We start from the raw sequence: 248936 nt of genomic DNA, 5'->3' as shown, positions 1-248936 counted from the left end.
TGGTTGAGGTGGAGTGCGTGTGTGTTGCGTGTCTGTGAGCTTCTCTGGGCCAGGGGGGCAAGGGGTCTGATCCAGGGCTCCCATGATGTGACGGGGCTCAGGGTCTGTGTGTGCTCTTCGTGTTATGATGGAATCCTATTACTTGTGTGTTTCCTGGAATCCATCTGTGTGTGTCCTTGTCTGTGCCTGCACATGCCATGGGTCCCTGGCCTTACAGCCCCATAGGTCTCAGAAGCAGGCAGTGGTGACAGCACTTCTGGTTAGTGCCTGTCAGTCCCCCAGCTGAAATCTCCATTTATCCCCAGCAGGTCACAGGCTGCCTGGAAGGGAGGAAAGAGGGGGCTGGAGGATAGGACTCCTGGGTTCTGAAAGAGAAGGTGACTGGGGACTCCAACGCCCAGGTCTGAGGGAGGAGGAGGCTGAGGGGCTGGACTCCTGGGTCTGAGGGAGCAGGGGGCTGCTTTGCCTGGACACTCAAGTATGGACTGCCAGTGGGACTGGCTGGGAAGCTCCTCAGCCATCCTGTCAGCCTCCTCACCAGAAAAGCCTGTACCTGCTGCCCCCTAGTGGACATGGAGATTGGTCCAGCAGAGGGACAGGGAGCTGACAGGTCAAGGAATTCCAGGAAGGGAAGTGGAGGGACAGACCCCAATGGGGGCAGAGACAGAGAGATATGTACAGAGAAATAGGTGGACACAGGCAGAGATGAAGAGGAGACAGAGAAGTAGGCAGATAAAGGGGCAAGGGTCAGGCAGGCAGAGGATTGAGATCCTGGTTGCAAGAGAGAGAGGGAGAGAGGATGTGGTCCCAGGGGCCAAATTGGAGAAGGATAAGGAAAGATGGGGGACGGGGAGGGGGCACAGACAGTGGGCACAGAGCAGGGGTGACAGAGAGGCTGCTGTTGGAAAGACAAGTACAGATAGCACAAGAGACAGACAGGAGCCATGTGGACAGGACAGTGTGGCAGTGGAATGGAAGGTAGATCTAAAGAAGGGAGAAGAAGGGAGAGGTAAGACAAAACCCATGGGGCAGGCAGAGGGACGTGGACAGAGAGAGATGAAGAAAGTACAGGCGGACATAGGGGAAAGGACAGGGAAAGTGATGGACAGACACTCATGGAGAGGCAGATAGACAGACAGAAACAGGCGGACACACCCAGGAAGACGAGAAAGAGGTGGACAGGGAAAGACAGAAGGACAGCGGGGTATGGAGAAGCCAGGGCCCCCAAAGCCAAGTGGACATCCTGAGATGGAGCAGAACGTGGTACGTGGGGATGAGGTTGGACCCAGGATTGGGGGAGACTGTGGCCTGGTAGGAGGTCAGGCTGAGGGGCTTTGCCAAGGCGCCCTGCCCTTTGGAGTGGAGCTGGAGACAGGGCTCCCCTGGTTGGGGTGTCTGCCCGCCACCCCCTCCTAATCCCCCCCACCCGGCGGGCTGCCCGGCGGAGGCGACAGATTGAGCGATGAGACGCATTACGCACTTAATCCGCCTGATTGAATGTTTTGCTTTCGCCCAAATTGAAACATTAAACAACACGGGACGAGAAGAGGCGGCCGCAAATCACTCATGAAAGATTCATCTTCTCCCCGGCAGCCGCCACCGCCCGCCTCCAGCCTCTACCGCCGCCGCCATGGGGTGGGGGTGGGGGCTGGGGCAGCGCCCCTGCCCACTCTGTGGGGCCCCAGCCCTAGTAGCCCAAGGAAGTTCTTCCCGGTGTCCTGCCTCCATCCCACAGATGGTCTCTGAGACTGGAACCCAGATCCCTGGATTAGCTGGGGCAGCATGACCTTGGCCTTACCCCTCTGGGAGGGAAACCCATTTTTGCCCCCCTGGGGTCCACCTCTCCAGCTCCCCCCCTGGTCCAGCCCAGGACCTTGGCGTGGCAGGGGATGCTCCATTGGTTTGGAGCAGGGGGAATGCAGTCTGAACCTCCATCCTGGGGGTGGGGTGCTTCCTGGCTCCTGGATGCAGCATAGGGGGTGGCACTGGGGGTGAGTCAGCAAGGGGTCACCTTATATCAGAATGAATGGAGATGGGGGAACAGGGACTGTGTGCCTGGTTTTTCTGTCACTCTGGAGTTCAGTCTGTCAGTCTGCTTGCAGGGATTGACTGTACTTTCTCTCTGCGCTGTAACTTGCTGTGTGACTCTGCCTGTCTCTGTGTCACTAACCCTGAGCCTCTGTGATCGTATGTGTGTGGCTGTAACTCTGTGAACCTGTGTCTGCCTGTGTGTGTTTGGGTGTCACTTTCTCCATCTGCATCCTGTGTGTAGTATTTTTGTGTGTCTGTGTCTATGTGACTCTCAGGGTGACAATGTGACCTCCTGTGTATTCATCTGTGGGTGCTTGTGTGCCTCTGTCTGTCTGTCTGTCTGCCTGGGTCTGAGTCTGTGTGTTGCTTACTGTGGGTCTGCGTTTAACTATTTCATGTCTGGGTCCCTTTTGTGCATCCCTCAGTCTCTGTGGCCACATGTCTCTCATTCTCTCTAAGTGTTCCTTTCTCTGTCTCTGGCTGAGAGGGCACTTGCTGGGGCTAAAGAAGAGCTGTCACCAGAACAAGTGGGGCCAGGGTGGGGAGAAGCAGGGGAGAGGGGAGGCAAGAAAGAAAAAGATAGGACAGTGGTGGTGACGGTGACGCCTGAGAGCAGGGGAGCAGGGAGCAAGCGCGAGGGAGCTGGGGGGGCCGTAGTGGGCGCCACGGCCGGAGCGGGTGATCAATATTCGATTTAGGTTTTAATTCCGGGGCTTTCGGAGCCTGTCAGCCCTGATGTATGAGCTCACACCGGGGCCGCCCAGCCAGCCACCCCACAGATGCCCATGGCCTGGTGGCCTGTCCTGGCCCCAGCTCCCTTGCCCAGTTGGCTGGTTCCGCGGATGAGGGGGAAGGGGAGAGCGGGGCTGGGGAGGAGGAGGCCTAGTCCAGGGGCAGAAGGAGTGAGTGTGCATGAGTTCACCTGAGTTCACAGTTGAGTTCACGCCTGGCACTCACTTACCTGGTGGACCTGCAGACCTGCTCCTGCATGCACTGGAGGGAGACAGAGAGGGGACCCTAGTCCTGTCCCAAGGGAACCCCAGACTTCCGTCCTCAAACACTATCTCAGGGACACCATGCCAGAGTGCCTCAGCCCTCCTGTCAGCACCAGTCACACACATCTAGACACACACACACACCCACACGTGTCCTGCTGACTCACATATACCTGTGTGCATACAAGCCCTGACACACGTGTCCACACACAAATGCCAACAATCAGGCATCCACACACTTGCCCCTCGACTCAAACATACATTTGCACACATGAACTCTGACACACGTGTATCCTTTGACATACATACATGTCCCCATACATGCGAGTCTGCACATATAATCTCAAGACACACATAGATACACCGATAAAGGCTCTCCCAGTTAATGAGAGGTGAGAGCAACGTGGGGAGACAGCCTTCTGGCAAGAGATCATAAGAGATGGAGACAGAGAGATGCAGAAACTCAGAGTCAGAGGCTGACATGGTGACAGAGATGGAAGAGACACAGGCAGGTAAAAGGAACAACAGAGAAAAACTCAGAGACAGAGACGCAAAGGGATAAGACAGGGGAGGCTATGAGGAGAGTTGGGGGAGCGGCAAGGGATAAGCCAGGGGAGGCTATGAGGAGAGTTGGGGGAGCGGCGGACTGGGATCAGGGATCAGTGTGGGAGGGGGAGAGGGAGCGCTCCCTCCCGCAGATGCCCACCCCCCCAATCCTGTCTCTCTCTCAGGAAGATGGATCCACCGCCCTCCCTGATGACAATGCTGTCTGCGCAAACTTTAATTAACACTTTGAGTTAATTAGTTCGAGATCATTTAGGAGTAAAATGTTTTTATTAGGGAGGCTGCGAGCCTGTTGATGGATGGGGCGCGATTCGCTCTTCCGCCCGCCGGGGACAGCCGGTAAACAGAAATCAATCAGGGGCCTCCCAACCCGGCATCTACCCCCCCACCACGCCAAGCTCCCTGCCTCAGGCTCAGGAGTCCGGGCTCTCGCCTCTCAGGTCCCTGAGTTCGGGCCCCCAGAGCCCACCTCTAGCCCAGACCCAGATTTCCGGACCCGCGGCTTATCTTCCCCCTCAGACATCCGAAGGCCTTGACTCCTCCAGCCTTGGAGGAACCCCCCCCTCCCGTCCCAGGGTTCTGGGCAGAGGATTGAGGACCGATTCGCTGTTGGGGGGGGGGGGCTCCCTGGGCTGCTGGTCAGACCCTTCCCTCAGCTCCTTCCCACGGTCCCCGACTCTGTGTGCCCGAACTTTCTGTCGTCTGGGCTTCTCTGGCTGTCTCGCTCGGTCTCTGCGCGGGCCGTCTGGGTCGGGCTTCCGCAGCCTCTCCCGCCCGGCTGACGGCTTCATCAGGTGTCCGGGCGGCGGGGGGAGGCCGGGCCGGGAGAGGGGGAGGCCCGGGGCGGAGGGGGCGGGGGTTCCGGGGCCGATAAATCTTCATCAGGCGGCGGCGGGGGGGCCATTAGGCGCTAATGGGAAGATGGAGGGGCCTGTCGGCCGCGCGGGCCGGGCCTCATTTGTCCTGCTTCCCGCTCCATTGGCCGCCGCCCCCGCCCCGCCCCTCCCCCGCCGCCGCCGCCGCGCGCCCCATTTCCGCTTCAAACCTTTGGAAGGGATGCAGGGGGTGGGCATCAGGGGGTGGGCATCTGGGGGTGGGATTGAAGAAAGAGGGAGTCGGAATGCGGGGAGAGAGTTAGAAGAGGAGGAGGGGGCGTGGGACGCGGAGGGGAAGGGTGTTAGCAGAGGCAGAATGTGGAACGTGGGTGCCTCAGATAGAAATCAGGCGGAGGGGGAGAAGATCGTGGTGCCGAGGGGTTAGAAGGTGGAGAGAGTAAATAGAACTCCCAGGAGGAAGGAAGAACTCGGAAGGGGCACGCAGACGCCGAGAGGGACCGGGATCGCAGGAGGGGTGGGGACGGGAAATCGGCGGGGAGGGGGAGGGGCGCGGGGTTGGAATTAGGGGAGGGGGCGGATCCGCGCCCCGGCCTCTCGGGCGGGGGCCGGGGAAGGCGAGCGGGCGGCGTCCCCCGAGGCAGAGGCGCGGCCCCCGCCCGAAGCCGCCGCCGCCGCCGGCTCCCGGACTCTCGCCCCCCGCGCGTCCACTCTGATTTCTCGGCCCATTTTTCTTCCTCTCCTGTCACTCCGGCGCTCGCCCTCCCGCCGCCGGCTGCCCCGCCGCGCTCTGCTTCCCGCGGGAACCCCCGCCGCAGCCAGCCCCAGGGGCCGCAGCCCGGCTCTGTGCCGCAGCGCCCCAACTCCCGCCCCACCCGGCCCCCCTCAGTCCCCTCCAGAACCACAGATGCCAAGCGTGTGACCCCCAAACCACTCACCCCAGAAATGGGTTACCCCTGCGAAGATCCACAGGAGGGGTCTGGCCTTAGGGTAGCAGCATTGGGGCTGGGATCCCCAAACCCGGGCATGAGGTTCTTTAGCACTTCTGGGCCCCAGTCTGATTTCCCCCAAAAGAATCGGCCAGAAACCCTACAAACCAGGCACCTGTGAACCCCCACAGTCTCTCAGAAACCCTCAAGCAGACTGGAGACCCCTAGAATCAGGTATCTTGAGCTGAGTCACCCCAGGCCATGTAAAGTTACCCAGACTCAGAAAGGCCAAGGATTGTACCCACAGCCCAGCCGCAGACAGCCCAAAATGAGGATTCTGGGCCCCACCCCCATTAACCCCAAACCTCCAACCTGAGACACTGATAGGATGAGAGATAAGCCTTAGATCTATCACCCCCAAATAAGTCAGTAACTCCAAAACTCACCCCCACATAGGCATTTATTCCCCTAGGCTCAGTCGCCCCCAAATTAGGCATCAGAGGCCCTTAAAGTTGGCACACCTAAACTAGGCTTTCTTCATTTGTTTACAAACATAAGGACCTTAAGATAAGTCACCCACGATTTAGACATATGGGCCCCCAGCTGCTGTCACCTCACTCAGGGCATGACCCCCATTCTCAACACAAATTAGCAAATGGGATGGAAACTCAGTCACCCCTAAACTGAGCAAATTTCGATTGTGACAACTGGATCCTCAGACTCAATCCAAACTTGGGATCTGGACCCCACCCAGCCTAAGGTTCCCCCAAACTAGACAGCTGGCTCCCCAGACTCAGTTTCTGCTAAAGCAAGATCGGGAGCCCCCGTCCCCCCCAGCAAGTCATCTTGACACTAGTTATCTAGATCTCTACTGTCACCCCCAAACCTTGTATTTGGACCCAATGGTTGGTAACCCTGACCCAGGCATTTGAACCAGCTTTAAGAGCTCCCCACCTTGGCATCTGGAACCCTACCATCAGCTGCTCTTCAAATGCACATCTGAGCCGTCCCCACATCCATCACCTCCCCTCTTGAGAGTTAGAAAGCTCCTTAGTAAGTTAACCCACCAACTTCAGCTAGCCTGCCATCCTCAGACATCCCCAAAGACAGGGCTCTAACACTGAAGCTTAGAGATCCCCTAACTACATGTCTAGTCCCCAATTCTCAGTTACCGATACACTCACCATTAGCGTCTCATAGGCCATGACCCCAAAAGTAGGAAAATCAAGTGAAGAACCCTCAAACAGGCATGTGGAGCTGACCCTCAAGGTCAGTCATCCTAAAATAAACTCTGAGAAAATAACAATAAAAAACAAAATTCTGAGAATCCCATCATCAGAGAGACTCAAACTCAGAATTTAGGGTGCCTGCATCAGATACCCCTGCAGTGGGTTGTGGTGGCCCCCCGAAAAGTCGTTCATGTCCTAACCCCCCAACCTATTAATGTGACATTTCTGGGTAAAGAATCTTTGCAGATGTCATTAAGTGAAGGATGTCCAGATGAGGTCACCCTGCATTAGCTGAGGGGGCCCTAAATCCAGGAAGGATGACAATGTCCTTATAAGAGATGAAAGAGGAGTTCCCGTCCTGGCTCAGTGGAAACAAATCTTACCAGCATCCAGGAGGACACAGGTTTGACCCCTGGCTTTGCTCAGTGGGTTAAGGATCCAGCGTTGCCATGAGCTGTGGTGTAGGCTGAAGACGGGGCTTGTATCCAGTGTTGCTGAGGCTGTAGCTGTGGCCAGCAGCTACAGCTCTGATTCACCCCCCAGCCTCGGGTGCAGCTCTAAAAACACACAAAAAAAGAGAGACAGAGACAGAAGAGAAGCAGCAGACATGGAGGAGAAGGCCATGTGAAGCTGGGGGCATGCGTGGAGGGGCGGGCTGCGGCCCCCAGAAGCTGGAAGAGGCAAGGCAGGCTCCCCCCAGCCCCACGCCCCAGAGCCTTTGCAGAGAGTGTGGCCTTACTGACACCTCGGTTTGGACTTCGGGCCTTCCGAACTGTGAGAGAATCCATTTTTGCTGTTTTTTTTTTTGTCTTTTTTTTTTTTTTGCTATTTCTTTGGGCCGCTCCCGCAGTATATGGAGGTTCCCAGGCTAGGGGTCGAATCGGAGCTGTAGCCACTGGCCTACGCCAGAGCCACAGCAATGCGGGATCTGAGCCGCCGTCTGCAACCTACACCACAGCTCACGGCAACGCCGGATCGTTAACCCACTGAGCAAGGGCAGGGATCGAACCCGCAACCTCATGGTTCCTAGTCGGATTCATTACCACTGCGCCACGATGGGAACTCCCCATTTTTGCTGTTTTAAGCCACCTGGTTTGTTACTAGCCACAGGAGATGAATTCAACACCTCCCAGACGGAGCCTCTGTATTCCTAAACTCAGTGACCCCTGAAACTAGCGATGTGGAATCCACAGTCAGATGCCCCCAAACTAGCCTCTGTTCCCCAGGTCAGACTTTCAGGGACCCACAGTCACCCCCCCCATTTGTGAACTAGGTCCTGAGGTGCATTCAGCCCTGAAACAATGTGTATATGAATTCACAGCCACTGTCCCCACAGTTGGGAAAGCCACAGCAAGGTCACTCTCAGGACAGGCATCTGAACCCTAAGGCTGGTCATCCACAGGCTCGGCATCTGGCCGCCCAGTATCAGGTCCGCCCAAAACCAGGGTGCGGGACACCCATGTTCAGTGAGCCCTGAACTAGGCACATGAGCCCCAAACTTCAGTCAGCCCTAAAGTAATCAATAGGACCCTCAAATGAACATATGGGCTGCCAAATGCAGTCACCACTCAACCCCAGGCCAGTATCTCTCAACTGGACCGTGAAGGTAAATTAGGGTGAGTGAGACTGTGGCCTGTATTCTAATTTGAGAACTAAGGCTGGGGCCCTAAATGCTAAATTATTATTATTATTATTATTATTGTCTTTTTAGGGCTGTACCAGCAGCATATGGACGTTCCCAGGCTAGAGGTCCAATTGGAGCTGCAGCCGCCCGCCTACACCACAGCCACAGCAACGCCGGATCCGAGCTGCATCTGAGACCTACACCCTAGCTTACAGCCACACAAGATCCTTAACCCACTCAGCAAGGCCAGGGATGGAACCCACGTCCTCATGGATACTAGTCAGGTTCATTAGCCACTGAGCCATGATGAGAACTCTTAAATGCTAAATTAGAGGCAACTTACCCTGGTGCCCAGTGGGAGGTTCTGGGTCAGCTGAGGCCAGCTACTCAGATGTCCATTTTATGGGGTGCCCAGATGCTGAGGTTGACATGACCAACTAGGAGTCCAAATGCTGGTTTGGGATGACAGCTGGGGCCCCAATGTCAAGTTTGGCAACGCAGGGGACTGTGTCTTCAGATGCATACCTGGGAGGTGGGGAGGGACTGTCTTTCCTGCGTATCAGAAGCCTAGTTTTGGGGGGCATCTGAAGGGTGCTGGTTGCTTAGTGGGAGTTACTAAGAGTTCCTAATATTTATATACATTTGGGGGCTCACTGAGCCTCAAGGCCTAGTTGCCAAGGTTTGAGGTGACTGTCGCTGGACTTCCTTCTGCCCGGTTTAGGGCTGATGGAGTTTGGAGTTGCATAGTATGGGGATGTCTGAGGTACCTAGTAAAGGGGTGCCTGACATGGAGGCTCAGAACTTGGAGGACCTAAATGCTTGGTTTAGAGTTGGCTTAATTAGGGAGGGGGGAGGTCTGAATACTTAGATTGGGATGAACTAGCTTTAAGGCCCAGATGCTGAGTTTAGGGTTTACCAACTAGAGGGGCTCTAATTTTTTTTTTTTTGGATGAACCCATGGATATGGAAGTTCCCAGGCTAGGGGTCTAATCAGAGCTGCAGTTGCTGGCCTATACCACAATCCACCCCTCCCGTGGATTGTGGGCCCTGGGACTCCCAACTTCAGCCCAAACAGGGCTCCACACCCAGGCCATTTACTCAGAAATGCATGTGTATCCAGGGACCCCATGCCTGGGTGCTGGAGACCACTGACTCTGTCACCCCAAGAACACTCAGGTGTCAGCACTCTCAGACTCAGCATGGGGAGGCACCAGGAGCCCGGACTCTACACCCCAACCCCGAGGACTGGAATGACAGTTCCTGCCTCTTCAAACTAAGAAAGGCAACCCTCAGTCTTACCAACTGCAAACACCCCCCGACCCCACTGTCTCTGGGCCCCAAACAGAGCACCAGACCCTTGGTATGAAAACATAACCATCGTGGTGCAGCGGAAATGAATCCAACTAGGAAACCTGAGGTTGTGGGTTTGATCCCTGGCCTTGCTCAGTGGGTTGAGGATCTGGCGTTTGCCATGAGCTATGGTGTAGGTCGCAACGCGGCTCAGATCTGGCATGGCTGTGGCTGTGGTGTAGGCCAGCAGCTGTAGCTCCAATTCAACCCCTAGCCTGGGAATCTCCATATGCTGTGGGTGTGGCCCTAAAAAGCAAAATAATAATAATAATAATAAATAACCCAGTCTCCCCAATGCCGTGTGTCATCTCAATTTGGCCACTGGATCCTCATTCTCTGTTTCCCCAAAGTAGACAGCCGAGTCCTCATCTGTCACCCCAAAGTAGACTACCAGAGCCCCAGTCTCTGACAGAGACCAAGGATACCCCAGTCATTTCATCCCAAACTGGACAGCTGACCCTAACCTCTGTCATCACAAACTATACAGCTAACTTCTGTCACCCCAAGACGGGTCCGGAATCCCAGAACCTCTATAGTCTCTGCCACCTCAGTCTAGATACATGAGCCCCGACTTCTCATGTCCCACATCAGACATCTGGACCCCAGGCTCTGTTAGTTCAAAGAGACCCCACTGTCCTCTGAAACCTCATGACTGCAGTGTCCCTGGTCTCTGCCTCCCAAGCCAAACTGTAGGAGCCCAGGCAGTCATCTCAGCTAGACAACCAGACCTGTAGTGTCTCTTCTTCGAACTAGCCAAGTGGTCGTTCACTGTCTTCCACCCCAAACCAACACCCCTCACCCCAGTGTCATCAGCCTAAACTAAATAACCAGTCCCTTGGTCTCTATAACCCCAAGCCGGGCAACTGGCCTTGTGGTTCTGACACCCAAAAGGGAGTAACCAGACTGCAAATCTTAGACACCCCAGTAGAGTCTATCAGGCCCCCCGATTTCTTTAATTTTTCCTTTTTAGGGCTGCCCCTGCAGCATATGGAAGTTTCTGGGCTAGGGGTCGAATTGAAGCTGTAGCTGCCAGTCTATGCCACAGCCGCAGCAGCACTGGATCTGAGCTGCATCTGTGACCTACGCTGCAGCTGACGCCAACACCAGATCCTTAACCCACTGAGCGAGGCCAGGGATCAAAACCAGGTTCTCACGGATACTAGCCGTATTCTTAACCCACTAAGCCACAACAGGAACTCCAGTCAGGCCCCTGGTTTCTGTTGCTCCAAACTAGTAACTGAACCTTGAATCTGGCTTCCTGAACCTTAGAATTTTGGTGCCTCAACCTAACAACCAGACTACCATTCTCTCATCTGAAAAAAGACTAGACCCCCAACTCTGGTATCATGAAGGAAGCCCCAGGGCCCAGTCTTGGTCACTGCAAACTAGACACCAAGACCCTCAGTCTGACACCCCAGACTAGACTAGACTAGTCCCCATCACCCCGACCTTGACAAGAACCTGAGTATCTGACACCTTTAGCAAATGCAGTCCCTCTCACTCCCAGCCAGACCCTAGTCTGCAAATTTTAAATTTGCAAATTAGGCACACTGTGGTATATGGAATGACTGGCCCACAGGGACCTGCTGTATAGCACAGGGAACTCTACCTGATATTCTGTGATAATCTACATGGAAAAAGAATCTGAGGAAGAATGGATGTGTGTACAGTATCACTGAGTCACTGTGTGGTACAGCAGAAATGATCACAACATTATAAATCAACTAGCTTTCAATAAAACTTAAAAAAAAAAGTGAAAAAAAGGAGTTCCTGTTGTGGCTCAGCGGTAGTGAACCTGACCAATATCCATGAGAACACATGTTCGATCCCTGGCCTTGCTCAGTGGGTCAAGAATCCAGCATTGCCATGAGCTGTGGTGTAGGTCTCAGACGTGGCTCGGATCCAGTGTTGCTGTGGCTGTGGTGTAGACCGGCGGCTACAGCTCTGATTCGATCCCTAGCCTGGGAACTTCCATGTGCTGTGGGTGTGGCCCTAAGACAAAAATAAAGAAATAAATAAATTTTTTTGAGAACTAGACCCAGTGTATTTAACCTCAAACTAGACAAGCAGCCATTCTCCAAACTAAAAAACATGATCTCCTAGTTGCTGTCACTTTACGTTGGGAAAGATACCCCCCCAATCTCTGGTGTCCCAAATTATTCAACAGGACCCCCAGGCTCTGTCACCACCACCCGGACAGTGTTGCCTGTCTCTGCTACCTCAAGGAACAACCAGAGGTTGCCTCCAGGGGACACATTCCCTTCTCATCCCAAACTAGGGCCCTTGACTCCCAGTGTCATCAGGAATCCCAGGCTGGGAATTCCCCTGGTGGCACAGTGGGCTAAGGATCTGGCATTGTCACCATTGCTGTGGTCCAAATTTGATCCCTGGCCTGGGAGCTTCCATATGCTGTGGGTGCTGCCAAAAAGGAAGAAAAAAAAAAAAAAAAAAAAAGGAATCCTAGTCTGTCACCTCAAGCTAGATAAATGACCTCGAACTTGGTAACAGATCCCTAATTCCTGTTACTCAAGCCAGAGACTGGACTCCAGGCTGTCACCCCAAATAAGACAAGCAGATGCCCAGTGTGACACCCCAAATGAGGTATAGGCACTCCTTGGCTTTGTCACTCCACACTAGACAAGTGCACCCCTTGTCCCTGTCACCCCAAACCGGTCTCTTTAATTATGAAGTTGACAACCAGATCCCCAATCTGTCACTCCAACCAACCAACTGGACGCCCAGCCTCTGTCACCAAAATAGACAACCAGACTTTTGGTCCCTTGATGAGACACCAAGCTCCGAGTTTCTGTTGCCCTAAATCAAACCTCTCAATCCCAAGGTCATTTAGGGGGATAGATGGGGAAATGGACCCCCCCTCAACCCTGACTCCCCTCATGGAAACTTCTGGTTTCAGTGTCTTAATAGCTCAACATCATAATTAGGGACCTGGGGAGTTCCCACTGTGGCTCAGCAGGTTAAGAATCCAATGTAGTCTGCCTGAGGATGCAGGTTTGATCCCTGGCCTCACTCAGTAGGTTAAGTATCTGGCATGGCTGTGAGCTTCAGCACAGGTTGCAGAGGCAGCTCTGATTTAACTCCTAGCCGGGGAACTTCCATATGCCTCAAATGTGGCCCTAAAAAGAAAAAAAAAAAAAAAAAGGATTAGGGACCTGTAGCCAGTCACCTGAGTCTCAGCCTCCCACCACCAATCTCCAGACCTAGGCTGCTGACTGCTTGCCTCAGTGATCTCAGTCCCAGGTCCTTGGGCCCCTGGCTGCAGTCACCTCCAAATGACCACATTCACTCCAGACCCAGCAATCGACATTGGATGTAGTGACCACCTACCTCCGTGGGCAGTTGCCTCTGGGAATACTGGCACCTGGATTAACAAACTAATGCCCTTTGTCGTCCTCAAGTTGGGTTGGGACTCTGGTCTCCAGGTAGAGTCAGGAGCCTGACCCTCAGCCTCAGGCACCCCAGGTCTCCTCTGCCAGGACAAGTCCATCTCTGGCAGCCCCCCTAGAGAAGGTCTGGAGGAAGCACTTTTCCGCCCTCTGGTGGCAGCCATTGGAAGTGTGCCCCTGGTAACCGGGAACAGTGTGGACCTAGACATCCAAGCCATTCTGTGGGAAGCCCAGGGCTTACACTTGCCTGCTCCCTCCTACTCCGCTCCCACGCAGCTGGACCCTCCTTCTCCTCCTGAATCTGCCCCCCCCCCCCCCGACTCAATTTCCCCAGCTCAGCTCATCGTCCCTGGTTTCACTTCCTCCAGATCATCCACCTCACACAACCCCAAAAGGATATTTCTTTTTTTCCTTTTTCTTTTCCATTCTTTTTTTTGTTGTTGTTGTTGTTGTTATTGTTGTTGTTGTTTGTTGTTGCCATTTCTTGGGCCGCTCCCGCGGCATATGGAGGCTCCCAGGCTAGGGGTTGAATCGGAGCTGTAGCCACTGGCCTACACCAGAGCCACAGCAACGCGGGATCCGAGCCGCGTCTGCAAACTACACCACAGCTCACGGCAACGCCGGATCCTTAATCCACTGAGCAAGGGCAGGGACCGAACCCGCAACCTCGTGGTTCCTAGTCGGATTCGTTAACCACTGCGCCACGAAGGGAACTCCTCTTTTCCATTCTTTTTCTTTCTTTTCTCTTTCTTTCTTTCGTTCTTTTTCTTTCTTTTCTTTCCTTCCCTCTTTCTCTTTCTTTCTTTCTTTCTTTCTTTTTCTTTCCTTCCTTCTCTCTCTCTCTCTCCCTCTCCCTCTTGTCTTTTTTAAGGCCACACCTACGGCATATGCAGGTTCCCAGGCTAGGGATCCAATTGGAGCTGTAGCTGCCAGCCTGTGCCAGAGCCACAAGGTGGGTTCTGAGCCCTGTCTGCGACCTACACCACAGCTCACAGCAACGCCGGATCCTTAACCCACTGATCGAGGCCAGGGATCAAACCCGCAACCTCATGGTTCCTAGTTGGATTCGTTAACCACTGAGCCACGACGGGAACTCCAATAATTTACCCTAGTTTATCCAACATGTTATCCAACACATAACCAATATAGGAAATGACTGAGTGTTTTATACCCTTCCTGCTAAGTCTTTGAAATCAGGGGTGTATTTTACACTCACAGCACAACTCCATCTGGACCAGCCATGGTACAAGTACTCAGTAGCCACCTGCAGCTGGTGGCCACCATGTGACAGGATTCCAGAATAATGCTGAGTACTCAGTGGGCCCTCGATAAACACTTGCTGAATGAATTGATCCACTTGCTGAAAGAAGGATGAGTTTTAGTGACGGGAACTGAGGTTGGAAAGGCTCTGTCCCTCAGAGCTCACTGAAACGTCACCTCCTCAGAGAGCCCTCCCAGGCCAAGCTCATCTGACGTAGCTTTTCATCCCCTGCCACCTCACTTTGTTGTCACACTTGCCAAGTGCTTTCCCTACTAGGTCTCTCTTTTGTCAGTGGTCCCCACATTACAATGAAAAGCAAACTGCGTCACTTCCCACACCCGACTCCCCACACCCAGTCTGCTCCAGTCACTCTCCCCCAAACCTCCAGGCAAGGTCTTTGTACCTTGAATCTTCACTTGTCACCTCAGGGAGGCCTTCTTTAACCTATAATTTATCTCCAGGTCTTTCTGTGCAGAAAGGTTAAGGTAGTAGGCTCTCCTTAGGGAGGCTGGCTCACATAGTGGCCCTTGGCTGGCATCTAGATACCTGGATTTCAGCAGGTCCTCACTGCTCCCTGACAGGGCAGCTCTTGTGTCTAACCTGTTTGTGCAAACAATGTTGTTTATGCTGAACATCCGCTTTCCTTCTGGGACTCTGGAATTCTGGTCCATGCCAGACAGATGGTGCTTATGTGGCCACCCCAACCCCCCGCCCCGTCCCAGTAATACTCCTGGGTCTGAGTGTCATCATGACCTTCCTTGGCAGACACTGTACCCGTGTGTGTCACGGCTCACCGCTGGGGGCATTTTATTTATTATTTATTATTATTATTATTATTTTTTGTCTTTTTGCTATTTTTTTGGGCCGCTCCCACGGCATATGGAGGTTCCCAAGCTAGGGGTCGAATCAGAGCTGTAGCCACTGGCCTACGCCAGAGCCACAGCAACACGGGATCTGAGCCGCGTCTGCAACCTACATCACAGCTCACGGCAACGCCGGATCGTTAACCCACTGAGCAAGGGCAGGGGCTGAACCCCCGCAACCTCATGGTTCCCAGTCGGATTCGTTAACCACTGCGCCACGACGGGAACTCCTCGCTGGGGGCATTTTAATGCAACCTGGGGCGAGGCCACTGGGAGAGGACTCTGGGAAGCTTGTGCCTGGTTTTCCTTGGGACTTCACCCTATGTGCCTTCTTCCTTTGATAATTTTTTTTCTTTTTTTTTTCTTTTTCTTTTTTTAGGACGTCGAGTACATACAGAGGTTCCCAGGCTAGGGGTCAAATTGGAGCTGCAGCTGCCAGCCTACACCACAGCCACAGCAATGCCATATCTGAGACGTGTCTGCAGCCTACACCACAGCTCACAGTAACACCAGATCCTTAACCCCCGAGGGGGGCCAGGGATCGAACCTGTGTCCTCATAGATATTAGGTTCGTTTCCACTGAGCCACAACCGGAACTCTACCTTTGCTGATTTTGCTTTATAGCCTTTCACAACAATAACCTCAGTTGAGCATACATTTTTTTTTCTGGCCACATCCATGCTTATGGAAGTTCTCGGGTCACAGCAGCGACTCAAGCCCAGCAGCGACAATGCCAGATTCCACGTAGAATTGGAACTGCTGAGTCCTGAGTCCTCCTGGCACATCAATGAACATGAGCGTGGTCTCTTCTCCTCCTCAGAATTCATGCCCACTGGCCAATGGCGCTATTTATCTTACTTATTGTCTCCCCCTGCCAGGGGCCCTCCCCCCACCTTCTTGGTCCCTGGAGGATCCCACATCACCCTGCAGACATGCACAGAAAACCCTGGGAGAATATTTGCTGAACAACTGTAACAGCTTTATTTCCAAAGCTGGATTCCCTCCCTGGGCTTGTGATGGGAAGGGGGCCTTTGGCAAGAGCAGAGCCATGAGGGATGGGGCTGAGAAGGGACGGGGCAGCTGGCTCGGGAGGCCGACATGTCCTTGAAGACACCTCACACAGGTTCCATCTGCAGCTCCTCCCCGTCCACAGCCTCTATCTGGTGGAAGGCGGCGTGGGAGCCGATGACCACGAGGGTGGCTCCTGGGGGGAAAACGGGCAGCTCAGGGCCTCGCTGCCTCCCCGGCCCCCACTGCCCACTGCGCCACCGAGACCCTGTACTCACTCACCTAGGACCCAGAAGACGGCGGAGCCCGCGCCAGCCAGCCAGAAGAAGGGAAAGGAGACGCCCCCAGCCAGGGCATACTGATGGGCGGGGCTCACCTCTCGGCCTGGGGGGGCAGATGGCATTGGGACAGCTGTTCCACACCTGTCCCCTCTCCCAGAGTAACCCCCAAATGCCTTATGCCAAGGCTTGTTAACCGCTGAGCCACGATTTGTTGATTTGCTGCTGACATACAGACAGAATGATTTCACACAGCAATACAGTCGGCCCTCTGTATCCGCAGATGGGCACCCGTGGGTCACTGTACTACATCATTGCTACATCAGCAACTTGAGCATCCTCGGATTTGGGTATCCAAAATTTGGGGGCTCCTAGAAAAGCTGAGAGATGGCTGTATAGATATCTGGCTTCTCGTGGCAGATTGGAAGGTCAGACTTGCAAGCCCTGGCGGCAGCAGTGGCTGAAGACAAGTTGTGACTATGCTCTGGACGCTCCCTCCGTGCCCTGTGCTCCCCTGACATACTCCTCCACCCAGCCCACCCTTACCAGATACATAACTGGCAGGCTTCTGAAGGATTCTGTCCTAGGTTTTCCTGTTTCTGTGATTCCAACTCCCCCTTATCTCCACTCCAAACCTTGAGTTTCCCTTAGTTGGGAACTCAGGCCCTCTTTCTTCCCAGTGGTGCTTGGTGCCAGTCTAGGACCACATGAGCCACAGGCTTCAGCTTCCCTCTGAGAAGTCCCAAGATTTTTCTACTCCCACCCCAGGAAGCACGAAAGGGGGAGGACAGATTTAGGCTAGAGTAAAGTCGCCACCTGGCGTCCAATGTGGGTACTTGCAGCTGATGCTTTTGGCAGCAGATGAGGGAGAGAGAAGGAGGAGGTTTAAAAGGCCAGCGGCTAGGTGGAGTGGTTCTTGGATATCTTCTGGGTTTGGGAAATAGCAATTTGGGGGACTGAGAGTGGATAGGAGCATCAGGTGTGGGTATGGGGAATGTACTGTAGGTCTAGGATTGGGCAGACTTGGGTTCAAAAGGACTCAGGTTTGAGGTCTAAGGCTTGGGTTCAAAGAGCCAGGATCAGAGGAGTTTGGGCAGATTTCTCACCAAACAGCACAAACTTGGACTGCAACGTGCGCAGATAGAGGATGTAACAGGCGCCAAAGAAGACAGCCAGAGCTACCAGCAGCATGGGCGATGTTACCCTGGAAGAGGGCAGAGAGGCACAGTCAGGCCGCTGGGGCTGCGTCAGACACGAAGGCCCTGACCTTCTACACCTGGGGACGTCCTTAGGACTACGCAAGTCTAGGTCATATTTGGTCCCCCTGCATCCCAGCCAGGCTGATGGAGTAGGGACATGGTCCTCTGGGGTAAAGATCCCACAGAGCTATCCCATGGGGACAGGGCCTGGCCAGTGCAGACACAGCAGCCTGGCGGGGGCGGGGCCTGGCTGAGGGGGGCTGTTCTGGCCAGAGAGACACTCACACGCAGTACAGGATGAGGCCCAGGAACACAAACACATAGTTGCTCTGGTAGTACTCCACGTTGCGTACGAGGCGCTGGCAAAGCTCGCCCAGGTTGCGGGGACGCGAAAAACGCCGCTGGTCCACGAAGGAGCCCCAGGGGCGGATGGTAGCACGGCGCCGCTCCAGCCACTCACGGCCCGCGCCAGAGGGAATCAGTTTCGGCAGCAGGGTCCTGGGGGGTGCGGGACCAGGTCAGCGTTAGACCGGGTTGGAGCCCGGACCCCCAAGCAAGAAGGGGGCCGAGGGGGGCGGGACTCCGGCGTTCTGAGGGGCGGGGGAGATATGGTCCAGGACTCCTGGATTCCAGGGGAGGAAGGGATTGAGCCGGGGCCAGGAGTCCGGATTCCTAACTCCCCAGGGATGAGGGGCGAGAAGCCATGACTCTCGGGTCTAGATCAGGGGGGCTAGATTAGACTTGCTTACGTGGCGCTCAGCCCTTCCGCCTCGGCATCCTTCTGCTGGTCCTTCTCGGCCGCCATGTCTGTGTTGTGAGGGGAAGAACCGCTGTAACGAGCCTGGGGCCCTCCACACCCCAGGGGCCCCGCCCGAAACCGGGCTCACTCGAAGTGGCCGGAGGGGACGTGGCGCCGTTCCGGCGCCGCTGGGGGCGGTAGGTTTGTCACGGAGTATTATGGGAGTTGTAGTCCTGACGATGTCGGGGAGCGTAGGCGCCCTGGTGGCTGCATGGCTCGAGGAGCACCTTGGGAGATGTAGTCGCGTAAAGCGACGCTGGGTGCCTCGGGGGTATTGTGGGAGTTGTAGTTTCAAAAGTAGGACGTGTGAGGTCAGAGAAGGTGAGCTGTCAGGAGTCAGGGTGTCAGGGGAGTGTAAAGGCAGAAGACGTCGTGTACTACCCCGAGCAGTCTCTGTACAGTGGGGACTGTGTAGGGCTGTCATTCTGACTCTAGAGGATATTAAAAAAAACCGTGATTAAACACTCAGATGTTCTGATTTATCAGATCTGGGGTGAGACCCATTCACTGGCTCTTTTTTTTTTTGGCAGGCAGGGAGTGGGGTGGGTGGGGACATGCTACGTTTTCTGGCTAAGGATCGAACCGTAGCCACAGCAGCAACCCTAGCACAGCAGTGACAGTGGGGGATCCTGAGCCACCAGGGAACTCATGGACCACATTTGAATAGTGAGACTGTAGAATATTTGTAGGAATCCATTCCATCCTTCTTCAAAGGCTAGTGAGGGGGCCATGGTTGCTGGAGGGGGTTATCTAAGATGGGGAGCAAAGCTCCCCCACAACTCTGGGCTCCTAAGGATGGATGGGTTAGGATTAGGACCTCAAGGATGCCCCTGCTATGGAGAGGGTAAAGGGAAGCAGGGAAAAGGAAAGGGGTGAGGTGTTTTTTTTTTAAATCTTTTTTTATTCCAGTTTTATTGAGGGGAATGAGGGATTTTAATTTTTAATTTTTATTTATTTATTTATTGTCATTTTAGGGCCACACCCGTGGCATGTGGAGGTTCCCAGGCTAGGGGTCGAATCAGAGCTGCAGCTGCTGGCCCACACCACAGCCACAGCAAGGCGGGATCCGAGGCACATCTGTGACCTACACCACAGCTCACAGCAACGCCAGACACTTAACCCACTGAGCAAGGCCAAGGATCAAATCCGCATCCCCATGGATACTTGTTGGGTTTGTTACCACTGAGCCATGATGGGAACTCTGAGAATTTTTAAAAGACGGAGTAGGAGTTCCCGTCGTGGCGCAGTGGTTAACGAATCCGACTAGGAACCATGAGGTTGCGGGTTCGGTCCCTGCCCTTGCTCAGTGGGTTAACGATCCGGCGTTGCCGTGAGCTGTGGTGTAGGTTGCAGACGTGGCTCGGATCCCGCATTGCTGTGGCTCTGGCGTAGGCCGGTGGCTACAGCTCCGATTCAACCCCTAGCCTGGGAACCTCCATATGCCGCGGGAGCGGCCCAAGAAATAGCAACAACAACAACAAAAAAAAAGACAAAAGACAAAAGACAAAAAATAAAAAAAATAAAAAAAATAAAAGACGGAGTAGTTATAACTAAAATAACTGGATTTCTGGGGTCAGAGGTCAAAATTCAGCCTGTGTCGATTTCATCAACTCCCTGTCTTCATTGGACAGTGAAGATCCTCCTGGTTCCACACTCATGGGTTAAGGTTGGGTTGAATGATCCATGTGAAGTGCTTGAAAGAGTCTTGCTATTTTATAACCACTCAATAAATGGTGATGTTGTTTTTGCCACTACATTGTCATGAATGTTATGATTATTTCTAGAGTTCAGCCTTCTCAAATATGTCTGTAACGTAGTAGCTGCTGCTGGCCCCTTGGATGTCCCAAAGAGGGACTGGTGTCTGCCACATGGGCCACCTGTCTCTCCCCGGGTCCCCACAGCCATGGTTCTCTCAGTCTTTGCTCCTGAGTGAGCTGTGGAAAACCGGCCAGAATTCTAAAGAGGTGCCCTAGAATATGGCCTCAAGAAAATTATGTGGGGAGTTCCCGTCATGGCGCAGTGGTTAACGAATCCGACTAGGAACCTGCCCTTGCTCAGTGGGTTAACGATCCGGCGTTGCCGTGAGCTGTCGTGTAGGTTGCAGACGCGGCTCGGATCCTGCGTTGTTGTGGCTCTGGCGTAGGCCGGCGGCCACAGCTCCGATTCGACCCCTAGCCTGGGAACCTCCATATGCCGCGGGAGTGGCCCAAGAAATAGCAACAACAACAACAACAAAAAAGACAAAAGACAAAAAAAAAAAAGAAAGAAAGAAAGAAAGGAAAAACAAGTGTGTGTGGCAGTATCCAGAAGCCTGGGCTCCCTTACACAGACTGGTCCTCATTTTCCCAGGCTGGGTGGGGCTGAAGGAGAACACCCACGTGGGACATCAGGTAGCCCTTAACTCTGTCTTCAGGGATTAGTGCCCTTTCAGACTTGGGTTTTGAGGCCTGCTGGAGGGCTTTCTCATGAGGTGAGGAGGACAGGCCCTGCCAGTTGGACTGGTGGAGCAATAGGCAGGGAACTGTAGTGGAGGGGTCCCAAGCTGAAGCTGAATGAGCCATGCTTTGAAGATCAGACTGGCTAGTTCCTGTTTACTTCCCCTTTGTCAGCCCCAGGCTTTTTTTTTTTTTTTTTTCTTTTTACAGCCATACCTGCGGCATGTGAAAGTTCCCAGGCCAGGGCTTGGAGCTGCAGCTGCTGGCCTACACCACCGCTGCAGCAATGGCAGATCTGAGCTGCATCTGTGAAATATGCCGCAACTTGCCTCAACACCGGCTCCTTAACACACTAAGCAAGGTCAGGGATTGAACCCAAGTCCTCACAGAGACAGTGTTGTGTCCTTAACCTGCTGAGCCACAACGGGAACTCGCAGCCCCAGGATTTTAGAAAAAGTTTGTTCAGTTTTGGTCCAGCTTGGCTTCAGGAAAACGAAGGAGGACTGTGAGCACACAGTTGGCCCAGAGTGATAATGGGGGAGCAGCACCCGAGTCCAAAGTGATGAGGGCAGCAGAGGTAACCAGGAGAGCCCCCAGGAAGATGAATCTTGGGGAACAGAGAGTTGGAGGCAAAGGTCTAGCTACCTTCTTCCACGGCACACCTTGGGAAACTGAGGTTTGACTTTTGTCATGAGACCTCTTGGGTTTCTTCCCAGGAACATGAATGAAAGTGATTTTACTCTATAACCTGCCAGTACTTGCTCTGAGCAGAAGATATAAAGGCCAAAGTGTTGATCGTATGGGCCATGGAGTGTGGGGTCCAGAGGCAAAGACATTGTAGGCAGGGCCCTCCAAGTGGGGCAGGAGGGGATTCTGAGGGCTGTGGCCCTGGCGTAGGGGCAGTGTGTAGGAGGAGCTCCTTGAAACGGATTGTGGGAGAGGGGGCCCTAGGACAGAGATATGTGAGGATCCCTGAGACAGGAGCGTGGAGGGAGTTGGGGGGGGAGATGAGGGCTATGACAATGCGCCCCGAATTAGGAAGATGTAGGAGATAAGGGGGTACGTGAAAAGATTGTGAGAGATCTGTCCTGGCCCTGTGGTCCCTCCAGCCTGAGGCTTCTTCCTTCCTGTGTCTTGGATCCCTAGAGGAAGGGGAGCTGGGAGGGTGGAAGGACATTAGTATAGACCATCAGAAACCTGGGTTATATTTTTGCTGTGTGGCCCCAAGGAAGTCTCTGCCCTCTCTGGGCCTCAGATTGGGAGTATTTCTTACCCTGAATGTGATGAATAAAGTAGTTTTTCTGGCCTCCCTAGGAGAGGTCCAGGCCCACACAACACTTACCGGGACCAGGCTCTGTCCTGGGCATCTCAGGCGGTGACTGGCATGCATGGCCGCTGGCTTCCGACTCCCTTTCCCCTCAGATTCACGCGCTTCTCCCAGCATTGTAGTGTGCAGTGGGCATGTGTACATGCACATTCACACTCACGTGGGCTCTCAGCATCCCCACCTCCCAGACACCTGCCCTGGGAGGCAGGCAGGCCAGAGACCAGCCCCAGGCCCTCCCCTCACTCCCATCTCTGGGCTGTGTTAGAAAGCCTGTCTCTTGGGAAGTTGAGCTGCCCAACCAAAATGGCTAAAATTCAAAAGACTGGCAATACCAAGTGTTGATGAGGATGTGGAACAACTGGAACTTTCCTACACGATGGGAATGCAGATGACACAAGAGCTTTGGAAAGAGTGTCTTGTTTTTATGAAAGATAAAAAGTCTCTTCCCTGACCAGCAATGCCATTCTTAGGCATGTACGAGATGAAAAATGTGTCATCAGAGGATATCACCAGCATAGTCTCCTCCTCGAGGATCCCAAAATGTTCATCAACAAATGTCCATCAACAAGAGAATAGACTGGAGTTCCCATCGTGGCACAGTGGAAATGAATCCAATGAGGAACCATGAGGTTTCAGGTTCGATCCCTGGCCTCGCTCAATAGGTTAAGGATCCGGCGTTGCTGTGAGCTGTGGTATAGGTCGCAGACAAGGCTCAGATCCCGTGTTGCTGTGGCTGTGGTGTAGGCCAGCAGCAACAGCTCTAACTTGACCCCTAAGCTGGGAACCTCCATATGCCAAGGGTGCGACCCTAAAAAGCAAAAACAAAAACAAAAACAAAACAAAACAAGAGAATGGATTGACAAGCCATGCTATAATCACAAAGTGGAATACTCCCCAGCAGTAACAATGAACAGGCTACCAATACACGTGACGTGGTGAGTGACTCACAGAGATGTATGTTGAGGACAGGCAGCCAAGCCCACGAGGAAGCGTGCTGTTCGGTTTCATGTCTACAAAGCCCAAGAACAGGCGCAGCCAAAGGATAGCAGCAGAAATTAGATCAGCAGTTGCCTCAGGAGGGCGGCTGACTGGAAAGGGGCGGGAGGAGACTTTCTGGGTGGATGGAAATGTTCCATACCCTAATATGGATGGCGGTTATGTGGATATATCTTTTTTTTTTTTTTGGCCGCCCTGCAGCAAATAGAATTCCCAGGCCAGGAATCAGATCCGAGCTGCAGTTGCTACCCAGGCTGCAGCTGTGGGAACGCTGGATCCTTAACCCAAGGGTTTGTGGATCAAACCCTTGTCCCAGCGCTCCCAAGAGGCCGCCAATCCTGTTGCACCACAGCAGGAACTCCTACGTGGATGTGCTTTTTTAAATTGTTGAACTGTGCCCTCAAGATCTGTGCACTGCTGTATGAAAGTTTATCCCAACAAAAAGAGAGACGCACATAGTGACTTAGAGCTTGGACAGCATAGGTTCAAATCTCAGTCACCTCTCAGCTGTGGGACCTTGAGCAAGTCACTTTCCCTCTCTGTGTCTTGTGAAGATTAAGTGAGCTAGTACACCTAGAGTGCTTTGAAGAGGGCAGAACATAGAGTGGGAGCTCCATGAACCAGTCTCATCATTCTCATCATCGCCACCATTACTTCCCTTCCTCTCCCCTGCTGGGAACCCATCACCTGGGGGATTCAAGTTGCTCTCATGCTAACCTTTGTTGGGTCTAAAACTCCCATGATTCGATGACTTTGAGATTCCATGACTACAAGGCTTGTGCCAGGTGAAATTCCTGGGCTTTCATGAATCACCCAGCCACGGGTGCCAGCTCAGGGGACAAGGTCCCGCCCACACCCCTGGTCCAGAAAGTAAGCACGACACACACCCCACTTCTCTCTCCCCACTGATATATTTGATAATTGTCCAGAACCAGAGATGGCATCAGCCAGGGGGTGAGGGGGAGTAAAAAAGAGCCCAGGGAGGGGGCTGAGGGGAGCTGGGCGGCAGGGCTGAGGAGGGGAGAGGGACAGAGAGAGAGAGAGAGAGAAGAGAGGAGAGAGGAGAGAGGCAAGGGGAGGGGCGGGTGGGGAGAGAAGCAGCGGGAGGGCGGAGGGGGGTGTAGATGGGAGAGACCTTGAGGGGGCGGGGCCGAGGTGGGGCCACGGGGAGAGAGGCCCCGCCCCCCAGAATACAAAATAAGGGGGCCACTGGATTGGGCTGTCCTGGGCTTGGGGGACAGGGGGTAGACTGGAGACGTGGTGGGGATGAGGTCAGTAGTAGGTTTCCTTCTCCACCCAACCTGGAGAGAAAACGGAGGAGAAAGAGACCGGAGAGCCGGGCATGGAGAGACGCTCAGACAGAGAGACCGCGTGCGGCGCAGGAAGAAACCAAAAGGGGCAGAGGCACAGGGCAAGGAGAGGAGGAGGCCCGGAGGACAGGAAGCGACAAGCTGGTTGGAAAGGGGCCAACATGGAAGGGAGGCGGGTGGGGGTGACAGAGTGAGTGAGGTTAGCGGCAGACACCCAGCGCCGCTCCCGCATCCCCACCAGCTGCCCGGTCCTGCCCCCCAGCCCTTCCCCCGTGCCCAGCGAGCCCCCTCACCCCCGGGGTTCCTGCGCAGGATGAGTTTGCGGATTTCGTCGTAGACGAAGATGAGGAAACTGTAGGGGAAGGCACAGAACCACCAGCTGGGCCTGCAGAGACGGGAGAGCAGGAGGGCGTCAGGGCGGGCGGTGACCGTGACAGGGGGACCCAGGGGCAGAGTCCCAGAGGACGGAGGGCCCCTGGGGGGATGGCCCTGGATCCTTCTGCCCATAGTCTAGGCCCAGGCCACGGCTGCAGGTGGGCGGGGCCTGCTGAGTGCCCCGTGTGAGGATCCTCCGAGGAGCCTGGAGCAGGTGGTTTGTGTGTGGGGGGCACTCACTTGAGAGGGTACATGCGAAGGGCCACGTCCATGCCAGGGCAGTAGGACAGGAAGGCGGCGAGGGCTGTCTCCTCAAACAACCCAAAGATCAGGATCTTGTTCCTGGAGGCACAGGCAGGGCTGAACGCAGAGCACCTGACCTGGGATCCCCCCACCCCACAGAGACACAGGGAGAGATAGACACAGGGACACGCAGAAGTGGAGACAAAGAGAGGCAGAGAGACACAGGCCCAGACCCATACTGAAATATGAAGGCAAAAAGAGACAGTGACACACAGACAGGCAGGGGTGGGAAAAGATAAAGTGGATCTGGAGGACCTGGTGTGCGTACGTGCACAGGCGCACACAACACACAAACACAGGATCCAGGACAGGTGTGACCACTGGAGAGAAAATCAACTCAGAGGCAAAACTGAAACAGACAGACAGATGCAGGGCAAGACAGAGGGGAGCCCTTGGGCCTCACTTCATGCCCTGCTGGAAGACAGAGTTCCTCCGGGTCTTGCAGATGATCAGGTCTGCCCACTGCACAACCACTATGCTCACGAAGAAGGCCGTGTGGCACGTGAACTCCACTACTTTCCTCTGCTCATATGTCTGCAAGGGCGATGCCGCGAGGCAGGATGGTGGTCAGTGTGGCTGTGGCCCCGGCCCCCCACCCCCACCCCAGGCCCGTGTGCTGCTTGCCTGCGCCCTGCGTGGGGCCCCAGGGGACATCGGGGACTCTGTCCAGATGGTCTTCCCTCCGGGGAAGCTCCCAACCCGTGGGAAGAGTCAGGAAATGTACAAAGAAGAGGTGGGGAGAGTAATGGTGACTTCAGCTGTGGGCCTCCTGGGGGAAGCCAGCCAGGCTTTGAGGGGACAGAGATGGAGAAGAGGACAGCAAAGGCGTCTCGTCTGGTGGGGCAGAGAGCATGGCTGGTGGACAGGGGACTGTGATGGGCTGAGCCAAGAGTGCCTGGGGGCCCCTTGTGGCTGGTCCCTGAGGGTCTGTGTGTGTGTGTGTGTATGTGTCTTTTCATAGCTGCACCCGCGGCATGTGGAAATTCCCAAGCTAGGGGTCAAATTGGAGTTTCAGCTGCTGGCCTACACCACAGCCACAGAAACTCGGGATCTGAGCCACATCTGCGACCTACACCACAGCTCCCGGGAACGCTGGATCCTTAACCCAGTGAGCGAGGCCAGAGATCAAACCTGAGTCCTCAGGGATATTAGTCGGGTTCGTTATCACTGAGCCACAACTAGAACTCCTGGTGAGGGTCTTGATGCTGCCCGGAGACAGAGGGGCCATCACGGGAAGCCGCCCATGCATGGGATGCTACAGGCAAGGTCGCCGCCTAGGAGGCCCTGGCCAGGCTGCCTGCCCCACTCACCCACTGCTGCCCGTAACTGTCCTCCAGGTCATTGACAGTGCGGTCGTCCCAGTTTAGCCTGATGCCGACCAGGTTGCTGGGCAAGAAGCCGTTTTCTGCCAGGATCACAAAGTAGGAGAAGAAGCCGCCAAGAGCTTGGATCATTCCTGGGGGAGGAGATAAGAGAGAGGAAGAGCGGCTCAGGTGGGGGCAGCAGACAGCCCAGGGCACCTCTGAGGCCCCTTGAGACCTGCCCTGGGAGGACAGTGGGCTACCTCAGGCCTCTTGCCTGAGCATCATCTGGGGCTGGGCCACCTGAGGGTGCTACCTGGGGCAGGGGCTTTGGGCGGGGGGGACGGAGGGGCCTCCCTGAGATGGAGAACTTGGAGGCTCCCTCCCACCTGACCCAGGCCACCTGGACATCAGGAGATAGCTGAGGATCCTCCTTTTTTCTTTTTTAGGGCTGCACCCGTGGCATATGTAAGTTCCCAGGCTAGGGGTCAAATCGGAACTACAGCTCCCAGCCTACACTGCAGCCACAGCAATGCCAGATCCAAGCTGCATCTGCAACCTACACCACAGTTCACGGCAACACTGGATCCTTAACCCACGGAGCGAGGCCAGGGATCGAACCCGCATCCTCATGGATCCTCATCAGGTTCGTTCACCACTGAACCATGAAGGGAACTCCCCTGAAGACTCTCTTTGCAGAAGTGACCTCCCCAGGCCTCTGACCATGGCCTCCAAGCCTCTGCTTGCCAGGACACTGCCAGCCACAGGGCACTCAGCACCTGGAAGGCTCTGCACACCTCACCTCCAGCAGCAGATTGAGGAGGAGGCGGAGGGGTGGGGCTTGCTCCTGCCCTCAGAGGGCTCATAGGCTAACTTGTCCTTCCCATCATGAGACAGGCGGAGCGATGGATGGCCATCCTGGGGCCAGCCCTGATCTGCCACTGGGTACCCCCTATGTGTCCAGGCAAAGCCCCAGGCCTTTCCTCCACCTGTGCCAGACCCACCTCAGTGACCACCACACACCTGCAAGTCACTCCTTCCAAACCTCCAGCACCAGGTCCTAATTTTTACTCCACTCATTCAACACAAAGTTTCCAAGTGCCCACGGTGGGCCAGGCATGCTCAAAGTCCTGGTCATCCAGCCGTAAGGGAGGTGGGGTCCCCAGGCCCTCACCGATCTGCCCATAGGCCATGCTGATGAGCCTCTCATTGACCAGCTTGTCAGTGCGTGGGTTCCTGGGCTGTCTCTTCATGATGTCACTCTCAGCAGCCTCATAAGCCAACGAGATGGCGGGGACCTGGGCAGAGGAGGCCAGTGAGCCAGGGAGGGGGCACCCTGCCCTCCCAGGGCTTGGGGATGGCTAGAACTCACCATGTCGGTGCCCAGGTCAATGCAGAGGATGGTGATGGTACCCAGAGGCAGGGGGATGTTGGCCATGATGAACAGCAGGAAGGGCGTGATCTCGGGGATGTTGCTGGTCAGGGTGTAGGCGATGGACTTCTTTAGGTTGTCGAAGATCAGGCGGCCTGTTGGCAGGAGCAGGCTCAGACCTTGGCACCCATACCAGGGCACCCTAATCCCTTTGCCCCTTCTCTGCCCAGTCCATGCATCCTTTCTTTTTTTTTTTCTTTTTGGTTTTTAGGGCTGCACCTGCAGCATCTGGAAGTTCCCAGGCTAGGGGTCAAGTTGGAGCTACAGCTGTGGGCCTACACCACAGCTCATGGCAATGCTGGATCTGCAACCCACTGAGCGAAGCCAGGGACGGAACCTGCATCCTCATGGATACTGGTCAGATTCATTTCCTCTGTGCCACAACGGGAACTCCCATGCATCCTTTCTAATCCATCCCCCCATCTCCCGCCTTTCCACACAGACGTCTGACTATGTCACCCCTGTTCAAACATTCTTGAGATACAATCACCTCGGAAGACTGTTTGGCATTTTTTATGAAAGCGAAACATCCCTGGCGTATAGACCCAGCAATCCTATTCCTAAGCTTATACCCAAAAGAAACGACTATTTCTGCCCACCCCAAAGCAAGTACAAGAATGTTTACTGCAGTGTTAGTTATCAAAGCTGGAACCCAGACGGACCCACTGGCCATCCATAGGTGCGTGGACAAGTAAACTGCAGTCCATCTATAAAATGGAATACTGTCCAGCAACAACAACAAAAAAAAAGCAACGAGCCATTGACATCCCCAACTCCAAAGATGAATCTCACAGATGCCATGTTGAGTGAAAAAAGCCAGGCACAGAAGCATTTATATCACATGATTCCATTTAGAAGAGGTTCGAGACTAATCAATGGTGCTGGAAGTCAGGAGAGCGGTTATTTCCGGGAAGAGGGAGATAGACTGGAGGGAACCTGAGGGAAACCCAGTGGGAGGCTGAAAATGTTCCCTATCTTGATCGAGGCCTGGTGGTTTCATAGCTGTGTCTGTGTCTGTAAAAAGTCACAGAACTGCCCGACTTTATGTATGAATGTCATATCCAATAAAGATTCCATCAGTACAGTGTATATAAAGTACAAAGAAACTAAAGATGAACCCAGTTAGCACCCGCCTCCACCTCCACCCCCCGTGTGCTGATGAGCAACAAGGTGTGTCATTAAGAAGGGACAGAAAGGTAGGCTGCACCGGGATAAGGATGGTTTGTCATCTTTGTGTGGAAATAAGGCGCCTGGCTCTTCTCACCTATTGGCTGCCCCCCGCACAGTGCTGTCCTCCACAAACTGCTGGGGTCTCATCCTAAAATGTCTCTGGGTGAAATGATGACTTAAATGTGCTTCAGCATAATCCAGTGTGTGTGTTGAGATGGGTGGTGAGCTGATAGCTGCTGAAGCTGGGTGACAGTGGCATGGCAGTTCACTATACCATTTGCTCTGCTTTGGGTATACCTGGAATTTCCTCTTCTGGAAGTTAAACTTTGTGTTTTGGTTTTTTTTTTCACTTCAGAGAGGCCTTTCTTGTCCCTCCTATCTGGGTAGGACCCCTATTGTTATCTACCCTAGCACCCTGATGGTTTCTTCTTGGCTCTTGTCACACTGTAATTATGTTTGTTATGTTACAGTTTCTTTGCTAACTTATTGAAGGCTGTCTCTCCCAGCTCCTTAAGAGCAGGGACCATGCCTGCTCTGCTCACAGTTGTCACTCCAGCCCCTGGCAGGACACACCAGGAAAGAGCCCAATAGATGTCTGGAAGGCCTGAACGTGTACATCCGTGAGGGTGTGCTTTGCAGATGCATGGAGGGCGTCTCGGGGGATGAGAAAGGGTTAATCATGTGTCCTCTGGGCCACAGGGGACAAGGGATAAGGGCATTTCATTTGACACACTAGGCTCAGCCTTACTGTTTGAATTCTCTCATTGCGAGTTATTTTTTTACTCTGGGGGCATTTCAAATGCACCACAGCATGAAGAGTGATTGTTTCTGGATGATGAGGTTATGGGTGATTCCAATTTGTTTCTTAGTGCTTTTCTACATTTGCCATAATTATCATGAATTACTTTGATGATCAGAAAAAAATTGAATATGAACAAGCCCCATCTGTGGCCGCAGCCAGGCCCATAAACCCTGAGGCCTGGGCTCCCATGGCTCTGCCTGAGACACAGTTTGGGCCTCACACACGAGCTCCTTCACATGGCCCTGCCTATGCATGCAGCTCCCTTTGCTGGCGCTCCTCTAGGTGAAAATTCCCACATGGCCTAGAGACTTGGCATAGGGGTCCCTGTCACTCGGGGAAAGCTTCCTTGCCCGCTGTCTCCAGGCTCGGGGTGGGGGGGGGGGAGCGGCTTCCTCAGGGATCCTGCAGGACCCTCTACTTCTTTGAGGTTGCGCTTACAGTATTTATTATTATTATTATTCTTTTAGGGCCACACCTGCAGCATATGGAGGTTCCCAGGCTAGGGGTTGAATCAGAACTACAGCTGCTGGCCTACCATACACTACAGCCACAGCCACAGCAACGCAGGATCCGAGCTGTGTCTGCGACCTATACCACAGCTCACGGCAATGCCAGATCCTTAACCTGAGGCCAGGGATCGAACCCACATCCTCATGGATACTAGTCGGTTTCTTAACCCCCTGAGCCACAACAGGAACTCCAGCACTTAGGAATATTTTTTAAAAATGTGTCCAAGTCTGCCTTGCCCACCAGACTGGGCCTGCACTGGGTGACACAGCGACCCAGGAGTGTGCTGGCTCAGTCCCACCCCAAGGGAGCCTCCAGCTCCCTCGGGGCGGGGGGGGGGGGGGAAGGACTGAAAAGGACAAGCTCTGGCCCTGTCGGGGGTGGGGAGAGGGCAGGGTGTGTGTGGGGGAAAAGGCATAGTGGGATTCCTCAGTCTTCCCGCTGTAGCCCTGGCCTGTTCCCCTTGCCCTTCTCCTGCCTTGTGCAGGGACTTCAGTGTCCACGGCCACCCTGGCTGACTCACTCACCCTCCTCCACACCCGTGACGATGGAGGCAAAGTTGTCATCCAGCAGGATCATGTCCGCGGCCTGTTTGGAGACGTCAGAGCCGGCAATGCCCATGGCCACCCCGATGTCAGCCTTTTTCAGAGCAGGGGAGTCATTCACACCATCCCCAGTCACAGCCACGATGGCTCCCTGGAGGGAGAGGGGGTGAGGACGATGCCCAGAGGCCAGGCCCCCAGCCCCCTCCTCTGAGAGACCCCAGCCAAGCCCACCTGTCTCTGACAGCCCTCCACAATGATTAGCTTCTGCTGGGGGGAAGTGCGAGCGAAGACAATCTCTGTGTGGTTCTGCAGGATCTCGTCGATCTGCTCGGAGGTGAAGTCCTTGAGGTCAGTGCCGTGGATCACGCAGGCCTTGGCGTCCCTGGGAAGAGCAGAGAGTGGTCAGGACCCATAGCGCGTGATGCAATGACACCTGATGGACAGACTCATGGGCAGCAAAGGCAGAGGATTGGGCTCTAAGAGAGGGACAGATGCTCTGGAGGAGGGTCAGAGACAAAGGGACACATGGGAGGAGGGGGCTGCAGTAGGAGGGTTGTAGGGCGGACCTCAGGAAAAACTTTGGGACAGCGGATTTAGAGGGACAGAGATATGAAGACAATTAAGCAATGGAGACACTCACACAGAGAGGAACGAAGAAGAGAAAGCTAAGGATGTCAGAACAGAGATGAGACAGAGATGAGGACATAAAAGAGGAAGAATGATGGACAAGAAACAAGGGATCTCAGGAGTTCCCACTGTGGCTCATCGGTAGTAAACCCGACTAGTATCCATGAGGCTATGGTTCAATCCCTGGCCCTACTCAGTGGGTTAAGGATACAGCATGGCCGTGAGCTGTGGATGCGGCTTAGATTCCAAGGTCCTGTGGCTGTAGCTCCGATTTGACTCCTAGGCTGGGAACTTCCATATGCTGCAGGTGCAGCCTAAAAAGAAAGAAAAAATAAAAGGAGTGTCTGTCATGGCTCAGTTGTTAACGAACCTGACTAGCCTCCATGAGGCCTTGGGTTTGATCCCTGGTCTCAATCAGTGGGTTAAGGATCTGGAATTGCCCTGAGCTGTGGTGTAGATCACAGATGCAGCTCGGATCTCACATTGCTGTGGCTGTGGTATAGGCCCGTGGCTACAGCTCCGATTCAACCCCTAGCCTGGGAACCTCCATATGCCGTGAATGCGGCCCTAAAAAGACAAATGGAAAAAAAAAAAAAAGGGAGGGATCTCAAAATCCTCTCAAGTGGGAATTGCTAGCAGTCCATTTCAGAGAGGAGGAAAATGAGGCTCAAGGAGGCAAAGCTGGGATGCAAACCTACACCTTGCTCACCACATGCAGCTGCAACACCAGGCTGCCCATCTTCATGTGGGAGGAACAGGACCCAGATGCTGAGTCAAGAGAGGAAGCCCAGGAGGAAGAGAACCTGCAGTCCCAGAGGCACCTGAGCTGGGCGGGGCAGGGCTCACCTGGGGTTGACCTGGCTGACGGGAATGTTGAGGCGGGCGGCAATGTCCTCCACAGTCTCGTTGCCCTCGGAGATGATGCCCACGCCCTTGGCAATAGCCTTTGCGGTGATGGGATGATCGCCCGTGACCATGATGACCTGTAGGCATCATGCGGAAATGGTTCTGCCTCACTGCTGGCGCTTGGGGCCCTTCTGGTCCTGCCTCCCCCGCTGCCCCAGGCCACACCTTGATGCCGGCGCTGCGGCACTTGCCCACCGCATCAGGGACGGCCGCCCGTGGAGGGTCAATCATGGACATGAGGCCCACGAAGCAGAGGTTGTCGGTGGTAAAGTTGACGTCATCACAGTCGAAGGCAAAGCCCTTAGGGAACTGCTCCTCAGGCAGGTAGTAATGGCAGAAACCTGGTGCAGGGATGTGGGCGCGGAGCTCCAGCCTCGGTCCTCCCTGCCTCCCACCCACAGCTCCCCATTCCTGTGGTCAGGCTCCCCGGTTGGTCGGGAGGTCAGTCATTTCTAAAAGATGCCTTCCCCTCGCATTCATTCATTCATTCATTCATTCGTTCATGCATTTACGATGCATTCTGGGAGGCCCTATCCTGAGCCAGGCTCTGGGCAGCATCGCATCCCTCCTTTCCCTCAAGGGCCCCGTAGCTGGCCCAGCCCCGCCCCACCTCGGCCCCACCCGTTGCACACACCAAGCACACGCTCGCCCAGGCCGCCGAGCTCAAGGTAGGCGTTCTGGAAGGCTTCCTTCATCTCTTCGTCCAGCGGCTGCTCTTTGCCCTGCAGCAGTATGGTGGAGCAGCGGTCCAGGATGCGTTCGGGGGCGCCCTTCATCACCAGCAGGTACCTGTTGTCATTGGGGTCCTCGGTCTCGTGGATGGAGAGCTGTGGACAGAGCAGAGGGCGGCCGTGTCTGAACCTCGCAGGGACCCAGAGGCTGCCCGCCCGCCACTTGGGAGGAGGACTCCCTGCCGCCCCACCCAGAGCCACGGGCACGAGGGTAGAGCCCTGTCAGGCTCCCCAAGAGGGCACTGCCCAAATCTCTCTACCTGAGAGCTCTTCAACTGTTTCTTGACTCTCTCACAGAGATCTCTGCCCCTCTGTGTCTCTCTCACAGAGAACTCAGGGGCCCTTAGGACACGTGCCTCTCTCTCTGTCTTGCCTGACAGCCTTCAATCTCACATCTGACCCATCACCGAACCTGGTCAGCTCACCTCTGAAGTCCCTGGGTTCTGACCTCTTCTCGCCCCCATCCAGCCACCACCATCTCTCAAACGAAATATCCTCCACACTGAGTCCCTGTTTCTGCCCTCCCCACCCCATCGTATTTCCTCCCCATGGCAGCCAGAAGGATCCTTTAAAGTATGAGAGCCACTTTGGAAAACAGTCTGGCAGTCCCTCCTCCAAGTTTAAATATAGAGTTACATATAAACTAGCAATTTCCAAGTATGCATCCAAAAGTCATGCAAACTATGTCTGCGCACAAACTTGGAGGCTAATGTTCACAGTGGCATTATTCATAGAAGCTAAAGGGTGCAATTAACCCAAATGTCCATTGACAGATGAATCGATAAGCAAATGCAGAATATCTACATCACGTAATGTTATTCAGCCATAAAAAGGAACGAAGGGAGTTCCCTGGTGGCTCAGCGGGTTGAGGATCTGGCGTTGTCACTGCTGAGTTCAATTCCTGACCCAGGAACTGCTGCATGCCCAGGGTGTGGCCAAAAGAAAGGAAAAGAAAAGGAATGAGGCACTGATCCTTGCTACCACATTGAGGAACCTTGAAAACATTATGCTAAGTGAAAGAAGCCAGACACCAAAAAACACATCTTGTACGGTTCTATTTATATGAAGTGTCCAGAACAGGCAAATGCATAGAGACAGAAAGAAGATTAGTTGTTGCTTAGGGCTCAGGGAGGCGGGGGAGGTAGGGGAACAAAGCCAAGGAATATGAAGTTGCTTTTAGAAGTGATGAAAATGCTCTAAAACTGTGTAGATGACAGCACGTATCTGAGAATATACTAACACCTCTGAACTATACACTTTGAGGGATCTATGATATGTGAAAAATACTTCAATAAGGCTGTGTGGGTTTTTTTTTTTGGCCTTGCCCATGGCATGCAGAAGTTCCCAGGCCAGGGATCCAACCTGAGCCACAGCAGTGACAACACTGGATCCTTAACTGCTAGGCCACCAGGGAACTGCTAAATAAAGCTGGATCGCTTTTGTTTCCTTTTTATGGCTGCACCTGAAACACATGGAAGTTCCCAGGACAGGGTTCAATCAGAACCGCAGCTGTGACCTACACCGCAGCTTGTGGCAATGCCAGATCTGTAACCCACTGAATGAGGCCAGGAATCGAACCCACATTCTCACAAAGTTGGGTCCTTAATCCTCTGAGCCACAATGGGAACTCCAATAAAGCTGTTTTTAAAAGTGTGAGTCAGGAGTTCTCTTGTGGCACGGCGGGTTAGGGATCCTGTGTTGTCACTGCCGAAGGCTGGGTCGCTGCTGTGGCGCAGGTTTGATCCCTGGCCTGGGAACTTCCAGAAGCCACAGGTGTGGCCAAAAAAAAAAAAAAAATTTTTTTAAATTTTTTTATAAAAAGTCAGTCAGGTCTCATCTCTCCTCTGCTCTGTGGCCCAGGTTCCCCCTCAGGGTTACATCTAAGCTGTGTCCTCAGCCCACAAGACCCGGTGGGACCCGGCCTAGCACCTACTGCCCTCCCCTCCCACCGCATTCCCCAGCTCCACACTCCCTGGCTATTGTTCAGATCCAGCAACACGTTCCTGCCTCAGGACCTTTGTACATGCTGCATCTGCTGCTCCCAGAGACCTGCAGGGCTCCCTTCCTCAGCTGATGACTGGCTGATATATTTAGTATTTTATCATGTCCTTTTGTCTGTCTCCTCACACCCGAATGTAAGGCTTATGAGAGGAGGGACTTCACTGTTTATCCCTAGCGCCTAAGACAGGTGCCTCTGATGTGGTGGCTGCTCAAAAAAAAAAAAAAAAAAAGGTGTTGAAAGGAATGAATGCCATCTCTGGCTGGTTTCCATTCTGCTGCCAGAAGATCATTACGCCTCTGCCTCCTACTCCATCAGAGACCTGTTCTCACTGCTGGGGCTTTTCCTCTCCCCATCGGTTGGATACTATTATTCCCATTTTACAGATGGAGAAATCGAAGCTCTGGGAAATATAGTAATTTTCCCATAGCAGAGGGCAGTGGGGCAGAGCGGACTGCTTTTGGGGTACCACAGAGGAAGTGATGGCCAGTCTGACTCTCCTGGAGAGCCCAGGGTACCTGGTATTTGTTGGTGGAGTTGAAGGGGATCTCGGCCACTTTCTTATTGCGTTCACGCATCAGCTTCACGGAGCCGGAGGACAGTTCGATGCACTTGAGCAGGGCAGACTCGGAGGCATCCCCAGCCACGTCCCTCTGCGGGGAGAGAAGCTGTCAGGGCAGATCAGCACGGGGTGGGCGGGGGCAGGGCCAAGGCGAGCAGGTGGCCGGACCCACCTTGAGCACAGGAATGTTGTCCTGACCCCCCTTGAAGACGGCACGGTTGCAGAGTCCAGCAATGTGGGACAGGGCCACCCAGGTGTGCGAGCTCTTGTCAAACGAGGTCCCTGAAGGAGGCACGAGTCAGGGCTGGGGATACCTGGTGGCCAGCCACCCTCGGTGCCCACCCACCCTCGGTGCCCACCCAGACCCACCCTCACCTGACTGGTCCTCAGTGGTGTCAGCCTCGTGGATCTGGTTGTCGAACCACATGTGGGCGACCGTCATGCGGTTCTGGGTGAGGGTCCCTGTTTTGTCTGAGCAGATGGTGGATGTGGAGCCCAGGGTCTCTACGGCCTCCAGGTTTTTCACAAGGCAGTTCTTCCGAGCCATGCGCTTGGCAGTCAGGGTCAGACACACCTGGAGTGCATGTAAGCGGGGTGGTGTGTTACAAGTAGAGACGGACAGCAAGGCTGGACCAGCAACATGACTGCCAACAACCCAACTGCCCAGCCCAGAATTCTGAACAAAGGGTGGGGTGTCGCCCACCAATTCCACCCAAGGCAGAGACTCACAGAAATGGGCTCAGAGGCACCCCCAAATAAATGTATGAGAAGGGTCACAGCAGCAGCATAATGGTCCCAAACTGAAAACAACCCAAATGTCCACTAACAGCCGAAGGGATCGATAAATTGGGGAATAAGGGAGCTCCCTAGTAATCTAGAGGTTAGGATTTGGTGTTGCAGCCTGGGTGCAATCCCTGGTCCAGGAATTGAGATCCCCCATCAAGCTGCTGCATGCTCCAGCCAAAAAATTAAAATTAAAAAATAATAATAAAGTGAGGAATAAAAGATGGGAATACTATACAACCATGAAGAAGAACAAGAGACTGCTGCCTACACTGCATGGTTGAAGCTCAAAAGTAAAATGTTCAACAAAAAAAAGAGTTCCTGATGAGTGATTCTGCTGATATGAAGGACAAAACTGTATTGTTAGAAGCCAGGCTATCCGAGGGGTACTTTGAGTTGGGGGGTAGGGACTGAGTGAGGTTTTGAAGGGGCTTCTGGGGAAGGCAATCTTGGAGCAGCTGACCTGGGATGTCTTCAGCTGGTTCCAACTCGTCAGGCTGTAGGCTCACATGTGTGTATAGTGTATGTCAGCAAGTAAAAGGCCTTTGAGCCAGAGGAGTTTTGAATATGCTAATACGGAAAACTTCGCAGGATATATTAAGTAAAATAATCACAGGGGTGTTCCCTGGTGGCCTAGCAGTTAAGGATTCGACATTGTGGTGTGGGTTCGATCCCTGGCCCAGGGACTTCCACATGCCTCAGGAGTGATTAAAAAAAATCACGGAGCAGAGTAGGACGGTCCCTTTTACGTGCCCTGAAAACATTTACTACCCACGCGGCAATATGCCCACCTCTGCTGGGAACAGTGCAGGGAGCCTGTTTCCAGAGGTGGGCAGTGGGTTGGCAACTGCCATTTCGTCTTTTAATTATTTGAATGTATTCTTTAGACTTTGTACCATGAGGGTGTGCCTCTTAATTTGGTAAGTTAACTTCAAGAGGGATCAGCTGGCTAGCCCTTTCTTTCATTTATTTATTTAATTTTATTTTTTCGTCTTTTTAGGGCCGCACTCAAGGCATATGGAGGTTCCCAGGCTAGGGGTCCAATTGGAGCTGTAGCTTCACCACAGCCACAGCAACGCTAGATCTGAGCTGTGTCTGCGACCTACACTGCACCTCATGGCAAGGCTGGATCCTTAACCCACTGAGGGAAGCCGGGGATGGAACCTGCCTCCTCATGGATACCAGTCAGGTTTGTTACCACTGAGCCACGACGGGAACTCCTGGTTAGCCCTTTCTGACTGGCAGTGTTTCTCGAGATTTTTGTTTGTTCGTTTTGTTAATGAAAGCCTCTCAGTCCCAGGACTCTCTGCATTCAAAACCCAGGAGGCTCGGCCCTCGCTATCCAAGTTGCAATCAAGATCATTGCCATCTGGCCTCCAGCCCCTTACTCCCCCAGGCTGGGGGCCTGGGCCTTACAGTGACAGTGGCCAGCAGGCCCTCTGGGACGTTGGCCACAATGATGCCGATAAGGAAGATGACAGCCTCGAGCCAAGTGTAGCCCAGAATGAGGGAGAGGATGAAGAAGGAGACGCCCAGGAAGACGGCCACGCCGGTGATGAGCTGGATGAAGTGCTCGATCTCGATGGCGATGGGCGTCTTGCCCACCTCCAGCCCCGAAGCCAAGGTGGCGATGCGGCCCATGACGGTGCGGTCACCTGTGGCCACCACCACGCCCCGAGCCGTGCCTGCGGGCCAGAGGGGACTGGGCTGAGGCTCGGTGAGGTTTGGAAGGACCCCGAGCCCCTGAGGCACGTCCGTCTGGACCAGCTGGGCCTCATCTGGGAGCCTGTACTGCCCCCAACCTCACCTTCCACGCAGTTGGTGGAAAAGAAGGTGATGTTCCGAGTCTCCAAGGGGTTGTCGTGTGTGCAGTCGGGGGAGCGGGTCTGGGGCTCCGACTCGCCCGTCAGGGAGGAGTTGTCCACCTGGGGTGGGGGCACAGAACGGGGATCAGCTCCAGGCCTGGGGCCAAGGGGGCATTTGTCCAGAGGAGATTTCAAAATTTTTGTCTGTTTGTTAATGAGGCTAAAGCCCTTGTCCCTGAGGTCTGGGTGTCTGGGAGGACAGAGGTTAGGTTCATGAAAGTGGGGAGGGTACGGGGCTTCTTGCCAAGGTCCAAGGTACCTGTGGGTCTGAGGGGTGGGGACTGGTGGCCTGGATTCCTGGGTCTGAGCGAAGAGGGGCTGGAGGTCAAGGGTACTGGATCTGAGGGAGGAGGGGTCCTGGACTCGTGGGTCCTAGGGGAGGATGAGCTGGGGGCTGGAATCCTGGGGACTAGGGGAGGAGGACCTGAGGGGCTGGACTCCTGGGTCTGAGGGAGGAGGAGGGGCTAAGGGGCTGGATCTCTGGGTCCTAGGGGAGGAGGGGCAGGGGGCCTGGACCTCCTGGGTCTTGGGGAAGGATGGGCTGGGATCTGGACTCCTGGGTCTGAGGCGGAGGGGCTGGAGGTCTGGACTCTTGGGCCTCCAGGAAGGGCAGAGCTGGGGTGCAGGCTGACCTTGCAGCCATGGGCTGAGATGATGCGCAGGTCGGCTGGGACTCTGTCTCCACCCTTGATCTCCACCAGGTCCCCGACCACCACCTCCTCAGCGTTCACCTGCATCTTCTCACCTTCTCGGATCACCAGGGCTTGCTGGGAGCCGGAAAGAGAAGTCACCTCCCTGACTCGCTCGGCCTTGCGCCCCTGTCCACGGCCCCCCGCCCCCTTCCTGGGGCCCCCTCACCTGGGGAACCATGTTCTTGAAGGACTCCATGATCTTTGAGCTCTTGGCTTCCTGGTAGTAGGAGAAGCAGCCGGTGATGATGACCACGGCCGCCAGCACGATGCCCAGGTACAGCTGCGGGGAGACACAGCATCACGGCCTGTCCTGGAGGAAGTCCCTCCAGCCCCACCCTGACGTGTGTGGAATCTGGGAAGGGAGCTTTGTGTCACTTGTGTGTCTGACCTCCAGTTGGCTCCATCTGAGGGTCTGTGTGTGTGTGTTTGTCTGCCCATGTTTGAGTCCTGCTTTCTGAACATAGGTGTGTCTGAGCCTCTGAGTCTGTCCATCTCTCTTTTTTTGAGGGTCTGTCTTTCTGCCTGTGTTAGAGAATCCAAGAATATGCTATTGTCTGTCCTTGTGTCTGTGTTTGGGTCGGTGTGCTGTCGGTCTGTCCGCGTGCCTAGGTTTGAATGCCTGGGACTATTTGTGTTTGACTCTCTCTGTCCGTGGATCTCTGTCCTGTCTCTTTCCGTGGTTCTTCATGGGTCTGAGACTCTGGGTCTGTTTGCCTGTTTAGGTTTTATTATTTATTTTATTTATTTTTTTTTTCTTTTTTAGGGCTGCGCCTGCGGCATGTGGGGGTTCCCAGGCTAGGGATCCAATTGGAGCTGTAGCTGCCAGCCTACGCCACAGCCACAGCAACACAGGATCCCAGCTGTGTCTGCAACCTACACTACAGCTCATGGCAACACTGTATCCTTAAGCCTCTGAGCAAGGCTAGCAATCGCACTCATAAACTCATGGTTCCTAATTGGATTCATTTCGGCCGTGCACTAGGGGAACTCCCTGTTTAGGTTTTAATTTCTAAGAATGACGTTGTGCTTGCTTCTCATATCTCTCTGTCTGTCACCAGCTTATGCCTGCACCTCTGTGTGTGTTTGAGTTCCTGGGTCTGTCAATCTTGTGTCTGTGCCTGTGTGCCTGAACTAGGTGGCCGTGTTTGAATCTGTGTGCAACTGGGATCGTCTATATTGACTCTCCCCACTAGTGTGTATATGCATGCACATGTGTGTGCAAGGATCTCCATGTAGTCAGAATGTGGGTCTTTTGTTTGGGGGTGTGGTGTCTGTTGAGGCCAGGCATGCCCCCTGTGTTGGGTGGAGGGTCCTGGCGAATCAGCAGGTGGGTGTGCCTGGGTACCTTGAGCCCATCACCACCTACTGGTGTCTATCCCCAAGCCCACTGAGGTCACACAGCCTTGGGATGGAGCCCCAGCTCACACTTCTTACTGTGTGACCTCGGACAAGTTACTCAGCCTTTCTGAGCCCCCACTTTTCCTCATCTCTTCTCTGGTTCTCTCACTGGGTAACTGTGAAAGTTAGACAAGAAAAAGTTGGAGACTGGGCTTTGGAAAGTCTAAAGGGATGGGGAGAAGTGGGTTGTACATCTGTGTCCCTGAGGGGACCAGCCCTTGGGCAGGGCAGGATGAAGGGCACTCACGTTGTCGCCAGAGGGATCGTCCTCAGTGCCTGCCTGGATGCCATAGGCCAGGAAGCACAGGATGGCGCCAATCCACAGCAGGATCGAGAAGCCCCCGAAGAGCTGGCGGCAGAACTTGACCCACTCGGGGGTGGTCGGCGGTGGCGTGAGTGCGTTAGGCCCGTCGCGGGCCAGGATCTCCTGGGCTTTGCTGTGGGTCAGACCCTGAGGGACACGGGACTCACACAGAACCCTCCTGGAGCAACCCTGGCACCCCAACAGTACACAAGCTCCCCCAGGCCCCCAGGGGGCCCGGCTTCCCATCCCCGCCTCCCTTGGGGCCCGGCCGGCCGCACCTGCACGCAGTCCGTGTTGTATTTCCGGCAGACCTCTTCCACTGACATCTTGTGCTCTGTCTGGAGGACAGGAGTTCGGGGACGGTGAGTGTGGAGGCCTGGCCGGGGGGGGGGGGGCTGCTCCGAGAAGGTGTGCGGGTATAGAGGGTGGGACTCACCATAGCCACCTCCTTTTTGAGGTCATCCAGGTCCCGGCGGTCTTTGGTGCCCTTGCCCTTCTTGGGCGAGCCCTTGTCATCTTTCTTGTCCTGCGAGGTGGCGACACGATAGCTGTCAGAGTCACCAGACTGCGGGCGAGAAGGGGTTACAGGGGGACACCGGCCCGCAGGCCCCGCTGGCCCCCTGGCCTGCGTCTGTCTGTGTGCAGCCGCACCTCTAGGCTGGAGCTGGCTCTGGGGTTCCGTCTGTCTCTGCCCCAAGTCTCCGAGTTTCCTTTGGGCTCTGGGTGTCTCCTCCATCTCTGGCTCCATGTACCTCCGGGTCTCTGTCCTGAAAGTCTCTATCCAGGTCTGTCTGTGCCTCTCTCTCTGTAAGTCTCTCCCCTTTGGCCTCCATGTGTCTTTTTATCTCTGTGTGTCTCTGTCTCTTTGTCCTTCTCCCTGGGCCAGCTCCCGAAGTGTCCGTCTCTTACTGCGTCTGTCTGTCTTTCTTGATCTGTTTCTCTAGGTCTCTGTGTGCCTCTCTGCCTTATTCTGTTTTGTCTTCTCTGTCTCCTTCTACCACTTTATCTCTCCATCTCTATCTGTGTGTATCTGTGGCTCCTTTTCTGTTCTCTCTCTCCTTCGTCACTTCACAGTGTCTGTCTTTTTTTTTTTTTTGGTCTTTTTGCCATTTCTTGGGCTGCTCCCATGGCATATGGAGGTTCCCAGGCTAGGGGTCAAATTGGAGCTGTAGCTGCTGGCCTATGCTAAAGCCACAGCTATGCGGGATCCGAGCCCTGTCTGCAACCTACACCACAGCTCACGGCAACGCCGGATCGTTAACCCACTGAGCAAGGCCAGGGATTGAACTGGCAACCTCATGGTTCCTAGTCGGATTCGTTGACCACTGAGCCACGACGGAAACTCCTGTCTTTCTGTCTGAGTCTCTGTAATTGTCTCTCCATGATTTTGTTTCTCTGATCTCTGGCTCTTTGGGGTTCCCGCCTTAGATAATATGTCTCTACCTCTGGTACTCTCTCTCCCCGAGTCTGGCTGCGTCTGTCTCTCTAGGTTCTCATCGCTCTCCAAGTTGGTGTGTTGGGGTCTCAGACTGTCTCCAAGCGTCAGCATTTTCTGTCTCTGTATCCTCTCCATCCTCATCTCTCCTTCTCTCTGTCTTCATCTCTCAAGCGACTTCCTCCTCTGTAATGCTTGCTGTGTCTCAGTCTCTCTGTCTCTCATTGCAATAGTCCCGTTTGTCTCTCGCTGCTCCGCCATCTTCCTCTCTGTCCCTGTGTCTCTCCCTGAGTCCACCTCAGCATCTCTGACCTTGCAGCTCCCAATCGCCTTATCTTTTCCGCCTGGCTCTTTCCCTGGCCTCTCTCCCCAACCCCATGGATGTCTCTGTCTCTCAAAGGGCCCAGCAAATCTGGAGAGACCTCCCCTCACCCGCAGGTCTAGCAGGAATGGAGAGGAAAGGGCCTTCTGGGTATTGGTCACAGCTGGAACAAACGCTCAGGAGGCAGCCTGCTGTGTACAGGGATGGTGGCCTGGTTGGACAGGCAGCCAGTGCTGAGGGCCTTGACTGACAAGCTATGGGCCCAGCCTCTCTCCTGGGGGCTGGAGGGAGCCATGGATAGTTCGGGGGGGAGTGGGAATGATCAAGTCTCTGGAGGATAGACAAGGAGCTGGCTGGGATTAAGGGTGCCAAAGATCAAGAGGCAGAACCCGCGGGGCCTAGCTTGAACTGGATGCAGTAGGAGGGGAAGTGACTAAAGTTCCAGCTTGGGGGCCTGGGCTGATGGGAAAGGCAGTGTCCTTGGAGGCTGGCAGGAGGGGTGGGGCGAGGCTGGGTGCTGGTAGAGGGTCACTGACAGATCTTGCGGGCCCAGAGCCAAGCTGGGATCCCAGGCTCAGCATGGCTCAGCGCTAATCCCCTTGTGACCTTGCAGAGGGTTGAGCTGCCTGCTGTGTGCCCCCAGACCCAGAGGCTGAGTCCAGGGGGCTACTGCAGTCTGGAGGCCTGAGAGTCTGAGTTTCAGGGGGTGGGAGTGAGGCTTGGCCCTGGGCCAGCCCTGCAGCAGCACTGCGTCTGACACAGAAGCATGGAGGCTTGGGCCACAGGGCGGATGATCCTCCACCCCCTACCACAGGAGGCATCTCAGCCTCCACAGAGAGGCAGAGCCAAGGCTGGAGAGAGTGGAGGTCATGAGGTCAAGTTAGAGAAATGATGGGGAAGGCGGGAGAGGAGCGAAATGGGGGCCTGACAGGAGCTGGGGAGAAAACCAGCTGTCCAGCCCTGAAACCTTAGGGAAAGATGGGGAGCTGATGCATGGGTCCTTCTGAGGTCCAGGGGTGGCCCCCCCAGACTCCTGGGTCTGAAGGAGGAGGGGCTGGGATACCCCAGTCCCTGGCAGGCGAGCCTTGGCTCCTGCTTGCCCTTGCCATGACCAGACTCCCTTGGGGGCGGGCTTCCATCTGTTGAGGGGGGAGCCGAGGCTTTCCCAGTCAAGGCAGGAGGCCCAGATGGGCACACCGCGGGGCGGGAGCACCTCCGAGGGTGGGGGACACGCCTGTCTCGCTGCAGCCCGCCTCTGCGGCGCTTCGCCATTTTCCATGCTGTCCGCCTCCCCTGACGCCCGCCCAGTTCAGGCAGCCTCTGCACCTCAGTCAGCCTCCCCCTCCCCCCTCAAGGTGTCTGAGGCCGTCAGCTCAGCATCTCTCCCTCGACCTCCTCTTTTGCCTTCTGCCCGTTCTTCCCACCATTCAGGCTGACTCTGGTTGTCTCTGGGTAGGAAATGTCTGTCCTTGGGGCCCCTCACCTCAGCCTCAGTTTCTCTCTTCGTGTCTCCACATCTATGTCTCCCTCACATCTCTATCTTTCCATGCTTCTCTGCCATGTCTCTTTCTCTGTTTCTGTGTCTCTTTCTTTCTCTTTCAGAGCATCTCTCTCTCTGCCCATTTCTGTCTTTCCATGTCTCTGCCGTCCATGCTAAAGCGACTCACTGTTCCTCCTGCCCCATGTCTTTTCCTAAGACCCCTCCCCAGCCTTCTCCTTTCTTCTCTAAGGCACTTAGCCCCAGCCCTCTCCTCCAATCTGCCCATGGCTTCCCCTCCATTTCCACTTACCTGGAAGCCATCACCTCCCCCTTCTCCCTCTAGTCCTCTCCCCACCCAATTCTTCTCTCCTTCCCCCCCTGCCCATCCCAATCCACAGATCTGCAGCCCCATCCCCCATCTCTATCCCTGGGCCCATCAGCCTTCATCCGCCATCTTTCTCCCCATCCCTCCTATTCTCTCTCCATTAGTGTTTCCCATCCAGACCTCTCTTTCTCTCTTTATCCCACCTCCCCCCAGCCCTTCCGCTCCCCCCCCCATGGCCCTGCCCCAGACACGCAGGGAGGAATCCAGGGCTGCAGCAGGGGGGTCAGGTGGTCAGTCAGGGAAGGAGGCGGCATCTGCTGGAGAGACTCACAGACAGACAAGGACATACGGACATGGAGGCAAGGGCATAGCCAGGCATGCACGATACCCCCCCCCACACACACACACGCATTTGCATGCATATGCCCTCAATCGAAATGGCTCTTCTGCTTCCCCCCACCCATGTCTGCTCCCTCAGATTAGGGGCTAGATACTGCAGCCCCAGGTGGAATCACACTGTGGAGCCCCCCCCCCCCAGGACTGGAAGGAGAAAGAGAGGTCATCTGGTGTTCATCCCATAGTTTGGACCTGTTCCCATCCGGCCAGGGAAGCAGACTGGCTCCAGCACCCCCAGACACAAACACCAGCCTTCAGACACACCCAGACACGGTTGCAGACATTCAGACACAACCCAGGCCACACAATCACAATCACAATCACAGGCAGAAGGTGTTGCAGGGCCTGACAGAGCCAGAAGCTCGCACCCGCACTCATGCACACGCACAAATATGGTTGAGCAGGCAACCACACTGGGTCAGGCAGAGATGCTGAGGGCCACTCGGTGTCCCGAGGACCCCACACACAAAGGACACACCAACATGCGCCACAGACCCCCGCAGACCCAGGAGGCCCGGCACACACACAATTAGCGACACAACATAGAGACAGGCCTGGTCAGCCGGTCTACAGGGTCCTGCACCAGGGTCCCGGAGTGCAGGGGTCCCAGAACCCCCGCCCCCCACAGACACCCAATGTCACTGGACCCACAATGTCACACACACGCATCGCCCGGCCGGCCCGAGCACCTACCCCCATCTTGGCGGCTCCAGAGGACAGGGGCGGGCGGGCGGGGCGGGGGCAGGGGCAGGGGCCTCAGGGCGGGCTGTGGCGCGGGCTCGGGCTGGGGGGCCTCTGCAGCACCCGCGCCTCGGTCCGCGCGTCCGTCCGGCCGTCAGCCCTACCGCACAGAGTCTGCTGCGGCTGCTGCCTCCGCCTCCTCATATGCCCGCGCCCGCCAGGGGGGCCGGAAGCGGCCAATCAGGACTGCCGCCGCCCTGACGGACGGCCCGCGGTCCCGCCCCCGGTACTGCAGCTGTCTTCCCCGCCCCCCAGCCTCCGCAAAATGACAGCGCTGCCGAGGCGGGGGAGCGCTGCGGGAGGCGGAGACCATCCCCCCCCCGCAATGAGGGATCTGGAGACCCCCGCAGTGTGGGGTGTCGCCTCAGAAGAGGGGCCCTGAGGGTGGGAGAGCCCCGGAATCACCCTCATTGCGGGGGTGTGCCACCAGAGAGCGGGGTGCTCTGTGTAAGGTGGACACCGGGTGGGGGAAAGCCTTGTAAACCACCGCAATAAGACAAGGGGTCCAGAGCACCTCCCTCTGTAGTGAGGTGGGGGGGAACCCTGGAGACCGTGGGGTGCTGTTTAGGAGGGAGAGCTGTAGGGGGCACAGAGGAAGAAAGACTCCACAATGAGCAGGGATGCTGCAGCAGGGGAGAAGCCCTGAGGCCCCCTCGCTGTGCGAACCCCTCTCCCAACACACACACTATGGCGTGGCAATTATCCAATGAGACACAACTGCACAGGTACACGAGAGATACATCACAGTCAGGGGATCCCACCAAGCATCATACTCACACTTGACCCTCACCCAGACAGCGCAAATGCTGCAAACACATGCATAGACCACACCACCACACACCACCAGTTTCACGATCACATCCCATCACACACCAGCTTATACCCTCACACACACACACTACACAACCCTATCAAACAACCCCAGAGACTCACAAACATGTAGAAATGAAACACACATAGCACACACACCTTGCACACCCCAGCACACCACAACAGAATCACAGAATCATAAAATGCCATATAGATCAACGCACACCCTCAAAACACTACCTCACAGACACACACATCACACACTCCATTATAGCTGGCCTTGAACCATCTCACATAGAGACCCATAACCATACAACCCACAGACCCACGAACCAACACATATCCATGCTCAGCACTGTGGCACCTGCACAGGCCTCACGTGTGCCTTTGTGGACACCACTGCATAGTCACAGAACATCACACACACTCCTCCCCAATGTATCTGGGCATAAACAAAGGCCCACAGGGCAAATTTGCCAAAGTGTTGCTAATTGTGAAGGACAGACAAAAAGTGCACAGAGACTCACACCCAGCACAATAATTCCTAAAAACAGATCACACACCATCCCATATCCCTCACACACTACACATATTATGTATTGCATCGCTACCTCACACAAATTTATTGTAGCTATAAACACACCCCCAATGCCCACACCCACACACCACACACATCCCATCTCAGGATCAGAGATTCAAAGACACAGGAGAATAAGCATGGACAGGGAGGCTGGGCCAGTATGTATACACACACAGATGCATAACTGGCACCCACCTAGGCCTGTCACATACACACAATAACCCTCAGCCACCCACTGAGCCTGAGGAGTGCAGCCTCCCACCCCAACCTCTCTACTCCATGAGGAGCACCATCAGGCTCTCCCTCAGCATGGCAGAAGGGGCAGAGAGCAAGCAAGAGCCTGTCACTGTAGCTTTCTCAGAATGTGGGTATCCTCCCCACCTATGGGATTGGAGGTCCGGAGGATAGGCAAGGGGCACGCAGTGAACCTGGTGTATAGCAGGTGGGTGGGGTAGGTAAGGACCCAGTCGCCGAACTGTGTGAAAGGCTGAAGGCCAGAGTGAGATAAAAACTGAGAGAGACAGAATCAGAGATTCAAAGACACAGGAGGATGGGCATAGACATGGGGGCTGGGCCAGAGAATAGAAGAGGGCAAGGAGGTGAGTTCCTTGGCTTCCCCCAGAATCCAGAGCCTCAGCCCAATCCCGTACTCTGACCCATCCCCATCCCTCCCTGCTGTCCCTTGTTGCCATGGTAACAGGGAGGCTGCCTATGCAGCAAAGGAGGCTGGGCCTGCAGACCTGGCCTGTCTCCATGGAGACTGAGGAAGGAGGGGAGCCATATCTTCTAACCCTGGTAGTTGGCCCCCCTCTCCAACTCTGCCCCCTTGGGTGCGGGAGAGGGAGGGAAGAAGGGAAGGAGGGCCTGTCAGCATATTATCTTTTCCCTCTCCACCTTGTCCTGCAGGGATGGGTCTGGATCATGGGAAAGGGACTGGGGGGAGAAGCCTAGGGGTTGTCAGGATCCCAGGAGATTCTTGGCTCTCTCTCCCGCTCTCTAGCTGGGCTGGGAGAGATCCTGCTCCCCCACACTGTACCCCAGACACAGGCTTGTGTCCCGCCTCATGCACTCCCTCCTCAGCCTGGTGAGACTGATGACTATGCATTGTGCTCCCAGCGCGAGGCTCTGCGGAAGTGGGGGAGGAAGATTTACGAAGGTCACAGGGATAGATGGAGACAGGAGACTCGGCAAGACAGAGGGTGAGGCCTAGAGGAGAAATGGACATACACAGCTCAGAGACAGAGAGAGGCAAATATGAACAGAAAGACCAACAAAGGCAGAGAGTCTGACAAAGGTAGAAATGAAAAAATGGATGGAAAGAGATTAACAGAATTACTTAACAAAGGTGACAGAGACACTGGAACCTAGAAAGCCAAGCAGACACATGTGGCCAGCTGGGGATACTTAGAGATAAAGACTGAGGAGACAGAGCAGAGACAGGTTTGGGGTGGGGCTCAGAAATGAGAGACCCCAGAGGAGATCTGCTGATTGCTATCAGGATGGGGGTAGGGGGAGAGACCATAGTGTCTGCATCATATTCTAGTCACCTTGACAGACTGACAGTCTTGCCCAAGGGCAGAGACAGTGATTAGTCTGTGCGAGATGCAGAAACAGAGATACCCTGAGACACAAGCCCACCCCACACCTGTCTCTGAGAAGCACGTACACGGCAAATGTCCAAGACCCAGGAGGAGCCAGGTAGAGACTAGGGGTGCCTTGTGCAGGGCTGGGTGCCCCAGGATGTGGCTCTCCCAAGCACTGCAATGGCAGGCAGGTCCTGCAGGGGGGACAGGGAGATGCTGCACGCCGGTGCTGAACGGACAGCTCCCGAGCTCTGGGCCGCCTGCTCGAGAGGCGGGGCCCAGCCCAGCGCCTCTCCCTCGCTAGGTCCCTCTCTCTCAGTCCAGCTTTTCTGACTGCTCAGGTCCCCTACCATCTCCACATAGTTTTCTACAGCTTCTTCTCTCACCTGCCTCAGCTCCACCTCAGTCTCTGCTTCTCTTGGCCGCAACTCCCTGGATCTCTTAACTTCTCTGCTCCCCCTCATCCCCTTGTCCATTCTCTCAGGCTTCTCCCACCTTGGCAAGGTTTGTCTCCCTGTGTCTCCCTCTTTGCTCTATTTCCCCATCCCTCCCTGCCCCTCCATGGCCTCTCCCTTTTTTTACCCCATTTCTGTCTCTCCCCTATCCCCGCCCATTTCTTTCTCCCCAACCCTCCATCTCTCCCCCTTCTACTCGGCCTCGTTTTGGTTCTGGCTGTGTGACCTTCACTCGTCCTTTCTCAGCTGCAGTTTCCACAGAAACCTCCAGCAGGGCGGGGGAGGGCGGGGACAGAAGCAGACCCACCCTTCTCCCTGCTCCACCATCCCTTCGCCTTCCCCACCCCACCCCCACTGGGACCTCGCACTCCCTGTCTCGGCGGCTGGGGAGGTACACTGTTCAGCAAAAACACAGGGTCACAGTCACAGACAGTGGAAGATGGTCTCATGGACACACACACACAAACGATTACAAAGTCACCAAATTACTCTCACCCAGGGACACATTTGCCACCACACCGACCACCCCAGGCACCACCATGAGCAGTTTATTTGCTCTCCCCACCCCCAGCCCCATCTGGTTTGTCTTTCTACAGCTCCTTTTCCTGGTGTCTCCGCCTTTCCAGATCCTCGCATCTTTCTCCATCTGTCTCAGGGTCTCTGTCGCAGCCTCCTTCTGTCCTGAGAGAAGGTCAGTGGAGAAGGGCCAGCTGGCCGGATCTGGGATGACCTGTCGTCTGTGGGCAGGGTGTAGAATCGAGAAAATGCAGGAGTGTCCATCCAGTCTGTGGTTCCCAGTAGCCCTGGGGGGAGGGGAGCCCAAGCCTCCAGTGCCCTCACACCCCAGGAAATGAGACCCAGGTATCCCCAGTTTTGGGGTTTTGTTCTTTTTTTTATTCCAACAGGGACTGGGGTGTGGCAGGGGGAGGGATGGGGGCCCAACTGACCCCTTCCCTGTGGGGGGTCTCATAGAAATTCCGAGATTTCTCCCCAAAAAAAAGAGAGAAAGAGAAGAGTTGAAGGGCGCCCAGGGACACCCATCTGCCCAGAGGTCCCCCACTCCTCCAAAAGTAAGGAGGGCTGCGTCAAGTCTTGGGGAGCCTGAGCAGTCCCAGGATGGGCTTCTCCCTGTAGACTGCTTTCCCCTTCTGGGAGCGGCCCCCGCAGTCCCCGGCCCCTGGAGTCCTCGATTCCTGCGCTCCTCTTGTCCGCAGTGGTGGGGCGAAATGCGGGCGTTCGCGGCACCCTCTGGCGAGTCCACTAGGGGGCGCAGGTAGGCTCTGGAGCCGGGCCTCCGCCTTCACCCGGAGCCAAAGGCAAAATCGTGGGGTCCAGCGCCCTGGGGCACAAGTCCCGCCCCTCGCCCACTAGGGAAACGAGAGTGGCCGGGGCCTGGGACGGACCCCGTCCCTGCGGTCAGTCCGGGCGCCCGCCCGGCCCCGCCCGTGGTCACTCGTGCTCCGCCAGCTCGCGGGGGCCGGCGGGGCCGGGCCGCGGCCGCGGCGGGCTGGTGGCTTCGGCGGGTGCTCCCAGGCCACGCGGGGGCGCACCGGCCCCGGAGGCCCGCAGTGCCTGGATGCGCCGGCACTCCTGGCAGACACGCACGTGGGTGCAAGGAGTAGGGGCGGAGGGCCGGGCCCCGCCGGGCGGCCCCGGATCGTCCAGGAGGCGCTGGGGGCCCCCGTGCGCGCCGCCCGCATCCCCGCCCGCGCCGGCAGAGTAGAGCTTGCCGTTGCTGAGGCGCATCTCGCGGACGGCGCGCAGCGACAGCAGGGCCCGGCTCGGGCCTCCTGGGCGCCGGCGCCGGCGGGAACGCGACGTCTTGCGGCAGGACACCGCGTGCCGCAGCTCTTGCAGCATCTCCTGGCACACCGAGACCTGGGGGCGGCGCGGGTGGGGCGGGATGCGGTGGTCACCGTCCGGCGCTCTCCTCGCCGCCGCCCCTCCCTCTTCCTTTTCTCTGGTCCTCTCCGACCTCCCTGCTCTTCCCGCCCCACTCCACACCCTTCTCTTTCTTGGCCTCACTTTCTCTTTCCCGCATGCCCTTTTACCTCCTCTCTTCCTTCTCCTCTCTCCTTATAGTTCCCTGGTTTCCCCATGCTCTTCTCATGTCGCCTCTCCACCTCTCAACTCCTGTCTCTCCTTCACTTCTCCCGTCTGTCTCGCTTTGGATTTGTTCTTAAACCGGCCCTTCATCTCCTATCCGCTCTTCTCTTCCTACTCTTTCCTCTTTTTTCACTCCCAAGTTTCTAACTACTTCTGGCCTTCCTTCCTCCTAGTTCTCCACCCTCTGTCACTGATTCGCGCAGTCACCATTGCCAGACATATTCGTTGAACACATTCCCAATGCCTAAAACACAGGCACTGTTTTGGGCATTGGGAATACAGCAGAGAACAAAACAGACAAACCCCTGCCCTCATAGTTATATTCCAGTGTGCAGAGAACAACAACAACACGTAAATATAAGTAGTATATTAGATGGTGATGAATGAGTGCTTTAAGAGAAAAATTGGGAAAAGAGGTGGGTGTGGGAGTGGGGAGCGATGCTGAATTTTGAGATGGGAGGTTAGGGAAGATTCATGGAGAAGAGGACCTGCAAGTAGACAAAGGCAGTGGTGGGAGCAGTGTGAGATGCTAGAGGAGCCTAGAGCTCAGGGTGGCCAGAGTGGGGTCGGCAAGGGGGACGGGGAGGAGATGAAGTCAGAGGAGGAGCAATGGACGCTGGCTTGTGTAAGGCCCAGAGGCCCCTGTAAGGATTTGGCTTTTACTCTGCGTTAAATGGGAACCACTGGCAACTGCTGTGCTTTCACAGGCTCGTTCTGGAGCTGTGTTGAGAATAGACAGTAGGGAAGCCAAAGGCAAGAGCAGAGAACCCACCAGGGAGCTGCTATCACCATGCAGGAGATGGTGGTGGCTGGACCAGCGTGGTGGTGGCCAAGGAGGTGAGAAGGGGTTGAATTCTGGGTATGTTTTGAAGGTGGAGCCAACAGTTTTTGCTAAGAGATCAGATAAGAGGGTGTGAGGAGAAGTTCCCATTGTGGCGCAGTGGAAACCAGTATCCATGAGGATGCAGGTTTGATCCCTGGCCTCACCCAGTGGGTTAAGAATCTGGCGTTGCTGTCAGCTGTGGTATAGGTCTCAGACTTGGCTCGGATCCTGAGTTGCTGTGGCTGTGGCTGTGGCTGGCAGCTGCAGTTCTGATTCAACCTCTAACCTGGGAACCTCCATATGCCAAAAAAAGAAAAAGGAGGGTGTGTGAGGATGAGGGAGGAGTAAAGGGTGACTCGGCATATTTGGGTCTGAGTTTCAGGAATGATGGTGTTGCCTGATGAGTGGTCAGGAGCTCTATGTTGGATGTGTGATGTCATGCACAACCACATGGATGTCAAGTGTGGAGCTGAAATTACAAATTGTGGGTTAGGGAGAGGTTCCTGTGAGGCATGCACATTTGGGGGTTGTGACAGGCAGCCTCCAAGTTTCTGCCCTAGGGGAGTTCACACCCTTGTGTAATCCCCTTCACCTTCTATGAGGGTTGCTGCATGAGCAACAGAATAAGGCGAGGTCAGCTGACATTCTGGCTTCCGCCTGGCTCTCTCAGATCACTCCCTCTGGGGGAAGTCAGCTGCCACTGTGTGACACACTCAAGCAGCCCTATGGAGAGATCCCTATGTGAGGAACTGAGGCCTCCTGCCAACTGCCATGTGAATGAGTGTATTTTCATTCTCTCTAGCTTAGGATGTATCTAGCTCCCTCCTAGAGCTAGCTGATTCTCAGGGATGGCCAAGGCCTGGGAGCCTGCCTTTCATAGAAAACCAACCAATCCTGAGGCTATGCACCCCCTTTATCTGACTCTCACACACCAAGCCAGTATCTCCCAGTCAACCCAGGACTGGGTACTAGAAAACTAAGGACCACCTTTTTTTTTTTTTTTTTGCTTTTTAGGGCTTCACCTGTGGTATATGGAAGTTCCCAGGCTAGGGGTCGCTGGCCTTTGCCACAGCCACAGCCACGTGGGATCAGAGCTGTGTCTGCGACCTACACCACAGCTCTCGGCAATGCCAGCTCCTTAACCCACTGAGTGAGGCCAGGGATTGAACCTGCATCCTCATGGATACTAGTCAGATTCATTTCCACTGAGCCACAAAGGGAACTCCTTGACCATTCTTTTTCTTTTTCTTTCTCCTTTTTTGGCCACCCCGCAGCATATGGAGTTCCCAGGCCAGGGATCAGATCTGAGCCACAGCTGTGACCTACGCCATAGCTGCAGCAATATCAGATCCTTTAACCCACTGCTTGAGCCAGGGATTTAACCTGTGTCCTGGTGCTGCAAAGATGCCACAGATCCTGTTGCACCACAGAGGGAACTCCTCTCAGAGACCACTCTTAGCCCAGAGCCTGCCAACAGTATTCACACTGCCCAACCCTAAGCCACCTCCCTACCTGCCTTGCCTTTCCCACAGAAACCCTAATAATAGCTCTGGCCTAGGTTTCGCCATCCTTTTGCCTCCTGACCAAATCTGGCGCTTCCCTTATGGCCCAATTGTGTGGCATGTCAAGCCCTTTCCTCTCAGAAAATGTAAGAAACAAATTCTTCTTTCAATGGCATTAGCCTCTCCATGTCATCACTCAGTCACCTCGCTGGGCGGCCAGAACCACCCAGCTAAGCTGCTCCCAGATTTCTGACCTACAGAGATTGTGAATTGATATGAGTTTGCTGTTTGTTTATTTTTGCTTTTTAGGCCTACATGTGTGGCATATGGAGGTTCCCAGGCTAGGGGTCAAATCGGAGCTACAGCTGCCCCGCCTACGCCACAACCACAGCAACGCAGGATCCAAGCCTCGTCTGTGACCTACACCACAGCTCATAGCAACACTGGATCCTTAACCCACTGAGGGAGGCCAGGGATTGAACCTGCATCCTCATGGATACTAGTCGGATTTGTTGCTGCTGAGCCACTATGGGAACTCCAAAGTTTGCTGTTTTAAGTTGCTAAACTGGGGGATGATTTGCTATGTGGCAAAAGATAAATAATAGAGGAATCATCAGCCTGCAGATGGTCTTACAGACTATTCGACTAAATGGGATCACTAAGGAGTGGAGAAAGTGAAGAGAAGCAACCTAAGGACCGAGCCCTAGATCCTGCCAACAGAAGAGTGCCAGAGAGGGAGGAGGAAAAGGCGGCAGGAGCAGGGAAGGAAGGGTCGTGAGGAGACATGGACCAGCTGTGCTGCAGCCCATGGCCACCTCACAGCGATGAGGTGGGAGACTCGGGCACTGGATTTCAGACATGGAGGTCACTGGGGAGGAGCCTGGCTTCAGTAGAGAGGTGGGGACAGAAGTGGGACAGGTGGTGTCCCAGAATGAATGGAAGGATGGAAACTGGAAAGAGCAGAGGAACACACTCCACCAAAGCTGCAACGGAAAGGAGGAGTGGGGCAGAGGCTGGAGAGGAACCGGGGTCCAGAGAGGCTTTTCCTGAAGATGGGAGGAATGACAGCACATTTGTGTGCTGCCAGGCTTGAGCCAGTGCAGAGAGGAGACTAATGAGGCAGGAGTGAAGGAGAGAAGGGCTGGGACATGTCCTTGGGAAGGCGAGAGAGGAGGGGACAGGGCACAGGTGTGGGGTGCCTTGGCGAGGAGCAGGGCTGTTCATTTGGAGCAGCTGACAGGGGGGCGAGTGGAGAGATCGAGATGTGGAGGTGGGGCCTGGCACGCTCTTGCTCTCGGACTCCTCTGCTTCTCTCAGCAGGAGAAGCAAGGTCATCACTCAAAGCAGGGTGGGGGGGTGGGGGGGCTGGTAGGGAGGGGGGAAGGTTGGAATCACCAAGGAGGGTGGGAGTGTGCCAGGTCCGGCCGTGGAGGAGTATGGCTGAGTAGCACCATGCCTGCATGTGGCGTGAGACTAGCCAGCTAGTCCCTCTCCTGGCTGTCGCATTCAGCTGCATTCTCCTTGCCTCTGTCTCTCCTATTTCTTCTAGCTTTTCCACCTCAGCCTCTCCCCATATCCTCCTCTCTGTGCCTCTCCTGGCTCCTCCCCCACCTGTGCCCTTTCCTGGGTCCTGCCTCGTGCCCCTGGACCCTCTCTCCCATCTGCTCTCACTGCTTCGTGGGCTTCCTCGACCCCTGGGGTCTCTGATCCTCTCTCACCCCCCACCCCTGGCTCCCAGGTGGCCCTCTACCTCTTGCATTCCTACCATAATGGCTCCTAAGGCAATGGTCTTCCTGTCCCCACCCCTAGGGTCCCACTTTTCCCCACACCTTCCACCAGCCTCCTCACCTCTTCTGACTCTGCTGACCTCCGCGTGGACCATATGAATTCCATGACCGCCACGAAGACGGCAATGATGAGGCCACAGATGAGCACGACAAAAATGCCGCCGATGTTCTCCATGCCCAGACCTGGGGGTGGATGGGGAGAGCCATGGGTGGGGCTGTGGGGACCAGGGGCATCAAAGGGCCTTCGGGAAGGGCACGGCATGTGGGGGTGGCTGACCTTTAGCTCGATGGTCCTCCTCCTTGGGGCACCGGCCACCCTCCCACCACTTGCGCTTCAGGATCTCCAGTCGGTTGTTCTCCTGAAGCTGCAGGATGGCCAGTGTGATCTCATCCCGGAACGGGGAGCCTGGACAGGGCACATGATGGGGTGACTGGCCATCGGAGTCCCGGAGCCCTGCCCACCCAAACCCTAAATGTTCCCTCACCACGGCCTCTCCTCCCGGCTCTGCCGCGTTCCCAGTAGCCTCCCTGTGCACCTTCGGTCTGGTGACTGATCGCCAACCCCCCTGCAACCACCCTGGGCCACCCCCGACCTGTCGCATTTGTCACCGTCCCTTCCCTGTGGCCTCCCCTCACCACCCCCCAGGTCTTCTCAACAGTAGCCAGAGAGACAGTTTCAGAAACAAAGGCACAGATCATGCCTCTCTGGGGCTTAAAACTGGCTTCTGGTTGCAGCTAGGGAAAAATGTTCTTTCCTTGGCCATCAAGATCCTGATTCATTGGTCCTGGGGCTCCCTAGGACCTTTACCTCCACCTGGAATGTTCCTTTCCTCACATCACTCAGGGCTCGGCTCACATGGTGCCTGAGGGATCTTCTCTAGCTCCAGTTATTTATTTATTTATTTATTTATTTATTTATTTATTTATTTATTGGCTCCTCTGTGGCATATGGAGTTCCCAGGCCAGGAATCAGACCTGAGCCACGGTCAGGACTGAAGCTGCAGCTGTGGCATCCCCAGATCCTTAACCCACTGTGCCGGGCTGAGGATCGAACCTGCGTCCAGAGCTCCCAAGATGCCACTGATCCTGCTGTGTCACAGAGGGAACTCCTCTAACTCTATTTAAAATGACAGCAAGCATCCCGCTTCCCGTCAGTCTCTTCCCCTAGTTTTTAAAAAGTTTTTGAGAAATTTGAGTTGAGATATTTTTGAAATATAAAAATTGGTTGTATCTCTTACCCCCATTTACTTCAGAGCAGTTGTCCTCACCTGGCATCACATGATAAAGCTATGTGTTTACTGTCTGTCTGCTGTCTGAGCCCCAGTGGATGCTTGGAGGGTGGGGGCTGGGCAGCCCCTCTCTGGCATCCTAGCATCCAGCACACTGCCTGCCACATAGTAGGGCATCGGATCTGCCAAGTAAATTACTCCCCAGCCACACCTCTCTTCCTCATGGTCCCAACCCTGGACCACCTCTCTCCTCTCAGATACCAAACACCTTAGCCACATCCTATTCTGTACTCATTTCTTCACTCACTACAATCATTCTTGAGCACCTAAAGGTGCCAGGAACTAGGGATACGGGCAAGGAGGGATTAGCATTTTATCAGGAAGCTACTGTGTGCCAGACCCTTGGTTTACAGAAACTTATTCAAGTCTCACAACAATACTGTGAGGCAAGTATTACCACCTTCATTATCTGAATGAGGCAGGTGACACTCTTTCCCGAGTTAGGGAGGAAGCTGGGATTTATCTTTTTTTTTTTTTTTAGCTATTTCTTGGGCCGCTCCCGTGGCATATGGAGGTTCCCAGGCTAGGGGTTGAATCAGAGCTGTAGCCACCGGCCTACGCCAGAGCCACAGCAACGCGGGATCCAAGCCGCGTCTGCAACCCACACCACAGCTCACGGCAACGCCAGATCGTTAACCCACTGAGCAAGGGCAGGGATTGAACCCGCAACCTCATGGTTCCTAGTCGGATTGGTTAACCACTGCGCCATGACGGGAACTCCGGAAGCTGGGATTTAAATCCAGGTTGGTGTGACTCTGCAGCCTGTCCCCCAAAGTACCAGGTAAGCTGTTTCCCTGGTACGGCACTAACCCTACCGCAAGCTGCTAAGATTTGGAGTAATGATCAATAAAGTAATGCAGAGATCATCAGAATATAGGTGGGTTTGGGAGTTCCCGTTGTGACTCAGCAGTAATGAACCCATGGATGAAGGTTGGGTGCAGCCATAAAAAGACAAAAAATAAAATAAAATCCAACAATATTCATTATCCATTTTCTGAGCACCTGCTCTGAGCCAGGCTATGGGTTTGGTGCAGAATATGAAGTAAATAAAACCAGATCCCCACCCTCGAGGGACCCCTGGGCCATGGGGGGAGGGAGCAAGCCCCATGGCCCACAGGCACTGAGAGGTGCACAGCCTCACTGAGCTTCCCCCTCAGCCCTGTAGGGCTGGAACTGGGTGCTCCTAGGCCTGTGTATGCAGGTGGAGGGTACAGAGGCTCAGAAAGGCAGCGTCACCTGCCCAAGGCCACACCACACACCCAGCCAGCTCAGTGAGGGCCTGGCCGTTCCCTGGCCGCTCACAGGGCTTGGCTTCCGAGGCCCAGGGCGCCCCCTGCAGCCCCAGCCCCAGCCCCGCTGCTGCCATACCCAGCGGCATGCCGATGCCATAGCCCTTGGTGTCGAGGAGGCCCCCGATCTGGGTGAGGTTGCAGTTGAGGCGCCGGTGGTACTCGTTCATGGTGGACTCGAGCAGGAAGGCGTAGCGGGAGTTGAGCACGCGGGCAATGCCCTCCTCTGTGCTCTTGACGAACACGCTGGGCTGCTTCGACTGCATGTAGTTCCACATGCGCTGGTACGTCTGGTAGCGGGAATTCTGGGCAGAGGGGGCACGAGGGGAAGACAGGTGAAGGTCTTGCCACTCCTGCCTTTCTCCTGAACCCCGTCCCCTGTCCTCTAGGAAGTCTCCCTCCACCCAAGAGAGTGAGGAGACCAGAGGACGACAGAAAGAGCCAGAGGCAGAGGAGAGACACAGACAGACTGCTCAAGGCCAGGCCTGGGTCACCCCCACGCCTGCCAGCCCAGCGAGGACCCTGAGGACCGAAGGCTTGGCAAGAAGGGGTCCCAGGCTGTTTTTCACTCCTTTTTCTCTTTTCCACCTCTGGGCCTCGGTGTAGCTTGACCCTGAGCCCCGACTTCCTGGTCTTCCCAGGCTTTCTTCACAGAAGCTGGAAACAGATGCTCAACCCCTATGTCTCCCCAGGGCCCAGCCTGCTTCAGGGAGACCTGCGTCCATGCCGAACAGGGCTGCTTACCTCCCACAGGCCCTTTGGGAACCTTCTGAGGAAGGCCCTGCCCCACCCTGAGCTGCTGTGCCTGGCGGGGATCCCGACACCAAGCCTGGGTGGCTCTGGCGGCCCCACCTGAAAGAAGGTCATGGTGGAGCCAGCGTGGATAGTGCCGTACTCAATGTTGGTCTGGTCTGCCAGGTCGTCGGCCGACTCCACAGGCACCTCCATGCGCTGCACGGTGAGGAAGGCGGCCAGGTTGGCCGTGTAGGAGGAGATGATGATCAAGGTGAAGGCCCACCTGAGGGGCGGGAGGGGTGAGCCACAGGCGGGAGCCACCCCAGCCGCCCTGCCCCCCGTGGCCATGTGCCCCACTGGTGGCACCACCTCCGTGACCCCACATCTAGAAGGCTCAGTGACTGCTGACTGGTAGAGAGTCTGGGAGCATGGAATCTGGAGCCAGACTCCTTGGGTTTAAATATTGTTTCTAGAGACATCTGCTCCCAGACACAGGCGACTAAGACGATCTGGAAATACCCTCCTGCTGTGAATGAAAAAACTGGACAAAATATACGAAAGGACTTAAAGACATAGGACAATAGGCCACAGGACTGCAATCCCTCAGAAAAGGGAAACAAATGAAGTAAGATTTGTCATTGCGCAGGCTGTCTGGCTGGATTTAATTTACAGACTGCAGTGCCAGGAAGGAAAACCCAAATAGTCTGGCAATCTCACTGAGTTGTAGAGATGGAGCTCAGAGATCGAGAAGGCTAAGATGTCTGGACTTTGTGGGACAGAACGACCAAGAGGAAGGAGCCACACATAGATGGTTCCAGAAATCTGCATGGGGTCCCTCGTGAGTCTTTGGCTGAATATCTGTCTATGTATTGGGTAGAACTCCAAGGGGTCAGATAAGAACAACTTTCTTTTCCTTTTTTTTTTTTTTTGTCTTTTTGCTAATTCTTTGGGCCGCTCCCGCAGCATATGGAGGTTCCCAGGCTAGGGGTTGAATCGGAGCTGTAGCCACTGGCCTACACCAGAGCCACAGCAACTCAGGATCCCAGCCGCGTCTGCAACCTACACCACAGCTCACGGCAATGCCGGATCGTTAACCCACTGAGCAAGGGCAGGGACCGAACCCACAACCTCATGGTTCCTAGTCGGATTCATTAACCACTGTGCCACAACGGGAACTCCAGAACAACTTTCAAACAAAGAACAATTCCTAGGGCTCCCAGAGGGCTGGGAATCCCTCCCAGAGGGCTGGGAATCTCCCTCCTACAGAGAAGAGAGACGCCACTGAATATCTAAGAAGCTCAGTAGAGACCCAAAAGGACGGCACATTAGAAATAGAGGTAGGTGAGCCCTAGACTATGCTATGCCAGACCTACTTTAAAAGAGCTTAAAAACAGGACTGGGAAGGATCAGAACAATCCACAAGTAACTTAACTGCCTTCTAGACAAAGTCCAAGACTCTTTAAAGTAATATATTTAACAATGTAAGCAATGTAAAATCCGCAATGTCTGTCATCCAATAAAAAATTATCAGATACTGGAGTTCCGGTCATGGCTCAGCGGTAACAAACCTGACCAGTATCCATGAGGACGCAGGTTCAATCCCTGGCCTCTCTCAGTAGGTTAAGGATCTGGCATTGCTGTGGCTGTGGCACAGGCTGGCAGCTGTAGCTCTGATTTAACCCCTAGCCTGGGAACTTACATATGCCTCGGGTGCAGCCCTAAAAAGACAGGAAAAAAAATAAGTTATCAGATTCAGATACGCAAAGGGGCAGGAAATTGTGACTCACGACTGAGAGAAAAGCCACTTGATTGAAACAGACCAAGAGTTGGCAGAGATGATGAAATTAGCAGACAAGAACGTTAAATAGCTGTTATAAATATATTCAGAATGATCAAGGATGTAAAGAAAAACATGGACAAGAGCTCCCTGGTGGCTCAATGGGTTAAGGATCCAGCACTGTCACTGCTGTGGCTCAGGAATTTCCACATACCACAGGTGTGTCCAAAAAAAGTAATGGCCAAAATGTTTTGAATAGGAGTTCCTGTTGTGGCTCAGTGGTTAACAAACTCGACTAGCATCCATGAGGACAAGGGTTCGATCCCTGGCCTTGCTCAGTGGGTTGGGGATCTGGCGTTGCTGTGAGCTATGTGTAGGTCGAAGATGAGGCTCAGATCCTGCGTTGCTGTGGCTCTGGCACAGGCCGGCGGCTATAGCTCCAATTAGACTCCTAGCCTGGGAACCTCCATATGCCACCAGTGCAGCCCTAAAAGACAAAAAGACAACAAAAAATGTTTTGAATATTTGATGAAATTTACACCTTTGCAGATCCAAGAATCTCAATAAACCTCAAACAGGATAAACACACATACACACAAAACATATCATAGCACATTATAATCAGCAATGAGAAGGAAATCTTAAAAGCAGCCAGAAGAGGGGAAGACCTGTTACATAAAGAGAACCAAAGTCCACTGTCAGTAGACAGGGTGACAGGAGACTCCTGGTCAGAAAGTATGCAATAATGTGGTGAAAAAAAATAAAACTGTCAACCTAGAATTCCACATCCAGCAAAACGATCCTTTGAAGAAGAAAGCACACTAACAATTTTTTTGGCCACACCTGCAGCATATGGAAGTTCCTGGGCCAGGGATCAAATCATGTCTGCAAGCTGTGGTGTACGCCAGATCCTTTACCCACTGTGCCACAGTGGGAACTCCATTAATAATTTTTTTTTAATATATATTTTTTTTATTTTCCCACTGTACAGCAAGGGGGTCAGGTTATCCTTACATGTATACATTACAATTACATTTTTTTCCCCACCCTTTCTTCTGTTGCAACATGAGTATCTAGACATAGTTCTCAATGCTATTCAGCAGGATCTCCTTATAAATCTATTCTAAGTTGTGTCTGATAAGCCCAAGCTCCCGATCCCTCCCACTCCCTCCCTAATTTTTTTTTTTTTTGTCTTTTTAGTGCCACGCCCATGGCATAGGGAGGTTCCCAGACTAGGGGTCTAATCAGAGCTACAGCTGCCAGCTTACGCCACAGCCATAGCAACGTGGGATCTGAGCCACGTCTGCAACCTACACCACAGCTCACGGCAACGCCAGACCCTTAACCCACTGAGCAAGGCTAGGGATCAAACCCAAAACCTCATGGTTCCTAGTCGGATTCGTTAACCACTGAGCCATGACGCGAACTCCACATTAATACATTTTTTGAACAACAACAAAAAAAACTAGGAGAATTAATCGCCAGCTGACCTGCACTTCAAGAAATGTTAAAAGAAGTTCTTCAGATTAAAAAAAAAAATACTTGATGGAAATTTGCACATACACAAAGGAATGAAGAGCACCAGAAATGTCAGATGTGCGTGCAAATAAAAAAGACAACTCCTCATTTAATTTTTTTTTCAATTTTTAAATTTAATTTTTTTTTTTTTTTGCTTTTTAGGGCCACACCAGCAGCATATGGTGGTTCCCAGCTAGGTGTTGAATTGGAGCTGCAGCTGCTAGCCTATGTCACAGCCACAGTAATGTGTAAGCCAAGCCTCATCTGCAACCTACACCACTGCTCAAGACAACGCCAGATCCTTAACCCACTGAGCAAGGCCAGGGATTGAACCCACAACCCCATGGATACTAGCTGGGTTTGTTACCACTGAGCCACAAAAGGAACTCCTAAAATTTCTTTAAAAGACATTCATTGCTTGGAACAACCCTGTTATAGGGTTGTTTTTGGTTTTGGTCATTCTCTATTTTTTGTCTAGCCACGCCCATGGCATGCCGAAGTTTCCAGGCCAGGGACTAAACCCATACCATAGCAGCCACCCAAGCCACAGCAATGACAAAACCAGATCCTTAACCAACTGAGCCACCAGGGAACTCCTATGTAAGGTTTTAACATCTTATGTGAAGTGGTATAATCTTACCTGAAAGTATTTTGGAGTCGATTATAAATGCATATTGCAAACACAGAGCAACTACCAAGAAAAATGTAAAATAGTATAGTGAATAAGTCAATAGTGGACATAAAAAAAAATCCTAAAATTCTCAATAAATCAAAAAGAAGGGGACAGAGTTCCCTTCATGGTGCAGCAGAAACGAATCTGACTAGAATCCATGAAGATGCAGGTTTTGATCCCTGGCCTCGCTTAGTGGGTCAGGGATCCAGCATTGCTGTGAGCTGTGGTGTAGGTCGTAGATGCAGCTTGGATCTCATTGTTGCTGCAGCTGTGGTGTAGGGTGGCAGCTGTAGCCCCGATTCGAACCCTAGCCTGGGACCTTCCATGTGCTGTGGGTGAAGCCCTAAAAAAAAAAAAGAAGAAGAAGAAGAAGGGGAAAAGAGGGAAAAGGGGGAAAAAGAAGATGTGAAATAAGTAACAAACGTTGGTAAGTTTAAATCCAACCGTATCAATCATGACATTACAGGTAAATGGTCTCAGCTAGGGGTTGGCAGACTAGGCCCACAGGTCAAATCTAACTTACTCTTGTTTTTGCATAGCCCTCAAGCTAAAAATGATTTTCACATTTTCAAATAGTTAAAAAGAAATTGAAAGAAGAATAACAGTTCATGACACACAGCACATAAAATTCAAATTTCATTGTCAGTGTCCATAAAATTTTATTGGAACACAGCCACAATCATTCAACCATGGCTGATTTTGCACTTCAATCAGAGTTGAGTAGCTGTAACAGGTACCATATGTCCAGAAAAGCCTAAAATATTTACTGTTTGGCCCAGGACTGAAAAGGTTTGCCAACCCCTGGTCCAAGGCCTAAGTATATGCTGCCCATAAGAAACCCACTTTAAATGTAACAGTATAGGTAGACTGACAGTTAAAGGATGAGGAAAGATATACTCTGCAAATACTGAGAGAAGGCTGGGTGAGGAGTTTCCATCACGGCACAGCGGAAACGAATCTGACTAGGAACCATGAGCTTTTGGATTTGATCCTTGGCCTCACTCAGTGGGTTAAGGATCTGGTGTTGCCATGAGCTGTGGTGTAGGTCGCAGATAGGGCTCAGATCCCGCATTGCTGTGGCTGTGGTATAGGCCTGAAGCTACAGCTCCCATTCGACCCCTAGCCTGGAAACCTCCCTATGCCGCAGGTGCGGCCCGAAACAGAAAAAAAAAAGAAGAAGAAGAAGAAGAAGAAGACTGGGTGATTATATGAATATCAAATAAAGGTAACCTCAGAGCGAGGAATTTACCAGGAATAAAAAGAAACATTAAATAATGACAAGAGGGTCAATTCATCAAAAGGACACAACAGTCCTAAACATCATTTATGCACCTAATTACAGAGCTTCGAAGCAAAAAGTGATACAATTTCTTCCCAATTACGGGGGGGATCTCAACATTCCTCTCTCTAAATACTGATAAAACTGATAAAACAAGCAGAAAGAGAGTCAGTAAGCAAACAGAAGACTCGAATAACCTACTGGCTCTAACTGACATTGATAGAACCTTGCACCCACAAAGAGCTAAATATACATTCTATGCAAGTACATCTAGAATATTTACCATAATAGACCATATCGTGGCCATAAAACAAGTCTCAATAAATTTCCAAGGATTGGGAATTCCCATTATGGCTCAGTGGTAACTAACTCGACTAGTAACCATAAGGATACAGGTTTGATCCCTGGCTACGGTATAGGTCACAGATGTGGCTCGTATCCTATGTGGCTGTGGCTGTGTCTGTGTCTACGGCATAGGCTGGCAGCTGCAGCTCCGATTTGACCCCTAGCCTGGGAACTGCCATACGCCCCAGGTGTAGCCCTAAAAAGAAAAAAAAAAAAAAATCCAAGGGTTAAAATCCTATAGAGAATATTCTCTGACCACAGTGGAAAAGAGAGTAGAAATCAATGCTAGAAAGGTCTCTGGAAAATCCCCAAATCTTGGCTGAATTCACCTGTAAGGGTAAGTCTAATTGTAGAGCCCTCTTCACGGGGCTGTTGTAATATCTGGCACAGATCATGCGCCATGCATGAGTGTGCTCTCATTTGTCTTGATGACTCAGGACTGACTTAGAGGAAGAGGTACCTACTGGCCTGGCTCTAGGACCCAAAGGCAGCCATCTATCCTACCCTGACCCTCTCAGTCCTCCTGCCTGGCAGGTGCAAATGGCCTGGCTCGCTGCAGATGTACAGCTCTGTGGGGATGGAAGATAGCGGAGATGCTGAGAGGGCCTCCTAGACCACCCCTCCTCCACAGATAATGATGAAAAGAGCTGCTGTCCTTTGCTGAGGACCCATGTACAGTCCTGTACTAGGCACTGGGGTGGGGGTAGAATGGAGAATAAAGGGATGAATAATATGCCTTCTGCAAAAGGAAACCAGAACCCAACACATACAAAGACCCGGGGTCTGACACCACCTCTCTGGAAACCAAGTCTCTCCAGACCTGCCCCATGGGTCAACATTGTTATTCATTTAAGATGAAACTATTCAGCGCCCGGTACATGCACCACGGAGACCCCGAGCAAGTGTGCTTGCCGGTGATAGCGCTGATGGGGGTGATGGGGACGCTCACCCAGACAGAGCAGGGGAACCCAGGTGGGGAGTCCAGTTTGCCAGTAAGGACATGAGCTCTGTTTTGGACAAGCTGAGTTTGGGGGACACCTGTTGGGGCCATGGAGAGGTCTGGAGATGAGGACTTGGGAAGTGTCAGTTACCATCAGCAAGAGAAGCCTAGGCTGGATGAGATAGCCCTGGAGTGCACAGAGTGGTGGCCCCTGGGCAGAGAGTGCCCCCAGGGGGTGTTTAAGGAAGATGCTTGGTTGGGTGTGGGGCACTCTGGTGGCCAGAGTGATTGAGTGGGTCCTGGTGTCAGTGGGAGGGGGCAGATGTGGACAGTGCAGCCCAGTGTGACACAGGAAAAATCTGGTACATGATTACCCAAGTCTAACCCCTTAATACATAAAGCCCACAATATTGGGAGTTCCCTGGTGGTCTAATGGTGTGGACTCAGCACTTTCATTGCGGCCCAGGGTTCAATCCCTGGTCTGGGAACTCAGATCCCACATCAAGCCGCTGCACCCTGAGGAACACAGAAAAAAACTGCATGGCTATAACAGAAATGCACCTATTGTTTAGAATGAGGAACAAGTGGATGGGTTTTTTTTTTTTTTTTTGGCTTTTTTTTTAGGGCCGCCCCAATGGCATATGGAGGTTCCCAGGCCAGGGGTCAAATCGGAGCTACAGCAGCCAGCCTATACCACAGCCACAGCAACGCCAGATCCAAGCCTCGTCTGCGACCACAGCTCATGGCAACCAGATCCTTGACCCACTGAGTGAGGCCAGGGATCAAACTCACGTCCTCATGGTTACTAGTTGGGTTCACTTCCCCTGAGCTGCAATGTCATTTTGTTTGAAACTTTGCCAAGAACCATTCACCACTTGGGAACATCACATCTCTGAGAGCAACCCTGCTTGTGGTATTTGAGTTATCAGGTGAAGATACCTGGACCAGTCACATTTATAGTGTAAATCAATACATTTACAGTGACTTGTATTCATACAAATACACTTATTTGCCAACTACTTCAAAGTGTCAAGTCTCCAGGTGTCAACATAATTCTATGAAATGGTCTTACTTCTCATAATTCCAGTCGCATCCATTATACACAGGTGGGGCCATCTGACCCCCGCGTTCTGGCCGGTAGCACACTCCCACCAAGGCATTTGGGTACTGTGCCATCCTATTGTTTTCTCATCAATCACTTCCCCTTTTCTCCTCTGTATGGCAATCAGGGCATCATATGGATTTGTTTCAAAGCATGTGTGTAGGTAGATATATTATCCTTGAATTTAATTAGGGTGGAAAAGAGATGTTACAAAATATTTGTTATAAAAAGAGGACATTGAATCTGTGAGCACTGAAAAATCACTGATATGGAGAGAGAGCGAGCGCACAAGGGCCAAAGGAACCCACGGTGAAACGAAACAGAGGATTCAAAGTGGTAGGAGAAAACCAGGACATGGCAGCCTAGGAGCAGAGTTTCTAGAAAGCGTATGGCTAACAGGCTGTACTGGATATATCAATAAAGGGGGCCCGTGCGGAGTGGGGGGTGAGGAGGGGGGCCGGGCTGCTGCCTAGATCTGAGGTTTGGGGGATTTTTGGCCTGTAGGGCATGAGGAAAGGATGACCTGGCCGAGAAGCTGAGGACAAGGGTGAAGGAGTGCCTGAAGCAACGGCCTAGGAGCCCACCTGGTGGACAGAAGGACGGAGGTGTGCGCAGGCAGGGTTCCTCAGCTGAGGGAGAGACTGGGGGCTGACAAGCCCTTGGGTGTGGGCCACGGCCAGAAGGCACAGGAGAAGAGGGGCTCAGGAGGCGGGTTCTGGCTGGGCTGCTGCTATTCAGGTGGCAAGCAAGGCCGTAGGGTGCTGGCACCCACCTGCACCTCCCTCCACGGGCCCTGGCCTGCTGAATCACTGGGCTGAGGTCACATCTAGAGATGAACAAACATCTGTTGAAACAGCTGTTGAATGAGTGAACATGTGGGAGGATTCATGAACGTAGGGTCATAGGTTCCCGTGAAGGAGGGGGCATGACTGTGGGGTTGTGGGGTGACAGCAATGGGAAGGGGCAGAGAACGCCCAGCGGGAGGAGAAGAGGGTTCCTGGCTGAGGAGCAGAAGGGATGGCTTGCAGAGAGATGGTCACTGGTCCCCACCTGACCTGGGTCTCCCCATTCCCTCTCGGCCACCTCCTCACACATGCCGCCCTCTCCTTGGCAGGCATGCCTCTATTTTCACCTTTAGGACTCAGCCCACATGTCACCTGGGGTCTTTCCAGAGCACCCCCATTCTCTCTTGTTCTCTCTGACTGTACCCTGTTTGGTTTTTCTTTTTTCTTTTTTTTTAGGGCCACAGCCATAGCACATGCAAGTTCCGAGGCCAGGGGTCAAATCGGAGCTGCAGTTGCCAGCCTACACCAACCAGATCCTGCCAGTTGCAGGATCTGAGCTGAGTCTGTGACCTACACCACAGTTCACAGCAACGCCAGATCTGAGCCACACCTATACCGCAGTTTGTGGCAACACCGATCCTTAATCCATTAAGTGAGGCCAGGGATCGAACACACGTCCTCATGGATACTAGTCAGGTTCTTAACCCACCGAGCCACAGTGGGAACTCCCTCTGTTGGATTTTTCAATAGCACAGTTTTTGTACACCTGGTAAACCATTACATTAAAAATGTTAGTAAAGTTCACTCAGGGTGTGCAGGTAGCAGAAGGAAGCCTTGCCCCAAAGACGTCTACATCCTAATCCCTGGAATTTGGGAGTATGTTCCCTCACAGGGTAAAAGGGTCTTTGCAGGAATGATGAGTGAAGCACGTTGAGATGGGGAGAGATTAGCCTGGATTATCCAGATGGGCCTGACAGAATCACATGGGTCCTCATAAGTGGAAGGAGGTCAGAGTCAGAGAGAAATATCTGAAGATACTATGCTGCTGGCTTTGAAGATGGAGGAAGGGGCCACAAGCCCAGGGATGCAGGCAGCTTCTCAAAGCTGGAAATGCAAGGAAATGGATCCCCCCAGAAGAAGTGGCCCTGCCAACACCTTGATTTTAGCCAAGTGATAGCTGTTTTGCACTTCTGACCTCTAACTGTAAGAGAATAAATTTATGTTGTTTTTAAGCTACTAAATGTGTGGGAATTAACTGTACCAGCAATAGGAAATGAATACATGGTATAATGCCTGAAATGATGCCGATCCCAAAATGTTTTAAAACATCTTCAGGATTCAAACGTTTCAAAGCCAATGGACCTAGCAAATTGCAAACAACTGCCACATGTAGTTAACCCCACTTAGTTGGGAGAAAAGAAAAACCTACCACCATTATGGTTAGTCTTGAAGGAACAGGTTTTGAATTTGTCAATATCTTTGGGACATATTCTTGGCATAAAATATGATGTCTCTGTGTTCATTTATCTGTTTACTTATTTATTCTTGGCTACTCTGCCTTCTGAACGCCGATTTTTCACCTGCATGCCTGGCACACGGAAGGGCTCAGAGCACGTGTTGGTGAATGATGACTGAGGCCTGGATTCCGACTGACAGGAGGGTCACGAAGGGCCTGGGGCAGGGCTGGGGGCAGGCAGTGACCTGTGGCCTGTGGCAGGGAGGCTTTAGCCAAATGCATGCTCTTTATAGCAAAAGCCTCCCTCTCTCTGCACCTCAGTCTTCTAATCCATAAAACCGGGAGAATATGCCTGTCTCCAGCATTCTCCTTGCCTTTCTGTGGTTCTAGTAAGGAAAAGGAGATGAGAAGAGTTCTATGAACAGCAACCAAGCCCAGCTGCTTTTTAAAAAGACAGGGTGTCAGAGTTCTCTTGTGGTGCAGTGGGTTAAGGATCCAGCGTTGTTACAGCAGCTGCTCCGGTTGCTGCTGTGGTGTGGGTTTGATCCCTGGCCCGAGACCTTTCATAGGCCACTGGCAAGGCCAAAAAAAAAAAAAAGACAGGGTGGGAACTATGAGTGTTTGGAGGCCAAGCCCAGGTGACTGAAGGAGGGAGAGGGGGCCGAGGCCAACTGAGCAGACATCCATGCCAGATGGGAAGGCCAGCTGAGCACTACAGATCTCGTGAATCTTTAAGAAAACTAAGAAATCTGGACTTGTGAATGAGTTTTCCTAGCTTTTAAATGCCACCTAATTAAAAAAAAAATTATTTTTGGCTATGCCCAAGGCATGCAGAAATTCCAAGTCAGGGATCGAACTCGTACCACAGCAGTGACCCAAACCACAGCAGTGACAATGCCAGATCCTTAAGTGCTAGGCCACCAGGGAACTGCAAAAATTTTTATTTTATTTTATCTTATTTTATTTGCTTTTTAGGGTCGCACCCGTGACATATGGAAGTTCCTAGGCTAGGGGTCAAATCGGAGCTACAGCTGCCAGCTTACACCACAGCCACAGCAATGCAGGATCCGAGCCACGTTTTCGACCTACACCACAGCTCATGGAAAAGCTGGATCCCTGACCCACTGAGTGAGGCCAGGGATCAAATCCGTAACCTTGTGGACACAGATTCATTTTTGGGAACTCCAAAAAATTTGAAACTATGGGCCAGACACCACCAGTTGTCAGTGTCGGCTCTGTGACACAGAGCTTCTTGGAGCTTGTCTTGGGAGCAAAATAAGTTCTGTTCAAAATAGTGGGACCCCGTGGGACGCTGAGGGAGCAGAAGTCCCTGTCTGGGCCTCAGCCTCGGCCTCAGCCTCTGGACAGTGAATGCTGTCCTGGCTCAAATATTCTGTGTCTCTGTGACTGCCCAAGCAATGTCTGCAACAGCGATCACAACACCGATATTGTCCTGATTTAACCCCTCAGGTCAAAAGAAGCACTTTTCCATCATAGCCTCACTAAATCCTTACAACCGGAGACATGGCCATTTTTAGCCCCATTTTTCAGACAAAGAAGCTGAGGTAAGGTGGAGGGGTACAGGCTGCCCAAGGTCATGCAGCCAGAGAGCGGCAGAGCTGGGGCTCCACTCCCCTGCCCCGTTCCTGTCATACAGCTGGCATGAGGAGTGGGAATGGGCCCAGGCCTCAGAAGGGTCCCCCAGCCCCGCTCAGGGCGGACAGACAGCCTCTCACCAGACTCCGCTGACGCAGCGCGTGGACAGCGCCCGGGGCATGATCTCTGAGCCCTGCTGCATGAAGCCCCCCACGGGGAACCAGAGGCTGTTGCCCAGCGTGTACTGATTCTCCAGGATGTGGGGGCGTGCCCGCAGGCACGGGTGCGGGTTATACCACTCGTAGGGGCTCAGCCTGTGGAGAGACACAGGGGATGGGGAGGAAAAGGAGAGAAACAGGAAAGAGACACCGTCATCGGGAGAGACGGGAGGCGGGGAGAGAAAAACGGAGGGCAAGAGAGAGACAAAGATGAACAAACACACACGGAGCAGCAGAGAGATAGTGGGGGCAACAGAGGAGAGAGACAGAAAGAATGGGAAGGAGAGAGGTCGGAGCAAACCACAGAGAAAAAGAGCCACAGGGAGGAAACACAGAGACAGAGCCAGAAAGGGAGGGGAGGGTGCAGGGAATCCAAGGCCCCGAGTGGAGGCCCAGGATGGTCCAGATGGACGTCAGAGAGCTCAGGTGTGGAGACCCCGGCTCACGCCTCCTCCCCACCCCTCCTTCCCGGGCAGCAGGTAGTGGACTCACCTGGCCGCCAGGAACAGGACGCAGCTGACAGCCAGGTAGGCAAGAAGCATGAAGAGCCACACAGCAGGGGAGAAGGGGTCCAGGAAGGAGAAATAGCCAGGCTTGCGACCCTGGTGGGAGAGGGAGTGAGAGCCGGAGCCATGCTGACCTGAGCGGCAGCCCCAGTCCCTCCCCAACCCTGGGGCCACGAGCCCCACCGGCCCATCTGAGGTCCAGCCCACAGCCTCTGCTTCCCCTGGGTGTTCAGTCCCAGTGCCAGCCCCCCACCCTCCAGGGGACGGTACCATGTGGACTCGGTAGAGGATGCTGATCCCCAGGGTCATGAAGGGTTTGGAGAAGTCGATGACTTTTTCCCGCTCGGCCGTGATGGTGAACGCAGCCACGGCCAGGTCTGCCTTCTGCTGGAGGGGAAGCAGGGCAGGGGCAGAGGGGCGGGCCAGGGAGACAGATGGGCAGTTAGAGAGAACACACCCAGGGAGCCACCCAGAGTATCAGAAGCCCAGAAAGAGGTGGGTGGCAGGAGCTAAGACTGGCTCAGGAGGGCCCCTAACTGGACGCTTGTCGTCTCACGTCTGCTGTAGGAGGCTCCTGTGGCCTCTTTCCTGCTCAGCTGCCCACCTCATCCAATCCCAGCCCCCGTCCCTCCCACCGCGTCAAGTTCCTCATCAAGACCCTGCTTTATAAAACCTACCACTGACACCCACCACTCCGTTTATACTGGGGACCTAGGGAGAGCCTGAGGTTGGAATTGAGATGCATGGATGCTGACCCACGAGGACCCTCTGTGAGCCTTGGTTTTCCCTTACGTATTAACAAATAACAACAGGTAACATTTACCCAGCGCTTCCTGTGGGCCAGGCTCCATGCTAGACACCATTTTACCTAGATTACCTTGTATAATCCTCTCAACAGCTCCCAACGGCCACCATTAGTCCCATATCATGATCATCATTTGGCCGTGCCCACGGCATGCTTAAGTTCCCAGGCCAGGGATTGAACCTGCACCACAGCAGTGACCCAAGCCGCTACAGCGACAACACAGGATCCTTAATTGCTAGGCCACCAGGTAACTTCTAGCCCCATTTTACAGAAGGGGATACTGCGCCTTAGAGAGGCAAAGACACGAGGGAGACAAGGCAGGACCTGGAGACGAAAAAGCAGAGGTGTGACCGCCACTTCTGCCCCTGGCAGCCACTAGTGACTTGGATGTGTGCATGAAGGCACCCCTGAGACACAGGACCATGCCCAGCTCAGTTGATAATGACTTTAGGAGATGCTGCATGTGGTCTTGAGTCAGGGGGAGGGTGGCTGGGGGCCCAGGTCTGAAGTGGTGAAGGGTGGACAGGGTGGGACGGAGAAAAGCATGTGGGTTGGGGTCTGGCTGGCACACCAGAACGCTTGACCCAAAAGGGCCATCTCTCTTTAGCCCAAGTGGACACTAGCTTTGGGCAGGACACAGGCTTGGAAAAAAACCTGGCATTTCACACACACACACATACACACACCCCTTCAGAGACATACACATACATTGCACACATGAACACTGTACATGGCCAGGTCTACACCAGACCCACACACGCCTGCCCAGACACAGGCTGACCCAGTGGCATCCTCCAAGTGGACTCAGGCAGAAAGTGCCCTATACGGGATGTAGGGGAGCAGTGACACGAGGGAGCACTCCCTAGAGGCAGAACACACACACACACCAACATGTGGCCTCATGTGGGTACATGCAGAGGAGGCCAGGTGCCAGGAAGGGCTGGGCACCACAGGAGTCGCCCTGGCTCTAACTCAAGCTCGTTGGGTGACCAGGGGCAGGGGCCTCTGTGTCTTTGGGCCTCAGTTTGCTCATCTATAAAATGGGGGTGGGAGCAGGAGTGGGACAAGATGTCTCCTGGGGTTGAGATCTGGTTCCCAGGATGCCCCTTCCAGGCACATGGATGCAACATTCAAGCAGAGACCTCTCCCTGGGGCTGAAAGAGAAGAGTCAAGGTCACTGGCTGGAGGAGAGACACACTCATGCCAAAGGGGCTGAGATTACATGCGGTGGTACCAGCTGGGCCAGAACTGGGGTAGGGAGAGAGGGCACAGGCCCCAAAGACATCTCAAGGTGGGGGGAGGTGGCACTGGCCAAAAACAACACCGAGGTCAGGGAGAGATCATGCGGGCCCCGAATAGAATCCAGGGTCAGGGAAGAAGAGACAGATCTCAAAGACAATTCAATGGCAGGGAGAAAGAACAGACCCAAAAGATAAACCAAGCGGAGAGAGATGGCACAGGCCAAACAACCACGGCAGGGTGAAGGAGAGACGGCAGGGCCCCAAGGCGGAATCCTGAGGCTGCGATGTGTGGCAGGGGCCCCGCACACTCCAGATTTGGAGCTTACCCTTGGGAATTCCTGGGTGTTGAGAGTAAGGAGCAGTTTTCCCCTTTCTTGTGCACTTGCCACTTTTATGACTAACATGTGAATCGCCAGGAATAATGTCAGCTAATACAGGAACCTACTATTTTTATATACCCACAGGAGGTCTTGTCCTGGCAAGGCCCTCCACGGCGACAACTGCATTAGCCTCCTCACTGGCTTCCCTGTTGCTACTCAATGCCCAGTCCAAAGTGATAGTCACCTGTTTAAAGTTCATGAGTGGGAGTTCCCATCGTGGCTCAGTGGTAACAAACCAGGCCAGTATCTATGAAGACACGGGTTCGATCCCTGGCCTCGCTCAGTGGGTTAAGGATCCAGCATTGCTGTGAGCTGTGGTATAGGTTGAAGACGTGGCTGGGATCCCACATTGCTGTGGCTGTGGTGTAGGCCAGCATCTGTAGCTCGGATTCGACCCCTAGCCTGGAAACTTCCATATGCTGTGGGTGTGGCCCTAAAAAGACCACCAAAAAAAAAAAAAAAAACCCATGAGTGGCTTCCCACCACACCTAAGACAGTGACCAGGATGGCCGGAGCAGAATGGAAGGGGCAGGAAATGCAGTGGAGCAGGGACCAGAGTCCTGCCGGGCCTTGCAGGACATGATAAGGGGGACGTTACATGAGAGGGTGTGAGCAAGGGGGTGATGGGATCTGGCTGCTGTGAGAAGAGACCATGAGGCAAGAGTGGAAGGGGAGGGGGGAGGGGTGGGGGAGAAAACCGACAGAAGCCGGCTATGGAGATGCAAGGGGCGGGGCTAAGTGGAGCAGGAGAGAGAGTTGGTTGGAGTTGGGATTCATTCTGAAGGAAGGACAGATCCTTAAACGCTGCAAGTTCCTTCTAGGTTCCTCTCAGAGCCTTTGGAAACCCCCTTCCCCCCCGCTCTTCCCCCTTCGTTTCCCGGGAGAGATATCTATTTCTTAGAGATTTCCCTTCCCTAGGGGATCCTGACAGTTTAACCTAATGGGATGAAATCAGGAAGAAGCTAGATGATGAGCCACCTGTAGAAATGACAGGGGGATTGTCTAAATGACTAGAAACCAGCCAAAGCACTGTGACTGCGCCCCCAGCCCCAAAACCACCCCCCCATACCAGCTCTGTGCAAACCATCTGTGTTTTGCCATTGACTCCACCAGGCCCTGCCAATAGAGGTCGCTAGAGGGAGGCTGGAGGAAGGAGGGCTATCTGCTCTTCCCCAGCCTCCTTAATGTGCCAAAGGCAGCAGCAGCTCTGCCTAGGGCAGCAGATTCCAGTCCATAGCTTCCCAGCACCCTTTGGGGCACAGCGCCAGCTGGAGGGTGCCCCCTCCTCAGGGTCTGAGTTTCAGTCCCACAGAGCCCTTCCTCTGAGTTTTCAGGAGTTTCAGCAATTCTTTGTTCCTTCAGAACTAGAGACAGGGAGTTCCTGTTGTGGCTCAGTGGTAATGAACCCAACTAGGATCCATGAGGACTTCGATCCCTGGCCTCACTCAGTGGGTTAAGGATCTGGCATTCCCTTGAGCTGTGGTTTGGGTGGCAGCCACGGCTTGGATCCTGCGTTGCTGTGGCTGGCAGCAACCCCTAGCCTGGGAACTTCCATATGCCGCTATTGCAGCCCTTAAAAAGATGAAAAAAAAAAAAAAGAACTAGAGACACAGCCAATTCCAGCCTTGCTACCTCATGATGCCTAAGAATGAGGGTGTGCAAACTGTTGCCCTCAGCCAAGGGAGTCCTGCCCGTCCGCCTGATTTTGTAAATAATGTTTTATTGGAATACAGCCACACCCACTTGTTTAGGTATAGTCTGCTCTCCATACAATGGAAAAATTGTGACAGTGTGACCCCAAAGACAGAAACACCTACATCTGGTCCCTAGCAAACAAATTTGCGGATCCCTGACTTGGAGTTCAACCTTTACCCTCTCAGTTACCTAGTTAATAAGTTTATTCCTAGTAAATAATTCTCTTCCTTCAAATATCCAGAGTGTGGAGTTCCTGTGGAGTACAGTGGTTTTAAGAATCCGACTGAAGTGGCTTGGGTTGCTACGGAGGTGTGGGTTCCATCCCTGGCCCAGCGCGGTGGGTTAAAGGATCCAGCATTGCCGAAGCTGTGGTTTGGATTCAATCCCTGGCCTGGGAACTTCCATAAGTGCAAGTATGGCCATTTAAAAAAAAAAACTTCATCTGCACCAGTAACTAGAATTGGAGTCACCCCCCTGATTGCATTTACAACAATCCACAGTCATTCTCCAAGATCCATCAGCTTTCTGCTCGGCCCAAACGGGCCAGTTGACAGGGACAAGATCACTACCCCTGTTTCTTTCAAGCCATATAATGGCAGCACTAATCTCTGCAATTCCCCCAAAGGATGTAGAATTGCTTTAGGATTACTACCCTGGGAAATATGGGGCTTCCACTGACTCTTTCTACCATAAAGACCCTGACTCCATTGGTCAGACAGCCAGTGTGGGATTCTGCCAGCTGCCATGTATGTCTATTCCAATTATACAACCAGGACTTGGGAAAACAGAGAGTGAGTCCATGGACCTATCAGGCCTACTCTGGGCCTATCCATCTATCACTTGGTCACATAAGCCTCACTCTGGTCCATGGGTCAAAGCAAGAAAAATCAAAATGATCTGCCATCTATGACTATGTCAGGAGGCTATCTGAATAGCTAAAAGCCAATCAAAACCCTCGGGGCTGAGAAGGAGCCTTTGTAGAAACGGATATTAAAAAGAAAGAAAGAAAGAAAAAGAAAAGAAAGAAGAGAGGAAGGAAGAAACAAGAAAGGAAAGAGAGGAAGAAAGAAAACGAAAAAGAAAATAGTACAGTCTTTCTGGAAAGCAGTTCAACAATATATAATAAAGCGATACAGGGGAGTTCCCATCATGGCTCAGCGGAACGAATCTGACAAGCATCCATGAGGACATGGGTTTGATCCCTGGCCCTGCTCAGTGGGTTAAGTATCCAGCATTGCTGTGAGCTGTGGTGTAGGCCAGTGGCTACAGCTCTGATTCAACCCCTAGCCCGGGAACCTCCACATGCTGCAGGTGTTGCCCTAAAAAGACAAGAAAAAAAAAAAAAAGGCAATACAAAGGGTCTTCCTCTTACACCTGATAATTCTATTGAGATTTATTCCTAATCAGCTACAATGCAGGCCAAGCTTTCATGCATAAAGATGTTTGCTTATGGTTGTTTATAACAACACAAACAAATAAAAATACCTGGAAACAACTAAATATAAAAAATGCATCAATAAATTGCAGGACATCCGCATCAGGATTAATAAGCAGTCGCCTAACATTCTGTTTAGGTTAAAACAATAAGATATTATTTTTAGCCTTTTGAATTGGCAAAGATTCTTTAAAAGATTGATAATATCCATTGCTGGCCAGAGTGTGGGGAAATTTGACATTCTTTTTTTTTTTTTTGTCTTTTGTCTTTTTTGTTGTTGTTGTTGTTGTTGTTGCTATTTCTTGGGCCGCTCCCGCGGCATATGGAGGTTCCCAGGCTAGGGGTTGAATCAGAGCTGTAGCCGCCGGCCTACGCCAGAGCCACAGCCACGCGGGATCTGAGCCACGTCTGCAACCTACACCACAGCTCATGGCAACGCCAGATCGTTAACCCACTGAGCAAGGGCAGGGATTGAACCCGCAACCTCATGGTTCCTAGTCGGATTCGTTAACCACTGCGCCATGACGGGAACTCCCGGAAATTTGACATTCTTACATACTTTTGGTGAGAATATAAATTGGTGGAACCTTTTTGAATGGCCATTTGGCAGCATATAGTTAAAGTAACAATTCATATCCTTTGACCCAGTGCTTTCCACCACTTGGAATTTCTCTCTCAGGGACACTCCCACGAATGCACAGGTCCAGTTGATGGGAGCTTTGTCTATACTAGCAAAAACTGGAAAACACCCAAATACCCATCAAGAGAGGATGAGTTAAATAATTCATGCTCAGTGGCACAATGAACTCCTTTTCTCTCCACTTGAATTTCAAATAGGCATCTCAAATGATCCACGCCCAGAGATAACTCTTATCACCCCCACCCCACCAAACTGCTCTCCCACGTCCTGTCCTCCATGTGGTAGAAAGTGGCCTTGGCATTCACCCAGCTGCCTACCCCAACCCTGCAGGCACCCTTATTCCTCTCCCTCTTGCACACATCCTGCTGGTGGTACACCTGCCACAGCTACCACTCAACAGCAAGCCACCATCTTCTCTCTTCCACACCTTCCACTGGCTTCCGAAATAGACCATCCTGTCTCCTCTCTTGGTCCTTTACAGTTATTTCTCAGAGAGCAGCCAGAATAATCCTTTTAAAATGGTTTTTTAAAATTAAATCCAGGTCCCAGATCCACACAATGGAATATTATTCAGCCTTGAAAAGGAATGCAGTACTAATTATGCTGCAATGTGGATGAACCTTAACCACATTATGCCATGTGAAAGAAGCCAGACACAAAAGGCCACATATTGGCTGATTCCTTTTACATGAAATGTTTAGAATGAGTAAGTAAATCCATGGAGACAGAGCAGAGTGGTGGTTGCCAGGGGCTGGAGAAAGGGGGAATGGCTTAATGGGTTTGCATTTTCTTTGTATGTCGTGTAAGTGTCTTGGAACTAGATAGAGACAATGGTTGTACAACATTGGGGATATACTAAATGCCACTGAACTGTTCACTTTATTTATTTTTGGCCGTGCCTGTGGCATTCGGAAATTCCTAGGCCAGGGATAGAACTCACACCACAGCAGCCATATGAGTGACAGCAGTGACAATGCTGGATCCCTAACACACTACACCCTTGTGTACTTTTTTTTTTAATTTATAAAATCTAGAAAATATTTTTTTGTCTTTTTAGGGCCTCACCGGTGGCATACGGGGGTTCCCAGGCTTGGGGTCAAATGGAACCGTAGCTGCCAGCTTACACCACAACCATGGCAACGCCAAATCTGAGCCACACTGGCAACCTACACCACAGTTCATGGCAATGCCGGAACCATAACCCACCAAGCGGGGACAGGGATTGAACCTGCATCCTCATGGATGCCAGTCAGATTCGTTTCTGCTGAGCCACAATGGGAACTCCCTTTCCTATACACTTTAAAATGGTTAATTTTCTGTTGTATGAATTTCACTTCAATTAAAAAAAAAGAGCAAATTAGATCTTGGTGCATTCGCTGTTAGAACCTCCCAGAGACTTCGAAACACAATAAAAAATAACGCCTAAATTCCCTACTCGCAAGACCCTGGTGATCTGGGCTCTGTTCTGGGACCTCGCACTCTTCCTCGCCCACTCCCCACAAAACTCCGTTGTGGGGGGAAACGACACCATTCCCATTTCAAGAGGGGAAATTCAGAGAGATGAGGTGGCTTGCCAGGGGTCACAGGGGAACATGGGCAACCTGCAGCTGGCTCTGTGGGCACTAACCAGCTTACAGCTGTGGTGGACACTCTGGCAGACGCCCAGACCCTCCTCCAGGACCAGGCACTTAGGGCCCTGGCTGCCGAGGGTGTTGGTAGGCGACTGCTCCCAGCTCTGTGCGTGGGAGGACCACTTGCTCCGGGTCCTGACCCTCCCAGAGGACAGCCCCCATCCAATGATGCTTCCTCAGGGCATGTCTTTGATGGCCACCTGGCTCCAGAGCAGCGACGGGACAGTTGAGGCCCAGTCAGTTGAGGCGCAGTCGCGACTGAACTGCAGCTCAGTCCCCCCTCTGCCCAGGCCTGCGCCTTCCCTCCCTCAAGGGGCTGCTTTCCAAGGGGACCCCAACACACTGCCTGCCTGCTCAGCTCCATCTCGGAATCTGCTTCCCAGAACCCCGACCTAAGAAACCCACTCTGCCCTGAAGGGCCAGACTGGAAGGTGCAGACTTCATGGGGTAATGGCCATCACCCGTGAGGGACAGGTCAGACGTGCACTGTGGAAAGATCCTACCAGAGGACGCACTGGAGCGGAGAGAAAAGTCGGAGGCCGGGAGGGCAGTGGGGAGGCTGGCGAAAGGGTCCAGGCCTGAATTCACACCATGGCAGCGATGGCAGGGAGAAAGCCATTCCAGCAGTGGCCACTGGGTGGAATATATGGGCCATAACTGGAGAGTGGCCTATAAGCCCTGCACCTGGCCTGTGTGTGTGTGTGTGTGTTACCCCCGGCTGTTTTCTCTCTAGAAGTCACTCATTAGCTTTGCGCCAGCCTGCGGGGATACCAGCCCTGGCTCTGCCTGTCACTAGCTGTGTGGCTTGGACATGATATCCTGTTGCCTCACTCCCCAAGTACCTGCTGGGTGTCTGGAAAAGACACCTTGGGTCAGAAACACCTGGCTGCAGCCCTACACGTTGGGGACAAGTCCCTTCAGTGCTGAGCCCCTGATCTCGTAGGAGGGCAGTGATGCTCTGGGCCATGAAGGATTGTTAGAAGAATGAAGTAATGCTTGAAAAGTTCCCGGCGCATGGTGTGAGGTCCACAAACAGCAGCTGCTGCTGCTGTGAGGATGGTGGCTGAGTTCTGCGAGAAGCTCAGTGTGCCCGGCCATCCCACGGCAGGCAGCTGAGCCTCAGCAGGGCCAAACCCCGCCCATCTTTGCAGTTTCAGCCTGCTCCTCCTCCAGTGTTCTCTTCCTAAATGTCACCGCTGCCGCCGCCCAGCTGCCTGGGCCAGAAATGGGAGGAACACTCGTCCTCTCTCCCCCATCCCCAACCCCAGGCAGTCACCAAGTCCTGGCCCTCTCCAGCCTCCCCTTAACTCCATCTCTGCTGTCCCCTTACCTCCCCGCAGGCCACCCAGCAGCTCCTGCTGCACCCCCCCCCCCCCGCCGGTGATTCTGTTTCCTCATTTGAGCCAGCTCAAACCTGTGTGTGTGTGTGTGTGTGCGCGCACGCACGCGTGTGTGTGCTGGGCATCCCATGGACCTCCTGCTGAGGGCCAAACTCTTTAACCCTAAGAGCAAGGCCAGGGGTGTTCCCTGGTGGCTCAGTGGGTTAAGGAGCTGGAGTGGTCACTGAAGAAGCCTGGGTCACTGCTGTGGTGTGGGTTGGATCCCTGGCCCAGGAACTTGCACATGTCACAGCTGTTGCCAAAAATCCCCAGGGTACATACACCACAGGGCCTGGTATACAGTAGGCACTCAATAAACACTAGCTGGCTGGAGAATGGACAAACACATAACAGACACATAGTATGTGCTGTAAGGACTACCGCTAACAATGATAGAAGGACAGCACAGGCACCCAGCACCCATTACCTGCTGGGCCCTGTCCCAAGCCCCAACATGGATTAACTCGCTTCATGCTCACAAGAGCCCTAAGTGCTAGCATTTGTTATTTCCTTAGATTTACAGGGAGGTTAGGTAACTTGCCCAAAGTCACATAGCAAATGCACAGCAGAGATTCAAACAGGACTCAGGACCACAACAGCAGCAAACAATCAGCCCACCTTCACACCAAGTTCTAAGGGAAGGCTCAAGCCCACACCAAGGTCTAAGGGAGTTTAAGACTCTTGCCCAAGGTCATTCAGCTGTAAACAAGAGTGCTTTTTTTTTGGTCAAGCCCACAGCTTGCAGAAGTTCTGGGGCCAGAGATCGAACCCAAGCCACAGCAGTGACAACACCGAATCTTTAACCACTAGGCCACCAGTGAACTCCAAAACAGGACTTCTTTGTTGAATAAACAGGTGTCCAGTTGACGGTGACTTTGGCTGGAGGGGCTACCCTCCTGGAGTCTTATTTCTGGGGCCCATGATGAACAAAAAGTTTTGAGCCTTCATGACTGGGGACCAGGCTGTGGCAATGAGGTCGAGGTGACAGGGAAGGCTGCCAGTGAGGTGAGCATCAGGCCAGCAGCTCCTGCCTCCTGTCTCCTCAGGTCCTGGCTTCAGGCTCTTAAACCCACTCAGGACGGAAATTTTCAACCAGCTGGCTGCCTGTAGGGCAGTGCCTGGGGCCTGCGCGTGGGGTGGAGTGGGGTAGACAGAGCCACCAGGACCCCAGGGACACCCCCACCTCCTCCTCCACCAGAGCAGCTCTGCTTTGTCCAGGGTTCTGAGGGCGCTTTCAATTGGAAAAAAGGTTCTGCAGTCAAAACAACTTTTGAAATCAGTGCCCTAAGGGATAAATGTCCTTGTCAAGCAAAGTGGCCTTCTGGAGTCTAGCCTGGTAACATTCAGGGTCCCGGATGCAGTTTATTCTGGGATAAGAGAGAGAGGAGGATAAGTTTCCGACATCCTCAGCCAAGTCCAATATCAAGGCCACCCTGACTTTGTGGCCACAGGTCCCTGCTTCACACAACTGCTCTGGGCGTGCCCTGAGCCAGGGGCCTATTTGCTCCTCTGGGCATCTGCCCACAAGGCTTCTTGTGCCTGGAATAAAAAGAGGAACTAACTACGTGAGAAGCCACATATGCGGGGGGTCTGTAAGCCTCACGACAGACCTGCTAGGTATTACGGGGAGGGGAAACAGGTTTTGAGGACAAAAATGACTCAGCCAAGCACTCAAAGTCAGGTTGGTCTGACTCCGAAATATTATTTACACTGCACGCTTGCTGGCTCACCACCTCCCTTGGCCTTGCCTCTCTCCCTCCTCACCTACATTCAAATCCTCCCAGACTCAGGGCCGAGCTGCTCTTCCAGGAGGCCCCACTGCCCCACTCTCTTACCTGCCCCCACTACTGTTTGTAAATGCCAACACGGTCCCCTCTTCTGCTGACCCCTTCACACTCTTTAGAATCTGCGTGGCTGTCACCTCTTCTGGGAAGCCCTCCCTGGATGCCTGGCTGGGTCAGGAGCCTCTGGGTCTCTCCTCTGAGTTTCCCCCATCACAGCCCCAATGGCTCTGTTTCATGATTATTTGCTATTCTGCATATTAAAGGGGCCCATGGCTTTTGGGGGCAGGGTCCAAGGTCCCTGCAGTCATCACTATCTCCCATGACAACATGGTACAAGGCACACACTGGGTGCTCAGTAAACACCTATTGAGTGGGTAGACGTGGGAGGTCTATAGGCAGCATCAATGTCCACCTCCCAGCAGGTGCAGGCCGCCTAGCCCTAGCCTTGCCTCATGCAGAAAGCCTGTCTCGACCTCCTCAACGTCTGTCCAATTCCCACTCCACATCTCTTTCATTCACTCAACAAATCTTTGAGCACCCACTCAGCCAGGTCCTGTGAGGGAAGCATTTGAAAGGAGGACACAGGAATTGATGCATCACCTTTCTGCACCCTCCCCACCCAGTACCTGCACCATCGGCTGCCCGCCTGCCCTCCTCCCCTCATTCACCTAGTCCCCGGCCCCCTCCCCGGCCCCAGCCCCACCATACCCGGTTGATGAGCTCGCCAACCATGCCCGTCCAGGAGCCGTTGGGCTCGGGCGCCCCATACAGCCCATCCTCCACCAACCGCAGGCGGTAGCGGAAGCGCAGCAGCTCGGCCAGCTCACGCAGCATGTCCACGCAGAAGCCCTCAAAGCGCTCATTCCCCGACAGGGCCTGGAAATTGGGCCGGCGCATGACATACGGGTTCTCCTGGGGAAGCAGGAGACAAGAGGGGTCAGAGACAGGGTATCTGGGGGCCGAATCCTGGATCCTGGGCCCAGGCTGGGCAGCTGGGTCAGGAACCTGCTGGCAGAATGGAGATGACAGAGTCCTTGCATGCATCCCCTGCCTGCAAACGCTCAAAGCCGGGGGTAGGGGTGCGGGGGGGGTGCACGGGGACCCGCCGGCCCCTAGCAAACCGCAGGGAGCCGCCTCCATCTCCACCAGCCAAGCTAACATTCATTCATCTCAAGCTCAAATGGCCAGAAGGGACGCAGGTAACCCGAGTGAATCAGACTGGATGAAGCCTCTGCCAAACTTTCAAATCGTTGGCTATGACCCACAGTAAGAGATCCATTTCACTGTGTAATCCAAGTCACATGCATTTACGCCCATGTGCACACGTATGTACACACGTTAATGGGACTCAGTTCCACAAAACAGTCCTTTTCCTTATGACTGCAGCAAAATACCCTGATACTTTCTATTCTGCTCTACTGCATTTTTTACACAACCAATAGCGACCCATTAAGTTGACTTCATGAGCCACCAAGGGATCCAAGAGGCTCTGCCCCACCAGGATTTAGCTCCAGCCCAGTGCTGCCATGAGGGAAGCAGGCCTGAGATGCCAGATGGTCCAATGTTAAGAGAATTTGGAAACCCAGGTTGTTTTGCAAAATCTCCTGATTATAAAGGTTAGCAACAGTTCAAATTCTAATAGCATTTTTTTTTCTTTTAATGCTTTGCAGGCCAAACAAGCACCTGACAGTTTGCAATCTCTGGCCTATAGCTGCTCTGCTATGTCAACACTTATTTCTGAGGAGTTGGAGCAAACTTTACTGACCCTTATTGTGCCAAATAAGGACAAAAGCAGAGCAAATCTTCCAAGTCTAGGAAGACAAGGTGGATGAAGATGACGGTAACAAGAGGGAAACTTATCTTGACATAGTTATTGTCCAAATGGCTGTTTGTGCAGTGTCGCCTTGGGCTTAGGAACAAAAGGAATTAGGACTTAGGAATGAGCAGAAGAGCTTTGGCAATAATATCCACAATGGTGGATGGAACTAGAGACTCTCATACTAAGTGACGTAAGTCAGAAAGAGAAAGACAAATATCATATGACATCACATATCTGGAAACTAACATACGGCACAAATGAACCTTTCCATGGAAAAGAAAATCATGGACTTGGAGAACAGACTTGTGGTTGCCAAGGGGGAGGGGGAGGGAGTGGGATGGACTGGGAATTTGGGGTTAACAGATGCAAACTATTGCCTTTGGAATGGATAAGCAAGGAGATCCTGCTGTATAGCACTGGGAACTATGTCTAGTCACTTGTGATGGAGCCTGATAATATGAGAAAAAAGAATGTATATATGTATGTGTGACTGGGTCACCTTGCTGTACAGTAGAAAATTGATAGAATACTGTAAACCAGCTATGATGGAAAAAATAAAAATCATTAAAAAATAAAATAAAATCTGAGCGGTAAAATAAATAAATAAATAAATAAAACAAATTTTTACTTGTAAAAAAAAAATATCCACAATGGTTACCATGTAGACTAGACACCTGCCGAATACCAGCCCCTGGGCTATGTGTCTTCTCTGGATTTTATCACTTTAATTCCCCACATTGACCTTACAGGGGACGTATTCTTAGACTCCTTTTTCCATATGGGGAATCTGAGGCTCGCAGAGGTCAAGTAACCTCTGCCACCTCTCATGGCTCTGAGGTGGACCTGCGGCTACGATATTCTGCAGTTCCTCCCATCAGGAGATCGAGTGGACTTCCCCACCCCCTGGGTCTGAGTGGGCCTCGAGATGTGCTTTGGCCAACAGAATGCAGTGGAAGGAGTGCTGGGTGAATTCCAGGGCCTGGGCCCTCAGAGTGACCTCTTGGGACCACAGCGTGAGGAAAGCTGGGGCTGGCCTGCGTGAAGGATGGATGAGAACAAGTAAATCAAACAGACCAGCTTAGACGCCAGGTGAGCAACCACAGTGAGCTCGGGTGAGACCAGCAGAACTGCTCGGTAGACCCACTGAACTGTGAGAAATAATATTCATTATTGTTGGAAGCCTCCAGGTTTGGGGGCGATTTGGAGAACAATGATAGGTAGTATAAGGTATTTATAGACTAGATTCTCAGACCCCAACAAAGCCCCAGAGCCAAGGGGAGATAGGATGGAAAAAAATCAGTGCTTTTCTCTCTCTACTAAGCCATATTTCCAAATCTGTAAATTGTAGAACTGGGAGTAGGAATGAGATAATACTAATAATAGCAGCAGCAGCTAGCATTTCTTGTGGGCTTGCTGTGTGACAGCTATTCTGTCAGCGTGGGAGGTCGGTATTATTACCTCTATTTTCAAGATGAGGACACAGGTCCTGAAAAGTGAAGGAGTAAAGTGGCTGAGATGGACACGTCAGGCTGAATCCACAGCTCTGCTCTTAAGCCCCGTGCCGGACTAAACTCAAGTGGACAGAATCAGAGAGCAGACCTGGGAGAAGCCAGACACAGAGACAGGGGCAGGCCAGGTATCAAAGCTAAAGAATCAGAAATCGGGGATCTGGCGTTGCCACGAGCTGTGGTATAGGTTGCAGATGCGGCTCAGATCTGGCATTGCTATGGCTGTGGCGTAGGCCAGTGGCTACAGCTCTGATTAGACCCCTAGCCCGGGAACCTCCATATGCCTCAGGTTCAGCCCTAAAAAGACAAAAAAAAACAAAACAAACAAACGAAACCAGAAATCAGGAGTTCTCTAGACAAGCAGCCAGTGTTAGCGCTGGAGGCTCTCATACGGTCCACCTGGCATACATAGGAGGAAATCAAGGTTCAGAGAGGTCAACTGTCTTGCCCAAGGTCACACAGCTGAAGCAGGACAGTGGGATGGGGAGATAGGGCAGAGCTGCGATTTAGAACCCAGTTGCTGTGCTTCCCGATGCCTTTGTTCCTTCCGCCAGCCAAGCTGATCTCCAAATTCAAGACTGAAGCATGTGGGCTGCACATTTGGTTTCAAGGCCTCAGGATCTGGGTGAGAGCTCATAGAGCCAAAATACAGGAACTGTGGCCTGAGAACAGAACTCAAGGTCAGAAAACAATGACCTACCACTCAACCTACAGCCCCAGACCATCAGACCCAAGGGTCTCAAGGAACTTCTAATTCAAGGTTTTCAGACTTCTTCCAAAAGAATCTTCTGCAGGAGCCCAGCACTGCAGACAGACAATGGTGGGCCTCTAAGTCTGATGCTAAGAATTCATCCTGCAAATGGCTATGCACCTGTCCGCAAAAATGTAGGTCCAAGAGAACTGTGGCAGCACTGCTTGTAGCAGAAAAGAAGACTGGAACAGCCTAATTTGGAACAGGTTAAAAAGATTATTGATGTCATCAAAGAATCCCAGGCAACTACTAAAATAACAAGTTCTATAAGATATATTAAGAGGAAAAAAACAAGCTACAGAACAACGTGTACAATATGCTCTTCTTTGTGAAGAAAAAAGCAAAGATGTGCTGTGACATCCTCAGACATTTCTGGGGGGATGGGGGAAAAAACGGGGCACTGGGAAGGAAAGGAGACCGATTTTTCACTCTTTACCCTTTCTGTACTCCTTCAATTCTATTTCTTTTCTTTGGCCACCCCGTGACCTATGGAGTTCCTGGGCCAGGAATCTGATCCCAGCAACCTATGCCGCAGCTGTGGCAACACGAGATCCTTAACCCACTGTGCTGGGGACTGAACCTGTCCCAGGGCTGCAAAGATGCCACCAATCCTGTTGCACCACAGAGGGAACTCCTGAATTCTATTTAATGTAGAATTAAGTTGAATTTGGAGTTCCCGTCATGGCTCAGTGGAAACAAATCTGACTAGCATCCATGAGGACACAGGCTCGATCCCTGGCCTCGCTCAGTGGGTTAAGGATCCAGCATTGCTGTGAGCTCTGGTGTAGGTCGCAGACGCAGCTCAAATCTGGCATCGCCATGGCTGTGGCGTAGGCCAGCAGCTGTAGCTCCGATTCGACCCCTAGCCTGGGAACCTCCACATGTGCCATGGAGTGTGGCCCTAAAAAGACCAAAAAAAAAAAAAAATTAAGTTGAATTTAATTTCACTCTATTTAATTAACTTCTGTCCCACCCCATTACATTTTTTAATATAAAATACTTACATTTCTGAAATATGGTATTTATTTTTTTATTTTGGGGCAACACCCATGGCATGCAGAAGTTCCCTGGGCTAGGGATTGAACCCGAGCCACAGCAGCAACCCATACCACTGCAGTAACAACCTGGATACTCAACCCTCTGAGCCACCAGGGAACTCTGAAATGTGATATATAAATGCATATGGAAATGCAAAAGACCAAAAGAGCCAAAGCAGTCCTAAAGACAAAAACTGGAGCACTTTCCCTACCAGACATTAACATTTAATTTAAAGCAATGGTATTTAAGACAATGAGATATTAGAGCAAAAATAGACGAAGAGACAAGAGAATTTGGAAACCCACACATAAATGGATATTTGATTTATGACAAGGGTAAGACTGTGGTGAAGAGGGAAAGAACAATCGTTTTAACGAATGGTGCTGCTCAATAAAACAACCACATGGGGGAAATGTATTCTGACCCCCTCTACCTCACATAACACCTAAAAATCAATTCCAGGTGGATTGTAGATCTAAATGTAAGAGGTGAAATTATTATGTTTTCAGGAAACAAATAGGAGACTAGCTAATGACCTTGGGGTAGGCAAAGTATTCTTAAATTCTAAAAGCATAAACTGTCAAGGGGAAACAAACAGAGAAAGAAGACTTTAGGAAAATTAAAAATCTTTTCATCAAAAGACACCACTGAGAGTGAAAAGGCACGCCGCAAAGTGGGAGAAGGTCTCTGCACTGCATGTTTGGACAAAGAACTTATACCCAGAATGTATAAAGAGCTTACAAATCAATAAAAAGGCCAGCGACCCAAATTTTCTAAAAATAGAGAAAGATTTGAGCAGGGACTGCCCAAAAGATTCCAAATCATCAATACATGAACAAGTGGTCAGCTTCCCTGGTCACTAGGCAAATGGGAATGAAAACCACAACAGGGTCAGTACCTGTCTAAACTCAGCACCAGCAAAAGTGAGGGGCAACTGAAATTCTCCTTCGGACACTGCCTTTGGGAATGGAGAGCACTTTGGAAAATGCTTTGGTCGAATCTACTGAACCCACAAAAGCCCATATTCCACTCCTGCATATCCACGCGACAGAAATGCCTACACATTCACTGAAAGGCATGTGGTAGAATGTTCATTGCAGGAGTATGCACCATAGCAAAAGAACTAGAAACAACTCCAGGGGAGTTCCCTGGTGGTCTAGTGGTTAGGATTTGATGCTTTCACTGCTGCGGCCCGGGGTTCAATCCCTGGTCTTGGAATGGAGATCCCACACCAAGCTGCTGCATGCCATGGCCAAAAAAAAGAGAAAGAACGCCAATGCACATCAAGATAGGTAAGTAAACTGCAGTACGTTCATATCACATAACAGAACATATAACGAAACTAAACTACTTGCAGCAACATGCGTGAATCTCCCAAACACATGTTGTGCACAAGAAGCCACACCAAAGCTTAATTCTGTGAGGCTCACAGCAGGCAAAGCTAAACTGGTGATAAAAGTTGAGACTGCGGTTAAGACTGAGGGGTCAGAGACCAGAAGGGGTAAATGGAGGGCTGGGGGTGGGGGGATGGCTCCACAGGGGTGAGCAGTACACTTAACTCCATGCAAGTTTCCGATACCCTTTATACGTCCATAAACATCTCTTGAAACTGAAAACAAAAATGTTAAAGTGGGGGGAGGGGGTTCTAGAACATACCTCACAAGCTGCCTGCCTAGACCCTTTCATGAACCCAGGATATAACTCCATATCCAGGACTTCCTGGAGCCCCGTTTTTCCTTTTCGTTGTTGTTGTTGTTGTGGTTCTTTTTGTGGAAGTTCCCAGGCTAGAGATCAAATCAGAGCTGCAGCTGCAAGTCTACGCCAAAGCCATGGCAACACCGGATCCGAGCTGACTCTGTAATCTATGCTGCAGCCTGTAGCAACACTGGATTCTTAACCCACAGAGCAAGGCCAGGAGTCAAACCCACTTTCTCATGGACACCACACTGGGTTCTCAATCTGTTGAGCCACAACGGGAACTCCTAGTGTCCAGTTTAAAGGCCGCCACCCCCACCACAACTCTGTTATGAACATTTTAATTCCCTCATTTTATGGGACGAGACCGAGGCACAGGAGAGGCCCATCCAGGTCATGAAGTGGGTGGATGGCAGGACCAGGCCTAGAACACAGCAGCTGGGGCTTGGAAAAGAGTAGAAATTGAGACAGTCTGGTACAAAGCAGAGGCACGTGGGCTCTGCCATCTTCTAGTCAGGCAACTCTTGTCCCCTTAACCTCCTATGCCTTAGTTTTGTCTGAAAATCAGGGGTCACAACAGCACCAGCCTCAAAGCTGCTATGAAGACTGAGTAACACCAGCAAAGGACTTGGCTCAGACTCTGGCCATGACGACTGCTATTTTTATTTTTTTTTTGGAATTTAAAAAAAATATATGCATGTATTTATTTATTTATTTATTTATTGTCTTTTGTCTTTTTAGGTCCGAACCCACAGCATATGGAGGTTCCCAGGCTAGGGGCTGAATTGGAGCTGTAGCTGCCGGTCTATACCGCAGCCACAGCAACGCAGGATACAAGCATCATCTACCACCTACACCACAGCTCATGGCAACACCGGATCCTTAACCCACTGAGTGAGGCCAGGGACCGAACCCTCGTCTTCATGGATACTAGTTGGGTTCTTTAACCACTAAGCCACCATGGGAACTCCATGACTGCTATTTTTATTGAGGATGCCAGCTGGGGAGAGAAAAGGGATTCACACGTGCTCAGCACAACTTCCCAGCTAGGTATGCCTGGGGGCCTTCTGATCCCATGTCATCCTCCCACAGCCCTTCAAGGTGGGATCATTAGACCCTTTTACAGATGAAGGTATGGAAACTGGAGAGCTGGACCACCTAATGTCCAGGTGAAACCAGGAATGCCGGTGAGGTCTGCCTGACCCCAGAGGCACCAAAGAGCAGGGTGAGACATCACAGCTGCTTGTTTTTTTTTTTTTTAGGGCCGCATGTCTGGGGCATCTCTTTTCTGGCTGTTACCACAGCATGTGGATCAAAACCACACCACAGCAGCAACCCAAGCCACAGCAGTGACAATGCCAGATCCTTAAGCCACCGCACCACAAGGGAACTCTAGGGGCCCAGCTTTTTTGACATCCAGATCTAGCCCTGGCCTTTCTGCTTAACAGTCTCCAAGGTACTCTAAGGATAAGCATAACTAAGTCCTTCAGAGACCCTTCCCCACCTCTGTCGCAGCACTGACCACCCCTCCATGTTTGTTAGGTGCCAGGCACTATTCTAGGCCCTCGGGACGGAGCAGGGAATAAGACAAGCCCTGTCAGCATCTTGCCCCAGGCGCCCAAGCTGACTCATGTCTGAATCCCCAAGTGCCTGGCACAGATCCCACCCAGAAACACAAGTCTGTAAACACTGGTGAACAAATGGGCATGTCCAGCTGTGCACACTGAGGCTCCTGCTCCCACACTTCCTGCTGCGTGGGATGCCAGGCCCCTCTTCCTCTGTGCACCTAACTCCTATACAGCTTCCAGAGCCCCATCTAACACCACCTCCTCTGTGAAGCCTTCCTCAGGCCTTCTAAAGCTGAGGCCACCCCTCCTCTCTGTGGTGGTCCCTTATCACTCTGTGTGGGGATGACTGTGTCCAGCTCCATCTCCTGCATCGGACTGGGAGCCCCTCTCCAGGGCCATTCAAGGACAGAGACCACGAGACCACCTGTGACTCATTCTGTACTTCCAGAATTTGTGAGGCCCGGCGCACAGCAGCTTCAGCAAATATTTGTGGAATAGGCGAATGAATGAATGAATCCATCAAGAGAAGAGTGAAGGTCAGGAAGAGGGCAGCAATGGCTCAGTGCCTTGGGTAGAAGGGGAAACAAGTGTGGGAAGAGACTGGAAGCCCCCCTGGGGGTGGGGGGCCTAGCTCTGCTCTCCTGACATCTCCTCCCCAACCGCTGCCCCTGCTCCCACAGAGAACCCCAGGAAGCCTCTGGGGGCGACTCCAGCCCACACACGCAGAGGTGCTACTTGGCCCGGCCCTCAGGGAGGCTGCTACAAAGTGTCTGGTTTCCCGGCTGCAGGCCATCTTGTCCCTCCCAGCAGGCTCACTGGCCCTTCTCCAGAGGAATGCAAGGTCCACATGAGGTCAGGAGTTCCCTAGGGACCGAGGGAATGGCTCTGCCACACGCTGCTCTAGGGGCCTCCGACGCCTCAGCGTCCACAGCTATCAGCCGGCTCAGCTCACAGCTACTGAGGGGCTCCCACAGTCAATGGCTGCCAGCGGGCGAGAGACCTCCCCTGCTCCCCAGGCCCTCTGCGCCACCTGTTCCCTGACCTCTTGGCAGGAAGCAGCAGGGTGCACGGGAGAGGGCGTGGGCTCTGAGCATGTCACTGAGCTCCAGCAGGGACTCACCCTGTGACCTGCTTCCTCACCTTCCAAAGGAGGCAGACAGGACAAACCTCACTGAGCAGCTGAGAGTTTTAAAGAGTGATGCCTGGGAAGGGCCTAGCAGAGCGCCTGCGGCAGAACTTGTGCTCCGTAAATTCTTGCTAACACTCAAAGGTGTCCTGGTCTCTGATCTGGTAAGATGCGGGAGTGGGACCCCCAGGGGCTACAGGACAGGGTCCTTGGCTGGTGCTCAGGAAGGAGAGGACTGGACATTTGGTGCAGTGGTTAAGACTCGGAGGCATGGTATCCATCCTAGCTACACCTTCTACTTGCTATGTGACTTGGGCAAGTCGCTTCACCTCTCTGAGCCTCTTCAACAAGGATATTAAATAAGTTGGCAGGCGCCAACACACTCGGCAAATGTGACCAAATGACAGCGGTTTACAGGGGCCACTACCCCAGGCCAGACGCTCCTTGAGGCGCCCCACCTGTGCTACCTGTGGAATCCTCACGATGCCAGTCACTGCCACCTCTGCTGTGCATTGGTGGCTGGAAGAGCCCGGGGCTGGACCTAGCTGCGATGGCAGCAACTGGCTTCATGACATCTCGGCCACCCGTTGCTGGGTGCCTGGGTCACGTCCCCCGTGGTCTGCGTGAGGCCAGCCAAGGCATCTCCTCACTAGGACTGGGTTGGGGCGCCACTCAGGAAAGACCCCTGCATCTACTGCCCACCCCCACAAGGACCACTCACCAGGATGGTCGTGACCACCAGCGTCTTGTTGGCCAGTGTCTGCGACAGGTTGATGTCCAGGGTGGTGGCGTTCATGGCCAGGGTCCGGTTAGAGTACCACACCCCGATCTGCGGCAGAGAGGGTGCGGTCAGCCCAGGCCCTGCCCAAGGATGCCTCAGCCCCACCCCACCCCGCCCCACCCTCACCCCAGCCCATCCGGGCGCTGGCGTCGCCCTGGGCCTGCTCACCTCACGGTGGCCCTGCCGAGCCTTCTCCAGGATGCGCAGGGTGTAGTTGGTCCTCTGCCCTTTGCTGTTGAACTCCACCCGCCCGGTCAGCCCGTCATACTCTACCTGGCAGGGCGGGAGGAGGGCAGAGGGAGGGGTGGCAGGGGCCCAGAGGGGAAAAGACGGAGGCGGAGGGGACGAGAGGGAGGGGGACCAGGAAGGACCACCGTTAAACGAGCAGGACAACAGGCCGGCAAAGGAGAGGAGGCAGAACACAGGGCAACGGCGGCAGCGCTGGCAGAGGGAGGCCAGGCGGGGAGGGACGGACGGCAGAGAGAGGCCCTGGGAGAGCAGGAGGTGGGGTGGGGTGGGGGGAGAGGGCAGGGGGGCCACAGGTGGACAGAGTGCCCCCGCCTGAGGCAGGCCACCGCTGCGCCCCCTCAGCCCTTCCCGCTCCCAGCTCACCATGCGCAGATAGTTCATGAGGCTGGTCCCGTGGGGCCAAATGTTGGCTGATGTACAGGCCAGTGGCTTCACGCCGATCTCCTGGCTGCGGTTCAGCTCCCGGACGGCGCTCACCACCACGTGCACAGCGTCAAACATCAGGGCAGCCGACAGCTACAGGGTGGGGGGAGGCAGAGGAGGCGGGATGGGAAAGAGATAGCTCAGCTGGGGGGGCCCCCAAAGCCCTGGGGTGCTACCTGCAAGCCCTCAGAAGACTCTTCTCTCTCCAGGAAGATAAAGCCATGCAGGGCAGGAGCGAGGAAGGGTTTCTCGGGCAACAGAGGTGACCGTGGGAAGGGCGTGCCTGCCGCCCGTGCCGCTGAGGGAGCGGCTCTTCCTGACCGCGTGTGGCCTGTGTCCTGGGAAGGGCACATCTGAGAGGGTTGGCCTGGATGGCCAGCTGTCACTGCCACGAGGGGATGTTGGCGGGCACAGGAATCTGTGTGTCTGTGTGGCTGATGTGCGGCGGTGTGGGAGTGACAGCCACGGCCCCTGTCTGGGTGTGATGTGCCTGTTTGTCCACATACTAGGGTGGACATATAGGGTGGACTCGATATGTAGGAAGCAGGACCCTGTGAGTCCCAGGCCTGGCAGGCAGGCGGTTCAGAGCTGGAGGTCCTGCTCTGCTACTTCCTGCAGAAGGTCAAATCCTCACCCCTCTCTGACCCTCAGTTTCTGTCAGTTTCTTCCCTTAGAAAGCTGGGTAAGAGTTATCTTTGCCTCCGAGTGCTTCTGTGGGGATAAGCGTGATAATGGACACCCAAAGCTCAAAACAGTGCCTGGCACAGCGAGGCTGGACACACACTGGCCACCGAGCTGTGACGGACGAGGTGTGTGTGTTTGGGAGAGCAGCTCTTAGCCAGGTGGGTGTGAAGGCCTGAATGTCCCTGTGGCACAGGCAGGTGCAGGGGTGCGGATGAAGGTGCCTCTGTCCGTGTATGGGTGTGATGGCCCTGCGGGCACACGCCCCCCGCATGGATCAGTGTCTGTGTGAGTTTCTGTGCACACAGGGGTATCTCGGTATCTTGGCATGTGACTAGATGTCTGTGAACAAATACACATAAATATGCACCATTTCTATGTTTGCATTTATTCGGCGTATATTATTATCGGACACCTACTCTGAGCTGGGTGGTTTTAGGGTGCTAGGGATATATTGGTGAACAAAACAGACAGAAACCTCTGCCCTCCTGGAACTTACAACCTAAATATCTGTATCGACATCTAAGCAAAATATAGAGCAAGCCACATGGTGATTAGATACACAAAGACAGGTGCTATGGAGAAAAACCCGACAGAGAAGGGGGCTAAATAGAGGGTGGAGTGCCACTTTTTAAAAAGGGGGGCATCTGAGCAATAGCCTGCAATGAAGGAGCAGGTTGCTGGTTCTCTGGGGACATGCACGTGCCGCAGTGGGAAGAGCGTGTGCAAAGGCCCTGACATGCGCATGTGCTGGGGTGGGAGAGGCTTGAGGTGGAGAGGAGAACAGGTCAGGCCTAGCTCCAGCCGCACAGTGCGGCCTCGTGGAGGGCCTCAGAAAGCGAGTGGGGCACCCAAGGGTTCCGAGCACAGCTGGCCGAGGCCTGAAGGGGCCCTGGAAGTAAGTGTCTGTGTGCGGCAGGGGTGGGGGGGGTGGGAGGGGTGTGCCGGGGGCGAGGGTGCGAGCTCACCGCGGGGCCAGGGTAGGTGCTGGCATCACAGTTCTCCCTCCAGGACATGTTGAGGCTGCGCACAAACTCAGGGTAGAAGGGGTGCGAGGTGTTGAACATGGAGAAGCCCAGGATGTTGGAGGAGTCCTCCACGATCCCGTCCAGGTGCAGGATGGGGAAGTCCTGGGACCAAGAGGAGAGCGTGAGGCTGGGGCAGGGCCCACGTGGGGCAGACGCTGCAGAAGGAAGCAGGGCCCGTGGGGGTACGCACCATGGTGGTGAGGATGTACTTGTAAAACGCTGAGGTCATTCCCAGCTCCGAGGCCTGGAGGACACGGGAGGCAGAAAGGAGGAGAAATTGAGGGAGGAAGAGAGATTTATTTTATTTTTATTTGCCTTTTTTTTTTTTTTTTTAAAGGGCCGCACCTGCAGCATATGGAAGTTCTAGGATAGGGGTCGAATCAGAGCTACAGCTGCCAGCCTCCACCACAGCCACAGCAATGCCAGATCTGAACTGCGTCTGCGACCTATACCACAGCTCACGGCAATGCTGGAATCTTAACCCAGCATTAAGATCGATCCAGCGGGGCCAGGGATCGAACCCACGTGCTCATGGATACTAGTTGGATTTGTTTCCACTGCATCACAACAGTACTTCCACCCTGCAATTTTTAAAAGCACTCAGCAATGAAAGGCAGCTAACTTACATCTCAAGATTCCTGTTTTGCATCCCTATCTCAAAGCTCGAGCTGTGCCAGGAGTGCCTAATTCTGTCCCACTATGATCATTAGAACATTAAATGGCCCCCATCTGTGTTGCCTTTGTGGCAGGAGCTATCATCACATGGGTTATAACAGGACAGAAAATTGCATGAAAGTGATCGCTGGCCACTTGGCTCACATAGAAGGGGCAGAACTCTGCCCCAGGCCTGCCTTTCTCCCTCCGGAGCCTGAAATCTTTTCTCTAAGCCATCTGCCTCAAGGGCCTGTGGATTCTGTCCACACTTCTTCCTCTAAGCTATGATCAGCAATGCCATATGGTTTTAATTGAAAAAGAAAAAAATGGAGAAAAATAAATAATGCAGATTAGATTATGAGGACAAATTTAGAGCACTCATCCACAATGAGTGTGGATCACTGGCGGATGGCATGGGACCAGCCCATGACGGAAGCGGCTGGCCCCGGCCCCTCCTTGAACCTGTCCATTACCCCCGGAACCCCTGCTTCTTCATCCTCAAAATAGTATCGTACCTGAGCCCCGAGGATGGGGTGAGAGCCAAATGACAGATGCAAAGCACCCCAAGCAGAGCAGGACAGGCACTTGTTAAAGACAACAAGGAGCTCCCACTATGCCAGCATTTATTCAGCCAGGCCCTGTCCAAGCACCTCCCCACCACTGCCATAGGAACCCTCACAGGAACCCACTGAGGCAGCAAGTAATGGGAGAGGAGGAGGCGAGCCCCTGGGGCCCAACCAGGGCTGCAACGGGGAAGTGGCTGAGCCGAGGGACTAAACCGCATGGTTACTGCGTGAAGGTAGGAAGCAGGTCTCCACGTTGCCATGTGACCACTGAGGCCCGTGGCCATTGGCTATCCTGCTCCGTCACCCCGTGTTTCGGCCCTGACCCTGTAGGGAGTCAGAGGCGGGGGGAGGGACCTACCTTACGGAGAATGAGGTGGGAAATGGATGCGTTGGCATCGATGATGATGGTGGACACCTTGTCATCTCGGATCTCCTTGAGCAGCGGCGTAGGGTCCCGGCTGTCATCTAGCATCCTCACCGACAGCGTCTCCTTGGAGATAAGGAAGCCACGCACCAGTTCCTCCAATCGCAGCAGGCCTGAGGTGGGGTGGGGCCCTGCGTTAGAGCCCCTCCGTGTGCCGAGACTGGGGCGGCCAGACCCTTCTAAGACGGGCTAGCTGGGGGAGGACGAGGGCTCACTCAGGAGATGGGGTGGCTGTCTGGAGTGCAACTGGCTCTCCTGGGGTGCTGGGCCCAGCCACCTGATGCTTGGGTCTTCCAAAATTAAAATCCCCACTGAGACCTCCCCTGACCTCCAGACACCTGTCGCCTGCCACCCTTCTGCCCCGTCCCCCTAGGACATGTGACAAGGACCACACACATCATGCATGCAGAGCTGCAATCCATGCTTCTCACCCAACTCACCACATCTCACCCGGTCAGTCAACTAACTCCAGCTTGCCAGTGGCTCGGGCCAAAACCCTCGAGGGCAGCCTGGCCTGCCTCTCTCACACCCATGGCCAACCCAACGAGGTGCTAAACACACCGCATGGCATCTCGCCATCACCAACGTCCTGGCCCCAGCCACTGCCCTCTCCTGCCTGTTTCAGCAGCCACGCTTGCCCCTGGAGAGTCTGTTGCCCGTGCAGCAGCCAGAACTGCTATAAAGCACATGTGCTCCTCCTCTGCTCCAAACTTGCTGGTTCAGAGTGAAGGTCAAAGTCCTTAGCCTCCAAGGCCCCACTCCCACTGCCCGCTCACCTCATTATCTCCCTGACCCCATCTCCTCTCTCATCCACTCGGCTCCGGCCACGCTGGCCTCCTTGCTGTCGCACACACACGCCAGCCGGGCTCCTGTCCTGTGGCCTTTGCGCTGGCCGTTCCCTCTGCCTGGAACACTCTCCTCCAGATCCTACACAGTTCCCTCCCTCACCACCTTCAGCTGTTTACTCAGAGGTCACCTCCTAATGAGGCCCACACCCAACTTTCCATCGCAAATCATACCCCCGACCCCTCTCAAGTCCCATCCTCCTCCTCCATTTGTCCACAGGACTTCGCACTTGTGACTATATCACACCTTATCATGGTCATTGGCCAGCTCCTCCCGCTGGAATGCAGGGTGGACACGGGCAGGGGTCCCAGCCTGGCTCACCCACTGCCACGTCCCTAATTCCAAGAACCACGTCTGGACCATGGCAGGTGCTCAATAAATTCCTTTCGAAAGAGGAAGTTCTCCTGGAGCTTACCGAGTCCTCTCTCCCCAGCTGCTCACTCACAAACCTGCCAGCCTCCCAAACATCTCCACCTGAATGTCTCAAAGACACCTGAGACCCAGCATCTGCCCTGAACTGTCGCTTCCTTCTTGAGCAGGAACTGGTCACCGTCCATGACCCCACACTCCCCCTCCCTTCACATCCACTCTGGCTCCTCCACCCCACTGCCACCACCCGAACCCTAACCAGGACCATCTCCCCGCCTCTAGCTGCTCCCCCCGCAGCATCATGTGTCACTCTCCAAGTCTACTCCCTACAATGCAGCCAAAGAGCCGGGAGAGCTCTCCCTGCAGCACCCTACCCTGCCCTGCGTGGGCACTCTCCACAGCCCCCATTATGTTCAGGGTAAAACTCAAGGCCCCAAGGGATTGTGCCCTGTCTCCACGTCCTGCTGCTTCATTGCTCCCACGCTGGAAGCATCTCTGAGCCTCCACGGGCCTTCGCCTCTGCCCGGCCATGCCCCCTGCTCAGAACATGCTCCCCCTCTTCTTCCGTACCCCAACTCCTCCCCACCCCTCAGGTCCAGCTTAGAGGTCCCTTTCCCTGGAAAGCAGGCTCTGAACCTCCCAGCCAGGGGTGGAATCATCTCCGCTCAGCTCCTGAGAGCACGCATCACTCCCCATCACAACTGCTCAACCACAGTGTCCTCCAGTGGCCCTGGGGCTCCGTGAAGTCAGGGGCCACACCTAGAGCTGTTCACGGCTAAACCGCCGGGACCGAGCGGGGGCCTTGCTCCTAGCAGGTGCTTTGTCATTACCTGCTAACTAAACAGTCACTCTGAGGGAAAGAGGGCATGTGGAACCAGAGGGCTGCATTCCTGAAGGGGAAGGGATGGTGGGGTCTGGGAGAGCCCGGGCCTGCGTACCCCAGGCGTTACAACCTGGAGCACTAATGACAGTGGGAGCCTATATCTCCTGGGAAGGGGAGTTTGGGGGAGTAGAAAGCAAAGCATCCAGTTCTCCTCCCTCACACTCGGCCTTGGCGCAGATGAGGCTGGCCGAAGGGTAGTTGAAGGACTTGAGGATTCGGGAGACCGCCAGGCTGACGTCCTCATTACTGGGGTACAGGCTGACAGAGGCGAAGCGAAGGTACTGCAGGCGGGGCGTCTCCTCGGGACCCACCTTGATGTGGGGGATCTGAACAGAGAAAGACCTTTGCTTCCATCCCGCTCCCCTGGCCTGAGCCCTCATCTCCATGGACCCGCCCCCTTGACCCCAAGCTCCCGCCTCACCTCCTTCTCCCCACAGATATGGCTCACGGTGGAGGCAGAGGCCGGGCTGGAGGAGGGCCCCAGGACAGACACGACCCCCTTGGGCAGGATCTGACACACTGTAAGGGGTGGGAAGAGACCGCAGATTCAGGGACCTTCTTCCTCCTCTCTGACCCCACCCCTCAGGGAACTGCCTTGGAGAGAACCCGACACTCCACAGGGAGCTGCCCAATCCTCCTCCACCCGGGACCCCGGAGGCCTGATCCCACCCACTGGACAAAAGGAGGGAGACAGGGAGACAGCAGCGGAGGGCTGGGTCAGACGAAGGGAGAAACACTGAAGAGATGAAAAAGAAACACCAGGGGCCACCGTCTGGCTGCAAATCCAGTGCCTGGCTTCTCAGCCTTCATCCTTCTTAACTTCTTCAACCACGGACAACCCGAGGTGCGTCCAGCACCCTCTGAACCCACACTGAGGTCCCCTCTGCACGCTGCACCCCAAACCCCATCCCTCTATTGCATTTACTTGCTCCTCTTTCTTCCACTTTCTTTCCCCTTAAACGTGTGTGCGTCTCAAGCCTGGGAGGCAGACAGGAGCCTGTGTGTTTGCCGGCCCAGGCCCTTCCCATGCCAGAAGCCCAACGTTTCCTCAGGGAACCACAGCCTCCCAGGATTGACTGCAACCCCACCCCCCCCCCAACCCAGGATCACAGAGCCACACCCATCCTGGTCACAGAGATCGGTTCAGAGATGGGGACAGGCTCAAACTAGGCCACCAAGAGCCTTCCTTGGGTCTTCTGCTAAAACGATCACCGGGTTTGCTAAACCGGTGCAATGGAAGTTTTGAGCAGTTGAGACCATCTTGCCGCCAGCTGGGGTAGGGCATTCCTGAAAATGAAGCCAACGTGGAGAAAAGCAGGACTCCGAGATGAAGATACAGAAATTCCTGGAACATCAATTGAACACCGGTATCAAGTCATGCCTGAAACAATCCTGGGATCTTGTTTGAGTACCTGGATCCAACCAAGCCTGAAATTAATCCTTAGGCCTTTTGGTGACATGAGCTAGTAAGTTCACTCTTTTTCTTAAGGCAGCCTGAGTTGGGTTTCTGCCATCCAGCTAAAAACACGGTAACTAAATGTTTCAGCTTCCTCCACGCTTAATCCTTCCCCTTGGGTGAGGGCCCCACCATCTATACCCCAAATACCTGGGATGTTCCTGGCCTCCAATCTTCCTCCTAGCAGCCAATTAGTCACTACGTCCTGTCTCTTTTCTCTCCTGAGATTTTCTCACATCTGTCCCCTTCTATTTGACTCCTGCATTCCCATCCTACTTTAGGGTTCTCAACTCAGGCATACACAGTCTCTCACCAGCCACCCAAGTCTAGCCTCCAGATTCCACTTCCACCACCTCCCCATTCCAAACCCATCAAGGACTCCCCACTGCCCACAGGTGACGGTGGCTTCTTCCAGCCTGACTTCCAGGCCTGCTCGAGCTGCCTGGTCCATCCGCCTGGCCTCGCCTCCCACTGCCGAGTCACACTCCAGTACAGAAGTCTCTCACAATCTCCCCGAACATGCCTGGGTGCAGGCGATCAGGATGGGTGCAACCCCATACCCTGCCCCCTGGTTCCCAATACTCGGCCCTCCCCTCTGCTCCAGGTCCAGACCACAGGTACCTGCCTGCAACAGCGCCCGCCTCCTCACCCTCCACCCCAGCCTCTCAACTTGTGTTCAGTGTGACACCAGTCACAAAAGTCCAGGAAGCATTAGATCCTTTCTGTCACTGATCGGAAACATGCATGAACATAACAAAGGAAGGAAATCTGTCTCAAACACATCTGAAGGCAGCATCTCCCGAAGGTCTACGACCCCAGCATACCTGCTCAAGGGACACCTGTTAACATCTGCTCAGTCTGGGAGTACTCAGCAAAGACGCGAGCATCCCACGGCTGGCGTACCTTGAGCAATACCTTTCTACATCCCGCTCGTCTTTCAGAGCTCAGCCTCAGCTTCTCCAGAACACCTTTGCTGTCCCTGCCCCTGAGGTCCCCTGGCCTCACAGTCTGGGTCCCTCATTCCTCAGCTCTGGGGACTCAGTGTCCCGGGCCAGCTAGGACATTTATCTTTCCAATGAGGCCTTCAGCTCCTCCCAGGCAGCACTGGGACTGGCGCTTCCCAGCGCCCCACACCCAGCAGCACCACCTCTGGAAGGAGAGGGCAGGACAGACACGAAAGGAAGCAGCAGATGGAGCCAGAAGAGAACGCGGTAAGCTGAGGCGGCCGGGGCTGAGGAATGCACTGAGGGCCCCCAGCCGCCAGGCCTCACCCCACGCCCCCTGTGGCCCTGCTCACTGGTGTCCGTGGTCTCGTACTGGCTGTCCCGCTGCAGCTCGAAGATGTCTACTTCCACGCGGGCCTTGGCTGGGACCTCGATGATCCCGTTGATCTGCTCCCGGGCCAGGGCCAGGGCCAGACGTTCGCCACGGCCACACACTGTCTGGTCGTCCAGGATGGCAGCTGAGGGGACACAGGAGTTGGGGACCATACTCCTGGATCCTGAGGGAGGAGGGGCTGGGCTCCTGGACTCCCGGGCTCTGAGGGAGGGCTGGAGAGGAGGACCAGGGGTCTAGACTCCTGGGTCCAAGGAGTGGGAAGGAGCTGGGGCTGCTGGGCTGGGGCCCAGATCCCTGGGTCCCAAGGGATGAGCAGGCCCCAAGAAGAGCCCCGGGGCCTGGTGAGAGGGTCTGCGAGGAGGCAGGGGCGGGGGGCTGCAGGGCCTCACCCATGCGCAGTGATGAGAGCACCTGGCAGCTGGGGCTGGCGAAGGCAACAATCAGCAGCAGCAGCAGCTCAGCCGGCATCTTCCTCCCCTCCTCATGGGGACGCAGCTGCCGCGGCCCCCACTCGCCACCTGCAGGGAGACCCCCAACCCATGGGGTGAGTGCTGACATAGGGGTCTCTGAGCCCCCGTGTGGACTGCTGGATGGAGTGGTGACCAAAGAAACCAGAACATTGTTGGTGAGCTCTGAAGGGCCCTGAGGGCCACGCTGAGGGGGGATGCTCAGACTCAGGGGAGCACTAACAGGGAGAAGCTCACAGCACTCGGCACTGAGTGGGAAAAGCACTGCCAGAGAATGTTCACAGCCACCAAAACCAGAGGGAGGCAGGATAAGACTCTCAGGTAACAGTAAATTCCAGGGACCATCTCCACCCCAATAGGAAACCAGGAAGTGCCACCCCCAACTAGTCCTGCCACTGTCTCTGGGCAGGCAGCTGTTACTAGGCAACAGAAATCGGCTGGAGAGGATGCAGAGGTTGCTAGGCAACCCCACCCCAGGCCTCACTTGCCACCTTCCTGACGTTCCTGGTTCCCACAATTCCACGGGGAGAGAGGCCTGGACATCCGGGGTCTGGAGGGGAGAATATCCGGGAGTTAGGAAACTTGGGAAGAGAAAGACACATGGAGACACACAGATAGAGACAGGTGGACTGACCCAAGGCACCTAAGGGGCTGAAAAAGAAAAATTTACAAAGAGTAAAGAGAGAAAGAGAAAGAAAGGCTGCAGGTGAAGAGGATATGAAAAGACTCAGGAAAGGAGGAAGGGAACATATGCCAAGATATTAGGGAATGAAAAGATAATACAAAGACAAGAGAATGGGGATAGTAATGGAGAGAAAGAAACACAGGAGGAGGGTTATGGGGAGATAAGGCTAGAACAAGGAGAGAGAAAAAAGGAAGAGACGGGAGATAGGGGGACAGAGAGAAGGAGAAAGGGCAGGGCAGGGACAGGGAGGGAGCTGGCAGGCAGGAGAGAGGGAAATCAAGACACAGGAGGGACACAGAAGAGAACAAGAAAGCAAAGAATGGAGAGAACACACAAACCCACTCAAGATGCCACCAGAGAGAGCTGGAAGGGCAGAGTGAGTAAGGCAGGGGTGCACTGTATGCCAAAGCAGGTGCCAAACTGCAGCCCCCCTGCTCTGGGGGAGCTGAAGATTAGGGGGAGATGGTGAGTCTTTGCTCCCCACCATTGCTCCAGGTGCCCAGGCCTTCTGGGGGGTGACCCCTGGGCAGGGATGAGTTTGGCCAGATGCATAGCTTCCCCAGCCAAGGGCCATGCCTCAAGGGGAGAGACACTTGGGTTTCCACGGGAAAGGGTTACTGAGAGGCCTGGAGTGCAGGGAGGGGAGCCTGTGGGGCTCCCTGCAGCCCACTCACCCCCAGGGAAGGAGCTCTTAAGCTGATGAGATGGCCAATGAAACCTGCTCATAGGGGGTAGAGGCACAATGCAACACTTCAGACTGTCCCCTGCAGCCAGAAAACCCCTAGACCAGGGCAGCAGGAGGCCTCGTCAGTCCCTGCTCCGCCTCTGACGCCCAGGTGACCTTGAGCAAGTCCCCTCTCTCCTGGGACTGCTGGGAAAGACAAGCTGGGGGTGGAAGGGCATGCTGGTCAGCTCAGGGCCATAGACTGTAATTTCCATCTAAGGTGAAGACCTGTCAAGGGTGGAGGAGCAAGGGAAGTAGGGAGAGCCCAGAATGAGAAATGACAGCAGGGAGGGGTGGAGAGCAGGGCTAGAAAGACAGGAGTGAGGGGGTCAGCCTAAGACACCAGGGACTTCTGGGGGCAAATCAAGGAGCAGAGACTAGAGCACAGAAAGACCAAGAAAGAGACAGAGGCCAGAGGGCAGGGACCCATAGGTGGGAGACACAGGTGGAAGCTGAAAGAGATAGTGCAGGGACAGGACTGGGGGCAGCAGGTGGCCACAGAGGCACAGGAAGGCACAGATAGAAAGACAGACCAAAAGGAAGTAAGTGGGGCTAACTGAGAGAGGACACACAGACATCGCCTGGAAGTAAGACACCAAAGGGGACAGACAAGCCGGAGAGCATGAGAGAGAGGAGCAGGGACTCAAGCCTGAGCCCCCCAGGGCCCAGAGACTCAGGCAAAGCCAGATAAAGATGGAAACACAGCAGCTGAGTGAGCAGAAAGGGCCCTGCCAGGGGAGGAAGACAGAGGAGTGGGCAAGCAAGAGAGACTGCAAAGGCGAGAAGGCAAAGAGAGAGGGCAAAAAATTAACAGGTACAAGAACTGTGGGGAGGAGAGAATCGCAAAACTCCAAAAAGAAGGAGGGTGAGGCAGAAAGAGAGAGAAACAGGGAGAAAACGTACGTGAGAGCCATGCAGCTTCTCTATAGAAGAAGGGAACAGAGATAGAGAGAGATAGATGGACTTCCAACCAGGAGAGAGAAGGCGTGAGAGTCAGGGAGGGATAACGGATGCGGGAGGAAGAGGGAAGGACCTGGCGGGGCACAGGCAGGCGCCAGGGCAAGCGCCCACACTGTGGGGTGGGGGTCCACACAGAGGGGCATCCACTCAGAGCACCTTAGAAGGGGGGTGGGGTCCATCCCAGAGCCTGCAAGCCCCAAGGCAGGCGAGGAATGGAAACCGGAGGAACGCAGAAGTGGGAAGAGAGAATGGGGGGGACCTGCAAGGAAAAGGCAAAGAGGACCATGGAGGGGGCAGTGGCTAAGGAGAGAGGGATGGAGGAGGCAGGACTCAGGGTGGCTCTGAGGGAGGAACGCAGAAAAGAGAAGGAGACTCCAGGCCCAGAGTTAGTGAGGGAGGCAGACAGGTGAGCAGAGGCACATGCAAAGCAAACAGCGGACAGAGGGCAGTGGAGAGAGGGCTGCAGCGGGCATGGGATCCTCCCAGAGAGACGGGAGTCAGGGGAGTTTTGAGAGAGCAACAGAGACATGTTGAGAAAGGGTTGGACTAACAGCAAAGAGAAAGAAGTTGGACAGAGTCAGAGAAAGGCCCAAGAGACACATGAAGATTCAAAAACAGAAAGACACTTCCAAGAGATAGTGAGCAGATGGGATGGGGCCCGTGGCAGGCAGAAAGGCTGAAGCTCAGAGGAAAGACGAGGCTGAAACAGAGTGAGAGAGCAGAGCCGGTCACCATGGGACCAAGGCTGGAGCAAGCAGGGGCGGAGACCTGCCAGGAGTCCCGGAAAAGGAGTGAGACCGCAAGTAAGAGCCAGTCAGCCCCTCAGGAGCCCACGAGCTGGGGGCTGGTGGGGGCAAGGCTGGGCCGGGTACCCAGAGGAAGGGGTGAGGAAGGCCGAGGGGAATGGAGGCTGCGTGCAGGGCAGGCCCTGGTAGGGGAGGGCATTTGCCAGTCTTGGGAGCAGGGGAATGTGGCCAGGCTGCCATGAGCCCAGGCTTCCAGGACCCAGGCCCTGCCCCGGCCCCCCAACCCCCACCCCCGCCTGCAGACACTCACGGATCCTGGTGGGACGGAGGGCTGGGCTCCCTCGAGGCCCAAGGAACGTTGACGGGGAGACGCTCTGGCGCTGGGTGGTGTGGCTGGGGCGGGGGGGGGGGGGGGGGGGGAGAGGGCAGTCCACAGGGGCCCCCTCCCCCGCCTCCGCCGGTGGCCCCCAACTAATCCAAAACGGGGGCTCCCGGGGAGCAGGGAGGAAGGACAGGTGGAAAAGGAGAGGGCGGGCCAGGAGGGGAGGAAGGGGAAAGGAGAAAATGGAGGAGGGAAGGGGAGAGAGGAGAGGGAGAAGGAGCAAATGGAGGGGAAGGAGGGAAGAAAGGAGGGAGGAAGGTGAAAACGCAAGGGAGGGGGCACGGGCAGAGCCGGGGGAGGGGGAAGCCGGCCCGGGCAAGGGCCCCCGCCCCCTCCCCTAGCCAGGCCTGCCTGGGGGGGCCTCGGGGGGCGAGGACTGGGTGGAGACAGGGAAGCCGGCCATCAGGAGAAGTGGGGGAGGGGAGGGTGTGTTGGGGGGAGGGGGCCACCCCTTCCCCCCTCCCCCCTGGAGCCCTGGCCCTGCCCTGATGAGGCTAGGGCCTGGAGTCCTCAAGCCCTCAGTCCCCTCGGGAAAGCATGCTGGGGGTGGGGAGAGGCTGAGGAGTGGAAGGGCTGGCAAGGATGGGTGCTGGGAGACCCGGAGAGCCGCCGCCGCTGACCAGGGGGGCTGGAGAGGTGGAGGTGGGGAGGAGAGAGAGGAGGAGGGAGGGGAGGATGGAGAGAAGCAGGTGGAAGAGGAAGGCAGAGGAGGGTGGAGTGTCCCGGGGGTGCCCAGCGCAGGGCCTCAGTGGAAGGGCCTGGCCACAGACTCCTGGTTCCCAGCGAGGAGCGGCAGCTGGCTCCGGGTTCCCAGTTGGGCCTGCCTCCCTGCTGCTGGCTGCCACCGCCACCACCGCCGCCGCCACCACCACTTCTCCTTCTCCCCTCTGAGGCCGCCGCCTGCCTGCCCGCCTGCCGCCCGCGCTGGGTCCTGGAGCGCTGGGGGGCGGGGGAGAGAGATGAAGGAGGGAGGGAGGGAGACCGGGAGGAGGACGGGCAGGAGGGAGGGAGGGAGGCAGGCAGAGAGGGGGAGAGAGAGAGGAGAGAGGAGAGAGAGACAGAGAGAGAGGAGAGAGAGAGAGAAGAGAGGGAGGGAGGGGAGCCCTGGGAGGGGGAGCCTTATTGGTCCTGACTGGGGGGGGGCGCGAGGAGAATGCTGATGAGGGGAAGGCGCTGCATTGGACAGAGGGCCCACCCCCGGGCCACCCCCTCCACCACACCATGCCACCGCCCTGCCCAGGCAGCCCTTGGGCACAGGAAAGGCTGGGAGACCTAAGGAGAAGGCCATGGAGCTGAGGGGAGAGGGCTACACAGCTGAAGAAAAATGCAGAGAAACAGCAAGACAGCCATCAAGAGCCACAGAGGTGGACCAAGGTCCACAAACCCCACAAGGACAAGGACAAGCCCAGAGGCAAGAAAGGCATCAAGACAAGGGAGCAGACCACAGACATAAGCTAAGGACCTCAGAGACAAGGGCAGCTCGCGGACTCAGAGCCCACAGGAAGATGGAGAGAGGCCCATGGGAACAGAAAGCACGGCTTGGGCACAGGGAGCGGTCCATGGTAACAGAAAACCATGGACAGGAGGAGAGACCCACAGACAGGGGAACAAGGCAGTAGATCACAGAGACAGGGAGGGGGGCCAAGGAAAGTGGGAGAGGGTCCTGGAAATGAGGGGAGGCCCACAAACACCAGGAAACCCAAAAGGGTAGAATGTGGACACTAAGGGCCCACTGAGGCAGGAGCAGCCCGCCCATGGAGAGAAAGGAGAAGCCCCCAGAAACAGAAGTAGCCTCCATGGAGGCGAAGGGATGGGAGGCGAGTATAGGAATTCTCCATAATGCAGAGAGAAATCCTTGGGACCCCTGGAGATGAGTGGGTGGGGAGAAGAGCCACCCAAGGAGAAGAGAAGCAGTAGAAAAGGGCAAGGAGCTGAAGGGCAGAGCCAGCAGAAGTGGGAGACACCCTCCCTCTCACAGAGTGCTGAGCAGGGCAGGGGGATGGAGGAGAGAAGCAGCGACACAGATCTTGGAGTGGGGGTGGGTGGTGCACGGCTGGGTGGGGGATGAAATTTGGGGGGAAGGAACATGACAGTTGGCGCTAAAGGCTGAGTCCGTGACTCACCACCACCCCCAATGCTCGTGATGGGGCGGAGACACGGACACACTCACGTGCAGCCCCCAGCACACGTGACCAAATGCCTTGCGTGCATGCACACACACACTTGGCACATGGCAACTGTCACACCGACCTGACATGGGAGGCCCTCTGCAGGTGGCATGTGGGCATCCCCAATGTATGTCTGACACATACGCCCGACCCTGAAGGACCTCCAACTCTGCATACACCTCATCATACTTGGGCCCCTAACACCCACCCTCAACGGGCCTGAAAGCCCAGACTCACTTGCCCTGGCCTTTAGGCCTTTGCTTATGCAGGGACTCCAGCATAGAATGCCTATTCTCTCTAAATTGAACCTGTCCCAGAAGTCCTATTCCTGTGCCACCACCTCCAGAAAAACTGATGCAGGCCTCATCTTACCCTTACATCATCTGAAGTGAAGGGATCCAGTCAATCCAGACAAACTGGGAAGTCCAAGAAGAAGGGTGGAGCAGAAAGGGGCCTGACAAGCCAAGCCAGAGCCTTCCATTTTCTTTTTCTTTTGTTTTTCTGTGAAGTGTGGATTTACATTTAAAATTTTTGTTGTTGACATACAGTTGATTTACAATGCTGTGTTAGTTTCAGGTGTACAGTGAAGTGATTCAATTATACATATACTCTTTTTCAGATTATCTTCCCTTGTAGGTTATCTGTTAATTTAGGTAATTAACCCCAAACTCCTAATTTATCCCTCCCCCTCACCTGTTCATTTTATTTTTCTTCGTCTTTTTTTTAGGGCCACATCTGTGGCACATGGAAGTTCTCAGGCTAGGGGTCGAATTGGCGCTGTAAACCACCGGCCTACACCACAGCCACAGCAACACAAAATCTGAGCAGCGAGCAGCATTTGTGGACTAACACCACGGCTCCATGGCAATACCGGATCCTTGATCCTTAACCCACTGATCAGGGCCAGAGATTGAGCCCACCTCCCTATACATACCAGTCAGGTTGCCACTGAGCCACCTTTTCATTTTTAGGAATACTAGTCAGGTTGGGTTACCACTGAGCCATGACAGAAACTCCCACCTTTTCATTTTTAAATGGAGAAAGGAGGCCTCAGTGGGAGAGGGAATCTGCCTGAGGGTATGGTGCCTGTCAAAGCCTAAATCTAGCTTCCAGATGCTTATGTTTCTGTCCCAGGTGACTTCACCCTGAGGGCAAATCCAGATTACCAACCTTAGAGTTAACTGATTACCACCAACTTTTCTCTGCTTTTTGAATTCATGTATTTAGGACATCCCACCTGCCAAGCAGCAGACCCTGGGCACCAAGAGTATAGACCCAGGAGTCAATTCCTGGGTTGGAATTCTGTTTCTTCCTAATGATGGACAAGTTATTTAATTTCTGAGCCTCAGTTTCTTTGCAAAGCGAGAGCAATAGTTCCTCCTTCCTACGGTCATTGAGAGGATTAAAATGAATAATGCATGGAAAGCATTGAGCATACTTTGCAAGTTATAATGCACTCAGGATGCCTTAGTTGTTGCTACCAGGCTCCTTGAGGTCCTAATAAAAATAACTCTTACATAGCTTTGACTCACATGAGTCAGGGGCTGTTATGTCCCAGATGAGGAAACTGAGGCACAGAGAAGTTGACTTGCCCAAGACAAGAGCAAGGAAGTGGCAGGGCCAGGATTCCAATCCAGGAAGTCGGGTCTAATTACATGAACATGGTGTTGTTTAATCTAGGGGAGAGTTAGGACACCCAGTTACAATCTAATTGAAAAACATAATAAATGTGATGGCTGAGGAGTCAGACCTAGGTCTTACTTGGTGTTTGGGGTCCCCTAGTAGCTTTTTGGCCTCAGGAAGGTAAATGACCAATTCCTCTAGACTCAGTTTACTTATAGGAGAAACGGGAGGGGGGCGGGGGGGGCAGTTAGAACAAATTAATTTTTTGCTGCTCTCCTATCCTTAGAAAGTAGCTCTGAAAACAAAAGAGAGCTGAGGCAACTTGTTCCTAAGGCCCTGAGGGCCAGAAAGGGACGGTGAGTTGGAAGGGTCTGAGCCCCTCGACACATGGGGACTCCTCCTTCCCTGTGCCCCGGGGGCCTGGAAGGAGGGCACCAGGGAAGTAAGGAGGATACAGACCAGGCGTTACAGGGTCACTTCCTTCAGGTTTTCACCCTGGTTGTCCTTCAGGTCATCCACCCCCCACATTTCCCGTTTCTTCAAAACCGCCCGTCGCGGCTTTTACTTTTTCTTCTATTTCCCATTTCCTCCCTTATTCTTTAGGTTCTCCTTGTTCTCTCAGATTCCCTCTCTCCTTGCTTTTCTTCCGACATTTCTTCTCCCCTCCGAACCAAGGTCTTTCGGTTTTTCTTTCCTCCCTTCTCGCTGCCTTTATTCTTCTCTAACGAAGTGAGTCTGGACCTTTGACGTCCCCTTTTTCTCCGTCCGTGCAATTGAAGCTAGTTTCCTCTCTCTCCTCGCGGTGACTGGTGGGTACTTCACTCTTTCCCTTCGCTCCTCCGGGGTTCCTGTGCCTCAAGTTACCCTGCCCCCGGCCTCCCGGTGTTGCGTGCCTCAATTTCCCCCACTTGCCCCTCCCCCGCAACGCGCCTTCCGCCTGGCTCCCCCAAGATGGCGCCCAAAGCACCACTCCGCCGTCTGACGTCACCGCGCTGCCCTCCCATCTCGAGCCGTCAAGCAGAGTCGAGGGGGTGGAGGAGGAGCATCCTTCAGGGGGCGTAAGAGGGCGGGCACGGGGGGGGGGGGGCCGGCCGGTGAGGGTACATCGCTAGAGGATTGGCTGGGCGCTGCGTGGGGACTACTGATGCCCAATACTATTGGTCCAAGGCTCGGAGACGTGAGCGCCTATTGGCCGAACGGCAAGGGCCAGACGGGCGATGATTGGGCGAATTCGGCCATCCGCGCGGCGGCCGAAGAGGAAGGTGGGAGGGGCGTTGCTGGGGGCGATTGGGAGCGAGAGCGAGGCTGCGGAGCAGGCGAGAGGAGACGGCGGGAGCTAGAGAGGGCGCAGCGCTAGGGTGGCCGTGCCAGGGGAGCGGCTGCCCGGGCCCGGGCCGTGCGAGACGGCGGAGGCGGGTAAGTGCGGGCGGGCGCCCGAAGGGCCGGCCGGGTTCCCGAACCTCCCCCCCGCGGCCTACTCTTGCCACCTTGCCTGCTCAGAGGGCCAGAGGGGGGCGCGCGCCTGGAGGTGAGGGCGGAGCGGTACCAACGGCCCGCGGGGCGCGAGGTCGGGCGCGGGCCGGGGCGGCGGGTGCGAAGAGGGCTGGAGTCGTGGGAGGGGCTGAGTGAAGAGGGACGGGGCTCGGGCTAGGGGCTGGCAGGGACCTGGGTGGGAACGGAGATGTTAAAGCTGCCCCCAGGAGGGTCTCCAAGGCTCCAGGGAGTACTCGGCAAAGGGTTTGGGGATGGGACAGTCCAGGACCGAAGGAGGGTGGAGGAGGATGGACGGTTAGAGGGCAGTTGGGTGGCCAGGGAGGGGTTTAGGGGTGGAGCAGGGGTGATTAAAGGAAAGAGACAATCTGGCTATGCCTGGAAGGGTTAAACCAATGAGAAGGAACTTAGTGTGAAAAGAATTTAGGAAATGGATGTGTCTGGGGGGAGGTTTAGAGAGAGGTCTTAGTGTGAAGAATAGGGTTGTATTAATGCGAAGAGGAGTTAAACTAAAGTGGTGGGGGTGTTGGGTACCCCTGGAATGGGTTGCGAGGAATCTCTTGCAAAGAAGGGTTATGTTATGGGAAACTGGTATCTAGTGTCCATAGAATGAGCTGAGTAGAGGTAGTCTTTTTGAAAAGTACAGGGAATTAGGTCAAGGTGAAGAATGGGAATTGGGGATCCATGGAAAGGGCGAGAGTGGTGAGAGAAGTCTGTGTATTAAGGTGGGGGGGAGGAGGATCCAGTAGCCCCAGAGTAATAGACTGGTGAGAGGGGTCTGGGTGTGAGGAAGAAGGACCTGGCTATCTATCCAGTTAGGATGGTGGGGGGAGGGGTTCTGCAGAAGAGGTGGGTTTGGGTATTCCTAATAAGATTTGGACCAGTGGGAGGAGTATGTGTGAAAGGAGTTAAACCATTTTGAAGGGTAGTCTGGACATTTCTGGATTGGATTAGAGTGTGTTGGGGGGGGGGAAATGACACTTTTGCAGAGAAGAGGGTTTTTTTTTTTTTTTTTTTGGTCTTTTTAGGGCCTCACCCATGGCATATGGAGGTTTGCAGGCTAGGGGTCCAGTCGGAGTTGTAGCTGCCAGCCTACGCCTCAGCAATGCTGTGTCTGACCTACACACCACAGCTCACAGCAACGCCGGATCCTTAACCCACTAAGTGAGGCCAGGGATCCAGCTTGAGTTCTCATGGACGATAGTCAGGTTCGTTAACTGCTAAGCCACGACAGGAGCCCTGAGGGAAGGAATTTTGATGTGAAGAGGTGGTCTGAGCATCCCTAGAATGGGTTGTGGTGGGTTTGGGTCTTTTTGCAAATAAGAGGGGCTTAGGTTAGTATGAAGAAGGGTGTCGGTATTCCTAGAATGTATTAGGGTGAGAGGTTGGGGTCTTTTTTTGTAAAGAAGAAAAGGTTAGGTTAATAATGCGAGGGGGTGGGGCTCAGGGTGTCCTTGTAGTGAGTGAGGGCAAGGGTAGGTCTTTTTATAAAGAAGAGGGATGTGGGTATCTGAAAATGGGTTAGGGTGGGAGGAAGGAGAAAATGTGAAGAAAGGCTCCAGGAATACCTCAATGGTCTAGGGTGGTTGTCTATGAAGAAGCTGGGTTTAAGTCAGCATGGGCGGGGGGGGGGGGGGGGGGGGGGGTCTGGGTACCCTAGAGGGAATTAGAATAGTAGATGAGGTCTCACTGTACAAAAGAGATAGGTAATTAATGTGAAAGGTGTGGCTGCCCTGGCTGCATGAGTTAGGATGGTGGGAAGGGTCTGAGTATGAAGAAAGGATTAGGTTTTTGTGAAGATGGGCCTGGGGATTGTGGAGAGGGGTTTAGGGTTGGGGTACAAGGCCTTGATTTGTAGAGAGAGTTAAGTAATTTGAAGAGGGGAGACTGGGAATCACGAAGAGGTCAAGTTGGAAAAGGTCTGGGTGTGGAAACGGGATAGGCCACTGTGAGAAAAGTATTAGGAGAAGGGACAGTTTGACATGAGGAACCTCGGCACCAAAGGGAGAGAGTTAGTGGGTGGCAGGGGTTGTGTGCAAAGGAGGGGGATTGTACCTTGAGAAGGTGCTGAAAGTGGCAGGGCATCGGGGCAGTTTGAGTGGTTGGGGGGTAAAAAGAGAACCTGAGGGTGGGAGCAGAGGAGAAACAGGCTTGGAGAAGTGGGTCGTTGGGGCCTGTGTAAGGACTCCCGGGCATCTGGGGCTAGGGATGGGTAGTGTGTTGGTGAGGAATCAGTGGAAGGAAGTCCGAGTGGAGAAGAGGATATGGTTTCCTGTGTGGGGCCTTGGGCCAGCTGTGAGGCATTAGAATGAAGGATTGGACAGGTTGCGAGAATCAGGCAGGTGGAGTTTGATGCGAGTTGATTGAGAGGTGAGACTCGGGTAGATCTGCTGGGAAGGTTTTGTGCTTGCTACTCCTGTGTGGGGAGGAATGGTTGTTAGGAAGTGGGGTGGGAATGGAAATATGCAAGCAAGAAGTTAGAGGGGGAAATTGATCTGGGGTTTTGGTAGGGGGATGATAAAGGGAAAGAGTTGTCCCTGGGAAGGACTGAGGAAGCAGCGGTTTAGACATGATTTGTCCTCACCTCCCCCAGCCCAGGGTCTTGCCGCCATCATGACTGAGGAGTCAGAAGAAACAGTCCTGTACATTGAGCACCGCTATGTCTGTTCTGAGTGCAACCAGCTCTATGGATCCCTGGAGGAGGTGCTCATGCATCAGAACTCCCATGTGCCCCAGCAGCACTTTGAGTTGGTGGGTGTGGCCGACCCTGGAGTCACTGTGGCCACAGAGGCAGCTTCTGGCACCGGCCTCTATCAGACCCTGGTGCAGGAGAGCCAGTACCAGTGCCTGGAGTGTGGGCAGCTGTTGATGTCACCCAGCCAGCTCCTGGAGCATCAGGAGCTACACCTGAAGATGATGGCACCCCAGGAGGCAGTGCCCGCTGAGCCACCACCCAAGGCGCCCCCCCTGAGCTCCAGTACTATCCACTATGAGTGTGTGGATTGCAAGGCTCTCTTTGCCAGCCAGGAGCTCTGGCTGAGCCACCGGCAGACGCACCTCCGGGCCACTCCCACTAAGCCTCCAGCTCCAGTTGTCCTGGGGTCCCCAGTTGTCCTGGGGTCCCCTGTGGGCCAGGCCCGTGTGGCTGTGGAGCACTCATACCGCAAGGCAGAGGAAGGTGGGGAAGGGGCAGCTGTACCCTCTGCTGCTGCCACCACCACTGAGGTGGTGACTGAGGTGGAGCTGCTTCTCTACAAGTGTTCTGAGTGTTCCCAGCTCTTCCAGCTGCCAGCTGACTTCCTGGAGCACCAGGCCACCCACTTCCCTGCTCCTGCCCCAGAGTCTGAGGAGCCTACCTTGCAGCAGCAGGAGACTCTGACCCCATCACCTGCAGACGTGCCTGGGTCTCAGCCTGATCCCCTGCCGTCCTCTGACCACAGTTATGAGCTGCGCAATGGTGAAGCCATCGGGCGCGATCGCAGGGGGCGCAAGGCGCGGAGGAACAACAGTGGAGAGCCAGGCGGAGCAGCCACCCAGGAGCTCTTTTGCTCAGCCTGTGACCAGCTCTTTCTCTCCCCTCACCAGCTACAGCAGCACCTGCGGAGTCACCGAGAGGGTGTCTTTAAGTGCCCCCTGTGTAGTCGTGTCTTCCCCAGCCCTTCCAGTCTGGACCAGCACCTTGGAGACCACAGCAGTGAGTCTCACTTCCTGTGTGTGGACTGTGGCCTGGCCTTTGGCACAGAGGCCCTCCTCCTGGCCCATCGGCGAGCCCACACCCCAAACCCTCTGCATTCGTGTCCCTGTGGAAAGACCTTTGTCAACCTTACCAAGTTCCTTTATCACCGGCGTACCCATGGGGTTGGGGGTGTCCCTCTGCCCACAACACCAGTCCCACCAGAGGAGCCTGTCGTCGGCTTCCCAGAGCCAGCTCCGGCAGAGACTGGAGAGCCAGAGGCCCCAGAGCCCCCTGCTGCTGAGGAGAGCTCGGCAGGGCCTGCCACCCCAGGCACCTACCGCTGCCTCCTGTGCAGCCGTGAATTTGGCAAGGCATTGCAGCTGACCCGGCACCAGCGTTTTGTGCACCGACTGGAACGCCGCCATAAGTGTGGCATTTGTGGCAAGATGTTCAAGAAGAAGTCTCATGTGCGGAACCACCTGCGCACGCACACAGGTGAACGGCCCTTCCCCTGCCCAGACTGCTCCAAGCCCTTCAACTCACCTGCCAACCTGGCCCGCCACCGGCTCACGCACACAGGGGAGAGGCCCTACCGGTGTGGGGACTGCGGCAAGGCCTTCACACAGAGCTCCACGCTGAGGCAGCACCGCCTGGTGCACGCCCAGCACTTCCCCTACCGCTGCCAGGAGTGCGGTGTTCGTTTTCACCGCCCCTACCGCCTACTCATGCACCGCTATCACCACACGGGTGAGTACCCCTACAAGTGTCGCGAGTGCCCCCGCTCCTTCTTGCTGCGCCGGCTGCTGGAGGTGCACCAGCTCGTGGCCCATGCCGGGCGCCAGCCTCACCGCTGCTCCTCCTGTGGTGCTGCTTTCCCTTCCTCACTGCGGCTCCGTGAGCACCGCTGTGCGGCTGCCGCTGCCCAGGCCCCACGGCGCTTCGAGTGTGGCACCTGTGGCAAGAAAGTGGGCTCGGCTGCTCGGCTGCAGGCACATGAGGCCGCCCATGCAGCTGCTGGGCCTGGAGAGGTCCTGGCTAAGGAGCCCCCAGCCCCTCGGGCCCCACGGGCTGTTCGCGCACCAGTCGCATCCCCGACGACCCTTGGAGGCACGGCCACTGCAGCCCCTGCGGCCCCTGCCCGACGCCGGGGCCTGGAGTGCAGTGAGTGCAAGAAGCTCTTCAGCACAGAGACGTCGCTGCAGGTACACCGGCGCATCCACACAGGCGAGCGGCCATACCCATGTCCAGACTGTGGCAAGGCCTTCCGTCAGAGTACCCACCTGAAGGACCACCGGCGTCTGCACACCGGGGAGCGGCCATTTGCCTGTGAAGTGTGTGGCAAGGCCTTTGCCATCTCTATGCGCCTGGCAGAACATCGCCGCATTCACACGGGCGAACGGCCCTACTCTTGCCCCGACTGTGGCAAGAGCTACCGCTCCTTCTCCAACCTATGGAAGCACCGCAAGACCCACCAGCAGCAGCATCAGGCAGCTGTGCGGCAGCAGCTGGCAGAGGCAGAGGCTGCTGTCGGCCTGGCTGTGATGGAGACTGCAGTGGAGGCTCTGCCCCTGGTGGAGGCCATTGAGATCTACCCGCTGGCTGAGGCTGAGGGGGTCCAGATCAGCGGCTGACCCTGCCCCGTTTCTCTCTTCAGCACCACTAGGTCTGGTTGCTGAAGAACCTTCTCCAGCATCCCCTTAACTCCCTGTACATACTGTGCCCCTTCTCCACCCCTCCCAACTGCCATGTAAGTTCTGTAACTGGATTTATTCTCACTTCTGAGGGGGGTGCTCCGGAGTCCTTGAAATGCATAAAGATGCCCCTCCTCCCACCTGTTAGCACTGGTGGCCCCAGGGTGAAACAGTCAATAAAGACTGAGTTGGACATTTACATGTTTTTGTCTCTCCTGGCCAGGTGGGGTGGTAGAGTTTTGGGAGCTGTGAGCCCGGGTTTCTTGGGCCTCACCTCTCAACAGCTGCATTCCTAGGGTCTAGAACAGGGCCTGGCAAGTAGTAGGAGCACAGTAAACATGTGCTGAATTGAAGAGGAGGACCTGGAGTGTGGGCCTGGTGTGTGGCTCTCAGAGAGCAAGGACTTCATTCTGGTGATGGGTGGGGCCAGTATGGTTCTCTTGCCACTAGAGGTCCCCACAGAAAAACCTGAAGCTGTTCCTGCTGGTGGCAGGAACATTTAGGAAAATCTGATTGTTCTTTCCGCCACTGTGCCCCCACTCACTAGCCTGATGTGAGCTGTCTCTTCCAGGGCCATCTGGTTTTCTCACTGTGGGTCCCTGAGGGCAAATGCAGGTCTGGGAAAGGCATGATTTCCAGGGCAATTGAAGAGGTGGCTTCTGGGATGAGACCCAGCTGTGAGGTTGGAGAAGATTCTTAGGAAAAGTTTCTGGGGATTGGAAGCCTCACAAGGGGAAGTGCTTCAACACCTACTGGGAGTTAGACTCTGGTTCAGCCAACAGACGTCTGTTGTGGGGAGAGGAGTGGTTGGGTGGCTGGCTGATGTTTGAATTGCTTAGTTTGTCTCAGGTATTTTCCTACATTGTTTGGAATAATCTTCCAAACTGATCTCCTGAAGAGAGCATTTTGCAGGAAAGGAATCTGAAGTCAAAAGCAGTGAGGTGACTTGCCCAAGATAGGGCAGAGCTTGTATTTAAGCAGTTTCATTTGGTTTAATCACCTTTATGCTTTCTTGTACATTCTGCTGCCTTCTGCATACTTGGGGGAGGGCTGTGGAGAATGAAGATGGTGAGTGACTGGTGGAAAGGCTCCGTCAGTTCTTAATGCTAGTCTCCTCTCTAAGAGCCACCCTCCCACCCCACCCCCCCGCAAGATTATTCCAGTCTTTTTATTAGAATTCTTATTAGAATGCTAACGAGAGGTGAAGGGAAGGTGTATAGAAACCAGGGGAAAGGGAAGCCTGAGAGCTGCCCACCCAGACTCTCTCTCAACTCCCTTTAACAGTCCTGTAACTCTCAGTAGGCTCGAGGGCTTATTTTCTTCATTTTAAAAAAAGTAAAGCACTCACCCATTTGATATCTTGACAGCCCTTTCATGAAGAAGAGCAGTCATCTGTTAAGCAGTGTTGATCATGAATACCATCTCTTAGTAACCTCATACCCTGCGAAAGGACTCGAGCCATCTTAGCCCAGCATGCCAGACCCCCTTAATCTGCAGGAAAAGATTCATTCTCAAACTGGCTTCTTTCAAGAAAGAGCTGTAACATCCAGAAAGTCATTTCAAAAAATGCTTGGAATAATTGGAGGACTTATCTTTCCAAAACCAGATAAAAAGCAGGCTGAATCAAGGGACAGTAATGGAAGAAAAAACCCTGAGGGTTCTGGTTGACCCCAAGATAAAGATGCTTTTAGCAGAAAAGCAGCTCTGTGACAGTGGTGGGGGAATCACCCTTCCTCTATTGTGGTTCCTTTTAATTTACAAAAATTTTTTTTGGCCATGCTCACCCCACATAGAAGTTTCCAGGCCAGGGATCAAACCCCAGGCACAGCAGTGACACTGGATCCTTAATCCACTGAGCCACCAGGGAACTCTTGTGATTCCTTCTTAGCAAGTCTAATGAGAACTTTAGACTCCCATCCTGAAGTTGGCACTAATCAAACCCTTGTTGGGTACAGGGGTTTGAGTTGGACAGGCGAAGGTTCCTGAACTTGTCTGTTAGGAAATTTCCCCAGAGATTTGGATCCAGCAAGCATGTCTGGGTGAGACCTAGGAATCTGCATTCTGAACACACCAATTTTGTGTGTGTGTGTGTGTCATTTTTGGCCAACCTGCAACACATGTAGCTCCTGGGCCAGGGATCAGATCTGAGCCACAGTCACAACCCAAGTCACAGCTGCAGCAAAGCTGGATCCCTAACCTGCTGTGTCAGGGCTGGGGATCAAACCTACATCCCAGCGGCTCCCAAGACACCGCTGATCCCGTTGTGCCACAGAGGGAGCTCCTGAACACACCAATTTTTTTTTTTGCTTTTTAGGGCCACAGCCTTGGCATGTGGAGGTTCCCAGGCTATGGGTCAAATCGGAGCTATAGCTACTGGCCTATGCCACAGCCATGTGGGATCCAAGCTGCATCTGCAAACTACACCACAGCTCATGGCAACACTGGATCCTTAACCCACTGAGCAAGGCCAGGGATCGAACCTGCATCCTCATGGATGCTAGTCAGATTTGTTAACCACTGGGCCGGGACCAGAATTCCCTGAACACACCAATTCTAATGCAGGTAATCTGCAGATTCCTAAGAACCTTGCATTGCTTGGTTTTAGTTGAATATGGCAGCTGCTTAAGCAGAACTGTCAAGGGGACAAAACAGTAGTCCTCAAGTGACAATATGTTCTTGAGGCCCACGTATGACTACAGGGGAGGGCATGTGGGGCCCTTGGGCACATTTGTGGAGCTACAGGTGGATGCCCAGTTCAGCTCCACAGTGCTTCCAGGTGTGCCATTTGTGCTTATTACAGGCTGGCCTGGGTGACAAAAGACCTTTTGGGTCTAAGGTTCTGACTGCACCCCCTACAGGCAGGGGCTGGAACAAATGACCTTCCTGGGGTACTGTTCTGAACCTCCAGCCCAATATCCCAGCCCACTCCCCCATCCCTATTGGCTTGGTGTGAGAGTTGGAAAGGTGCTTTTTTTCCTATCTTGCCAAAACGGTGCAGTGCTAATTCTTTTTATCTTTCAAAATGATCAAGCCCTCTTCTACTCTTCCTTTCTCCTCTTCCTCTGTCCCTCTCTATTGAATTGCCAGAATCCCAGCACTTTTGTGCCAGGCATACATCAGAGGATAGAAGAGTGACAAGACCTGACAACAGTCAGAAAATCCAGTTATTGACACCATTTCTGATTTTCAGCAGTGATCAGCCCCTGGTATGGTCTGTGAAACAGTTGCTCCTGTCAAATATCTTAGTTATTAAGATCGGCACAAAAATTTGAATGAGAGATAATGTTCTGAAAAAGGAGGTAGGTACGTACCATGTACCACCAGACAACTTCGAGGTCAAATCTGTTTTTTGTTTGGTTTTGTTTTTTGCTTTTTAGGGCCGCACCCGTGGCATATGGAGGTTCCCAGGCTAGGGGTCCAATCAGCTACAGCTGCCGGCCTCCACCACAGCCACAGCAACGCAGGATCTGAGCCGAGTCTGTGACCTACACCACAGCTCATGGCAATGCAGGATCCTTAACCCACTGAGCAAGGCCAGGGATCAAACCCGCATCCTCATGGATGCTAGTTGGGATCATCAACTTCTAAGCCACGAAGGGAACTCCTCAACTCTGTTTTTGAAGGATCTTGTTAGTCCTCTGTGGATAGCAGTATAGAACTACTCACTGGTTTCCTGACTCATAGTTGTCATTCGTCAAAGGCTGCTGGCGAGATCTGTCCTAGGGTACTTACACCATCTCATTTAATTCTTACAACGCTGTTGGGCTGTAAGGAGCTCACATATCTATAAAATAGGAGAACTGAGATTTAAATTCAGGAATTTGAATTCATCTGAAGTTTTAAGACTTCTTTTTTTAATTGGTGAAAAAAAAAAATTGCCCAGGCATTACTTCTGAACACGTACTGAACAGAAGTAAAGCCCTCCCCTCCCCAGCACACACTCACCCACCACATACTCTCATTTCCCCCCCAGCCTTCCCAAGACAGGAGACCAAGGGAGAGCAGGCAGCATTTATCTCTGTACAGTTTTTAATTTTTTATTTTTTGATGTTGTTCAGATGAATGACACACTCAAGTTACAAAAATGGGGCCTTAAAAGAAGCACATTGTACAATGAACAAGCAGATTGGAGTTAAGAACACTGAAACGCTAACCTGCTACCACGAGAAGAGACAGGGAGGGGTACAGGATGGGAAGGAAGGGGCTGCCAACACAGGGGTCAGACAGAACTGAGGGGGGGGCTGACGTGGCGAGAACGGAGGAGAGGCAGATCCCCTCCAGGGCCTGCTCAGTCTCCCGACGCCACTTCTCGGTCTCCCTTGCCCACTACTTGCCACCTGCCCCCATCCCCATCCCCATCCGGTCATTGAAATAAGTGGGCAAGAGACCCCACCCCAGAAAGGGCCGAGTCAGGCAGATCTCTATGAGGGGAGGTGGTTCCCTTGCCCGAGTGCAGGCTTGGATTTGGGAGGTGATGGTGGCAGCAGTGGGATAAGAAGCCAGGAAGGAGCTGGCTGAGAGGACAGAGATCAAGCCCCTGCTTTTCCCCAAAGACTCCCTGTCCCTTCCCCACCCTACCATGATCCAAAGGCCCTCTCTACCAGTTGTCGAGAGAGAGGCCCCAGTCACCCTGCAATTATATAAATAAATAAATACTGAGCCCCTGGGCTTGGGGGACAGGTTGGGGGAGGGGCAGCAGGGATAGAGGAAAGGAAAGGGGAGAGGAAGGGGAGGGGTCACAGACATAGTAAATAGTTGTCTCCGTCCCAGCAACACTTCCCTCTGGATTTTTCTCTCCTTTTTGTATTTAACAAGGAGCTAACATCTCAAGGACAAATACTTAAAAATATACATTATTTTTTCCTTTTTTTTTGTTTGCCTTTCTCATCGTCATCTTGCTTTGGAGACTGCTGAGGTCAAAGTTCAAGCCACATGAAGGAACTGCAGCTTGGAGTTTTTGTGTATTTTTTTAATTTTTATTTTTTAATTTTTTTCACTTTTTTTTCCAACATATAAAAAGGTAGCGGAGTTGTCTGTGGGTTTTTTTTTTTTTTTAATGGTTAAATCTTTGGTTTGTTTCTTTTTTCTCTTGGAGGCCTTTATCTCTCGCACTTGCCTTTCCCACTCAGAGGCCAGTGGGGCCCGCGTGTCTCAATCTTGCTCAGCTTGTCACTCTCTCTCACTCAGTTCTCCCTACCCTGGGCTAAAGGGAGAGAGAGGCACCCTGGGACTGGGGTGAGTGGGGAAATCTAGCCAGGTCAAGAGGTCCCCCCTCCTCCATGACTAGTCCCTTACCGCAGCTTCCCAGGGTGCAGGGTTGGAGACCCTCTCTTGGCCTTCCCCAGGGAGAAGATGTGCTAGAAACCCACAGCCTTCCCCATCCTACTGACCTCAGCCCCCGTCCATACAGGGGCTTGGGTTCCTCATCTCCACCCACCCCCACTAACGCCCCCCAGTCCTCCCTCCTATTTCCAGCCCCCACCCTCCCAGAAGAGAACAGAGAGAGGTGTTTTAGTTACTGGCATTTTTTTTTTTTTTGGCACAATTAAAAGGCCCACCATTAGGTCGACCCTGTCTCTGTCCCTCCCTCAAGCAGGAGGTCGGAGTTGGGGAGAAGAGAATTTCAGAGGGCTCCCACTTTCTCCAGTCCACTCATCACCCTTTCTAGCCCAGGTGCCTGCCCCCCCCATCACCTCAGACATCTCACCTAGCCCAGAGCCTGGCCTGGGGTCTCCTTCCCCAACCCCACATAAAGTTCTCCAGCCCCCCAACTCTCTCACACACAGACACACGGACACAGGCTCTGTACAGACCACAAAATAAAAACGATGAGATAGTTTTGTTTCCCGGAGTCGAGATGGGGGTACTGGAGTGGAAAGGGCGGGGGTGGGGTGGGGGGCGTGAATTCCCCCATCACCTTCCCAACCCTGCCTCCCTCCAGCCCCCCAGCCCCTTGCCCTGGCTGGCCCCCAGCCAACAATATTTGGTTTCCATTTTTTAACATTAAAGTTCTATGAGGTATTTGGTGCCTTATCTCGAGTCCTCGAGGGAGGGGGCCCGGGGGGAGACCTGGGGCACACTTGCCCCTCCCTCCCTCCCACCCCCTTCCCAATATTTGGTTTCACAGCTGTAGTTAAAGCTTGGGATTTGGTTATTTTTCCCCCTCCCAGGGATTTTCTTTTTTTGTTTTTCTTTTCCCAGTTATGGGGGTTGGATGGGGAGGGCCCCCACCACCCCAGCTGCACAGGGGTCCCTCCACCAAGTCAGGGCGTCGGCCCCATCCCTGCCCCCTGCTTCCTCCGCTCCTCTCTGCCCCACTCCTCCCACACTAGGCTGGAGGACAGGTCCCAGGTGGCAGGATTTGATGGGGAGGAAGCAGGATGAAGTGGGTGGTGGTGAGTCCTGGATTTTCTTTTTTTTTTCTTTTTTTTCTTTTTTTTTCCTTTTTTTCTTTTTTTTTTCCTTTTTTTTCTCCTTTTTTTGGTCTAGAATCAGTTTTTGTTTGAGTCATCTCCACCATGCCTTCCATGCTGCCTGTCTTCTCGGAGGGGTTTTTGGTTGTAATTCCTTTCACTTGGCTCTGCTCAAATGTCCTTCCTATCTGTTCAGGAGCCCCTGGCCCCCTGTCCACCCTTGGGCTGGGGCCCGGGCCCTCTTGCCAGTCCCTTCTCTTCAGGAAATAAAAATGGACAAACTCAGAGGTAGGGTAAGGGCAGGGAGTCGGTTCAACGGAGATGCTTACATTCTGGCGAGGATGGGTGGATGGCAGGCCAGGCCCCATCGGGGCCAGGGTGGGAGGGGCAGCCACTCCACCGCTGCCCAGACAAGGCACCCCAAGACCTCCGAAACAGCCGAGGCTCTGCTGCCTCCGTGGCCCAGCCCAACAGTTTCATTCCCGGGTGGGAGAAGGGAGACAAGAAAGAAAGAGAACGCTGAGGCCTCAGGGCCCAGGGTGGCGTCCAAGGCTCTGTCTGCCTCTCCTCGGAGTGTCCAGCAGCGCTGCCCCGCTCCCGGGCTCTCCCCTCCCTCTGCTCCTGCCTGCCGAGGGCCGAGGGCTGCTCTGATTTCAATGGCTCGCGTCCTTCACAACAACACTTTGGTTTGAGGAGAGACACAGAAAGAAGGAGATTGAGAGAGGTGAGAGAGGAAGAGGGAGAGACAGAGAGGAGGAGGAGACAGGACAGACGGAAGAGAACAGAAAAAGAACTCAGAGGAGGAATCAAACCACCCGAAAGTTTGTTAGTTTTCCTTCGTCCATTCTTTTTTGCTTTCTTATTCCTTTTTTTCCTGTTTTTTTTTTTTTAAAGCTTTTTCAGTTGATTGGGGGGGCGGGGAGCTTGGGGGGCTCTTCACCCCTGTCCCTGACACCCTCTCTCAGCCCTGCCCACCCGCTTCCATCCACCCTGGCTGAGGGGCAGGCCCTGCCCCAGCCGCCCCCCTGCGGCTTTCCCGAAGACGACGTCCATGAGGTATTTGTGAAGAGAAAGAAGCATCCATCCTTCCATCCGCCTTGGGGACCAAGGGCCTGGACCGCTGGTGCAGGGGCTTGGCTCCACCTCGCGGCTCCTTCTTCTTCTTTGAAGAGTCCTCGTCTTCTTTCCCTTAAATATATATATATCTATAAATTCTTTCTTTTTCTAGTTTTAATTTATTGTTTGTTTGGTTTTTTGTTTTTGTTTTTTCGTTTTTTGTTTTTTTTTTTTGGTTCAAAACTTTGTTGGCCTCCACAATAGCAGGAGGGCAAGGTGGCTCCCAGCAGTGTCTCTCCTCTGTCGATGAAGATGCGTCCAGGGCTGGGCAAACACAGGGTCCAGCCAAGACTCGAGGGAGGTCTCGTGGGAGTGGTGGCCACCACAGCACCCTCTCGGATGGGGACCACAGGTCATGGCACTGTCCCCGCCACATGGACCCTGATGGGGACGCCATCTTGAGGAACCCCACCACTGGGGTGCGTGGGTGCGTGTGTGCGTGTGTAGGGGGAGAGGAAGAGGCATCTGCCAGTGTTGGAGGGGTACAGGGTGGGAAGAGCGAGGTGAGTTCTCTTTTTGGTTTCTGGTCAATGTCAAAGAACGTGAAGGATCCCACGGATAGGCACTGGAATATGAATTTTTTTTTTTTTTCAGGGAAACTGACAGACGAGGATGGAAAAAAAGACAATTTGAATGCCCTCACCTCATTCCCTCTTGCCTGACACTTCCACCTTCCCATGGGCTAGGGATAGGGGAAGATGCCAGGGCAGAGGAGGGGACGGGGGGAGGGGGGTCATGTGAGAGCTAGAACTTGGCAAAACGGCCTAGCCCACCCTTCAAAGGGAAAAGGGGGAGGTACAAAGGGTGAAAAGTCATCCCAGGCCTTCCCCTGAACTCTCCCCTGGCGGGGAGGGAGGAGGTTAAAGCGAGACCCCCTGCCCAGGAGGGGAGAGCTGAGAGCCAAGGGAGAGGGGACACATGATAGGGACACATTCTGTTGAGCACAACGCTAAAAACTGTACATCCTTTGGATGAAGCTACTGAATATTTGGTGTAAGGTTGTTCAGGCCCTTTCTCTTTCACCTTCTGGAAAAGAATATTTCGCGGGTGGTTCTGGGCCCACCCGTCGGCCCCAGGCTGTGCCCTGCCCTCGCTGGCCCAGGGCTGGGGGCTGGGGCTGGGAGGCTGGCACATTCTCTTTTTCCTTCTCTGGCCCCACAGCCAGGGGCTTGCGTGAGGTCCGCCCTGCCGAGGCTTCTCTGCCCCCGGCTGGGGTTCTTATTTGGTGTCGTAGCAGTGAGGGTGAGCACACTGAGGTCTGGCTCAAGACTGGTTTTTGGTTTGTTTGGTTTGGTGAGGGATTTTGTTTTTGGTTTTTTTTGTTTGTTTTGTCACCTCTGGTTCTTTTGGGGCAGCTGGTTCTTTGTGATTATTTTTGGTTTTCTTTTCTGTTGGTTGGTTTCTTTTCTTTTTCTTTTTTTGGTTGGTTGGTTGGTTGGTTTTTGTTGTTGTTGTTCTTTTCGTTTGTTTGTTTTGGTCTTTCCTCCCTTGTCACTCCTGCTCCGAGGACCCTCTGCGCCCCCACCACTGGCCTCCTCGCCCTCTTCCCAGGCCAGGTGGGGGACAGAGGCAGTGGTCAGAGGAGTAGGAGGGGAGGCACGGCAGGCCCTCACTCCGTTTTGGACCCTGCCTCGGGCCCCCCTGGGCCTCCAGGGGTCTGTGCTGCTGCCTCACTGCAAGTGGAGGAGGAGGACGAGGACGAGGAGGAGGAGGAGGAGGAGGAGGAGGAGAGGCCAGGAGACTTGCTGGAGATGGAGGCCGCCACGGCTGCGGCAGCTGCCGAGACCAGGCCCACGCCAGGCGGGGCACTGAGCAGGGGCAGCCCGGCGTGGTTCAAGAAGAGTGGTGACGTCACCAGGCCCGGGCTCCCTGGGGCCGCGCCAGCTGCCCCCAGCACCAGGTTCCCGCTGCTGTCAAGGCTGGTAAGGGGCAGGGTTCCACCAGAGGCCAGGGCTGGCGAGGAGAGAGAGAGGCTGGGCTGGGGGTGCCTTCCAGCATCCCACCCGCAGTGCCCCCTGTCTTCCCATCTGCCCCACTGACCCCCATCAGCACCCCTCACACCTTCCCCAAAGGTGAGATGGGTATGAAGAGGCGAGCGATGCAGTGAGCGGGGGCAGGATGGCATGGCTGGAGCAGCAATGGAGAGGGCTCGAGGCCCTAGGGGACAGGGCTGGTGACGATGGGAGTGACATGAGGCAGCACGCACCTTGGATAGTGGCCAAAGGGTTGTTGCTCATGAGGGCTGGACTCAGCCCGGAGCTCAACCCCACCATTGTGCTTCTGCAAGAGGCAAAGCAGAGGCATTAGCAGGGGCAGAGACCCTCCCACAGGATTGGGGGTGCAGCTCCCCACTCTGGAAGCAGCAGCGACCCTGCTTCTCCCCACACCCTGCTTCTCTCCTACCTGCAGGTGCCCACTTACCCCGTGCTGGGGTTCAGGCCCGACAAGCCGATAGCCGAGTGGCTGCCTTGAGGGCTGGGGTTTGTGCTGTTGGTGGTGGCCGGGGGTGGGGGAGTGACAGAGGGGATGGAATTGAGGGGGGGCGCGGCTCCGCCCCCGGCCCCACCCCCTCCAGCTGTCCGGCTGGGGTGCAGTGTCCCCACAGCTGAGGATAAGGTAGTAACTGCCAGAGAGAGACAGAGAGATGGAGACTTCAGCTTCTACTAGTCCTCCACCGAGGTCCACTCCTGCTTGTCTTCCCTGCCCAGTCCCGAAGCCTCTCCTCAATCAAAACACACTTAGGCCTCCTGCCCTTTCTTCCCACAGCTACTGTTTGTGCCTCTGCCACGGTGACAGTAATCGCAGTAAGAGCAGCTGCCACGCACTGAGCCTGTGCCCTATGCCCAGCATGTGCTCCCACCCTGCTTCTCCAGCCCTGAACCTCACCTTGGAGCCCCTTTTGTACCAAAAAAAAGGATGCCCGAAAGACAGGGCCCTTTGGCTCCCTCTAGTGGCCAGGCCGGGGAGTGCGGCTGTGCGCACTGAGGCTGATAGGGCTTGTAGCCCAGACTCAGGCCTGGCATCCAGGATAGCAATTCCTGGCTCTGTCACATCCCAGCTGTGCCCTTGGGCCAGTGCCTTCACCTCTCTGGCCTTCAGTTCCTCCATCTGCAAAATGGGGAATATAATAGAATCTATCTCATAAAATGAGTGTGAAGATTAAAAGAGTCAATATTATTTTTTGTTTTGTTCTGTTTTGATTTTGTTTTTTTGGTTTTTGTGTGTGAGGTTTTTTGGGGTTTTTTTTGTCTTTTTGCTATTTCTTGGGCCGCTCCTGCGGCATATGGAGATTCCCAGGCTAGGGGGCGAATCAGAGCTGTAGCCACCGGCCTACACCAGAGCCACAGCAACGCGGGATCCGAGCCGCGTCTGCAACCTACACCACAGCTCACGGCAACGCCGGATCGTTAACCCACTGAGCAAGGGCAGGGATCGAACCCGCAACCTCATGGTTCCTAGTCGGATTCGTTAACCACTGCGCCACAACGGGAACTCCTGGGGGTTTTTTTGTTTGTTTTTTAACCAGAGCCACAGCAGTGACAACACTGGATCCTTACTCACTGCACCACCAGGGGACTCCAAGTCAATATTCTTTATAAAGAGTTTAGAACAGGGTAAGTGACTTAACACTTTCTAAACGCCCACTTATTTCTTAACCCGAGGAAGGGCAATGTGGTTTTATTAATTTATCTTAAATTTTTTTTTATTTTTTAACTTCTTGGCCACACCCCCAGCATGGGAAGTTCCTGGGCCAGAGACTGAACCCATGACACAGCAGTGACAGCCCTGGATTCTTAACCCGCTGAGCCAAGGGAACTCTTGGCATTTGTTTGCTTGGGGTTTTTTTTTAGAGTTTTTCCTCCTCATTTTAAAAAAAGTTTTATTGAATTATAGTTGATTTACATATTGTGATAATGTTGTTTGTTTTTATACTATTTCTATATATGATGTTAAACATGCCATACCCCAGAAATGGGCAAAGGAGGGCTTTGGGTACAAAAGAGTGTGTGTGTGTGTGTGTGTGTGTGTATACATACACACATGTATGTATAAATTCATGTATATAGCTTCTATATGTATGATACAGTCATAATCATTTTATAACTGAGGCTCAGAGAGGTGGGGTCACTCCTGGAGTTCACACAGTTTATAAATGTCAGAAACAGAACCCCAAAACATTGCCTTTTATCAACCCTATGCTTTTCTATATGAAATTATGGAGCAGATGAAGCCTGAGCTCCTCTGGCAGGGAGGGGTGAGGCTGCCCTCTCCCCCCTGCCCCGCCCTCCTCTCCAAGCTCAGCCTTGAGGCCCATAAATGCCCTGAGCCACTTGAGAACCTTGGGCTCAGGCCTGCACCACTCTCCCAGTCCCCTCACCGTCCTCTGTCCTCTCTGACCTGTTGTGCTCAGACTGCTGGAAGCTTGGGACAACGGCAGGGTCCCGGCACCCCCTTGGGGTGTGACCTGGGGAGAGAGGAAAGAAGGCGTGGTTAGGTCACCGTCTTCCAGTAGCCCCCACAGTGCTCCCTGTGGGTGTAACCCCCACACCTCTGCCTCCAAGACAGGGGAAAGGGAGCTTTGGGTGCAAGACGCTGTGTCTCGCCAGCTGTTTTCCATCAGCTTTCATCACATTTGCCCTAGATGATCCTGAGCCAGAAACATGGGTGAGTCATTCCCCACCTATCCTCTGATGCTGTCCAGCTACAGGTCTGAAGTATGTGGGAGGGGAGGTTATGAGGATAAGGTGTGTCTCTGCATCGCAGTGTTGGGATTCATGTTGCTTGATTTTCTGGGACCAGGTACCAACCTCCGTCTGGGCCTCCCTGCCTGCAGTCCCATCCTTCCATCAGCCACAGAAGCCTCACTCTAAACATGACTCAGGGGAGTTCCCTCAAGGTTCAGCAGTTAAGGATCCGCTATTGTCACTGCTGTGGTTCTGGTTACAGCTGTGGCATGGCTTCGTTCCATGGAGTTCCCATTGTGGTGCAGTGGTTAACGAATCCGACTAGGAACCATGAGGTTGTGGGTTCGATCCCTGTCCTTGGCCTGGGAAATTCCACATGCCATGGGCATGGCCAAAAAAAATTAAAAAGTAACCCAGTCCCTCCCAGGCTCAAAACTCATCCTCAGCGCCTCACCGCCTGCGGTCCATGTTCAAGCTTCCCAGCATCTGACTTGGTGTTTGGCCCTTGCCCATCCCCCAGCCCACCCCACACTCATTCATAAGCATCCCAGATCCAAGGACACTAAAATGTCACTGGAGTTTCTCAAACAGCACCTTCGGCCTTTGCCTGTCCTTCACGTATCTGGCTAACTCTCCTGTCCTTTCTGATTCAGCCTAGACGGTCCTTCTTTCTTTCACACCACGGCGCGAGGGGCTCCTCTGGGCCCCTTGCTCCTCTCTGCAGTGTCACAGACCTTTCCACATTAGATGGAATAAAGGGATGTCCTGGTGTGTCTGACCGTGAGCAGGTCTGGGTGGGGCTGTGGGATCTGAGGGCACACCCAGGTGTGTAATGATGTCCCTGCTGGTGTCTGTGTGGTTGCGACCCCGTGTGAGGGAGAATGCCTGTGTCCCCTACCTGATAGCCTTCCCTGTGTGGCTACCTCCTGTGATAGCTCTATGTTTGGCTAAGTTAGTGTGTGTCTGTGGGTGCTTGTCTCCCCACCTAAGACCACAGTTCCCTGGAAACCTTCCCTGTGTGACTGTGCTCCACCCATGTGACAGCCTGTCCCCAAGGGTGACTCTCACTGCCTCCGTTCTAGGCACTGTGGACAACCAGGTAGGTTATACTTCATACGAGGTGCCTGCGGAGGGGCGAGGGTGTGCCAGAGCTTTGCCCCCACCCCTCAGAGGGGCTCTTGGTACCAGATGGGGACTGTAGCTGGCCGGCTTGCCCGGGCTGGGCAGCATGGGGGCCGCGCTGCAGGGGTTGATGCGTTTCTCCTTCTGGCGCCGGTTGCAGAACCAGACGCGGATCACTTCCTTCTCCATGTGCAGCTGCTCGGCGATCAGCAGGATCTCCTCTGAGGTAGGCTTCTGGTTCTGCGGGCAGAGGGCACGTCAGCCCCAGGCCCACCCTCCCGCCAGCCTCAGGGCCGCCCAGGAGGGTGGGGCCTCACCGCTAGAAAACTCTTCTCTAAGGCGAAGCGGACGTTTGTCTCGATGCTGGTCCTCTTCTTGCGTCTCCGGCCGGGGAGTCCGTCGAAACCCAGGCTGGGGCTGCTCAGCTGGTTGGGGCTGGGCAGGCTTGAGTCCACAGACATAGTCTCTGTGCCCGGGAGGAAACAGGGGCATGAGAGGGCGACTCCCGCGGCCCACCGCCCGCCCGGGAGCCCGAGCCCAATTTCCACCTGCGTCGTTGAGCCACTTCTCCAGGAGGGGCTTGAGTTTGCACATATTCTTGAAGCTCAGGTTGAGGGCCTCAAAGCGAGAGATGGTCGTCTGGCTGAAGTCGTTGCCGTAGAGCTTGCCCATGGCCAGGCCCACGTCACCCTGAGCCAGTGGGGCGGAGACGGGGCTGCAGTCAGGGCCGGGCAAGGGGCCCAGCCCCGCCCACCACCTGGTCCCGCCCACCATCCCGCCCACTAGATATCACGCCCCCACCTGCCCACTAGATTCGGCCTCCTCACCCCGCCCACGAGGCAGCTATATTTCCTCCCCCTGCCCACCAGCCGGCAGCGCCCTCCACTCTGCCGACTAGAGGGCTGTGCCCCTTCACCCTGCCCTGCTAGTCGCGCTGCCGATACCCCACCCCACCACCAGTTCCGCCCTTTGGCCCCAGACCTGCGTGAAGCCAAGCTTGATGCGGCGTTGCTTGAAGGTACGGGCGAACTGCTCGAGCTCCTCCAGGTCACTGGGCTCCTCGGGGTGGGATGGTGGCTCCAAGCATTTGGGGGGCTGCGGGTGCGAGAGGTGCGGGTCGGGCAGCGTGGGTCGGGTCACGGCCTGGTGGTGGGGTGGGCAGGTGTGTGGGATGCAGCACCGAGGACCAGGTCGAGGCTCTGCATCGGCTGCCCAGTTCCCCTCCCTCCCTGCCTGCCAGTCTCTTCCTGCGGACTCCCCTCGCCTTCAGCTGACCCCTCCACACTCATTGCCAATCTCCATCAAGGTGACACTGCTGCCCGACAGGGTTTCTCTCACTGCCTGAAGCTCTGCATCCCCCCCCCCAACCCCGACCCCAGCCTGCGGACTCCCAGAAGGGACAGCAAGTCCTTTTATCAAAGGTCCTTTCCGGAGTTCCCGTCGTGGCGCAGTGGTTAACGAATCCGACTAGGAACCATGAGGTTGCGGGTTCGGTCCCTGCCCTTGCTCAGTGGGTTAATGATCCGGCGTTGTTGTGAGCTGTGGTGTAGGTTGCAGACGCGGCTCGGATCCCGTGTTGCTGTGGCTCTGGCGTAGGCTGGCAGCTACAGCTCTGATTCGCCCCCTAGCCTGGGAATCTCCATATGCCTCGGGAGCGGTCCAAGAAATAGCAAAAAGACAAAAAAAAGAATAAATAATAAAACTGTTATTTTTAAAAAAAAAAAAAGGTCCTTTCCATGGAGCTGCGAGGGTAGTTTTAGCCTCCTGTCAGGCAGGGAATCAAGGTATGGCTCTGCCGCCGAATTGCTGGGTAACTCAGGCAGGTTTCTTAATCTTCCTGGGCCTCAATTTCCCCCTCTGCAGAATGGGAACAATCATGGCTACTCTACCTACCCCACGGGGTTGTTGGGAGAATCACGTTAAAAATGAATAAGCTGCAAATAAAGTAAAAATATTTTAAAAATAGGGAGGGCGGGGAGTTCCCACTGTGGATCAGCAGTAACGAACCCCATTAGGATCAGTGAGGACTCGGGTTCAATCCCTAGCCTCTCTCAGTGGGTCAAGGATCAGGTGTTGCCCTGAGCTGTGGCGTAGGTCGCAGACCTGGCTCAGATCCCACATTGCTGTGGCTGTGGTGAAGGCCGGCAGCTGCAGCTCCATTTGACCCCTAGCCTTGGAACCGCCATATGCCACAGGTGCAGCCCTAAAAGACAAAAAAAAAAAAAAAAAATAGAGAGGGCATCTGAGTGAATATACAAAAATGCAACAGTTCTCTCTGGAATGCTTCATTTTCCTAAAAATAAAACATCTAATCAGGTGGTGGGTGTAGGGACATTGGACGCACAAGGCCCTGATCCATTATCCAAAACCCTGGAATTAAAAAACTTTTCAGATTTTAGAAAGCCTACATGGGGTATCTATCATAGATAATGTGAACCCCTCATTAGGGTCAAGACAACACCCCATAATCAGAAATATCAATAACTGTCAGCAGAGCACGAATACCACACAAGAGGAATAAAGAAAAGTCACAGGCTGTCTTGCATCAGGTCAAGATAGGTTTTGCAGCCAAGTGACTTCTGGTGCCCACATTACAAGAACAACTTGATTTTCTGAGCATTTTGGATTCCATAATTGCAGCTAAGCCCTCTATTAGTGTCTAAACTTTTTGAGTTTTCTGAAATAGTTCATGTATTTTTTTTTTTTTGGAAAAGGCTGTTTTTAAAAATGAGTAGGAGGGAACTTTAAAATCCATAATCATGAAAGATTATTATTAAAATTTAGAACCGGGGCAGCAAACTGAAAGAAAGGTCATGGGGACCAGGCAAGGGGACACTAAGGCAGCCTGGAGAGCTCAAGCCCTGGGGGATGGGACCCAAGCTCTGGCCAGTGGCCAGCTGCCCACAGCCACCAGACCATGTGTATGCAATTCTGGCCTTCCCAGAACTTTGGGTTTGTCAAAAGAAGCTGGGAATCTGGAGTTTTCTGGAAATTTTGTGGACAACTCAATTTTTTTTTTTTTTTTTGGCCACACCACATGGTATGTGGCAGTTCCCAGGCCAGGAATTAAACCCATGACACAGCAGTAACCAGAGCCATAGCACCTTAACCAGCCAGACCCTTAACCCATTGCACCACAAGGGAACTCCTAGCTCAATTCTTAAATGAGTGTGGGCTTTTGTTTGCAATCTGTGGTCTGGGAAGGGGACACAAATTAGTACAACAGACACCTGCTTTAAGGACCCCTCCATTTGCAGCACTGGAAGAGATCAAGGCATCCATGACCTGAGGGCTTGTGAACCCCTTGAGGTTTTGTGTTTGTGCACATGAGCATTTTGGGGCAGTGGGGGTCAGATTCAAATCTTCCATCAGATTCTCAAAGGAATCCATGTGCCTGAAAGGGTTAAGAGCCACTGGTCTGGTTGACTCTCCTCATTCTGTTGAGGAGGAAGCCAACTCAGACTGGGACAGTGGCTTGCCTAAGATCCCACAGCAAATTAGAGGCAGAGCAGCACTGGGTCCCAGGGCTCCTGACTCCTGTCTTGGCCCCTGTGGCTATGGGGTGGGCCACTCACCTGTGTGGGCAGCCCTGCCCGGGGCTGGGAGGTCAGAAGAGCTCCCTGGGTTTGCTGAGGTAGCTGGAATAGATTTGGTGTTGGTAGCAGGCCTGCAAAGATAAGAGGGGATGCACAGGGTGAAGGGGACAGACGGAGTTCTGTGGAGGCAAGAGGGCAGCACTGTCCAGGGTGGGGGTCTTACCTGGCTGACTTTGCTGGGCCTGCGGCAGCAGGAACTGAGCAGGTGGCTGGAGGTGGTGACCCGGCACAAGCACCAGCTGCTGGAGCTGGAGGAGCTGCTGTATGTCCTGGCAGGGAGGGGAGTGGGCAGGAACAAAGCCTGAGTCCTGGCCCGGCTCCTCCCTCTGCATTGCCTGAGCCCCAGGGGTGCTCCGCAGGCAGGCTGGCACCAGGAAGCGAGGAATGGAGCACGGGTCTCTGGACCGTGGCCCTGAGCTAAGGGAACCCAGGAGACCTCTCCTAACCCTGGGGTACTGGAGTACCAACAGGTGTCATGGAAGGAGTGCTAGCTCTTTATTTACCTTTTCTTTCTTGGTGAAATATTTGCTTTGTCTTATATTCCCAAAGAACATAATAGAATCGTTTAAAAATGTAAATCAGACCAAGTCATCCTTCCTTTTAAAACACTCCCAAGGGAAATGATAGCAGGTCTAGAATGAGCTTTAAAATACTCCAACCCCTGGTGGGTGATTAAATTGGTACAGTCACTTCGGAAAATTCTTTGCCACTGTTATGAGTTGAATTGTGTCCCCCCGCCACAACCCTGGGAAAAGATATGTTGTGTCTAACCTCCCAGAACTGCAGAGCGCGACCTTATTTAGAGATAGGGTCTTTGCACATGATCAAGTTAAAACAAGGTCATTAGGGTGGGTCCTAATCCAGTGGGACTAGTGTCCATATATTACAGGGAAATTTGGAGACAGATAAACATGCAGAGGGAAGATGATGTAAAGAGATGCAGGGAGAGACAGCCATCCACAAACCAAAGAGAGAGGCTTGAAACAAATCCTTCCCTCTAGCTCTCAGGAGGAACCAACCCTGTCTACACTTTGATTTTTGTGTTTCATTTGCAAATTAGAAGTTTGGGAGGTACAGTACCAGCCACATTCGGTTTCTTTCTTTTCTTTTTTGTCTTTTTAGGGCCACACCACGGGATATGGAGGTTCCCAGGCTAGGGGTGGAATAGAAGCTATAGCTGCCAGCCTACACCACAGCCACAGCAACGCAGGATCAAAGCCGCATCTGTAACCTATGCCACAGCTCACAGCACACCCAGATCCCTGACCCACTGAGCGAGACCAGGGATCAAACCCGCAACCTCATGGTTACCGGACAGATTGGTTTCCACTGTGCCACAACAGGAACTCCCATATTCAGTTTCTTGATCTGAGTACCTGTTATATGGGTGTGCTCAGTTTGTGAGTTTCACTGAGCTGTATACTTATGATTTGTGTTTGTTTTTTTTGGTTGTTTTTTGGTTTTTTGGCTGCACCCAAGGCATGTGGAAGCCCCCGGCCCAAGGACTGAACCTGCATCACAGCTGTGTCCAGAGCCACAGCAGTGACAGTGCCAGATACTTAAACCACTGAGCCACCATGGAACTCCATGATTTGCGTACTTTAAAGTATTTGTTACACCATTTTGGGAGAAGGGGGCACCTGTGGCAAATGGAAGTTCTAAATCAGAGCTGCAGTGGCTGGCCTACACCACAACCACAGCAACACCAGATCCAAGCCACAACTGTGACCTACACCACAGCTCACCACAACACCAAATCCTCAACCCACTGAGTGAGGACAGGGATCAAACTTGCATTCCCCATGGATACTAGTCAGGTTCTTAACCCACTGAGCCACAAAGGGAACTCCATCTTTCTGTTTATTCTTTCATGGTGCCTTTTCTTCACTGGTACATCAGCCCCATAAAGTGTGATCTTGATGATTTTTGGTCACTGCTGTGGTCTTAGCAGTTAGAACAGCATCTGGCACCAAGTAGGTGCTCCACAAATATTTGTTGTATAAACCAATACTGAAACTTTATCATTTAGTTAGCAACTTCTATGAATAGTAGTTGAAGGTTATGTTACTTACAGGTACAATGTTTTTCCTTCTAGGAAATTGGAGGGTTACACACACCCCTCAATTGCTCCCAATGCTATTACTATTCCAAAGACCAATTTAATGTCCCAGGAAGTGAACAAACTAGGGGAAAATATAAGCAACTTGACACAAAGGGTTCATTTCTCCAATATATAAAGAGCAATTACAAATCAACAAGGAAAAAAAGAATGACCCAATAGTAATCTGGCCAACAGATAGGTCTGGCGACTGCTCATCAAAAGAAACACAGTCAGCTCTGAATGAAAAAAAAATTTTTTTAGATTAACTCACAATTTTTACAACTGCACTGAGATACTATTTTGGGGCATATGGGGAAACAAACGCTCTTGCACATTGCTGGTGAGAGGGTAATCTAGGAATATCTATAAAAATTACCAATACATATATGATTTAATTCAGTCATTCCACTTCTAGGAATTGATCTTAGGGATATACCTACACTTGTGCAAAATGACCTCTCTAGAAGGATACTCCCAGCAGCAAGTAGCAATATTTTAGCAAAAGAATGGAAGCAAGCTGAATGTGCCGCAGGGGATGGGTGAATGAATTAGGGTGGATCTTTATGACAGAATACTATGCAGTCATCAAAAAGATCAAGGACACTCTTTATCCTGATATGGAACAATGTCCAAGATGTCCTGCTGAGTGGAAAGCTCAAGAGGTAAAACAGTAGGTATGATGTACTATTTGCGTTTTTTTTTTTTTTTAAATCACACCTTGGTATCTGCTTGAGTATGCATAGATCTTTGGGGGGGTTTTGGGCTTTTTAGGGCCTCATCCTTGGCATATGGAGGTTCCCAGACTAGGTGTCAAGTCAGAGCTGTAGCCGCTGGCCTACACCACAGCCACAGCAATGCCAGATCGGAGCTGCGTCGGACCTACACCACAGCTCACAGCAATGCGGGATCCTTAACCCATTGAGCAAGGCCAAGGATTGAACCTGCATCCTCATGGATAGTAGTCAGATTCATTTCCACTGAGCCAAGACAGGAATGATGGGGACTCCAGGTATGCATAGATTATACTTAGAAAATGATATTAAAAAGTGGCAACACTGTAAACCTTTCGGTACCTCGTGAATATTGAACATTTACCTTGTTCAAATAAAGAAATAAACAGGAGTTCCCATCGTGGCACAGTGGTTAACGAATCCGACTAGGAACCATGAGGTTGCGGGTTCGGTCCCTGCCCTTGCTCAGTGGGTTAACGATCTGGCGTTGCCGTGAGCTGTGGTGTAGGTTGCAGATGCGGCTCAGATCCCGCATTGCTGTGGCTTTGGCGTAGGCCAGTGGCTACGGCTCCGATTTGACCCCTAGCCTGGGAACCTCCATATGCCACGGGAGCGGCCCAAAGAAATAGCAAAAAGACAAAAAAAAAAAGAAAGAAAGAAATAAACATACAGGTGTTCCACCTCCAATGGCCCAGGTGAACAGTCACTTTGGCTCAGCATCCCTACTTTTCCAACTATTCATCCTGTGGCAGTTCAAGGCTGTCCCCTGTCTACCTGCAAAGGCTTTCTCCGTATGATCTGGAGAGTGGACAAAGTACCCAGATGCTCCGTGACCTCTCGCCTTTCTCACTCTAGCTGCGAATCACCTAAGAATACAGCTTAAGGAGTGTGACATCCTAAGCTACATCCTTGGAAACTGCATCTACTTTGCCTTCCCTTTCAGGACCCCCTACATGCCCAATAATGCTTGCCTGGCTGTCCCTCTTCTGCACGTGGGTTGACCCTGCCTAGGCTTCAGCCCCCCACCCCACCCCATACAGCGGACCCTTCCAAGACCTTCATACTTAATCTTACCTTTACAATTTTGTCTTCTTTTTCTTCAAAAGACCCTGACATTCGTGTAAACTTCAGAGCCCACAAAACTGTCTCCTCCATGCTCTACACTGCATTTCTCAGAATGCAATTTGTTTGCTTATGTTGTACATGTTTTCTCTGCTAGACTGAAAGTCTTGAAGATAGGGCCTCTAGAAGGTAGAGGCTTATCCTCCTCGTATTCCTAACCCTTAGCAGGGCCTGGTAATCACCCATTAAATGTCCACAGAATGAATCAAATAAGTAAGGCCAGAAATAAAGTGTTATTATTAGTATTTTTCTGATTTCCTATAACTCTTAGTTTGTTGATTAAGAGATTTGTTAACTGCTGTCTCTCTGAGCGTGACCCACAGAGAAAATCCCCCTTTCTTTCCAAAAGCCTGAAAGATGTGTGCAGATTTCTTTCTGAATCAGCAGGGAGAGGGAAAGGATGGGGAAAACACTTCTCAATTTGCAGCAGGTCTCACAGTGAGGAGTCCAGATGAAAACCTTAACCACTCCCCCATCCACTGTTACCCAGACCAGAAACTGGGGCGGGGGTGGGGGTCAGCTCTGAGTCCCTCCTTCCCTTCCTATCCCCCATCCATCCAATCTACCCACAAGTCCTACTAAAATTTTTCCTACCCTTTTTTTTTTTTTAATCTTTTTAGGGCTGCAGCCTGTGGAGGTTCCCAGGCTAGCGGGTGAATTAGAACTATAGCCGCCAGCCACAGCCACAGCCACAACAACGGGGGATCTGAGCCACGTCTGCGACCTACACCCCAGCTCACGGCAACACCAGATCCTTAACCCACTGAGCGAGGCCCAGGATCAAACCTGTGTTCTCATGGAGCTGGTCAGATTCATTTTTGCTGAGCCACGATGAGAACTCCTTCCTACACTTTTTTTTATGGCTGCACCTGCAGTATATGGAAGTTCCTGGGCCAGGGACTGAATCTAAGCTGTAGCTGCAACCTGTACTGCAGTTATGGCAATGCCAAATCCTTTAACCTGTTGCACTGGGCAGGGGATCATACCTGCACCGCCACAGCGACCCAAGCTGCTGCAGTTTGGATTCTTAACCCACTGTGCCACAGTACAAACTTCTTTTCTACACTTTTTTTGTGCTCTGATTCCCTTTTTTTTTGGTGGGGGGGTTGGTTTGCACCAGCAGCATATGGAAGTTTCTGGGCCAGAGATCAAACCTGCACCACAGCAGCAACCCAAGCCACTGCAGTGACAACACCAGATCCTTAACCTGCTACGCCACGAGAGAACTCCAGTGCTCTGCATTCCTTGGTGTCTGACAAAACCTACTCCCCCCTCTTAGAATTTAAAACAAATGCATAAACATAAACCATATAGAAGTTTTGGTTTAATGAAATGAACCAAAATGAAATCATTTCTATTAAAATATAGTCATCAAATACATTTTCAATTATGATAAACAGTAATCTATGGGCTTCTTTGTTAACTCATTAAATAATATAATAAGAGCAAGAAATAGGCCTGAAGACTACTATAATTTCAAAGCAATGATTGAAAACTATATTTTAAAATATCTGCAACTGTAACAGAATACGGAAATAGCTGTACCTTCCATCAGTGACAAAGTTCAAGCACTGCTAGTACTGCTGTGCTCGGCCCCCTGTGTTAATATTAGAAGGAGATGCTAGCCTTTCTGTTAGACGATAGTAAAAATTGAGACATAAGTTTTTTCCCATCCAAGTTCATGGATTCCCCCCCCCCCCAAATTCTATCCACAGACCTCTCTGGGGGTGGCTTGTCAAATCTAGGTTCTCGTTCTAAAATATTTTTTTCCTTCTTTTTTGGGCCACACCGTGGCATATGGAATTTCCCAGAGCTGCAGCTGCCAGCTTACACCACAGCTACAGCAACGCCAGGACCAAGCCACACCTGCCACCTACACCACAGCTCGCGGCAACGCCAGATCCTTAACACACTGAGCAAGGTCAGGGATTGAACCTGCATCCTCAGGGACACTGTGTCGGGTTCTTAACCTGTTGTGCCACAACGGGAACCCCTTGTTCTAAAATATTAATAGAGGAGTTCTCTTGTGATGCGGTGGGTTAGGGATCCAGCATTGTCACTGCAGTGGCTCTGGTCACTGCTGTGGCAAGGGTTCAATCCCTAGCCGAGGAACTTCCACCTGCCAAGGGTACAGCCTAAAAAAGTAGTTTTATTGGAGTTCCCGTCATGGCGCAGTGGTTAACGAATCCAACTAGGACCCATGAGGTTGCAGGTTCGGTCCCTGGCCTTGCTCAGTGGGTTAAGGATCTGGCATTGCCGTGAGCTGTGGTGTAGGTTGCAGACCCAGCTCAGATCCTGCGTTGCTGTGGCTGTGGTGTAGGCCGGCAGCTACAGCTCCGATTCGACCCCTAGCCTGGGGACCTCCATATGCCATGGGAGCAGCCCTAGAAAAGGCAAAAAAGACAAAAAAAAATTAGTTTTATGTATTTATTTAACAGCTGCACCTGCCGCATATGGAAGTTCCCAGGCTAGGGGTTGAATCGGAGCTGAAGCTGAGGCCTATGCCACAGTGATGGCAGCACCGGATCTGTGCCACCTCTGAGACCTATGCCACAGTGATGGCAACAGCAGATAATTAACCCGCAGAGGGAAGGCCAGGGATGGAACCCACATCCTCACAGAGACAACTCCAGGTCCTTCACCCACTGAGCCACAACAGGAGCGCCAGAAAAAAACATTTTTTAATAAAATAAAAAATAAAATATTAATAGAACCATAAAGGCCACACTGGTTTTCATCGAATCTGTAATACAATCCAGCTCCTTGCCATGGCCCTGCGTGACCCAGCCTTCCTCACCTCCTAGGACTCTCTCTCTCTCCCTAACTCCCATCCAGTCACACTGGTCTCCTTCCTGTCACTGAGCCCAGAAAGAAGTCCCCACCTCAGGGCCTTTGCATGTGCTGTCCCCCCGCCACTGCCCCTCTTGATCTACACATGACTGGCCCCTCCTCATCATTCAAGTGTCTATCAAATGCTCCCTCCTGGGAGAGGCTTCCCCTGGCCACCCGCTCCTCTTTTCCCAGCCGCTCTTACATTATACTCTTTTCCTTCCTTCATAGCAGGTATCAGTCTGCTTCTCAACAAGGGTAGGTGCCAGCTCCAGGAGGGCACAGCTTGTCTGCCTTATTCCTCAGTCTATCCCCCCTGCAGAAAGGTGCCTGGGTGTGGTGGATGGTCACCAAATGCTGGCTGACTAAAGGAATTAGAGAATGAGAGAGAGGAGTTCCTGTTGTGGCTCAGGAGTGAGGAACCCGACCAGTATCCATGAGGACGTGAATTGGATCCACAACCCCACTCAGCTGGTTAAGGATCCATCATTTGCCACAAGGTGCAGTGTAGGTCACAGGTGCGGCTTGGATCCTGTGTTGCTGTGGCTGTGGTGTAGGCCGGCAGCTGCAGCTCTGATTCCACCCCTAGCCTGGGAACTTCCATATGCCACAGGTGTGGCCCTAAAAAGACAAAAAAAAAAAAAAAGAAAGAAAGAAAGAAAGGAGAGACAGAGAGAAGATGCCGGGTGAACGGTGAACTGGCTCAAGACTGGAGTTAGCCAGTAGGAGGCCCCATTTTTCCACTACCCAGAGCTGTCTGAGTCAGTATGCCATCTGAAGCCACTTGGGGGCGTGTTAGGACCAAGTCAGATGGTGAAGTTAGCCTAAGAGTTAGCCAGCATCCCACAGGGCCCCCCGCCACCGGGATATTTGGAGGATCATCTGCTCTGTCCCTAACCTGAGAGAAAAACCAGCACAGAGGGCCAGCACAGCGCATAAAAGCCAAGAAGGGAAAGACACAAACTCATCTATCACTGATTCTGATCCCCCTACCCCAGTGCAGGCACCTAAGAGGCGGCCCACGGAGCCTCAGTGAATGACTAAGGTACAGCTTAGGACGGGGTGGTGCTTTGGGGCAGACTGGCTGTGCTTTGTCACAGGTGGGATCTAGGCCCCAGACTGGGGGCAGAATGAGACGCGCGGTTTAGACGACACATGGGGGAACTGCAGTGTGGTCACCCACTTTCCCGTCTGGGTTCGGTTCCACCTGGCGGGAAGAGACAGCCTCGAGAAGGAACTAGAGGAGGCCTGGGCCCCAGGGCCGCCCAGGTGCAGCGCTTCACTCCAGCGCACAGGGCCGACTCCCCCTGCCCCGTCACAGGCCTCTACACACATGCATGCACGCACACACACACACACACACACGCTACACGCACATGCCGCACACACTCCAGAGGGGATGGTGTCGACCTGCATGCCACTTGCCATCCCTGATACGGCAAATTGAGACCCCCTTCTGGGATCCCTGTTCTACTGAGACGTGAACGGCCTAGTGTTAAGTCCAGACAGAAAGGGATGGGGTTTGGGGAGCATGTCAATGATACCGCAATTGAGTGTCTGCAAAATGAGGAAGGGCTTCCTGACCCTCCAGCTGTGTCTGCCCAGCGGTGGGGTGGCCCCCTGGGAGGCAGTGGGCACCGGTCCTGGAGGTCCACCTGGGTGAACCTGTGCCCCCACCACCTACAACAGTGCAGAGGGAGCTCCCACACTGGCTGGGAGGGTAGCCCAGGGAGGTGAATGGTCGCTTCCATCTGAGAGGGTGGGGGGCAGGGTTGAGTCTTGGCCTTCTTGCCAGCTTCCTGCTTGGGTGACCCATGTCTCTCTTCTGGGCCTTAATTGTGCCTGATGCCTGGTGTCCTGGAACCACCTGGGCTCTGGAGATGGCCTGAGACCTGACTCTGTTCTTCACATGCCAGGAGACCACGGGCAGTCCTTTACCCTCTTAAAGCCTCAGTTTCCTCTGGTGACACCTCAATAATTCTGACCTCATGGTTACAGAATTAAATGAGGCAACACATGTAGAATGTTTAGCCTGATCCCTGGTTCACTTAAGGGTCCTCTGTCAGTGGCAACCATTTCTCTCAGGCCCTTGGTTTTCTCATCTATAAAATGGGAAGAATAGTGTCTAACTCTTCACTGGGTTATCCCGAAGCCTGAGTAACACTACTCTCCAAGCATTTTGGAAATCACAACATACTCCCGTGACATAAGCACCTGCTACCACCGCACCCTCGTATCATGCACCTCACGTCACCCCACCCCACCATGGGCTCTCGAGGGTGGGAGCCCCAGGAGGGCCATCCTTTTCCTGAAAACTCGCAGTGGCCAGCTCCCACCCAGACTCTCTACCAAACTTCAGCCTCAAATATCCGCCTGCCTATTTGATGTCACCACTTGGGTGATTAAGAGACTCTTTGAACCACGTCCAAAGTGAAACTTCTGGTTCCCCAGCCCCACCTTCCAAAACACCCCGTTCCTCCCCTGCCTTCCCCAACTCAGGAAACTACCTCCCCATCCCCCAGTCACTGAGGCCAAGATCCCAGGAGTCACCCTTGACCTATGGGATCCATACAAAATAGCATCCCAGACCCTACCTTCCCCCTCGTTGCCCACCTGGGTGCCTGCGGGGACGCCAACTCTGCTCCATCCCCTGGAATCCATTCTCCCTATGAGGCTGGAGGGAGCTTCGTAAAGGGTCAGTGGGGCAGGCCCCTCACCGGCTTTAACCACCCCCAACAGCCTCTCAACACACCCACGCATTCTAAACTCCTTGATCTGGCCGAGGAGGCCCTGCAAAACCTGGTCCCTCTCGCTCTGCTCCAGCCAGACCTCCTTCTGCGCCCTGAGCGAGTCCAGCTGGTTTCCACCTCGGGGCCTTTGCAGGCTTGGTTGCCTTTTCCTAAGCTCTCCCACTGTTTCCTTCAGGCCTGACTCATTCAAGCCTCAGTCCTCAAAGGCCACCTTCTCCGTGAGACTTTTCCTGACCACCCTCTTAAAAATGGCTTCCTCCTTCTATGGCAGCACGGTTTCATTTTCTTCATTACACCTATGCTAAAACCATCTTGTTTTGTTGGTTTGTTTACTTGTTTACTCTCTGTCTCCCCACCAGAACATAACATCCTCAAAGGCAGCCACCTCTCTCTTGTACACAGCCGTCCCCCCGGGGCCATGAATGCACGCCTGGCACACACAAGGTGCTCAAAAAGTGTTAGTTGAATGAATAAAGGACTGTGATCAAGCCAGTCCCTCCACTGGGGGAAGGGCTAAAGGTTGGAGTTTGGGGACAGACAGAGGTAGCCTCTCTCTAGCACAGGATGTTCTATGTACCCTGTCCCCCAGAGGCTGGCCCTGCCACACGGAGCCCAGGAGGTCCCGGCAGCTGGGGCAGAACACCATGGGCAGAGAACCATTCAGCGGGGAGGGAAAAACAGCTCCATGTGGATTGTGCGTCCTATCCCATGCTACTTTGCACTGAAACTCCAGGACAGACAAGCAAGAGCAGATTGCAAGCCAGGAGTCCTGGAGTGACTGGCACACCCTGGCCTGGCTGCTGGACTCTGGGGCCTGTGGGTGCACTGATGACACACCTCCAGGTGGGGGGCTGGGCTGACTTGGCACCCACTGCCCCTTCTCAAGCAGCAGAACCCACCTCCTCCTCTTGGGGACTTGCCCTCCCCTACTCTCAGGTCACACAGTCCTGACCCCATCTTCTCAGGGGTTGTGGGGGGGGGGCACCAATGCAAACCTGGCCTGTGGGCATGTTTTCTCCCCCTGGGCCAGCAGCTGTGAACCTATAAGTGCTGGTACACACTGCCCGCCTCCGAATGAAAAGGGAGACAGATCCCGGGGGCCTGAAGTTCCAGGCTGGACCTTTTCAGTGATCTGAGCAAATGTTCCCTTTTCTTCTTCAGCCTGGAGTGGGGCTGTGGCCCTGCCAACACCCCTTCCCAGCTCAGCCCTCACTGGCTCCCACCCCCCAACTCTGAGAGCCTGCCCTGCTCTCTCACTTCACATTCGCCATTCCCACGCCTGGAACACTTTTCTCTAGCTCATCCACCTGGTAAACTCCTTGTTCCCTCTCAGTTCAGATACTGCCTCCTCCCGGAAGTCCTCCCTGACTCCCTCAGACTCGGCCACCTTCCCTTTTCCCACATTTCCACCACACCCAGCAGGTTTTCTCTGGAAAACCTTTCCTTACCAGGTCATACCCACCTAAAAGATCTGGTCAAGCTTTATTTGCTGTGGTCGTATTATGAAAATAGGGATTCTCCCCCCTCCACTCTCCAAATACAAAATGATGTTTTAACAGTTAATATAAATTTTCAGTCAATGCCTGCCCTAACCCAGACATTCTGAATTAGTCCCCTAGAGAAATGTCTTCCCTACCTTTGAAAAGCTGAAGCAAAACATCCCTTATTGATTCAGTAAATATCCATGCATTCCTCAGTGGAAAGCATGGTGCCGAGCAATGGACGCGCCAATTGTAAAATTGTATTATAATCGTCCTTTCATCTGTACGAGCTGGGGAGATGCAAGGGAGGTTCCCGCCAAATTGTTTGATGTTATTTTGGAAGCTGGTGTCAGAGGGACAGAAGAGGGATTTTCCCTTCGTACTTAATGTAATATTAAAGTGATAAGGTTATGGGTGCTTTTGACTTTCTTAGTATTTTTCTTTTCTTTTGGCCGCCCTGTGGCATATGGAGTTCCTGGGCCAGGGATCAGATCCATGCCGCAGCTGCAGCAATGCTGGATCCCTAACCCACTATGCCAAGCCAGGGATCGAACCCGTGTCCCAGCACGCCCAAGACACCACCAATCCCATTGTGCCACAGTGGGAACTCCCTTCGTATCTTTCAAGCAAAACATTTCTTTGGGGCTCCTTGGTGTGTCTATTTCCCTATGAGACTGGAAGCCCCTCAGGGGCAAGACTGGGTCTGAGTCATTCCTGCTTCCCGCCAGGGCCTGACACAGGAGGCAGGAAATGTCTGTGAAACGAGGGCAGGACAGAGCTGAGCAGGCGTACAAAGGAGACATAGGGGGGTTGGGGGTCCAGCCCAGGGCCGGGGCGGCTGGGCAGGAGGGCCGTGGTCCCCACTGCGGCCTGGGCACAGCACGGTGTCCCACTCATGGGTGGTAGGGATAAACACCGGTCTGCTGGGGAAATGAAATCCCAGGGTGACAGAACTCCCAGGAAACAGCCTTGGCCCAGTTTTGCACTTGCAGAGGATGGGTGGTGATCAAAACTGAGGGAAGCTGGGGCGGAAGGAGCGAGAGGAAAGGGCCTGGCGGGCTAGCAGGGGGCACAGGGTTGGTCTGCTGCTACCAGGGTCCGTGGGAAGCCTGGAGGAGGTGGTTCTGGGGCTGTGTGAACAGGAGTGTCTGCTGCTCACAGGGGATAATGGCCTGGCTGGGTCTGCACTAGGCTGCCCTTGAACCTCCTCTCCCGCTGTGGACTTTCTCCTTCGAAGAATGTTTCTGACGGCATATTTGGACACGGCCCTGGGCGATCAGGGCTGCAGCAGAAGGAGAGGCTGGGCTGGGGTCCTCCAGAGGAGACAGGAGGTGGAAAATGAAACCAAATGAAAGAAGGAGAGTCATGGAAGACTTCCTGGAGGTGTGGAACCTCAAGCTGGGGCTTAAGGGATGAAGAAGCCCTGTCCACGTAAAGGGAGGGGCTGGCTTCCAGACAGAAAGGAGGACAGGAGCAAGGGAACCAAGATTGCTAGAGAGGAGCCCTGAGCCTCAGAGTTGTTCGCTGAAGAGCCACATGTGTGCTACAAGGCAAATGGACCATCTGCTGCTAGGGTCTCGGGGCCAGGATGGGAGGGCTGCGGGCTAGAGCCCTGGGCTACCGGGCCTGGCTCCCAGGCCGCCTCAGCCACTTGAGCTCATGGTGTGACTTGGGGCAGGCAAGTTACTTCGCCCCCCACGCCCACCACCGAGCCTTGGCCATGTGAGGATTTGTGGGTTCAAGGATGTTACAGTAGCACAGTGCCTGGTACAAAGGCAGCATCTGACAGGCTAGATTCGGTAACCATGGCGAGCCAGGCCTTGGGAGGCTCTGTTTGGAAGACCGCCACGGAGCAGCGAGGCCAGATTCCCTGTGGGTTCCTGCAGAGCCAGGCCCAGTGGCTGGAAGTTCTAAGGAGGCAGAGACTGGCTCAGTGTTAAGGACGGTCTAAATGGTCAGTAGGGGAATGGCCACTAGGGGTCCCATGGAATGGGTGGAAAGAGGGAGAGAGAAAAGTCTGAGGAGCAGTCGGGGAGGGAAATGCGCAGCTCAGGCAAGTTAAACAGGGTTCCTTGCTGCAGGACGTCTCAGGACCTTCAGTGTCCTGGGACACAGGCCACAGCCTCAAATGCTTACAGAAACCAAGCTGACAACGCAAATGAGTGACATGCACGGGTGTGGAGGGGCTGGGCTGGAGACAGCAGCCTGTCCAGTTTTCACTCTGCTGCCGCCAGCTCCCCTTATGGCAAGTCTGTTGGCCACTGTCCCCCAAAAAGATATGATGAGAGTTCTAACTCCTGGTCTCTGTAAATATGACCTTATTTGGAAATAAGGTTTTTGCAGATGTAATCCAGTTAAATGAGGTCATGAGGGTGGACCCTAATCCAATGACTGGCATCCTTACAAGAAGGGGCAATTTGGGCACAGTAACAGACACACACACAGAGAGAAGATGGCCATGTGACGGCAAAGGCAGAGACTGGAGTGATCCCTTACGAGAAAGCCAGTCATGTTCTGCACACCCAGAAGCCAGAAGAGGCCAAGAGGAATTCTCCCCCAGAGCCTTCAGAGAGAGCCCAGCTCTGCTGACACCTTGAGTTTGGACTTCTGGTCTGAGATGTTCCGTTTTTGTTGTTTTAAGCTGCCTAGTTTGTGATTCTTTGTTATGGCAACTCTAGAAACGAATAAAGCCACTAATGCACAATTCCATGTACCCCAGAAGTTTCCAGAAGGCAACATTTCCTAACTCATGGATCACAGGCCCCTTTTGGAAAGAGCATCTCACTGGATGAGCCACAGGACACCGCGTGGAGGCACCAATTCTGATTCTCGGCCTTTCGTCTTGTACCCACATCTGCAGTATTCAGGGAAGTGAGCCCTGGTTTCCTCAGCCGTCAACTGAGGATAGTGGGTCAGCCTCCCCACGGGCTGTGAACCCCAGATGCACAGAAAGCAGGTAGCCAGATACTCCCATCACATGGAGGGTGCGCTCCCTCTGGGCCTCGCTTTACCCCTCTGAGAAATGGGTGGCAGCATCTCCCCAGGCCTCTTAGGGCTGCTGGGAACTGCCTGGCCCATGACTTGTGGTGGAGCGGCCGGCCCCCTGCACGGCCTTGGCTGGAGGGAATGTGCCCCCCTGGCTGCCCTTACCTGTGCTGTGAGCTGGATGGGCTGGGACAGGGTGAGCTGTGGGGTCCCGGGGGGCTGGCTGGCAGGCTGTGGTGGCGGCAGGTCGCCTCCCCCGGAGGAGGCTGGGGGCTGCGAGGTGGAGGAGGAGGCAGAGGAGGAGGAAGAGGAGGAGGAGGAGGAGGAGGAGGTGGAGGAGGCGGCGGCGGCGGCGGCGGCGGCCAGGAGTTGGGCCTGCGCTTGTTGCAGGAGGAGCTGCTGCTGAGCTGGCATCAGCGCCGTGAGCTGCGGGCCGGCAGGGGCAGCATGGGCCGAGGAGGGGCATGGGGGGAGCAGAGAAGGCAGATGGGGTTAGTGCCTGAGCCAAGCGGGTTAGGGATGAGTCTTCCAGGGGGGTGAGGGCAGAGGAGGGCAAGAGGCAGGTATTCAGAGAGTGGCCACAGCCCCAGTGGGACACCCCAGGCCACCAGTACTGGAACAGATGGGAGACGCTGGCCCTGGCACCCCCCACCCCTGGCTCTGTGCACCCCCGGTACTTACCCCGGCTAGCTGGCTGCCCGTCAACATGAGTTGGGCCTGGGGCAGATGCGGCTGAGCCGGCTGGGGGGGCGGGGGTGCTGCTGGGGCTGAGTCGCCACTGGGGTCTTCAGCCTTGATCTGAGGGGGAGAGAGGCAGGGTCCGGGACCCCAGAATGTTAAGTGGAGGCCAGAGAGAATGCCCACCTGCGAACCAAAGAGAGGGCACGTGTGTGGCAATGGCAGCCCCACGCCGGCACAGGAGGAGCAGACTGGGACGCAGAGGCGAGACCTGCAGTGACCAGTGGGGCCCTCGGTGTCACCCCTCTGACTTCAGTTTCCACATCAGTCAGGAAAGACCAACACACTCTCTGCAGCCAAACTCCCAACCGGAGAGGATCACCTTCAGAGAGCACTTTTACCCCCTTGGGGGTCAGTGCCCCATCTGTCCAATGAGAATGATGTCAGGGAGGGCCCTGGGATGTCAAATATGGGGGCGCTGGGTCCCATATCCCTCGGCTTCAGCCAGAGGGGCATCTTTTCTTTTTTTTTCTTTTGCCACACCAGCAGCATATGGAAGTTCCAGGGCCAGGGATCAAATCCAAGGCAGCAGCAACTTACGCCACAGCTGCCATGATGCTGGATTCTTAACCCACTTCACCACAGCGAGAACTCCTAGAAGGGCATCTCTTACACGTGCAGTGGAGTAAGACTTGATCGGAAGAAAGGGTCTTAGGGTATTAAAAAAAAATCACCACCTTAGAACATGGGTCATGAATTCAAATGCATAAGGAAACAGGCAGACTGCACGAATGGGTGACATGGGCACATGTGGACAGGGTGGGCTGGAGAGAGTGTGCCCGCCTGCCTGAAGCAGAGGCCTGCTCAGCCCCCACTCTGCTCCCGCCAGCAAAAACCTAAAGCAAAACCACTCTAGGACCAGCAAATGGTGTCTGCAGGCCAGATGTGTGGCCCAGATGCTGCCAGCTTTCAGCCTCCATCCCCAGAGTCCACTGAGACCCTCCTCTCTTCTCTGTGGAGGATACAGATGCATTTCGAATCAACCACACAGGACAGACCAGCTTAGTGCAGTCCTGGCTTTCTTCCTCTCCCACATAAAAAGGGCTTGCCCGAGTTCCGTTGTGGCTCAGCGGTAACAAACCCGACTAGTATCCATGAGAATGTGGGTTCCATCCCTGGTCTCGCTCAGTGGGTTCAGGAACTGGTGTTGCCATGAGCTATGGTGTAGGTCGCAAACTCGGCTTGGATCTGGTGTTGCTGTGGCTGTGGTGTAGGCTGGCAGCTACAACTCCGATTCGACCCCTAGTCTAGGAACCACCACATGCTGTGGGTGTGGCCCAAAAAAGACCAGGAAATAAAAGCGGGGGGCGGGGGGGGGAAAGAGGTCTTGCCCAGAGGCCTGTTGGTAAAAGACGTGTGGGCTGGGCTGGGAGGAGAAGGTGTGGCTTTATGACTCGCACACTCCCAGGCCCAGAGGGGACATTAGGGGTCATCCTTCATCCCAGGGTCCCAGCACCATTTTGCAAAAGGAGGTCCACAGAGGGACGGCGCCTTGTGCAAGATGACACGGTGACTTGGCAAGGAGTGAACATGGCATTTGTGATACAGACTGAGAGGAACAGACAGACAGAGGCCTGGGAAAAGCCAAACAACAGAGGGTGAGTGGCATGGCCCAAAGGACAGGATACAAGTGTCAGAAAGTCTAAGGGGGGTAGGGATGCAGTACAAAATCACAGTGGGCACCAGAAACCAGAACAGTGGCTGCCCCCGGCAGGGAATTAAGGGCCTTCTGGAAGTGTGGTTGTGTTCTACATCTTGATCCACTGCTGGCGACACAGGTGGTCAGTTTGTGAAAATCCACAGAGCTGTCCACTGAGGATCTACATGTGTGTCATATTTAATTAAAAGTTTTTAAAAACCCACACTGTGTGGCATGGTGAGACCACTCTTCCTCTCAGGGTTCTTTCACTCTCTGGGTCTCTTAAGAAAGTCTCAGTTAGGAGCCAGGATGTCTTTGCCACCTCTCAACCTGGCTAATCTCCCTTTTTAACAAACCGTGAACTGGCTTCAGGCTTGTACCCTATAGGCGGCAAGCCTCTCCGGGTGCATTTTGATAATCATTGTATTTATTTCCATGGCAAGTGATTCTGGTTTTCCATTCATGAAATTTCCATTTAAAAAATGTTTTATTTCAGCTGTTGAAAAAGCAAGCCAGCTCATGAGCTGATAATTGTTGAGGCTGATTGACAGATACCTGGAGGTTCGTTTTCACTATGGCCTTTCAACTTTTGTATCTGCTTCACATTTTCCACAATACAATGTTTTTAAAAATTGAGCCCGTTTAACAAAATTAGGATGTAAATAATAGATAGTACACGGTGGTGTGTGCGTTTGCCTGAAATCAAGATGGGAGCATATGAATCACTGCAGCTAGGGAAAGACTGATGCAGAGAGATGCAGAGATGGGGGGCGAAGTTCCAGGGTGGAGAGCAGGACGCAGCGTGGACGGAGACCCGGAGCCAGAGGCCACCACTACCCTCCCTGCCACGGGCTTGCCCAGGAAGCAGGCCCAGGCTGGCGAAGCGGGGCGAGAACCCTTTCTTCCTTGGGCCCCGCTGGTCTCCTAGTGGAGAAGCAGGGCTGCTGCGGGGCAGGGAGAGGCTGCAAAGATTCAGCTAAGGATGGGGGGCAGCGGGTGAAGGGGGGGACGGTGATGGACACTGTCCACTCCGGAGGCCACGGCCAGAGCCTGGACTGAGACTAGAGCGAAGTTGGTCAGAGTTGGAGCCCTTCCCCCCAGGTCCCGTCTAACAAGCTTAAGACAGGACCCCTGCCCACCAAGCGGCAATCAGGGCACGCGAGGGTGGAAGGGACCTCAGAGGTCCTCCAATCTGCCTGTCCCCACCCTCGTTAGAGAAGAGGAAACTGAGAAGCCCAGAGTGGAGCAGTGCTTTTCCCATGGACACAGAGCAGTTCCCAGTGCCCCCAGCCTGCCCTCCTGCCACCTCTGGTCAGGGTCAGGAGTCTGGCCCGTGCCCTCAGTGCTATCTCAGGCCTCTGGACCTGCCAGCTGCCACCAGACTGGAAGGTGGAGATGTGGGCCCCAGACACTCCAGGAAGCCCAGCAGCACCCAGCAAGAGGGCCCCATGTGGATTTGGGATTTGCTCTCTCTGGCCACTTCCAGCGCCCCCATCATGCTCTCCTGCAGCATCCTCGCCGCCATCCTCACTGGGTCTCCACCCCCTACTCCCGGGCTGGCCCGAGTGTGCGGTGGGGGGTGGGGGTAGGGCAGGCCCCGTTAGTCAGGGAAGTTGGGATGGGGGCGGGGCCCTCGGCTTCCTGTTGTTCATCGCCCTGGGGCTCTGGGGGGGATTTCCCTGGCCACCCCCACCCCCCAGGGAAGGGGAAGGAGCTGGGTGAGTCACAGGCCTGGGGCGGGAGCCCGAGGGTGAGAAGGGGCGGAGGAGTCCCTTCACCAAGGTATGAGGCCCTGGGCCCACTGCTGGCATTGGGACCTTCTCCCAAACGCCAAACCCAGCCCATCACAGGACAGCCCTCACCTCTGCCCCTGGCTGCTCTGACAGGTGCTTACCTTGGTGCTGGGGCCAGTTGGGGACACGGAGAATGGGGAGGTCTTATTCTGGGGGTTCTGCAAAGAGCAAGGTGGAGTAGGTGATGGGAAAAGTGAGCTGAAGCAGCTTCTGATACCCTCCCCCTCCCCCACAGAGCTCCCCTCTACGGCCACCTCCATTTCCCCCTCCCCACCCCTCCTGACCTGATGGTTAGTGTCTGGTCCATTTCTTTCGGTGTCTGCAAGGACAGGGAAAGGGTGAATTGTCACCGGCCATACCCGAAGGCCCCCACAGCACCCCTGCCTGCCACCCCTAGTGATCCTCCTCCCTCCCTGCTTCCTTCCCCACTCACCTGTGTGCTCTGATGGGGAGTCCAGACCTTGCTTCTCGGCCTCCAGGGGCTTAGACATTCTTATTTCTGGGGACAGAGGAGGGATGCAAATGGGGTGAGGGTTCAGAAGCCAGGAGGGTTCTGGGGCACCTCCACCAGCAGTGCCCCAGCCTCTCCCTGCATACCCCAGACCCCCTGCCACCTTGCAAGTGGCTCTGTCCGGGAGCCACGTCCTTTGCTTTGGGCCTCTGCCCTCCTCTGCTGGGGCAAGAGGGGGGCCTTCAGGCCTTGGGGATCCTGCCCAGGCCTCCTCACCCCTCAAGAAGGTGGCTGGGGGGAGTGTCATCCCCCAGCCCCGTGAGACCCTGGGGCACAGTGGGAGGCCGAGGGTGCCCGTTGGCCCCATAAGGCTTTGGCTGCCCAGGGGGAGGTTGGTGATGTTCCAAGGGAGCGAGTCAGCCCCGGGCCTCTTCTCCCTCCGGCTGCCGCCCAGGCACCCGTCCTGCCCCACCGGGTTTCGGTGAGGCATGTTTTCCACTCTGAGCAGGGCCTAGGTGGTGTGAGGGGACTGCAGATCCCCAAAGGAGCAGGTCCTCAGATCTTGGGGTGTGATTCAGCCACCCTCTGGCCCCCTCCCCAGCCCACCACTTTCCTGTCCACACCCCACTCCCGCTGGCTCCCTTCAGGGACTCGGCACACAGGAGGCTCCACTCTGAGCTCTGTGACTCTGACTCTGCCCCTGACCTTGTTCTCGAACCTAATCCTAGACCTCGCCTGAGACTGGAGCCTTGAATCGCAACTGCACACCCAAGTCCAACCTAGAGCCCCCGCCCCTCCAAATGCAATACCATCCTATAGTTCCACAGGCCCAGGAAATGAGAGGAGGTGGCCCAGGATAGGTGGCAGGACACAGGCAGGGGACACAGAGCCATGGAGACAAAGCCCCCTCTACACAGCACTCTGATGCTGGTCATGGAAAAGTGTTACCCGTGCCAAGCCTGGTGCTCAGTATGACTCACAACTCATGTTGGCGGTTGGTGCTGCTGTTACCCCCATTTTACAGAGAAGGAAACTGAGGCTCTGAGAAGGACATCACCTCCCCAAGAGCACAGTGAGATGGCAGAGGTGCCCTGACTGAGCATGGGCCCCCTTCATGGGTCCCCCTTCTAGTCAGTACTGCTACCGACTGGAAGGACCCGCCGTGATTCTCCTACAGTCACCCCAATCCAAGCTCACCCTAACACTGACTCAAAACGCAACCCTTCCTGGTCCTAGACACATACACGCACACCCCCGCTACACACACACAAATCTGGGTTTCTGCCCCACCCATTCTCGACCCCTTAACCCACTGTGATTCCCAACTCTCATCCAAATGGTCCAAGCCCTTCATCTGACCTCAATTCCCAACTTGGCCTCAGACCTTACTCCTGACCCTGACCCAGACCCTAAAGTCTCCCTGACAATTCACTCCAAATCCCCACCAAGACCACAACCCCACCCTATTAAAGGAGCTGTCCAATGCTCCTGTGCTTTGTATCCAAGATTTTTTTTTTTAATGGCTTCACACGCAGCATAGAGAAGTTCCCAGGCTAGGGGTCGAATCAGAGCTGCAGCTGCCAACCTACACCACAGCCACAGCAACGCCAGATACTTTAACCCACTGAGCGAGGCCAGGGATCGAACTCTCCTCCTCGTGGTTACTAGTCACAATGGGAACTCCCTCCCAAGATATTTTTTTTAATTATAGTTGAGTCACAATGTTGTATCAATTTTTGCTGTATAGCAAAGTGGCCCAGTCATACATAAATATATTCTTTTTCTCATATTACCTTCCATCATGTTCTATCACAAGAGATTGGATATAATTACCTGTGCTATGCAGCAGGACCTCATTGCTTATACATTCTAAATGTAATGGTTTGCATCTACTAACCCCAAACTCCCTGTGCTTCCCACTCCTCACTCAAGATGTTTAAAGAAGGCCAGCAAAACAGAGAGCTGAGACCGCCTCAGAAGCTGGGGGAAAAAAAAAAAAAAGTCCAGAAATTTTGCAATTGAGGATTACTCGACATGACATGCCATTCGGGTTTAAATTCCTGATTAAAAAGCCAAGTCACACACTGATGGTGGGAGTGTAAATTGATACAAGCAAAATTCAGGAAAGCTGGGGAGCTGCCCCTTCCCTGTGGCCCAGCTCAGGATGTGCAAGGAGCACCCTGCCCACCGTTGCCGTAGGCACACACGTTCAGGAGCTCTTTTATAAAGGCCCCAAACTGGAAATAGCTCAAGGGCCTGTTTAACCAGGGAAGGGTCAACAACCTCGGTATATCCATGCAGTGGAAGACTCCATAGCAAAGAAAAGAACCAGTTCCTGCCTCACATACATTGAATCTCACAGGCAGGATGCAAGGGAAAGACGTGAGACACACAAGTGGACAGACAGTAGGACTCCAATTATGTGAAATTCAGAAACAGGCAAGACATTATCAGATGATTAAGGTCATATGAATGGGCATGTTGCCGAGGGGGTGGGCAGTGCTGACCTGGGAAGGGTGTGAGGAAGCCTGTGGGGAGGGTGGGGGGGGTTAGGAATGTTCTGTTGGATGGTCTGTTTGGTGGCGGGTGGTTGCACACATGTAAAATGTCATCAAGCACGACACTGAAGATCCGAGCACTTTACTGTACGTATGTCACGGTTTCACAGAAAGAGAAAAAATTGAAGTTAATAACAAGCCAGCCCATAATCCTAGGAAGGCATAAACTTGTGAGGAGGCAGATGCCCAGAGGCTACAGATGCTCAGACCCCGCTTCTGGGGAAGGGGCACCCAGTGGTGAAGGGTCCTAAGAGCCACCCAAGGTCACAGAGGGAGCCAGGGATGCCGCCCCTCCTGACTCTGGGGCATCAGCAGGAGTCCTGCCGGATCCCTGGCTCTAAAGCGTCCAGACCTTGGCCCTGCTCCAGGCACTGCTAACCCTATGGGCCCTAAATCCCCCTTCTAGCATCCCGGAAAGCCCTGCCCCAGCCCCCCTCCCTGCCCAGCGACCACACTGCCAAGGCAGCTTCCTCCCTGGTCCCGAGCCCTTCTGTGGCTCCCCACCTCCTAAGAAAAGCCCGGGCTCCTCGTCCTGGCCCTTAGGGTGTGGCCCCTGTCACCCTCTGCTGCCTGTCTCTTGCCACCCGTGCAACCTTCTCCTCGACCACACCAGGCATCTCCCTCTGCTTGACGGGGCGTCCAGACCTTATGGTTGAATCCTTCCCACCTCGCGAGCGAACGCAGCACCTGCTCACAGGCAAGGCAGCCTCTGACCTGACCTCCGCCCCAGAGAGCCCGTGCTCCTCCCTGGCCTCTGATAGGGGCTGAGTTGTGCCCCCAACATTCCTCGGTGGAAGTCCTCAGAATGTGACTTTCTTTGGAGATGGGATCTTTCACGGGTAATTAAGTTAAAATGAGACCCCTGGGGTGGGCCCTGCCCTGATCCAGTATGACTGGTGTTCTTATAAGAAGAGGAGAGTAGGACACAGACGTGCACATGGGAGACCATGTGAAGACACAGTTAACAGACGGCCGCTCCAAGCCAAGGAGAGAGGCCTCTGAAGAAAGCAACCTTGCTGACACTTCTAGCTTCCAGAATGCTGAGAAAATTAATTTCTGTTGTTTAAGCCATCCAGTCAGCTGTGCTTTGTTACAGCAGCCCCAGCCAACTAACACATTCTCTCACGGTCGGTCGTGCCGTTTCGCCGTCCTAGCCCCAAGCCTGCAAGGCTGTGGTCACCTGTGTCCTGCTCCTTTCCCACCAGACCAGGGGGCGGGGGGCGGGGGGACAGGCCTGGCATGACTCACCGCTGGGTCCCCAGCAACCCCCAGCTCAGAACAGGTTATAAATGTTTGCCGAATGTCCCTCCCTGCAGCACCCTCTATTCCTGCCTTTGTCCTGCTATCACTCTGCCATTTAACAAACAGCCTTGGCGTGGGCTTGTCCCTCTGCCTGGAACACGGTTCCCCACTCGATCTACCTGGTGACCTCCCACCCATCCTTCAGGACCCAGCGCAGGCTCTGTCCTCTAGGAAGTCACCACTCCTGACAACTTCAGGGGGGAGGGTCTCTTCCCTCTTCCTGTCCTCTCTCCCTTGTCACTGTAAAGGCTGTAGCCATCTGGGTCCCAGAATGTCTCCCCCATCAGGCTAGGAACCCCTCAAGGGCAGGTATGACTCACCTCAGGGTCCCCAACAGGACATGAGGGTTGAATGAACAAGGGTGGCCCCGAGGCCCTGCTCTCCCTCCTCCAGGCCTTTGCCTCTGCTCCTGTCCCACCTGGGGAGACCCTTCCTTCCCGACTAGCAAACTCCTGCTCCTCTTTAAGCCCCAGCTCCACGTCAGCTCCTCTGTGAGGTCCTCCCTGTTTCCCCAGGCAGTCAGTGTCTCTTGCCTGGGCTCCCCCTCCCCCTTAACATAGCCTCACCGCCTGGGCAGTGACCCCATCTCAGACTAAGAGCCACCCGAGGTCACAGAGGGAGCCAGGGCCCAGGCTGGAGTCACCACCGCAGTCTAGGACAGTGCTTTTGGAATGAAAGAATGAAGAAAGAAGTCCCCTCTCCCTGCTGACGCCTGACACTTCGACCCTCAGCCCCAGTCCCCAAGCAGCTCCAACCTAAACTTTTAAGGTGTCCCCTGCAGGGATAGTGGCTGGAGAGGCAAAAGGGGTTCAGGGGAAATTTCCATCACTCTGTTTCCCTTGTCCTCCGCACCCCAGCTCCCACACATCCCGCACCCCTACAGCACTCAGCTGAGCAGACAGCCAAATGGCCAGAGCTGCCCTGGGTGAGACCCAGGCAAGCCCCCCAGGCGATTCTATTACGCTCCAGCCCCCTGGTGCCTTTAGAAGCCCCCGTTAAAACCTCACTGGCACAGAAAGTTTGGTTTGTTGCTTAGGGTCACCCCTGCCTCTCCCATCACAGGCAGCATGAAACTTTTTAGAGGGACAAGCAGGGAAAAGTGAGGCAGAACCCTCCAGGACCCCTAGGATCCCACCATCCTCGAGACAGACCCACCCAGGTCTGCCACGCCCCTGGGCTCACACTCGCCTGCCCAACTGCCCCAGGCCTGGGACCCTGGGTCCCCTCCGCCCTCCCCCGCCCCTCCCTCCCCGGACTTTCACTTCTCCTCTGCATTTCCCCCAGCCGGTTTTAGCAGACTTAGGCCAGCTTCTCGTTAGCACTTACCGAAAACGGGGCTAAATTTAGAGGGCCCCAGGGCTGCCCCTCACCCCTCTTGGCCTTGCTTGGCCTGTCCCCTGGGTCCCCTGCCTCCAAAGCCCGCCTCAATCAAGGCTGTGGCCTGGGAGCGCCTGTGGGCAGAGTCTGCACTGCCAGGAACCTCTGCTCGCCCACTGGGCCTGTTCGGACTCCCCAGGAGTAACATTTCACACCCCCACACCCCACAGCTGTCCCTGGGCGGCCTCCAGAGAGTGAACCCTTCTGAGTGTCAGCAGAGAGGGATGGAGTCCTGGGCAGCAGACATAACAAAAGAGGTGGCCCAGCAGCTGGGCCACTGAGCACACATACCACAGCCACAGCCAGGTAGGGCCCCAGACATGGATGGAGAGCTTGCAAATGCACACAGGGACAGGTGTGCACAGATTCCAGACAGGAATGTTTGCAGATGAAGACACATGCCCAGACACAATGACACAAACAGATATGCAAAACACACACCCAGACGTGTGTGAGCACACCTGTGCTTACACACACTCATATACCAAGTTACCACCATACATGTACCCCCCCAGACACTCTCAGTCATACAGATAGATACAGATGTGCACACGCGCGCACACACACACACTAGATAAACACACACAAGATGTGCACATACACGCCGAGAGTCACCTAATCTTAGGAAATGGCCAGGGTGGGCCCTTGAACCTGGTCCACAGATGTGGAGCCCAAGACCAGGTAGGACAAGAGACCTGCCCGGGCCACATACATACTAATCCATGTCCAGGCAGGAGAACCTAGGGCAGGCCTCACAGGCAGGGCAGTTCTATGAGGAATCACAAGGGGCTAAACCAGTGGCCACCACATATAAAGCCCTCATTCAACCTCAGCAGTGGAGCTGACGGCACGCAAGTGCAGATACCCTGGGCTCCTGTGTCTACACTGTACTTGCATGTACACACATACACACACACACACACACACACACACACACACACACACACAGCTGCACATACGGTCACCTTAGTAAAATAATCGCCATCCTGCAAGTGGCTTTCCTTCCTCACCTCTCTGGCCTTGCTCACACCACTCATCCTTCACATCTTAGCCTAGACAAGCCTCCTCCAGGAAGCCCTCCATGACTCCTCACCGGCTGAACTGGGCAAGTCTCTGGGCTCCCCCAGCTCCCTGTACCTCCCCCCTCCCAGCCCCGACCCCTCTGCCTGTGCCTCCTTGCCAGTCTGGTGACAGGTATGTCTCCCCCACTGGACCAGGGACTCCAGGAGGACAGACCTGAAGCTGCCTTTTCCAGCTGTATTTCTAACATCCAGCACAGAACTGCTCCATAAATACATGGTGACGACGGATCAGAGATGCCCGCGTACACTGACACACATAGAACGACCCATACCAAACCAAGACTCATGCCCACGAATGAGACACAGACCCACAGCCAGACCTATACGGCCACAAATGAAACAACCTTGAAGTAGGGACGCCTGCTGTGTTGCAGGCCCCATGGTAAGCATTTACGCCGTATTACCTCACTTAACTCCGCCATCAGCACTGCCGAGGAGATAACTATCATTATGCAGAGATGGACACATTATGCCAAATGAGCCAACAAATACAAATGGCTTTGTACGGTGCTTGGCAGACGATGTTCCCCCAGTCAACTGACATTTGGTGGGGGAGGCAGTTCATAAGCACATAAACATATAATACATTTTCAGGCGGTGAAAAGAGCCAGGAAGAAAAGATAGAGCAGGCGAGGGGCCTGAGAACGGCGGGTCTGGGCGCCAGTTTCCATGGGGAGGGCAGGGAAGGGCACCCCGAGGAGCAGACATCCGAGGCGAATCGAGTGAGGAAGTGAACCGAGAAAGAGCACTGCCCGGGCTACCCCCACGATGCCACACACAACAGCCCCTCACACGGGACACCTGGACAGTCACACACACAAGACTGGGAACGACTGCTCACACACGCATACACAGGCGCACACACTCAGAGGTCCAGCAACTCAGCCTTCCAGCCCCAGCCCAGGGAGCCCTTGCGCCGCCCACCCCTGCTCCCCGTATTCTAGGAGCCAGCTCCCAACACCTAGCTCCATCCCCCTCAGACGCTTCAGAGGGGGGCAGCAGCGCAGAGGAGAAGAGGTGGGAAGCCCTGGGCACTGAAATGAAAGGGGAGGGGAAAGAGGAGCTGGGGGTGGGGACCCAGGATGCGAAGAGGGGCAGCTGCTGAGGTCCAGCGTGAAGGGGCACAAGAGACAGCTAAAGAGGAAGGGCAGGGTGGCGGCCAAGGGCCCAGCAAGACAAACCCCAAGGTGCTGCCTGTGCTCCTGGTAGCGGCAGCGGGCCAGCCCCTTACCTGGAGCCCCCATGCTGGAGTGAACCATGCTGCCCGCCCCGCGGGGCTGGGGGAACAACTGTGTCATCTCCCCGCCCTCTCTGGGGGCCAAGCCCTCTCTGCCGGAAGTCACTCAGGGAGGAAACCACAGGGTCCGCCCCCTTCGGAAAGGAAAATACCCATGCCTGAAGGCCCACCCCAGCAGGCAGAGGACCCCAAATCATGTGTGTGTGTGAGGGAAGCAGGGGTCATGGGGTAGAGGGCAAGCAGGCTGGAGGAGCTAACTCCTACAGCTGTCTCCCCCAGGAGGTGACCCTAGCCCTTCTGCCACCTCCACAGAGCCAACACATCTGGAACAGGGCATGTAGGTCTGAGAGAGAAAGTGGATCTATAACAACAACACTAAAACGCTGGCTAGAAGTTTGGAGTGGGGGGCAGAGGGCTTTCCCAATGCCAGGCCCTGCACCTTGCACTTAACAGGCATCATCTCTTGAGGGGCTCACTATTGGCCCCATTTGACAGACAAAAAGACTGAGGACCAGAAAAGGGAGGTATCCTCCCCAAGGGTCCAGAGCCAAGAAATGTGAAAGCCAAGAAGCAGGGCAGGAGGAAGTGCTTCCACAAGGCTGTGGGGAGTGAGGAAGCCAGCCACGTATCTGCCCACAGGTGAGGCGTCCGGGGTCACCGCTGGGAGAAGCGTGCCCATGGGCAGTGGTAAGACCGGCGGTAGGGCCGTGCTTTGCCCTGGAGCGGCAAGAGGTCTGCCACGGGGCAAATGCAGGCGCCGCAGGTGGCTCGGTGGAGGCCAATACAGGGGCCCCTGACTAAGGGCCCTTCACGCTGCGGCGCTCCCGGCCCAGCGTTTCCCTCTGAACCCGCCAGAGGGCGGCAGCGCCCAGCCAATGGGCCAGAGGGCGGGGCCGGCTGCAGAGGAGGGAGCCCCTCCCTCCGCCCTCCTCCCCTTCCCCGTCCCCCTCCCTCCCCCACCCCCTCATCCCCCCCACCCCGCCCCTGCGCGCACACCTGCGAGGGTCACACAAAGGCGCAGGACTCTTGGCGCAAGGCGGCGCAGACAAAGGCGCGGCCGAGCCCGCTGCCCTCTTCCTCCTCCCTGCGGCCGGTCCGAGGCTGCCGGGCAGCCTGGAGCCTCCAAATAGCCCACCTGCCCGCTCCAAGCCCTGCAGGGCTCGCTGCGCCCTTCCTGGGGGACCCCGAAACCGCACGCGCGCGTACAGACGCCTGTATTCACTCACATACGTATCCTCAAGTATTTCTACACATGGACCCTGGCACTTCACACACGTGTGCACATGCAGGCACATGCAGACACACGCGAATGCTCCTCTCTGTGCTCAGGCCCTAACACCAACTCTCCCTGCCAACCCTCCTGTGTACAGATATTCCTCCCCCCACGTGAACACAGGGGCACAAGGGCACATCTACACAAGTGTGTCCGACATACCATGTGTGACCACATTCACACCCATGCACACTCATGCAGGATATAACACACAGGCAGACCTTCCTGAGTGCCTCTCTGTCTGTACGTGGACCCTGTGCACCCAGACATGGCCAGACAGGCAGGCCCACCATGGAAATGACCGCTGTCCTCACACCTGCACAGAGGGAGAGTTCCCTGCTGTCTACACCCTACCACACTCCACACTGTAAAAGCCATTTCGCTGAGGAGATCCAGAGACCACACAGCATCAGCTGAGCTCCAACTCAGACAGCCTGCTCCTGGTCCACCTCTTTCCCTGCCTCTGTCTCGGAAGCAGGATTTTTACACAGGAGGGTCTGTTGCGCAAGCAGTCTGCTGGCGGTGACACTGGAGCCTTATCTTGAAGCTGTATTTGCCCAGTAGCTCTGTTTTGATTTAGGATTTATGTTTTGGGGGACTTGGGAATGAGGGCCATAAGGGGGGTAAAACCCACTCAAACATCCCCATGCTCCACCCTGGACAGAGTCAACATCATCCATGGCAGGAGTGAGCTTTTGGATGTCACCTGAAGCAAGAAGAGAAGCACCACCCATTTCTGGCACTGCTCTCCCAGATCTGCAGCTAAGGGGTATGGGGGTGGAGAGCTGAGGAAAGCCTTACACACTCCTCACACTCCTCCATGGGGTGAAAGCACCCCACCCAGCTTGCCCTGTCCTGCTTGCCTCCCATGCGAGCTCCACCACCATCACCGGCAGACCAGGGCTGAGTCCCTGAGCCAGAGTCAGGGCATCCTGCAGAGACTTCCACCTGCCCAAGAAAGGACAGAGGGGCAGGGCTTGGGGCACACTGGGTGGGTAGGGCCCGGCAGCCAGGAACAGGGATGCTCAGGCAGGAGAGATGGTGGCCTCTCAGCTGGAAAAGAGGCCTCAGGCCATGTTGAGCAAGGCAAGTAGGACCTGAGAGCTGGGAAGCAGTGGGGGCCACTGGGGGTGCAGGGAGCTGGAGAGGGAGGCGGCACAGGGGAGGCCGGCTGGGCTCAGGGCTGAGCGGTAATTAAAGGAGACGTAGGGGGCTCCCCAGGGCCAGCGGGGCTGGTAACTGACACGCGGGCCCCATTGCTCCGCTCATATTTCTCACCGGATCGATACGTTTGACTCCCGACAAGACAATAATCGCTTGTACGCGGCCGGCGAGTCGATCAAATACATTATTAGAGCGAGGTCCCCTGGGGGCCCGGCGGGAGTGGTGGGGGGGGGGAGCAGCCAGCCCACCGGGGACAGCAGAGCAGGATTCTTCACCCCTCAGGGCCCCCAGCCATGGCCTTTTCCTCTCAGCTACCCCTGGGGACCCTCTGTGTGGCTTGGTTCCCCAGCCTCTTTCTGGATCCTGCTGTGTCTGGCAACCTCTCCACTCAGCCCCTGGCCACGTTCCCACTCTGCGTGAGGACACACAAAGCATTTCCCCAAACTGCTGTCTTATCTGTAGGGCTGCAACATGTGGGAACTCAGAGAGGCCCCACAGACCCCCAGCTTGGCAGGAGACAGGGAGACTGGCCATGCTGTGGGTTGACGGAGGACCTAAGGTTTGTTGACACCAACCCCCCCTGCATCTCTCTGCACCTCAGCACTTCGGCCTTCAGCAGAGCCCAGGCCAGGGCAGCCTCTGGGGGTGGGGTGGGGTGGTTAGGAAAAGCTGGCTTGGGGACCCAAACACATAGGAAAACAGGATGAGGGGTGGCAAACACACACACAGACAAAGGGATGTCTGGCTGGTCCTGCTGCAGGGCCATTCGATCCCCCAGTAGGCCTCCAATATTCTGGAATCAAACCCAGCCTGGCCTGCCCAGCCCTGCTCATCTACCTCTTCCCCCACTTTGCTGATTTCTGGGTTTGAGCCTTCATTTTCTGCTTCACCCTCAGCCCTGCCCTCAGAACTCCTTCTCCAGTAGCCCTCAGCCAAGACTGAACTGTAAATCATCCCATGTTCTGCTTAGGAGCACCCAACATCAAGGAACTTAAAATATTTCTTCCTGGGGAGTTCCTGTCGTGGCACAGCAGAAACTAATCTGACTAGGAATCATGATCCCTGTCCTCGCTCAGTGGGTTAGGGATCCGGCATTGCCGTTAGCTGTGGTGTAGGTCGCAGACACGGCTGGGATCTGGCGTTGTGGCTCAGCAGAAACAAACCCGACTGGTATCCATGAGGACTCTGGTTTGATTCCTGACCTTGCTCAGTGTTACCGTGAGCTGTGGTGTAGGTCACAGACGCGGCTCAGATCCTGTGTTGCTATGGCTGTCTTGTAGCCAGCAGCTGCAGTTCCACTTTGACCCCTAGCCTGGGAACTTCCATGTGCCGCAGGTGCAGCTCTAAAAACAAAACAAAACAAAACTTTCTTCTCCATCATCATCAACATCAGCAGCAGCTTCACTGTCTATTCTGTGCTAGTTAGGCCAAGACATCCTATCTAAACTTCACGACAGTCTGAGGAGGTAAGGTCTGTTAGTATCTGCATTTTGCAGATGAATTGGAGAGCTCAGAGAGGTGAAGTCACTTGCCCCATATCACACAGAATATGAGTGGTGGACTTGAGATTCAAACCCAGACCTGTTCTCCCCAAAGCATGCTTTTTTCCCTCTCTGCCAGGGAGCTCCTTAGAGCTTTGAATGCTCCCCATCCTCCAGCGGGAAGCAGGAAGTCACTCCCTGCTCACTCAGAAACACTGGAATCTCCTCATAGTGCACAGCCCAACTCCCACAGCCCTTAGAGTCTGTTCTTGGTTTTCAGCAATGGTTGGACTCCTGAGCCATTAATTCTTGGCTGAAAGTGAGCCAACACTTTCCTATTTCTTTCAGTTTCTTTCTTTTTTTGGGGGGGGGGGGCTTAAGCCTTCATTTTATGCTTCCTGGGTCCCGAGGCATATGGAGGCATATGGAGTTCCCTGGTCAGGGATCAGATCCAGGCCACAGGTACATAAGCTGAAGCTGCAGCAATGCAGAATCCTGAACACACCGTGCCAGGCCAGGGATCGAACCTGTGTACCAGCACTCCCAAGATGCCATAGATCCCCTTGTGCCACAGCAGGAATTCCTTTTTTTTTTTTTTTTTTTTTTGCTTTTTAGGGCTGCACTTACAGTATATGGAGGTTCCCAGGCTAGGGGTCAAATCGGAGCTACAGCTGCCAGCCTACACCACAGCCACTGCCATGCAGGATCCAAACTGCATCTGTGACCTATACCACAGCTCACAGCAACACCAGATCCTTAACCCACTAAGCAAGGCAAGCGATCAAACCCGCATCGTCATGGACCCTAGTCAGGTTCGTTAACCACTGAGCTATGAAGGGAACTCCAAGGGAACTCCTATTTCTTTCAATTTAAACATTCTTTACATGTCTCTTAGTGCCAAGCCGTGGACTGGGGGCTGAGGACCCAGAGATGAGCTGGATCGCAAACCTGCCCTCAAAGAGCTCACCGTCTAAGGGGAAGATTAGAGTTGATGAAAATACCCTGATGTTCCATCACTGACTCAATAAGTGTCTGATAAAGTCAAGGATGAAGCCCAAGACACAGAAGGGCCTTTGCTGCCATAGAAAGATTAGCAGGGCTCAAGCTTGGATGAGAAAGATCCAGATAGGGTGCCTTACATCCAACTTGAGGCTGGATTTGATGTTGTGGTGGAAAGCTTTTGAGCAGGGAGATCCACCAGGTGTGGGGCCAGTCTGAGGTTAGTCTGGTGTGTAGAAGCTGGGGGAGGATGGCCAGAGGGGAGGTTAGGACAGTGTCCAGACAACAGGGTAGAATGGGGCTATGAGGATGCAGATGAGGGTACAAATTCAAGAGAGTTTAGAGGACTTTACTGGGCCTGCAAGTGGGCAGCTGAGCAGGATGGCTGAGTGGACACTTGAGGCCATCCCTGCTGGACAGTGGGAAGGGGGGCAGACTGGGGGAGATGCTCAGGTCAGTTCTGGGGTGAAGATCGGGAAGAGGCATCTTGGAAGCAGCAAGGTCTCTAGATCAGGAAGCCAGCAGATGCTTAATAAACTCACATACACAAACACTCCTCATGCACCCACTCCCCCACTTCCCAGACTCATCAGAATTCCCAATAATTCACTTCAAGCAAGAGAAACTCAAGAAGCACAGTGTAAGCCTCAAAGAAGATAAAAGTCAGAAGACCAACCAGGTCACCATTCGGACACTGGCCATTTGGTGACCTAGGGCCAGCCCCCTGCACTCCCCCGCCTCAGTTTCCCCACATAAAAGTGGGAGGTGGGTTGCAGGAGCACTCTAAGACTTCTTCTGGCTCTAGCATTCTGTGGCTTGAAAGAAGCAAGAACAGGCAGGGTGGACTGATGGACCCACTAGAGGCCACCACGGTCACACAGCTAGACTGGGGTGGACCCAGAGTCTCTTTGACCCTAAAGCTTGTGCCTAAACTGCTGTACTGAGCTTGCTGCTCCTCAGCTTGTCTTGTATGTGTCTCGTATTGTAAGTCATCCAAGAACAGGGTATCCATCACCATGTATCCACCAGGGCATCCAAAGAGGCCAAAGAAGCAGATGCGTGGCCCTGGGCCTTGCCTTGATGAGGCTCTGCCCTTGGCCCAGGAGCCCCCCGTCCCCACTCCCTGCTGTACATGCAGCTCCAGCCCAGACCTCCCATCCACTCAGCACCGATGGCAGGCTCAGGCCACTCTGTTCTTCCAGTGCAGGGAGCTGTCCAAAGGCTGAAATGCAAGGGCCCTCATCCTTGGTCTAGAAGCCCTCCAGTAAGACCCTGCTGCCGTGAAGCCAATCCCCTCATCATGACCTCCCAGGCCCCTGCAGGACCTCACCTCTCCTCCCCAAGAGAGCACTGTATGCCAGCAACACGGAAGAAAGCCAAGTCTGTCCCTACCTTAGGGTCTTTGACCTTGCTGACCCCTCCACTAGAATACCGTTCCCCATCTTTTCCCTTCCCTCCCATCCTTCAAGAATCAGCTCAAAGGCCACCTCCTCCGAGAGCCCTTCCCTTAGCCACTCTCCACGATATTAGCCAGTTTTCTTTTCTTCTTTTTTTTTTTTTGTCTTTTTAGGGCTACATCCAAGGCATATGGGTGGGGGTGGCTGGGGGCCAAATAGGAGCTACAGCTGCCAGCTTACACCACAGCCACAGCAGCACCAGATCCAAGCCACATCTTCAACCTACACCTCAGCTCATGGCAACGCGGTATCCTTAACCACTGAGCAAAGCCAGGGATTGAACCTGCGTCCTCATGGATACTAGTTGGATTTGTTACTGCTGAGCCACAACAAGAACTCTGAGTTTTCTTTTCTTTGTAGCACTCTCTGGAACTTAATTACTGTTAGCTTACTTTACTCTTTGTTTCCCCTCTGAAATGTAAGCTCTCTGAAAGCAGGTGTCCTTTTCTTTGTCTTGTTTGCTGTGATATTTCCTCCTGAAATAGTGCCTGGCACATACTAGGTGCCTGAATCCTATTTTCTGTTTGTTTGATTTTTTATCTTTTTAGGGCCCACACCCATGGCATATGGAAGTTCTCAGGCTAGGGGTTGAACTGGAGTTGCAGCTGCCAGCCTACACCACAGCCACAGCAACGCCAGATCTGAGCCATGTTTGTGACCTACACCACAGCTCACAGCAACGCTGGATCCTTAACCCACCGAGCTAGGCCAGGGAGTGAACCCACATCCTCACAGATACTAGTTCAGTTCGTTACTGCTGACGCACAGTGGGAACTCCTTGACTCCTATGTGTCGAAAGAATATTTCTTTCTAGGCTTCCATGGCCCACAGAATGAAGTCCGAGGCTGGCTTTCCGAGCTCAAGCGGATATGGGCCTTTGCCAGCCCTCCACAGGCACAGTGCCCTCAGAGCGCTCCTTTGTCCTCTGTTCCACAATTTGCGTTCCCTAACACCCATCCCCTGTGAGCCCTGCATCTGTGTGGCCCTAAAAAGCAATACACACACACACACACACACACACACACACACTATATATGTATATATGTATATACATATATATGAGACACACAGGTAGCTAACTACAAAGAAAAACAAAGAAATGATTATGCCCCAAAGGGAGGACAATGGTTACCACCAGCGAAGGAGAGAAGGATGGGGAAGATGTGAAAAGGGACACACGGGGTGGGGACTCCTGGGCTCTGGATGACTCGTTTACACAGACTTAGATGGTGATGACACAGATGCTCACTTGATAAAGATTGGTTAAGCTGTACGTTTATGACCCTTTCACACAACTGCACATCCTGCAGTAGCTGTGGGCCTACACCACAGCCACAGCAACACCAGATCCAAGCCGTGTCTGCAACCTACACCACAGTTCACAGCAACTCTGGATCCTTAACCCACTGAGCAAGGCCAGGGATCAAACCCACAACCTCATAGTTCCCAGTAGGATTTGTTTCTGCTGCGCCATGATGGGAACTCCAGAAGCAGATCTTAATAAAAGGCCAGGTTCATGCCCACAAAGCCCACAGTTGCTCAAGCCAGGCCTGTCTCAGGTGCAGGAGCACCTGTCAGAATGGTCATCATCAAAAAGTCTACAAACAATAAACGCTGGAGAGGGTATGGAGAAAAGGGAACCCTCCTACACTGTTGGTGGGAATGAAAGCTGGTGTAACCACTATGGTGAATACCACGGAGGTTCCTTAAAAACTAAATACAGAATTACCATAAGATCCAGCAATCCAACTCCTGGGCATATATTTCGAGAAAACAATCATTTAAAAACACACATGCACCCCAATGTTCATTGCAACACTATCTACAATAGCCAAGACATGGAAGCAACCTAAATGTCCATCAACAGAGGACTGCATAAAGATGTGGTACATATATACAAGGGATTTTTTTTTTTTTATTTCTTGGGCTGCTCCCGTGGCGTATGGAGGTTCCCAGGCTGGGGGTCTAATCGGAGCTGTAGCCGCTGGCCTACACCACAGCCACAGCAACTGGGATCCGAGCCACGTCTGCAACCTGTACCACAGCTCACGGCAATGCCAGATCCTTAATCCAGTGAGCAAGGCCAGGGATTGAACCTGCAACCTCACGGTTCCTAGTTGGATTCGTTAACCACCGATTCATGACAGGAACTCCTATACAAGGGATTTTTTTTTTTTTCTTTTTTACGGCTGCACTTGCAGCATGTGGAGGTTCTCAGACTAGGTGGTTGAATTGGAGCTGTGGCTGCCAGCCCACACCACAGCCATAGCAATGCCGAATCCTTAGTCCACTGATCGAAGCCATGGATCAAATCCACATCCTCAAGGATACTAGTCAGGCTCGTTACTGATGAGCCACAACAGGAACTCCCGATATACAATGGAATATTACCCAGCCATAAAAAGAATGAAATAATGCCATTTGCAGCAACATGGATGGACCTAGAAATTGTCATACTAAGTGAAGTAAGTCAAAGACAAATACCATGTGAGATCACTAATATATGAAATCTCATGAAAAATGATACAAAAGAACTTACAAAACAGGAACAGACTCAAAGATTTTGAAACCAAACTTACGGTTACCCAAAGGGAAATGTGGGGGAGGGGACAAATTAGAAGATTGGCATTGACATAAACACACTCTTCATTATACATAAAGTGGATAGGTAACAAGGACCTACTACATAGCACAGGGTAACCTACTCAATACTGTGTAACAACCTACATGGGAAAAGAATCTGAAAAGGAATGGATATATGTATAACTGATATACGTTTACTTTGCTGAACAACTGAAACTAACACAACTTTCTAAGTCAACTATACTCCAATAAAATCTATTTAAAAAAAGATTTTACCTGGAGTTCCCATTGTGCATCAGTGGTAAAGAACCCAACTAGTATCCATGAGGAGGTGGGTTCAATCCCTGGCCTCACTCAGTGGGTTAAGGATCTCAGTGGTGTTGCTGTGAGTTGTGGTGTAGGTCGTGGCTCAGATCCTGAGTTGCTGTGGCTGTGGCGCAGGCCAGCAGCTACAGCTCTGATTTGACCCCTAGCCTGGGAACCTCCATATGCCACAAGTTCGGCCCTAAAAAGCACAAAAAAAAAAAAAAAAAGATTTACCTTCCATATATTTAAAAAATACCAATCAATAAGGAAATACAGGAGTTCCCACTGTGGTGTAATGGGATCAGCTGTGTCTCTTCAGTGCCAGGATGCAGGTTCAATCCAGGCCCAGCACAGTGGGTTAAGGGATCTGGGGATGCCACAGCTTCAGTGTAGGCTGCAACTACAGCTCAAATCTGACCCCTGGCCTGGGAACTCCATACGCCGCGGGATGGCCAAAAAAGAAAAAAATAATAATAATAAGGAAATAAACACTTAAATAAAAATGCGGGTGTGTGGCCAGGTTCAGTAGGGTGTGCCCCAGGGCTGCAAGTGCTCCGAAAGGCTGAGGCTGCTGTCCAGGGTACTAACGGCCCAAGCCTGGGAAGACTCAGGGAAGCTAGCCAAATAAGACAGCTTCCAGACACATCCTAACTGGCCACCCCTCAATCCTGCCTTATGACTTTGTCCTGCCTGCCTCTAACACCTCACCTCCCAACACTCTCTACCACTCACAGCAACCCGTGGCCAAGTTCCAATGTGCCTCAGGATCTTTGCTCTTGCTCTCTCTGCTGGCCTTGCATCTTTCTCGAGATAATCCGTGGTGCACTCCCTCATTTATGCTAGCAGTCCACTGACACAGCCTCTCCACAGAGAAATCTTTTTGATCATCCCACCTTACATAGTCTTTCCTCTTCTCTTCATCCTCCATCCTTTACCATGTAGCATTTTCTTCTAGCTCTTGTCACTAACATTGGAGTTTCGATGTGTAAATGTGCTTGGTTATCATCCATCTTCCCCCACTTGAATGTTCATGCTGGGAGGACAGGGAGCCTGTCTGTCCTGCTCAGTTTTATCCTCCTTTATAAGAGGGCCTCAAGTGGCCAAAATTGCATTAATCATAATGCCTGGTTCATGGCATGCTCCCATCACTGGGCTGGGCATAGCCCTCTTCCATTATTTATTTGCTTATTTATTTTATTTATTTTTAATAATGTGTTCATGTGAAGCCACCACTCAACATTCAGATTAGAACCAACAGTCATACGGACTCATGTCTGACGTGTGCACTGCTATGTCCCCAGTGCCTGCCACCGAGGAGGATCTGTTTGCTAAAAAAGCAACTAAGGGACAGTGACATCCACACTATGCAAAAGGGAGCTCATGGGAGTGCCCGCCTGGTCTCACAAGGAGGTGGATGGAGTGGAGAAGAAATCAAAGGCCAGGCCCTTGCTGAGCAACCCCGTCCTCCTTGGTGCTCCAGCCCCTGCTCAGCCTGGCCAAAACCTTTTCAATACCATCCAATCCTACAGAGGGCTTTCTGTGTCAGACCCTGTGCCAAGATCTGGGGGCAGAGGGCAAACCAACATGGGCCACACCCTTGAGGAGTTCTCAAACCTCTATGTCCCATCCCCTGGCTCCTTGATGGTCCCACGATTACCATAAGTAATAAGAGCAGCTACCCAGCGCCTGCTTCGTGCAGGCATGTGCTCTGTGCATCATCTCTTGGCATCTTCCCAGCAAGCAATCCAATAAAGCAGGTGCTGTTATTCTCCCCCCGCCCCTTTAGAGAATCACCCTGAGGTGGGTCAGGGCAGGCAGGTCAATTCCAGAGGCTGGCTCTGCTTACCACCAGACACACTGCCTGTGTTAAAGTGTTCATATGCATGCTTCTCCCCTCGAAAATCCAAGAGGTCCTGGGCCTCCTGCATCTCTGCAAAAGCAACTGAGGACGATGGAAAAGGTGTCGACTTTGAAGTCACATAACAGGTGGTTAGGTCCCAGCTGCAGGGCTCAGTAAGGCACAGGCGGGGCCGAGGAGTATCACTTGGCCCAGTTATTATATTCATGAAGGGCTTCATTAAAGAAGATTTTTTTTTTTTTTTTGGCCACACCATGGCATGTGTAAGTTCCCAGGCCAGGGATCAAGCCTCTGCCACAGCTGTGATCCAAGCTACAGCGGTGACAATGCCGGCTCCCCAACCACTAGGCCACCAGGGAACTGTAAGATGTGCATTTCTGACTTTACAGTTGGGTGCCACTGCCAGACCACACCAGCTGTAGGATGCTCTCAATTTTGTTTTAATAAATCCTGAAATGACCTTGTAAATATCAGTCAAGGTAGCATTTTTTTGTCACTGCAAAGAGCATAGCCTGTAATTCCATTTTGGCCTTCCTTCATTCCTAGCATACCGGGAGGCTCAAAAATTAGAAGTGGCCTGGCCTCTCTCAGCCTCTGTGGAGCCTACTGAGTCCTTGCTGTGTGACTTCAAGCAAGCCACACAACCTCTCTGTGCCTCTTCCAGAACTGTGCAGTCTCTGGGCAGATCTAAAGAGGGCCGTGCTCCACAAACATTTCTTCAGAGGAGTTAAACTTGATGGAATCAGGTTGACCCAGACTGTATGAGACACAGTCGCTGCCATCATGGAAGCCAACTCCGAGTTCTGGCTACTTGAAAGAAGGTGAGGGATCACAGGAGATGGGTAGGTTTTTGGTGTGATAACTAGTCACTGAGATGGGGACAAGCTCCTGGAATGGTGAGGGGGCAGAGAATCAAGAGTTCTGCTTTAGACAATTAAAGAAAGAACCCTGAACTAGGGTTAGAAACACTTTCTATGCATTTTTTCATTGAATCACCTCCACACTCTACAAGAGAACCATTGTCGCCAAGCCCATTTTACAGATGAAGGAACTGATGTTCTGCAAGGTGAATCATTCGCCTGGAGTCACACAGACAAAACCAGGATGAGCATCCAGGCAGGTGGACTCCATAGGCCACATCACCATTCACTGTGCTCTACTTCAGCTCCAGGCACCTGTGGGCCTCTTCCCTTTGGCTCAGCAGGAAACACTGCACTTGGACCAGGACTTGCCACCTGAGATGTCCACGTGCCTCCCACCCCTGATCCAGCAGGGCCTCTTGCCAATATGCACCATTCCCTAAAACTTTCATGTTGGTCACCCACCTTGAGATGCAGCAAGTCTGGGCTGCACACGGAACAGTGTCCCCGGTGCCCTGGTCCCTTCTCCAAGCTCACGCATCTTCAGACCAGCTCCCTCCCTCCCTGAACCTCCTCTCCCAGAGCTTACCTCCTTCGGGGAGTCTCCAAGAGAAGACTTCTCACTCACCTCTACACAGGACCTCATTCTGATAATAGATTTTGCAGTGACAAAAACACTAGGCACTTTGAGCTTTGTGTGGAGAACACCAAATAGACACAACCCAGGTCTCTGCGCCACCCCCCACCCTGAGGCTTCCCCAGAGAAGAAGCTGCCCCTGTCGAGTGAGGGGAAATCTCAGGTTTGTGCCGGGGCAGGCCCTCTCTCTGCCTGACCAGCTGTGTGAGTCTGGAGCGACAACCCCACTTCTCTAAGCACTGATGTCAGCACAATTCGTAAGCTTCTCTCCAATTCCTCCACTCCCCCAGGCCACCACCATCTCTGGCCCCACTGACAGCAGCTGCCTCCTCCCTGCAGGTCTCTGAGCTTCCGCATCTGTCCCAGATAGTCTCATCTGCCGCTTGTACCTGGAGATGGTCTTTGTGAAATTTAATCAGGCTGTGTCACCTCTTGCTTCAGACCCTTCAGGGGCTTCCCTACGTTTGGTAATAAAACCTGGCCCCTTTAATCCAGCCTACAGAGGCCTGTGTGATCTGGCCTTTGCTGACAGCTCTCCCCCACCACTCTCCTCTAAGCCTCGCTGCCTCCTATCTGTTCCTTAAATCAAACTCTTTCCAACCCCAGGCCCTTTGCATGTGCCAGTCCTTCTGCCTCCAATGTTCTTTGCCTGGTTAAATCCTGCCCATCTTTCAAGGTTCAGCTTAAATGTCTTTCCCTCTCTATGCTGGCCCCCTATTCTTGTCTCTCCGTTGGGGGAATTTATCACAATTTCTTTTCTTTATTTTTTTTAAGGCCACACCCATGGCATATGAAGGTTCCCAGGCTAGGGGTCAAATCAGAGCTGTAGCCGCTAGTGCATGCCACAGCCACAGCCAAACCAGATCCGAGCCACATCCACGACCTGCACCGCAGCTTGCAATAACACTGGATCCTTAACCCACTGAGTGAGGCCAGGGATTGGACCTTCCTCTTCATGGATATTAGTCAGACTCTTAACCCACTGAGCCACAATGGCAACTTCTTTCACAATTTCTGATTTTGCATTTAATTGATATTTACACCTAAAGATCTGCATCCTTTTAGTTTATTGACTCTGTGGAAATGAGCTGTGCTCACTGCATAATCTCCAGTGCCAGGCACAGGGCCTGGCACACAGCTTATGTGCAGCTGACATGTGGGATGGATGAGTTAAATGGATGGTTTATGAAGACAAGCACCCAAGACAGAGGACTTGAGTCTTCTGAGCCTCAGTTTCCACTTCTGTAAAATCAAGATAATAACTCCTCTCTTGTAGGGTAGCAGTGAGGATCCCAAGAGACAATAAACATTGACAGTGCTTTGGGGAAAATGCCCTTCAGATGTAAAAGCTCAAAAGAGCTGGAACCTAGAGGATAGGCCAGAATCAGGGAAGAACAAGAGAGGAGGGCATGGTCATTTGTCAAGTAACCTTATCTGCCAGGCATTTTACATGTCCTCATTCACCGATTCCTATGAGAGGGTGGCTATGTCCCAGAGGAGGAGACTGAAGCTCAGAAAGGAGAAACCACCTTCCCACAGTGTCACAGCAAGTGGCAGAGCTGGGATCGGAACCCCTCACAGTAAGGCAGCGGCAGCCACATTTCCCACGCACCTCCAACAAAACTCGATGCCTAGCAAGGGGGATCTTGACAAACGTTTGTGGGTCGGACCAGTGAAGAGGGTCTGAAGGGCAGTCCTGGCTCTGCCCCTCACTGGCTGGTGATCATGGGCAAGTCACTTCCCTTCCCTGGGCCTCCGTGTCCCCATCTGCAAAATGGGAATAATCATGATGCCTGACCACCAAGGAGGCAGGGGATTCGGCAAGAGGCTGAAGGAGAGGGCTTAGCGTGCAGCCTACGGGGTCCATGAGTGGCTGTTAGACTGTTACTCCTCCACGTGCAGGACCAGGATGAGCAAAGGCCTGGACAGATTTGGGAGAGGATGAGAGGTCAGTGGAGAGAGAGTCCTCAGAGGAGACCTCTCAAAGGAGGTGCAGCTGGAACCAGACGGAAAGGGGCTCCCAAGTCTGCCTGACCGTCAAGGCGGGAAGTGGGAAGCTGTGGAGGGGTCTCCCAATCTCATGCCCCTCTCCCCTCTCCACCCCCAGACCCCTCACCTCCTCCTTGGCTCGGTCACCTGCTAACCTGGCCTCCATCCAGGGCCCAGGCTGGCTCCAGCTCAGGGGAGCCTGGCTGACCCCACATGGCCCAGAGGGATGGTTCTCTCTTCTGTTGGGAAGGCCCTTTACTGACTGGAAAACTGTTGTCTGAAGAGCATACCAGTGAAAGTAAGAGCTGTCTGAGGCATAAGGGAGCACATGACGTGTGAGCAGGTACCTGTTTACATACCTCACCTCTTAAATAAAACTGCCTCTTCCCACGGACCCGGGGACCACTACGACCTCCTTCCTCCCTTTGGCAAACAGGGGTGCTGTGAGGCCCGGGGTGGGGCCGGGGAGGGAGTGGGGGATTTGTTGAAGGGCACCTTCACTGAGTCCTCGAAGAAGGGTGGTGGCTTGGCGAGGAGATCTGGGGTCACCCCAGAATCCCCCTCCTCCCTGGTGTCCCCCAACTTCCCATGGATTCAACCCAGAGATACTGAATCCCTCTGCTCCTCCCCTGCCCCGCCCGCCCCCGCCCTGTCCCCAGCTCTACCCCCTCTCCTGGCCATATCCACTCCTCTCTTTCTCTCCTCAGGCCTGTGCATTGCCTGGGTTCTTCCTCACCCACTCCACACACGTCTCCTAAACCCCATCCATGCAGCAGACAGAGACCTGGAGGCAAGGAAGGCAGCCCCTGTCACCCCAGAGCTGACGGTGGAGGTGGGCCGTGGGGCTGCTGTGGTGGGGTCACTCCTCAGCCCAGACAGACAAGGAAAAGCTTGGCACCCTAGGCTCTCTCCAGCGTCACCTGCCCCAGCTGCCAGGAGAAGAGGAGGGGCAAGCCTGCCGCCCTGAGACGCCATTGGAGGGGCACCTGCGTGGAGGGGCCTGTGCTTTCCGGAGAAAGGATCTTGTCCCCTACTCCCTCCCCAGAGAACTCCGGGGCAGTGGCACAGCTTCTCAGGAGGGGCCCTAAATGCACTCTGAGCAGTGCGCTTTTCAGGAGCAAAGGGTTCAGAGCAGGCAAGCGACTGGAGCACAGCCACCCAGTTCGTCTGCGGCAGACAGACAAGACCCACCCCCAGGTCTCCAGCACCATCTCTGTAGGTGTGCATGTGGCCTCCCTCCTTCCCGACGCATGTGTCCCCAAGAAAAAGAGACCAGGGTTGAGCCCGGGGTCTGCGCCTTCTGCTGCCGCTCCCAGGACAAGTGTGCTGTGCCTCTGTTTATTTTCCCTGCTGCGGAAGGGGAAGGAAACCAGGAGACTGAAATGAGAGGGAGGTGGCGGAGCAGGCAGGACAGGACGGGTCAAAGGGAAAGAGAGTGTAGGGGAAGAAAAGCCAGGACGTGCAGGTAGAACAGGGTAGAGGTTCTTAAAAATCCCTGGAGGGAAAGGCGGCAATACAGGAAAGTCACACAGGAGAGACAGAGACAGAAAGGTTAAAAGAGAGAGACAGAGATGGGGCAAAATGGAAAGAGAGACAAAGAGAGAACGCGAGAAAGCAGAGGGGAGAAGAGCCGCGCGCTGGGCCGCCAGGGCCTTCTGTAAATTGCTTCCCAACACCCGCTCCTCCGGCCCTCACACTACAGTCCTGTGGGGTGTGAGGCGCTGTCCCCAGAATTGCAGGGGCTGAGGTGGGGCTGTGGGGTGGATGTCCAGCCCCCACCTGTCTCTCTCCCCTGCCCCTGGCTGCCTCCATGACAGGGGCCCAAGTTCAGTGGGGAAGGGGTTGGGCAGACCCAGGACAGAAGGATGGATGGACAGGGACGGGGCCGGAGGGGCTGGCCTGCCTCCCCTCACCTGTTCTTGTTTTTTGTGGCTTCTGCTCCCCTGACTTCTGCCCACGGCTCCCTCAACCTGTGGCCACCATCTCCAGCCTGCCTACCCTGACCCCCCTTGTCCATCCCTGGGCCCTCAGACCACTCCTCCAGAGCCCACCTTTCTCTCCCCTGCAGGTTTGGGGGTAGGGGGGTTGTCCAGCGGCCTGGCTGGGGAGGGGGCTTGGTTATTGAGGATGTGCGGGACTGCCGCTGACATGGACCAGGAGGAAGAGGAGGAAGGTCTTGGTGATGAACGAGGCTGATGCTGCGGTGGGGGCGGCGCAGAGGGGGTGGAGGAGAGCTGGGGGAGGGGTGGTGAGGAAGCGGGTTGAGGGGGAGCAGGACCAGGCTCACATTTGGCATTCAGGGCAGCTGACAATAAAAATGCTTTATTGCCAAGAAACTGGATCGATCGGGGCTGGAGGGGGCCGGCAGGGGGGACGCGGAGGGCTCAGCGCAGAGGCCGGCGGCCGGGCCTCCGCAGCGACCAGAGCCCGAGCCGCCCTCCCCCCTGCGCCCCCCTCCCCGCCTCCTGCCCTTTCTCTCTCCTGCAGCCACCGCTTAGTTCTTATTATATTTTTTCTTATATATTTTTTCCCCCAGCTTCTCTTGTTATTTTTTTTTCTTTTAATTTTTTTTTAAAACTCGCTGCACTCCCAATGCCGCAGGCTGAGTGGGGGTGGGGCGGGGGTGTCTGCCCAGGCCAGGCCCCTACCCACAGGGTGTCCAGAGCTGCTGGCTCTGCTCGGAGCCCCACTTTGCTTCTCTGGTTCCCAGTCATCAGGCTCCCCCCAGATATGGGTGCCTATCTTCCCCTGCTCCCCATCCTTGGGGCCTTCTCCTACCCATGAAAGGACACCCCCCTCTGGTGGGCTCAGGGCCATGGCCAGGCCTGCCTCCCCTCCCCCCTACCTGGCCCCCTGCTCACTCCCAGAGCCATTTGGCTGATGGTCAGAACTGTCCGTCAAGGGGGCTCTGAGCCCCTGGGGACCCAGATGGGAGGAGGGAAGGGGAGAGGTCGGGGGTCAGGCCACGTCCCCTCAGCTCAGCTCTTTCCCCTCCCCCTTCCTAACAAAGGGAGCAGTGCTGGAGGGGGGTGGCCTGGTACTAAGGGAGGCCCGAGGAGGAGGCTGTGGGGATGGCCATGGGCGGGAGGCGGGGGTGGGGCGCTCCTCTGCCCTCCCCCTCGGGTCAAGGCTAAGGTGATTCCTCAACCTCTCTCAGAGGCTGGCTGGGGAGGGGAGGAGGCGCTGGACAGACAAAGAACCCAAGCCCCAGGGAGCTGGAGGCTGGGGGGACGCACCTGGGACCCAGGCGGTCCTGGCTGAGGGGGGGGAGCAGGCACCCCTCTGGCCTTGGTCTCACCCTCTGGATGGCCCTGCCTCCCATCTGCAGCAGTCCCTGTGGATCCCAGAGCCATGCAGAACCTTGGAGCTTGGGCAGGTTGGAGCTTAGGGGTGGGGGAAACTGAGGCCCAGAGAGGACACAGAGGCAGGGTTGGGATCCAGGGTGGAGGCACAGCCCCAGGGTTCTCAGCACTGTCCTGGAGCCTCCCCCTTTTCTCCCCTCCTACCTGAGGAGACAGCCCTGCCTCCCCACCCAGCCCAGGGGAGTCCTGGATGGGGGTGGGGGCAGGTGGTGGAAGGCTGGCAGAGAGGGAAGAGGAGGCTGAGGAGAGGGAGCGGCTTTTTCTCCTCTCTCAGACTGCTGGCATTGAGGGACCAGGAGACTGAAACTCTAAATGTGGTCAGTCTCCAGCGCTGGCCTGGTGCAGCTTCAAGGCAGAACTTCAAGGCACAAGGGCAGGAAACCAAGGTGGACAGACACCCTCCTGAGTTTTGCAGAAGAGGGCATGCAGAGAGGTTCTCTGGCTTGCCCAAGGTCACACAGCAAAGAAGAAAGATTTGAACTCCTGTCCATCACTGACCTAACCCAATGCTGCCTCCAAGCCTCCCTCCTACCCAGCCCAACTAGGGTGGAAGGGACCTGAGGCAGTGAACAGCTGTTAGCCCCCTACTCCCAAACCCCACTCCCCAGGCCCACGAGAGAGACGAAGGGCCGCCAAAGACAGAAAGAAATGGATAGGTGGTCGGTGCTTAAATTCTCCCACCAAGACGGCTCTCAGGGAGAGGGCCGAAGCCCAGAGGAAGAGGGGAGGGTACAACGGGCCTCCTTTGTGGGGGGCGGGCTGGCGGGAACGAGCCCCCACAGCCTGCCAAGGAGGCCCCAGATGGGCCGATGACTATAGGGGTCCCACTGCCCTCCCCCAAACCTCCCCTCCCTTCTCTCCCCCTCTTTCTCGGCTGGCTATCGACCGGGTCTGTGACATGGTAGATCAATACGGCAGGGATATAAAGCCGGCTGGCTGCCTGCCTGCCTCTGCCTCTCTCTCTCCCCGCTTGCCTTGCTTCCTTTTCCCGGAGCCGCACCTAGGCCCCCCACCCCCATGGACCCCTTATCCACACGCCTCCGAGGGGCCGGGGCCCCACCCCCACCACCTCCCTGCAGCAGGAGAGCTTAGGGAGACTGAGAGCTTGGACAACCAGAGAGGGGGTGAGTATGAGAGTGGGCAGGGAAGAGATGGGGCTGGGGGTCACACTGGCAGGGAAGGGGGCTGGGAGGAACTGAGGGACAGGCCCCCCCAGGCAGAAAGCAGGCATCCCCCCAGTTGGGAGCAGCTCAGGGAGAGGGGGCCCTTTGAGGCCCGAGTGGGCCGGGCCTCTGGGAGGGGTTACCCAGCGGCTGGGGAGACATTGTCCTAAGCCCCCACGGTGGGAGAAGGCCTGGGGGCGCTGGAGTAAGCTAGGGTGAGTGGCTGCCAAGCAGAGCAGGGCAACCCCCAGGCAGCCTGGTGCCCACCCACAGAGCCCTGGCTGCCCCCTCCTTGGGTCTCTGGGCAGCTCCACCTTGGGCTCACCCCAGGGCCTGGCCTGCACTGTGTGTGGGGCAGGGTTGGGGTGGGGGGCTTGTGAGGCTTCGGACAGGAGATTCCAGGGGAGGGCCATGGTGTCTGAGTTGCCCTGTGTGTAGGGTGTGGGCATGTCCCCGCTGTGCCTGGGTGGCCATGAGCCTCTGAGTCCTTCAGCTCTGCTGTGGGACTGCATGTCCCCATGTGTCTCAGCGACTGAGTCACCTCTGTGTGACCATGGGTCTGTGGGTGTGGCCCAGGGGACTCGGTGGTTCCGCGTGTGTGTACGTCCATGAGTGCCTCCTCCACCTAGGTGTCCCCAGACATCTGCATGTGTATATACAGACCTGCCTGTCCCTTGAGGAAGTGTGGGTGTGTCCCAAGGGTATCTCAGTGACCCCCCGGTGCCCGGGTAATGTGGCAGCGTGTTCCTGTGCTCCAGGAAATCTTCGTGGTTGGCGTGTGCTTGAACCCCCACCCGAGTGTGTCTGAGCATGGATGGTTCTGCAAGTGTCTGGGAACCATGGCTCGAGTCCCCATGTGACCATGTGTAAGGATTCTGTGTCGGAGCCAGTGGGCGGCTACAGGGGTGTTTGTCTCTGCGTGTATTGGAGGCTCTTTCTTTTTATGAGTATCAGAGATCTCGTGGGCTTTCTGGGTGTGTACGTGACTCCGAGTGTCCCTGTGTGCTGATGGCTAAGTGTGTTTCCACGAGTGGGTTGGAGGCTCTGGGTGTGTCCCCGTGTGTGTCATGGTGACTTGATGCATACAATGATGTTTGGAAGGGATGTCTCTGAATGGGGGAGGGTTTGAGGCCGAAACTGCCACCGCGATGCTGGCTGGCCTGTTTTATCACTCCATCATCTCCAAATCTGAATGTGAGGGCCTGTCTGCCTTCTTCCCTTCCCTGCCAGAGGCCCCAGACCCCTGCCAGGATGGGCCCAACCCCCTCCCGCAACCCCCTCGGGCAGCCGGACCTCGGCTCCTCAGCACCCTCTACTCTGGTGGAAGCCACCTCAACTCCACCAAGCGACCTCCGTCCCTCCCAACCCCCCCAGCACCACCCGCTCCCCCCACCCTCCCCCCACCACAAGTCCAGTCCAACCCAGACAAAAGCAATTACTCCTGAGGTAGGATGTGAGTGTGGGTGTTAGAAACAGAAAAAAGAGGGGGAAGGGAGGGGGAGTGAGAGACACACACAGAGGCAGGGATGGACAGCCAGAGACCCGCAGAGACAAGGGACGAGAGAGACCTACAGAGAGTGTGAGAGACAGAAGATGAAAGAGACCAGAAAAGACACAGACACAAACACAGGGAGGCAAAGGCAGAGAAAAAGAGCAGAGGAAGGGCATACAGGAGGACCCGGCACAGAGACACAGAGACACAGAGACCGGAGAGACAGAAAGAGAGAGAGTGAGAGAGAAACAGAGAGAGAGAGGAACGGAGAGAGCCAGGGCTGGACGGGCTGAAAACCCAGGGACGGAGCAGGTCTAGATAAAGAATGGATCCAGAGACAGGGAGAGCGAGAAAACAGAGAGAGGAGCAGAAAGACAGTGAGAGCTTGAGACACAGCGCAAGACAGAGATATAAAAGAGAGAGAGAGGAACAGGCAGAGGAGACAGAAAGTGAGAGGCAGCCAGGGAGAGGGACCCGGGAAGATGGGGAGCCAGACGTGCAACCAGAGGTGGAGGGAAGTTGCTAAAGCAGAAGATGATGGACAGCGACGCTAGAGCGGGGGCCAAGGGAGACCAAGTCCAGAGTGACCTCGGGCCCTCTCTCTCCCTCTCCCCCCCAGCCCCCCAACACACGGCTTTCCTCCTCCCCCAGGCCAGGAGTCAGGGGTGCCCAATGCTCCCCATGGCCCCCTGGGCCCCTGTGAGCTGAGGCAGGGAAGGGACAGGATGGATGGCAGGGAGGGTCAGGGGCAGTGGCAGGGAGGAGACAGAACAGTCTGGGCTCAGGATCACAAGGGCAGGTGGTAGCAGTACCTCCCCACTTCCCACTCCCTGTCACCCTCTGTCCCCCACACAGGGACACACATACCAGGGCCCTTGGCTGAGTTCCGAGGGCACAGCAGGCTAGTCAGGGGGTGGGGACCCCAGACAGCAGGCATGAGGCGCGTCCTCCTGCCCCCCAGCCCTGCTCACCTTCCACTGCTGCCCTCAGCCCCATCTTTCGTGCTGCCCCCTCCCGCCAAGTCTGGTGGCCTCGACAGCCTCCCGCTCGCATGCTGCATGCTCTTTGCTTTCTTTCTGCCTCGGAGTCTCTGACTCTGCTTCCCCCACTGACTTTTTGACTTTTTCGCTATCTCTGTGGCTCTTTTTCTGCTCTTGTCCATAGCTGTGTTCTCTCCAGACACGTCTCTGTTGTGGGGTGCACTCTGAGTCTCCCCAAGTCTCTCCCACTCTACTCCTCTCTGGAATATTCCTGGACTCCCCTTCTCAGATGACCCCTGTCCACATGTGCCCCAAGACGATGCAGGCAGGTGGCTGTGCAGGGGCCTCAGAAGCTGCCCTGGAGTCGGGGGCACCTCCTTTCTTGCTTTTCCTTCAAGTGCTTTTTTCCTTCTCTCCTCCTTGCCCCCCGCCCCTCCCCTAGCAGGTCCACAGCTCACCGTGGCTGTCTCTGGAGAGAGAAGGCTAGACATGGATCCCTACCTACTCTGAATCCAAGACTGGAAACAGATCCAGGCTCAGAGGAAAAGGAGGCAACCAGGGTGGGATGGAGAGGCCAGGCCCAGAAGAAGATCAAGTAAAGGAAAGAAGAAGAGGACGATAGAGATGGAGCCCAAGGGCAAGGAGGAGGCAAGGAGGGAAACCAGAGACCCACAGAGGCCGGCAGGGTCCCGAGAGGGGGACCGTGCAGGGAGCGGGGGGGCAGGTGTCACAGCTGACATCCAGGGTCCCCTCTGGGGCCTGCCCGTGGCCTCCCAGCCCTCCCTCACTGGTGCCCTCTATTTGAAATCAGGGCCAGGTGCCTGCCCTCAGTCCCTGGGGTTCCGTGCTTGCCAGACGGTAGGCACCTGAGCGTTCGTCTGCTCTGGGACTGTCAGAGACGCGAGCCACTCTCACCCCCTCCATGTCTGGAACACCTCAGCCTGTGGCTGGCAGACACTCCCAGTCCTGGGTGGGTGACAGCTCTCTCCACCCTCCGGGGGACAGCAAAGTCAGCCCAAGGGAGCGAACAGTCACTTCCCAGCATCCGCAAGGACAATGAAGAGCGCCACCACCCCGGCCCAGCCCTCAGCCTCACAGCCATGCCCTGTGGACCACCCCTGGGGCTGCCCCACCAAGGAGCTGCCCCCACAACAACGATGACGATGACCGATGACAATGACGAGGACTATGATGAAGCTCCAGCCTGGCCCTCCCACCCCCAAGGCACATCCCTAACAGAGCACACCCTATTCCTGGAGCCAAAGCTCCCGCCCAAGACCTGAGGAGTGGCTAACCAGGCCTGGGGGATCAGGGAAAATCCCTGGCCCCACCTACTGGCTTTTTGGCTCCTGTCTGCAGAGGAGCTGCCACATGGGCCTGCGATTCCCACAGCCACACGGCCCCCTCAGAGAGAGGTGCCCACCTTGCAGCTCAACCTCCCTCCTCCTTGTGCAGCCCTGGGTTCTCTCCAAGTCACTTCGCCAGATCCAGCAATGGAAGCCTTTCGCCCACAACTATGCTCCTGCTTCTGAGGCATTCCAGACCCCCTTGGGGTGTGTGGGTGCCATAGGAAGGCCCTGGCACTTGTGCCAGAGTCACCTCTGTGACCCCCAGGGCCTGGTCCACACCAAAGGCCACTATGTCTTTTTGTGGAAGGATAGGACAGAAGGGAGGGAGGCAAGGTGGGGACAGAGCCCTGATTCTGCTCAGCACTGGGAGGGCCTCGGATACGCAGTGGACAGTAGCTGGCTATGGGGTCTCAGGCCAGGCCAACATCCATGGTCCCCAAAAGTGGCCCCTGCCAGCTGTTTCCTCCTTGGTTTCTTCTAACCCTCAGGAGACCCCTTCCCATCTCCTCCTCCCAAAGAATCCTCGTGGGCCCCCTCCCCCAGGCAGGTGGATCACACCCCTCTCCCTGGATCCAGCAGCTCCCTCACAGGGTTCAGGTTAGCAGTGTTCAAGCCTGGATCCCCTCAGTGGCCTCCTTTCTGAGTCACCAGGCTGCAGCCCAAGCCCCGGCACACAAGAACCCCCAGGAAATGGTGGCTAACAGAATAAATGGATGGATGTGGATTTATGTATCTATGTGCTCACTCATTTATTCATTCAACAAATACTTAATTGAGCACTTACACTGTGCCAGGGACTGCATATAGACATGTCGGACAGAGACGTCTCCCCCGCGGCCCCATCCCCGCCAGGAAGCTTACAGTGAGGAAACAGCATGGAGAACATCTGATCAGATGTGGTGACAATGGCAACAAGGAAGGATGGGGGGGAGCGCCCGTCCAGGCTGGGGGGTCAGGGAGCCCTAGATGGAGAAGGGTGAGCCCAACCAAGAGCAGAGAGAAGACCCTAGCAAGGGAGGGAGGAAAGCCGAGGAAGTGCCAGAGGGAGTGAAGGAGGGGGAGCTGCATGGGTGCCAGAGGCCCATGTGGCACTGCCAGGCCTGGAGGGAGTCTCGCCCACCCTGGGCTCCGCACCCCAGCTCCCACTGGGGCGTCAGGGAGGCCTCTGGACATGTCTGGGGAAATCACTCACCTTCCAAGTATGGCTCTAACAGAGAGACAGTGCAATGGGGGGCAAGGTTTGGTGTAATTATAACAAAATGATGTACCTAAAAGGCTGTGAGCTTCCAACTTGTCACCCTGGGAGACAGAACTTTTCCTCGAACCCCTCAGGTGTTGTGCAGCAACAGACTTTAAAGACAGTTCAGTTTAGAGACTCCATCAGCCAAACATCCCTATTGTATAATTGTCTCTGGTTTCTATCAAAATACCAACAAGTAGGCCCAGTATGGTCCATTATTAATATAATCACTGCTAACTTTATCAGAGTTGGCTCCAAATAAGACTTCCGGTGTGTCCCCCCTCACCTGTCCCACAAATCAAATTCATTCCCAAAGCACAATGGTTGGCCACCCTAAGGAGATTCCGAACCTGGGATGGGTTTCGGTGAAATGGAAGAATGGGAGCTCGAAGTGCAGACAGACCTGAGTTCAATTTCCGACTCTATTGCTTGGATGACCATGGTAACCCTAGGCCAGATGCCTCCCTTCTCTGAGGCTCAGCATCCTCCTCTTGTAACCAGTGATACCATCCACGTCACAAGGCTGCAGTGAGTGCCCGGAACAGGCCCTGGCATGGAGGGACCCTAATAAATGCCAGTTCCCTCATGAGGGTACAGCAGCTCTCTGGCATGTGTCACCAGATCTGTCGCGTGTAGGTCCATGAAACCTTGGATACTTAACAAACATCTATTTGAACAGGGCCCTCACTGCAGCCTCCACCAACTGACATGTAATTCTTCTCAACACCTCTGCTACTTTAGCCCAACTTTCAGGCCCTCCTCAAAGCCGGCCTCTAGCCCCCCAGTGAAATCTGCCTCCTGGAAGCTCCTTGATCTTCTTTTCATCTTTTGTCCTTTTTTTTTTTTCTTTCATTGTTAGGGCCACACCCACAGCATATGGAAGTTTCCAGGCTAGGGGTCGAATCCGAGCTACAGCTGCTGGCCTACATACACCACAGCCACAGCAATGTGGGATCCCAGCCACCTCTTCAACCTACACCATAGCCACAGCAACGCAGGATCCGAGCCGCGTCTGCGACCTATACCACAGATCATGGCAATGCAAGGCCAGATCCTCAACCCACTGAGCAAGGCCAGGGATGGAATCCAAAACTTCACAGTTCCTAGTCAGATTCATTTCTGCTGCACCACGGCGAGAACTCTTCTTTTTTTTTTAAGAGTTGCACCAGTGGCATATGGAGGTTCCCAGGCCAGGGGTCCAATTGGAGCTAAAGGGGCCAGCCTACACCACAGCCACAGCAAATCGGGATCTGAGCCTCATCTGTAACCTACTCCACAGTTCACAGCAACGCCAGATCCTTAACCTACTGAGCAAGGCACCAGGGATCGAACCCACATCCTCATGGATACTAGTTTTGTTTGTTAACTGCTGAGCCACGAAGGGAACTCCCCCTGACCTCTTTTCAATGTCAAGAGCATCAGAGGACACAAGGGCTCCTGGGAAAGCTACACCTCTGGCTCCCTGGAGGAAAAACATCCTGTAGTTCAGACGCCTACACTCCTCACCCGCTAGAATGGGGTCCACGAATAAGCTTCTGGGGGCCTGTGACCATCCTGAGCTTGGGGCACAGAGGGGGAGACACAGGGATATGTTCTCATGGGAGAGAGTCTATACTAAGTCTATACAAAGATTGCCTGAAACACGTGGCCTGGACCACAGGGAATTTTTGAAATTTTGCGTTAGTTGCCAATATTTGAAAATTGAGAGATTTCACAAAAAAGTCTGGACTTATGGCTTATCTTGAGAAATCAGAAAATCTAGCATGTCAGGGATGGGGGCACATCTCTGCCAGCGGACAGTCAGTGGAGCTAAAAGAGCAGTTCTCCAGGCCCTCCACTGCATTTTCTAGTCCACCACGGTCCCACCACACCAGATCACAAATTCCAGGCTTCAGCTTTCATCTGTTTCTGAAAGCAAAGCTGTGACCCCCAGAACATCAAGCCTTTGAGGGCAAGCAGAGCCCCCACCCAGGGTCCTGAAGCCTGTGGGTTAAACTGCACTGGTTGGGATACGGGTGGCAGCACAGAAGGTGGGGGTCCCACCCTGGAGGCTCACTGCCAGGACCCCACCAAGCTGGAGGCTTACTGCCAGGACCTCACCAAGCTGAGTGGAGCAAAGCCCAAAGCAGATGCCCAGAGCCTCTGCCTCCTGCAAAGCAGAGCGGCCGAAGGAGTGGCTGGAGGACCTCTGCTTCCGTCTGGGAGTCTCCGTGGGCTCCAAGAAGGGCCTCACCAACCCTCACTTGTTCGGGGGTGGGGGGTGCTTCCAGTTGTATTTCAAGCTCCTGCTTCCTGAAGCTACATGCTTTCTGGGGGCAACTTCTTTCATTTTCACATCCTGTGGGGGTAGGGGATGCTGTTACTACCCTCCTCTGACAGTTGGGGAAACTGAGGACCCCACAGCTGCTCCAGAGTTGGAATGTGACCGGCCTCGTTAGGCTTCCATCCTCAGGACAGTGTGTAAGGTGGCTTCTCTTATTATTCCCTTTTATAGGCGAGCAAGTGGAGGCTCCAACTGTCCCAAGTCACTTGCAGTTAGGAAGGGACAGAAAAGACATTCAGACATAGGTGTACCTGACCCCACGCTGTGAGCTGAGCCACAAAGTTAGCTCCATCTCTCTCTCTCTCAATGAACCCCAACTCTCAGCAGAAATCCCCACGGTCACCAACATCCAGAACCACAGGTCTGGCCAGAAGGCACAGGACACACAGAAGGTGAACTCGCCAATCCATCAGACTAAGGTCGCGGAAGACAGAGGCAGAATGAGGAAGGGCGGCACCCCCGGGTTGGGGCCAGGGACCAGGATGGGAAAGCAGGGGCTTCCGAGAGGAGACAGGACCAGGAGCGCAGCAATAAGCAAAGCTCTGGGGCTGTGGCCCTTACCTCTTGGGCAGAAGCAGCAAAGCTAATACATTCAGGCCACCAACCCGGTCCAGTAGAGAACCTGGAGAGAGAGGAGAAGGGAGTCAGCATCCTGGGGAACTCGTGAGCCCTCCCAGCCTCGTGCAGGATGGGACACTCCTGGAGCAAAAGGACCTTGTTCCTGTCACACCGGCAGAAGTCAAGAGCCAGTGAGTGTGGACTCAGTCCTGCCAGCTACTGGCTGCCTTCATTTCCAGGCTCTAAGCCTCAGTGTCCCCATCTCATGAGTGGCCATACGATGCCTTCCCTTGATGAACATCTGTTTTTTCCATCCAACTGGAAGCTCCTTAGAGGACAGGGACTGTGTCTTGACTTTGGGAGAGGGCCTGGCCAACACGGGAGGCTCAGTAAGTACATGCTGAATGATTGAGTAGATGGAGGGAGGGTTAATTAATTAACAAACTATCTCTCAAAGGACTGCAGTGCAGGGAGGTTCAAACGAGAAAGAAATGCGACAGGGTTACTCGTTATTAGGTGTGCCGGGTGCTGTAGGGAGATGAAAATAAAAGTCATGATGATGTTTCTGACGGGTATATTTGTTCGCTCATTTATTCATTTGGTTAATCAGCAAACACTGAGGCTCGTCTGAGCTGGGCTCTGGACCAAGTGTGGGAGGGCTGAGGTGAATAAGACCCTGCCCTGTCTATTAGAGGCTCAAGGACAAGCAGGGGAGATTGTCTAAAGAGCCAGTGCCAGGAGTTCCCATCATGGCTCAGCGGAAATGAATCTGACTAGCAGCCAAGAGGACACAGGTTTGACCCCTGGCCTCACTCAGGGAGTTAAGGATCTGGCGTTGCTGTGAGCTGTGGTGTAGGTCGCAGATGCGGCTCGGATCCTGCGTGGCTGTGGTGTAGGCTGGCAGCTACAGCTCCGATTAGACCCCTAGCTTGGCAGCCTCCATATGCTGCAAGTGCAGCCCTAAAAAGACCAAAAAAAAAAAAAAAAAAAAAACAGCGGGTGCCCCCACACGCTGGGGTAAACAGAGGGTGTGGTGGGAAGGTCAGGGAGGATGGGATACCCGAGCCAAGCCTGGCAGACAGACCAACTTTAGTCAGGCCAAGGGCCAGCAGGGTGGGAAGAAAGAGAATGCCCGGCCTTTGGCCACCCAGGGTTCAGCAAGAGAAGTGGGAAAGATGAGGCTGCAGAGAGAGCAGGGGCTGCACTTGGCAGGGCCTGGCGCAAGCACCTGAGGGGAGGAGACGATGCAGTTTGTCTTCAGAAAGGTCCTGCTGCAGGCAGTGCAGAAGACGGGGAGGACAGAGGGGCGGACAGGAAATGGGGAGACCCTCTCCAAAGAGTGTTTGCTGAGCTTCTCCACAGCCCTGCAGGAAGGCCCGGCGGCTGGCGTCACCCCCACCGTACAGATGCTGACTGCCCTAGGCTCCTGTACCACTCCGGGAGGGGCTGAGTGGGTTAGAGAGCTCCTGGTTTCCTGCCTTCTGGGAACGTGGTCTTCTTGGAAGAGCTGCTTGAACCCCCACAGAGACCACCCTCATTGTGGGTATTCAGAGAAGGGGTAGGGACTATAGGATGGGGATAGACTTCTCCAGAGGAGACAGGATTTCAGGGAGACCTTCCCACTGGGGGGACGGGAGGAGTGAACAGTGAGCAAAAGGGGGAGAGAGGAAGAGCCCTGTGGGTCAGGTCACAAAGCCAGGAAGCCCACATCTGCCTGGCATTGTGTGTTGCACAGGGGTGCACTCTCCAGAGGGGAGGCCCCAGGGGACGGGGGCAACAGCCATGGACCTTGACGTTTAGTTGGCTGCTTTGCTCTCGTGGCACTGATGGGACACTGAGCTCAGAACCAGCCAAGGACACAAGGAATTGATGGAGGCAAGACTGGGGTTCAGGAGGAGAAAAGAGAAAGAGAAGAAGATGGACTGAGGCCCCTGGGAAAACAGAGAGAGAGAGATGGATAGGATGGAGAGAGAGAGAGAGATAGGGAGACACAGACGGACAGAGAGGAGTGGAGGGAGCCACAGGTAGAGAGACCAGAGAGAAGGCCAAATGGGAAAGAAAAAAAGGGGTGTAAAAGGAACAAGGGGCCCGCCCAACTCCTATCCCCTCCCGGTCTTTCTACCTGAGCCTCCATCTTTAGGGGCTGAGGGGACCAGCACCCCTGGTCCCCAAGGGAAGGGAGGAGCAGGGGTTCCTCCCCGCTCAGGGGCTGCGCCCCCACCCCACCCCCGCCCCCGGAGCTAATCAGCGGCTGTCATCTCCACGGTGAGGTCTTGGTTAAGGAGATTTAGGGCCGGGATCAATAGGAAATTTAAAAATCGATGCAGCGCGCAGGGCAAAATCGATGGCGTTTAATCGCCTTGCCGATTCCCAGTCAAAACAATTAGCCGCGCTGAGTGTTGAACACGGTGGCGACACGGCATTAACCGTCAATATTGGTGTAAGTGATGGCAGGGCGGGCGGGGATTCCCCGCGCCTCTCAGGGGCCCCGAGTCGGACAGCGCCCTGGGCTGCGGCCTCCCTCCCAGGCCGCGCCCCACGTGGGGGCTTTTCTCCAGCAGCACCCCCTTATCTCTGCCCTCGGGCCCCCTCAGCTGCGATGCCCCTGGGCAGGACCATCCCTGGCCTGTGGGTCTCGGATTCTCCTCGGGCCTCTCCCAGGGCCCTGCCCCCCGCCAGACCCCTCCCCACGCTGTGGGAGCTGGGGGCTGTATTCCCAGCAGGGTCTTGAGACTGGAAGATGGAAGTGGGAGCTATTCAGAAGAGGCCTTCTCCCTGTTTCACAGAGGGGGGCTCTGAGGAACTGAGGGGGAAGTGAGTGGCCCACAGTGACCTGGCACAGGAGGCAGAGGAGCCAGGATTTGAACCCTGATTTCTCTGATTCCAGTCTCTGTTCCTTGCAACTGTGCCACAGAGAAGGGGGAAGATTCCAACCTTCACTGAAGAAGGAAAGAACACTTAGCATTTGGTCCTGGCCCCTCAGCTCTCCTTGAAGCCAGGATAACAATCTGCTGGGTCCTGGGGTCGGCAGACTGGTGGGCTCCTGGAGGGAAGGCTGGGGGGTCTGGCTCCTCTGGGGGTGCCCAGCACTACCCAGTATGGGCCTTGGATGCCTGGGACAGCGCCCATCGGCCCCACACTCAGACTCCCCACACACGCTTCCACTGAGGAACAGACAGATGGAGCAGCTGGCCCCACAAACATCTCCGCCCAGATAAGTTCAGCAGAGTAGCCCTTGGGGAGAGGCCGGGGGTTTCCTGAGTACTAGCTACGTGCCAGGTGTGGTTAGTTGCTCTGTGGTTATGATTTCAAAGAATCCTCACAACCATTTGGCGAGTACATTCCCATGATACAGATGAGGAAATGGAGGCTCAGAGAGGTGAAGACACTTGCCCAAGGTCACACAGCCAAGAGGGAGAAGTTCAGTCTTACTGGACTCTGAGGGAAACAGGACACAGAGCAAACAAGAGCTAATGACTGCAAGCAAGGGAATGGATGCAAGGAGCGGGAACAGGAACCTGGTGCCTGGATGCAGGACCAGGAGGACCTGCACACGGGGAGGCAGGGGTGGGGTGGGGAAGGCAGAGGTGGGGTGAGCAAGGCAGGGACAGAACTGGACACGGCACTCTAAACTAGTGACCTGGCAGGACAAGGATGGGAGATGGTGAGGCCAAGGCTGGGCTCTCTCCTTCTCTGAATTTGCCAAAGGGCACCGGGTTCTAGGGTGCTGCGTGGGGAAGGCGTAGGCTTCCGCAGCCACCTGCTGCCTGGAGCAGGGTGGGGAGGGGAGGAGGCCCGTGAGATGAGCCAGGGATTGATCTGACAAGGTCCTAATCAAATGGTCAATATCTCTGACCCGACCACTTAACCTATTGATAAGCTGGCAAGGACGGATCAGGCGGCAGTGAGTGGGCTCAGGGAGGGAGGCAGCAAGGGGGCTGGAGGAAGCCTGATGGGCAGCGCTCAGGCCTGCAGGGTGCCTGGGTCTGGGGCCTGGGAGAGGGCAGTCTCCTCCTCTAGTGCCCCCTGCCTCCGAGAGGTCATGTGTCTTCTGTCTGGGGGCTTCTCTCCAGGCCTCTCCCTTTGGTCAGTGTTCCTCAGCCCCACCCTGATGAGGCTAGGAACTGGTCCCAGCACCGAAGCCACCCCAGGTCCCTTGGATTATGCCTTAGCTTTTTTTTTTTTTTTTTTTTGGCTTTTTAGAGCCACACCTGTGCCATATGCAAGTTCCCAGGCTAGGGGGTCTAATCAGAGCTGCAGCTGCCGGCCTATACCACAGACACAGCAACAGTGGGATCCAAGCTGCATCTGTGACCTACACGACATTGCATGGTGACACTGGAGCCTTAACCCACTGAGTGAGGCCAGGGATCAAAACCAGAGTCCTCAAAGATACTAGTCAGGTTCATTACCAGGGAGCCACAACAGGAACTCCGATGCCTTAGCTTTTCACACTGGTGAAGGACTTCTCCTCTGAGCCTCAAGGTCCTTTTCTATAAACTGGGGGTAATTACAATAGAAAATGCCAGGAAACAACCTAGGTGTCCTACGACTGGGGACTGGTACGATAAATGACGGCACAGCAGCTACACTAAGGAGGGCTGAGGAGCCGTAGAAAATATGCTTGAAATAAATTCATTGATAAGGAAGCGATGTTCATACTCCATTGTGGGGAAGGGAAAAAGCAGGTTATAACCCAGGACGTAGCTTATTGTTCCATTTTTATGAAACACACACACATACATTCCCCCCACCCACAGAAAAGAGTTTAGAGCAGAAGTCAGAATTCTGAGATTGGTCCCAGGCATCTGAATTTTAATACATTCTTTGGGTAAACCCGTGGGCATACTCCCATTTGAGAAAAAGCTATCTAGACATCAAGAAGTTAATCTTTTTTTTTTTTCATTTAACTAGATTATCATGATGGGGTTTTTTTTCATCTCTGAATATCTGCATGTTCTACTTTTTCTACAATGAACATGTGTCACGTGAGTTAACATTTCTTTGTAATTGCAAAAAGCGGAGCTAATGAATCTTGCCTCGCAGGACTGTGGCTAGACGCCTGGCACACACAGAGCGGTGCTTTTCTGTCCCCCTTCCCTTTCCCAGTCAGGCTTATCTTATGTCCCCACTGTGCCCAAGCCCAGCAGAGCCCAGTGCCCCCAGGAATGTGAATGAATCTGAGGTCTGCTGCGTGGAGAAATGCTTGCTTGCTCCTCTGGTTTCTTCTCTATTAGAGAGGGCAGGGTAGAACCAAGAAGAATCCTGTGCCCTGTCCCCTCTTCAGGAAACTGGCTGAGGGCTCACAGGCAGAGGGAACAGCTGGAGGGAAACCTGAGGCCCAGAGGGAGGGAAAGAATTTCCTCAACATCATACAGCTGGTTGTAACAGAGCTGGGATCAAAGCTGGCTCCTGGGTTGTGCCATCCCACTGCTGGAAGGGGAAATACTGCAAAATCAAGTGTGCCTGCAGGCCAGAGGACTGGCGAGGGACTGGAAGACTTTACGCTTCGATACAGCAAAAGAGTATGATAGCCAAAAGCTGTGTGACTCTGGCCAAGTCACTTTGCCTCTCTGAGCCTCAGTTTGTTCAAACGTAAAATGGGGATAATAATAACACCTGCCTCATAGTACTAGCATGAGGTGTCAATAAGACCACACTTATAACAAACTTAGGAGAGGGCCTGACACAGAAAGAGGGGTGGAGTTCCCTGGTGGCTCAGCAGGTTAAGGATACGGCATTGTCACTGCTGTGGCTCTGGTTACTGCTATGGCACGAGTTCAGTCCCTGCCCTGGCCTAGGAACTTCCACATGCTACCCCTGTGGCCAAAAAAAAAAGAGGCGAGGGCAAGTGCGTAGTGGAAGTGATAGGAGGATTACTGGCCACAAACGATGCATGTGAGTAAGGGAAGGGTGCCGAAGCCATGCAGTTGGGTGCAGGGAGGTGTGTCCCTGAGAAGGTACTCTGTCTTGGAGTGAACGAATGCAAGGCAGATACCTGGCTAAATATGCTCCTTTGTTCATTCATTCATTCATTCATTCATTCAATAGGCATTTCCTGAGGCCAGTTCTAGGCCAGAACCTGTGCCAAGCCCCACAACCCAAATATGAACAATGGAAGTTCCCAATGGGTTAGTCAAGAGGAATTAGGGACAGCAGGAGCTGCTCGCACGTCTGTGAGAGTTGCTTGCCTCTGTGGCCTCCACACTGTCTCTTGAGGCTTCTGCTGAAAGGGGCCGGGCGGGAGTGCACACCCCCAGCGTCGGCCCGGTGTGGTACTTCAGGTGTGTGAGCTCACACTCAGAATAGTAAGCTCTGTGCAGACGGGCTGTGTTCCCCTTTGTGATTCACAGTCTCTCTCACAGGGCCTGATGCTCTGGGGACATGCCGTGCTTGATTTTTTCCTCTTTTTTTTTTTTAATGAAAAAAAAAGATGTTCAAAGCGCCTAGCACAATGCCTAACACCTGGCAGGTACTCAATAAATAGCAGCTATTATTAGTATCATCATCACACATCAGATCCCCACAAAACCCTTATTTTGCCGACGAGGAAAGTTGAGGTTTAAAAGGAGTGATGTGACGTGTGCACTGCTGTGGCCAGGACTCAAGGCAGGGTGGGTGCCAGCCCACAGTCTGGGGTCTGCCTTTCCCTGTGATGGCGGTGGGTGGGCAGCAGGGGGGAGTCAGGGTCAGGTGGTGGGGGAAAGGCAGCAGTGTTGGGGGTAAGCAAACATGATGATGGGGGCAAGGATGAGTTGGCTGGGGTGAGGGGGCACGGTCAGCAAGATGGAGTGGAGGGCACAGGCCCAGGATGACGGGTTTGGAGTCTGGCTGCTTCAAGGCTCAGGTAGGAGGTGCCCTGACTTGCAGAGGTGCAGCCCCCACTATTATATTGAGCAACTAGGATGACAGGGGGCCCAGCTCCTGTTCATCTGCCAAACATCCACTGAGCACTTACTGTGTGTTGAGTGCTATTCTAGGCAATGGGGATACAGCCATGAACAAGACAAAGTCCCTGCCCTCATGGTGCTGACCTAGTGGAGAAAGAGATACAAGAGGCAAGAACATATACTTGAGAGCTAAGAAGGAAAACAAAGCAGCTCAAGGGGTAGGTTACAAGAGGATGTTATTGTAGGCTGAGAAGGTCAGGAAAGGCTTGTTGGGGAAGGTGGGTTTTGATAGTAGCCCAAATGAGGTGTTAGGGGGGAAGAGCTTTCCTGGCAAAAGAAACAGCAGGTGCAAAGGCCCTGGGGCAGGAACCAGATCTACATGTCTGAGGAACAGCAAGAAGGCCAGAGTGGCCTGGGCTTCTGGAGGTGGGAGGAAAGGAGTAAAGAAGTTGAACAAGCAGGCAAGTACTGCTTTAGCGGGGCTTCCAAGCTAAAGAAGATGTTCTAAGTGTGATGGAGAATGACAGGCTTTCTCACTGCGGCAGGCGAAAGTTGGTCTCACCTTCGAAAACCAGGCTTCATCCTCACTGCTTCCCATGTGGGGCCTTCTGACCCACCTATTCACTAAGAACAATGTCCAGTTGCCTTCAATAAACCCTGCGTTCCAAACAAGGCTTTTCCAGGCTTGACCTCCCCAGTCTGGGAACTCCTCTGGAGCAGGGAAGGGACTGGCTCATCTCTGCACCCCGGCACCCAGTTCAGGCCTGGCCACACACAAGAGACCTCAGAAAACAGCAGAGTGTTGATGGTACTAAGGGGAACTGTAACCCTTGACCTCCACCGCCCCCCCAGGAAATCTCCATGTGGGTGCAAGTTGTAGTTTGTTCAACTCTGCCCAGTGGCCGATGGGGCTGGAACAAGGGGGAGAGAGAGTCTGTGTCACCTCCCTGGCCAGGCCTTGTCCAGGGTTCCCAGAGTGGACCAGCAGAGCAGGAGGCCCTCCCTCCAGGGTCCCCCGTCCTCCTCCCACCCCTCCTCCACACCAGATCCAGAGATCCCTGACTTAGTATCCGGCCCACATCCTATCAAGTCCCTCCTCAAAACCCTCTGTGCTACGCAGTGTGCCTGGAATAAACCCGAGCCTCACCGTCCCTCCCAGTGATGGCAAGCCTCACTTCGCGCCCCCACCTGCACACACCTGCTGGTCTAGTGATGCCCATACCTGCTCACACCTCCGGGCCTGTGCACAGAAGTGCCTCCCCTTTTCCTCGGGACCCTGCCCAGCACTCTCCACATCACCTCCTCCGTCAAGCCCCCTGGACCCTCCCTGGTAGCCTCGCCCGGGGACACTCTGTGCACCTCTATCAGAGCCGACAGCCACGCTCCAGCCGGCAGGGTGGACCCCATTTCCCACCAGAGGAGTCTTCCAACTGGTCAATGAGGCACAACAGAGTGAGGCTGGGGGCATCTGTGTCCTGCATCATTTATTTCTGTGCGGCCTCGTGAGTTTCTGGAGGGGTGTGTGTGCCCGTTTAGATTTGGTGCGTTGTGTCTAACACTCTGCTTAAATGTCACTTCCACAGAGGTGTCACACCTGACCCACCAATCTAAACCAGGTCCTCCCATGCTCCCTTCCCGCAGCCCCTTGTTCCTTTCCTTCCCAGATGCTATCACTGTTGATAACTAACTACACACTGAGGTCCAGTCCGTGCCCATCCCGTCGGCTCGGAGCTCTTGGAGAGCAAGGCCCAGGTCTGTCTTGTAAATCACTGTTTTTCCCAGCTTCTAAGACAGGGCCTGGCTCACATAGGGCCCAGTGCCCCTGTGATGAATGAATTCATTCCATGAACACTTTCAGACCCGAGCATCTACCCATTTTCATTTTGCTCCAAAGGGACAAAGTCTAAAGTGGGGAATGTTTGTGACACATCCCTTTCGGTCACCATGTGTGGCTTCCCTGTGGGCTCTCTGTGGCCTGTGTGCACCCATGGTCACGTGGGCTGGGGTGCTGCCATGTTTAGTACCTGTGTTTATGCCTTTCCTGCTGAAAAAAACTCTCCATGTGAGGAGCACCCTGGTGTTTTAGTATTTGTCTTGCCCTATGATGTCTCAGTACTACGTGCAGGCATGGATGTCTGGGCTTTCGTATTTGTGTGTGAGTGTGTGCTTATCCTCGTTTTTATATCTGGTGTGTCCATTTCAACATCTCTGGAGATGTATGCACAAACCTCTGCGTGGGTCTTAGGCTTTAGCATCTATGCATTTTCTAAGAAAATCTCTGGCCAAAGGTATGTGTACCTGGATCTCAAGATCCATGGGTGCACATGTTTATCAGGTGCTGGAAAATCTGTGTGTCTATTTCAGAGCCACTTCATGTGTCTGTAGGTATACCTATTTCAAAATGTCAAAATCTCTGACTATACTCTGTAGCCTGGAGAGTGAGTGTGCGTGCATGTGTGTGTGTGTGTGTGTTTCAGGAGTGATGTGGACACGTGTACACCTGCATGTCTCTCTTTCCCTGGCTGAGCTGCCTTTCCAGTCCAGAAGAGTACCTATTCTCTGTCTCTCTCCCACACCCACCCATGCTCAGATGTGCCGTGCGGATGGGGAGGGGGCCGGGGTGTCAGCGAGCTCCTGTGTCACAAGGTTAATTTCTCCGCAGCCAAGCAGGCTGGGCCCTGAGGGGAGTGGTGGGGGAAGGGCTGGTCCCCACAGCCCCTCTGATAAATATGTATTTGGGGCTGCTGTGCTCAAAGGTCACGGGGGGAGCAGGAGGAGGAGGGGTGGTCTGCACTGTGTCGTGCTGCTGGGTCCCAGCCAGGCCCAGCGTGGGCTGTGCGACCCCTTCCAGAGGGATGATGAGATTCAGGGAGATGTCCCCCACATCTGGTCTGGCCCCCCCAATCCACAACCCTGCTCAGAGGGAGATGCTGTTGTGGACACACAGATATGCAAACTCTGGAGCAGGCAAGCACAGGAGCCCACACCCGCTAACGCCCAGACGGAGGCTCTAACGGATGCACAAAGACAGCCTCGTGGGCCACCCGATGCACAGAGAGCTGGAGTCTGGGGCCATCCCTTCTCCCTCACCCCAGCCTTCACTCAATACCAAAAATAAATAAATAAATAAATAAATAAATACAAGCACACAAGAGTGCATAGCATCTCACAATAAGAAAGGTCCCTACACACTCAATACACACACGCACACTTGAGCAAAAAGGTACACAGGGCGCAAAAAAAGAAGAGTCCCTGAACACTTTGTGGGTGACCGTGTACACACACACACACACACACACACACACATGCACAAGCAAATGCACACAAAGGTGCACACAGATGCACCACAAGAGTCCCCAAGACATGAAGTCCTACAGAGGTAGGTGCACGCTGAGGTATGAGCACAGACGCACATTCACACATACAAAGACCCCAAGACACACACACCAGGCAGGATGCCGCCGAGCCAGGCGGGAAACCCACCTCACTGCAACACTGCCGACTCTGGCCCTCTCCCCCCTGGGGTGAGAAGGGCTGCCCGGTCTCTGGTCCATGCCCCCCCGCCCCCCGCAGCCGGCTCCAGCCAAATGCGCCATCATTTGTCCAGCCCGAGTCACATCAATTGTGGAGCCTCCCTCCTCGCTGACCAGCCATCTCGGCCATCAGCGGCCTCGGCCATTAGCTGGCTCCCGCCTCTGGCCTGCATTTGTTCAGTCTCCCTTACCTGGCAGAACCGTCCAGACCAACGGAGCCCTTTCAGGGTCTGCCTGACCCTTTCCTCAAGGGAGTCCAAGGTCCCCTGTTGTATGAGCCCAGGCTTTGGGGGGACCCCCCCGCCTCTGCACACCGCTCAGGCGGTCATTCTTCAATGACCGCTGGCCACGGTGGTTCTGGTTGGTCTTGAGGCTGTGTATTTGAGTGTGTATGTGTGAGTGAGTCTGCTTGTAGGCATGTGTGTATGGCTGGTGGGATGGCTACAGCTGTGCTTAAGCCAAAAGGTGTGTGTGTGTGCATGAGTGTGTGTGAGTGAATAAGGGGTTAGGATGTCAGCAGCTGTGCTAAAGTCAAGGAGGTCTGAGCGTGTGGTTGTGCATATGGGGAGTGAGGATGTCAGGGGCACGCTTCACGCATGTGTGTGTGCATGTGCACGTGTGTGCAAGTTTGGATGTGGAGAGGTCTAGCCTTGGCACGGAGGCCATGAGGGGCTATTTCTGTCTGCACACGGGGGTCAGCACAGTATAGGCGCCTGCTTTTTGAGGGGTTGTGAGCAAGTGGAGTGTGTCTCTCCCAGACTCCATTGCCTGTGTTTGTGAAAGTGACAGATGCTGCCTCCCTGGCCTCACTGCGGCGGATTAAGTCTGTGAATGCCACATGAGTCTGCACCCCGGTGGGGGAGGGTCCCCAGCCTACTCTTACACTCGTGTGTATGGGCCACAGCCCTGAACGGTATAGAGTCTTGGGGGAGATGGCTAAAGTACCCCCCTCGCCAGTTTCTTTGAAGGACAGTGTATCTGAAAGGATGCCAAGGTGAAGGGCTTGTGTGTGTGTGTGTGTGTGCACGGGTGCTCACTCATGCTCACATATGAGTCCATGTGGTCCAAGGTCTCAAGGTGCACATGCATGCTCACAATCACATATGTGATAGCTCCCCGGGGCCGGACGGACCAAGTCCAAACTTCTCAGAACCTCTGGGCGCTGCCACACTGTGCCCACCTCTGCTCTGAGGGTCACGCCCCCAGCTGGGCCGCTTCCTCCCTGCTGCCCGCTTCCCTCGGCCATCTTTCCACCCTCCCACCGCGCCCCCTTCCTCAATGCCTGGGCATCCTCAAAGACCCATATCCTTTTTTAAACCCACACCTCCCTCCTTCTCCAGATTCCTGATGGCCCAGAAGCTCCCTTTGTCCTCCAGACACCCAGAATCTTGTCTAAGGCTGGGTCCACTTTAGAGCCCATGGTTTGTACCTAACAATCGTTCTCAGGTAAGGAGTGATCATGTCACCATCGCCTGACTACCTCAAGGAACTAGCTGTCCTTTATTTGCTGGGTGGATCACACCACTCAATAAATAAATCAAGGACCTAGGATGTGGGGCCACCACCTCAAGCCTCCTTCTGAGTGTGTCAGAGCTGGAAAGCTGCCTGGGCTCTGAGGATCTGGTGAAGGTGGGGCTGTGGCTGCCTCTCAAGGCCACCACCTGCATCTAGGAAGGTGGCTGTGCCACACAGGGCTCACCAGCAGGAGTGGGGGGAAACGTAAGCTCATCAATAATCCTGTCTTTGAAGAGGCCCAGCCCCAAACTGTCACCCACAGAGTGGGATCTAGAACTTGCTCATTTGCTGGCTTTCCCTTCAGGATACAAAGCGACATCCAGGTCCTGGAAGCCCTTGCTGAGCCACATAAGGCATCCATCCACCTGACAGGTCCTGGGAGACAGGCCATGGATGGACGTTTCAGGGGGCAAGGAGGAATGAGGGGAAGAGGCCAAGCCAGAGGAAGGAAATGGGGCTGGGGCAGCTAAGGAGCAAAGGACAAACCCGGCTTGGTACCAGGAGTCCAAAGACCCTAGTCCTAGCACTGCTTGGCTGGCCACAGTCTGAGAGAATTGTGTGGACCTCAAACTCTCATCTGAAAGGGGCACCACGAGGGTTGCTATAAGAGCTAGGCAGATATAAAGGGCCTTGACATCATCAGCAGCAGCAGCATTATTAGATCAGGGGGTATTGGGCTCAAGGGGAAAATGATGAGTGATACATATTTAGAAGAAAGACCAGACCCCAGTCTGAGGAAACCCCACACCCACTCTCTCCTCCAACAATTCTCCATACCCAAGTTTCTCAGCCATTTCAATCCTGAAAAAAAAAAAAATACTGGAAATCCACCAGCACATGCCAGACAGGAAAACTGTTCCATCGCCCCTGGCCTGGCCATCGGTCCCCTGCTCCCAGGTCATGCCAGCACACACTACAAATATGCACCAGAGCTCTGACAAGATCTACCCAGGGGGCTGCTGAAGTTGGGGCCCCTTGCTTGGTTGTCACATTGGTGGGGGAGGGGTTCTGGCCTATGGTCCCTATAGGCAAGGAGTGTGTGTGTATGAACCAGAATGCAGGTGGCCTGGGGTGACCACTGATGAACCTGCCAGAAAATAAATCTGGCTAGCCTACTGTTTAGGAGGTATGGGCTAACCTCCATCACACACAACAAGGGTGTGGGCGCGTAAGCACACACGCACACACACACACACTGTGGCCGAGTTCTTTCCCTACCCCCATCCCTGCAACAGACACCCTGCATTTTTCCCTGCAAACAGCACCAGAAGGAAGTGAGGACAACCAAGGCCCCAAGGATGGCACTGTAACTGGCCAGGGGGTTGGCCAGTAGCCTAAGGGAAATGGGATTGGACTTTCCAATGGACACGCTGAGCCTCTGCCCAGCATTACCCAGAAATCAGGAAGTAGACGCCAGACCGCATTACCAGCAACTGGAGAGGCTGCCCGTGGCCTTCATCCGCTTCCCTCCTGGCTTGCCTACCACCCCAACCCGGGACGCTTTGTTACTAGGGAAGAGCCAGGGAAGCTTTCTGTGGGCTGGCCAACTTTGGGGAGGAGAAATCTTTTCTTGTTTTGTTTTTCTTGAACCCAGGCTCAAGGTTGCTGTGCAAGCACGCTGTCAAGCCCACTAATTCGCCTGAGACCTCTGTGCACATTTCTAATCCTTGCACTCAAAGCCGGCTTTACAAACCCACCCTCCCTCTGACCCAGGACACACAGAGACCCAGAGACAACTAACAAGAATAATAATAACAATAAGAGCTCTATGCTGAAATGGTACTTTCACATACGTGACTTTGTTTCACGTGTACTTTCAAGGCACACACCGTGGTCAGACCTGGTACTCGCATGCAGAGCCTCCATGCCAACCACACTGTACGCACTAACTCATGCACCCACCACTGATGCCAGGCTCGGCGCATAGACCTGCACACTCGCGGACAACAGCCACCACGCGCAGAGCCAGAGTGTGCCTCCCGAGTGCACACGCAGCAAGGACTCCATGAACATCGAGACAAGGGAAGGACCTTAACAGGATAAATACACGCACCTACTCCCTCCTGCACACACATCACCCACAATGGGAACCCCCGGTACCCGGCCTCCCACTGGATGCGCATCTCATGATTCTACACCTTTGGCTCTTCCCTCTGCCAAGGCTCCCAAGCCCTGCACACAGTCAGTCTGTCCTGAACGCCTCTCCCAAGGCAGGCAGGCTGCGTACACATGCACACGGCCGCCATGGTCCGACTGTGCACACCGGCCCCCCACCGCGCACTGACACCACGCTCTCCCTTCCAGCCCTGGGGGAGGGGGCAAGCCCGCCTGGCAGGATGCTGAGTCTAAAAGCAACTGAGTTAAGCTTCTTGTTGGGTCTTCCTCTAAATCTAGGTCCTGCTCCCCAACTCTGCAGGCCCCACGATGGTGGGAGAAAGTGGGGAGTGGTCAGGAGGCCAGAGGCTTTTCTCTTCGGATCTCTTACCTGGGGCGCAAAAGCTCTGAGGACCCTCTCGGATGAACCCTCGCCCCCAAATGCCTCCTCTTTTCACTTCCCACTAGCGATCCGTGTCATTTTCTTCTCTGTCCACACCCTTCTCTCTCAGTGGGGCCGAGTCCATAGCCATGAGCCCTCATTTAAAGTCTTCCCCTCCCCCTCCTCTGGCCCCAGTGAGCATCCAGCAAGACTTCTCCAGGAGGCCAGAAGAAATAAGGGGTGGCACTAGAGCCCCCAGGGCAGACCCAGGCCCCTAGCAGAGAAAAAAGAGGGCAGAAATACAAGGGGGTACAGAATAGGGGTTGGCTCTGGTGGGAACTTGGGGGAATCCTGTCTTTGCACAGAGCCCCTCTCCCTGGCATGCTGTTCAAGGCCAATGCTACAAAAGTGATGAATAAATGAAACTGAGGGAGGGGGTAGAAAGGATGGGGCAACAGGGGAAATGAGTGGCAGGGTGGGAGAATGAGAGAAAAGGAGAAAGGGGGAAGGGGGGAAAGAGAAAAAGAAAGAGAGGGATGGAGAAAAGGAAGATGGAAAAAACCCTGAGGGGTTGGGGCGGGGAAGAAAGCTTTTATGGAGAGGAGAAATAGACAGAGAAACTGGAAAACAGAGAAAGAAAAACCAGCAAAGGAGATGAAGAAAAAGAAGCCGAGGAAGGACACAAGAGGAAGAAAAGAGAAGGGAGCAAAGAGGCAGGAGGAGGCAGCTGAGGGGGTTCCCCAAGTTACAGACTTTGCCCAGAGAGCTGAGGGGCATACCCTGGCTCCCCAACATCACTCCCAGGCCCTGGAGCTCCCCTGCCCACCTCTCCTGTCGGAGATGCTGCTGCCTCTCCGAGCCCCATCCCAGCTGCGCCCTCTCCCAGCTTCCACCCTTCCGGCAGTCCGAGGCACCCCGTTTCTTTCTCTAGCCCCTCATTCCCACCCTCTATTCCCTTTCTCATTCCCCCGTGCCCTCTTACCTCTCCCCCCCCCCCATGCACCCTGCTTGCTTCCGAGCTTCAGACAGCATCACCAACCAATATCCTCACCATCATCACACTACACCGGCCCCCACACCCCCACTAAAGGAGAAAAAAAAAAAGGCAGCACGCCACCACCTCTGATCCCCTCTCGCCTTATTTTCTCCACAGTCGCCCCTTCCCCAAATGCTGGGTCCAAAATGGGGATCCCGCCCAGCCCGGGGAGCCTCTCCAAAGCGCCGAAGCCAGCCAGGCGCGGATGCCACCTCCTCTCTCCTCTCAGCGCTCGCTCCTTTTTGTATGTGATGGCCTCGGCCGCGATGTGTTTTATTTTCAACTCTTTATTAGTATTATTTTCCCCTCTTTTTCTTTATTTTTTTGGCCTTGGGGCGGCAGCGATGAAAGTGCCCACAGCCTGGTCCCCTCCGCCAGCTCCCCGGCCGGCCGCTCTTTCTCTAGTCTGCGCTGCTCTGCCTCCCTCCTTTCTCTTCTCTGTCTCGGCTCCGCTCCTCCGTCCTTTCAGCTCCGTCCTCAGTCGACTGCTCTCTCCTCTCTCTACTGCCTCCTCCTCCACGCCTCTCCTTTCCCCTTCCTTCTTGCCCCTTCTCCCCTTTTTCTCTCCCTTTTCACCTCCTCTCCGTCCCCATTTCTATCCTTCCCCACCCCCTCCCGCCACGCATATCTCTCCTCTGGTTCCCTTGCTGCCACCAACAGTAAGCCGACCACCCCCCCACACCTTGTCCCCAAATAATAAAAATACCCAGCCAGGGGGCAAAGCCCCGACGCCGGGCGCCGGGAGGAAGGCGAGGGCCGGGGCCGCAGCGGCGGCGGGCAGCCCGAGCGCGGTGCGGAGCGAGCGGCGCCCGCCCGGCTCCCGCCCGGAGAGCTCTCTGCAATAGGCCGAGCCGGCTGCATTAAGCTTCTTGCAATCAATAAAGCGCGGGTCAGATTATGCAAAGCGCAGATATTAATATGCAAAGTTTTAAAGATTTTTAAATGGAAGGGCGAGCGCGGCGCGGGCGGGCGGGCAGGGGCTGCGAGGGGAGAGGGAGGAAGGGAGGGCGGGCGGGCGGCGCGCAGGCGAGCTGGGGAGAGGAGGAGGCTGCCCGCCGCCCGCCCGCCCGGCTGCGCCGCGCCGCCTTGCCTTACCGCTGCTCCCATCGGTAGGCGCCGCTGTCTTCGCCATGCGCGTCAGCTGCACGGCTCCGAGGGGATGGCCGAGGAGGAGCCGCCGCCGCCAACGCTACCCCCGCTCCCGCTCCCGCTCCCGCGCCCGCTCGCTGCCTGCTGCTGGCGCTGCTCTGGCCGCTGCTCCTCGCCTGAGCTGCCGGCGCGAGCCCAGGCGCGCGCCATCCCCGGCTCCCACCTTGTCCCCATGGCAACCCCGGGCCCAAGGATGCTCAGAGAGAGAGCGCGAGCGAGAGAGCGAGGGGGGAGAGAGGGAGAGGGAGAGGGCGGGGAGCGCAGGGGACACGGAGGCAGGGAGAGGCCAGAGACTCACAGAGACACAGAGATACACAGAGACACACAGAGACAGAGAGACAGAGAGACACACAGATAGGCTGAAACAGAGACAGGTGACAGAGAGAGGGGCGAAGAAGAGTGGCGAGTACAGAGGAACACCGAGACAAGGAGAAGCACAGAGACCACAGAGACACACAGAGATACACAGAGACACAGAGAGATACAGAGAAAGAAACGGAGAGGAGAAAAAGGGGTGGGGAGCAGAGGGGAGACTCAAAAGCAAGGAGACACACTAAGGCCCAGAGACTCACAGAGACACCCAGAGACACAGAGACATCCAGAGACAGAGACAGGGGGAAAAGGGGACAGGGAGAGGGCAGGGAGCTGAGAGGACTCAGAGGCAGGGAAAGACTCCTAGAGACAAAGAGATACCTTGAGGCAGAGGCACAGAGACAGAGAGACACACAGAAACATAAAATCATGGGGATAGAGAAAGAGGGGTGGGGAGCAGAGGGGACTCAAAGGAAGGGATAGGCCCTAAGACCCAGAGACTCAAAGAGATACCAGAGATACAAAATACAGGAAGGAAAGGGAGAGGGGAGAGGGAGGGAGCACAGGGGATATGGAGGCAGGAAGAGACTAACAGAGGCAGAGAGATGCCAGAGACACATGGAAACATGTAGACACGGGCATGGCGTGGGGAAAGAAGTGGGGAGAGCAGATGGGAACATGAAAGCAGAGACAGGCACTGAGAACCAGAGACCCAGAGACAAAGAGATAGGGAGAAGAGATCCACACAGAGAGAAAGAGAGATGAAGAGCCAGAAATACAGCCACAAAGAAGCAGACACACAGACAGCAGATATGAGTGGTCAGAGAGAGACAGAGACTGAGACACGAGACACAGATAATGGAGAGACATGTGCAAGAATCAGAGATGGGGGGGAGCCACACGCAGAGAAAGAGGGAGGAAGAAGCAAGACAGAGTTGGAGAGATACAGAGATAGGAAGACACAGAGACAGAGATAAGCACAGAGAGATAGACACAGAAATAAGAGACATGAAGAGTCAGAAGAGAGATATGAAGAAAGAGCCAGAAAGAGAGAGGCAAAGCCAAAAAGACATTGACAGAGACCAAAAGATACAGAGACTGAGAGAGAGACAGAGAAAGAGGCGCAGAGAGAGAGGAGGGTAGAGGCAGACAAGGAGACAGATGATTAGTGTGAGATGTAGACAGAAATGAGAAATAGACATAGGGATTCTGAGAGAGAACCTAAGAACCTAAGTAACAGGTAGAAAGAAAGAAACGTACGAAGAGAGACACAGAGGCCAAGATGGAAAAAGAGACGGGAAGAAATAGAGTGAGAGTGAAAGCAAAGACAGAGACTTAGGGAGTCAAAGTGATGGTGCAGGGAAACAGAGATACAGAGAGAGACATGGACAGAGTCTCAAGAGACAGGGAGACATCTAAAGAGATGGAGAGAGAGATGGTGAGATGGAGACAGACACTGAAAGAGAGGCCCTGGTGGACAGAGATGTATAGGGAGATACAAGATGGAGACAGCAAGAGATAAATGGAGAGTCAGAAATAAAGAATAAGACTTGGGTGGGGGGGGGGAGCAGGGGGGACGACAGAGAGACAGGGTCTAGGAAAAGCAGGAAGGTGCAGGCTGGGGTGAGAGTAGAGACCAGGAGTGACAAATGGGTCTAAGGGAGTATCTGGAGGGAGAGAGCAGGTTGTGGGGAGACAAGAACAGCAGGGAGGGGAGGGGAGTAAGGAGGGCAGGACCGGTCACTGAACACCTCCCCTGTGTCCACACAGCAAGGCTGGGGAGGGAGAGGAAGGAAAGGAGGGCTGAGGGGGAAGGGACCCTGGGCAAGGGAAAGTCTGCGCTGGGTCCGAGGAGGACACGTGGCTGCCGCCCCCTTCAGGCGGGGGCACTGGGCGTGGGGAGGAGGATGGGGCAGGGAGTGGTACCCAGACAGGAGGCAGGCGGTTTGGGGGACGAGGGAGGAGGAGGAAGAGGAGGAGGGCGCGGGTGCGCGCAGCGCAGTCTGGGCTCAGCAGGCGCCCGTCGCTTTGTTACCCGTCCGGCTGCCCCGCACAGACTGAGTGGGCACAGGGGACCTTCGCGTCGGTTGCGTGAGAGAAACATGAGAATCACCAACTGCCCACGTGTACAGAGAAGGCTCCCGGGACCAACACTGGAAGTGCTTAACAGAAATAAATACAGGAAACACCTACCCCGCGGGCGTACAAAGTAAGTACACGGGACCTTTGCAGCGTGCTTAACAGACAAGGAACTACCTACTACCCCTGTACGCAGCAGCCTCTTGGGATCCACACTGTGTGCACAACACAAATAAATGCAAGAAATATCTACCCTGTGTGCATACAAAGTCGGTACAGGGACTTAACTGCAGCTCGTGCATAAGAGACGTGGAACCACTTAATATCCCCTACACAGTGCAGGCCCCCACACCCTGCACTTGGTGTGCCCAACACAAATAAATATAGGGAACACCTGCCCCACCTGCACACAAACTAGGCACACAAGGACAGGGAACCACATGCCAAGCAGCTTGCCAGGGTCCACATCATGGATGCACAACACAAATGAATGCAGGGAGCACAGTATGGCCCATGCCTAGAAAGCAGGCACAGGACTGAATGGGCCTCCCTCGTGTGAACATGACAGACGCCCATGAGGAGGCTCTAGAGACCCACAGAATAAGTAGAACTCAAGTTAATCTAAGAAACTATTTGGAGTTCTCTTGTGGTGTAGTGGGTTAGGGATCCAGTGTTGTTACTGCAGCAGCTTGGGTCACAGCTGTGGCCTGGGTTTGATCCTTGGCCTGGAAATCTCCATATGCCAGTGGTTCAGGCAAAGAAAGGAAGGGAGGGAGGGAGGACGAAAGAGGGAGTTCCCTTTGTGGTGCAGCAGAAATGAATCCGAATAGAATCCATGAGGATGCCTGTTGGATCCCTGCTCAGTGGGTGGGGGATCTGACATTGCCGTGAGCTGTGGTGTAGGTCACAGACTCTGCTCGGATCCATCATTGCTGTGGCTGTGGTATAGGCCAGGAACTGTAGCTCCAATTCGACTGCTAGCTTGGGAATCTCCATATGCCTGGGTGCGGCCCTAAAAAGCAAAAAAGAAAGGGAGGGAGGGAGGAAGGAAGGGAAGAAAAGAAATAAAGACACTTCCACTGCATTTGCATCCAGAAGCGCATGGGTCCCACTAGTAAGCGGGTATGTGTAGTGACAAGAACGGCCCACCCTAGAAGGAGGAAAAAGGAATGTGGACCCTGCAATGAATGTACCAAACAGGCCCCGTGTGTGTGTGTGCACAACAGAGGAGGCCTGCTAAAAGGGTGGGTCTGGGCCAGGGCTGGGGCCAAGGACAAGGATGGCCTGTGCTCTGCCTGGCCCTCTACACCTAAAAGAACAGCAGGTGGGGAGGGCTTATCCCTTCTAAGAATGAGCAAATATGTGATAAGTGTGTGTATTATGAGCACACGCTAAGCACATGAGTACAGAGTTAAGAATCCAAAAACACTGACTTGACAGATGGGAAGTCTATTTCAGATGCTTCCTGGATAGTATACTGAGTGGCGGTGGTCCAATGCCCATATAAGGTAAGTTATCTTCTAATTAAGAATATTCATATTAGGCAGATGTTGACACACTGGAGTTCCCATTGTGGCTCAGTGGTAACAAACCCAACTAATATCCATGAGGACGCAGGTTCGATCCCCAGCCTCGCTCAGTGGGCTAAGGATCTGGCATTGCCATGAGCTACAGTGTAGGTCAAAGATGAGGCTCAGATCCTGCATTGCTGTGGCTATGGCTGTGGCCTGCAGCTGCAGCTTCAACTGGACCCCTAGCCTGGGAACTAAATGCCACATAAAAAAAAAAAAGCTGATATCCCTCATGTACCTGCCAGAAACAGATCCAAGAGGAGACGAGCAAGCCCTGGGTACAGGTTGTCCTAGATGCTCCCAAGGGCTCCACCCAGGCCTGGGTCATAATTCCAGGAAGGGTGAGGCAGCCATCAGGCACATGAGAAGATGTACACAACACATAACACTGGGGAAATATGGGTGCTCTCCTTCCTTCTGAAAGAGCCCCAATTCCAGACGTACTGGATTCCTCTGAGGAGTGTGTGTGCCTGTGGCTGAGTGAGGGACGTGTCCAGGTACAGGTGTGTACCATGTGGCTCTTCCTGTGCAATGAATTGTGCTTAGCTCTCACCCTTCCTCATTTTGCCTGTTTACATTTCAGAAACATGTGTAAAAGTAATAGTACCTGGTATATACAAATGCAAAATAATGATAAGTCCTGCATACCCCCCCTTCTTTTTTTTTTTTGTCTTTTTGCTATTTCTTTGGGCCGCTCCCGCGGCATATGGAGGTTCCCTGGCTAGGGGTCGAATCGGAGCTGTAGACACTGGCCTACACCAGAGCCACAGCAACGCGGGATCCGAGCCGCGTCTGCAACCTACACCACAGCTCACGGCAACGCTGGATCATTAACCCACTGAGCAAGGGCAGGGATCGAACCTGCAACCTCATGGTTCCTAGTCAGATTCGTTAACCACTGCGCCATGACGGGAACTCCCCCCTTTTTTTTTGTCTTTTTAGGTCTGCACCTGCAGCATATGAAGGTTCCCAGGCTAGGGGTCCAATCAGAGCTACAGCTGCCGGCCTACACCACAGCCGCAGCAACACTGGACCGAGCTGAGTCTTCAACCCACACCACAGCTCACAGCAACACACCGGACCCTTAACCCACAGAGCAAGGCCAGTGATCGAACCTGTAGCCTCATGGATGCTAGTCGTTTCCACTGAGCCACGACAGGAACTCCAAATCCTGCATACTCCTAATTGTATCTGTGTGTATGTGAATGTACCTCTGCATAGAGACACATGCTCACTATTGCAACGTGTCTGTTCACGCATCTGTAGCCAGCTGTGCGTGTGTGTGTGTGTGTGTGTGTGTGTGTGTCTTTGCACCTGGGTCACATCTTGGGTCTCCCTTACACCCGTCAGGATAAAGGAGGTACGATAAGGGACATGGAGGCACACAGAGGGGGAGGGAGGACACTGGGAGAAGGAGGAGGGAAGGGGTACAAGAAGGGTGGGGAGAGAATCAGAGGGGGGAATGGGACCTAGGGAAGGAAGGGAGGAGGCCCTGGGGACAGAGGCAGATGGGAGAGGGTGGGCGAGGAAGGGGGAGCACAAGGACAGCAGGTAAATGACTGGAAAGAACACAGGGGAGGCTGGAGGAGAAGGGAGGTGAGTGGGACAGACAGGAGAAGGGCTGTGAGACGAGAGCAAGCTGAAGATGTCAGGAAGAGGGAGCCTGGAGTTCCTGTCATGGCTCAGCCATTAATGAATCTGACTAGAATCCATGAGGACTCGGGTTCAACCCCTGGCCTTGCTCTGTGGGTTAAGGATCCTGCGTTGCCGTGAGCTGTAGTGTAGGTCTCAGACGTGGCTCAGATCTGGTGTTGCTGTGGCTGTGGTGTAGGACACCGGCTTCAGCTCCAATTAGACCCCTAGCCTGGGAACCTCCATATGCCACAGGTGTGGCCCTAAAAAGCAAAAAAAAAAAAGAAGAAGAAGAAGAGGGACTAGACCAGGGATCAAAGAAAGGAGAAGGGAGATGGAGGAAAGGAGGAGAAGGAAAGAAATCAGAGACAGGTTCTTCTGGCCTGTGGGAAATTTAGAGCCTCCCCCAAGGAGCTCTCATGGGAAGATGTCTGAGTGAGGCCTGAAGGGGGATGGCAGCAAGCAGAAGAGAGAAAGAGAAATCCCAACACAACTTCCTGGGATGGGGGAGCCAGCTGCCTCCAGCATTCTGAAAGGAGCTCAGAGGGAAGGGCTTCTGGGGCACAGAGAAAGAGGTACCCAGAGCCAGACCAAGGCAAGGAGGCAGCCGCGGGGGGAGGGTCCTGGAGGAGGTGAGGTGGAGGAGCCGGCAGACAAGGAGGCGAGGGCTTCCAAAGGCCAGGAGGGCGGGCAGGAGTGGGGAACCAAGGACCAGGTGGAGGGAAGAAGCTTGGAACAGGCAGAGGAGCAAAAGCCTGCTGACTAGAAATGGCCAGCGCAAATGGAGTAGCAGCTGGAGGGTGACAGGAAGGCCACAGGCATCCTGCAGATGGGCCCTGCCTTTTGCACCTCCAAGCTTCAGACGCTCTCCTAGGTTGGCTCTCCGGGGCATACGATTCAGTCCCATTTAAGAATTGTTCACCAAGTACTACCATGTGCTAGTACTGTGCTGTGAGCTGAAGACACAAGGGCAACCCTCACAGAGTCTGGGGCAGAAAAAGCCAACAAATACGCAGTTACTGAGACACACAGCAACAGGATGAACCTGAACAGGAAAGTGAACAGAGCTTGTTACAGGAGACTATATAGGGTAGGATTCCATTTACACAAAATTCTAGACAGTGCAAAACTACAGTGACAGAAAAGCAGCTCTGTGGCAGAAAGGAGCAGGGACTGTAGCAAAGGGACAGGAGGGAACTTTGAGGGGTAATGGAAATGTTTCACATCAAGACTGTGGTGGTAGTTACAGGACCCTGTGTGTGTGAAGACCCATCAAACTGTGCGCTAAAAATTGGTGAGTGCAGAGTTCCTGCTGTGGTGCAACGGGATCGGCAATGTCTCTGCAGCACTGGGACAGAGGTTCCACCTCCAGCCCAGTACAATGGGTTAAAGGATCCAGTATTGCAGCAGCTATGGCTTGGGTTGCAACTGCGGCTCAGATCTGATCCCTGCCTGACCCCGGAACTCCAGGTGCCACAGGGTGGCCAAAAAAGAAAAAAAAAAAGGTGACTGTTATTGTATTTAAATTATCCTGCAATAAAGCTGATCAAAAATAAATAAATAAGCAATTATACGTCAGAATATTAAAGCTCAAGAGGGGGAAAACTGCTCTGTAGGAGCCAAGAGGAGGTGGAGCCGGCAGTGAGGGAGGGCTTCCAGGAAGAGGTGATGCCTGAGATAAGACCTTAAGGATAGAGGTGGGGAGCAAGACCTCTCCATGGAAGAATGGTTTTCACATGAAAGCAGGTGAGAACTGGAAGGATTTCAGTATGTCTCAAACACAGAATGCAAAGTATCAAGAAATGAGAGTAAGAGTTCTCGCTGTGGCACAGTGGGTTAAGAATCTGACTGCATCGGGCTGGGTTGCTGCGGAGGTCCAGGTTCCATCCCCAGCCCAGCACAGTGGGTTAAAGGATCCAGCATGGTCGCAGCTGGGGCTTAGATTCAATCCCTGGCCAGGGAACGTCCATGTGCCACTGTGCCGCGGGTGGGGCCAAAATACATACATACATACATACATTCATAAAATGAGAGTAGAGAAAATCAAGGTCCAGAATACAAACCCTGTGACTACTGAGAGTACCATGTGGAGTAAACCCCACCTTCATCCCCAAAGGCCCACAAGAGGAAACTGCAAACAGGGCAGCAGGAAACAGGGTTCCTTCCCCTGCCCTTCTGGAACTTTGCCTGCTCTCCTCACGTGAGGATGTCCCTCCCCACTAGGCAACAGCCTCTGCAGTGGGCCAGTCCCCCCCAATCTCCGTTCAGAGCCCACATTTCTCTGCAAGCTTGCTGGCCCTAGCAGATCCCTCGGACCTGGACTCTGTGTGGCCACTGCCCTCTGGTGGCTGGAGGCATACATTACTGAGAATGAAGGGACAGTCCCAAGGCCAGGCCAGCCCAGTCCCTGCCACTCCTGGCTTTGTCCCCCTTCCTAGTCGGCCTCCTCCCGCTTAGTCCAACAGGTGCTTTTCAGTCCTATGGGATTTGCCTTCTCTGCAGCACACGGCCACAACCGTCTTTTTAAAACCCTTTTGACATCTAAGTTCACTCCCTCAGCTCTCCTGCTGCCTCGGCAGCTCTTCCAGGGTGACTCATCCTCACCCGAAACTGTTTCATCTCTGCTGGTAACCCTGAATTTGTCTCTCCTAAGCTTCAGACCAGATATCCAGTGACTCCCTGGAAGTCCCAAAGGCACCTCAAAATCAACAAGTCTATCCTGTGCATGCCTCTTCCCATCACACACCCCCAACACACACACACACACACACACACTCACACACACACACACACACTCACACACACATACACACACACACACACACACACCTGGATTCCCTCTCCCCATAGCAGCACCTCCATCTGATCTGGCAATCTAGTCCAAAAAAATAACGCCCAGCCAGACAGCCTCTTCCTCATGTTTTCATCCAAATCGGGCTCAAAATCCAATCCAGTTAATTTACCTCCTTAACATTAAGATGAACCATGTAAGAACTGCCAATTGTCAATCGGCTTTTTCTTATAAAAGACCAGTTTCATAGAATTCAACCTGATACTACTCAAATCCATCTCCTCTCCTCCTTCTTGCCCCCATGTCCTGGTCCAGGCCTCCATATCTTCTGCTCAGCCCAATGCACCTGCTTTCTACCTGGCCTCCCAGTTTCCAGTCTGGCCACTGGGGTGATCTTTCTATAACATGGTTCTGAGAAATCACTCCCTGTTTCAAACTCTTTCAGGGGTCCCATTGCCAACAGGACCAAAGCCAAACCCTTCAGCCAGCTTTTCAGGCCCTTTGCAATATCTGGCTCCCCTCCCCTTCCAGTCCTTGCCCAGTAAGCATCCTATCCTCCGACCACACCAGATCAGCACCACCTCCTTGAATCTGCCTCCTCTTACCTCCTGGCCTAGGTACATGCAGTTCTCTATAACTAGAATGTCCTTCCCAGGCTTCCCCCTCTGGCTAACCTACTGGACTTCAAGAACCAGCTCCTGTATCTCATGCTACTGTAAATCTCCAGTTTATACATTCATCCACTCAGTACACAAGCTGGGGTACCTATGGAAATGTGACTTCTGTGGAAGGTGCTAGAGGAGCAAAGCAGGAGAGGATATAATTCCTGCCCTCAAGAATTCATGCATGGTCCAGCAGGAGAGACAAACACATCAACATCCCAAATACACAGTGGGAGGGGACACAAAATCAGCCTGGGGAAATTCTTTTGTGTTTTGCGTTTTGTATTTTTTCCAGTTTGTTTGTTTTATTGTCGCCTCGATGCTGAGTTTTTCACTTTATTATTTTTCTTCCTTTTTAGGGCCACATCTGCAGCGTATGGAATTTTCCAGGCTAGGAGTTGAATCAGAGCTGCAGCTGGAGCCTGCCCCACAGCCACAGGAACGCAGGATCTGAGCTGCATCTGTGAATTACATCACAGCTTGTAGTAACACCTTAACCCACTGATGAGGCCAGGGATTGAACCTGCATCCTCTGGGACACCATTCTTAACCCACTGGGCCACAACAGGAACTCCTCTCTTGAGTTATAGAGGGGAAATCGTTCTGAAATTGGAGGGAGCATTACACTCAGAAAGGGCAGTATGAGCAAAAAAAGGGCATGTGAGGAAGAGTAGGCTGTGCACAGGCGGGCAGTGGGGTTGCTAAAGCACAAGCTGTGAGGGAAAGATGCTGCTGGAGAGGCTGGACGGGGCCTGGTCATCAAACAACTTCTGATCTCAGAGGTCATGGGAGTTTCATCAGGGGCAGTTTTTTTGTTTTTTTGGGGGGTTGGGTTTTTGTTTTTTGTTTTTGCTTGTTTGTTTGTCTTTTTCAGCTACACCCACAGCATATGGAAGTTCCTGGGCTAAGGGCAGAATTGGAGCTGCAGCTGCTGGCCTACACCACAGCCACAGGAACACCAGATCCCAGCCACATCTGTGACCTACGCCTCAGCTTGCGGCAATGCCGGATCCTTAACCCACTGAGCGAGGTCAGGGATCAAACCTGCATCCTCATGGGTACTAGCTGGGTTCTTAGCCTGCTGAGTCACAATGGGAACTCCTGTCTTTGCATTTTTGAGAGGGGGCAAGTACAACCAGGAAGAGGCAAGAAAAATCAGGAAGTCGTCACAATAGCCTAGGCAAGAGGTACTAAAAGCTGGTATTAGTGTCAGGGACAGAGAGGGCCAAGGGTTTGAAAATTCTCCAGGTAAATTGAGTCAGCAAGGCTTTATGTTTGGATGTGAGGGTGACAGACAGAGTGGTGTCAAGGACGATCACCATGCTTATCAGTTGGATGCCTGGGTGGATGGAGGTTCCATTCACTGAGCTGGAAGAAAGGAGGTGGCACAGAATTTTTTTCTTTTTTTTTTTTCTTTTCAGGGCCTTACACATGGCATATGGAGGTTCCCAGGCTGGGGGTCTAATCTGAGCTGTAGCTGCTGGCCCATGCCTCAGCCACAGCAACATGGGATCCAAGCCGTGTCTTCGACCTACACCACAGCTTACGCAATGCCGGATCCTTAACCCACTGAGCGAGGCCAGGGATTGAACCTGCAACCTCATGGTTCCTACTCAGATTTATTTTCACTGTACCACAATAGGAACTCCCAGAATTTTTTTTTTTTTCAGCCTTGACCTCAGCATGTGGAAGTTCCCCGGCCAGGAATCGAAACCGGGCCACGGCTGTAACTCGAGCCACTGCATTGATAATGCCAGATCTTTAACCTGCTGCACCACAAGGGAACTCCAGGACTTAGTCAATGAAGGTCTTTATTGAACTTATGTCTGTGGTGCCTGTGGGACGTGCCGTGGGTCTGAACGTCTACATGGGCTCTGCAGTCAATGTTAGGCTATATTTATGTGTAGTTTCATGGAGGTGCAGGTCTGCACTGAAGATCTGGGCATCATCAACATACAGGTGATAGCTAAAATTAGGAGGGGGAGGGCATCCCTCAGGAAGACTATGGAGAATGAGAGAGCTATGGGCCAACCCAGGGGAAGAGCCATGTTTCAAAGGTGGGCAGAGGAAGGGGAGACCCTACCTGGACCAGAGAAGCTGTCAGGGAAGAGGAGAACCACAAATGCGCTAGTCATGGAGGATGTGGTAGGCAGCCTCTAAGAGGCCCCCAGTGACCCCCGCCTCCTGATACTTATGTGCTTCCCCTTCCCCATGTGTGGGCTGGACCTAGGGACTCACTTCTAATGAGAAGAATATGGTGGAGTTTCCGTCATGGCACAGAGGAAACAATCCAACTAGTAACCATGAGGCTGCGGGTTCAATCCCTCGCCTCACTTGGTGGGTTAAGGATCCAGCATTGCCATGAGCTGTGGTGTATGTGGGTCACAGATGTGGCTCAGATCGTGCATTGCTGTGGCTGTGAAGCAGTTGAAGCTCCAATTGGACCCCTAGCCTGGGAACCTCCATATGCTGTGGTGCAGCCTTAAAAAGACAAAAAAAAAAAAAAAAGAATATGGCAAAGTGACAGGATGTCACTTCCCGAGACTAGGCTGTAAAAAAGACCACAGCTTCTGTGCATGGGTGCACGTCTCTTTTTCCCCTCCTCTCCCTCCCTTCTTTTCCTTCCTTTCTCTCTCTTTCTATTTTTGTTTTTTTTTCTTCTTCTTCTTCTTTTAATGGCCAAACCTGCGGCATATAGAAGTTCCCAGGCTAGGGGCTGAATCAGAGCCATAGCTGCCCGCCTAAGCCACAGCCACAGCAACACCCAATCTGAGACACATCTGCGACCTATGCTGCAGCTTGTGGAATGCCGGATCCTTAACCCACTGATCAAGGCCAGGGATTGAAACTGCATCCTCACAGAGACAACATCTAGTCCTTAACTCACTGAGCCACAACAGGAACTCCTCTCTCTCACTACTGAACCACCCACCTTGGGGGACACTATCATGCTATCCATCCATCCACCCACACATAAGCCAACCCTTCAGAAGGCACCACCATCCCTCACTCAGCTTGGCCGTTCGTGGGTCTGACCCACAGAGATGATGAGATAATAAATGCTTGTTATTTCGAGATACTAAGTTTTGGATTGATGTGTTATGCAGAAGCCAAGGGAGGAAAGATTTTCAAAACAGAGGTACTGGTCAATAGAGTTAAAAACTGCAAATCAAGACTGAAAATGTCCTTGGATTTGGCATGAGAAGGCCATGAACAAACTCAGTGCAAATGCTTTCAGTGAGGTGAGACTCAAATGGGAGCTGAAGGCTGGGGCTGGCGAGCAAGAGTGCTCTGAGTCGTGGATATCCATTGTTTCTGCCTGCTGAACGTCCATTTCCCCATCATCCATGACAGCTCCCTGCTTTTTCTGAGTAACCACCCGTGGTCTACCAGATACGATGCCATGAGACTGTCTGTCAGGGTGCCCAGACGTCCACAGGCCAATAGGAGGTCACATGACTTAAACTGCACCAATCAGAAGCTCTCCCTGGAATTTGAATTGTGAGCTTACATGACAGGACGCTTGACCCTGATTCACCCGGCAGCCAGGGCCCTGAGGAAACCTGCTCTCCATCCTTGCCCCCACCCTGGCTCATCTTTGCCAACACCTGGTTCTTCAGTCTCTCCTTCCACTGTGTGTGCCAACTTCATTTCCTTCTTCCTTTTTTAAAATTTGCTTTATAGGGCCGCACCCATGGGCATATGGAAGTTCCTAGGCTAGGGGTCGAATTGGAGATGCAGCTGTCGGCCTACGTGGCAACCCAGGATCCCAGCCATGTCTACAATCTACACTACAGCTCATGGCAACACTGCATCCTTAACCCAGTGAGCGAGACCAGGGATCAAACCCATGACCTCATGGATACTAGTTTGGTTTTTAACCCATTGAGCCACAACAGGGACTCCCACTTTCATTTCCTTCTAATAAATTCCTTGCTTGCTTAAGTTAGCAAGTCAGTGTCTGTTGCTTGCAGCCAAAGAACCCTAACTCATACGTGTTCTTTCAAGAATTTGGGATGGGGAATTCCCGTTGTGGCTGAGAGGAAATGAATCTGACTAGCATCCATGAGGATGCAGGTTCAATCCCTGGCCTCGCTCAGTGGGTTAAGGATACGGCGTTGCCGTGAGCTGTGGTGTAGGTCACAGACATGGCTCAGATCTGATGTTGCTATGGCTGTGCTGTAGGCCAGCAGCTACAGCTCCAATTAGAGCCCTAGCCTGGGAACCTCCATATGCTGTGGTGTGGCCCTAGAAAGACAAAAAAAAAAAAAAAATTGGGACAGGATGAAGAGGAAAACAAAGGACAGGCACTAGAGGGAGCATGGAGTACAGGGATGTAGAAGTTTTTCATTTGTTTTTTAAGGGGGTAGAAATTTGCATGTAATTATAGGCTAAGAAGGAGCAAAGAGAAGGAAGGGCTATTGAAACAGAGAAGGGAAGATTTCCGGGAGTCATACATAATAGGGTAGGTGATGCATGGGTGGAGAACAGAGCCTGGAGAAGTGAAGTAAATCTGGGTGTGAACACCTGTAAGTGTGCGTAGGAACCTGAAGGAAATGAATGACTGATTAGACTTTTTTTTTTTTTTTTTGGCCACATCTGGGGCATGTGGAAGTTCCCAGGTTGGGGATCAAACCACACCACAGCAGCGACTGGAGCCACCACCACAGTGACAACACTGGATCCTTAACCCACTGTGCCACAAGGGAATTCCTGATAAGTCTTACTTTTGTTTGTTGAGACTGAGAGGGTAGGGTTGGAAGAGTGGTGACTGAGGGGGGAGGGAGGTGACCAAGTTTGAGGGGTAACTTTACACACCACTTTGCCACCATTCTTCTCAGAGCCAATCTCAACCACCTGAACCAAGGTTAGGGATGTGCTGAGAGATAAGGCAGAGCCCAGGGTGTATGGGAATCAAGAGCGTGCTGGTCATTTTTCATTGGCCCTTCCAGATCTACCTCCACCCCTCTCCACCCACAAGACAGCATCATCTGGGCTCCCTTGCTTTCCAACGTCTAAATGGGTCCTCCCTGAGAAGCACCAGCAGGACATTAGAGAATGGGAGAAGAAAGCATTGATCTGGATATTGCATCCCCTATTCCAGGCTCTGGGATCAGTACCATGGTTCTGACACTGGTCATATCACCCACAATGCCAATGCCTCTCTGGTACGTTCCATGGTCTCACCGGGCTCCAGTAATACCATTTCCTTTCCTGAGCCCTGCAGACCTCAGAGTGGTCACAACTTCCCACTGCCTGCACCTCCCTTGCTGGTACCCTCAACCCAATCCACACTCTCTGTAAACAGTCCCTTCATTAAATTATCTTCAAAATCCCAGCTGTGGTGTCCTCTGGTTCCTGCTGGCACCCTGACTATTAGAGAGCTAGCCACAGAGATCAGATGGTCCAATGTGAGGCTCTGGCTGGGCAGAGAAGGGAGAGGAGCCAAGAGGGGCCTGGCCAACTGGCAGAAAACAGAAGGATCAAGGGAGTGAAGCTCTCGCTCTGAGTTGACACTACAAGTGTGATGGCAGCAGAGGCCTGCCAGGCCTGGAAGGCAGGTGCTGGGATCAGAGGGCAGGGTACTGGATTTTGAACACAGAAGACAGTACTGGATTGTGGTTAAAACCAGGGATTTTGTTTTTGTTTTTGTTTTCTTAGGGCTGGCATATGGAGGTTCCCAGGCTAGGGGTCGAATTGGAGCTACAGCTTCCAGCCTATGCCACAGCCACAGCAACTCGGGATCCAAGGCGTGTCTGCGACCTACTCCATAGCTCACAGCAACACCAGATCCTTGACCCACTGAGCGAGGCCAGGGATCAAACCCATGTCCTCATGGATACTAATTGGGTTCGTTAACTGCTGTGCCATGACGGGAACACCCAAAACCAGGGATTTTTAAATTGGGACCCAGAGAGTACTGTGTTACCATCCTGGCTCTGCCTCTTTATTAAATGTGTCATACAGAGAAGTGACTTCACTGTCCTGAGAGTGTATCCTCATCTTTAAGATGAGGATACTAATACAGCCCTGCAGGGTATTGTGAGGGATAAACACATAAATCATTTGGCACAGTGCCCGGCATGTGGTATAAGTGCTTGGTAAACATTCCTGATGTGCAATGCACTTCCCGGTAATGACTAAGTCCTAGGTGTGGTCATGGGACTGGATGAATGGAGTGGGATGAAGGTCACCCAAGATGAGGTGGAAAGAGACCAAGAGGCTAGATAATTGGAAGGATGGATCACCACATAGAAGTTAAGTATCTTGGTGGGACGGCAGAGGCTGGGGTGGAGGTCTGTGAGGATGTGTCAGAGTCTTCAGGAATGAGGGGAAGTAACCAAGGAGTCGACAGATGTCAATGAGGAGGTAGGATAGAGGGTAGTAGACCCTGAAGACATAAGCCCCATGTATGTCCCTCTGAGATGCCCCACAAAGCCAGAGAGTGTCAAGAGAGGGACTGGATCTGAGCCATCCTGTAGTAGCTAGAACAGAAGTATATATTGGTAAATAATTGCTGAATGACTTGGAGAGTGAAGGAAGGAAGAAAAGTCATGGATGACATTTAATGGGCAGACTCAGGATAATAACACAGGACTCTCTGGGTCCCACATTAAAAATCCCTGGTTTTGGAGTTCCCTGGTGGCTCAGCAGGTTAAGGATCTGGCATTGTCGCTGCTGTGGCTTGGGTCATTGCTATGGCCCAGGAACATCCACATGTTACAGGCATAGCCACCCCCCCCCAAAAAAAAAAATCCCTGGTTTTAACCACAACCCAGTACTATCTTCCATGTTCACTTGGCCAGACCCCTCCCGGCTCCTCTCCCTTCTCTGCCCAGCCAGAGCCTCATGCTGGACCATCTTGCTCACCCTTGACTTTGTTCCATTTATTTCTCTGCATACTCTCTCTCTCCCTTTTTCTTTTTTTGTCTTTTTGCCTTTTCTAGGGCCGCTCCCACGGCATATGGAGGGTCCCAGGCTAGGGGTCTAATCGGAGCTGCAGCCACCGGCCTACGCCAGAGCCACAACAACACGGCACAACAGCAACACAAGCTCCTGCAGTGACAATGCTGGATCCTTAACCTGCTGCACCATAACGAGAACCCCTACTACTCTTTATTTTTTTTTTCACTCTTTAGTTTTAATAACCTAATGCTTAAACACAAAACAAAGGAGTTGCATTACAGAAGATTAAGGATCTGGCATTGTCACTGCCGCAGCTCAGGTTGTTGCTGTGGCGCAGGTTCAATTCCTGACCAGGGAACTTCCATATGCAAAAGGCACAACCAAAACACACACACACACACACACACACACATATACACACACACACAACACACACAAAACAACCTCTTACTCAATTGAAACAAATGTTTTCTGATACCCTCATACATGCTATTCCACCTGTCTGGAAGAACCCTGCCCATTTTATCTACCCAAAGACCTACTCCTCATTAAGAATGAGTAGAAATTAATCATCAGGGAAAAGAAAGATAAACCATGATGATATCAGACTGACAAAATTAAAAGTGTCTGACAATATCAAGTACTGGCAAGGATGTGAAACAAAGAGAACTCTCATTCAGTGCTGGTGAGAGCAAAGTGGTATAAACACTTGGAAAAGTAGATTGTCAGTGTAGTAGGCTGGAAAAACGTCCCCCGAAAGATGTCCATGGCTTAATCCCTGGAAACTGAGAGTGTTTTTTATGTGGCAAAAAAAAGGACTTTGCAGATGTGAGTAAAGATTCTGCGATAAGGAGACTATCCTGGGTTATTTGTGTGGGCCCTAAGCGCAAGCACATGTATTCTTATGAGAGAGGCAAGGGGAGATTTGACACTGACAGAAAGGGAGTCAATGTAACTACAGAGGCAGAAACTGGAGTAATGCAACCACAAACCAAGGGATCCCGGCATCCACCAGCATCCAGAAGCAGGAGGAGGCAAAGAACAAATTCTCACCGACAGCCTCTGAAGGGAGTACGGGCCTGCCAATACCGTGACTTGGCCCCAGTGAATCTAATTTTAGACTTCAGGCCTTCAGAACTGTGAGAGAATACATTTATGTTGGGTTAATCCACCAGGTTTGTAGTAGTTTGTTACAGTGGCCATGGAAACTAATTCAGCAGTATCTACCAAACCTCAACATGCTTTTGCCCATGTCTAGCAATTCTCCTTCCAGGTATATCCCAACAGACATATAAGCATTTGTTTCCTCCCCGCCAAAACAGCATAAGAATGTTCACAGCAGCCTTATTCATTACATTACCAAACCAATGTCCAACAACAGTGCAATGCATGAACTACCTGTGGGATATTCATACAATGAATACTACACAGCAATAAAAATGAGTCAACTACAAATAAACACAACATGGCAGAATCTCACAAACACAACATTGAACAAAAGAAATCAGACACAATGGAGGACATACTGTATGATTCCATTTGTATCAAGTTCATAAGAAGATAAAATTAACTATATCATTGAGTGACATAAAACTAGAAAGTTAAAGAAAAGCAAGAAATTATTATTGTAAAAGCTAAAAGATAGGGTTCCTAGCTAGGAAAAGAGGGGGATTGTGATCAGGAGGGAACACATGACACAGGGAGTGGGGGGACTTCTGGGGTGCTGGTAGTCTTTTTTTGTTTGTTTGTTTGCCTTTTCTAGGGCCGCTCCCGTGGCATATGGAGGTTCCCAGGCTAGGGATCGAATTGGAGCTGTAGCCGCCGGCCTACACCAGAGCCACAGCAACACAGGGATCAGAGCCATGTCTACAACCTACTCCACAGCTCAAGGCAACGCCGGATCCTTAACCCACTGAGCAAGACCAAGGATCGAACCCGCAACCTCATGGTTCCTAGTCGGATTCGTTAACCACTGCGCCACAACGGGAACTCTGGTGCTGGTAGTCTTATCATGGGAGACACAGGTGTTTATAACAGCTTATTAACCATTTATGTTTTATGCATCTTTTTTTTTTTGGTCTTTTTTTTTTTTGCCTTATTCTAGGGCCGCTCCCGCAGCATATGGAGGTTCCCAGGCTAGTGGTCTAATTGGAGCTGTAGCCACCAGCCTACACCACAGCCACAGCAATGCAGGATCCAAGCCATGTCTGTGACCTGCACCACAGCTCACCTACACCACAGCTCATGGCAACGCTGGATCCTTAACCCACTGCGCAAGACCAGAGATCAAACCTGCAACCTCATGGTTCCTAGTCGGATTCATTAACCACTGAGCCACGACGGGAACTCCTTATGTATTTTTCTTGATGTTGTATTTCACAATTTAAAAGTATCTTGCTGGTAGTGGTGATAATTTTTAATAAAACTAACAGGGAGCTTTCCAATCTATGAAGCTTTCCTGGGTCCCTCGACCCAGGGGTCATCTGGGCTCCTCCAGCCTCTGCTGCTTTTTCAGTCACTGGCCACTCTGGACTGTGACCCATGGTGTCCCAGTCTGTCTCACCCCACAGAATAGGAGCAGTCCAGAATCAGTGCGCAGGCTAGAGTCCTCTCAGGGTTCCCAGCAAAGGCTAGCCTGCCCAGGGAGCCTTCGGGAACACATGGTGCCACGCCCCAGGCACAATGGACCTGCCTCACGTTGCCCCCTCACATTGTCATCGTCAGGGCCCTTGTGTGTCTGCCGGCACTGGGGTAACAAGTGACTGCTGACCCAATGAAGGCATAGCTGACTCTGCATTGGCACTTACCTTTGACTTTTTCCATCTCCTCTCTACATCCCATTCTGGAATGTTCCCTAAGGACTCCTCGAGGGTTGTTCTCTGCCAGGAATAGCCCCTGTCATTGTGCTGAACTCCTATCCATCCTTCAAGAGCCAGCTTCAGGTTCCTCTCTGTGAAATCACGGCCCGCCTTCCTCTGAGCTCTCACAGTCCCCTATTTCCCTTGGCTGCAGCCTGTCTATGCCCCATAGAATCCTTCCGGGCTCCTGAAGCTCTTTGGTCTCCCTGGGCTGTCCTCAAAGCCTGGGCCTGACCCACTTCTGGGCCTCAGGACTCTTCTTGTCAGACTTCCAACGCGGGTCTGACAAGCCCGTGTGAGCTCCACGGAGCAGGCGGTCAAGCAGGCTCTGGAAGCGGCAACACAACCTTAAGTTTCCCGCCGCCTCTCCTGGCACACTCTGCACCTGCGCGGCTTGAGGACTCGCGCTTGCGCTCCCTTACTTCCGGTCTGAGGTATGCACGCGGTATGCACATGCCACAAAAGATGCAACCCCCTCCAACCCCGCCTCCAACTGAAAAAGGTGGAGAGGGAGGGGTCTAAAGAATGGGGCAGGGCCTGTAGGAGGGCGGACCTAGAGAATAGGGCGGGGCTTCAGCATGAAACTGAAGGGGCGGGGCTAGAGCAGGGCTAGAGCCAGAACTACTTTTTCGGTAAAGCGATGCAGCCCACCATTCAGAAATTCCGGTCGTGGGGAAAGCACCCCCGCAAGACCTGAGGGAGAGGCAACTGCCAGAATTTAGCCCAGCAGAGGTGAGGACAAGCAGCAGCTCCCACACTCAAGCGCTGAAAGCCCCCAGTAGAGGAAGGCCCCAAATCTTGAAAGGTGGTAAAAAGAAAGCCTACTCCAGTCCAAGCCCAGGAGTCCCCTAGCTGGAGGGAGAAAGAAGGTAGAAGCCCCCACCTGCCTTCCCAACCTGACTGCATCCACTAGGGGAGAGCTGTTTCCCACCTCAAGTGTTTCTCTACTCCTCTGGCAAGTCACATCCCCTCTGTGAGCCCAAATCCTGTCAAACATGGGGTAAAAACCCTACTTCACACAGTGGCTAAGTATTAAATAGATCTTGTCTAGGTGCCCAACACACCCTCATTCCCTCCCAGGGAAGGTAATGGAGACAGTGTGGGGTCACACAGCAACCAGCTGGACCAGGTCTTGACTCCTGGACTTGCCACTGTATCTATCCCTATACATCCTTCTCTCAGAAAAGCCAGTGTCTGGGAATCCCTGCCCACCTCATCCCCATCTCCCCAGTCCAGGTTTCCTTCTCCCCTAGGAAGGAAAATCTCAGGTAATGTCTAAGAAAATTGAGTTCCAGAGTTCCCTGATGGCTCAGCAGGTTAAAGATCTGGCCTTTTCACTGCTGTGGTGTAGGTTTGATCCCTGGTCTGGGAACTGCCGCATGCCACTGATGCAGCCAAAGGTTAAAATAAAGGAACTTGAGTTGCTGTACCCTTAAACAAGGGGTGGGGAAAGAGCAGGAAGCCATCAGCTCAGCTATAGCCACAGGGCAGCAAAAAGTGCTGGTCTCAGGACTAGGAATAGCAGCCTGCAGCTCTATACTAGGCCAAGAACTCAAAGGTTGGTACTGGGAGCAGGCTCTCCTCAGCTCCTTCCTTCAGCACATAAAAGAAAGAGTCCTAGAGAACATCAGTGCCCACCTATGCCCCAGCCAGGGCAGTTTTATTGGTGTCATTCATAAAAGGCCTTTCCCATCAGCCCCCAGCCTTTGCCTTCCCTTTCTGAGAAGGAAGTTGGTTTCTGGTCCTGGTCTCCAGGGAAATGGGACACTTGGCCAGATGCTGCCACAACAGATGTGACACTCTGGGTGTAGATCCATGTGGAAGTCTGTGTCCAGCTCCAGGGAGCAGAAGGTGGAGAGCCAGGCCTGTGTGTGGAAAACGGGCAGAGCCCTGGCTGGCTGTAGAAATGTGCGGGCAAGGTGAGCAGGCCCCAGATGCACCCCAGCTCCAGTGCCCACTGGTATGCCTGAAGCCCAAGGCTGGGGGTAGTACAATCAGAGATCCTGAGAGAGAAGCCCTTAGGCCAAAGAAGTAAGCGGAGCAGACAAGGGCAGGAGCCCCGGGGAGATTTCAGAAAGAGCAGTGTGCATGTGCACACAAGCCCAGGGCCATGGAAACGATGCGCAAGGGGCCTTTGGTGAGTGTGTGGCTATGCCTCCCTTTCTTTCTGATCTGCAGGCCTGACCCCCTGGCCTCCTAAAACTGAGGGAACACACCTGGGGGGTGGGGACAGGAGGGGGTGGGGACAGGCGGGGGTGGGGGGGTGGGGGAAGGGAACTCAACTGGAAGTGGTTTAGGCCTCAGAGCCCACATCCTGTGGGAGGGTCCGTCCAGGGGCCTGGCTGGCTGTCGCAGTCCTCAAAGCTGCTGGAGTGACAGTCCTCTAGGGATAGAGATGGTCATCGTCCTCCAGGGTGAAGGTGGCCTGGAGGCTGGGAGGTGGGTCAATCCCGCCAGATCCAGGATCAGGAGGCCTCAGGCGAGTGCCGTCCTCCCTCCTCCTCCATCAGCAGCAAGCGGCGCCGGCCAGCCTCATAATCGGCTTCGTCCACACTGACCAGCAGGCGGACAGCCTCCCGGCCCACTGCTTCTCGCAGAGCCTCAGTCAGGAACACGCCCCGCAGGGCCTGCAGCAGGGCCCCACTCAGGTAGTCACCCCAGAAGGCGTCCAGATAGGAGAGCTCTGAGAACTTGATGTCACAGACCACCGAGCCCAGGTCCCGCGAGCGCAGCACTGCTGTAGCCTGCCCAAACACATCCAGCTGCCGCGCCAGTGCCTGGGGCCGCCGGGATGCCACGCCCTGCTCCAAGGCTGGCCCATGCTCACAGTACTCTGCTCGCACCCTGAGCCGGATATCTGAGGAGAAGGAGGGACTAGTTAGGGTGAGCCAACACCCAACACACACACAGCTTGGGGGACCAGGGGAAGAGGGGGACCACCACCCTTCCTCCCTCCCTCAAGCCTCCTCCCACTGTTCCCCACCGGGGGATGCACTGCATCAGCCCCACATCCTTCCCCCTTCTGGTAACCACACCCAAGTATGGGTGACACCCTCACTCGGCTTCCCTCCTGACCTGGTGACCCTGCTCTTCCCCTCACGTGCCTCACCACCTCCTTTCGGCTCTCCCCACCACCAAGCAGGTTCCGCCCAGCACTACCTCTCCTTCAGCAGGGGATGTTTGGTCCCCAGTCTCCGCAGGACTTGTTCCCTCACTTTCTTCAGGCCCTTGTTCAAATGCTGCCTTCCCAACAAGCCTGCCCCAACCACACTATTTACCGCCACCACCACCTGGCCTCTGGAATTCCTGGTTCCCAGATCTTTGCTCCATTTCGTCCCAAGGCACATACCACTTACTTCTAACCCACTCTAAGCTTTCCCTTACTGTCAGGCGCATCACCTGTCTCTCCTCAATGTGAGTTCCCTGGAGGAAGGGATTTTTGTCTGTTTTGTTCACTTGTATAACCCCCAAGGCACACAGGAGGTGCTTGATACGCATTTGTGAAAGAACCAATGCATGCATGAATGGACTCGTCCCTCTTCTGCCTTAAAACCATGTGGAGCCAACCACATCCTCGCCCCCCCACCCAACCAAGCAGCACCAAGCCCATGAAACTCAAGGCAGGAACTGGGCTCGCTCTACTGGAAGCAGGAGTTCTCTTTCCACAGAGGCTACCAAGAAACTGCGCTGTAAGCCAGAGCTTCTGGGGACCATTTCGCCACCAGGAGAAGAGAGAATGAAACCTATACAAGGCCAAGGATAGAGAGAAAAAGACTCCTGAGTTCTTCCTGTGTGCCTGGAGCACCTGGATTTTCAGCTATAATCAATTTCCTTCTTGCTTAAGCCAGCCTGAGTTGACCTCACTTAAAACCCTGTCCACATCCACCCAATCATTTGGCAGGTGGCAGCTGTGTGCAGGGGACAGGAATGGGATTTCCAAGGCTATCCCTGTAAATGTGACCTCAGGCCTATCACCTCCCTGTGTGATTACTGAATTCCCACCTGTGAATCGGGCTACTAACAGAACCTCCTGTCCACTTACAACACAGGCTGTCCTGAGGATCAGCTATAAGCTGGAAATGACAACAAGTGTTTGTGACAAGAGTCACACAAACTCATTTACTAATTCACAAACAACCCTGTAGGGCAGACCCTATTATCTCTCCAATTTACAGACGAGGAAATGGAGACAAAGAGAAGTGATGTGATTTACCCAAGGTCACATGGCCAGGGGTGGCAGTGCATGACAGAGGTCACTGACCCTCCCATGCACCAGAAAGCAGCTTCAAGTCAATGGAGCCGATTCCAACCCAAGAACCTTCAGGCACTAACTGTGTGACCTGGCGCAAGTTACCACCTCTCTGAGACAGGGTCCTGCCTAAACCAAGGGGACAATCCCTACTGGAAAAGGGCTGGTTAGATGATTTAAAATGGAGCAATGGTGGAGTTCCTGGTGTGGCATAGTGGGTTAGGAATCTGACTGCAGCAGCTTGGGTCACTGCAGAGGAGAGGGTTCAATCCCAGGCCCAGAGCAGTTGGTTAAAGGATCCGGCATTGCCGCAGCTACAGAGTAGGTAGCAGCTGTGGCCCAGATTCAATCTTTGGGCAGGGGAACTTCCACGTGCTGTGGGTGCAGCCAAAATAGTAATAATAAAAATGAAAAATAAAGGAGTTCCTGTTGGGGCTCAGCAGATTAAGAACCCGAATAGTATCCACGATGATGCAGGTTCAATCACAGGCCTTGCTCAATGAATGGGTCAAGGATCCTGCATTGCCAGGAGCTGTGGTATAGGTCACACATGTGGCTCAGATCCCACCTTGCTGTAGCTGTGGTATAGGTTGGCAGCTGCAGTTCCAATTCAACCCCTAGCCTGGGAACTTACACATGCCACAGGTGTAGTTCTAAAACATTAAAAATTAAAACAAAAATGAAAAATAAAATTAGAGCAATGTTTAGAAAGGAACTGGCTAGCACTATACATGGTGACTGATGACCGCTAAAGAATGGCAGCCAGGAGTTCCTGTCATGGCTCAGCAGAAACAAATCTGACTAGCATCCATGAGGACGCAGGTTCAATCCCTGGCCTCACTCAATGGGTTAAGGATCTAGTGTTGCTGTGAGCTGTCGTGTAGGTCACAGATGCTGCTCAGATCCTGCATTGCTGTGACTAAGGTGTAGGCTGGCAGCTACAGGTCCAATTTGACCCCTAGCCTGGGAACCTCTGTATGCTGAGGGTGCAGCCCTAAAAAGACAAAAAAAAAAAAAAAAAAAGCCAGCCACCAACAACTGTGAGGTCCCAAACAGTTTACCCTTGGAGATTCAGTGGGATCAGCCCTAGGGGCAGGGGCCACAGTCAACCCATCTGACAGATGAGATAACTGAAGCTCTGAGAAGGGAAGTGTGAAGCCTCTGACTCCCTTCACCTTTCACAGACCGTGTCAGCCACAGAGCAGAAAGCAGAAGGCAGGTTCCCTGCTTCCCCAGGCAACTTCTCAGCACCACCCACTTCCTCCTCTCACCCCAAAACCCAAATGTTCCTCCTTCTGCCTTGAGGGGAACCTCACCCTTTCTGCTTAAGGCCCAGGAAAACCAGCCCAGCCTTAGCCCCCAGGACTTCCCACAGGCCCAGCTCCCCCATTCTAAGGACCAGATAAGACTTTTGGGCCCACATCCTTGACTCCTATGAGTGTCTAACCATGCCCTCAATAAGCGTGGGCCAGGGAACAGGGGACTGGGAGGAGCAGCACCTGTCCAAGGCCACACGGGGCTGCTCAGTGGCAGAGGCACAGAGCCTGGTGGCGGAGTCCGACAGACCTTGAGGCGAGTCCCGGCTCTGCCACTCTCTAGCTGTGGGGCCTTGGGCATGTGACCTCACCTCTCTGAGCCTCAGTTTCCCCATCTGAAAAACATAAAGAGACAAACAAGAGGTCCCTGCTGCACAATGAGGTCATGAGGATTAAATCAGGCAGCTCGTGAAGCACCTGACCCAGGGCCCAGACAGAGAGGTGCCCAAAAGCAGGAACTGTGATTTTGACACTCACCCCTCTACCCCCACCCCGGGCCTCTGCCTAGGTCTTGCCCTCTCTCACCTGGGGCCCTGAGCGAACCTCCTCCCTTATCTCCTCAATCCCCACTACTGACTATCAGACCCTGCCCTGCAGCCAAAGCTTCCAGCACAAGCCTTACTCAAAAAGCCTGTCCATCTCCCCTGCCCCAAATGCCCAGTGACTCCCCTCCCAGGTGGCCTTTCTCTTCAGCACAGACCGCCAATAGAGACTGTCTGTTCGCCCAGAGCCCACTGGGCACGGTGGGGGTGGAAGGAGGGAAGGATCAGGGTGAACCCACATGTGTCTACTCATTCCTCCATCCGACAGAGATTTACCAACAGCCAGGAATGCTGGGCAGACATGAGGGCCCCACCACAAATGGGGCTGGGAGCCAAGTGAGCCCCAGTCAAGGACCCCTCAAGGGGGCCAGGCCCTCCCCAGGTGCTTTCTCTATCTTAATCCTGAGTTCTCACAGCACCTTCATTACCCTGTTTACAGCGGAGGAAACAGTCCAACCTCTGGTCTGGAATACAAGAGGATGGCACACAGAAGAGGAGGACAGGGAAGCTCCACCAGGGAAAAGGAGAAACATGCATCATCTGAGCCACGGCTCCAGCCCCGGCCTGAACCACGGGCATCGCGAGCGCTCTTCTTACTTCTCGCCTCAGCTCACCCACAGGGGCCCTTTATACAGTGCGTACTACACTACCTTCACACACTGCACATCTACCGACCTTTTTTTTATTATTAAACATGCAGGTAAAATTTCATTTATAATTTATTTTTTCATTTTCTAAGGCCGCACCAGTGGCACATGGAAGTTCCTGGGCTAGGGGTCAAATTGGAGCTGCATCTGCTGGCCTACATCACAGCCACAGCCACGCCAGATCCGAGCAGCTACATTGCAGCTTATGGCAACGCTGAATCGTTAACCCACTGAGCGAGGCCCAGGATTGAACCTGCGTCCTCGTGGATACTAGTGGGGTTTGTTACTGCTGAGCCACAAGAGGAACTACTTACTGACCCTTTTGCTCATACCTGCAACCTTATGAGGCAGTGCTATTGTCCCCTTTTTGCAGATGGGAAAACTAAGGCAAAGAGGATGAGTCACCTGCCTGAGGCCAAACAGGCAGAAGTGGTCGAGCTGGAATTTCAACCAAGATGCCTGGCTCCAGAGCCCCAAAGCTTTTAACTATCCCTATCCTGTTTGCTGCCTCTCAAACAACCATGGTTATGTGAAATCTATAATTGAAAGCCATCCCAAGGGTCAGGAGAGAAAATTATAGAGAGCGAGTTGTAATTTAGATCGAAATGATCAGAGAGGGCCTCTCTAGGAAGTGATGTTTGCAGTGAAATGTGAAGAAGACAAGTAGGTCGAGACAGGAACGCAGTGAAAAGAGCAGAGCTGCATTCCCAGAAGAGAGAACGGCATGTATGAAAACTCCAGAGGCAGTAAATGAACTTGGGGAATTCATAGGCTGGGGGCCAGTGCGGCTGGCCCATGATGGAAAAGGGCACAAGGGGACAACTGGAGGGGCGGGACTGACCATGCCCTGGCAGCCAGGGTAGGGAATCTGGGGGCCTCCTCCATAAAACCACCTCACCCCAGTACCTGTTCTCATGGAGCCACTATAAGGACTACACAGCTGGGTGCAGATAGAGGGCTGAGGCCAGTGCCTTGTGCATAATGAGTCCTCTGAGAACAGCAGGAAGGAAGTGGCCTCATCAAGTCATGGAGACAACCCGGGCTGCTCTGCAGAAGCAGCAGGACACTAAGGAATAGAACCCAGGCGGGCCAAAGGTGGCTGGCTCAGGATGGAAGCCAGACACATGGAGAGAAGTATATGGACCAGCCCAGGTATGACAGTGAGGGTGCACACGGGAAGAGCACCCAGCACCCACATGACCTGGGCTGAGACCTAGCTGAATAGTTTCCTCTAGCCAGGAACACCAGGCATTTGTCCACAGTCCCTCTCCACTGGCAGGGAAATGCTCCCTGTCCCAGGGCGAGGGAAGAGCTGCTCTTGCTTCCGGCACTCAGGTGGGCCCTAGCACCCTCTTGTCCCCCAGCCCACGTCTCACCAATCTCTCTCCTGCAGCAGAATGGCCCACAGAGGGAAACAGAAGGGGCTGCCCAACGGAAGACCAGGGAAGGTATGAGAGACAGGCCTAGGTGAGCAGGTGAGCAGCCTTGTATGCCAGACACTGTGCTGACTGTGGCTGGAGACCAGGGATGAATCTACTCAGGTCTCCCCTCTGGGAGTTACTACGAGGAAAGGCTAAGGACAAAGAGGACCTGTGCTCCCATGCCTGGCAGAGAGAAGCAGCCAGCAAGCTTAAAGGGACAGACTCCGCCCTCTAATGCCACACCCAGGGCCAGCACCACCCTCCTCTGGACAACAGCTGGATGCCTCCCCTGCTCCAGTCTCTTCCCCAAGGCACAGCCAGAGTCAGCATGTCAACTATAAGTTCATCAGCCTCTCCTAAACTAATGGACAGAGGCAGTGAGAAGACGACGCAGCCAAGGGCAGTAAAGATAAGCAGCCTCTGCGGGCCTCCTGAGAGAGGAGTACGATGCCACCCAGGAGGTTAGCTTGATGAAAAATAAAGACATCAGGAGTTCCCATGGTGGCGCAGCAGAAATGAATCTGACTAGGAACCATGAGGATGCAGGTTCGATCCCTGACCTCGATCAGTGGGTTAAGGATCTGGGGTTGCCGTGAGCTGTGGTGTAGGTTGCAGATGAGGCTCGGATCTGGTGTTGCTGTGGCTCCGCTTCAACCCTTCCAGCTTCCTCGAGATCCCATCACCACTAATGGCACGTTCCCACTCAGGCCTTCCCTCCTGCTGTCCCTCTATCTGAAAAACCCTTCCCCAGCCATCCGAATCCTCCTCCCTCTCTTCCTCTGAGAGGCTCTCCTAGACCACCCTATCTTGAAAATACATCTCGAACTGCATTTCCCATCATCCTCTGCCGGCTAGCCCTGCTGTGTTTCTCTTCACAACTGACATCTGAAGTTTCTCTCCTTCTCGTAGCTTTCTGCTCCCACAACACAAGCTCCATGAGAGCCAGGCCCTCCTGTCACTAGGATGTAAGCACATAATAATTGCTCTCTAAATACATGTGGAATAACCAAACAAACAAACCTGAGCTTCAGCCCAGCCCTGCCACTCTGCACAATGGGGGATGTCATCGCTACCTCAAGGGCAATCTTGAGAATTCAAGGTCAAGTGAGTAGCACACCCAGCAGCACAGTGTACAGCAGAAGCCCTGAGAGGGATGCAGAAAGTCACAGGTCCTGTGTCTGAGCCCAGGATACCCCATGGCCCCTTCCTCACACTCTGAGGCCCTCAGGTTAGTCCCGTTCTCTACCTCAGTGGAGGGTGGCCGACTGGGGGTCAATCCCCGTATCTGTCACAGGTGAGGAGGGGGCAAGAATGGTAGGCCCCTTCCTCATTCAGGTCTAGAGAGGCCTCCTTCTCCTTTGGGATTAAGCCGTCTCCATTTCCAGAGGGGAAAACCAGGGCCCTACTGGGGAGAGCCTCACTCCAGCCCCACCCTGCCTGGTGAGTCAGCAGTAAGAGCTGCTCACCCATCCCCGCATCAAGAGCCAGCCACACCCAGGTTAACCTCCCCACCCTCAGAAAAGAGACCTGAAGCCTCCACTAGCAAGACGCTCCCAAGCCTCCCTAAGGAAGCAGTGACTTTCCAGGCTATTTTGCCAGTGGGTGGCTCTGGTCTGCCTGACGTGGAGAAGAGTCACGACAGAACAGCCACCTCCTCAAAGACCAGCTCTATTGCTCTGTTCCTTCTGACGACACCCAGCATAGGCATCTACTGCCTCATCTATGGATTGGATGGGCTGCCCAGGGCCTGGGGGGCTGCGATGGGCACTAGGAGGAGGCTAAAAGCTCTGCAGACAGGCTGCGGTCTCTTGAGAAATGCAGAGCTGCTGCCACCGCCATCCTCATCTTCCCGCCTGTAATTCCACCTCCCGACCCGCCTCAGCCTAAGCCTCTTGCTAGCTGATACCCTTTGTGACCCAAGGCTTGCCCAACGCAGAGAAGCAGGTACCAGAAGGGTGTGTGGGGCTGTGTGAGAAAAAGAGTGTCCACCCACTGTGCCCTCCCCTCAGGACCAGGGGGAGTTTCTCAAGGGCAAGGTCTGCATGAGTCTGCACAACAGAGTTCCCAACCCACACAGCCCCACTTAGGAGCCTGCAGGTCCTATACCCAAAGTGTTTTATTTCCTTAAGCCCACCTCCTTCTCACCCTCTCCAACCGCCACTATCCCAGGCCAGACCTCTGCCTCATCCTTGATGGACTGCTTCCGCTTTGCTGAGTTTACTTCATGTGCACCTGACAGAGCATGTGCTACGTGTCCAGCACCGTTCTAGGCACTTAGCAAATTCTAACTCATTTATTAACTTATTTTCCAGATGCAATCAGAATTCCTTTACAAACTGGTATCAGATCACCACACTCCCAGCTAAAAACCCTTGCACAGCACTTGACACACAGAATAAAATCCAACTTCATCTGCTCTGAGGCCTGCCAGGCCCAGCTGCTTGGCCCCTGCCTGGCTCGCTTCTCCACCAACAAATGAAATTGAGTGCATGGGGCTATCAAGGAAGGTTTCCTGGAGGCAGTGGCACACAACATAATCCTTCAACTATGGGTAGGATATAGACAAGCAAGACGTCAACAGTAAGAACAAGGGAAAGAATAAGGATTCCACTGTGCTGAACAGATGCATGGAGCCACTGCCTCCCCTAGGTGTCACAGCCCAGACGAGGGCCCGCCTCCCCCACCCTCCAGCTCTATAGCCTAACACGGGGACTGTGCATGCACTCCCTGCCACACACACAGACACCTACCACAGGTCACTTTGCCTTCTGAGGTGGGCCTGGCTGGCTCTTGCTGCTGCTGGGGTGCTGCTGGGCCCCCTCTCCGCCGCCGTCTGGCGCCACCACTGGGACGGCCACGACTCCGCCGCTGCCGCTTGGCTGCAGGGGAACCTGAGGAGACAAAGATGGGCTGGGTTAAGGACCAGATGATAGGTGAAGCACCAAGGTGGGTGCCCGAGGAAGTGCTCAAGGCTAGAGTCTATGCTGTGAGATGCTGGGAGCGCTCCTCTGCTTCTTGCACCATAAAATGGAGAATACGTCCAAGGCAGCATCATCCAGAAGGACAGATGAGCACATCCCACCACCTGGCAGTCCCACCCCCAGGAGTGACCCTAGAGAAACCTGAATGCTCGCACCAGGAAACAGACAGACAACAGTCACTGCCACACTGTCTCCAGTTTCTAACTCTGTAAATCTGAAAACAACGTAAATGTCTGGCCAAAAGAATACAGCATAATTTCTAGATGCGCTGCCTAATAAAATAAAAGGAGATATATTAAAAAAAACTATCTATAGTTTGCTATGTTTATCAAAAAAAAAAGGAAGAAAAAGAATATATACATATCTGGAGTTCCTGTCGTGGCTCAGTAGTTAACGAGTCCAACTAGGAACCATGAGGTTGTAGGTTCGATCCCTGGCCTCGATCCGTGGGTTAAGGATCCGGCGTTGTTGTGAGCTATGGTGCGGGTCACAGACGCGGCTTGGATCCTGCGTTGCTGTGGCTCTGGCGAAGGCCGGTGGCTACGGCTCCGATTTGAACCCTAGCCTGGGATCCTCCATATGCCATGGGAGCAGCCCTAGAAAAGGCAAAAAGATAAAGAAAAAAAAAAAAAGAATATATACATATCTGCTATTTTTCCAAGATGAGACACTGATAAGGATATATTAGAAATGAATGAAACTGATTATCTATTGAGGGGGAGGGAGACAACAATGGAAATGACACTTCCAAGAACATCTTTTTAGAGTTCCTATCGTGGCTCAGTGGTTAATGAACCTGACTAGTATCCATGAGGACGCTGGTTCAAGCCCTGGCCTCGGTCAGTGGATTAAAGATGTGGCATTGGCGTGAACTACGGTGTAGCTTGCAGACGTGGCTCGGATCCTGTGTTGCTGTGGCTATGGTGTAGGATGGCAGCTATAGCTCCAATTCGACCCCTAGGCCTGGGAACCTTCATGTGTCATGGGTGCAGCCCTAAAAAGACAAAGACCCCCCCCCCCAAAAAAGAAAGAACGTCTTTTTTAATATACTTAATTTTTGTTTTGTTTTGTTTTTTATGCCCTCACCTATGACATATGGAAGTTCCTGAACCAGGGACTGAATCTGAGACACCCAAGCTGCTGCAGTTGTTCTCTTTTTTTTTTTCTTTTACATTTTTTGGCTGACCTGCGGCATATGGAGCCCCTGGGCCAGGGATCAGATCCAAGCCACAGTCGTGACCTAAGCCACAGCTTCAGCAATGCCAGATCCTTAACCCACTGTGCTGGGCCAAGGATCGAACCCATGTCCCAGCACTCCCAAGATGCTGCCGATCCTGTTGTGCCACAGTGGGAGCTCCTGCAGTTGGCTTCTTAATCCACTGCACCATAGAGGGAAGTCCTTTACATACTTTAATTTTGATTTTAGAATCATGTAAATGGTTTACAAACTCAAAAAATTAACAACTATAAAGTTAAACACAAACAGAAACAAATAAATCTAACTGTATATATAACTGGCAACAAACAGGAAGAGAAAATGATTTCAAGTAACTAGGAAGAACATTCCCACTGTAAATTCTCAGTACAATATACTCTGAAAACAATTAGAGCCACAAAAAATCTTGTATTTCATTCAGTAGACAAATCAGCACTAATGCTCACATTGTAATTTTGAAGCTATTTTATTACTGTTGTAAAATAAAGCAAATAAACCCATGCCTTAATATTATTAAGAACCAAGATTTTCAGTGTAATACAAAAAAATCCTTGTAGTGTTCACTTTGAATTGAAAACACTAATATGAACACTTATTTAAAAGCACAGTTTCTCAGCATTCCCTAGTGGCCTAGCAGGCTAAGGATCCAGCACTGTCACTGCTAAGGCTTGGATTGCTGCTGTGGCATGGGTTCACTCCCTGGCCCAGGAACTTGACATGCCACAGGTATGGCCAAAAAAAAGGAAGGAAGGGAAAAAAAAAAAAAAGCACACCCCTAGCTCTGTTCACTAAAAACAGCCCAGAAACAATGCACACACTCAGCACCCAAATCTTAGTCTCCAAATACCACGGCCTCTGGAAACATCTGATTCCAAGGCTGGGGAAAGGAAAATACAAGTGCATCCAGGACATCCTACAGTCCCACACAGCAGGAAGTACCCAAAGAATATGGAGACACAACAAAAAGACACAGGAGCTAGCCAATTTGAACATCGGGAGGAATAACTAATTGATTATAACATAGGAAATAAATAAGAACGTGAGTCCATGGTGATACCCTCCACTAAATAAAAAGGGAGGGAGGGAAAGAGAAAAGTAAAACTCCTCTTGAGAAAACACCAGCTAACAGACAGAAAAGAATTAGAAGCATTCCCTTGGGTCACTGCTGTGGAGCTGATTCGATCCCTGGCCCAGGAACTTCAACATGCTATAGGTGTGGCCAAAAAAATAAAAAATTATAAAATCACCATTTTGTGAACACCAATGTAATAACTCGTTCAGGCAGGGATCACCAATGGCTGCTAAACCCACTGGGGATACTTTTGGGGAACAGGATATGTCAAAGTATATCTTAGATTATTCACTAACCACAAAGGGAAAATGTCTCTATACAAAGGATAAATATGACAGATAGTACCTTATCCAAGTGATCAAAACTTGCTCACTCACAATAGGAAAACCAGACCTTATGTGCCTCCTGACATTTCCTAATATGAAGCCCACAGTTATCAACCAAGGGGCATTCGTCCCAAAAATACGTAATCTGAATTTAACCAACTCTCCAAACCCAATTTCAAAAACATACAGGACAGAAAAATAAGTTAAACAAACCATCAGGAAATTATCAGACACATCTGGAAATAGGACACTGAACAAAACAAGTGGCCTGGTAGGGTCAAGAGGTCAATGTCATGGGGAAAAAAGGAAAAAGGTATTGGAGGAAAACTCGTTCTATAGCGAGAGATTAAGGAGACTGATAAGTGAATGCACAATAATATAACCATGAGTGGAATCTGAAGATGCAGACAATTTTGAGACAATCTGAAAATGAATGATCAGACTATCAGAGAATTAGCACTTATGTCCTTTCTTAGGTATGATAATAGTCTTAAGAGGTATCAGAGAATCTCCTTATTCTCAGGAGATGCCTGCTAATTTAGGGGTAAAATGTCCTAATGCCTACAATTTACTTTCAAAGAATCCAACAACAACAAAAAAACTAGAATTATACATACACACACATGAAGCAAAACCAGTACAATGTTAAAACTACCAGAAAATATGGGCATGTTCACTGTACTTACTAATCTTTCAACTTCCCTGAAATCCTTTGAATGATTAAAAAATTGGGAGAGGAGTTCCCACTGTGGCGCAGTGGTTGATGAATCCGACTAGGAACCATGAGGTTTTGGGTTCGATCCCTACCCTTGCTCAGTGGGTTAACAATCCGGCGTTGCCATGAGCTGTGGTGTAGGTTGCAGACACGGCTCGGATCCAGCGTTGCTGTGGCCCTGGTGTAGGCCAGCGGCTTCAGCTCCAATTAGACCCCTAGCCTGGGAACTTCCATATGCCACAGGAGCGGCCCAAGAAATGGCAAAAAGACAAAAAGACAAAAAAAAAAATTGGGAGAGGTGAAGTTCCCATCGTGGCTCAGCAGAAAGGAATCTGACTAGTATCCATGAGGATGCGGGTTCGATCCCTGCCTCACTCAGCGGGTTAAGGATCTGGCGTTGCCATGAGCTGTGGTGTAGGTCTTGGACGCGGCTCAGATCTGGTGTGGCTGTGGCTGTGGCATAGGCCAGCAGCTGCACCTCTGATTGGACCCCTAGCCTGGGAACCTCCATATGCCCTAAAAAGACAAAAAGACCAAAAAAAAAAAAAAATTGGTAGAAGGAAGGACAGTAGATAAATTAATCGGCACAGAAGTTAAATGAAACCATTGGAGTTCCCCTCATGGCTTAGTGGTTATCAAATCCAACTAGGAACCGTGAGGTTGCAGGTTCGATCCCTGGCCTCGCTCAGTGGGTTAAGGATCTGGCGCTGCCATGAGCTGTGGTGAAGGCTGGCAGCTACAGCTCTGATTCGACCCCTAGCCTGAGAACCTCCATATGCCACAGGTGCGGTCTTCAAAAGACAAAAAAAAAAAGACAGAAAGAAATTAAATCAATTAGAGATACCCAACATGAATAAATCTGAGAAACATGTCCAGGAGTTCCCGTCATGGCGCAGTGGTTAACGAATCCGACTAGGAACCATGAGGTTGTGGGTTCGGCACCTGCCCTTGCTCAGTGGGTTAACGATCCGGCGTTGCCGTGAGCTATGGTGTAGGTTGCAGACGCGGCTCGGATCCCGAGTTGCTGTGGCTCTGGTGTAGGCCAGTGGCTACAGCTCCGATTCAACCCCTAGCCTGGGAACCTCCATATGCTGAAGGAGCAGCCCAAGAAATAGCAAAAAAAGACCAAAAAAAAATTATAAAAAAAAATTAAAAAAAAAAGAAACATGTCCAACAAAAACAGCCATGTTAAGAATGACACCCATGATGTGATGCCACTGAGGTGAAATATAAAACCACAAGAAACAATTCCATTCTTTGCTTCTGGACACATGCTTTTGCAGCAATAATAAACACACACAGCAATACTGAAATAGAATCACCCCCGGGGCCCCTTTCTTGACGGATCAGGATGGGATAGGTTTATCAGGGTTCAGAAGGAAGAGAGGACACTGCTGTCACACCTGCAGGGCTGGGCTGGGCTCACCTGTCTCCCACTGACCCTGCTGAGCATTTGAAGAACGGCTCGACTGCCGACGGCGCCGGCAGCTGCTCTCAGTCCTCTCTGAGGAAGAGCTGGATGTGCCATAGCTGTAGCGTTCTGGAGAGACTGAGGAGAAAGAAAAATGGAAAGAAGTATTCAAAGCCTCCAACCTCTTCCAGGCCCAGCCTCCAATTCTCAACCCCTGAGACAAATGCCTACCCCACAGGGTACCTGAGCTCCCCAGCAGTCAAAGCCCATATACCCACTCCCTCAGAAACACCTCAGGCCAGGATAAAAGACTCATCACCTCCCAGGGCCACCCCAACCATAGCTACAGCAGCTCTAACAAGGTTATTCTGTAAGCAGAGTTCTGGTCAGGATTCCTGCAATGCTACCCCTAATCAATTGCCCCGGTTCTTCCTGAGGCCCCCAGGGGTAAGCAAGCCTCTGCAGGCTGCCTAAATATTCTCTTCCACGGCCTGACCTCCAGATATATTTTTGTAGCAATGCTCAGTTCTGCCCTTCTCCTGGTTATCCAAATCCCATGGGCTTGCCCTGAGCAGGGAAGCTCACAAGCACCCTCCCCGAACTAGCCACAGAACCTCTAGCAACCCAGCCAAGAGCGCAACAGTTCAGAGACTATGCACACAAGGGGCTCCCATGCCTTAAACCCTCCCAGCTCCTCTCCTTCTCATGACCGATGACCTCTAGGAGTACTCCCCTCACAAGAATTAAGGGCATCAACTCTGGAGACAAACCAGCAGGGTTTTAATCCTAACTCCCACTTCCTGGTCTGCAAGCTTGTGTGTGACATAGCTTCTCACCTACCTCTCTGTCCTTACTTCGATCTCTACTCTTGCCACACTGGCTCTGATAATGCCAAACTCGCCGCTGCCTCAGGGCTTAAAAGCCTGCCTTTCCCTCTGTCTGGAATTTTCTCCTCTGAGATTTATGCACTATGGCGGCTGTACAGCCTCAGTTCAAATGTCATCTTTTCAGAAAGGTCTTGACTGGTAATAGAATCTTAAAAGGGCCTCCCTTCACTCTGAGGCACTCAATTCCCTACTCTCTCTCTCTCTCTGCTCCACCACTTTGTTTCAGTCTTCCTATAAACACATCTAAAAAGTAAATCCTTCATTTGTCTTAAAGTCTGAAACCCCTACTAAATGTAAGCCTCACAGAACAAACACTTTTGTCAGCCACGTCACGCTGTATCTCCTGTCCCCTCTTCCCCATTCTCTAGGCGCACAGAATTTATTTTATGTAGGCAAGCTGCTTAACTCTTCTGAACCCGTTTTCCCTATACAGTGGGAACAGTGACAGGACTTGTTCTTAGGATTACCAATAGTATATAAAGTAACACTACATATATAAGAAGGGCTGACCGCTGTGCCTGGCATGAAATAAACCTTCCGTGAACAGTGGCCACAAACACTGATATTGATGCGGCCAAACTCCACAAGCTCACCCCTCCCAATGCCATGCCTCCTCCCGCTTGTGTTTCTCCTTGATACCCAAGGGGGAGGAAAGCGTGAGATGGGATGTACATTGTCCGATATGGCACTCCCCACATCTGGCAGCAAGGCCCTCTCCCCACCGGAAGTGTGTCACCCGCCCAGTCAACCATACCTGGCCGGCGCCGCTTGCGCGCCAGGTGCGGCAGCAAGTCGTGGCGGGCCAGCACGCGCAGGAGTTGCCCCAGCAGCCGCAGGTTGCTCTCGTCGCACTGCCCGCGGCGCTCCAGCTCCAGCAGCAGCTCCAGGCCGCTGCGGGCGCGGGCTAGGCCGCCGGCGGCGCCTGGGACCTCGTCCAGCAGGAAGGCTAGCAGCTCCAGTTCGCACTCGGTCAGTTGCCCGCCCACCACCTCGAACATGCGGTGAAGCGACAGCATCCCGTAGTAGTCCAGGCACTCATCCTCCTCCCAACTCGGGGCCGGGGTCGACCCGGACAGCGCCATACCCGGGGGAGAGGGGGCGGAACCAGCTCGGAACGAGGGCCTAGAACCCACACAGCGGGGAGGGTCTGTGGTCAGCTACGCGGGGGCCTGGACCTCACTGCCGCCGGTGCGTCTCTCCTGCTGCGTGCCGCCGGGCAGGGCCACCCTCAAGTCCCAGCCGTGTTAGCCTCCCCCTTTTCCTACAAGAGAATGGTATCGCCCGAGGTCCCCTAGTAACAGGTCGAGACGCCAGACCCCACTAGTCCTCCAACCACTCCGGCTGGCCAAGCCCGAATGCCCCTCCCCGGGTGGTATGTTCCAAACAAGCCTCCGGACCCAAGAGATTCATTCGAAACAAGCCTGGGGACCCAACGCGCGGCACCCTTCCGACTGCCCTTTGACTTTGAGTACCAATGTTCGGACATGCCCCTTGACTCTGTCCAGTGGTACAGTCCGATCAGCCCCACAGCTCCACCTAAGTGGTGCCGTCCAAGAGTGACCCTCTGCCCGGACCAAAGCAGTCCTTCGCTCCACACGGGTGGCGCAGTCGGAACCCGAGCCCAGAGCCCCGTAAGGGCGGTACCGCCCTCTCCCCAGCACCCAGGTTGGTCCAGTCTACCGCCACCAGTCGGTCTTAGATCTCTCTAGATCCTCACCGAATTCCGGCGTCTGAAGACTCCTGGGCGACGGCCGCAGCCACTTGTTTTGGATCTTTCTGGCACCTTCTCTATTATTACGCCTGCGTCACCTCGCCCCTCCTCCTTCCCCCAACTCGCGCAGGTGCGACCGACACGCCCCCTAGGCGCATGCGCAGTGAGGCTTCCAAGCCCCTCCCCCCCGGGACTGCTTCCCCAACTGGAGCGTTTGCACCGCCTCTGCTGCGCCTGCGCAGACCGAGAGCTGTTCAGCGTCTGGGCTGCAGACGCTGCAGGGGTAGCAGAAGCTACCCCTTTGCAGGATTGCTTCTACCCGCGGCATAAGCCACGGATTCTTTGTTCCCCCGTGTCACGACCTGTTGAAACTACTAATGTCATGGGCTACAGCTCCCTCCTAATCATCACCTAGGCTCCTACTTTACCACTGCTCCTGATGCCCATGGCGAAGGACCACAATCATGACCGTCCTGACTGCAGAGTAGCACCTAGACCTTTTATGATGGGGACTTGGACTCTCCTCTATTAGACTGCTTCTTACTTCCGTTGACAACCTACATCTCATCTGGGCCACCTCACCATCCCAACCGGAATCTCCCCTCATCCAACAGAAATCCCCCATCTATAAGTTCCTTCCCTGATCAAGACCAGGACTCCCGCATCTCATGTTAGGAACAAATACCTCATTCCTGATTGCAGTTGGGTCCTCCATCTCCATTCTGCACCTCCCCATGGCATACATCACGATTCCATTAGTCAGACACGCCCTCTCCCAGGAACTCAAACTCCCCTCCTATAACCTTTTCCAATCTCTGCCCTCCAAGGTCACAGGGATTCCCAATACCTCCTCTCTAACCTGCACCTATGAGTTTTACTCTGGCAAGAGAGGTCTCTATCAAAAGAGCTGGTGACTGGAGTTCCCATCGTGGCTCAGTGGTTAACGAATCCGACTAGGAACCATGAGGTTGCGGGTTCGATCCCTGCCCTTGCTCAGTGGGTTAACGATCCGGCGTTGCCGTGAGCTGTGGTGTTGGTCGCAGACGCAGCTCGGATCCCGCGTTGCTGTAGCTCTGGCGTAGGCCAGCGGCTACAGCTCCGATTCGACTCCTAGCCTCGGAACCTCCATATGCCCCAGGAGTGACCCAAGAAGTGGCAAAAAAGACCAAAAAAAAAAAAAAGTTGGTGACTGAGCGCACATGGCACGCCCTGCCTCCCCCACTTATGTGACTCAAAGTTAGGGCTGGCACGCCTTGAAACAGATCTCCTTCCCCAACTGGTTCCCCACCCCCGGAATTATCACCCCCTTGAGAGGTGGGAGGGCTGGGTTCTACCTGGCATAAGCTCAGCACTAGCTCTGCTTGGGCTGCAGCAGTGACCTCTGAAGAGTCCCTTCCTCTCTCTCCAGTGGCAGCTGTCATCTACTGAAAACCAGCCTTGGGCTGGACACACAGTTGGCCCCTAGTAACTGAATATCATTGAATCAACTGACAAGAGAGAGGAAAAGGGAAAGCAATTTTACAAACTAGGAAGGACCATGTCCACATTAGGTGGTTACAGTGAGCATTCACAGTGTACAAGGCTCTATGCTGAGTGCTTTTACCTGTTTGATTTCATCCAGTCCCTTCACCTGGCCTGGGTGGGCTGGGCCACGACCCCTGTGCTCCTGGGGGCGCAGCGTCTCCCAACCCTGGCGGGGCTCCTCCGTCCCTGGACTGGGAGCTGGGAGGCCTGGGGTCTGTGTAGGGCGGGGCAGGACGGGTCAGCGAGGCGCACGATGGGAAGGTCTTTCAGGTGAATGTGATTCAAGACCATTTTATTATTATTATTATTATTATTTTGCTTTTTAGGGCCGAACCCTCAGCATATGGAAGTTCCCAGGCTAGAGGTTGAATCAGAGATGCAGCTGCCAGCCTATGCCACAGTGACGTGGGATCTGAGCCACTTCTTCGACTTATACCACAGCTCATGGCAACGCCAGATCCTTAACCCACGGAATGAGGCCAGGGATTGAACCCGCATCCTCATGGATACTGGTCAGGTTCTTAACCCGCTGAGCCAGGACAGGAACTCCCAAGCCCATTTTACGGAGGAGTTAAAGTGAGGCCCAGAGGGGGGTAAGAACCCCAAGTGTGTTGACTCTAAAGCTGTGCTCTCAGAGATGCTCAGTCTTCAGTTATGAAATGACATTTCTGTCAAGGTTTTCCACAACCCAGTCCACTCCAAGGACCCTCGTTTTCCAATGACACCCACTTCTCTCCACTTTCAGGCTTGGCAGGAGCGGCAAGGGAGAACTGCGCAGGCGCTGCTCCGAGCCCCGCCCACAGGTCCCGGTGTGTGCGTGGAGAAACTTGCGGAGCTCCGCCGGAGCGTCCACACGCAGGCGCAAGAGCGCGTGTCCTCCGCTTTCGGCTCGGATTGGCCGCCACGGGTAAGGGCGCCGCCCAATGGGAGGCGTGGATAGTGAGGGGTCCCTCACGCCTGGAGCGGAGGGTCTGTGTCAAGAGCGGCGGGGGCTGCAGGAGGCAAGAGAGACGGGTGAGGGCGCCGCGGGGCGGGTAGGCGAAGAGAGCGCTGGGTGAACGGAGAGGGCGGAGGGAGAATGAAGGGGACCCCGGGGGTCGAGGAGCTTTGGGGCCTGCGCTAGAGCGGGAGCGGCGCGGAGTGGAACGAGAGCGCTCCTTCCTCTGTGCCCTGGAGCGTTGATTGAGCTCTTGCGGTGTGTAGGATCTTACGGTTGAACTTTCCGTTCTCCTGCCCTTTGCAAAGAGCTCTCAGGCTGCGAAGCTGATAAGTCTGGTCAGAAAAAAGGATGCGTCTCAGGAAAGTTGAACTTCCAGGCCCCTGGTGGGGTCCTTCCTGGAAAGACTTAAACTGATCTATTGTATAACAAAATCCATCCTTCCCCCAAATAGTTTACAATCCAAGATTGGGAAAGGAGAAATGTAAACTAGCAAAGTCCAAATTTCAGGTCTCTCGGGCCGCCTTCTCGACATTTACTGGGTGCCTACTTTGAGTAAGACTTGCACCAGGCACTGGGCCTCACTGGAGGGGAGTTCTCTGTCGGAAGTGGGACTGTAAACAATGAAAAGTTGAGCTCTCAGACCCCTGGTTGACTGCTTCCAGGAAGATCCGTTATTGAAGGGCTGTTGTGTGCCAGTGTCTGGGCAACTCAAAAACTAGTAAGGGAGTTGGAAAGTTTAGTCTTTGGCTTTTAGTGAATCATTTACTCAAGGGGTATTTATTGGACACCAGCTGATAGCAGGGCCCTCTGCTGGGTGGTGTTATTGTGGTAATTTACAGTCTAATGGGGGGGGCTGGTCTGATGGAAGAAGAGGAATGTATACTGAGACAGTTAAACTCTCAGGGCCACACTTCCTGGAGGGAGCATTATTCATTCACCAGATGTCTGCTGGGGTGCCTGTTGTGGTGAACAGACTAAAAATCCCTGCCCTCTGGAAACTTAACATGAGCAATGCTTGTGTGCAGAGCTGTAAGCTGAATTCTGTCTGCCTTCTGGCACTAACAGATGAGTTTAAGAAGAGGTAGAGTTCCCACTGTGGCTCAGCGGTAACGAACCCAACCAGTATCCGTGAGGATACGGATTCAATCCTTGGGCTCGCTCAGTGGGTTAAGGATCCGGCGTTGCCAGGAGCTGTGGTGTAGGTCAAAGACAGGCTCAGATCTGGCATGGCTGTGTAGCCGTGGTGTAGGCTGGCAGCTGTAGCTCTGATTCCACCCCTAGCCCAGGAACATCCATATGTCACAGGTGCGGCCCTTGGAAAAAAAAGCAAGAAGAAATGGAGATAATGGGGGTTATATTTGGAAAATTACTGCTTAGCCCTGTGGGGGTCCTTTGCTGGGATTCTGAGCCCCTGCTGTGTGAAGGGGCCCGGGTTGGGTTAAGCTCACACATGTAGAGGGAGATGGGGCACATAGAGGGAAGTTCAGAATTTAAAATTCCTGTCCTGTAGTATCCATGAGGATGTAGGTTCGATCCCTGGCCTCAGTGGATTAAGGATCCAGCATTGCCATAAGCTGTGGTGTAGGTCACAGATGCAGCTCAAGATCGTGTGTTCCTGTGGCTGTGGTGTAGACTGGCAGCTACAGCTCTGATTCGACCCCTAGCCTGGAAGCGTCCATATGCCTCAAGTGCAGCCCTAAAAGACATTAATTAACTAATTAATTAATTTTTAAAAATCCCTGTCCTGGAGTTCCCATCGTGGCTAAGTGGTAACGAACCCAACCTGACTGGTATCCTTGAGGATGCAAGTTCAATCTCTGGTCTCACTCAGTGGGTTAAGTATCCCGCGTTGCTGTGGCTGTGGTGTAGGTTGGCAGCTGCAGCTCCGGTTAGACCTCTAGCCCGGGAACTTCCATATGCCACAGGTGCAGACCTTAAAAGCAAAAAATAATAATAAATAAAATCCGTGTCCTTAGAGGTTTTGTTGGTGACAGCGGTCCCCATAACAAATCAGACCTGTCCTGCCTGCAAGCTCAGTTTGATGAGGATCACAGAGATGCCATCCCAAGTTCATAAATTTGCTATGTTAGAGGTGATGCAGGACGCCACAGGAGCCTCAAGGAGGAGGGAAAGACCACCACCCTGTGGCTGTGGATATGTTATTTTAAAAAGCTTCACAGGGAGTTCCCACTGGGGCAGTGGGCTAATGATCTGGCTTGTCTCTGTGGTGTTGAGGCTTTGATCCCCAACCTGGTGCAGTGGGTTAAGGATCTGGTGTGGCCACAACTGTGACATAGGTTGCAACTACGGCTCAGATCTGATCCCTAATCTGGAATCTTCCATATGCCTCGGTGCAGCCAAAAGGAGGTAAAAGTTTCACACACGGAAAAAAAAAAAATGCTGGGTAGGAGTTTGCTAGACAAGAAGAGAGAACTTTCTTGATAGACGGAATAGTAGCATTAAAGACTTAAGAGTCCAGAAACAACACTACTTCCAGAGAATTACAAGTAATGGTTCTATCTCACCTTTATCAAGTAACAGGGGATTTCTGATCAGTATTACTTTTAGCTCCATTTCACAGGTGAGAAAACAGTCTGAAACTTCATCTCAGAGAGGATAGAGTAAGTGGTGGAGCTCAGATTCAAGCCAAGGGCAGTTTGGTTCCAGAGTCTGTGCTTTTAAACACTTGGATGGAGGAAAGATGCTACACAGAGAGGAAATTGCACAGGCAAAGGCCAAGAGGCCCCCAAAGACACTGTATGTTCTCGGAAAGGGTGTGACTGGCCCTCTGGGTAAGGAGGGCGGCATCAGGGGCAAACTGAGGAGGGCTGTCTCTCTCCTGCAGATGCCTGGCCACCATGGGGTGCAGGTTGGCTAGAGTCACAGGCTCATTGAAGACTGAGGTATAAACATTGGATCCAGAACTGCTGATTGATAGAGGCTGGTGAGTGATGGTTTGGGCAAGGGAACTCCTGAGACATCCCCCCTCCCCTTGAGTTCTTGGTGTCTCATCCAGCCCCCCTTCTTTCTCCAGGCACTGCCTTCTGCACGATGGCTGAGGTGGCTGAGGTGGCCGAGATGCCAACACAGGTGTCACCAGGGGCAGTGGAGATGTCCACACCGATGTTAGGGGAGAAGACAGAGAGGTCAGCAGAGGTGACTGAGATGGCACCAGGGGAGGCCCTTGCCTCCTCCCTCTTCTTCCAGTTCATGTGCTCTGAGTGTGGCAGCCTCTACAACACCCTGGAGGAAGTCCTCTCCCACCAGGAGCAGCATGTGCCCACTGTCATGGAGGAGGAGGCGCTGACCTCCCAGGACACCTGCCTGGAGCCAGAGCTGGTGCCAGGCCCTGAGGATGGGCCTTTCCAGTGTGCTGAGTGCAGCCAGCTCATCCTTTCCCCCAGTGAGCTCTTGGCCCATCAGGACGCCCACCTGCAGGAATCTGCAAGCCAGATCCAGTACCAGTGTGGAGACTGCCAGGAGCTGTTTCCCTCGCCGGAGCTGTGGGTGGCTCACCGCAAGGCCCAGCACCTTTCTGCCGCAGCAGCTAAACCTCCAATGCCTCTTCCTCTGCCTCCCCTCACACCACCGCCTCCATCCCCTGCTCCACCCGAAGTCAAGATGGAGCCTTATGAGTGTCCTGAGTGCTCTACCCTCTGTACCAGCCCTGAGGAGTTCTTAGAGCATCAAGGCACCCACTTTGACTCCCTCGAGAAAGAGGAGCGCAATGGGCTAGAGGAGGAAGAGGAGGAGGAGGAAGATGATGATGAAGAGACAGAGGATGAAGAAGAGGCAGCAGCAGAAGTTGGCGACAATGCTATGGAAGGTGACAAGTCCGTAGCCAGCCAGGCCCAGGGCTGTGGGGATTGTCCCCAACACTGGACTTCAGCAGGGGCACGTCGACGACACCGGCGCACATCCCGGGGCCCAGCATCAGCGGCTCACCCCTTCCACTGCAGCCAGTGCCAGCGCAGCTTCAGCTCCGCAAACCGGCTTTTGGCTCATGGGCGGGCCCATGTTGGTGGCACACACGAGTGTACGACCTGCTCCAAGGTCTTCAAGAAAGCAGCCTCCCTGGAGCAGCACCTGCGGCTACACCGCGGCGAAGCCCGCTACCTCTGCGTGGACTGCGGCCGCGGCTTCGGCACAGAACTCACATTGGTGGCCCACAGGCGGGCCCACACTGCCAACCCACTGCATCGCTGCCGCTGCGGCAAAACGTTCAGCAACATGACCAAGTTCCTCTACCACCGACGCACTCACGCTGGCAAGAGCGGGGCGCCTCCCGGGGCAGCGGCAGCGGCGGTGACCTCCCCAGCTCCAGCTGAGCCCAGCCCCCTGCCCCCACCCCCTGCTCCACCCGCCCAGCTGCCCTGCCCACAGTGCTCCAAGTCCTTCGCAACGGCCTCCCGGCTCTCTCGACACCGGCGCGCGGTCCACGGGCCACCAGAGCGACGGCACCGCTGTGGCGTTTGCGGTAAGGGCTTCAAGAAGCTGGTCCATGTGCGCAACCACCTGCGGACACACACAGGCGAGAGGCCCTTCCAGTGCCACTCCTGTGGCAAGACTTTTGCTTCCCTGGCCAACCTCAGCCGCCACCAACTGACCCACACGGGCGTGCGTCCCTACCAGTGCCTGGACTGTGGCAAGCGCTTCACACAGAGCTCCAACCTGCAGCAGCACCGGAGGCTGCACCTGCGGCCCGTCGCCTTTGCCCGTGCGCCCCGCCTCCCCATCACCGGTCTCTACAACAAGAGCCCCTACTACTGCGGGACCTGCGGCCGCTGGTTCCGTGCCATGGCGGGCCTGCGACTGCATCAGCGGGTCCATGCCCAGGCCCGGACGGTGACACTGCAGCCTCCCAGATCACCTCCTCCTGCCCCACCCCCCCCCCCACCCCCCGAGCCTCAGCAGACTATCATGTGCACGGAGCTCGGGGAAACCATCGCCATCATCGAGACATCCCAGCCTCTGGCTCTTGTGGACACACTGCAGCTGTGCCAGGCAGCACTGGGGGCCACTGAAGCGAGTGGGCTCTTGCAGTTGGACACGGCCTTTGTGTGACACAGTTGAAGAGCAACAATAAAAAAGTTTGGTTGCAAAAGCGAGTGTGCACACCTCTGTGAAGAAAGAGGACCACCCCCTGGTGAGCCACTCTGGCACCCATTAGGTGCCGGCATCCACCGTGGCCTCTCACCCACTGACTCCTCAGAACAACCCGACCAGGTGTCACCTTTCCCTGCCCAAGGGGACACTGAAGCTCTGAGACATGATGTGATCTGTCCCAGGTCACTTCACTGCATTGCAAAGCGGGGTTCTCCAAGGCTCTTGGCTCTGCATCACCCTGGTGCCCAGCAACATCAGGTAACCTTTCCTGAGCCCCAACCATGTGCCAAGTCTGTGCTGGGCACTGTCACATACCTCTTCAGGTCCTCTGCTTGTCCCACCCCGACCCTAGCCTTCCCTGGACTCAGGACTTGGTTCTGCCTGGTGGAAGAAGGCATTTGACTTCTCTGGGCTTCCTTAACTTCACTTTGACAGCATGGAGGGAAATCTGTAGGTACCCTGGTACTCGGCTGCCGACTGGGTGATACTGGAGACCTGGGAATGAGTCAGACACAGGCTCTGCCCCAGAAGCCACACAGTGTGGTCAGTGGAACACACACAAGTATAGATGGCCTTGCTTTGTGAGTGTCTTGTTGATTTATTCAACCTGGGTGTCCTGAGGCCACCCTCGCACATGCTGGGCGAAGCTGTGGGCCAGAGACAACTCAAGTCTGTGCCCTGCCCTGCTCAGGTGGGAGCAGACATCTCAGCTCCAAGCCCCTCAGGGCCTCTGAGGGGTTGTGCAGAGACAGTAGGATCCCAGAGCAGGGAGTGAACCTCCATGCTAGATCAGGAGTCAGAGACTTCCTAGAGGAAGTGATCCTTGAAGAAAAGGTAGAATTCTGCTAGCAGAGGAGGAAGAAAGTATTCCAGGCAGACAGCACTGCAAGGATGAGTTCTTGGTATTTTTGGAAATTGTCCAGTTACTGACAACTACAGTAACAGCAACATTTGGCCCAGCCGTGGCAGGCACCGCAATTAGTGCTCTACATGTATTACAATCCCATTGGGCCCGTGAGGTCATCTCAGTGTTATCCCAAATAAGAAAACAGGGACAGAGATGCGCCTGAGGTCTCATGGCTGGGCAGAGGCATCAGCCAAGCTTTGAATCCAGGTGGTTCTGTCAGCACATAAATGTAACCAGTGCTATTGAGTGAGTGTGACCTGAAACCAGTGCAGGAGGCAGAGGCTTAGAGGAGGAGGCCTTAACTGGAGGAAAAGTGAGCCACTGTCAGAGCAGTTGGGGTTTAAGGGGCCTCAAAAGGTCTTGGGAGCAGTAAGGGATCCCCAGCCTTTTCAAGTGTAACCTGGAGTGACAGTCTTTCCCTAAGTGGAAGCAGGTGATTTATGGCAGATCCATCAGACAAGCCTCTGCAGACAAGGTACTTAGACAGATGCAGTAGAACATGGCTGAGTTGTCTGGGAGGGAGGCTGGGCAGAGGAGAGGGGATGAGGCAGGGAAGGAGGGAGGCCTAGACTTGGGAAGGCCTTGAAATTTGAAAGCCAAGCTAAAATGTTGGGGCATTGCAGGGGTGGGATGGAGGGTCCTAGGTGGGGGTGAGGGCTCCCTGGCATCAGGGTGGGGCAAGGGAACAGCTGGAGATGGACCCAGAGGGAGAGGATTGGGCCAGACCTGGGCGGAGGCCGTGGGGGTGGGAAGAGGGTATAGGACACCCTCGGTGACCTCACCATCCACTAGATATGAGCAGCAGGAAGGGGTCCCAAGAAGCCCAAGGTCGGCCCCTTGCCCAGGCCAGCCTGCCTTCCCTCAGCCGGTCCACTTGCTCTCTACACAGTCATCTTGTAACAAGGAGATACCTAGATGGTATGGAGCAGGGAAGGCCAAAATTTGTTCTAAGCAGACAGCAGACCCCAGATGCCACA

The 248936-nt window shown here is 53.7% G+C and overlaps 7 protein-coding genes across 30 annotated transcripts; 2 read left to right on the top strand and 5 right to left on the bottom strand.

The window, feature by feature from the left end:
- Positions 1 to 16040: 16040 nt before the first annotated feature.
- On the bottom strand, positions 16041 to 18519 carry RABAC1 (Rab acceptor 1). The gene is made up of 5 exons (XM_047792258.1): positions 18318 to 18519; positions 17854 to 18066; positions 17476 to 17573; positions 16374 to 16475; positions 16041 to 16287 (listed from the first exon to the last, which is right to left on the bottom strand). Exons 1-5 carry the CDS (start codon positions 18371 to 18373, stop codon positions 16199 to 16201), a joined length of 558 nt encoding a protein of 185 aa, XP_047648214.1. The 5' UTR covers positions 18374 to 18519; the 3' UTR covers positions 16041 to 16198.
- Positions 18520 to 24017: 5498 nt separating this feature from the next.
- ATP1A3 (ATPase Na+/K+ transporting subunit alpha 3) lies at positions 24018 to 45469 on the bottom strand. 4 transcript variants are annotated; one of them, XM_047791941.1, is made up of 23 exons: positions 45389 to 45469; positions 41174 to 41263; positions 41016 to 41075; positions 40681 to 40884; positions 39202 to 39315; positions 38976 to 39110; positions 38286 to 38403; positions 37895 to 38163; positions 36071 to 36269; positions 35868 to 35977; positions 35652 to 35786; positions 33038 to 33230; positions 32569 to 32744; positions 32344 to 32480; positions 31102 to 31252; positions 30853 to 31021; positions 27787 to 27941; positions 27589 to 27712; positions 26424 to 26569; positions 25517 to 25647; positions 25051 to 25152; positions 24729 to 24820; positions 24018 to 24426 (listed from the first exon to the last, which is right to left on the bottom strand). In XM_047791941.1, exons 1-23 carry the CDS (start codon positions 45392 to 45394, stop codon positions 24398 to 24400), a joined length of 3045 nt encoding a protein of 1014 aa, XP_047647897.1. In that variant the 5' UTR covers positions 45395 to 45469; the 3' UTR covers positions 24018 to 24397. The 4 variants fall into 4 exon arrangements, with proteins under 4 accessions (XP_047647897.1, XP_047647896.1, XP_047647898.1 ...); XM_047791940.1 differs by having other exon boundaries at positions 41174 to 41302; positions 45389 to 45409; XM_047791942.1 differs by lacking the exon at positions 45389 to 45469 and adding an exon at positions 41389 to 41481.
- A 3823-nt stretch (positions 45470 to 49292) lies between these two features.
- Positions 49293 to 109430, bottom strand: GRIK5 (glutamate ionotropic receptor kainate type subunit 5). Of its 7 annotated transcripts, none has more exons than XM_047788698.1 (21): positions 108998 to 109430; positions 107288 to 107416; positions 101173 to 101301; positions 100743 to 100907; positions 98411 to 98508; positions 98150 to 98315; positions 95826 to 96004; positions 94438 to 94491; positions 94188 to 94349; positions 92479 to 92631; positions 92035 to 92139; positions 91807 to 91914; positions 82289 to 82492; positions 70861 to 70977; positions 70577 to 70686; positions 70007 to 70180; positions 58513 to 58678; positions 57740 to 57965; positions 55360 to 55488; positions 55144 to 55265; positions 49293 to 50742 (listed from the first exon to the last, which is right to left on the bottom strand). In XM_047788698.1, the coding sequence occupies exons 3-21, from the start codon at positions 101249 to 101251 to the stop codon at positions 50314 to 50316; spliced, it is 2946 nt and encodes a 981-aa protein (XP_047644654.1). In that variant the 5' UTR covers positions 101252 to 101301; positions 107288 to 107416; positions 108998 to 109430; the 3' UTR covers positions 49293 to 50313. The 7 variants fall into 7 exon arrangements, with proteins under 7 accessions (XP_047644654.1, XP_047644660.1, XP_047644659.1 ...); XM_047788704.1 differs by lacking the exons at positions 107288 to 107416; positions 108998 to 109430 and adding exons at positions 101735 to 101800; positions 104676 to 104903; XM_047788703.1 differs by lacking the exons at positions 107288 to 107416; positions 108998 to 109430 and adding exons at positions 101735 to 101800; positions 104676 to 104777 and having other exon boundaries at positions 101195 to 101301.
- On the top strand, positions 104191 to 115595 carry ZNF574 (zinc finger protein 574). Of its 2 annotated transcripts, none has more exons than XM_047788705.1 (2): positions 104191 to 104422; positions 112623 to 115595. In XM_047788705.1, the coding sequence occupies exons 1-2, from the start codon at positions 104266 to 104268 to the stop codon at positions 115334 to 115336; spliced, it is 2871 nt and encodes a 956-aa protein (XP_047644661.1). In that variant the 5' UTR covers positions 104191 to 104265; the 3' UTR covers positions 115337 to 115595. The 2 variants fall into 2 exon arrangements, with proteins under 2 accessions (XP_047644661.1, XP_047644662.1); XM_047788706.1 differs by lacking the exon at positions 104191 to 104422 and adding an exon at positions 109810 to 109954.
- A 5783-nt stretch (positions 115596 to 121378) lies between these two features.
- Positions 121379 to 158607, bottom strand: POU2F2 (POU class 2 homeobox 2). 10 transcript variants are annotated; one of them, XM_047790853.1, is made up of 16 exons: positions 158499 to 158607; positions 150931 to 150996; positions 150782 to 150816; positions 150599 to 150655; positions 147009 to 147125; positions 146493 to 146753; positions 132492 to 132597; positions 132308 to 132399; positions 129714 to 129827; positions 129281 to 129422; positions 129050 to 129198; positions 128796 to 128972; positions 127324 to 127390; positions 125347 to 125548; positions 125132 to 125205; positions 121379 to 124878 (listed from the first exon to the last, which is right to left on the bottom strand). In XM_047790853.1, exons 1-16 carry the CDS (start codon positions 158563 to 158565, stop codon positions 124535 to 124537), a joined length of 2070 nt encoding a protein of 689 aa, XP_047646809.1. In that variant the 5' UTR covers positions 158566 to 158607; the 3' UTR covers positions 121379 to 124534. The 10 variants fall into 10 exon arrangements, with proteins under 10 accessions (XP_047646809.1, XP_047646802.1, XP_047646803.1 ...); XM_047790846.1 differs by lacking the exon at positions 146493 to 146753 and having other exon boundaries at positions 129714 to 129875; positions 158499 to 158606; XM_047790847.1 differs by lacking the exon at positions 146493 to 146753 and having other exon boundaries at positions 158499 to 158606.
- A 64012-nt stretch (positions 158608 to 222619) lies between these two features.
- On the bottom strand, positions 222620 to 239615 carry DEDD2 (death effector domain containing 2). 2 transcript variants are annotated; one of them, XM_047790127.1, is made up of 5 exons: positions 239489 to 239615; positions 238526 to 239032; positions 236900 to 237022; positions 231914 to 232054; positions 222620 to 223845 (listed from the first exon to the last, which is right to left on the bottom strand). In XM_047790127.1, the coding sequence occupies exons 2-5, from the start codon at positions 238851 to 238853 to the stop codon at positions 223454 to 223456; spliced, it is 984 nt and encodes a 327-aa protein (XP_047646083.1). In that variant the 5' UTR covers positions 238854 to 239032; positions 239489 to 239615; the 3' UTR covers positions 222620 to 223453. The 2 variants fall into 2 exon arrangements, with proteins under 2 accessions (XP_047646083.1, XP_047646082.1); XM_047790126.1 differs by having other exon boundaries at positions 238526 to 238893; positions 239489 to 239614.
- Positions 239616 to 241889: 2274 nt separating this feature from the next.
- ZNF526 (zinc finger protein 526) lies at positions 241890 to 247637 on the top strand. Of its 4 annotated transcripts, none has more exons than XM_047789204.1 (3): positions 241890 to 241913; positions 244792 to 244890; positions 244981 to 247637. In XM_047789204.1, exon 3 carries the CDS (start codon positions 244998 to 245000, stop codon positions 247008 to 247010), a length of 2013 nt encoding a protein of 670 aa, XP_047645160.1. In that variant the 5' UTR covers positions 241890 to 241913; positions 244792 to 244890; positions 244981 to 244997; the 3' UTR covers positions 247011 to 247637. The 4 variants fall into 4 exon arrangements, with proteins under 4 accessions (XP_047645160.1, XP_047645157.1, XP_047645159.1 ...); XM_047789203.1 differs by lacking the exon at positions 241890 to 241913 and adding an exon at positions 241939 to 242020; XM_047789202.1 differs by lacking the exon at positions 241890 to 241913 and adding an exon at positions 242008 to 242040.
- Positions 247638 to 248936: the final 1299 nt, after the last annotated feature.

Source organism: Phacochoerus africanus, chromosome 8 (assembly GCF_016906955.1).
Source record: "Phacochoerus africanus isolate WHEZ1 chromosome 8, ROS_Pafr_v1, whole genome shotgun sequence".
Classification (NCBI taxonomy): Eukaryota; Metazoa; Chordata; class Mammalia; order Artiodactyla; family Suidae; genus Phacochoerus; species Phacochoerus africanus.
Note: the sequence above shows the minus strand (reverse complement) of the source record. Positions and strands in the feature narration are given on the sequence as shown.

What these genes read in the sequence shown, in the direction of transcription:
- RABAC1 (XM_047792258.1), bottom strand. Translation starts at nt 18,373, where the DNA reads ATGGCGGCCGAGAAGGACCAGCAGAAGGATGCCGAGGCGGAAGGGCTG. An exon ending in GTCCAAGTTTGTGCTGTTTG is followed by an intron (nt 16,476 to 17,475) that starts GTGAGAAATCTG and finishes CTGCCCCCCCAG; the next exon opens with GCCGAGAGGTGAGCCCCGCC. An exon ending in CGCCGTCTTCTGGGTCCTAG is followed by an intron (nt 16,288 to 16,373) that starts GTGAGTGAGTAC and finishes TTTTCCCCCCAG; the next exon opens with GAGCCACCCTCGTGGTCATC.
- ATP1A3 (XM_047791940.1), bottom strand. An exon ending in ACGATCCCTCTGGCGACAAC is followed by an intron (nt 39,316 to 40,680) that starts GTGAGTGCCCTT and finishes GTCTCCCCGCAG; the next exon opens with CTGTACCTGGGCATCGTGCT. An exon ending in CACCACTGAGGACCAGTCAG is followed by an intron (nt 35,978 to 36,070) that starts GTGAGGGTGGGT and finishes TGCCTCCTTCAG; the next exon opens with GGACCTCGTTTGACAAGAGC.
- GRIK5 (XM_047788698.1), bottom strand. Translation starts at nt 101,251, where the DNA reads ATGCCGGCTGAGCTGCTGCTGCTGCTGATTGTTGCCTTCGCCAGCCCC. An exon ending in ATATCTGTGGGGAGAAGGAG is followed by an intron (nt 98,316 to 98,410) that starts GTGAGGCGGGAG and finishes TTCTCTGTTCAG; the next exon opens with ATCCCCCACATCAAGGTGGG. An exon ending in CTCGGCAGGGCCACCGTGAG is followed by an intron (nt 91,915 to 92,034) that starts GTGAGCAGGCCC and finishes TCTCTGCCGCAG; the next exon opens with ATCGGGGTGTGGTACTCTAA.
- ZNF574 (XM_047788705.1), top strand. Translation starts at nt 104,266, where the DNA reads ATGGGATGGGGCCCGTGGCAGGCAGAAAGGCTGAAGCTCAGAGGAAAG. An exon ending in GAAAAGGAGTGAGACCGCAA is followed by an intron (nt 104,423 to 112,622) that starts GTAAGAGCCAGT and finishes CACCTCCCCCAG; the next exon opens with CCCAGGGTCTTGCCGCCATC.
- POU2F2 (XM_047790853.1), bottom strand. Translation starts at nt 158,565, where the DNA reads ATGACACAGTTGTTCCCCCAGCCCCGCGGGGCGGGCAGCATGGTTCAC. An exon ending in CTCCAGCATGGGGGCTCCAG is followed by an intron (nt 150,997 to 158,498) that starts GTAAGGGGCTGG and finishes CTCTGTCCCCAG; the next exon opens with AAATAAGAATGTCTAAGCCC. An exon ending in GGCCTGAACCCCAGCACGGG is followed by an intron (nt 125,206 to 125,346) that starts GTAAGTGGGCAC and finishes TGCCTCTTGCAG; the next exon opens with AAGCACAATGGTGGGGTTGA.
- DEDD2 (XM_047790127.1), bottom strand. Translation starts at nt 238,853, where the DNA reads ATGGCGCTGTCCGGGTCGACCCCGGCCCCGAGTTGGGAGGAGGATGAG. An exon ending in GCGCAAGCGGCGCCGGCCAG is followed by an intron (nt 237,023 to 238,525) that starts GTATGGTTGACT and finishes CTTTCTCCTCAG; the next exon opens with TCTCTCCAGAACGCTACAGC. An exon ending in GCAGGGTCAGTGGGAGACAG is followed by an intron (nt 232,055 to 236,899) that starts GTGAGCCCAGCC and finishes TTGTCTCCTCAG; the next exon opens with GTTCCCCTGCAGCCAAGCGG.
- ZNF526 (XM_047789201.1), top strand. Translation starts at nt 241,930, where the DNA reads ATGGGAGGCGTGGATAGTGAGGGGTCCCTCACGCCTGGAGCGGAGGGT. An exon ending in GCAGGAGGCAAGAGAGACGG is followed by an intron (nt 242,021 to 244,980) that starts GTGAGGGCGCCG and finishes TTCTTTCTCCAG; the next exon opens with GCACTGCCTTCTGCACGATG.